At 38.6% G+C, this 240,876-nt stretch overlaps 12 protein-coding genes, 6 long non-coding RNA genes, 1 other non-coding gene and 2 pseudogenes across 24 annotated transcripts; 11 read left to right on the forward strand and 10 right to left on the reverse strand.

Annotated features, from left to right (window-relative positions):
• Positions 1 to 1,999: 1,999 nt before the first annotated feature.
• Positions 2,000 to 2,970, reverse strand: LOC126602926 (tubulin-folding cofactor C-like; annotated as a pseudogene).
• A 24,142-nt stretch (positions 2,971 to 27,112) lies between these two features.
• Positions 27,113 to 40,274, forward strand: LOC126601709 (ubiquitin carboxyl-terminal hydrolase 3). The gene is made up of 6 exons (XM_050268455.1): positions 27,113 to 27,464; positions 28,572 to 28,688; positions 29,155 to 29,253; positions 38,307 to 38,495; positions 38,905 to 39,086; positions 39,504 to 40,274. Exons 1-6 carry the CDS (start codon positions 27,348 to 27,350, stop codon positions 39,907 to 39,909), a joined length of 1,110 nt encoding a protein of 369 aa, XP_050124412.1. The 5' UTR covers positions 27,113 to 27,347; the 3' UTR covers positions 39,910 to 40,274.
• Positions 40,275 to 40,873: 599 nt separating this feature from the next.
• LOC126601705 (calmodulin-binding transcription activator 3-like) lies at positions 40,874 to 50,642 on the reverse strand. The gene is made up of 13 exons (XM_050268450.1): positions 50,384 to 50,642; positions 48,596 to 48,715; positions 47,668 to 47,783; positions 46,722 to 46,810; positions 46,444 to 46,486; positions 45,733 to 45,940; positions 45,457 to 45,570; positions 45,005 to 45,330; positions 43,529 to 44,080; positions 42,726 to 43,417; positions 41,798 to 42,377; positions 41,331 to 41,654; positions 40,874 to 41,232 (listed from the first exon to the last, which is right to left on the reverse strand). Exons 1-13 carry the CDS (start codon positions 50,631 to 50,633, stop codon positions 41,110 to 41,112), a joined length of 3,537 nt encoding a protein of 1,178 aa, XP_050124407.1. The 5' UTR covers positions 50,634 to 50,642; the 3' UTR covers positions 40,874 to 41,109.
• Positions 50,643 to 66,488: 15,846 nt separating this feature from the next.
• On the forward strand, positions 66,489 to 71,363 carry LOC126601706 (cyclin-dependent kinase C-1-like). 3 transcript variants are annotated; one of them, XM_050268452.1, is made up of 13 exons: positions 66,489 to 66,692; positions 67,215 to 67,296; positions 67,489 to 67,579; positions 67,667 to 67,726; positions 67,892 to 68,001; positions 68,088 to 68,160; positions 68,255 to 68,375; positions 68,489 to 68,606; positions 69,303 to 69,442; positions 69,544 to 69,601; positions 70,060 to 70,130; positions 70,266 to 70,355; positions 70,531 to 71,363. In XM_050268452.1, exons 1-13 carry the CDS (start codon positions 66,583 to 66,585, stop codon positions 71,051 to 71,053), a joined length of 1,647 nt encoding a protein of 548 aa, XP_050124409.1. In that variant the 5' UTR covers positions 66,489 to 66,582; the 3' UTR covers positions 71,054 to 71,363. The 3 variants fall into 3 exon arrangements, with proteins under 3 accessions (XP_050124409.1, XP_050124408.1, XP_050124410.1); XM_050268451.1 differs by having other exon boundaries at positions 66,490 to 66,692; positions 67,667 to 67,756; XM_050268453.1 differs by lacking the exon at positions 70,266 to 70,355 and having other exon boundaries at positions 66,491 to 66,692; positions 67,667 to 67,756.
• Positions 71,364 to 72,316: 953 nt separating this feature from the next.
• On the reverse strand, positions 72,317 to 75,309 carry LOC126601707 (probable mitochondrial adenine nucleotide transporter BTL3). Its single transcript, XM_050268454.1, has 4 exons — positions 74,569 to 75,309; positions 73,690 to 73,993; positions 72,823 to 73,290; positions 72,317 to 72,670 (listed from the first exon to the last, which is right to left on the reverse strand). The coding sequence occupies exons 1-4, from the start codon at positions 75,069 to 75,071 to the stop codon at positions 72,596 to 72,598; spliced, it is 1,350 nt and encodes a 449-aa protein (XP_050124411.1). The 5' UTR covers positions 75,072 to 75,309; the 3' UTR covers positions 72,317 to 72,595.
• Positions 75,310 to 99,728: 24,419 nt separating this feature from the next.
• LOC126605632 (uncharacterized) lies at positions 99,729 to 107,338 on the forward strand. The gene is made up of 7 exons (XM_050273043.1): positions 99,729 to 99,984; positions 102,093 to 102,207; positions 102,340 to 102,410; positions 103,636 to 103,920; positions 104,070 to 104,148; positions 104,759 to 104,867; positions 107,088 to 107,338. Exons 1-7 carry the CDS (start codon positions 99,952 to 99,954, stop codon positions 107,164 to 107,166), a joined length of 771 nt encoding a protein of 256 aa, XP_050129000.1. The 5' UTR covers positions 99,729 to 99,951; the 3' UTR covers positions 107,167 to 107,338.
• An 8,346-nt stretch (positions 107,339 to 115,684) lies between these two features.
• Positions 115,685 to 118,490, reverse strand: LOC126605863 (ras-related protein RABH1e). The gene is made up of 6 exons (XM_050273317.1): positions 118,246 to 118,490; positions 118,054 to 118,124; positions 117,252 to 117,340; positions 116,753 to 116,864; positions 116,277 to 116,367; positions 115,685 to 116,105 (listed from the first exon to the last, which is right to left on the reverse strand). The coding sequence occupies exons 1-6, from the start codon at positions 118,360 to 118,362 to the stop codon at positions 115,962 to 115,964; spliced, it is 624 nt and encodes a 207-aa protein (XP_050129274.1). The 5' UTR covers positions 118,363 to 118,490; the 3' UTR covers positions 115,685 to 115,961.
• Positions 118,491 to 133,639: 15,149 nt separating this feature from the next.
• Positions 133,640 to 137,254, forward strand: LOC126605852 (BTB/POZ domain-containing protein DOT3-like). 2 transcript variants are annotated; one of them, XM_050273309.1, is made up of 6 exons: positions 133,640 to 133,913; positions 134,002 to 134,071; positions 134,178 to 135,073; positions 135,181 to 135,439; positions 135,510 to 135,638; positions 136,693 to 137,254. In XM_050273309.1, the coding sequence occupies exons 1-6, from the start codon at positions 133,777 to 133,779 to the stop codon at positions 137,059 to 137,061; spliced, it is 1,860 nt and encodes a 619-aa protein (XP_050129266.1). In that variant the 5' UTR covers positions 133,640 to 133,776; the 3' UTR covers positions 137,062 to 137,254. The 2 variants fall into 2 exon arrangements, with proteins under 2 accessions (XP_050129266.1, XP_050129267.1); XM_050273310.1 differs by having other exon boundaries at positions 136,706 to 136,842.
• On the reverse strand, positions 133,928 to 135,289 carry LOC126605865 (uncharacterized). The gene is made up of 4 exons (XR_007617050.1): positions 135,143 to 135,289; positions 134,887 to 135,043; positions 134,438 to 134,626; positions 133,928 to 134,337 (listed from the first exon to the last, which is right to left on the reverse strand). It is a non-coding gene; the product is annotated as an uncharacterized LOC126605865 (long non-coding RNA).
• A 185-nt stretch (positions 137,255 to 137,439) lies between the features above and the next one.
• LOC126605864 (uncharacterized) lies at positions 137,440 to 138,475 on the reverse strand. Its single transcript, XM_050273318.1, has one exon. The coding sequence runs from the start codon at positions 138,275 to 138,277 to the stop codon at positions 137,759 to 137,761; it is 519 nt and encodes a 172-aa protein (XP_050129275.1). The 5' UTR covers positions 138,278 to 138,475; the 3' UTR covers positions 137,440 to 137,758.
• Positions 138,476 to 138,614: 139 nt separating this feature from the next.
• LOC126605858 (UDP-N-acetylglucosamine transporter ROCK1-like) lies at positions 138,615 to 141,929 on the reverse strand. The gene is made up of 6 exons (XM_050273315.1): positions 141,702 to 141,929; positions 141,328 to 141,603; positions 140,856 to 141,054; positions 140,628 to 140,771; positions 139,575 to 139,649; positions 138,615 to 139,073 (listed from the first exon to the last, which is right to left on the reverse strand). Exons 1-6 carry the CDS (start codon positions 141,830 to 141,832, stop codon positions 138,912 to 138,914), a joined length of 987 nt encoding a protein of 328 aa, XP_050129272.1. The 5' UTR covers positions 141,833 to 141,929; the 3' UTR covers positions 138,615 to 138,911.
• On the forward strand, positions 139,010 to 140,196 carry LOC126605871 (uncharacterized). Its single transcript, XR_007617056.1, has 3 exons — positions 139,010 to 139,102; positions 139,278 to 139,371; positions 140,051 to 140,196. It is a non-coding gene; the product is annotated as an uncharacterized LOC126605871 (long non-coding RNA).
• A 10,882-nt stretch (positions 141,930 to 152,811) lies between the features above and the next one.
• Positions 152,812 to 174,372, forward strand: LOC126605854 (asparagine synthetase [glutamine-hydrolyzing] 2-like; annotated as a pseudogene).
• Positions 156,832 to 157,616, forward strand: LOC126605866 (uncharacterized). Its single transcript, XR_007617051.1, has 3 exons — positions 156,832 to 157,100; positions 157,174 to 157,283; positions 157,356 to 157,616. It is a non-coding gene; the product is annotated as an uncharacterized LOC126605866 (long non-coding RNA).
• LOC126605868 (uncharacterized) lies at positions 157,740 to 158,815 on the forward strand. Its single transcript, XR_007617053.1, has 3 exons — positions 157,740 to 157,888; positions 157,968 to 158,078; positions 158,159 to 158,815. It is a non-coding gene; the product is annotated as an uncharacterized LOC126605868 (long non-coding RNA).
• A 2,612-nt stretch (positions 174,373 to 176,984) lies between the features above and the next one.
• Positions 176,985 to 180,679, reverse strand: LOC126605857 (oxidation resistance protein 1). 2 transcript variants are annotated; one of them, XM_050273314.1, is made up of 8 exons: positions 180,248 to 180,677; positions 179,202 to 179,731; positions 179,025 to 179,097; positions 178,631 to 178,708; positions 178,480 to 178,543; positions 177,637 to 177,724; positions 177,399 to 177,483; positions 176,985 to 177,281 (listed from the first exon to the last, which is right to left on the reverse strand). In XM_050273314.1, the coding sequence occupies exons 1-8, from the start codon at positions 180,380 to 180,382 to the stop codon at positions 177,198 to 177,200; spliced, it is 1,137 nt and encodes a 378-aa protein (XP_050129271.1). In that variant the 5' UTR covers positions 180,383 to 180,677; the 3' UTR covers positions 176,985 to 177,197. The 2 variants fall into 2 exon arrangements, 1 of the variants encoding a protein (XP_050129271.1); XR_007617049.1 differs by lacking the exon at positions 176,985 to 177,281 and having other exon boundaries at positions 177,637 to 177,749; positions 180,248 to 180,679.
• A 67-nt stretch (positions 180,680 to 180,746) lies between these two features.
• On the forward strand, positions 180,747 to 180,819 carry TRNAR-ACG (transfer RNA arginine (anticodon ACG)). The gene has a single exon. It is a non-coding gene; the product is annotated as a tRNA-Arg (tRNA).
• A 3,529-nt stretch (positions 180,820 to 184,348) lies between these two features.
• Positions 184,349 to 185,554, reverse strand: LOC126605869 (uncharacterized). Its single transcript, XR_007617054.1, has 3 exons — positions 185,330 to 185,554; positions 185,016 to 185,153; positions 184,349 to 184,402 (listed from the first exon to the last, which is right to left on the reverse strand). It is a non-coding gene; the product is annotated as an uncharacterized LOC126605869 (long non-coding RNA).
• Positions 185,555 to 197,767: 12,213 nt separating this feature from the next.
• On the reverse strand, positions 197,768 to 200,070 carry LOC126605859 (uncharacterized). Its single transcript, XM_050273316.1, has 4 exons — positions 199,783 to 200,070; positions 199,593 to 199,666; positions 198,675 to 199,116; positions 197,768 to 198,276 (listed from the first exon to the last, which is right to left on the reverse strand). The coding sequence occupies exons 1-4, from the start codon at positions 199,897 to 199,899 to the stop codon at positions 198,004 to 198,006; spliced, it is 906 nt and encodes a 301-aa protein (XP_050129273.1). The 5' UTR covers positions 199,900 to 200,070; the 3' UTR covers positions 197,768 to 198,003.
• Positions 200,071 to 200,960: 890 nt separating this feature from the next.
• LOC126605867 (uncharacterized) lies at positions 200,961 to 201,678 on the forward strand. The gene is made up of 2 exons (XR_007617052.1): positions 200,961 to 201,256; positions 201,487 to 201,678. It is a non-coding gene; the product is annotated as an uncharacterized LOC126605867 (long non-coding RNA).
• Positions 201,679 to 206,404: 4,726 nt separating this feature from the next.
• On the forward strand, positions 206,405 to 225,872 carry LOC126605853 (pentatricopeptide repeat-containing protein At5g38730). Of its 2 annotated transcripts, XM_050273312.1 has the most exons (3): positions 206,405 to 206,458; positions 221,965 to 224,518; positions 225,333 to 225,872. In XM_050273312.1, the coding sequence occupies exon 2, from the start codon at positions 222,075 to 222,077 to the stop codon at positions 223,830 to 223,832; it is 1,758 nt and encodes a 585-aa protein (XP_050129269.1). In that variant the 5' UTR covers positions 206,405 to 206,458; positions 221,965 to 222,074; the 3' UTR covers positions 223,833 to 224,518; positions 225,333 to 225,872. The 2 variants fall into 2 exon arrangements, with proteins under 2 accessions (XP_050129269.1, XP_050129268.1); XM_050273311.1 differs by lacking the exon at positions 206,405 to 206,458 and having other exon boundaries at positions 221,909 to 224,518.
• Positions 225,873 to 240,876: the final 15,004 nt, after the last annotated feature.

A 240,876-nucleotide genomic window follows, 5' to 3' on the forward strand; every position in this document is an offset into this window, starting at 1 on the left:
GAAATTGACACATATTTGATTCACTATGGTTTCAACAGAAGCTCAAGTGAAGCAACCTTTTATGTGAAAACCAAAGAAGGTGTTGGGACTCTAATTGTGTCAATCTATGTAGATGACATAGTGATACAGGTAGCTGTGATGAAATGATGCAAGAATTCAAGACTAAAATGATGAACAAGTATGGGATGTCAGATTTGGGTTTACTCCATCATTTTCTTGGGATGGGAGTAACTCAAACTGAAGGGAGTATATTCATACATCAGAAAAAATATGCGTTAACTCTCTTAGCTAAATTTGGGCTCAAAGATTGCAAACCAGTGAGCACTTCATTGGTTGCAACTGATAAACTAAGAAGAGAAGATGGAAGTGAACCTGCAGATAGTGTAAGTACATAAAAATTGTTGGGAGCCTTCTGTATTTAACAGCAACTAGGCCAGATATTATGTTCTCTGCTAATTTACTTGCACGATTTATGCACAAGCCTACCAAGAAACATTATGGAGCTACTAAAAGAGTCCTAAGGTACATTCAAGGAACAATTGACTTTGGAATTGAATATGTGATTGGAAAAACTGCTTTGTTGATTGGCTATTGTGATAGTGACTGAAGTGGATCTGAGGAGGATATGAAAAGTACCTCAGGGTATGCATTTTCATTTGGAAGCGGAGCATTCCCATTGGCTTCAGTTAAGCAACACAATGTAGCACTTTCAACTGTAGAGGCAGAGTATGTTAGTGCAGCTGAAGCAACCTCTCAGGCCATTTGGCTTAGATTTATGCTCGAGGACTTTGGAGAAGAGCAAGCTGCTGCAACTTCTCTATTCTGTGATAACACTTCAGCTATAGCCATGTCTAAGAATTCAGTGTTTCACCAAAGAACCAAGCATATTGGCAGGAAGTTTCATTTCATTCAAGATGCAAATCAAGAAGGTGTGGTCGATATGATTTACTGCAAGAGTGAAGAACAGATTGCAAACATCTTTACCGAGGCTCTTCCCAAAGACAGATTCAACTACTTAAGAAGCTTACTTGTTTTGAAATCAGTTAGCAATTAAGAAATGAGTGTTGAAAAGTAAATTGCTTACTAATTTCTTGTTAGTAAATGATTTACTTATTCAATTTACCTTTATCCTATTGTATGACTGTTTTCTGTTGTGATCTTGTGCTCATATGCCTAAGTGTAGAATCTTAGATTAGTTTTCACTTTGTCAATGGCTTACATGCCTTGTAAATGCCATGTGTCATAATCACAACGGCTCATGTATTTGAATGGCTGTGATGACTGATGTAAGAGAATGATATATATGAATGAAATGCATCATTCTGCAGATAAGAATGCTGCAGTGATTATTCCATTTCCTTACTCTAGTTTTTCACTTTCTCTCTACATTTCTCTTGCTCCCTTTGTAATCCAAGAAGATCCGAATGAGAGACTACTCAAATCTCAACAGCACTGACCCTAATTTCTGCATCAACAACTTCATCAAGAGTCTTTATGACCATATTTGCGTTCCCAGAGCAATCACCCCACCAGGTCCAATTAGGCCAGCGTCAAAAGCAGCCTCCCTAGCCTTTCTTGCCACTTTTTCTTCCTCCCACTGTCTTCGTATCCTTGCCTCAAGCGATTCAATGACTTCAGTAGGTCCATGGGGACTCCTTCGTGGTTTATTAGGAGAGACTGCAGTATCCATCAATTCATTTTTCAGCTTTGTCCCACTACCTTATCACACCAATCTTATCCATCGTGTGCTACTATCAAGTTCCCACAGTTTCACATTGCAACATAATAAAAAACATGGCACAAACTGGAAACAGACTAAGAACGTAAAATTAAATAAATAAAAATTTTCAAGAAACAAGATACTGATCTGTAATTAGAATGCTAGAGAAACCAATCGACCCAACACTTCCGTAATCCATATCCAAGTATCAAATACAATAACAGATTGTTACCCTTGTACTCCGAACACGCACTAGTAACACACAAAATGGGTAACACGCTAACTCCCCTCGGAATTTGAAATATCAACCAAGCCAAATCTCTCATTCTCCTGCAAAACTGACCAGTTTGGTAACTGAACCGCCCGCAACCACAAGAAATCATCCTCCATTTCTCTGTCTCCTCGTCAAGACTAGCCTCCCTAAGCTCTTATTCAATTCCTTTATACCTCAAACAGTACAGCGCAAACATCACACCGTAACTATCCTCAATTATAAGCCGACTCCTCACCCTCTGATAAAAATAACTCATTTTCGCATTGTTAATCCAAATTTAATGTGATCCCATCACGAAAACACACCCTTTAACCCCATCAATCAAAACCAAACTTGTTACAGGGCCCGTATAAACCTTGCAATTTCTTAATCTATGAACAAAAAGCGCTCTCACATAACCCATTAGCCTGACCTCACATGAATCAAAGTCTAAAATTGAAAACTCTCCTACTTCCAATCTTTTGAATTTATGCACAAAAATCTCTCATTCCTTGTTTCAGAAACCCGAGGAGTCCCGAACTCGAAACCTGATTTCTTCTCAGGTTCATGCTCCTTCTCTTCATTTTTAGGTTCGGCGACTAGATCTTTTCTGGTAGGTTTGTTTCTAAAAGCGAATTTCTTTTTGGGTAACAACTTGGCGCTCAAAACCTCAAGACTCTACTGCAAATCCAACGAGTCATTTTGAGGGATGACCGAACTTCATATTAGGGTAAGAAGTATCAGTTCTCGACGATGAGCTTTTCGAGGCAAAGATGGATGAAGAGATTTGGTCGAGGTGGAATTTGACTTGACTCAAATCGGAGATTCAGCATTAGGCGAGTTAGGACTCAATAGAGCTCTTGGAGTTAGAGAAACAGGAGAGGAAGGTTGATAGGTATTGGAAGGAAGGGGAAGAGGACAAGTCGGACTCAGTGGATCAATGGGTGAGTGAGTTGTCTAAACGAGTTTGGTGACGGTTGGAGAAGCGGTCAAGCATCAAAGGGATGGATCTACAGAGAATGGGCTAAGGTTGATGACATTGTTGTTGCTCCTTCTTCATTTTCCATCGATAGCAGTGATAGGTTTGATTGACAAGGCTAAAATCTGCAGAACAACAGAAAAACGAGGGAATTTGGTAATTTGGGTTTTTTTAAAACACTAGAAGTGCTTTTAGAAAGAAACGCACCCATAAAGCACTTGCATTTTCACTCGTTTGAAATTACCTTTAAAACTGAAAGCGCATTTTTGGACCAAGCACCAGTTAAGCACTTGAAATGTTATTCCATGATTCACTTGCATTTTACTAGGCTATGTAATTTCACTTCAAATAGTCATCTTGGCTATGTAATTTCACTTCAAATAGTCATCTTGCACTGACTCAGTTCATTCTCTATGATAGGATGACAAGTAGGATGACTGATTTCGAAGTGCCAATAATAATTCTCTATAAACTATATATGCAAATGTAATTTCCTAAGCTACAATTTATATTAATGGATGAAACTAGCACTTTCAGAAACAATGTCAGAATTTTCCATGGTGAACTCTCCCTTCCCGGAAACAGTTGTAGTAGTCAATATAACTTTGTATCAAGTTAACAATAACATTTAGCATTCCAGTCAGTAAGAACAAGTTGAGAAAAAAACATCAAATGGACTTTAAGAGGAAAAATTACAACCTAAACATACCTGCAACAAATCAATTTACACCTTTCCTTTATCTGGTTCCGACTTCAGTCAGCCGAATCGGCTTGCTGTCCAAGGAAGCCGCTCTTATATGACTAAAAAGAGCTTCATGGAAATAGTAGCAATAATCCTTACAACTGTCTATTAATCATGATGGGAAACTAGACACACGCCTAACAACGTTCGAAAAAAATAAGACATCAGGTGAATTGGAGATGAAAACCCTAACTACAACAAATCATTATAAACAAATTATCTGAAACAAAAATTGATGAACAATTTAAACCTACAAAATTCGACATTTCTAATTTTCAAGGGTAGACTAGTACATGGATTATGCAGATGAACCTTCTCAGCTGCTTCTTCCTCTTGCAACTTCTTCAACGACGGATGAGGTCTAACAACAATGTTTTTCTTCCATTGTAGATCAAACTTTCTTGACAGCCTCTTGCCATATCCCTTCTCAATCTCTCTCACGTTTAACAGTAAGCAAGCGAGCAATCTACAGTTTTAAACCAACTTCACATTAGTACAATACAACAATGCGTAGTCTCTGCAACAACCTCAAAAACTCACATTTGCACAAAGAGAGAGTTAGCAAACGTGTAACGGAATTATAATAAACAAGCAATCTCTACTCCGATGGCCGCACATCTATGACTTGATTGATCGATGCAGGCATGGAGACCAAAGACTCAAGCAAACATTGGTGGTCATATTGCAGTTTGTTCCTTGACGGAATCCTCATCCCAACTCATCTCCCCACCAAAAATTACAAATTTCAACCAAGAAAACTAAAATCTTGTCTAAATTTATCTTTTTTTGGAAATAAAATGGCATGTTTACTTTTCACTTTTTTTATAGAAAAATAAATTTGTATCGAACTCACAATTCATGATATTCGAATCAAGACTCTAACCAGGACTACATTACTAAGCCGATGATTTCTTCGGTGGTTTTTGTTAGACAATAGAATCCTAGTCAAAGTAATAGATATGATTGCAATCCTAATTGAGATTGTATTCCTAGTTTGTAGGGATTAAGCCTTGTAGAGCAAGGAATGTACTTGTATATATTTCTTATTCACGTATCAATGACATATACTTTTACCCTATACATCTTTTTCTACATGGTATAAAGAGCAGGCTTCATAACCCTAGCTTCTTTTTAATATTTTTTTCGGCAGCCTCATCCTCCTGCCGTTATTGTTCTTGTTCTTCCATCATGGGAGATTCCGATTCCAGTACTCATTTTTATATTCACCATTCTGATCACCCTAACCTTGTTCTTGTTTCCAAAAAATTAAATGGAGACAACTACACCACCTGGGCACGCGGCATGGAGATCTCTTTGAGCACCAAGAACAAACTTGGCTTTATTAATGGTGACATTGCAGAACCGTCCTCCTCCGAAGACCCTGATACGCACGCTGCCTGGCGTCGCTGCAACGATATGATTCTTTCATGGCTTCTTCATTCTTTGGAGCCTGACCTTGCCGAGTCCGTCCTCTTTTCCACTACTGCCAAAGCCGTTTGGGATGACCTCCGTGAACGGTTCTCCCAAAGCAATGCTCCTCGCATTTTTCAACTCAACCGTGACCTTGCCACTATCTCTCAAGGCACTTCATCTGTTTCCGCCTACTTCACTCGTCTCAAAGGCCTTTGGGATGAACTTGCCTCCTACAATGACCATTGCACCTGTTCTTCTGGCACCAAGAACGACAGACAGCAACTTATTCAGTTTCTCATGGTGTTGGAAATATGCCCTGAAAGTCAATCTTTGGAAGAAATCTTTCAGGACAAATATATGGATGTATGGATGAATCTTATACATCAAATGGCAAAGACACGAATTAGGACTATCTCAATAAACGATATATGTCCTAAATAGTGTATCCATGGACAATGGATCGATTGAAGAAGTAATCTAATGATGTTAGACTACAGAGACCTTCTTCATATAACCAGATGTCCAAAAAGGTTCCTGATCGTTGGATTGTAGGAGGGATACTGACAATGCGGAGACCGGTACATACTATGTCTGCTTCAATTGGAAGGATGGAAAGTCTCATCCCATTCGTGTTGTGACACTAAGACAAGTATGTAGGTGCTCATTAAGGGAATGAGTTCACTGAACACAATCAAACGGGAGTACTTGCATGGAGGTCTACTCACATGTCAAGCAAGTAACTCTAATGGTTGGAAAGATGTAAGTAATCCTTAGACCTGAGGCATCGTCGTTGTCTTGTGGTTAAGTACTTAATCTTTGATTATGTCAAAGTCTCCCCATTCGAGGGTGTCCACGGCATAATTGGGGTTAAGCCACTTAGTCATGAAGGCAAGTGTATGCGCAACAAGGAATCTCTAATCCTCGATAAGAGAGGAAGAATACTCTAAGATATGATTCGGGAATCTTCGGCCGAAGTATCGAGCGTAATAAAGGAAAGCGTTCCTATACGACTCAATTGGATCATATAAGAAGGAATAATCACATTAGGGGTTTGACATGATATATCCATACCCTAATGATGTGATTGAGAGTATTGTATTAGAGAAGGATTGAATTACATTGTAATTCCAACTGACTAGGTTCTCCGAATAAACTTCTACATTAGCTTGGGTAGCTATGACATATGGTTAGATGTCACTCATAGCTTGTGAGTTCTTCTAGATGATTAAATGTAGTCGTCAAAGAAGAAAGGTGAATTAAAATGAAGTTTTAATTCACTAAGTGATTGAATTAAATATGAGCAATTGGATTGATGCCAATCACCTCACTGCCTTGCTACTTAGAACCTAAAAGGTTGTTCACCAATACACTATTGTAGTGAGTAACTAATGGATGATGGAAACAATTAATTGGATTAATTATGTGTTGTGATTAATTTAGAAAAGTCTAAAGAAATCATAAAAGCGATAAAGATCGTTTTGGGCTTAAAGAAACGTTCGGGTTTAATTAGGCCCATTGGGCCTAAACCCATTGGGCTTTTATTCAAGCATTGGATGACTTGAAATAATAAAAGCCCAAAGCCCAAAAACAACACAAAGGGGCCGGCCACTTTAGGTGAAGAAAGGAGAGATATTTAGTCAAGTGTTGACTAGGTTTCTTTTGTCTATATAAGGAACTTTATAAGATATTGTTCATTAGAGTTTTTTTTTTGTGAGTTTTGAACAACAAAAGAGGCAAAAGAAAATAGCTCTCTTGAACCACAAAAGCCGGCCACCAAAGGGGAGTTTTTACTAACATCTCTTACACCCCTTTGGTTATTCCTTCATCCTTCTCACTACACTAGTGGGTGAGGATCTTTAGAGGTTTCCTACTTTGGGAACTTGAAGAGAACCTAGGAGCACTCATTGTAACAAAGTGGAGGAGGCAAGGAGGGAAGCTAGGCTCAAGGATTTCAAGGAGCAAAGGGCTTGGAGGTGGTCCATCCTTGGTCTCAAGTCTAGATCAAGAGGTATAAGACTAACCTTCACTTTGTTCTTGATTCTAAAAATTGTTTTGATGCCTTATATATAAACCTATGAACCTTGAAGGGGATTTGCATGACTATAGCTTTGATAATATGTTATAAATGCTTCCGCTGCTTTCGTATATTAAATTTGATTTGTATATGCATGATAGTCATTATGAAATCCCATTCTAGAATCTCATAATTTTCCCTTCACATGGGCCTTAACGAGTCTTTTTCGGCCATTCGCGATCAAATCCTCTTGATGAACCCACTACCCACCGTTCGCCAAGCATGCTCCTCCGTGTCTCAGGCAAAGAAACAACGTTCGATGGGTTCTCTCCGTTCAGCCGATCAACCTGCAGCAGCCATGACGGTCCGTGGATCGTCCCGTGCTTCCTCCAACCATCCTCCTCTTCACTACACTTATTGCAACTATGATTTTCACACCCGTGACACCTGCCACAAGCTTCATGGTTATCCTGTTGGTCATCCTCTCCATGGCCAACCGTGGAGGCCACCCCGTCGTTCTACATCTGTTGGTTCTTCTCGCAGCAACAACGGTGCTACTCTTCCTGCCCGTCACACCCATGTAGCTAATCCTCAACCCACTACCAGCTCCCAGGCCCACACGGCTTCAGTCCCTCCACCAGCCCACCACGTGCAAGGGCAGCCCACACTGCATGATGTTCAGTTTGCTATGCCATATCTCTCGGCCGACCAACACTCCCGAGTCCATGCTGCCCTAACTAATGCTGCCGACCCTCCTTCGTCTCCTCAGGCTCATGCTGTTTTTAATAAGGACTTTGCCAAAGGTTTGTTTCCCGTAGCTTCTCATCTTGGTCAATGGATCCTTGACAGTGGAGCTACAGATCATATTACTTCCTCTGCCTCATGTTTGGTTAATACTTCTCCTTCACAGTTGCCACCTGTTTCTTTGCCTAGTGGTTTTACCGCACCTATTTCTTTAACTGGCACTCTCCATTTAAATTCCTCTATACATGTGAAAGATGTCTTATGCGTCCCTAATTTTAATGTGGACCTTTTATCGGTTGGTAAGCTTACAGATGGATTATCGTGTTCCATAACATTTTTTCGCACTTGGTGTGTTTTGCAGGACTTGGTTTCGAAGGCGATGATTGGTGTGGGTAAGCGACGTGGCGACCTATATTACCTTATGGCCCTTGCCTCTTCCCTTCCCTCCCGTCACCCCCTCTGCCATGTCATCACCATCCCGTCTTCCCTGTGGCATAGGCGCCTTGGTCATCCTTCCTCTCCTCGTTTGCAAGTTTTAGCTCCTAAATTTTTAAATTGTTCTTTTGATTCTAGTCATGTTTGTGATGTTTGTCCTTTGGCGAAACAAACTCGTCAACCTTTTGGTTTCAGTTCAATTTCAACAACTTTTCCTTTTGCTTTAATTCATTGTGATATTTGGGGTCCGAATCGTCAATCTTCCCTTTCTGGAGCTCATTATTTTTTAACCATTATGGATGATTTTTCTCGCTTTACGTGGGTCTTTCTCATGAAACATAAATCTGATACTCAACAATTAATCAAGGATTTTTTTGCTTATGTCCATACTCAATTCCATACTCATATCCAATGCATTCGTACTGACTATGGCGGCGAATTTCTTTCTCTTCGTCCTTTTTTTTCCGCTAATGGGATTTTACTTCAAACTTCTTGTGTCCATACCCCTCAACAAAATGGCGTTGTTGAACGCAAACATAGGCACCTCCTAGAAACCGCCCGCGCACTCCGCTTTCAGTCCCATCTTCCTCTCAAATTTTGGGGTGAATGTATCCTTACCGCTGCTTATTTAATCAATCGTCTTCCCACTCGTCTTCTGCAAAATAAATCTCCCTTTGAGATCCTCCATAACAAAGTCCCCACCTATGATCACTTCCGCATCTTTGGTTGTTTAGCCTATGCCACCTCTGTCATTCCACCCACTAAATTTTCCCCTCGAGCCCATCGTTGCATCTTTCTTGGTTACCCTCCTGCCCAAAAGTCATACAAACTATATGACCTAGCCACTCACCGCATCTTCACCAGTCGGGACGTAATTTTCCATGAAGATTCCTTCCCTTATACTCTTCCACCCACCCATACTGCTTCACCCACTCCTACCCTACCTCTTCCTTCTTCTCTGGACCTTCCTTATCCCCCACTCCCTGTCACTACGTCACACCCACCTACTGCACCTCCTACCACTTCATCCCCGACTCCCTCTCCTGACGACACATCCCATGTCCATCCTTCCGCCACTATAGCCACGGCCCCACCTGCTCCCTCCACCACTTTCCCCCTCTAGTTCCACCCACCTACCCCCGGACCCCACCACATCCACGCTCACCTCTCCTTCTGACCTTCCCCCCACCCCTCGCCTCTCTTCCCGTACCCATTAAACCCCAACCTATTTAAAGGACTATGTTTGCTCGCAGGTGATTCTGCCACCACACCAATCTTCCACTTCACAACCCAGTTCTATAAAAGGTACGCGATATCCTATTTGTAATTTTATTTCTTATCACCGTTATTCTCCCCAGCATCTTTCCTATATATATTTTGTCAGTCGGAATGTGGAGCCCTCCTCATTTGCCGAGGCTGCCAGTGATCCTCATTGGCGTCGTGCCATGACTGATGAGCTTCAAGCATTACATGCTAATGGTACTTGGACCATGACTACCTTGCCACCTGGCAAAGTTCCTATTGGTTGTAGGTGGGTTTACAAATTGAAGTATAATTCTGATGGTTCTATTGACCGCTACAAAGCTCGCTTAGTTGCCAAAGGTTACACTTAGGCTGAAGGTATTGATTATCATGACACTTTCTCTCCTACTGCTAAGATGATTACGGTGCGTTGTCTTCTCGCACTAGCTGCTAGCCAGTCTTGGTCTCTTCATCAGCTTGATGTTAATAATGTTTTTTTTCACGGTGACTTACATGAGGAAATTTATATGTCTCCTCCTCCTGGTCTTCGGCGATAGAGGGAGAATCTTGTGTGTCGCCTCCATAAATCTCTATATGGTCTTAAGCAGGCTTCTCGCCAATGGTTTGCAAAATTCACTACTGCCATTCTTTCCACTGGTTTTCAACAATCAAAGGCTGACTATTCATTGTTCACCAGAAAGTCCGGTACTTCTTTTACAGCATTACTTATTTATGTGGATGATATTGTGATTACAGGCAACGATGTCAGAGCTATAGATTCTCTCAAGACTTTTCTCCGTGATCGTTTTCGGTTAAAAGACCTTGGTGAATTAAAATATTTCTTGGGTATTGAGGTCTCTCGATCTCAACGTGGCATTTATATTTCACAACGGAAGTATGCATTGGAGATTCTTAAGGATTATGGTTTTCTGGGGGCACGTCCCATTGCTTTCCCTATGGATGATACAAAATTATCTGATCAAGGAGAACTTCTCAAGGATCCTGAAAAATATCGACGCTTAGTAGAAAGGTTGATTTATCTTACCATAACTCGGCCAGATATCACTTATTCTGTGCATGTTTTGAGTCGGTTTATGCATGAGCCTCGTATCTCTCATATGGATGCTGCGCTTCGTGTTGTTCGTTATTTGAAATCTACTCCAAGTCAAGGCTTATTATTTCGTTCTGACAACCAGACCAAGCTAGCTGCATTTTGTGACTCTGACTGGGCGGGTTGTCCTATCACTCGCCGTTCGACTACTGGGTATTGTGTTTTCTTGGGAAACTCTTTAATTTCGTGACGAACAAAGCGACAGAAAACCGTGTCGCTTTCATCAGCTGAGGCAGAATATAGGGCTATGGCAGGTGCTTGTTGTGAGTTAGTTTGGCTTCGGTATTTATTGAAGGATTTGAACGTTTCTTTAGAAGGTCCTTCCGCGTTATTTTGTGATAATCAAGCAGCATTGCACATAGCCGCTAATCCCGTCTTTCATGAGCGGACTCGTCACATAGAGATGGATTGTCACTTCATACGGGATAAGATTGCAGATGGCACTATAGCAACCAAATATGTGGGTACGGCACACCAGTTAGCAGATTTATTCACTAAGCCTTTTGGGAAAGACAAGTTTACAACTTTGATGTGCAAGTTGGGTGTTCTTGACATTCACTCTCCAACTTGAGGGGGAGTGTTAGACAATAGAATCCTAGTCAAAGTAATAGATATGATTGCAATCCTAATTGAGATTGTATTCCTAGTTTGTAGGGATTAAGCCTTGTAGAGCAAGGAATGCACTTGTATATATTTCTTATTCACGTATCAATGACATATACTTTTACCCTATACATCTTTTTCTACAGTTTTGGTCCTGATTTCCTTCATTCTCCCTCTCTCTTGGCCATCATCAGATTCATCACCACTGAAGATGACGGCAAGCAAGGCCTCCGAGATGACACCAGTGGAAGACAAAAGCCGGTGTTTGGAAAAAGGCGTTAGACTCGTAGGCCATTGAATGAGGACCTAGGATTGGCGACAGTAGCTTTGACGGAAATGTGGCCGTTGAAGGTGGAGCTATGGAGATTGCGCTCAACATTTTTTGTCCATTTCTAATAGAATTTTACGGCTTAATTTTTATTGTATTGCATAATAGCCAATATATACAAGATACAATCCTTGTTCTATAAGGAAACAATAAAAGACACACAACTAACCTTCCTAATAAAGGATTCTAATATTTACAATATAATTGCATACCCTTTTTAATACCACTTACGTTAACACTCCTCCTCAAGTTGGAGCATAGATATCACACATGCCCAACTTGACAAGTGAGTCACCAAAAGATCTACTACACACGGCATGTGTGAGGATATCCGCAAGTTGCTCTTCCGAGTTCACAAACGGTATCGAAACAATTTTCTTCTCCAGCTTCTCCTTGATAAAATGACAATCAATCTCCACATGCTTTGTTCTATCATGTTGTACCGGATTCTCTGCAATCTCCCGTGCGGATTTATTATCACAATACAAACTTGTCGCCTCTTTTGCTTTGAAACCTAGACCATCAAGTAATTTACGTAACCAAAGGACTTCACATATTCCATGTGCCATACCTCTGAATTCGGCCTCAGCTGACGATCTTGACACCACGTTTTGCTTCTTGCTCCTCCAAGTAACTAGATTTCCTCCAACAAACGTAAAGTATCCAGAAGTAGAGCGTCTATCAGTTACATCACCTGCCCAATCAGCATCAGTAAATCCTTCAATCCTCAGATAACCAGAATTTTTATACAAAATTCATTTTCCTGGAGCCGACTTCAAATAAGCTAAAATCAGCATAACAACTGCCATATGATCCACACTTGGCGAGTGCATAAACTGACTCACCACACTTACCGCATAGGCTATATTTGGACGGCTATGAGCTAAATAAATTAGTCTTCCTACCAATCTCTGATATCTGCCTTTATCCACTGGTTCTTGATCCGGATAAATTCCCAAGTAATGTTTCTCCATAATGGGAGTATCCACGGGTTTACACCCAAGCATCCCTGTTTCCTTCAATAAATCCAGAACATATTTACGTTGAGACAAGAAAATACCTCTAGATGACCGAGCAACTTCCACGCCAAGAAAATATTTCATATCTCTCAAATTCTTCATCTCGAACTCGGTGGCAAGGTTTTGTTCTAGCTTCATCATCTCTTCCGAATCATCACATGTTATTATCATGTCATCCACATAAATAATTAAGGCTGTCACTTTACCACTTCCTCATTTCACATATAATGTATGATCTGAGTGACTTTGATAATACCCAATCTGCCTCATAACTTGGGTAAATCTACCAAACCACGCATGAGGCGATTTCTTAAGTCCATAGAGTGACTTTCGCAACCTACATACTTCGGTTTTCCCTCTGGCATCGTACCCCGGAGGAAAATCCATATATACTTCTTCTTCCAGGTGCCCATGAAGAAAAGCATTTTTCACATCAAACTGTTTTAGTGGCCAATTCAAATTTGCAGCTAAAGAAATCAGAACTCGTACTGTATTCATCTTCACTACTGGAGAAAATGTCTCTTGATAATCAACACCATAAGTTTGAGTATAACCTTTTGCTACTAACCTTGCTTTATACCTATCTACCGATCTGTCTGCCTTGTATTTGATCGTAAAGACCCATCTACACCCAAATGGTTTCTTTCCTTTAGGTAGCTTTGTTACCTCCCATGTATCATTTTTACGTAGTGCCATCATTTCCTCATCCATCGCAGTAGCCCATTTAGGATCCTTTAAGGCCTCCTCAACTCGGGTTGGTGCTTGGATTGCTTCCACATTGTTTACCCAGGCTTGACATTCTAGTGCAAGGTTTGAGCATGACACATAATTAGCTATTGGATACTTCACTTTTCCTTCAGGAGAAAACCTGTCAGAAGGAACACCACGATTTTGCCTTAGCGGCAACTTATATGTACTCATAACATCATCTGGATTAGTTACATGAGTATCAGTAGTACTTACCTCAGGAATATTCAGAGAAGACATATTGGGTGGCACTATTGAGCTTGAAAGATAGGGGGTTGCAGGTTCGGTAGCTAATGGTTGCTGGAGCGGTGAAACTGGTTCGGCAACTTCCTGCTGACACTCTGCATCACACTCGGCAACACATTGCCTAGAAGACTCAACTGGTTCAGTGCTACTTGGCTGAATGATACTCACATTCTCGGTAGTGTCTTGCCGAGATTCACTGTCTCCATTCTCGGCAGTGTCTTGCCGAGAGCTTTCACAACTTTTTTTGTCAATAAATACTCCCCCTGAGCTACATATTTCCAACCACCCAAGATCCCCACTCATATTCTCCCCCGGGTGATCGGAAAGTGATGGAGTCGAAGCATAAAAGAACTCGGATTCAGAAAAGGTAACATCCATAGTTACATACATATGACGAGTTTCAGGGTGGTAGCACTTATACCCTTTCTGTTGAGGGGAAAATCCTAGAAAAACACATCGGTGAGCACATGGATCGAGCTTACTATGATGAATCTTGTGAATATGAACATAGGCTACACACCCAAATACACGAGGAGAGAGAGTATTGGTTGACACTACTGGAACAAATTCTGTCAATACTTGGAGAGGTGTACGAAAATCCACAACCCGGGATGGCATATGGTTAATCACATACACGGCATAAGTGACAGCTTCAAGCCAGAACCGTTTAGGTACAGATGCACCAATGAGCAAAGCACAGGCAGTTTCTAGGATATGACGGTTCTTTCTTTCAGCAACCCCATTTTGTTGTAGGGTATGAAGGCAAGTAGTCTCATGTAGAATTCCTTGATCCCAAAGAAAGCTGGACAACTCGGAACCAATATACTCACCTCCATTATCAGAGCGAAGAACCTTAATAACAGAGGAATATTGTGTTGCAACCATTTGAGAGAATGATCGAAACACCATACCCACATTACTTTTATTCTTCATCACATAAATCCAAGTCATACGAGTGCAATCATCAACAAAGGTAACAAACCATTTAATTCCAGACAAAGTACTAACAGGAGAGGGACCCCAAACATCAGAGTGCACAAGTTCAAAAGGAAACAATCTTTTATGCATACTAGGAGGAAACGAAACGCGATGACTCTTCGTGAGAATACATACCTCACAATGTAAGTCTGATTCTTTTATTTCATGAAATAAACTAGGCAACATACGCCTCAAATAACCAAATGAAGCGTGTCCTAACCGACGATGCAATAACCAAACTTCATGTAAATTATTGGTACGGGATGCTCGAACTGCATTAGCTCTGCTAGGAACGACGTCATCCACATAATATAACCCTTCTCTCTTAGTGCCACGCCCAATTATCTTCTTGGTCTGAATATCCTGAAGCAAACAAAACAGTGGATACATAAGTACAACACAATCTAATTGCTCAGTAACTTGAGGAATAGATAACAAATTATGAGACAACGAGGGAACAAGCAGGCAGTGATGAAGGGGAAGGGCCGGTGTGAGGTTCACAGTGCCGGCCCCTAAAACCAATGTTGTTGTTCCGTTAGCAATTGCAATACACTTCCGTGAACTAGTTGTCAAACTAGTAAATAGATTCTTATCAAAAGTCATATGATCAGTTGCCACCGAGTCTAAAATCCAACCTGTATGATGTTCCATATCAGAGGCTAAAAGAACACGCCCCATACTACCTGGAATGGTCGAAGCTTCACTTTGAATAACCACCAGATCGACAACACACCCGTGGGTAGAGCCAGACGCCCCACCCTCCAATTTCAATCCAACCTCTCCTTCATCACTCGCCATTAACTACCACACAATACACACACGTACACAGCAGTCGGTTTTTTTTTTTTTTAAAAAACACACGGCTGCACAGTTTGACTTACTCACGGTAGCAGCAGAAAGCTTCCACGTCTGTAGCTCTTACACAGCATATTTCCCAGCAATTGCAGAACAAACACACACTGCACGACAACTGGTCTTGCTGCAGGTAGGCAGCGACAAAAAAAAAAAAAAAAAAAAAAAAAAAAAACTAAACCTGATGTGATTCTTGTTTCCCACGACAGCAACAATACACACACTGGCAGTCTTGACTCGCTGCAGAGTTGCAGCAAAGATCACAGATTTGCCGAGATTTTTTTTCTTCTGGTTTTACGGTAGCAGCGGCACGGTGGGAACTTTAGGGTTACGCTTGGCTCTGATGCCAAATAGAATCTTACGACTTAATTTTTATTGTATTGCATAATAGCCAATATATACAAGATACAATCCTTGTTCTATAAGGAAACAATAAAAGACACACAACTAACCTTCCTAATAAAGGATTCTAATATTTACAATATAATTACATACCCTTTTTTAATAAAACCCCACACCTGACGGATTGTGCAGGTGGTAATTACCAAGTTGGGGATAATATCGGTGTTGTTGGAAGTGGGCCGTATGACCCGTCTCTCTGATAATTCTACATGGTATCAGAGCCAAAGAACGGGCCCGTACCGTACTTCCATGTGATGGGTGGGTCCCCTTGGCCCCATGTGTAGGGTGAGTCCCCTTGGCTCCACATGGTTGTCGATGTGTGGATCTCCCATGTGTGACCTACTAATTGGGTCCCACATGAGGGGGCGTGTTGAAATGTCCCACATCGACCGTATCAATTACAAAAGAAGAGTTTAAATACCCTAATCCCACTCCAACTAATACCGAGGCCTTTTGTGATAAAACCCCACACCTGACGGATTGTGCAGGTGGTAATTACCAAGTTGGGGACAATATCGGTGTTGTTGGAAGTGGGCCGTATGACCCGTCTCTCTGATAATTCTACATTTCTCTCTCTCCACTTCCCTGTTTTTGGGTTTGTTACTCAGATAAGGCTATACTAATTCTATATACTAACATCTTATGCATTTGGTATTCAAATTTTGAAAGCTTGGAAATTTTACTAAATACATGTATAACCGCTTATTTGATTCTATTTTTGTTCAACAATTGGTGCAAATTAAGGGTGGGAAAACGGTTCCTCGACCTGCGGGGCGGGTCCTATCAGTTCTATCCAAGTTCGAGGCGGTTCCATATATTTTATACACAAAAATGGGGCGGGGCGGGTACACATTTCTGAGGACACGGGGCCCTTACCTGGACCGTACCCACCGTCTAATAGTGGAGATTAACTCTCCACCATTCAATTCTCACACACGCATACACAAACAATTCACACACACAGTTTTGTCAGTTCTCCTTCTCCGTTTCTCAATCTCTCCCTCCCAAATTGAATATCCACAACTCAGTTCTCCCTCTCGAATCTGATCGTCAATTCTCAGACTTAGTGACTCTCCTCTTTCTCGATCTCTCTCTCTTAAACTAATTGACTCCCCTCCCTCTTGATTCTCAGACTCCCTCTCGAATCTCAATAGTTTAGCTCCCTCCCGTCTGAAGTCTACTTTGACCACCACCACCATCTCCTCTCAACTCCGACCACCACCTAACAGTCTATCTCATAAAAGGCATTCAATTGTCAAGATTAGGATTGAAAAATAAATTAGGGTTTTCTAGATTTTGGGACTTTGGGTTCTTGATTTGCTGCTTGTGTATGAGTTTCGAATTTGGTTTGCTGCTAGTGTATGAGTTTCTAATTTGGTTTGCTGCTAGTGTATGAATTTCAAATATTTAGATTTTATGTTATTGGAGAAGATATGATAGAGTTATGGAGAAGAAAATGGGTGGAGATGTAAAGAGAAGTATGCAAATTATGTATGGGTTTTAGATCCAATAGACGGGACAAGAGCTTTATCACTAGAATTCTGTGTTTGGTGCTTTCATTGCTCTGTTGCACCAGTAAAAGACAATTGTTGCAGCATGCAAATTAAGAACAAGCTACTTCTCTATTAGTTTTACACTTTTACTTAAAGAATTAATCTTTAGTCGTGTGTGTTAATTTTTCCATCTGACTCATTTCGAGTTTAGAGGTCGCACTTGGTGTGATGGTAAGTGCCTTCGCCCATGAGCGGTAGGTCTCGGGTTCGAGACTTGGGAGCAGCCTCTCCATAAATGGGGGTAAGGCTAGCCGACATTTACCTCTCCCAGACCCTGCGTAAAGCGGGAGCCTTGTACACTGGGTATGACCTTTTACTCATTTCGAGTTTGTTGTTTTTCAGTGTTGGATGTTTGGATAAAAGATTCATGTTATCATTCTATTGCAGGTAACAACCATCAAGGTCAGCAATCTTTCCTTGGGTGCAAGTGAGAGAGACATAAAGGAGTTCTTTTCTTTTTCTGGTGATATTGTTTATGTCGAAATGATGAGGTTCGATGATTGATTTAGTTTAATGGATTTATTGTCTTTCATTATCTTTGTCTGAATCTGTCTTATTGAATGCTCATGTAGTGATACTGAGCGGTCCCAAATTGCATATGTTACCTTCAAGGATGTACAAGGAGCTGATACTGTAGTTCTCCTTTTGGTAATGTAATTTCTTTGACCATAATGTATCATCTCATCATTTTGGACGTTTGATATCATTGCAGATGTGAATACGGATGTTATTTCGGTTTTAATGTTTATGTTTTTTTTTTTTTGGATTTGGAATAGCTCCTGTAATCTGTCTGTGCAGAAGCTTGAAGGTTAAAGTAGCTCTTGTAATTTTTGAAAACGTCTGTGCTGCTGTGCACTGCAATGCAGTTTTATAAAAATGTATTTTTGAAAAAATAAATAGATTTGGACCCGTGGACCCGCCCCGGACAGGCCCGTTTGAAACGGGCCAGGTTAGGTCTGGTTCCAAAACTCAAAATCTATTTACCCGACTCGACCCGTCCCGTTACAGTTTATAACGGGTAGTGCCAAGTTCCTCCAAATTTGGGCCCGGCCCGGCCCGTGCCCACCCCTAGTGCAAATGACTATCCTACCTAAAAATTGTAAATATAGAAAAGTTGGAGACAAATACAGTCATAATGGTAACTAAAAGAGAATTGTTTTTAATAGTGCAGTGTTATTGTAAACAAAGATTATCCAAATTACATCAGTGCAGGATTTTATGGGCTTAAGTAATAAAAACTCCAGAGAAAGAAAGAGTGGCGCATGTGTTTCCTCAGAAAAGAAACCAATCGCAAACTATAAACCATCTATGTCTTGCAAGAGCCATTGATGGTGTCCCTTCATTTCCAATAATAATAATAAAATCTAGACAAATAAATATTGCATACCAAGACATTAAAATAAACAAGAATAGAAGCTCAAGAGATTTAGTGAAATGGTTATCATTTGTAATCCTGTCATACGGTCACAAACTATTGTTGGGACACAAAAATGTCACATGCAAGCCCAATCAAGTCTCAAAGCCCAATTGTCATACAAGCCTCAAGCCAAGCCTAAACACATGCAAAGGGGTGGAATCCAAAAAGGAAAATATCCACAATCATGCCAACACTACAGTAATTCAACCGAATGTTTGCATAAATCACGCCATGCCCATGCAAATCCATGCATACTCATCACACTCAGCCTTATCACGCTAACTACTATTTACACTAAAATATGCTCAAATCACACGCTCGGGGCTTGCCAAGTGAATTATGGTGTGGATGGTTACGGAAGTTTATTGAGTCCGAATCAAGATTATATGAAAGACTTTGGGCTGCCCAAAGATCCAAGTCCATAGTCTTTGAAGTCCACGTGGGTGAGTTTGAGAGAGAGAGCAAACCTAGTTTTCTTTTTTCCCTAGCAAGCCAACAAATCTATTTAGGAAGAAACCAAAACCCATATTAAGTTCACGTGAAAACCCAGTAAAGCATGCATTTAATAAAGAGAAAGGATGACTTTCCCTTCCTAGCTTGTGCAGAGGAACGACGCATGAAAATTAGGAGACGCATTATATGGAAGATGACCCGAGAAAGTAACATCTAGGGAAGAAGGCGTAGAACAGATTTCATGACAACAACGCGCACTCATTTGTCTTATACCAAGAAGGAAGGTCGCAATAGCGTCAAGAGAAAAAAATGAGGACTTGGCCATAACTAGAGATTCCTTAGGAAGTTTGGAAAGAAATTATTCACCTACAAAAGGGAGGTCAAAAGCCGTAGAAAATGAGGAGGAACATATCAAAGGGAGAGAGGGAAAATAACACAGAACATTAGGAGGGATTCAAGGTTATACTGCACCGGCTAAGAAAACCACTCTCTAAGTGCAAACAGTCTTAGACCTTTGAGATAACCATCTTCATGTAACCTTAGAGTTTTCCCTAACCTTCCCTTAACCCTTTAGTTAGTAGAAGCCCTCTTAGATTCCTAGAAATCCAAATTACCCAACCTATGCAACCATGCGAACTCTCTCTCTCACATGCTAACCTGATAAGTTTCTTGCTTCCACATCATGTCTTTCTTAAGCAAAAACCATTGTTTACTTAATCATGCTAGCCATTGATCTAACTGAAATATTTCCTAAGATGTGATAGTTCTTTGGAGATATTTCGGGACTTGGTACAAAAGTGAACCAAGTGAGGTAAAAGGATACTCGCAAAGCCCAAGTCAACCTCAACCTAAAAGTCCCCTAATATAAACTAACTACTTCACTAGGGACTAAGTTACAATCATGATTTAATTACTCCAAGATCCATAAGAAACACTACCAAGAATGGCAACGTCTCAAAGGTAGGTGAGGCTACTTCCCGACTGAATGAATCTCAACACGAGGAACAACACCAGAAGAACTAGGAAAACCTAAAGAAGTATGTCATGCCAAACATCATTGCAACTATCTATGCTATGGGTGAAAGCCCAAAAGAAATTGATGCATCTGTGAAGGAGTACAAAAACTCAAGCGAGAAGGTGAGTGAAATGGATAGTGTGCTCAGGGAAAAGACTTCCCAATAAGAGTCAGTTGTTGCTGTCAGCAAAGGTTCTGAAAAGGTAACGTCTTTTGTCACTCAGGAAGACGTCTTCGTCATTCTAGAGAAAAAGTTGCATAGAAGCTCGGAGGATTGGAAGTATGTTCCTGAGCAACCATATTCAATCAGCCTTATCCACACGTGCCATATCATAAAGGATACAAGACTCTCAACCTCGTCCTCTTTGACAAGAGGAAGGGAGCACTAAAAACACATAAGCGGTTTTATTGACGCTTTAGGTTCTCATGCCAGTGACTACAACCTCCATCTCAATGAGTTATAGAAAAGTTTAACCGACCATGCCTACACTTGGTACACTACCTTCACACCAGGTTCCATCCGAACCTGGGAAGAGCTAACAGGCAAGTTTTGTAAAAATTAATTCTAGCATGAGGATAGGGTTACCACAACGTAGCTTAACAATACAAGCCAAAAGCACAGAGAAGATGCTTTGACTTTTGTCAAGCGTTTCAAAGACCTTACTGCTACAACGAGAATGACGAAAAGCATTAGTGAAAATCTGTATCAACAACATCGTGGCTGATTGCAAAGTGTACTTGGAGAACATTGGTATCAGCTAGTTTTCGAGACTTCTGGGAAGCAATGAGGAAAACTAGTATGTCAATCAAACCCTCCATAAGGCGATTCTAGAAAAGCAATTAAAAAAAGTTCATCAAGGCCTAGTTGTGGATGACAGGTCTGACTACAACCCACGAAAAAGAAAGAAAAAAGATAGAGATAAGAAGAACTATCCCCCACTATCATGCAATGACGAGGAGTTTCAAGTCATCCTCGACACTATGTTCGCAGATAGAGCTATCAAGCCAGCCAAACCCTACAAAGTCATTTCTAAGGAAAATAGGAAGGATCCCAGGTACTGTCAACATCAGTATGTGAGACACCCCTCCATCGCTTGCCAAACTTACCATTAGTATGGAATCAGTTAGGTTTCTTATATTCTTAGTCCCTACAATCTAGGAATAGGCATGTGCCGCAAGTAATCCAACTTCGAAGAGGATGCAACATTTACTTTTAGATATCTTCTAGGATTCTTCGTATTTAATACAAATTTATATCCTAACATGACTTTATCTTGACTGCTATACATATACCTTCTAGGGTTCATCTCTAGTAATGCAATATCTCACACTTATTCTCTTGCCTATTGCTTGGGTCTCATAATATTGCTTACTAACTTGACTGCCGAAGAGTCTTTGGCCGGCACCCCCTAGTCCTTAGTTGTTTACGGTTGTTTATTGTTTTGCACACAAACGCGTCTGCACCCGTTTCATTGTTATGCGAATTTGGTTCCAACAATGAGTATGCAAATTGGGGCTACATCTACTCCTATTAAAAAAATCAGGTGAAGGAAGATGACAAAAATAAAAGATAAAAGGTTAGTGATGATAGAAAATAATGAAGTACAATTTTGCTTTGTTTATCTGAGTGACAAATTATTTCCACAGGATAATTGAGTAGATAATATATTACTTCAACCATTATAGTATAGTTTTGTCATTTTGTTTGCCTATACGCAGGGATGGCAATTCTAACTATTAAACCGATTGCCATGGGTGACTGCTCGAATGGAACGGATTTGCGTATGAAAATTCAGATATATTTTGGATATGGGAAAAACCATGAATATATTCGGTTATGGTTTTGGATATAGTTGTTGGGGTCTCTAATTCGTATCATTAACCGAATCTAACCCGAATAATATATAACATAACTTATATATAGTATAATAGTATTATATATAGGGGCAGATCCGTGGCACTATAAAAAAATTAAAAAAAAATTAAAAAAATTAAAAAAAAAACACAAGATTTGACACAAGTTTTAAACCATTAGTGTAACATCCCACATCGCCCAAGGGAGTGGATCATGTAAGCCTTATATTTATATTCTCATCTCTACCTAGCACGAGGCCTTTTGGGAGCTCACTGGTTTCGGGTTCCATCGGAACTCCGAAGTTAAGAGAGTTCGAGCAAGAGCATTCCCATGATGGGTGATCTACTAGGAAGTTCTCCTGTGAGTTCCCAAAAACAAAACCGTGAGAGCGTGGTCGGGGCCCAAAGTGGACAATATTGTGCTACAATGGAGTCGAGCTCAGGATGTGGTGGGGGCCCGGGCTGGGATGTGACAATTAGATTAGTCCACATTTAATGGTTGAGATGCAATCTATTTAGTCCAATTAATTTTCTTTATCTAAGTAATTTTGTATTGAAATAAAATTCTAAAACCCTTTTAATTGAGATTTGTTATTCTCTCTCCTATCTGATTAGTTATTTTACATTAATTTGCTCCATTTTCCCTTTGACTCTTTCTCTAATTTCTTCCCCATCTTGATCATGATGGTCAAATCTTGCTGTAGCAACCAAATAGGTATCTTTGGTCTCTAGAAACAAACCCAAAATCACCGGATAGTGGTCGTGGTGGTGGTTAATACCCAAATCATTGGATTCTTTTTCTGGGTTATTCAAAAATACATGATTTCTAAGGCTACAAAGTATCATGTAAGGGTGTGAATAAAATCTAGTTACAAAAGTCAAGAGCGCCATAGTAGAGTGATGTGTTCCATGGGGTACAAAGCTTTTGTGTGGGAAAAGAAAAAAAAAAGACTTGTGGTGCAACTGACTGGAAGATGAGAACATGAAGTTGGAGAAAAAAATTTAGAACTGGATCGAGAAAATTTAGAATGAAGCTATTATTAAGGAGACTGGATCAAATTCATAATTAAGAAAGTTCTGGAATTTTATTTTTATTTCTAATGTACATTTGTTTGAAGAATTACATGTCACATTAAATGTCATGGCAGATTGCATCTCAACCATTAAAAGTGGGCTAATCTAATGGTGTAAAACTTGTGTCAAATCTTGTGTTTTTTAGGGTGACTGCCAATTTAGTCCCTGAATTATCACCTGAACGAAAATTAGGTCTCTAAATTATTTTTTTCAAAAAAGTCAGTCCCTGAATTATAAATATTTGCCCGTTACATCCTTAATATTATATTCAATTTTCCATCAATTTAAGTCACGCTACTTGCATGTGATATACAATGGATGGTAGACTAGTAATTTACATAAAGAAATAGTGTATGGAGTTAACTTTGGAGGATAAATTAGACGTTAGATTCACAACCTATTTGAAATGTTAAAGCTTATAGGATAGAAAAGAACGGTATTACACTCTAAAGTGTGTCAAGTGACTTAAGTTGACAAAAAATTGAATAAAATAGCCTTGAATATAATAGTAGTTATGAAATTAGCAATTTTTAATGAATTTGGGGACTTATTTTATTGACAGAATAATTCAGGGACCTAATTTTCACTAAGGTGAGTCAGGGAGCACTTCACCCTTGTTAGGGGACTTTTAGGTCAAGGTGGACTTGGGCTTTGAGAACGTTCTCTTGTCTCCCTTGGTGCGGATTCATACAAAGTCCCGGAATATCTCGAAAGAGTTAGCTTGTCTTAGGAAATACCTAGTAACATCAATAGCTCGAAGATAGCATGATTGATCAAGATAATGACTTGCTTAAGTGAAGCGTAGTGTGGAAACTAGAAGATTACCAGTTTAACATGAGAGAGAAGGGATTTGCATGGTTGCATGGCATTCTTGGCTGGATGATTTGGGTTTTCCCAAGGTGATAGCAAGGCTTCTAACAGTTGAGATGATTAATGGTGGCTGTGGAAATTACTAAAGTTGCATGGATGATGGTGCGTGAGGTTTAGAGTATGTTGCTGGGCTAGATGGAATTCTCTGGGTTTCTTCCCAGGTGGTTCTATCTCCCTACGTTCTCTCTATGTTGACTCCTCCATGTGTTATCCCCTTTTGTGTTTCTTCTCTCTAAAGGAATCTCCCTTTGTGGCTTGGTCTTTTCTTCCTTTCTACGTAGCTCTCCTATTATTCCCTTTTTGGTGTAAGATAGCTGCACTATTGAGACCTGTAGTCTACTTCTTCCCGAGGTACAACTTTCCCTGGTCGGCTTTCCGCAGGTGTTACTTCTGGTAACGCATTTCATGGCTTTCGCGTGTTGGTTGTTTGTGCAAGTTAGGAAGGGAAAGTTAGCATTAAATGTTGGACTTGCTGGATTTAGCATACATTTAATGCAGGAATCTAGTTTAGTTCTAACTAAGGGGGTTAGCTTGCTAGGGAAATGGGTAAACTAGGCTAGTTCTCTTTTCAATGATGCCTGCGTGAAATGCAAATTGTATGGGCTTGGATCTTTGGGCCCCCAAACAGCCCAAAGTCTTCCATTACCTCGATTCCACGTTGGGCCCATAACCTTCCATAACCATCCATACCACAATCCACTTGACAAACCCCGAATATGTGACTTGGGCTTAGCATGAATATTGACTAGCATGAGGAAGCATGGCGTGATGAATAGACATGAGCATGGCATGTGTATCTAGTTTAATCACCGTGGCATGGCATATTTGTAAATATATTCCTCATCAATCCCACGCTTTGGCATGTGTTTGGATTTGAATGTAGGATTTGCATGAGAATTGGGTCTTGAGACTTAATTTGATTGGTGTGTGACATTTTTGGGCCCCAACAACCCTTTTTTTATAGTGCCACAGATGCGCCCCCATATATATAATATAATGGTGCTTATGGGAGATATCAAAGACACCAACATCGTCAATGTTTTAAATTCAATGGTTTAATTTTTATAATTCACAAGGTCTGTTCATTGAATCATTTTATACATCAAATGTTTAATGACAAAATTAATATCTGCTATATTATAATGTATAAATTGAACGAATATATTTTTTGTATTGACGAAGATGGATATAATCATTAACCGATGGGAATCCGTTACTCAGTGAGTAGGGTTATGAATAATTCCTACTGGTTAATTTGTGGTTATAGATATGGTTAATTTTTATGGTTATAGGGATGAGTGTAATATTTTCGTCCCCAACCAAACCGTTGTCATCCCTACCTATACAATTGCTCTTAGTAGTTAAGGCCATCTCCAACCTAAGAGCAGTTCCACCGTGTCTAAGGCCCCCTAGGGCCATCCACTATTTAATCCACCTAGTGAATAGTAACTACCATTAATAAACAGTAATTGCCTTTTGCATCTCCACCCCTACACTGAATAGCCCTGGCAATTGATAATAAAATATTATTATTTTTTCCTCACCCAATCCATCAAACATCCCCATATCCATTTCCCTTTTTCCTCTATTTTGACCTTCTTCCTCTCTCTCCTTCTCTCTCTCTCTCTCTCTCTCTCTCTTTTCTTTCTATCTCTCTTTCCCTTTTTCCCCTCATTCGACCTTTTTCCCGTCATTCCACCATCATCATCTCTCATCTTCTCTGCTTTAATTCCCTCCATCCTCGATTTCTCCTTCTTCCCCAATCTTCGTCTTCCTCTTCCAATTCTCTTCTCTCTACGTCTCTCCAATGAAGAAATCACGCATAGCAGCAACTGCTCGTCGGGACTAGAATTTCTCCCCAATTTCTCGCGACTCATTCTAAGTCCCAGCCATGAATCCCGAATAGTGAATTCAATCATAAGATTCTTTTTTTTTTTAAACCTCTTGTTTGATTTATTTGTTGCCAATTGAATTTGATCCTAAATGCGGTGGTTTTAGAACTGTAGTTTTATTGGAAATTTTAGTTTAATTTAATTTTCTGAAATTGATTCTGCATAGTTGATGTTTTTCGTTCTAATTGAGGGTTTGAGTGTGTAAATCCATGTCAAATGAAGGGAAGGAGGACAGGGAGATGTCAAGGTCAGCGCATGCATCGATGCCGCACATCAGCCACACGTCACACTACCCTCAGGCTCTCGGGATGTCAATTCCCGCCTGGCCTCTCGCTTGGGCATCCCCCGAGCCCCATCGCCCATAATGGCTGGAGCTGCTAGCTGGGGCAATTGGGTTGGAGCAACAGCCGGTCCACCGGGCTATTGAATACGGTGGAGCTGCTCTAAGGAAGGCCATAGGACTTGTTTTAGCCCTCTGCCCCTCCATGAAATTAATATTTTAATAAACAGTGCATGGCCATATTTCTCTCTCTGACCGAGGGCCAAAGGGTCATAGGGCAAAACATAGCCCTGTCACAAAAAACCATCTCCAACCGAGGGCCAAACATAATTTATTATTTAAATTTAAAAACTACAACAACTTAAATTTATAGGAAAAAATGAGAATTTTTTAATGTTATTTAATGTTGTTTTAATGGTTTAGGAAGTTATAGGAAAAAATAGAATTTAAAAAAAACTGTAAAAAAATAAAAAATAACGACTAGTTGACGTTAGCTAGTTACCGTTGCATTCAAATTGTGGCCCGGCCCAAGGCCGGTTGGCCGTTTGGCCCTTTTTTGTCTAGTGGAGCCCACAAGCCCTTTAACCTAGCCCTCGGTTGGAGACGGTTTTCGGACTATTTTCAGCCATCTCCAACCGAAGGGTCTAGAAAACAGGCCACCAGCTATTTTCGGCCTAATATTTCTTAAGGGCTCGTTAGGAAGTGCATTTAAAACGTTTGAAAGTGTTGTTTTGGAACTAATCATTTATCTTTTAGTCAAGGGGTAATCTAGTCCTTCTACATCACTTTCTCTTGAATAATAATCAATTCAATTTATAATTCATAAAAAATAAATTCAATTCAATTTACCTTCACCATTTATCTGTTGATTTATTAATTTCAGTAATTTTCTCATTTCCTTTGTTCCCCTTCCTCCCCTCTCTCATGAAACTCAACCTTCATTCTTGGCAAGCTCCACTTCCGAACAAAACCCTAACAATTCAAACACACACACACGCACGGAGCAACTCGGTTAGCGACTCAGTTGTCCATGGATGTGAATCGTTGACTTGAATCGGAGAGAGGATCTGAGTCGTCGGCTATATTCTAAATTGTGTATTGACTGGGTGTGATGGGTGCTGCGGGGTCCAAACTCGAGAAGGCTCTCGGCGACCAGTTTCCGGAAGGCGAGCGATACTTTGGACTCGAGAATTTCGGCAACACTTGCTATTGTAATAGCGTTTTGCAGGTTTCGATTCTGCATCTTCCAAATTCAATCGTTTTATTAGTGAAATTTTGAAATTAGGGTTCTGATTTTATAGAAATTCTGTAAATTTTGTGGTAGAACGAGAATTACGTGCAGCATATGTAAATTTTGAGCTGTGGATGTTTTGAAGTTGAGTAATGGCGAAAAGTTTAGTAAATTGGATTGCATATTGTAGTTCAGCGTGCCCAATTAGGTGGCGTTTTGTGGCTGTTTATGGTCGTTCAGCTTTGACTTGTTAGCTAGTTGAGCAGGTGCTTGGTTTGGGGTAGAGATTGTTGTAGCATTCTTTAGTAACATTAACCGTCTGCAGCATAAGGTTATCAGCAATTTCACTATGTTAGCATTTTCTGCTTTTCTGTTCAGTTTTCCGGTGGTGCTCAAAATTTTATTTCTGGGTTCCGGGTGAACTTGTTGAAATGTTAGTGCACCATGCAATGACCGGCGTCAATTTTGTTTGTCTGAATGGATAAGCACTGGGTAAATGCCTTTTAGACACTCATATATTTCCAATTTAGTGGAATTGAGATTCTTTAGATTAAGATTACTGGGTAATTATTAAATTTAATGTCGACATGAACATGTCATTAAATCTGTTTCTGAAGTTCTCTCTGGAAACTGAGAAACATTACCTTGTTTAATGGGCTCATGTATTCAACAAGAAAGTGTTCATCAAATATGGTTAAGAGTGTCTAGGCTAGGTACTTGGCTTGCATTTTTAGTCTTGACTCATTATTTTAGATGGTATTCGTAGTGTTCACTTTGAACTTGGATGCTTCAAGATGGGGTTATTGACATGGTCTTTCAACACATCTATCGTCCAATTGAGATTTTGTTGGACCATCAGTATCTTCCCCACATCTATCTTTATTCCATGTATTCTGGAAACATTAGTGCTGATATTCCAACTAAATATGTCTATTTCAAAAATGGATAAAAACATTATTTATTGCCTTTCTCATTTAGGGCTCTGGGTGACCTATGCAATATCGAACTCTGAGAGTAACATCTGCCCTTATCCCTTTTAGATTGTTGGAAACCATTCTCTCTAAAGTAATCATCACCCGATATCCTTTTTTATTTTTCATGCAGGCACTTTATTTTTGTGTTCCATTTCGCGAGCAGTTGCTAGAATACTATTCCAGCAACAAAAGTGCTGGGGATGCAGAAGAAAATCTCTTGACATGCTTAGCAGACTTGTTTACACAGGTGACAACTATACTAGATATAGATCGTATTTGTACCTAAATTTGTCAACTCAAGTGGGATTTGGCATGTCAGGGCTGCTCTTTATTTCTTTATGTACTATCTTTTGGTACCTCCTTTCTATTTCTGGGATGTCACTGTAACCGTAAGGCCCTCCCTACTCTGCTGTTCTACCATGCTTTTGTTACGGGAAAGATTTATTGATTGCCAAATACATGAAGGTGTATTCTTGGAATAACAGGTTTTTCTTTCCCGTGTTTATCTATCAAAACCATTTTTGTTTTATCTCATATACAAGAATGAAGATTGAAGCCAGCCTAGTATATATGGCTCTTGAATATTCTGCAACAAATTCTACAAACATGTGATGCTAGTTTCCTAAGTGGTGTTCATGCCATGGAACATATGTTCTTGTCCATTGTTTTAGTCACGGTGCTGGGACCAACAGTTGGTTATTCCTTTGTTGTAGATAAGTTCACAAAAGAAGAAAACAGGCGTCATTGCTCCAAAGCGTTTCGTACAAAGATTGAAGAAACAAAATGAGCTTTTCCGTAGCTATATGCACCAGGTCTGTCTTTCCTTCAAACAACCGAAATGTTTTTTCTTCTGTGTATGCAACTTTCTAGAAATTTATATATCTGAAACATTGATAATTTTTTATAATTGGAAATAGTATATACTAAACTCCGCCTATGTCTTACATGGCCGGTCCCAAGCCCGGATAAAGGAGGAGGGGGAGGGCGTCAGGAAGTCGACAGCCGGCACTCCATGATCACGTCGAATCCTTATGAAAATGAATCCAGAACAAAATCGCGCTAAAGCTAGGGCGTCACCCGTAAGTGGCGCGCTGTGTGGCCCGAGCACAGTGATAAGTGAGCAAGGGTCGCTGTATCTCCATCGGCACCCGGATGCAGTGTTAAATGAGCAAGGGGGCCATAGAAACTTCCTTTCGAACGACTCCACTCAAAGTTGTTTGGGAGCATATGCTCCTATCAACTTTACCCGGGACACACAAAAGAAGTACTTTGATCCTATTAGACGGGGGAGGGTGAAGAAGCTAGGACAGAAGGGTAGAGTTCAAGAGAGCAAAATGCGTTTAGGAACGTGGAATATAGGAACCTTAACGGGAAAATCTATGGAAGTAGTGGAAGTTATGGTGAGGAGAAGGATAAATATTATGTGCCTACAAGAAACTAAGTGGGTTGGTAGTAAGGCAAAGGATCTAGAAAACTCAGGGTTTAAACTTTGGTATTCGGGCACAAATAGAACGAGAAACGGTGTTGGCATCATCGTGGACAAGACCTTGGTACAAGATGTTGTAGATATCAAGAGGGTAGGAGATAGAATCATGGCAATCAAGATTGTAATAGGACAAGAACTTATCAATGTGATTAGTGCGTACGCACCTCAAGTAGGGTTGGATACGAGTTCGAAGGAGAAATTTTGGGAAGATCTTGGAGACTTGGTGCAAGGAATTGCTCAGACGGAGAAGTTATTTATAGGAGGAGATTTAAATGGACACGTGGGCAGGGAGACAGGCAACTATGGAGGTTTTCATGGTGGCCATGGTTTTGGGGAGAGAAACGAGGATGGGGAAGCTATCTTGGATTTTGCAATGGCATATGATCTCTTCTTAGCCAACACCTTCTTTAAGAAGAGAGAAGAACATGTGATCACCTACAAGAGTGGGTCGTCAAAAACACAAATAGATTTTCTTCTAATGAGGAAAGGGGATCGTATAACTTGTAAGGATTGCAAAGTTATACCAGGAGAGAGCGTGGCTAATCAACATCGCTTGTTGGTGATGGATGTACATATCAAAAGAGTAAGACAAAAGAACAAGACTTGGAAGTGCCCAAGAACTAGATGGTGGAATCTAAAAGAAGAAAAACAAGCCATTTTCAAAGAGAATGTAATCACCCAATGTGTGTGGGATAGAGAGGGGGAAGCTAGCCAAATGTGGGATTCCATGGCTAGTTGTATCCGAAAAGTAGCAAAAGAGGTATTAGGAGAGTCCAAGGGCTTTGCCCCACACCAAAAGGAGTCTTGGTGGTGGAATGAGGAGGTACAAACAAAGGTGAAGGCTAAGAAGGAATGTTGTAAAGCCTTATACAAGGAGAGGACCGATGAAAATGGTGAAAGGTATAGAAAAGCGAAGCAAGAGGCGAAGAAAGCTGTCAGAGAAGCTAAGTTAGCGGCTTACGACGATATGTATAAACGACTAGATACCAAAGAAGGAGAGTTGGATATCTATAAACTAGCTAGAGCAAGGGAAAAGAAGACAAGGGACCTAAACCAAGTGAGGTGCATCAAGGATGAGGATGGAAAGGTTCTTGCTACAGAGAACGCGGTTAAAGACAGATGGAGAGGTTATTTTCATAATCTTTTCAATGAAGGACATGAAAGGAGTGCTTCTTTAGGGGAGTTGAGTAACTCAGAAGAGTGTAGAAACTACTCCTTTTATCGTCGAATCCGGAAGGAAGAAGTGGTTGTAGCTTTGAAGAAGATGAAGCATAGAAAAGCAATAGGCCCAGACGATATACCAATCGAAGTGTGGAAAGTTTTGGGAGAGACAGGTATAACATGGCTCACTGACCTTTTCAATAGGATTTTGAAAACGAAGAAGATGCCAAATGAGTGGCGAACGAGCACTTTGGTGCCTATCTACAAGAATAAGGGCGACGTACAAAATTGCATGAACTATAGGGGTATTAAGCTAATGAGTCATACAATGAAGCTCTGGGAGAGAGTCATTGAGCATAGATTGAGGCAAGAGACGGGTTTCGGACAACCAATTCGGGTTCATGCCAGGGCGCTCAACCATGGAGGCAATCTATCTCTTACGAAGATTGATGGAAAGATATAGAGATGGGAAAAAGGATTTACACATGGTCTTTATAGATTTGGAAAAAGCGTATGATAGGGTCCCAAGAGACATTCTTTGGAGGATTTTAGAGAAGAAAGGAGTACGAGTAGCATATATCCAAGCTATAAAGGATATGTATGAAGGAGCAAAGACTGCCGTAAGAACTCATGAAGGACAAACCGAAAGCTTTCCCGTAACTGTAGGATTACATCAAGGCTCATCCTTAAGTCCTTACCTTTTTGCGTTGGTAATGGATGAGTTAACAGGACATATTCAAGATGATATTCCTTGGTGTATGCTTTTCGCAGACGATATAGTGTTGATAGATGAAACTCAGGAAGGGGTAAATGCAAAGCTTAACCTTTGGAGAGAAGTGTTGGAATCTAAAGGTCTTCGCCTAAGCCGATCAAAGACAGAATATATGGAGTGCAAGTTCAGTGCAAATGGAGGCCAAAACGAGTTAGGGGTGAGGATCGGAGATCAAGAAATACCAAAGAGCGACCGTTTTCGTTACCTAGGATCTATCTTGCAAAAGAACGGAGAATTAGATGGAGATCTCAACCATAGAATACAAGCTGGATGGATGAAGTGGAAGAGTGCATCCGGCGTGTTGTGTGACCGCCGTATGCCACTGAAGCTCAAGGGAAAATTTTATAGGACGGCAATAAGGCTGGCGATGCTGTATGGCACAGAATGTTGGGCGGTGAAACATCAACACGTACACAAAATGGGTGTAGCGGAGATGAGGATGCTTCGTTGGATGTGTGGGCACACGAGAAAGGATAAGATTAGGAATGAGGATATCCGAGGTAAAGTAGGAGTAGCCGAAATTGAAGGAAAGATGAGAGAAAATCGGTTACGGTGGTTTGGACATGTGCAAAGAAGGCCTACTGACGCTCCGATTAGAAGATGCGACTATGGGACAGAGGTTCAGGGCCGAAGGGGTAGAGGAAGACCTAGGAAAACTTTGGAAGAGACTCTAAGAAAAGACTTAGAGTACTTGGATCTAACGAAGGACATGACACAGGATCGAGCACAATGGCGTTCTAAGATTCATATAGCCGATCTCACTCAGTGACTTGGATTTTCCAAGTCTCCAACCAAGAAGTTTTCCTCACTCGGGAAATTAAGGGAACACTACCCCAACCTACATGCTCCACTCAAAAAGCTTCAACATACAAGCTTCAACAAAAGAAAATTCAAAGAACTTAGCGAAGAAGGCTTTGGTGTATTTAACACAATACGTTGAAATGAAGGAAAGCTTATTTATTGATATCCCCGATAAGCTACAAATATGTACATATACATGAGTCAAAATAAACACACAAGAGGGAGCCTTCACAAAGGTTGCTTAGGAGAAGTCTCAGCAGTCGGTAGAGCCCCAGAAAGAGAAGGCACCGGAGGGGGATCATTTGGAGCCTCAGTACTGGACAGAACCCTAGGAGAAGGAGGCATCAGAGGTTGATCATTTGGAGCTTCATTACGCGGTACAGCCCCAGAAGACGAAGGCAATAAATGCCTTTGGAACAAACCCACAAATATCTGATGATCAAGTAAAACCTGACCATCAGTTTCCTTCATCTGGTCAAGCTTCCTCTTCATGTTTGTAGCATAGTCATGTGCGAGCCGGTGCAACTGTTTATTCTCATGCTTGAGCCCTCTAATCTCCTGTTTGAGACTCATCACTTCAACCGCCAATGATTCAACTTGGCGGGTTCGAGCAAATAGGCGTTGGGCCATATTAGACACAGAACCTGCACACTGAACACTGAGAGCCAGCGAATCCTTAACAGCTAACTCATCAGACCGTTTGGAAAGTAGTCTGTTATCTTTGGGAGTGAGAAGGTTCCTGGCCACCACCGCAGCGGTCATATCATTCTTCATCACGGAATCCCCAACGGTAAGAGGACCAGTTGGGGAGACGAAGGATGGGCGCCATATGTTGTCTGGAGAAGGCGGGGCTGCCTCTTCAACAAGGTTCAAGTCAAAACGACGGTCGGAGGGGCCAGACATTTTCAAAGGTGTTGAAGAGAGAAGAGGTCGGACAAATCAAGATCTTAGAAGTGCAAGAATGAAGCTTCTACTGGTGGAGATTCAAGTGTGCTTTGGAACTTAATGCCAGCCTCTATAAAAATCTGCACTCGACGGAGCTTCAGAAATCAAAGAGGCGACTGCTCAGAAATCGAAGAGGCGTTTGCTTTCTCAAAAGTTGGGCTGCTTAGAGATCACGAGGGTTGATCTCAGAAATCGAAGAGCCGTTTGCTTTCTCAAAAGTTGGGCTGCTCAAAGACCACGAAGGCCGATCTCAGAAATCGAAGAGGCGCTCGCTTTCTCAAAAGCTGGGCTCCCTAGAGACCACGAGGGCCGATCTCAGAAATCGAAGAGGCACCTACTTTTCCAGCCTTGTCAGCACCTGTCACACGCACACTCAGCTTTGCGGAAATTATGGGCATTCTGTCAAAGACTTCTGGGGAAGTAGAAAACACATGAATCTTACTGTTCAATCACCCACTTCCCACACGCAACAATAGCTCATGGGTACCACAGATAACTTTGCCAAAGTTCTCTGCCAAAGTTGAGCACGTGAAGCTTGCAGCTCCCACTACATCGCTCTGACCAAGAAGGGTAAAAGAATAGCAAAGAAACAGCACTAACAAAGTTTAGACCCATAAATTTTGAAGGTCTAGCTATCATATTATTACCCACAAGGGTAAAGGAACAGTACCACTGCTGGATAATTGGAAAGTCCATGTATGTCAACCTCTGTGCTTCGTGGCAAGGTAGACTAGCAAACATGCCCAACCTTTACTCACATTCGAGAAAACACTCCCAATAAGATTGCTTGCTCCAAAATCGAAGAGGCACCGTCCTCCGAATCTAAAGAGCCAGACTCCCAACATGACTACTTTCTTAAAAATCGAAGAGAGGGTAAAGGAACAGTACCATTGCTGGATAATTGGAAAGTCCCTGTGTGTCAACCTCTGTGCTTCGTGGCAAGGTAGACTAGCAAACATGCCCAACCTTTACTCACATTCGAGAAAACACTCCCAACAAGATTGCTTGCTCCAAAATCGAAGAGGCACCGCCCTCCGAATCTCGAGAGCCACTCTCCCAACATGATTACTTTCTCAAAAATCGAAGAGACACTGCTCCCCGAATCTCGAGAGCCAGACCCCCAGCATGATTGCTTTCTCAAAAATCGGTGAGGCACCGTTCTCCGAATCAATCGAAGAGGCGCTCGCTTTCTCAAAAGCTGGGCTGCTCAGAGACCACGAGGGCCGATCTCAGAAATCGAAGAGGCACCTACTTTTCTAGCCTTGTCAGCACCTGTCACACGCACACTCAGCTTTGCAGAAATTATGGGCATTTTGTCGAAGACTTCTGGTGAAGTAGAAAGCACATGAATCTTACTGTTCAATCACCCACTTCCCACACGCAACAATAACTCATGGGTACCACAGATCACTTTGCCAAAGTTCTCTGCCAAAGTTGAGCACGTGAAGCTTGCAGCTCCCACTACATCGCTCTGACCAAGAAAGGTAAAAGAATAGCAAAGAAACAGCACTAACAAAGTTTAGACACATAAATTTTGAAGGTCTAGCTACCATATTATTACCCACAAGGGTAAAGGAACAGTACCACTGCTGGATAATTGGAAAGTCCCTGTGTGTCAACCTCTGTGCTTCGTGGCAAGGTAGACTAGCAAACATGCCCAACCTTTACTCACATTCGAGAAAACAGTCCCAACAAGATTGCTTGCTCCAAAATCGAAGAGGCACCGTCCTCCGAATCTCGAGAGCCAGACTCCCAACATGACTACTTTCTCAAAATCGAAGAGAGGGTAAAGGAACACTACCATTGCTGGATAATTGGAAAGTCCCTGTGTGTCAACCTTTGTGCTTCGTGGCAAGGTAGACTAGCAAACATGTCTAACCTTTACTCACATTCGAGACAACACTCCCAACAAGATTGCTTGCTCCAAAATCGAAGAGGCACCGCCTTCCGAATCTCGAGAGCCAGACTCCCAACATGATTACTTCCTCAAAAATCGAAGAGACACTGCTCTCCGAATCTCGAGAGTCAGACCCCCAGCATGATTGCTTTCTCAAAAATCAAAGAGGCATCGTTCTCCGAATCTCGAGAGCCAGATACCACAGACCACTTTTTCAAAGTGCTCTGACAGAGTTAAAACATGTGAAACTGGCAGCTCCCACTACCGTGCTATGACCAAGCAGGGTAAAGGAATAGCATTACTACTTGTTGTTAGGGAGACTCCTATATATGTCGACCTCCATCCCCAACGGACAGGCAGACCTGCAAAAATGCTCAACCCTTCATCATATCTGAGAGGGCACTCCCAACAAAGCCTTTCGAAATATTCAGCTTTCTTTCCCCCCGATAATACCTCTGCAAACAAGCTATACTAGAGCAAGAATATCTCATATCATCAGGGTTAAAAGCAAGAGTATCCCATATCATGCTTTTTCCCTGTTTTTTCTTTTGGCCTTGTTTTTACCTGCAAGACAAGGAGAAAGAGAGCAATCAGTCAGTACTTGGAATCAAGCTTCCAGCCAGGAACTGACTGCCTGGAACCCCTTACCTGATTACTTACCTGGCATTGCTCTCGAGTACTCATCTTCATCATCTTATGTTTCCAGGGAAGATTCCGCATCTGCTTGAGGAACAGATAGGGCAAGTGCGAAGGATACAAGGAAGCATGTGGAGACAAGCGTAACAGCACACGTGCCGATACATCCATTACTCTGTCAAAAGCAAAAGTATCCCATATCAGCAGGGTGGAACGTACTCTAGATTTGATGGACTTGTTTTGACCCTCAAATTCTTCAGTCGGCCTTATGCTCTGGAGGAAACCAGAAAACCCTCCAGCTCAGTTCAAGAATAAGCCTGTGGAAAGTTACTTCTTCAAAAGCAAAAGTATCTCATATCATCTCTTCTCATTTTTCTTCTCTTTATCCTTCATGCTGCTGCAAGATGGGGAGAAGGTGAACAATCAGTCGGAGCTCTGATTGCTTACCTTGTCTGTCACCTCTTTCAGCAGACCCCCTAGCTCGGCGACTTGGGGGACTCCTACTACATGGTTTGTATCGCGCTTGACCAAGCCTGAAACTACAAGTAAGCTTCAAGTGAAATTGATACATTACCTTGTGCATCTCCACCAGTTAAAGATACCACCCCTGGATGGAGGAAGAGTACTTCCAGAGAAGATGCCACATCTACCTATGAGACAGATAAGGCAAGTCAAGACGACACCACACTCCGATACTTAGAAGTTTCGTGATTACGAGATCATTATCCCACAATATTTCCTAATGTCATTTGTACTAAATCATTCACTCGTACTCACTAAAGGAGAGCTTGAACCTATGTACTTGTGTAAACCCTTCACAATTAATGAGAACTCTTCTATTCCCTGGGCGTAGCCAATCTGGGTGAACCACGTACATCTTGTGTTTGCTTTCCTATCTCTATCCATTTATATACTTATCCACACTAATGACCGGAGCAATCTAGCGAAGATCACAAAAAGCGACCGTTTTCGTTACCTAGGATCTATCTTGCAAGAGAACGGAGAATTAGATGGAGATCTCAACCATAGAATACGAGCTGGATGGAAAGAGTGCATCCGGCGTGTTGTGTGACCGTCGTAGGCCACTGAAGCTCAAGGGAAAATTTTATAGGACGGCAATAAGGCCAGCGATGTTGTATGGCACAGAATGTTGGGTGGTGAAGCATCAACACGTACACAAAATGGGTGTAGCGGAGATGAGGATGCTTCGTGGGATGTGTGGGCACACGAGAAAGGATAAGATTGGGAATGAGGATATCCGAGGTAAAGTAGGAGTAGCCGAAATTGTAGGAAAGATGAGAGAAAATCGGCTCTGGTGATTTGGACATGTGCAAAGAAGGCCGACTGACGCTCCGGTTCGAAGATGTGACTACGGGACAGAGGTTCAGGGCCGAAGGGGTAGAGGAAGACCTAGGAAAACTTTGGAAGAGACTCTAAGAAAAGACTTAGAGTACTTGGATCTAACGGAGGGCATGACACAAAACCGAGCGCAATGGCGTTCTAGGATTCATATAGCCGACCCCACTTAGTGGGAAAAGGCTTTGTTGTTGTTGTTGTTGTTGTGGAAATAGTATATACTAATTAGAAAAATGCATTATTATCCATTGAAAGCTTGAGCACAAGCCTTGTGGCGGCTGCCATTTGGAAGTTAAACGTATGTCATTTAGCCTTCTGATCCATTGTGTGTTTGAAGTCATATGTATAATTCAACTGTCTGTGATGAAAATTAAATAAAGCGATTTCAATTGGATGTGTATAGCTGGAACTCTCTGTAAACCATAAATTATTTTGACAAGTAGAGAAATAGTTGAAAACTCACGGTTTTGGTCTTATAGAGTTTGGTCGTGACATTTTTTAATGTTTGACATAGATGGCCAAATTTTTCTTGTGGGGTTTTTACAGAAGTTTCTTTATTTCGTGCAAGGTTTGTGAATGTAGTCGCAAATGCCTTTTCTGTTACATAATTTTTATATGTGATGTTCCTCCTGTTATATCGGTGCATTCCTTGTTACATTGTTCTCAAATCTTTCTTTGAAAGGTTGAAGAGAATGTTACTTACATATATCCTGACTTGTTGCTAAAATATTTTCGGTTCTCATTGATTTATTACACAAATATGATATTACATATGACTAATGTTTTCCATCTTTTTTATTCTGTTTTGTAGGATGCTCATGAATTCTTAAATTTTTTGTTAAATGAACTTGTCGACATACTGGAGAAAGAAGCCCAAGCTGCAAAAAGTGATCAAGAAACTACTTCACCTCCTGAAAAAATGGGAAATGGTCCAAAGAATGTTCAGGCCAATGGTACTCATAAAGATCCCTTAGTTACCTGGGTGCACAAAAATTTTCAGGTGATCTAGCTCTGCAAAGTCATATAACCATACCAGTTTCCTTGTGTTTAATTCTTAAGTTTATGTGATAAGCTCACCATGTTCCATTCTAATGCATGCATGTATTTATATTTTGTTGAATTGCTTGCTCATTTTTATATTAGACGTTTTGCTGAGATTTTCTGTCATCTATAGTCTTTGAATTAAACATGTTATCGGTTCCCATGCTTTACTTTTACCCCTCCTTTGTCTTATCAAAACAATCAACTTCTCTTAGAAAGAAAAGGCCAAATACTTAATGTTGTGGCTGATGTTTGACTGCTTATTAATTTGTTACCTTTGCATTTTACATTGTCATACAATAACAGAAATCTTTCTCTTTGCTTCTGTTACTAAGAATCTCATAATATTCAATGGCTATTCGAGTCAGGGTATACTCACCAATGAAACAAGGTGCTTACGGTGTGAGACAGTGACTGCAAGAGATGAAATATTTTTGGACTTGAGCCTGGATATTGAACAGAACAGTTCAATAACGAGCTGTTTGAAAAACTTCAGTTCCACAGAGACGTTAAATGCCGAGGACAAATTTTTTTGCGACAAGTGCTGCAGGTGGATCTCCTTCACTCAGATTTTATTCATATTCTTCCCTTTGTTAATATATGATTCGCACTATTCTGGTTTCACTGATAAAGTGTGGAGGGGTTATTACCATGGATACCATTGTGCTTATCCTGGTTACCGCAAAGTGCTAAGCATAAAATCTAGATATTGTTCTGAACTTTGGAGAGTATTTTGGAAATCACTATCGCTCACTAAAGAAAATTTGTGGTTTGTTGTCCATTCTCAAAAGAACAAAACTAAGCACCTTTTTTGGTATTTGATGATTCCTAAATAATAGGGGATGGTTTCTGTGCGTACACATGATAATATTGGGGGTAAAAACCAGAGCTTCCATTTTTTATATAGTAAGAATCCCCTTTGCCCGCCTGATAGCTGACAAGTTAAGCTTTTCATGATGATATGCAGTTTGCAAGAAGCGCAGAAGAGGATGAAGATAAAAAAGCCACCTCACATCCTGGTTATCCATCTTAAACGGTTTAAGTACATCGAGCAGCTTGGCCGTTACAAGAAGCTATCTTATCGGGTTGTATTCCCACTAGAGCTGAAGCTGAGTAACACAGTTGAGGATGCAGAATCTGAGTATTCTCTATTTGCTGTGGTTGTCCATGTTGGCAGCGGGCCAAACCATGGACACTATGTTAGCCTTGTGAAAAGCCATAACCACTGGTTATTTTTTGATGATGAAAATGTGGAAATGATTGATGAGTCTGCAGTGCAAACTTTCTTCGGATCAGCACAGGAGTATTCAAGTAACACAGATCATGGATACATCTTGTTCTACGAGAGCCTCGGCACCAGTAACAAGAGTTAAGAAGACGGCTCGGGATTTAAGATGGTTGGGTATTTCTAATCATTTGGACTTTTTCGCGTCTGTTTTTGTGTTTACCTTTTCTCTTTTTTTCGGTTTCCCCCCTTTTCGACCTGTGGAAGAGCTGTCAAATGTCAATGAGATGATATGGGTGGTGAAAAATGTATACCTAGGTGGTCCGGATGTACAGCAGATGGTGGAAGCAGACCATCCTCCTTTTCGTTTTTTCCTTTCTTTTATCTTTTTGACAATAAGGAAAAGGGTAGTGTATATGCTATATGGTCGGAAATTTCAGACAGTAATTGGTTGTCACGGTCGAGAACATTAAACACTATAAATGCCATGAAATCGGAATTTGCTCATCGCTATTTTCTCCTTGTGTACGTTAATTCTGTTTTGCGGCTTCAATTATGCAGGTGTTTTGTGATTATAGTTCATACTAAGCAAAAACTTGGTACTTGATTCTCTTGTTGTCAATGAATTTGTTTTTTACCTGAATTCGATGTAACAGGATATGGCTTTTGCAATTTTAATTCAACGTAACATGACATTGTTTGAGGAAGGTGGTCCAATATCCTAGTGGCTAGGATGTTGGACTTCTACACAAACCTTCAAAACTTCGTTCCTTCCACAAATTATTGTAGTAGTTTCGAACTCTTCTTCATAATAGTTAAAGTTTTGTTAAAAACAAAAATAAGTTGTCAATGTAAAAGATCGTCAATAAGGGTTTTCTAGCGCAATATAGATTCTTATCCAAGACACGTATCATTTGGTAATGCCATGTGAATCGCTAGAAACAAATAATAGCTAACCTGATACCAAAAGTTTTATAAGGGACCGACAAAGGCTATCATGAGCCAAAAGATCTTCCAAGGAGATTCTATTTGGAACTATTAAATGTCCAAGGTCCAATTTTGAAAATTTTCAAAGGTTTTTCTTGACTTTGTCGGTGTAAACAAACAATAAGTTAAGAAGCCAAGGCAATCAAACATTGAGAATTTAGTTGCTAATCCATCGGTAATCCTTACTAATCGGACCAGCAATCAAATTATTTCCTTTCTGTTCCGACTTTTCTGCTCAATTCGAACTTTCCGAAGCTTCAACCCAAGACAAAGATGCATTGAACTTCAACTTTCTTAGATAGAATATTTTCTTTTCCCTATAGATTTTACAAGAGGATACGTACGGTGAACCGGATATTGATCACTCTGGAGCTGCTGTAGGCATGCAAACATCGTCTTCATCCAACAATGCTGCAATATCTACGAGGTCGTCATCCATATCAGCTCTCCCATCTGAACTATTCATACTACTGTCGTATACCACCTGCATAACATCAATTGAAGTTCAACGAAAAACCAGTCAGACTTATAAAGTAGATTCAAAATCCAAACAAACCACCAACGCGGACATAAATGCTTTACCTTGGTTTCCTGTATCTCAGTGACAACATTAAGCAGCCGACTGTATTGATCTCTTGCCTCGGGATATTGAATCATGGACTTCACCCTAGCAAGCGCCTTTTGCAACCTTTGCTCTGTTTGCTTCCTTCCTTCTTTCAGTACATCGTAATCATCATCCTTCGAGGATGAAGCTTGCATGCTGGGGGGCTCAGCAAGTGCTTCTGGCTTGAACCCACGCAATCCACTTCCTTTTCGTCTCCAACGCAAAATTATCTTCTCCACAATTCCTACGGACCAGACTATCTTTCTGTAGTTTTTTCTCACCTGGTGGCCTCTTACATGAGCCTGTTATCAAGAAGGTCGAAGTTCGATTTCATGAATGGATTTGAGCACAGAACAATTTAAGGGGGAAACATGGAGAAGATTAAATGCCTCAAAAATCGAATCGACCACAAATCATATTAACAAAGAGAATCATGGCAACGTACCTGAATTTTGACAATACGTTGTCGGATTATCAAATAATCTTTTCTACCCTTCCAACTACGGAACTTATTTTGTATTCGAATTGCAGCAGCATCCACATGCTCATCACGTTTCCCTGGCTTATGCGACTTAACTGCAATGAGTGATAGAGCATCTTCATCTGAAATTCCAAAATTATCACTACCAAATTCTTTCAACTGCTTCCGCTGGAAAGATTTTACCCTGAGCACTTGATGAATACGAGCAGCAGCTTGGGTAGCATTACAGACAGCGGTTAAAGAATCCCTCAGGGAAAGCCCACCCGTTAAATCCCCATTCCCGATAGGAGTTGCGATTTGTTCTGAAACTGTTTCTACTGCTTTGGCTCCTGAAATCTCAGCATTATTGCCTTCCTTGATATCCAAATTAAGAAATGAAAGGTGATCACTCAAAGTAGATTCTGCAAGATAACCAGCAATTCCCTTGTGGCCCTGTGCAGAAGCTAGGTCTGCAGGTGTTCTTCCAGCAGGATATTTGGTTCTTGGATCTGTTAATAATCCAGGAGCTGCACCAAGAGAGATGAGGGAAGCAACCGTGCGCTCTCTGATATTAATTACATGAAAAGAAGAAAATGAAACAGCAAACAAGTTGAAATTAGATAAAACCAAATTAATAAGTCAAGAACAAAGATGCAAGATTCTGAGAGCAGTCTTATTTGAGAAAATCCTGGCACAACGATCTGATCCAGATGTATAGAAGTAAATGCACTCTCTTGCCATAAACCGTAGATGGTAAATTGTTTAATATGTTTTTTAAGCAAGTAAATTGTTGATGGTTATAGTCAAACAATTGACCGTAGCTGGTGGCCTGCATGCTGAAAGAAAGAATAGAAAGGAAAGCATACCAGCACGGAAGTTCAAAAAATGAAAGAAATTTTTCTACAGTGCTCACCTGCCATGAAAAGCTGCCCAGTGAAGAGCTGTCCATCCATCCACATCACGAAAATTGACACTGACTCCGGCAGTTATTGTGGGCAGTAAGACCCAATCATAGCCAAGAGCAGCTCCAAAATGTAATACACCTTGGCCACCCTCGTCTAGTACACTAGGGCCTTTTCCACCAGCAGCCAACTTTTGCAAGAGCCATGCACGCAACTTCTCTTTAAGTAACTGTTGAAGCAACTGGTCCTCTACTCTCTCCAAGGAAAAGTCCTCATCTGACGTAAGTTGTAGCATCCTGTCCCACTCACCATTGTCATTTTTCAACAACAAATCAATTTTACTGATCAACTCAGAATTCTCTGCTATGCTGGTGGGATCAAAAGTTGGAGAGCTAGAGCTTAAGGACAGTAATTTTCCAAAGCGCATATTTAATATTTCATTCGTGCAGCCAGTGTAATCATCTTTCGCATCATAATCTGGTATTTGGCCAACTCGGTATTCAAATTCCCTGATTTCACTACACGCCAGCCTATTGGAACATGTCACATAGAAAGGAATCCTCCCAGCCTTATGGATGGGAGTATAACAACGAAGAACACCATCTGCTATAACCTCAGCAGGAACTTCAACTTCCCCAAACATGCATGACCACTTACAACTTTCTGCTTCTTGACTCTTCAAGAACCTTCCTGTGATCAGAACCTGCATAAATTGAGGGCTCAATGAGAAAATTGTATGATATTTGAGAAACTTGAAGACAACTCTTACACAAAAGTATAACAAGGAATATGGAAGACCAAGTTAACTCTTTACCTTAATTTCAGAGTTTTCATATGCCCAGTTTGGTGAGAAATCAATAATGCTAAAGAGCTGGTCCTGGGAAAGAGAAGGCCCCAGCATATAGCTATCCAAGCGTACTTGAAGAGGAACACTGGATTCATCGACCCCATTCTCACTTTCAACTGTATCCCAGTAGGTCTCTGAATTGGACTGTGTTTGTGTCTCATCCACATCTCCTAGTTCTTTACTCATCCATCGGTTGAAACTGTCAAGCTTCTTCAAGCCTTCATCTAACAAAGGCTTTGTAGCAAAAGCATGCTTGTAGCTTCCCTCTATGGTTTCATTTCTCTTCGAAATAGACTTCAGATGATATTCTTGCTCAGGGTTTGAAGGCTGTATTTGAAGGTCATTTGGCATAGAATAATCATTTGTCTTATCAGAATCCACATGGCACACCAGAGAATTGAGTAAATTGGAAGCATGGACTCCTTCATATAACCTTGTGCTGACATCATATGCTGTATTTGAATGCAAGTTTTGATCCACAGGCCAGCTGGATGAACCAGAAGAGTTGGCTTCCAAAGTCTGTTGGAAAGTTAAACCAAAGTATGAAATTTGGAAAAGCAAAAACAATACATAAAGGACAGCCATACTCAGCCTCCCCATAAAATCTGTTGCAGGGGTGCCAGAGTAATGGAAGGAGAACCCAAATAGCTACCCTCCATAAACTGTGGTATTCTGAGTATGCTTAAATAACCAATTACTACATACATATATTTGTTTATTTATTTAACTTACCAGTAACAAACTACGATTTTATAAATAATTATGCAGGATTCGAGGACTTTGAAAGCATATGGCAATGATAACCATCACTAGAAAGTTTTTAAGTGAAGAAAACAGGATGTTGAAGACTTCGAACACACTAGACCATCACATTTTGCCAACAACATGATTAAATGACTCACAATTGAAAGGATGATGTCTGGATATCCCATATACGTGGATAACTAGCAGAAGTACCAGCTTTCAAGGCCCATACAATTCCTATACTCTAATTACATTGATAATTTTTATTAAAAAATTTAAAATCTCATCATAATAAGTTCTAGAAACTTGGAAATAACAGAAATAATTGAAAAACTGACATCTCAAAAATTTGCTTGAGTGGTTGGAAGCAATGAGACATAAATTCTTGTCAAACTCCATGCTTAATTAGGTTTGACCCTGTCTATAGTTTTCTAACACAAACAGAATCAGTATATGCTTCCATGATCTTTGATATTGTCATGGAAAAAAATTCTAAAAATTCAAACAAAAAACTGGTGAAAAAAACTTTTAATCCAAGTATATTAAACTGATGAAAAAAAAATCTTCATGCATGCTCCACCAGTTTTCACTAGTGAATGTCCATCCTTAATAGTTATTACACAAGCTTGTAATGGCAAAGCCCTATACTCAAAATTTTTGCTTCAACAGCATTAAATGTGTAAGTAAACTTCCCCTTACCTGCCAGCCTTGTTGGACCCTTGGTCTATCCTCATACATCTGCTTTTTACCAAAATTGTTTGTGAAAAGGTGCCCAAACGTCTCATTCTCTTGCTTAGAGATAATTCCCGTTGAATCAGAATGTGTTGCTGAAATTGATGGCTGAAAAGGCAAAGGTTGAAAGCCAGTAGTAAAATTCCCCAAGGCACCATCCCATAATGTTGAGTTAAGATTTTTCCTGGGATCGTAGGTAACGCCAGCATCTTTAACATCTTCCTTCCTATATGCTTGAGTGTGTGAACTAAAATTCACCCCAGGAATGGCTGACAATTTTTCTTGATATTCATCTGTTTTCAATGATTTTATCATGAACTTGGTATTCTACTTAATTCAAAAAATCGTCTAGATATTTAAAAGCACCAATGCATTTACAAAGACAACATAGATTTAGAAAATAGGAGGAAAAAGTTTACTTGAAAATGACATCGGATAGAATGCAGTAGATACTCCAGCATTGGTCTTCTCAGCCTTAGGCTGTAGTAATTCGAGAAAAGGTTGTAACTGGGAACTTGCTTGGTGATTATATACTGTATCATGCACCATGTTAAGTTAATTTAAAGATAACTGCATGAAAAAAAATATTATATATATATATATGGTAAAACTGGAAAATGAACTTATTCTTCCAAAATATTTATTAAACAAAGGAAATTATTGACAAACTGTAGTAACGGAAATGGACAGCGCACCTGATTCAGCATCTTCGAATTCTGATGCTTGAGCGCTACTTAAGCTTGTTGCGTCAGTAGCTTGGGAACGCATTTGGAAACTACTTGGATTGAAACTAGAAGAAACAGAATTGTCCATTTCAGAATTGAGGGCAACTTCTTCAGTTTCATGGGAATAAGGAACACCTTCTTCAGTGCCTTGAATATGGTTATAGTTTGTCCTATTTCCCTGAATAAGTAATACAGAAAATGAGACAACCCAGAACATGGAGATCCATAACAGAAATGAAAAGTTGGATCACATAAATGACAAATAGATGCACAAATATCCTATGGTAAAACACTAGATAGCATGAGCATAAGAACTAATCGATGAACGGTTATTTCATATTAATTGGGACCTAAGCAAGTGGACCAAATTTTACCTAAAGCCAAGCAAGAACTTCTCTTCTTTCTCTGGACACTAAGAGCCTAATTTATTAATACATTTCAACATTGATTCACACATGAATCACAGCTTGAATTTAAGTATTCAAAAATACACTAGGGAAAGTACATATAAAATGGTCAGTTGCTCTTAAATGACATGCACTTTACCTTGAAATGGAATAACAATAACTCTTATGATAGTTTGGGTCCAAAAGGATCTCAAAATGACAACCAAAGGCTGGCAGAATCACAGAAACTTATTGCACAAACAACAAGAATGAAATGAACAGAATAAAGCATTACCTTAACTTCCCGGTAGTGGACGAGAACTATGTGTTGCAGAGCCCTGCAGCAATGACCAAGTAGGTCAGATGTGAAAAGAAAATTTCACAATAAATTACTTGAATCATTAGCATGTGAGACTAAATGTTAACTGCATTTGGGTTTTCTTTAATTTTATTAGACAGGTATTAAAATGAAAAGGCAGCCGTGGGTGCCTGCTTGTACTTGCAAACACATCCACAAACACTGCTAAGGCTTGAGAACAAAAATCTTTGATAGATTTGTAGCATATAACTCACTCTTCAAGCATCCAATAACTGCGTCTTTGGAAATTTTCATTTTCTTCTCCATGTGCATAATAGCAGTGCAGCACATCAACGCTTCCAGCCTGAAAGGATGTTCAATTATTATTCAACCAATTTGATTGAAAACAAAGGCCTTGTCAACAAATTAACTCTTGACACAAGCCACAAAAACTTGAGAAATCTTTAGCATCTAATTGTTACCACCTACTTAATGAAATTCTAAACCAAATTTCTTTCCGCCTCTGCTTTCTTAAGCAGCAATTTTTATTCAATGAACTTTTCCCTTGACATTGGTGTGTCCTTGTACTTAATTTTGGAATTAAACAAGGGTGCAAACTAGCCACAAAAAGTTGAGGATTGGACTACACAGACTTGGCTAGCTATTTTTCGAGCTCAAGCGAAATACTAGTCTTGAAATTCCAACCAAGGTATACCAAACTGTCACAGCCCGGATTAGACCAAAAGTAAATCCATGCGTGTGAGCTATAAAATAGATTGAATACGAGGCTATATTGGAGTGGCCTAAATCTTAAGCTCACCAAGGGTGGGATCGATAAATTTGCATCCCTAAAATGAAAGTTTTTTGTTTTACAAAGAATCTGTAATAAAAATAATTGCATAACCCTTATATAATTTAAAACAACTGTGATTCCTTAAGCCTCAGCTGCCCACCACACAAAATTGTAGCTATTGACATTCGACATGTCAGAGCCTCCAACATCACTCTTATACCAGAGTTCTTCTCTCCTATTTAATTAAGTTTGGTATTTATGTTACTTATTTTTGGTCAAAATCCTTGTGTCATAAAATAATTTTCAGGAGAAAGTTATAACATAATATAGCTCTTAAAAATACTTAAATCAAATTTGTATGCAAAACATTGTCATAATATATTTATATGTGCTTTGTAAAACCTATTACACCATCCTTCGATGATTACCTTAAGTCTCTCATGGGCTTCCTTCACTGTCTTTCCATCTTTTTTCTTCCTCCAGTTATGGCCATCTTTCCTGAAGTATCTAAGCACCTTCCGATCAAATAGAAAAAGAGATCCACCTGAAACAAATGACGTGTATCAAGCCACAGCAGGTATTCAAGGGTAAATGCAACAATACAACAAAGCAAGCTGCAAATCAAATTTCTGCAGACATCTCATAAAACTTAAAATGTGTAAATGCTATTATATCTGACATTAAAACGGAAAATCGTGAGCCTTTATGTACAAAAGTGAATGCCATTAATGCCTACTAAAAACAAACCAAAGACAATACAAGACTCAACTCTCATGTCAGACGGAAATGAAAGGAAAAATGGTTATACTGATTTGACTGCTGCTTAACACAAGTACCAATTGACATAAACTCTTACTCTCGATCAGATAATTCCTAGTCACAACCTTATGAAAAGAAAGCTCGATACATATCCCAAAAGGAATATTTAAAGAATGATGCACCAAAAAAAAAAAAACATAAAATAGATGTCCTGATGTGCTTTAGAATGTTTCAGAGTTGGAATTTTAAAAAAGAAAACTACCAGGCTGGCCTACCCTCATATCAAATCATTGTGCAAGCAGAGGGACTACCATGAAATTTCCGAAAAGTAATTGGCCCATGTCTGTTGAAAATTTTACAGATTACTATACACATACCAGTTGAAAGACAAGCTTCATTACAATTACTTTTAGGAAGGGAGGGGGAGGCGTTTGGGGTGAGACCAAGAACGCACTCTCCATGAAACTTCCAAGAGAATTGAGAAATTAGAAAACCGAGTTAAGAAATCTTACAAATTAATATTTTATTATGTGATAAAAAGAACAGACTTCAATAACAATATTTATTGCTAAATCCAATGCAGCTGAAAAATCATACCCGGTGGCTTATTTGCAGGCACTGAAGCAATCTGAAATTTTTGATAATTTTGAAGAATTTCACATATTTCAGCCGGGCGTAGCCAACGATGTTTAGCTTCTAAGAGTATCTGCGCAATATCTGCATCCAAGTATATCATATTAGTAAATATCCATATACCATATATAAAATAGATAATAGTATTATAATGCTTGATTCACTGTCATGAGCAAACCACAAAACAACCAAGCGAGAGTGAGTCATGATTATAGACAGATTTAAAGCTAAAAGAGAAGATAATTTACAGGATGTTCTCCTCTTCACCTAGTGGTAGACTTGTTGAGAAAAACTTCAAAGATAATCATCTAACAGATTCAGTTCGGAAGAGTTTGACCAACTATCCATACCTGTGCAATTTGACCCACCCCCTTATGTCATTTTTGCATACTCAGACGCACCAATATTTTCATATGTTTCAAGATTTACAAAGAGGGGAATGAAACCACAGTTTGGAAGAGTTTGTAGAGGACATGTGCATTTGGTTTGTAGAAGTGGGCTTTGAGAATTTAGTAGGAGAATTCCAGAAGGTGCAATAAGACTACAATGTGACCGACTATCAAAAGATATTTTAAAAATGAATGGATTGATGATGGTTGGGCAAAGGGAGCATTATTTAATTTCTAGCTTCCTTAGTGACCTTAAGAGAGAAATAAGGAGCAAGGACGAGACGATTTACCATGTCATACTCTCTCAAGCAATTAGATTGGCCAAAATGAAAGAAACAGCATCAAGCCACAATCTAAATAACGGAGCCCATATATCATAACTAGACATCCCAGCCTCAACTTGCCAGCTAATTTGAGGTCTAACAATTCAAGGAACCAAAAAAAAACCCACTGAGAAGACCCTCCACCAGTTAAAAGAAAGTCTTATGCAAGAATCAACATCCACATCTTTTTGTAGCAGAACATGAGGAAGATGAACCACCTGAATACAGGAGGAATTAGACGACTTTTTGGAAATTTAGAAAGTGGCTTTAGAGATTTTCGTCCATCCATTATTTGGAAATGTAGCCCAGAAAAGATAAATAGAATCGTCAAGATTTGAAATATCTTGGAAATTCGGCCATTGATCATCATGGTGAACAATGGGAGCACCCACAGATCCCATTGTCATTTTCTAAAGAAGTAAGAGGGGTCAGTAATAGTTAGCTGCTATTGTTGATGCTGGTGCCATGCCAGAGCTAGCAGACAATTGAGCTGTGTAAGTTCCAAATTGGTGAGTGGCTACTTCTGCTGCTTCGCAAGACGAAAGCTGAAAAGGGATCTACAAACCTACGCTTTGACTAGGAAGCTGTTGTCTTATTTCTTTAATTGATGCTATTCTGCGTTCATGGATGTAAATTTGAAAGCATGATTCTAAGTTGTAAGATTCCAACTCAACACCCTATAATAAGATTAGAGTAGAGGTTTACACAAGGTGATTTCGGATAAATTAGTTTAGTACTCGATTGATTACTTTGCTGGCAGCTTATGATTTCCAATGAAGATTGAGAAATTCTTCTCCTTCCATAAGAAAATAATACCAAGCCAGCCCTAGTCTAGACGGGGCTAGACTCAATTGTGACGCTGATTCGATAATAAAACAGTCTAGGGTAGCTGGAATTGAACACTTTGTTTCACTTCTCAATACCATTTCCATCGTTTGTCAAAACATACAAATTTTTTTACAAAATAAACCACATGATTACAAGTAAATCTCATATTTTATCACCAAAACTAGGAAACAACAGAAAACCCAAAAACTTACCCAATTGATTACCAAGACCGTAACGCTTCGTCCCTTCCATGAACTCGATGTGGGTTGTAAGAGATTCACTCAGACTCAGACCCCGTACACAAGAAGTTTGAGCGTACAGAGAAATGGTAAAAGCGTGTGATGAAGACTGCAAATAAAGGGAGAAATGGGAGGGAAATAAAGGAAGGTTCTGAGAAAGGTGAGAAAATTGCAGCAGAAATGGAATGGAAATAAGGAGGGACTGGATTGTCTGCCCTCCCATTTCGATGCCCTCCCGTACCCTCTGTTTTGTGTGATCACGTTAAGACACGTCAATATTTTATATTATTTTTTTATAAAAATAATAAAACAAAAAAAAATAGTAATATAAAATGTTGAAGTGGCTTAACCATGACCACACAAACAAGAGGGCACGAGGAGGGCACCGAAATGGGAGGGCAGACAATCCAAGTCCAATAAGGAGGGCAGTAATTTTGTTTTTTTTTTTTTTGGATGAGTTGTGAGTTGTGACTCGTCGGTTTGTGTGTACGAATGATAAGGACTGTGCATACTTAACTACTAGAATTTACCTACACATTTTGTGTGTATGAACATATTTTTTTAGAAAATGAGAAGAAGAGAAGGAAAGAGAGGAGTGAAAGGTTTTCTTTTTTTAATATTGGAGGTATTTTAACATCACATGCAGGTGATGTTTTAATAAAAATAGTAAAATTTAGATCTATAAAATGACACTATTGCCCATCATTTATTTTTTGTGATAGAAGACTAAGTAATCTTTTCACCCTCTTTTGATCAACAAAAATTGTTTCTATTAATTAATAGAGATATAACTTTGGCCCACTTATTTTGACATAAAATTTGGGATCTTTCTGGGATTTTGCTTTCTTTTTGTTTCTCCAATAAAACTTCATTAAAAAGAAAAACATTCTTTATCATCAAATAACAAGACACAAGAAGTAATAAGAGGGATGGATGGACCTATTACTATTTTTTATTGAACAAACAATATCATTTATTTAAGGAGTGAGGGTGTGGGTTAAGCCTCACAATGGATCAGCCATAATAATATGGTTCAAATTTGCTTTTGACAAGAATCAAACATAAGACTACTTACTTACAAGTAAAAATGAATTTTGATCAAACGGCTACAAACAAGAGACTCATTTAAAAGTTATAATAAATGTAGTTGTTGGATCAAAATTCAACGGCTCGAATCCCGGAGTAGTTGGATTTGGTGGAAAGGGATTCGGAGAGGATCCCTTTCCTCCCAAATATGCATGTCAGGAATGAAAAAACCAATATTAGCACTAACATTCACAACGAAATTAGTCTTCCTGTAGATATGATTTATTATTTATCTATAAAGGAGATATCCTCGTTGGACAAGGCGATGTCACGATCTTCGGATAATCACTTGAGAAGGGTTTCTATTGGGATAAAGTGATCTGGTCAAGAAGGATAAACTCTCAATGAAGGCACAAATTGTTAGAACCGAATTCGGGCACCGTCAAGGATGGTGGAGGCACAAACTCGAACAACTTGTAAAACAAAAAACAACCGCCAACAAGCCTAAGACTAGGGGAGTGTTTTGACCAAAGGTTCTCTGATGGTCAAGTTAGTAAGCAGTTTTAGACTCAAGCAATGGCCCAAAGAATTAGAGTATTGAGATTGTGTTACTGGATGGGTGCATTTATGCCGTTGTGAAAGAGACGGTTTAGGATAAAGCCATTGTTCTAAGCCGGAAGAATCCTAGAAGATATGTAGAAATAAATATTGCACCTTCTTAGTAGTTGTGATTACTTGTAGGGCACACTAATTCTTAAATTGTAGGAGATCCAAGATTTATAAAGATTTGATTGAGTCCATAACCGGATTAGATCTCGTATCTTGTGGAATAAGCATGATCATTTGGCAGAGTTGTTTGGACTTCACATGTTGCCCCGAGACAAGGTGATGGGGACATTGCTGATTCGTCTGATCCAACCCCACTCAAAGCTAGTGAGTTTATGACCAGACTTCTGAGGTAACAATATTCTTATTCCACAATTGTAATAAAGCTTAAACTTTAAGCTTTAAAATCCTCTCCCCATCCCTAAGATATTTTCAATCATTGGGCTAAAATAAGCCTTGAAAAGAAAATTGATTTTTTGGGCTAGATTGCCCCCACCCCTACTCACCACAATTTAAGCCTAGAATGAGGCCCCATTAACACCCATTTTTTTGGCCCCCCATCAGCACACCAACGCATGTCACTTTCCACACACAACAAACTTGTCTAGGACCCACCACTAACAGCTTTGTCGACCACATTTTCCGAGCCCAACAACTAGACATGTAAACGAGTCGGGTTTATTGGGTTTGGATCGGGTTCAATCCGACCCGTTAAGTTAACGAGTCACCCTAACTCGACCCGTTTCACCCATTAACAGCTGTTAACAATTATTATTATTATTATTATTATTATTTTGCATAGAGTTTATTTTTTGTTGTTAAGACTTTACTGAAATTACTAAAACATCCTCAGCTAACTAAAACATCCTCAGCTAATGAGTTGACCAAAAATGACCTGTTATTTAATGGGTTGTTAACGGGTTCACCCGTTAGCAACCTGACCCGATAAGCATCCACCCAAATACTAATATTAACGGGTCGGGTAGGGTCAACTCCAAAATGCCAGGTCTACCAACAACTACTTCTTGGTCGGACGATTATCGTGAACCGTTGGATGATCCAACCCTCTAAATTCTTTTTTTTAGTTATATTAAATCAAATGAATGAGATTGAATATGAGAAATCTAACGGTAAAAACCAAATTTTGACAGCCTAAAGTTAAATCCAAGAGCTAATATTTAAATCAAATTTTACTCAAAAATTCTATAAATTAAAATATCTATGTATTTATTAAAAAAATCCACACAAAATTCACTTTCATCATATAATTCTTTCATTTTCCTTTCATGGGGTAGGTTTAGTGATTCTTCATTATTTATCAAAATTTATATATTTTTAGATTAAAATATTCATAAAATTAAATTAGCATAATCTGCATACATTTATTTATAAAAAATAAAAAAAAATTACCGAAACAAATTAGACTAAAATCATTCTTTAATAATCTTGAACTAAAATTTTAAGCCATAATTATTAGAAGAGAAAAGTTGTTTATGAGTTATGGCTAAACTTTTAGGAATTTTAACGAAAAACTTCCGATACTGTTCACTTTAACGAAAAACCACATTTTTACACTAAAAAGTCAATCCTGGTACTATTCACTTTACCCTTTATTTTATCCTTATCGTTAAAACTTAAAGTTTTCAAGCCATTTTCATTAGTTTTCCTTAAAAAAAAATTAATATTTTTAAGCTTTATTCGGACCATTAAACATGGTTTTAGAATTCCTACATAATCTTTATTCAAGATTTACAAAAGTACATGTGTTATAATTTGACTACTACATTATTTTATAATATATAAATTGTTGCAGTCCTATTAGATTAGGAATGTGATTGTGTAAATCCTAGTATATCTTGGAATATCTCTTATATTCCTATTAAGAGTAGATTACACATTAAATGTTGTAATCCTAAATGGAAATGTTTTTACCTATCCTACTACTATAAATAAAGGCACAATGAGATGAAATATAATACACCCACAATTACACATCTCTCTCTTCTTCTTCTTGTCCACTGCCGCACCTTTCTCTCTCTCTATGGCCTCCATAATTGTTCAGTAAATTATGCCTACAACACGTTATCAGCACGCTCTTGACGTTGCACTAACAAGAAAGTTTGATCTTCAATTAGGGGAGTATTACGTTTTAATCATTTTTTATGATTAATTTATTATTTTGAATTGATCTACATGCTATTGATTCAATTTAATTTTCTGTGTTGAACGTGATACAACGCATTGGAGATGCAATGCTGACTTTCTGAGAAGGATCTTCTACAAATTCAAAGGCTTTTGTTGTTTTCTGCCAATCAAGTACGCTTAAAATAAAGTAAGATATTTGAAACGATCTTGAAGCATGAAAACATTCCCCATGATGCATGAACCCCCCATGTTTATATTTCCTTTCCGATATATATATTGTATATGTTCATATATTTGTCAATATATATTTGTTTCATGCATTACGCAATTATATTTGCTATGTGGAATTTTTGAGTTGAATCAAAAGAAATTAGAAACAATTAGGATTTTTTTTTCAAACCTTAGAGTCGAAAAAAAAAGGGAATTAAAAATTGGGATTTTTGCGGTTAAGTCGCGTTGTGTAGTCTTGGACAATGTCATTTACCGAATGGACCACCACGACAGCAGCCTTTTGGGCTTGCTGCGTATGCATGACAACCAAGCTTCGGCTTGGGAAGGTTTATGCACGGGCCTAAAGCCCCTAGCTCATCTCTAGCAGGCCTGCAGCCATGTTGGACCTTGTCCATGGGTCCCTGACCCAAACGAGCAAAGCATGCTGCTTGATGCCCTTTCCCATTGCACGCTAGCCCATCTCGCAAGCCTGATGCTTGCTAGGCCTTACTTTAGGTCATGGCTCGCCAACAACAGAACCTAGGCTGCTGGGCTCGCCTCGCGCCAACCTAAAAACCTGAAGTCGCGCACCAGCACAAGCTGGGCTTGCTGACCCATGCGCCCTTTTTGGCCTAATTCCAGCAACTTTGAGCTGCTAGGTTTATCATAACCCACGACCCAAAGGCCTACAACCTTCATGTGGCCTGTTGCCATTTTTAACTGCTTTCTGTAGCCACCCAAGCCTAAACCCTTTTGGGCTAAACTTTTTCGATCCAATGCTAATTTTTTGGCATTTTAGATAATTTTTAACTTGAATGTTATAATTATTTTTACTTCTACGATCGACCCCAGATGGTCCTGATCTATAGAATTAATTAAAAGTGACATGCAGTCCATTAATCTGATAATGAATCCAAAATTATTGACCTGCAGATCACTTTTGGACATTAACGATTCAATAATTGATTTTTATACTTTGAACCGTTGACTTACTTTCTAGTCCCGAAGCACTCACACTTGATTTTTTGAATAACCTTAAATCCACTACGCTTAGTTGTATATTGCATTCTGTGTTCTTGCAGGAACCTCTCTTTTATGAACTAAACGTTATAAACTAAATTGAACCTATAGTTTCAAATCTAGTGCCTTTGAAACTCGAAGATTTCATAAAACAATACACCCATGAAAACCCGACGTTTTTCATGAAAACCATGTCTTAGAACTCGAATGTTCTAACTTTGATGCTTATGGATGATTCCTTCCCATAGCAACAATCACAATCTTGTTCCCTCCAATTCAGTGAATTGTCGAACCGTCACAAGTTTAATTTTCCTAATTTGGACGTTTTCTATTAGAAACCATTTTATGTGGGGTACAAGACGTAAATCTCCACTTGACTATCAAGTAGCTGAGAAACCATTGAAGCCAACAATGGCAAGGAATAGCTGAATAAGCTTCCGCCATGATCTTTATTCGAAGACTTATGCTCAAAGCATTACAAATGGAAATACCTCCCGATCGAGGATTCCATGGTTCCTTGGCTCGCTCCTACGGACTGTCTAATCATGAAAGACATTGCCTAAAGCATACCATGATTACGTCCATGAATGAGTACAATTCTGAAGTTTATAAATCCAATCGAATTTTGACTGCAGAATATTTTTCTCGTCCTTCTTTGTTTCTAACTCGCCCTTGAAGCAGCAGTGTAAATAGCGGAAGTTTACCAGATTCTCGGATCTGATTACTACCACAAACGTGAAAGTAAGGTATGGAACCAGTTCGGCTGGAGTTTACCGAATAGCTCGACCCAGTTCGGTCAAAGCTTACTGAATGGTGATGCACTACTTCGGTAGGGATACACCGAATGACATATTCTCTCACAATCCAATTTTGAGTTTGTTTTTACAATATATGGTAGAATCAGGGCTTGCTAAGGTGTGGCATCATGCCCGAAGCATGATCCTTGGTACCTAAGACCTAAAACTTCAAGAATAAAGGAAAATATTCTCGAACCTTAACCCTGCAGAATCTATTTCTGTCTCGATGGAATATACCATTGGTTATGCACCTATTCGTGCCCCTGCTAATGTTGTTAAGGAGTACCATTCTAGTAGTCAAGACGTGAGACTAATTTTGCTCCACCAAACACCATTGGAAGAACAAAATTTTGACATGGATGGCCTTGTTGGCCGAATCCCCTTAGTAAACCATTTACTTTGTGAACATTTTTTCATGTTCTTAAATTCACGTTTGGTGTATGTTTTACTTGATATTGTCCTCGAATATGAGTTAATTGAATCATGTTTCTTAATACATGTGACCGATTCAATTAAACACGTGATTAGGTAGGAATGTGGAAAAGTTAGTTGTTTGGATGAATGCGTACAACGCACACTAACTTTACACTAAATCACATATCTAACAACGACTTCAGGTCTATCCAACCTAATTAAGAGCATTGGCACGCTCCTCGTTGTATGAATGGTACTGAATCACCATTTAAGGGACCTTAAATTCTCCCTAACGTTGAGTTTTTAAGGATATTCGAGATGACAATGATCATAAATGAACCATTGAAGCAAATAGGGTGGAATATCTTTGCACCACCTCCAAAAATGAGCCTGAAGCTTTGATTTAAGGCCAATGGTTTGTCTCCTAACTGGAAACATGCCATATATGGCCAGCCTGGAGCTGGGTGATTGAGCAGTTTACTTGTTTTGGCACTACCTTTTGGGACACTTAGGTCGAACAATGATGCTATGACGCATCTCCTTACCCGAAGTAAGGATCTTGTGCCTACAAGCACACTTTGCCAAAATTCGCTCATTTTGGGAAATTTGATTTCTAAATCATCCCTAGCAAAGATACAAAATGACTTTCTTTTCACAATGGATTCAAGGGAATATATGTGGACTAATCCAACCAAAATGCGGACCATATAAATACGTATGGTTTTGGTTGATGAATCGACAAACTGGTCACATGTTTGTGAACAAACATTACTGCTTAACCTCATGGCCGATTAAAGGTTTACCACCCTACTTATCCCTTTAGGTCCGGGAGACTGGATAATGTCGGAGAGTTTATATCGACGGTTTTTTGATAAAGTATTGCAATATTTTGGGTTTATAATTGAACATTGAATTCCCATGTTCACCCCAAAGAGTCTCGCCTAATAATCATAAATCGCAATTTAAATGATCATCCAAATTTTGGTAAACGTACCAAGTTTTCAGTTTCTGCCTAGGGCTATGCAATCCTTGTACATAGTTATGTTGGTCCGCCTTGAGGCCCATTGCCACCTAACCTATATGACGTTACAGTTAGTTATTGGATATGAACCTGACGATTTTCGTATTTATGCATTTGGGTGTGCATTCCATGTGCCAAGTTGCGCCGCCACAATGTACCACCATAGGTCCTCAAAAAAGGATGTGTATCTTTTGTTGATCATGATTCTCTTTTACACTAACTCTCTTCGAGCCCTTGCATGCGATCTTTTTACCGCTCATTTGGGGTTGTCCCTTTAATGCGACAGTCTTCTAGCCATTAGAGGGAGATAAGAACGTCAACGTTCCTGGAGAACGACGCGAATTTGCGTGGACGTTGCCCACTATGTCTTATCTCGATCCCCATACCACACAAGTGTGATAAGCAAGTGCGATGAATTTTAGCTTTCAGAATGTTGCTCCAGACGCATTCTTCTAATCTAGCTAAAGTGACGAAATCATATACCAGCTGCAAACATGCCTGCAAGGATAGACGTACTTAACCGACATCGAGTCAACATCCTTGGAGGGTGTACCACCCTTGTTAGACGATTTGGACACCCCTGTTGGACGGTTCAGTACACCATCAGATAGCCAATCAATCTGTCTTGGTCTGAAGTACGACAGATCATTTGGTTCATAGGATTCACTTCCCTAGAAGAAGAAGACACGGCACAAAAAAGAATCTAAACTCGATCCCTGTCTTAAATCATTTTCATCTTATGAGATTAATCTGGATCTTTCCCGAGACTTAAAGTTCTTGGTCCAGTATACTAGTTTGGATAAACTAAATGGAATTGAAATGAGATTATCATCGATGATGTTTTCACTTATATGGTAGCTACCGACATAAATGAAAAGCAATGATATCAAATCGTGTTTCGTTGATTAAGTGACAATGTAGAACTGATTGGACAACTAAAGTTACAATCCAAGTCAAATTCCTTACCAAAGTGTGTTTTGGACCTGTCGTTCCTACACTGCCTAAGGTAACCCTATTGTGTTACAAATGGGAAATGAAGCGTTATGAGATGAATGAAATAGTGCGATATGATGTATGCCTTACGACACAAGGTTTCTCTCAAAATGTCATATGATTGATAACAGCATTATGAAATGTGGTTAGTGTTTTCTCCATAGGGATATAAATACAGAGATTTACATGTAAGTTCCTGAAGAATTACATGGACTGGTTCAAATAGTTTCAAAACCACGGAACACCCTCTTAACTTATTTTGAGGTGTTCACTTACAATCCGACGGATGTGGTATACCCGTCTAAGTGATTATTTGATCAGTCAGGGATATGAATTATGCCCTTGCGTGTTAAACTATGAAGTCTTATTCCAAATTGCTAGAGTTGCAGTTTATGTTGTTGACATACATCTCACTAAAACTCTGTAAGAGCTTGAGAAAACTGCCTCGCACTTGAAGATGGAATTTGAGATGAAGGATCTTGGGAAAACTCATTTATGCCTTAACCCAAAGTTGAAGCATTGTTCTGATGGTATTTTGGTCTACCAGTCGAACTGCACCTCAAATGTGTTACCCTTGAGTATACCTATGATCATCCATACGTTATATACAAATGAGACCCTTGAAGAGGTTATGGAATCTAAAATTCCATATCTAAAGTTCAACTTTGCTTTTCGTTGTACTTAGCGCATTGTATTTAGACAGGACATCTCATTGGTTGTTGATCTTGGTAAAGATGCAGCATCGCGCCTACACGCATCCACTAAATTGGTATTAAAGACTACCCTGAATGCACTACATGGGCAAATTCCAACGCATCTTAATGGATCCAACCCCCTAATCCTCGAAATGATGTTTGCCTTGTTGTTATGCTGACATAGGTTCCTTATCATACCCGCATAAGGCAAAATCCCCAAATGGTTATGTCTTTTTTGTTAGGGATATCGTAATATCTTGGAGGTTCACAATATGACCTTAGTTGCGAAATCTTCGAATCGTTCCAAGACTCACCTTACTTCACTATGCCATAAGTGAGACATGGTTAGGAGTTCTTGTTGAGCATATTCGAAGTACTTGCTGTGTTTTCATCCATCGTTAAGTCCCAACAACGATCCATAAAGATTATGCGGCATGTATCAACCCGATCAAGCCATGATACATCAACGAAGTCAACACCAAGACATATTGCGTTTACATCTACATCAGCAAAGCATTAGGAGATTGAAGTCATGCAAGCCAATCCCAGACAACTTTGCCGACCTCTACATGATGTCACTGCCGAAGTTAACCTTCCAGAAGCTTGTCCGAGGAATTGGTATGCCTAACTATCCTATGCAATGCTTGTAGTTCTCATTGGAAGTTATGTCAAACTCAAGGGGAATATCCAGAAGTATACTCACTTGATCTTAATGTACTTTTTTTCCCTACGATTAGAAGCATTTTTCCTATTGGGTTTTGCTACCTAACTAGGTTTTAACGAGGCACCCATCCTGGGCTGATCATACATTTGCGAGCTATTCTACTTGCGTCCAAAAGACGTATAGTTTTGACTTAATGCAACTTCTCACTTTTCTTCTTAGACTATGGGTTTTTCTCCCACCTTATGTTTTACCATAGCGAGGTTTTGTGAGTTTTACTTTTTATGCATTCTTCCGTTGATATGAGACTCGCATTCACTCATTGTGCCGACGACTTCATCAATTATACTTGCTTTATCACTGAAGACCTGATGCGTCATTTACTTGAGTATTTACACACTCAAGGGGGAGTGTTGCAATCCTATTAGATTAGGAATGTGATTGTGTAAATCCTAGTATATCTTGGAATATCTCTTATATTCCTATTAGGAGTAGATTACCCATTAAATGTTGTAATCCTAAATGGAAAGGTTTTTACCTATCATACTACTATAAATAAAGGCACAATGGGGTGAAATAGAACACACTCACAAGTGCACATCTCTCTCTTCTTCTTATTCTCCATTGCCGCACCTTTCTCTTTTTCTATGGCCTCCACAATTGTTCAGTAAATTATGCTCACAATATAAATCATATAATTAGTATAGCGAAAACAATTGACTATATATGTTAAAGGGTTAGGATCATAAAACACTTTTTTTTTTTACACACACTTTGTAAGGATCACTCTGTAACCCTTTTCAAGGATCCTAGCTGTCTATATTTCAATTCATTATTAAATTACCTTTGCAAAAATTTAGACAAATCCAAAACCACTAAGCAATATATATGGAAATTTTTTGAAATGTCATATGAACTTGTGAGCATTTTTCAATTTGTAATATAAACTAAAATTTTAAGCAATTTGTCTTACCAATTTTTTGAAATCATTGATTTGTCATCTTTTCCTAACTCCGTTAAGTTTTTTATCTAAATATAAGTCATGTGCCTCGGACATGACTAATGTTTAGGGTTATTTCAGTCATTTTAATGCCTTACTTCCCTTTTATTAAGTTGTATTCGATAAAAAATTGTAGGGTTCTCAGGCAATGGAACAATATTTTTGATATGATAGCAATGAAATGATCATGCAATGCACTCTCTTCTGGTTATTCCAAATATGTAATGATACACAAGTGGAAGTTTGCATTTAAGCACGTCACGAAGACATAATTACATACGGGCTCTATAAATGAGAAATAGGTTGACGCTTTGTGCTATAAATGGAGTTGTAGATGCATATGCACAAAAAAAAAATATAAGTGTTTGTACTAAAGAAAAGTAAAAAAATTGTGAAAAAGATGTTAAAATGACCTAAATAAACCTGAACACAAGTCATGTGCGAGGCATGTGACTTAAAAACTTAACGGAGTTAGAATAAGATGACAAATTAATGATTTTGTAAAGTTAGTATGTAAATTGCTTAATTATTAGTTTGTATGACAAATTGAAAAATATGAACAAGTTCATATGACATTTCAAAAGTTTTCCCATATATATACAAGTCTTTAATGCAAAGGGATCCCCATTTTTCCAAAAAATGGAGATTAGGTGTCGGGGTAAATCCACATCAAACTTCAACGATCTGAACAATCTATGTTGTAAGTATCGATTCATAGATCATCCTTACAAAAATTCAATTCAATCCCAAAGCATTTGCCTACGTAATTATCAAGATAAAATTTCATTGTTTCTTATATAACAAAGTATTTATTAATTTCTTTAAACGCAATTAGATGTCTTAAATATTTCTGATTTGACTAATATTTCACATACATTCATTTTTGACACACATTTTCACAAATGTTTTGTAGGACCTACTCTGTAACAAAATATTTTAAGGATTACGCGTGAATCTTTTAGATTTTTCCTCAAAGATCTCATCTATAAAAAATCACAAAAATTTGAAATTATATGACCATTGAATTAATTGATAGTCTTGCTTTCTATAAAATCGTATTCGTTAATATATATATTTTTTTACAAATTAATGTTTTAATAGTTTTAGATCTGTCTAATTTTTTTTTTGGCATAGATCATTTATAAATGATGAATTGAAAATATAAACTATTGAGATTCTTGAAAAAAATTTCAAAATGAACGTTACAAAATGTGTGTTACAAAATAGGTGTCTTTTGATCCTCCTTCCGATGAAGGATTCATCAAATAATTTTATTTGAGTAAAGAATAAATTGTAGTAATGGTCCCTTAATTTTAATCAAATTAGAGTAATGGTCCCTCAACTAAAAGTCTATTACAATTGGTTTCTCAACTCATCAAAATGTGTAGCTATGTTCATTTTCGTCAACTTCGTCTGAATTTTGTCAAAATAAGTTATGTTGGAAGGACCATTACGACAATTGGGATACCTCAACTCATCAAAACATGTAGCTATGGTCATTTTTGTCAACTTCGTCAGAATTTTGTCAAAATGAGTTATGTTAGAAGGTGTCACAGCCCATTCCGAAATACTTTTATCGAAGGTGTGAAAAGACTAGAATGCCATTGGGCGTTGAGATGAGTCATATATGACATGGTTTTAGAAGTGGACCAATATAATTATTTTCTTAAGTTTTTGGGGCCAATGAGAACTAAACCTTGGTTAGTTGTGATTAGTGTGTAGATTGGATCACACACATATCCACATTACTTTATCTCTCTCTTCCCTCCCGTGTTCTCTCTCTGTCTCTCGGAGTCTCTCTCTCCTTCGAAATGGTATGGACAAGCACCCAAGTCCCTTGAAACTTCACAGATCGTGGCCAAAATTAGTACCATTGTGCTCGTGAGGACCATACGAGTTCAAAGGTACCCATTTCAGGTAAGAACTCGTTCGATATCACGTTGAAAATTCAAGCTCCGAGTTGAGCACTATTCACGAACTTTTAACTGGTTATGTTTTAGGACAATCCAAGCTTGTAGGAAGCTTAGTGAGGTCCCAAGGAAGCTCAGAGTGCTTCGTTTGAAGGTTTTGGACGTCGGGATCGTGTGGACGAAGTTTGGCCGGTTTTCTTGGAATTCTCTGGTGAGATTTCGTGACTTTTAGAACTTTAAATTAGTGATCGTATTCTACAAGTTAAGAGCTTCATTTTGGTATAAAATACGTAAAAAATGGTGCAAAAACGAGTGAGAAATGGACAGTTGCAGGTCTGCCCAGAATCTGGCGCTGATGACACAGTTCCGGCGTCTGGAGGTTGAAGATGATGCGCGTGGGCCACCCTTGAGGCCGTGCCCTCCCCGACGCGTGGGGGCACGTAAGCCACCTAAAAATTTATCTAAAAATATCACAATGTTCGTGAGGTTGTGTAGGTCACGTTGGTATATTTAAATACCAAAATTGAGCAATGTATGAGAAGTTATTAGCTAGTTTTGTATATTTGCTTTAAAATAACGTTTTTATAGTTAATTCGCATATAGGTGAGACTTATCCCGAGGACGAGCGTATCCACGGGCGACTCGGGGACTACGACCCTTCAACATACCAGTGAGTGGGCTTTTGTTTTTAGTATATACTTATATACTTGATATATTTCCCAGAAATGCATTTTTAAGGAAAGTATGCTTAGAAATAATATGCCAAATGTTTCTATATTTTGAATATGCATTGCATGGTTGCATATATATATATATGGTGCTATGGAGGCACAAGTGAGTTCAAGTAAGTTATGTTTGGTTGTGTGAATCATCGATGATGTGATATGTAATTAAGTAATGTTGAGCTCATAAAGCTGCACCTAGGATGATTGTGAATTAGTCAGAGATATGACGTACATGCCTGTTTATTTACGTCACCTCCCGCACTATATGCTCATATTGGATCCAACTTAAGTGCACAGTCTTGTCGTACAGACCTTATTCATGGTTCCGACTCGTAGGTGACTAGAGATTTATTGCCTGGCTATTATGAAAGAATAGAGTTGAGCATAATTATATTACACCCAACCTTGTCATACAGACCCTATCTAGGGGTTCCGACTTATGTGCAGTATATTGCCGTATAAGTCATAGTAGTGATTCCGGCTAGATTGAGTTTGAACTATGAATTCAGCCGTACAGACTACCACAGAAATTCCGGCTAACATATCATATTTCTATGAAATTATTATTACCTAGATTGTTTACTTTGTTACATTTTGGCATGGCATACATATGAATATGATTCTATGAAGCATGAACTTAATTGATATGATTTCAGATACATATATGTATATGCTTATATCTTGATTCTAGGAAAATAATATGTTGATGCACAAAACCGGAGGGGTCTTGGAACAACGTAAATCTGGTCGTGAATCTGCAAGAAAATAAATAACACAAGATGTATCGTGGTTCACCCCAAGGTTTGGGCTACGTCCACACTGATATTGTATTTCTGAGGGAGAGAGAGCTCTGAATATGAGAGTGAGAGCTTTGAGAGGATGAGAGTGAGGCCTCTGGGGGTGAGGAGGCTTCTGAGCCTTAGGGTTTGTAAGGGTGAGGAGGCCCTTTTATAGAATAAGGGCTCCTTCCCTTTTTACATATTTGCCCCTTCCTTTATTACATAATTACATTTGAGTCTTCCGAGTATTTATACGGAGACCCTAAGTATGGTATAAACATAATACATGTTTTACAGCGAGGGGTTAGTATATTGATAAATGAAATGATTTTCTAAAACATTTGTTTTTGCCCATTCACGTTATCTGTTTTGAGCCTCTCCAGGTTTTAAGTAAGCTTACTGTTGGTGGCTCGGGATCGTCGGCAGTTCTGACCTATTTGATTAATAGTAGGACATTTTTGGTATTGTGTAACTAGTACTTGTCCTACTGGACTGCACCTAGACTTTTTATGCTTTGATCAGGAGTGTATACGGTTGTAACTAATTCCTATCACTCTCTGCTAGTAGTGCACTATATTAATCTGGTTTTTAATTATTCGTATAGTTGCTATCTTTATCGCTTCCGCATTGTGCACATGGCTACGTCACTCTCACGTGACGGCTAGCATGCCTTGACCTCGGTCAGGGTGTGTTAGAAGGAATATTACTACAATTAGATTAAAATTAAGGGACCATTACTCTAATTAGGTTAAAGTTGAGGGACTGTTTCTGTAGTTGGATTAAAGTTGAGGGACAAATGATAATGAATTTTTAGTTGAGAGACCACAGTTGCACGTTTTGATAAGTTGAGAAACTAATGGTAATAGATTTTTGGGCTGTTTCGATTCAGATGCCTAGTTTTTGAAATTTTGAGATTAAACATCCATGCCTTTTAGATTTTTTATTAAACATCTTCCTACAATTTAGGTTCCACGTATTACAAAACTACACGATTTGCCATTATTTGCACTTTACCAATTAGCTATAAAATCTCTAGTGGTTATGATTCAGTATTCAATTTTAACAGAAATTCTTTTACAATTTAAAAAAAAACGACTTGATATTTGCTTCTACTTCTTACGTACCTTTTTCTTCCAACTCCACACCGTATTAATTGATAGCACACACCAATGTCAAATTGCCATCGAAGATGGTGGGGTACGATATATTGTACACCTTCAAATTTGAATATTGACACTAAAGTGTAAGCCTTTTGTTTTACCGCACTTTGTACCGATATTTTCATAATTTTTCACGTACCATGGTACATTTGGAAAGTTAGCTTCGATTGACTCAATTTCCTTTTAGATATTATAGTGGGTACGTTTCACTTGAACACGAGTATGTTTCAAATTGCATGGTACATTTTAATTTGACATTGGTACGTTTTAATTTAACTTTGGTACGTTTTAATTTGATATTGGTACATTTTAATTTGATATCGGTACGTTTTTATTTTGAAAAATAAATTGTGGTGATCCATGTCAAGAGATACAAGATGCAATATGTGTGCATACTCAATAATGGTGGATATAAAGATCGCGGAACATTCATAAGCCAATAAAATAGATCGTTATCCCCTAACAAATTGCAGCTTATTTTTAGTAGTTATTCTATGTCTATGTCTATGTCTATGTCTTTCTCTCTCCCCTGCAAAAGTCTTCACGCATGTATCTCTCTTTTGATGAACTGGATGAGAGAAACGAAAAAGGCAGAAAACATGGCCTCTGATTTTTAGGGAGATAATTAAGAATTAATAAGTGATATTAAAGGATAAACTGGAAATGAGGAGATATATCCTTTTACTTTGAGAAAAATACATTGGTAACAGATAAATGAATTAAATTAGAAAATGCTGATGTGGACATAAATTAAAGCACCCTGATTAAATTTTTAAAAGTTTAATCAAAACTTAAAAACCTACAAATGTTTAGTTTAAATAATATGAAAAAGAAGTGGTAGAATCTAAAAATTAAAGAACCTTTGTTTTAGTTGAGTTAAAATTAAAAAATAATTACTACAATTTACTCTAAATCAAAATAATATTCTTTCTCAAGGGTCGAGAGGGAAATAGCTGTCTATCTCTCTCGACCGAAGAAGTTTCGGCAGCCATTGGAAACTGTGTCGAGCGATGGCTGCGGCAGCACCTGGGCAGATAAACACCGAACCGTTAATTTCGTTGGGTTCTCGAAGCGTCGACTGCTTTAAGAAACTCGAGCACATTGGCGAAGGCACTTATGGGTCTGTCTCTTTCTCTCCCTCCGGCTCTCTCTCCTCCCTTAAATTTAATCATGAACAATGATTGCCCCTTTACTAATTAGGAACTTAAGTATGTAAATAATTCATGATTATATGAAAATTTATCTGTAAATCGACAAATTCGAAATATGTTGGGTAAAATTGTGAAATCATGATTGCTATAATTAGGTTTTAATCCTGTGTTCTTGGTTGTTGTCGTCGTTAGTATTTTCTGGTAATAGTTTGTATGAGTATTAGCATGGGAAGAAAAACTAAGAAAAGTAGTTAATCTCGATCGTTAAATAATAAAGTTGATTAAAAGTAGAGATTATTAGGTTCTTTAATACAACAATGGTGATGTAAACACAAGTCCAAGAGTGTGGAAATTATGTCTGATGTTTTTTTCTTTGTTTCAAACAAATATGTCTAATCTGAAGCAAAAGCAAATATGCTTTTACATGATGAAGTGCAAATACTTGTGCGGGGTTTTCTTAATTCATCTCCTGCATGATTGTTCTTTTGCAGTCAAGTGTTCACGGCCAGAGAAACCAGAACTGGGGAAATTGTTGCGTTGAAAAAAATACGCATGGATAATGAAAAAGAAGGGGTATTTTTCTTTCCATGTACCATGTGTTAATAAGTCAGAAATTGGTTTGGATTTTGTGAAACTACGGGTGTATTTATGTATTTACGTACACCACACCCAAGCTTACTCCGTTACGTAAATACACACACATTGTGGTACGCACGTATTTCACATCCTATAATAAGTTGCGGAACTTTTGTTTTGTTTATATAGTTCCCTATTACAGCAATCCGGGAAATTAAAATTCTGAAGAAGCTTCATCATGAAAATGTTGTTAAGCTGAAGGAGATTGTAACTTCTGCAGGTACTTTTGTTTTTATCATTGATGTTTTATCTCACATCACAATTTTATGCATTTGTAACGTTTATATTGGTTATGTTTTGCTCATAGGTCCCGAAAGGGATGAGCTGAGGAATCAGGGTCGTGAAAGGGATGAGCAAGAGAATCAAGGTCCTGAAAGGGATAAGCAAGAGAATCAAGGTACACAAATCTGTTGCATGAAATCCTAGTCAGTTGTGTGTGTTACATCACTGTGTATGTGATTTCAGAGAGTGTCACTTCGTATCAATTTTTTGTCTGAGGGGGTTATTCTGACATTTGTTTTATCGATTACAGATACTAGTAAGTCCAAGGGTGGCATCTATATGGTTTTTGAGTACATGGATCATGATCTGACAGGCCTTACTGTTCGTTCTGGACAGACATTTACTGTTCCCCAAGTAAAGGTATTAGATATTTTTTTAGAATATTGGATGAGAGAAGATTCTGTAACATCAAGTTACTAACAGTTTTCTCACCTTGTATTCTTCAGTGTTATATGAAGCAGTTATTGACTGGGCTCCATTACTGTCATGTTAATAAAGTACTTCACCGTGACATCAAAGGTTAATTAACAAGTTATATCATCTCCTTTGTTGGAGAGAATTGTTAATATGTTGCACCAGGAGCTATATCGGAATAAAAAGCCTATTCTTGCAGGTTCTAATCTTTTGATAGATAATGAGGGGAAGTTGAAGCTAGCAGACTTTGGGCTTGCAAAGTATTATTGTAGTAACCACGAGGTAAATCTTACAAATCGTGTCATTACTTTGTGGTATAGGTAAACATTTCCTTCATAATTACCATTGGAAATTTGTGTTGCTAAAGCATTGATTCATTTAAGGAGTATGCCTGATGTTTGGTCAGTGCATAAAATTGATATGATTGGAGCAGGCCCCCGGAGTTGCTGCTTGGAGCCACAAAGTATGGTCCAGCTGTTGATATGTGGTCTGTTGGTTGCATCTTTGCTGAACTCCTGCATGGAAAGCCAATTTTACAAGGAAGAAATGAAGTTAGTTAGCCAGTCATTCTTCTCTACCCAGATAATTGGTTCTAGAATTCATGATTTTACCACATTTTGCATTACATTTTGGCTAATATTGTGAAACTGCGAGGTCTTAATTCGATTAGCTATAGATTGCTTCAGATTTAGTTACACTGTATGTTGTTGAAAGATATGCACTGTTTTTCCGCAATCAAAGATTAAGATCTCAATGCCTTTTTGGAAATATGCACAGTAAAATCAAATATCTGTTGAGGAGAATGTGTTCGAAGGATGTGTTTGGTGGAGTTTTCTTCCAACTTGTTTCATCCTAAGGTGTAAAAGTCCTTGCTGTGCCCTATTAGAGGCTGTACCAGGACTTTTATTTTTTATGTTTAATTGTTTTGAGGTGTCTAACTATGATGCAGCAATATGTGGTTGGTTCAAGAATCAAGATAATTTGTTTTTTATTTTATTTTTATTTTTTCTGAATTTGGTGGTTTTATAAAGTATAAAAGACATACATGACTAGGGATTGGAAACATTTGTGTGCCTTGCTGTGACAACCTTGTGTTCATAGTAAAGCATGTTTTTTTTGCTCATCATTTTGAAGTTATGTTTCTGCTGGTATGTATAAATTTGTGAATCACATAGATCTGGGGACATGGACAAACAATTTCACAAGGCTAAGTTTTGTGATATATGTTTTATTCATATTTATTGTAGCCTGACCAACTGAACAAGATATTCGAGCTTTGTGGATCACCTGATGAGATCAACTGGCCAGATGTTTCAAAACTTCCTTGGTATAATAATCTCAAGCCAACAAAAACCATGAAACGATGTGTTGGGGAAATTTTCGGACAGTAAGTAAACAATTGATGAGTTTTATAAGTACTATGATTGAATATTAATGTCATAAGCTATTTGATTCTGTATGCTCATTAGTTTTCTATGTCCATTTCAGTTTTGACTTTCATGCTTTGGATTTACTGGACCACTTATTAACTCTTGATCCAAATCAGGTACCGCTTAAATTGGACATGCTTGTCATAATTATTTTTCTAGTATACCCGAGTCTAAATGTGTTCTAGAATCGGAGGAGTTTCTGCTTTGCTATGTTTTTTTAGTAGATTAGCCATACTAGCATAATTCATTTGCTGCCATTTTTTGGTATGGAAACCTGAATTCAAATATATACTGGCTCAAACAAATAGTTGAGCTGAATATTTGTTTGAAGATTATGATTAATCATATAATGCACATTATCAGGAGGCTTCAAGGAAAGTAATATAATTGTATACCGACCAACATTATGGATCATCACTAACTGAAAATCAAGCCTTTTGGCCACATTTGCTGCTACTGTGGAGGAATGAATTTGATAATGTACATTGAGAAATTTTCCACACACTTCTGTAGTATAGGGTTTAAATTTTGGGTGCTTCAATAATCTTTTTCTTATCTATTGTCTCCTATGTAGAGATGGACCGCGAAGCAAGCACTGAATGCAGATTATTTCTGGGCTGACCCTTTACCCTGTGATCCAAAGAGGTGTGTTTTGCTATTTTAAATTGTCTGTATTCCATTTGAGTTTATTGGATCACTTGGTACATTCAATAGTTGTCCGTCCCACGAACAGTTCCCCACAGATGGTGATAAAAACCCAGTTGTGTTGTGCCTACCCAGGATGACAATTTGTATTTTGCTCCTCTTTTCATTGACTTCCAAAACTCCATTTAGGCGATTCTTGCTCATCACACGTGCATCGCTAACCAGGTTTGGTCACCTACTAGCCTAATACGTGTCCCTTTTTCTGAAAGTGGCGGCATAGCATTGGACCCATCATTGTGGGAATTTGAGTTGTCGTTTAGGTCTTTTGGAATGCCTATGATTCCAGGTTTCTCTTCGTATTTATATATTTGTTAACCTGTACTTGTCTTTCATTGTACAGCCTGCCTAAGTATGAATCGTCACATGAATTCCAAACAAAGAAAAGGAAGCAGCAGCAGCATCAAACTGAAGACGTATCAAAGAGATCAAAGTCACAGCATTCTCATAAGAATGATTGCCCGCCTCCCATTCAACATACCGTGCAAGCTCCTCCACAATTGCAGGGGTCCCATCATCCGATGACTGATAACCAGCCTCCATTATCTGCTGGACCTAGCCACCACCACTATGGAAAGCCGCACGGTCCTCCTGGAGGCCCAAGCAGGTATCCTCCCAGTGGAAACCAGAGTGGGCCTTACCATATGAATCGTGGAGATCAAGCAGGACGTTACAGTGGCAGACCATATCCACCCCAAGGACGTGCTCCACCATATGCTGGGAGTGGACCAAGTGCTCCTAGCACAGGAGGCGCCCCCGCTGGTTATGGAATTGGCCCTCCAAACTATTCCCAAAACAGTCAATATGGAGTTCCTGCTGCTGATAGAGGTGTGAGTACACGAAATCAACAGTATGGTCGGAAGTAGTGACAGTCGGAACCAATGCATGGAATTAGGAGATTATACCAATGCAACAAAGATAGTTATGGAATCACAGTCGTGTTAGGGTTAAAATGTCGCAGAAACAAAATCTGGCTGTACATTCTTTTGGGAGTCGTTTTTGTTCCTCCATATGGTCCTAACGTTTTCCATGAAACGTTAAACAGAACTGTAGACCCTAACCCTGCTGACATGGTTGCCGTTATAGGACCCAACCTGATGGTTCAAACTAGTTTGTGCATGCATTGCTTTTGTATAAGTTCCCCAAGTAATAAGATGCTCGATTTCCTTTGTTTTCTTTCTGGTTACGTTTCTTTCATCGTTATGACAATCTGGTTTTGCACTCTTGAAACTTGGATCAGCTTTTGGAGGAATTTTTTTGAGTCCTTGGTATCCAAGCGGTCATTCCATGTGTCATAATACAAGTTGAGGGACACGAAAAAGTTTATCATTTTCTCTATTTGTATTATAACATGTGAAGTGCCGCCTGAATTCCCGACACTAGGAACAGTCTCTCCAAGTTTTGATGTATAGCATAAAGAATGTTAGAAGAGTGACATTGTCCAATGAGCGGCTACTCGATCGGAGGTGAAAAATTCTTGAGCTTTTGGTTAAAATGATCTAAAATCAAATCGCAATTGTTGAAATGATAGAATCAAGTATCCTATTTATCATATATAGACTATGCATCGAGAATATATCATGTTATACTAAAAACTAATCATTTTAGCAATAACTAATTGAAATTAGATCATTTGATTCAAAAGCCCAGAACTATTTTGTAGAAGAGTGATACTTTGTACACCAAGTTTCATCTCTTGACACCTTTGTTTCTCTGGACATCCAATTTACTCACATTTCTTCAGACACCCAAATTTTTTTACTACACTTCCAATAATACCCTTCTTTTACTTTTTATTAATTTATTTTTCTCTGGACACACAGTTTTGATTTTCTTTGGACACCCATTCTGCCTTCTCTATCAGATCGCGTTTGTTTGTTTCAAAACCTTATAGGTGTCCAAAGGAAATAATTGTTTTTCCTTAAAAGTTCACTAAATCCTTTATGGTAATTTTATATATGGATATAAAAGTCTTTTTCTTTTAGTAAGTAATGGGTGTCCGGAGGTTAATTTGGTACCACCAGTAATTACTTGAAAAAACCTGCTCAGATCCGTTTATCTTGACAATTATTTCCCACAATATATGCCCATTTATTCATGATTTTAATGATTAATTAGATAAAAACAAATTCTAAGCATCTGTAAGTTTGCTAATTTATCTCAAAATACTAGTCAAATACAAAACAATCAAAATCTCAAAATAATAATACCCCCGGGTCAAGCACACGCAGCCTGCCCTTAATTCTTCTTTCACTGTATGAGTTGACTGTTGCATTCCTCTTGTAAGTTGTAAGTTGTAACTACTCAAATGACGATGGAAAATCTAAGAAAAATTACAAGCAAACTAATCATTCTCGACTAGTCATCCTCGACAAGAACCTTCCGATCATGATATGGATTCAAAAGTATTATGTAGACTCGACTTTGAGAAAAATCTTCATGAACTCGTATACAAGATAACTTATGGCAGCAGATGGTAAAACCTGAAGAGTAAGGACACAAGAGAAACGTTAAGGAACTTCACCGTAAACCTGATGAAATGAGAAAGAGCTCGACAAAAGATGTGGTGATTTTGAATATAATTACATTCAAATCAAAAATCATTCTCATCTAAAGAATCGTAAGGGCACCGTACCTGCAATAGGCTTGGTGTTAATCCTGCATAAAGAGCAGGCACACCTCCTTGCTCGACAATTTTAACACAAGTTGCAAGCGCGCTTAACTTAGTTGCTCGAACTTGCATTTGAAGGTGTCTCCTCACAACTTCAAATGGATATGTAGCAGCTTCAGAACAAGCACCGGCGATTGCCCCATATAGTAATGTTCTAACGGGACCCAACTCCAGTTGTTCCAAAGCATTCAATTTATCACCTTCTTGTTTCATATGTTGGATCCTTTTCCTCCCTTCAGGTGAATGAAGATAAGCCGATTTCAGTATATCATAAACACCGTAGAAAACTGCACCTGAAGGTGCCATGCTCACAATCGAGGGTAGTAAACCCTTGTAAAGAGAAAAGAACCCTTCAGTTTGGATCATGTGGCGGAAAGCACCGATTACACCACCCAAGGCTTCTCCTCCAGGTGCTACCAACTTTGTCCTGATCTGAAAGAATCCACATTTTAGAATGTGACTTGCGAAAATTCTTAATCTAATAGCACAAAGCCTGGAGTTGGGCAAATTCCAATATCAACATATTTGAGGCACAAACCAAGGTTCCAAGCAATGGCCAAAAAACACGAAACATTACTTCATCCAACGTAGGAAGCCGAAACAGCTTTTCCCGGAAGAAAACTTCTTCTCAGATGCCTTGTAAAAGACAATGGAATGATTTACTCCCATTATTTATTTCTTCTTTTTTTTTTCTTTCTCCCATTCGACTCAATTTCAACGAAGAAATTAATTTGAACACAAATTAAGAAAAGAGACGTCAGGAAAAAAATGTGCTTATGAGATGAAATCAGCTGAACCAATAAGTAATAACAGTAGAAAGTTGCAACATACAGTGTCCATAGGTAAGCACAGCAAGGTAGCTGTAATTCCAGCCGCTGCACCAGCAAGAAACCTCTCGTAATTTGTGGACTCCTCACTCCGAGACAGTTTCCTCAGATGATTTCTGTAAGTATCATAAGCACAGAAATTGATAGCCTTAAAGGGTGCCGTGCGAAGAATATTGACAAAATTTCCTTTCCAAAATCCCTTCAGCCCTTGAGAAGCTGCAATCGTCCTGATGAGTTCAATAAGGTTCTTCTGTTCGCCACGAACTACATATTCCAGCTTTAGCCTCTCAAGAGGAGCAACGAACGTCCTAAGAAAACACCAAGACTCTAGAATGGTAAGGCATGAGCCCTTATTCAACTAAAAAAAATCCAACAGCCAAAATAGTAATATTGATTAATCCAAAACTCTATATATACCAATCCAAATTATTGCTCAAATATCCACAGAAAATAAAAAACACATCACAAAAATTTATTTTATCGGAATTTGAGTTTTTTTACGTCAAAATGTTGATAAGAATGTTTATATTGTGTCCATCTGTGTTGGTGAATAGTGGAAAATGATTAGCCCTATGCATAGGCTCACATGCTTGATACATCTATTTGGGTCAGCTTAAAAAACAAAAATCACGATCTAACGGCTAAAATATTTGGATAAGAGCACTACAATATAATTCTATTGTCAATCCAAAAGAGTCCGGAAATTCATTTGGGTCAGCTTAAAAAACAAAAATCACGATCTAACGGCTAAAACACTTTGATAGGAGCACTACAATATGATTCTATTGTCAATCCAAAAGAGTCCGGAAATTCACAAATAATTATTCACAAAATCATAAGTAAATAAAGATGGAACTGGGTTTAGGGTTTGGAGTAACCGAACCTTGAAACCATAGCAGCAACAGCTCCAGACCAAAGATGCTTGGTGGTATTCATAGCACCCGATCCCTTCCGTGCAGTCTCAGCCTCACCCTTCTCGAACACCGCCACGACGGCGGCCTCCTCCGATGAAAAGCTTTTATCCCCATTTTGCCCCAGGACTTGTCCTGATTCCGGAACATACTCTTCCTCACCACCATCTCCTTCACTTCCCCTTATCGACAAACTCACAGACAAAAACAACGGCGTGCCGCCACCGCCGCTTCTTCCCTTCAAACCTTCAAAACGCAGCGTCCTGCGGCCGCGGCACCTTAAACAACATCCCGAACGGGAACGCAAACGGACATTGGGTGAAATCAAGGAAAGGAAGGAAGGAGGGACGGTGTTACTCGGGTGCAGGAACAGGCCTCCGAGGAAGATGGGATCAGAATCGGGACCGCGATCGGACGGGTGGATATTGATGAAATGGGTGAGGAGGTTGAAGCTGGAGTGGTCGGGTGGGAGCATTTCCGGGTACGTGCAAACGGCGTCGTAGAAGGGTGGAGGAGCGTGGGAAATAAGGACATTTAGAGAGAATGTTTATAAGAGAGTGGGGAAGTGGAGAGGAGGAAGAAGGAAGCTTGAAGAGGACGAGAGAGAGAGAATGGAATAATTTGAGAGAGAATGTATTCTCTCTGGAATTATTATTGTGCGACGGGAAGGAGATGAAAGTGACAAAAGGACAAAAGGTGGGAATTTTGAATTGGTGATGGTGGATTTGGTGCTTGGTTTCCATCGCCTTCATTTCAGTATCTCTTGTTTGGACGATTGCTTGATTGAACCCTTTCTGTTCGGATCCCAAAGTCCAAATATTGCTCACTTTTTTTCTTTCAAACAAAACCATATTATCTACACTACGAGGTAAGGGGAGATGTGAGTTTAGCTTCACAATAGGCTAGTTATAATGTGATTCAAATGCGAGAATCAAACTTAAAATCTCACACTTACAAATAAAAAAGAATATCATTAGACCACTATAGTACTAAATGACAAATACTACTCACTTTTGAACACGAGACCTATTATTTTTCTTGTTTTCCTTACAAATGCTAAAATAACTGCACTAATCTCTAAGGCCTTGTTTGGTGGGCTGGACGGGATGAGTTATGTCTAATTAAATTGGACTTGTAACCCAACCCATGTTTGATGAGAAAAGAAGTCGCACGGACTGGATTCCGAATTTCTGACCCAAGTCCATAATGGAGTGGATTTGGAATCGGTCACTACCCATCTCATCTGTTCGATCTTTCTCTCTACGCTTTGTCTTGTCTCCCTCCCCTCCTCCAACAGCTAAAATAATTGCACTATTCTCTAAGTCACAGAATCTTTTCGGTAAGTGCGTTCATTAGTATAATCTCTACTCTTACAAAGCAAGCTGACTTTTAGTTTTTTGTTATTCCCTACTTTAGGTTGCATAATGAAAGAGACTGTCTTTGCCTTTAGATGTTGCTAATATTTAGTCATGTCATCGTTGTGTAAATAGAAAAATAATTTTATTTTTTTTCCCTACTAAATAATATGATGAATTCTATGTAAAGGTTGTCTTAATTGTATCAATGTATGTTATTTTACACACCTGGATTGTCTTTTTTTCTTGGATACAATTGGGAGTGTTGAAAATCTAAATCGGTATTGTTTATGCTTACGTTTCTTCGCCCTTGATGCTGGACAGTTGAGTTTTGGGTACAAAATATTGTTGTTTTAAGTGATCAAATCACATTTAAGGAATAATTTTTTTTTCTTCAATATCTATTTATGTGGTAATTTCTTCTCTTTTTCTTAACATTTTAATAGAGGTTTGCTTAGATGTCTTCATCACAATAGGCCTAGATTCATCAGTACTTGGTGAATTTGACATCATTGACACATTCCAATCCATAATGTCCACTTGGAAATCCGAATCGAGTTGTGTTGGCCGACATCTAGAAGGTAACGAAGCCATAAAATGTAGTGTAGTGGAAAATGTGAATAAATTTAAATCTAAAAGTGCCTAAATATAAGAGTGCGATGTGAGCGGGAATAAGCCCATTTCATACGTGATGTCAGAGTATAAGTACAGTACAATAAAATAGGGTGAGAATTATACCATCGAAGGTAATCGTATTCACCAAGATTTGACAAAAATCCTCATCAATAAGAAAGCTCAGCTACTAAAACCTGGAGGGGCAAAAAAAAACAAGGGTGAGTGGGCTTGAAAATAAAGTTTTATAAAAACCTTTTTGAAAACATTGTAGCCCCTTGCCGTAAAACAAATATAGTTTCCAAAATATACATACTACGTATAGTAAGAAAATACCTACCATAGCCTGCAAAATCATAAGATTGCCATATGTCGCAATATTGCGTAAATGAACATATAACAACCAATAACACATAATCTCGCCTAAGTAAACATATCATATTGAGTGCTCATCGACACATGTTGACACATGAGTTCATGTAGAGGTATTTTGACATGAACATGATTGGGTGTAACAATAATATACACTCTAGCGCTACAATCACATGAAGACTGGCCCTATTTGCGGTCACATATGAGTTGGAGTTGCCTACTGCAACCTATACGACAGGACTGACACCTTCTTGGATCCAAGGCGAAAGTGCGGTGCGGATGTGAACATATGCGTGAAAGACTGGCCTTGGCCCTGGGTGAGCACTAACACCGGTGTAGCAAACGATGAGCAAATAACATAATTATAATAATGCCACAACCATTCAGCAATTCTAGTCAATAGCATACTATTCATGACCATAAATATAATTAGGGCATCCCCTTTTAGGAAGCTTACCTGTGCATCCCGTAGGATTATTTCATCATTTCCCAACAATAAGGCATTTCTTATAAACGTAAGTTTAAGCATGGCAATCACGTAGAGAATTTATTAATAATTGTGTATATGGAAACTAACCTATATATATATATATATATATATATATATATATATATATATATATATCAAAGAAAAGACCCACTCACAGATCATGTCGTCGAGTCGAACCCGTCTTGTAGCATTGAGAGTCCTTGCGATTCATTTCGCCTAGAAACGAAACCATTTAGGTAAATATAACATGTTAATGAAATTACGCGTTTTCGTACAAAGTACGGCTAATAAAGAAACTATCCTACAATGGTTGAATTTCGAAAAACGGATGACGGATTCGGAATCAGTGCGTCGAAATACACTAAGGAGGGTCCACAACCTTACACAAGTCAATATGGAACATCCGCCCATGGATTTTCGATCCGTAACTTCCCAAAGTCCACATTATGCTTCTAGAACAACATACTAAAACTTCTTTACGATCCAACGGTCAGATCTCTACCAATTGGTAGAATTAGGTTGCTATCAATGTTTATTTTACAAACTTAGAAATTCAATTTGGGAAGATCTGTAAGTCGGATTCCTAATCCGTCAATTCCTATGGCCCTCAATTATTACGTACTATAACATATTAAAGTTTGGTGACGATCCAATGGTCGGATCATCGAATCATATAATAACCAAGTGGCGGCCCTTAACGGAATTATAACCAAACAACAGAATTTCGTCAATCAGATGTCTAATATGGAATTGGGGCACCCATTTTAGCATAGGGATGTCAAGTGGTGTTTTTGCCCACGCATCGCCGCGCGTGGCAGCCGACTGCCCCGACTCGCCAGAAAAATTCAACTATTTCAAAAAATTATCAAATTTAACAGGAATGAAGGTCTCAACGAGGGGAGCAATTTTCATACTTGTGGCCAAGTCCAATTTGGCGAAGAAAGGCCCCAAATTAGCTCGCACCCTTCGGAAACCCTAGAATTGGTGAGCTTCGATTCGCCGTCGCCGGTGCTCCGCCGCCCCTACCATTGGTTGGGTCTTGTTCCTGGGTCTAAGGGGAGTTGATTAAGGGTGGTGGTGGGTGGTGAAACTCGCTGGAACGGTAGAATAGCCGTCGAGTACTTCCGGTGCTCCGGTGAAGTTCCTCGGGAGTTTGAACCTAAAACCGCACGATCTTGGGCAGAAATGGTAGAGGGGATGTTTTGGAAAAGGTTACAGGTGGTAGATGGGCAATTTGGCTTGAAAAAATGGCACAAGTGGTCGGAAACCACTCCGGGTCGAACGGTTTGGGTGTGGGTTGCAAGGGGTCTAGGTTGGGTGCTCTGCACCTTTCTCCTCTCTCCTTTCTCTTCCTTCCCATTGGTCCATCTCTTTCCCCTCTTCTCCTAACTGGTATGTCCCCCTCTTCTCTGATTGGGCAGCCAATGCTCTTTCTCTTCTTTCTCCCCTGCCCCTCTTCTTCTTCCCTCTCATTTGTCTCTTACTCTCATTTCCCTCATTTCTCTCATCTTCTTTCCATCTCAGCCATACACATGGCACAAGATGATGCTCCAACAAGAATCAACGCCTTTACCTCAAGGGCATTTTCGTAATTTTACTCATTTAAAATCAATAAAATCGTAAAGTTAGGGTCAAGTTGTCACATCATGGCACGTATGCTCTAAATAGTTTTCGATTTTTGTATGTACATTTTGGCTTTAAAGTTTTCTTAATTTTTTGATAATTTAAGGTTCAATTTTCATTTTTGTATCCCTTATAGCTTAATTTCTTTCTTTCATTGTACAACTTTATGAATTCCTTACGTGTTCTTTTTACATTTTTATTTCGTAGAATTTTGCATATTTGGTTGGATTCTTAAAGGAATTTTCTTACTTTACTCGTTGTCCATATATCATGGAACTACATGTACAGTTTATGCATGTTTTTTTTTCCGCCAATCATTAAAACCTTCTCCCTTACTTTTCCTATATCACCTTAGACGAAGTATGCCTACATTTGGTTTGATTTCAGTGCATTTTATCCACCAAAACAAGAAAAGAGAATAAGTAGCGTGGAGTTTCTTTTGTTTTTTTTTTTTTATGAACAAATTTGTGATTCTGTATATTATGCTGATGCAGGACAAAATTACGGTTTGATTTGATTGCATAAAGATAATATTGTTGCCTTACCTATTATTCTGTAGTGTCTTCCCAAGATTCATAAATCAAACCTTTAAAACCGAATCATACTACAATATGTTGGAGAACAATTCAAAAAATAAATAAAAAATAACAAAACTTGAAATATTGATTCTTTATTAATGAAAAATACTTGCAATACTGAATAAAATAATAGAAATAATTACAGGAAATAAAATGATATTAACCTGATTGAATCACATATAGAGGCTAGCGCAAAAACTATGTCCTTCAAACAGTATTGACATGTATATCACTTACATCGAAATGAAAAACTAAGAATTTATAAGCTGAACTATTAAATGCAAAACCAATAAAAACACAATCAATAGTTTTAGGCCCTAACTTTGTTCTAACGGGACTTGTACTTTTGCCAGGCAACCCGACACTTTAAGCAATTTATACGTTGGGGTTCTTCCTTTCCATAATTCATATGGTGACTCTTTTATCGTTTTAGGTGGAATTCAATTCAAAAATGTATTTGCAGTAAAGCTTCACCCCACAAATTGATTGGAGCTAATCAACATGGAATTTATCATGTCTTCAGAAGTCCTGTTTTTCCTTTCGACAACATTGTTTTGTTGCGGTGTATAAGGAGCTATTGTTTGATGAATTATGCCATGAGTGGCACAAAATTCAGCGAAGGCATGAGACTTGTATTCTCATCCCCTATCCGACCTTAAGACTTTGATCTTATTGTTAAGTTGATTTTCAACTTTTGCCTTATATGTCTTAAACATATCCAAGGTCTCTTCTTTACTATGAAGTAAATAAACATAACAATACTTACTAAAATCATCTATAAACGTTACATAATAGTTCTTTCCACCACGAGTTGGATATGATCGAAAATCACACAAGTCACTATGAATTAAATTTAGCAAGTCATTGGATTTTTCATGCACTGATTTCAAGCTTTGACTTGCAAACTTCGATCTTGTACAAATCTCACATTCAATATTATCTAAATAATCAAGTTTGGGCAGCAAACCTAAACTATGCATTCTAAAAAGAGAACGAAAATTTACATGACCTAGCCTAGAGTGCCATAAATTAGACGAATCAACAATACAAGAAGAAGCATTCTTTATTTCATTCATCGCATTAACAAGTACATTCAATTTTAATAAGCCATCAGCAAGGTAACCATTTCCCACAAACATTCCCCCCTTAGTTAGTACAAACTTATTAGACTCAAAAACTAGGTTGAATCCCTTATTACTAAGGATAGGACTAGAAACCAGATTCTTCCTTATATCGGGTGTATGCAACACATCAAGAAGAGCTAATTCCTTTCAATACGTGAATTTCAAAACGCATTTTCCTATTCCAGCCACAACAGATGCAAACGCATTTCCCATAAACAGTTGTTCGTCTCCCTCGACTTTCTGGTATGCAGAGAACATATTTATGGCACCACATACATGGTGAGTTGCACTAGTATCTATCCACTAGTCAGAGTGATCAAATATGAGATTGATTTCAGAAATCATTGTAGCCAAGATGTTCATATTATTTTCAATCAGGTTTGCTCGGTTGTTGTTGCCTTGATTTTGAAGACCTTAATCCCTTTGATGGCAACATTCTTGAGCCCTATGGCCTTGCTTTCCACAAACGCAACAACTTCCCTTAATTTTCTTGAAATCTTTGCATTTCACACTAGGGACAAAGTTCTTTTCCTTCTTATTTTTCTGGAATTTTGGCTTTTGCTTTGATGAACCTCCTTCAACAATATTCATCTTGGCTTACTCAGACTAGGCCCTTCTCATTCTTTCTATTATCATCCTCAATTCTCAACCTTACAATGAGATCTTCAAGGCTCATCTCCTTGCGTTTGTGATTGAGATAATTCTTGAATTCCTTCCAAGAGGGTGGCAATTTCTCAATGAAATAAGCCACCTGAAAAGACTTATTGATCACCATCCCTTCAATATGAATGTCATGGATGATTTTATTGAGATCTTCAGTTTGAGAGACAATGGACTTGGAATCAACCATTTTGTAGTCCAAAAATTTGCCCACGACAAAATATTTTTGAACCAGCATCCTCGAGTTTATATTTTTTCTCAAGTGATTAGCAAAGTTCCTTGGTTGTTTTGAATATCACATAGACATCATATAGCAAATTATCCAATGCATTGAGAATATAGTTTCTGCAAAGGAAATTATTATAATTCCAGGGATCTATAGCCTTGAAAGTGTTTGCTGAAATATTGTCTCCTTCTGCACTAGGCACAGTTTCACGCATGACATTGGCCAAATTCAGAGTTGTAAAATAAAGCAGCATTTTTTGCTGTCATCTTTTGAAGTCTCCACCCTCAAAATTCTCAGGCTTTTCAAAATAAGGTTTAGCTCCTGATTGTTCCATATTGTTCGAAGATTGTTGGATAACAATTCAGAGATAAATAAAAATAACAAAACTTGAAATACTAATTCTTTATTAACAAAAAATACTTGCAATACAGAATGAAATAACAGAGATAATTACATGAAATAAAATGATACTAACTTGATTGAATCACAAATTGAGGCTAGCGCAAATGCTATGTCATTTGAACAGTGTTTTTGTCCCACTCTTATGCTTGTGGTTCGATGACGTCTACTCGACCATGATATAACTATCTAATCATACAATTCGCACCAGATTATAGAATTATGGCAAATTGCTATGTGTGTTTACTCTCTATAGGGTTTTGTATGGGAGTGATAGAAAGGAAAAAAGATAATTTACGTTGAAACTGAGTCTTCAGTTATATAGGCTATTTCATATCCTTTCAAATACCTTTTAGAAGTATCTAAAACCACACAACTCTTTCCAACTAGTTGTGTATATTAATCAAAACATTTTTAATATTAATTAAAAACTTAATCCAAAATTAAAATAAATTAACACTAATTAATTTTTACTTCCTAGGCTCTAAGTGCTCCATGGCCCTTATCTTGATTAATTAATATTATGGTACAATCATCACAAGCCTAATCCACACAACCAGTGGCCGAAACCTCAATTCCCATTCCAAATTGTCTAATTCCTAATCACTAATAAAGGTGACTAAACTAATATAACGCCTTGTAGGGAACTTGAGTTCTCCGATGTGGGACAATGGAGGCTTAAAACTCCAACAATGCCCCACATTTTGACCCGACAATTAGGTCCTAGGGTAAGGTGAGATACAAGAGTAAACAATAGATGTGACACACATTAGGATATGTGTCTTTTGGACTTGAACCTACCTTAGTATATACTTTTCGAGATTTACTAGATGACGCAGTGATTATAAAATCTTGAACTATTCATCTTCGTAGTAAACCAAGACAATAAGCAAAACATATGTCACACTAACACATCGCAAATTTATACATTTCTGTTCATTTTGGTCTTGAACAAATCCTGGATTCATGAGAGCTTTAGAAAATGTAGCCATGTAATTCTCATAAATGCGACCCCACATGTACTCTCATATATGTGGTATTGATTAAGAATAAGTTGCTACTATTCCACTTGATTTACAAGTATCAATATCATCAAAACTAATGTATCCTAAAAGCATCAGCAGTCACCATCATAAGAATGGGTATGTAAGTGTGTTTCTTCTTTGAACCTAGCTAAACCAGTTTACCTATTGAACCTAGACCATGGGATCTTCATTCAACTAGGTTAGGTTTCCGTTTGGCTGTTTCATTTTACTATATTGGCTTTAAACCCATTACCCTTAATGTATGCTTAACTTTCTCTCTAGATAAACATTTAGTAAGCAGATCCGCAATATTATCTTTTGACTTAACATAGTCAATAAAAATTACACCACTAGAGAGCCATTGCTTTATTATATTATGCCTTCGTCTAATTTGTCTAGATTTCCCATTGTATACACTATTTTTAGCTTGATATTGTGTAGCTAAACTGTCACAGTGTATACATATTGCCATTACAAGTTTAAGCACATCTTCCAAAATATTTGTACCATACTTGACCAATCCTGAAACTACTGAGCACCGGTCAACGTTATACCGTCAAGGACCCAGAAGAGTTTCCCTCCAACCAGGAAGCCAATCACAGCGCGACACGTGTCGATATCAGAAGCCAATCATAACGCGACACGTGTCAACATCAGAAGCCAATCACAACACAGCACGTGTCAATGTCAGAATGAAACTAGAAACTCTTTTCTATAAATAGAGATCATTCTCTCACAATATTTCCTAATGTCATTTGTACTAAATCATTTACTAGTACTCACTAAAGGAGAGCTTGAACCTATGTACTTGTGTAAACCCTTCACAATTAATGAGAACTCCTCTACTCCGTGGACGTAGCTAATCTGGGTGAACCACGTACATCTTGTGTTTACTTCCCTGTCTCTATCCATTTACATACTTATCCACACTAGTGACTGGAGCAATCCAGCGAAGGTCACAAACTTAACACTTTCTGTTGTACCAAAGTCCTCACTGATTTTGTGCATCAACATTTGGCGCCGTCTGTGGGAACGACACTTATTCCCACTCTCTTTAGCTTTGCCAAGCTGGTTTCCACCATTCGTACACTCTTTTTTGACTAGGCATCCCTCTTCAACGTGGGGAGCGAAGGAAGCCATAGTACACAGAATGACACCCCTCTTGCACCTAGTGCGAAGCAATGAAAGAAGGAAGGAAAAAGGGTTGCTCTTCAAGCTAAAGTCGATGAGCTAGAAGCTCAGAACAATAAGATAGCAATGAAGAATGAGGTCCTTCAAGAACAGTATGAGAAGCTTTTTGAGATGCTCTATGAAACTAGACGTACTCAATCACGCGAGCTCGTTGCCCCTGTGGACATCAACCATCATCTGGGTACCCCCCAACATGGAGGGTCACTTCCTTTTGACATGGGTATCCCTGATGAGGAGCGAGCTAATCATCAAAACATTGATCAACATGAGACTTCTCTCAACCCAGATGCTTCGACCCGAAGCAGGAGAAGTGGAGGAAGACACCTCCTTGCAGAAGGGTTGGAAGGATCGAAAGCCGTTTATCTTGACTGCCGAGACTTCCTAAAGCAACCTTAAGAGAATCCCCTTCACATATGCTTTAAGATTAATAATCCAAGGGTTTCTGAAAGACTCAGTCCCCTCCTACGACCTAGGCCTGCTGCCAATCTAGGGAAGGAACAACAGGTCCCAGAGGAACATGAAGGTACAGGGGACTCTGAGGTATTCCGACAGACTCGCCCTAGAAGTCAGTACGGTGAGTCCAAGAACAAACCACACGCCATTGCTCAAACTTTCCTACTTCCAAGAGGGGATGAAGACTTACGAAAGAAAATTCCAGTGGTACATAACTCCACTCATGACCCCCTTGTCCTACAGCTCATTGAGGAAGTAAACAAGTTGAAGGTTGAATGTCAGGCCGAGATACCTAACTGGAACCAACCCAGGCCTGGCCCTCTCACAAGAAGGATCCTCGACGCCCCCTTCAAGCGAAGACAAAACAAAAGCTTGGTTTACAACTCTATACTGGAAGGGAGAACCCAATTGAACACCTTAACCTCTCTGAGTCCACCATGGCATATCAGAAGCACACCGACGAAGAGCGAAGTCTTCTCTTCCCCTCCACCTTCTCTAGCGGAGCTCTAAATTGGTATTGCCGTCTTCCACCTGAGACAGTAGACTCATTTGAGGAATTGAGGAAACTATTTGTCTTTCAACACATCTTTCAGACCGATCACTTGCATTATGCAGATGACTTGTACACTATTCGCCAGAAGCCGAACGAGTCATTACGAGAATATGTCGGTCGCTTCAGCCATGAGTATTCTCGCTGCGCTGAGGCAGATGACAAGACCGCCCTTAAGGCCTTCACGGCAGGCCTACATGATTGTTTCTTCAAGTATATGATCAATGCCAACACTTGAAAGACTTACTCTGAGGTAATGGCACATGCTTACAACCACGCTTCCGCTGAAGCAAGGACATACCAAGGGAACCTCCATATGGTTAACCCCTATCAACAAATGGGAAGTGGAAGTCAAGTTCTACCAAGTGAGGAGATATTGGCCATTCAGACACCCATTGCATCATCTCCTGCCTCATTTAACTACTCACTAAGTCACCAAACGTATAAGTCTCTTGGTAAGAGGAAGAATTTTTACTCTCAGCAAGCCCATTACAACAAAAGGGATAGAAGTTCGTATTAAGACAACCAGGGGTGAGCGTACCATTGACTATTATGACTATGGGGCCAAGCCTCACTCTTTCAAAGTGGAGGACTAGGTACTGAAGGAAATGCTATTATAAGAAAGCATACACATTACAAATGTTTTGACTCCTAACCGCTTGATATCTTTTGTCACACAAGCCATTCGGCAAATATTTAAAGAAGAGGGAATTCAGACAACTTCTTCTGAGTCTTTTGCGTTCCTGGCACTGGAACACTTGGTCTACGCTGACCTACTCTTATACTTCAACTCAGAGCTTTAACATGTGTACTTTGACATAAAGTATGTGATAAAGTGTTACAACCAACATGGTTCACATATCAAAAGCATGGATCCCTTCATGCATAGCAAAACATTCATAAGTATCACTCATATCAATCAACATAAACATTATACATTCCAACACATTCATACATAAACATCATACATTCCAACACATTCATACATAAACATCATACATTCCAACACATCCATACATAAGCCAACTGTGCTTTGAAAGGGTTCAACATACTTTATGTCTTCGACACTTGCTACAATGTGCCTCGACACCTTGCCCTTATTCTCACCAACCAGGTGATGAAATGTAAAGAAGGAACTCATCTTCATGCCACCAACCAGGTGATGAAATGTACAACCCGTACTCTCCTTCATGCCACCGACCAGGTGATGAAATGTACAACCCGTACTCTAATATCATTTGACAACTTGCCACTCATGCCACCAACCAAGTGAAGAAGGAACTCATCTTCATGCCACCAACCAGGTGATGAAATGTACAACCCGTACTCTCTTTCATGCCACCAACCAGGTGATGAAATGTACAACCCATACTCTAATATCATTTGGCAACTTGCCACTCATGCCACCAACCAAGTGAAGAAGGAACTCATCTTCATGCCACCAACCAAGTGATGAAATGTACAACCCGTACTCTAATATCATTTGGCAACTTGCCATTTATGCCACCAACCAGGTGAAGAAGGAACTCATCATCGTGCCACCAACTAGGTGATGAAATGTGATGAAAGGTGATGAAGGAACTCACATTTGTACCACCAACCAAGTGATGAAAGCAACTCACCATTCATTCCACCTACCAGAAGACGAGTGGTACAACTTGTACATGTGAACTCTTAGCATTCACAAATAATCAAAAACCTTCAAGCTTGACAACTCAACTAGGGGGCACTTATGCCCAACAAGAGTTATAGTCACCAACAAAGTCTTATTGTAAGCCAACAACAACTTCAGTGCATGGCGTACGAAGATCAAGCTATTCAGCCCTCTTGCATCTACTTCAGACATCTCCCCTCTGTAACAATGCAAACACTGCAACTCATAGAAAGCTTCACACACTCTTGATCAAGACAGTGTGAAGCAAAACCAATTTATGGTGCCAACAAGAGCTTCATCAATGGAGGGCAACCACAATTCTCAAAAGCTTCACACACTATTGATCAAGACAGTGTGAAGCAAAACCAATTTATGGTGCCAACAAGAGTTTCATCAAAGGAGTTCAACCACAATTCTCAAAAACTTCACACACTCTTGATCAAGACAGTGTGAAGCAAAACCAATTTATGGTGCCAATAAAAGCTTCATCAATGAAGGGCAACTACAATTCTCAGACCTTCGAAGCAAGTTCAAGACTGCTCGAAGAAAATTCAATTTATATGGTTCATCCAAACCTTCGACTACTACAAGGTGTGACTTGCATCACAATCTCTTGCTCAACAATATGGAAGCAAAATTTGTATATGTTGTCTCTCCCACATTTTCAAATTTCTAGTTTCCCCAAAAAAAAAGAAGGGAAATTCAACAAAGCTTCATCAATGGAGGATAACTACAAATTCTCAAAAGCTTCACACTATCTTGATCAAGATAGTGTGAAGCAAAATCAATTCATGGTACCCAACAAAAGCTTCAACTCCAAAGCTTCACCTACAAAGCTTCAACTCCAAAGCTTCACCTACAAAGCTTTAACTCCAAAGCTTCACCTACAAAGCTTCAACTCCAAAGCTTCACCAACAAAAGCTTCATCAATGGAGGACAACTACAAATTCTTAAAAGTTTCACACTATCTTGATCAAGATAGTGTGAAGCAAAATCAATTCATGGTACCCAACAAAAGCTTCAACTCCAAAGTTTCACCTACAAAGCTTCAACTCCAAAGCTTCACCTACAAAAGCTTCAACACAAAAGCTTCACCAACAAAAGCTTCAACACAAAAGCTTCACCAACAAAAGCTTCAACACAAAAGCTTCACCAACAAAAGCTTCACCAACAAAAGCTTCATCAATGGAGGACAACTACAAATTCTCAAAAGCTTCACACTATCTTGATCAAGATAGTGTGAAGCAAAATCAATTCATGGTACCTAACGAAAGCTTCAACTCCAAAGCTTCACCTACAAAGCTTCAACTCCAAAGCTTCACCAACAAAAGCTTGAACCACAAAAGCTTGACCCACAAAAGCTTGACCTACAAAAGCTTCACCCACAAAAGCTTCACCTACAAAAGGTTGACCCACAAAAGCTTGACCCACAAAAGCTTCACCTACAAAAGCTTCACCTACAAAAGCTTCACCCACAAAAACTTCACCCACAAAAGCTTGACCCACAAAAGCTTGACCCACAAAAGCTTCACCTACAAAAGCTTCACCCACAAAAGCTTAACCCACAAAAGCTTCACTTACAAAAGCTTGGCCCACAAAACTTCACTCACAAAAGCTTCACCTATAAAAGCTTCAACACAAAAGCTTCAACACAAAAGCTTCACCTACAAAAGCTTCACACTATCTTGATCAAGATAGTGTGAAGCAAAATCAATTCATGGTGCCCAACAAAGCTTGACTTACAAAAACTTCACCCACAAAAGCTTGACCCATAAAAGCTTGACCCATAAAAGCTTGACCCACAAAAGCTTGACTTACAAAAGCTTGACCCACAAAAGCTTGACCCACAAAAGCTTCACCTACAAAACTTCAACACAAAAGCTTCACCTACAAAAGCTTCACACTATCTTGATCAAGATAGTGTGAAGCAAAATCAAGTCATGGTGCCCAACAAAGCTTCAACCTCAAAGCTTCACCTACAAAGCTTCAACACCAAAGCTTCACCTACAAAGCTTTAATATATATATATATATATATATATATATTTATTTATTTTATTTTTTTTCGAAAATTCTAAAATTCATAAATTCAAAAATTCGGAAATTCAAAAATTCGAAAATTCGAAAAAAAAAAATTGCCTAGGCCTCCTCTTCTTTGGGCCTAACAACTTTCATAACAAATATATATGAAGAAGGAGTTTTGGGCTACCACTTAGAAAGGAAATGCCTCATTCGTCAACTCCCTCGATCGGAGACTTGGGGGACTCCTAGCATATGCTATTGCACCTTGATACTCGGAAGTCTCACGACCACTCAGTGACTTGGATTTTTCAAGTCTCCAAACGAGAAGTTTTCCTCACTCGGGAAATTATGGGAGCATTACCTCAACCTACATGCTTCACTCACAAAGCTTCAACATACAAGCTTCAACAAAAGGAAAAATTCAAAGAACTTAGTGAAGAAGGCCTTGGTGTATTTAACATAATATGTTGAAATGAAGCAAAACTTGTTTATTGATATCTCCGATAAGTTACAAATATGTACATATACATGAATCAAAATAAACAAACAAGAGGGAGCCTTCACAAAGGTTGCTTAAGAGAAGTCTCAGCAGTCGGCAGAGCCCTAGAAAGAGGAGGCACCAGAAGGTGATTATTCGGAGCCTCAGTACTAGGCAGAACCCCAAAAGAAGGAGGCACCGAAGGTTGACCATTTGGAGTTTCATTATGCGGTACAGCCCCAGAAGATGAAGGCAATAAATGCCTTTGGAACAAACCCACAAACCTCTAATGATCAAGTAAAATCTGACCATCAGATTCCTGCAGCTGGTCGAGCTTCATCTTCATGTTTGTAGCATAGTCATGTGCGAGCCTGTGCAACTGTTTATTCTCATGCTTGAGCCCTCTGATCTCCTGTTTGAGACTTATCACTTCAGCCGCCAATGATTCAACTTGGCAGGTTCGAGCAAATAGGCGTTAGGCCATATTAGACATAGAACCTGCACACTGAACACTGAGAGCCAGAGAATCCTTAACAGCCAACTCATCATACCGTTTGGAAAGTAGTCTGTTATCTTTGGGAGTGAGAATATTCCTGGCCACCACCGCAGCGGTCATATCATTCTTCATCACAGAGTCCCCAACGATAAGAGGACCAGTAGGAGATAAGAAAGATGGGCGCCATATGTTGTCTTGAGAAGGCATTGCTGCCTATTCACTAAAGTTCAAGTCAAAACGACGGTCGGATGGGCCAAACATTCTCAGAAATGATGAAGGAGAAATGAGGTGCAATAAATCTCTGAAGTAAGGGGAAAATTCCTACAAGCAATAACTTTCTGAATGTACTTCTTGCACATAATTGGTGCCCTTATAAAAGAAAGGGCAACAGGGCCGTTGGTTCAAAAATCGAAGAAGCACCACTCTCCGGATTTCAAAGAGGCACCACTTTCCACACGCAACATCAGCTCTTCAGGTACCACAGATAACTTTGCTAAAGATCTCTGACAAAGTTTAGACACATAAATTTTGAAGATCCAGCTACCCAACTATTACCCACAAGGGTAAAGGAACAGCACCACTGCTTGATAACTAGAAAGTCCCAATGTGTGTCAACCTCCGTGCTCCGTGCTCCGTGGCAAGGAAGACTGGCAAAAATACCTAACCTTTACTCACATTCGAGAAAACACTCCCAACATGATTGTTTTCTAAAAAATCAAAGAGGCACCGTTTTCTGAATCTCGAGAGCCAGATCCCCGACAAGATTGCTTGTTCGAAAACTGAAGAGGCACCGCTCTCCGAACTTCAAGAGCTAGATTTCCTTGGATAAAGTTTGTCTGCAATTTTCACACGCAACATCAGCTTTCTAGATACCACAGACCACTTTTTCAAAGCGCTCTAACAAAGTTAAAACATATGAAGCTTGCAGCTCCTACTACATTGCTATGACCAAGAAGGGTAAAGGAATAACATTATTACTTGCTCAAAAATCAAAGAGGCACCGCCCTCTAAATCTCGAAAGCCAGACTCCCAACAAGATTACTTTCTCAAAAATCGAAGAGGCACTGCTTTCCGAATCTCAAGAGCCAGACTCCCAACAGGATTGCTTTTTCAAAAATCGAAGAGGCACCGTTATCTGAATCTCGAGGGCCAGATCCCCGATAGGATTACTTGTTCGAAAACCGAAGAGGCATTGCTCTCTGAACTTCGAGAGCCAGATTTCCTTGGATAAAGCTTGTCTGCAATCTTCACACGCAACATCAGCTTTCCAGATACCACATACCACTTTTTCAAAGTGCTCTGACAAAGTTAAAACACGTGAAGCTTGCAGCTCCTACTACATTGCTACGACCAAGAAGGGTAAAGGAATAACATTACTACTTGTTGTTAGGGAGACTCTTATATATGTCGACATCCATCCTCCACGGACAGGCAGACCTGCAAAAATGCTCAACCCTTCCTCATATCTGAGAGGGCACTCCCAACAAAGCCTCTCGAAATACTCAGCTTTCTTCCCCCCCAATAATACCTATGCAAACCAACCACACCAGAGCAAGAGTGTATCATATCATCAGGGTCAAAAGCAAGAGTATCTCATATCATGCTTTTTCCCTGTCTTTTCCTTTGCCCTTGTTCTTACCTGTAAGACAAGGAGAAAGAGAGTAATCAGTCAGCACTTGGAATCAAGCTTCCAGTCAGGAACTGACTGCCTGGAACCCATTGCCTGATTACTTACCTGGCATTGCTATCAAGTACTCATCTTCAACATCTTATGCTTCCAGAAAAGATACCACATCTGCTTGAGGAACATATAGGGCAAGTGAGAAAGATACAAGGAAGCATGTGGAGACAAGCGCAACGGAACACGTGCTGATTCATCTATTACTTCGTCAACAGCAAAAGTATCTCATATCATCAAGGTCGAATGCACTATTGATTTGATGGACTTGTTTTGACCCTCAAATTCTTGAGTCGGCCTTATACTCTAAAGGAAACCAGAAAACCCTCCAGCCCAGTTCAAGAATAAGCCTGTGAAAAATTACTTCTTCAAAAGCAAAAGTATCTCATATCATCTCTTCTCCATTTGCTTCTCCTTATCCTTGTTGCTGTTTACGACACAAGGAGAAGGAGAATAATCAACCGGAAGCCGAAGTCGAACCTCTGATCCAGGTTGCTTGCTTGGAAGTCTGATTGCTTACCTTGTCTATTACCTTTTTCGGCAAATCTCCTAGCTTGGCGACTTGGGGGACTCCTACTATAGGGTTTTGTATCGCACTTGACCAAGCCCGAAACTACAAGTAAGCTTCAAGTGAAATTGATACATTACCTTGTGCATCTTCATCGGTTAAAGATACCACCCCTGGATGGAGGAAAAATACTTCCAGAGAAGATGCCACAGCTACGTATGAGACAGATAAGGCAAGTGAAAATGATACCATACTTCGGTACTTAAAAGTTTCGTGATTACTCAATGGCTTGGATCTTGCAAGTCCCCAACCGAGGAGCTTCCCTTACTCGAGAACTTAGGGGAGCACTGTTTGTACCATACTTGACCAATCCAGAAACTACTGAGCACCGATCAACATTATACCGTCAAGGACCCAAAAGAGTTTCCCTTCAACCAGGAGGCCAATCACAGCGCGACGCGTGTCGATATCAGAAGCCAATCATAGCGCGACACGTGTCAACATCAGAAGCCAATCACAACATGACACGTGTCAATGTCAGAATGAAACTAGAAACTCTCTTCTATAAATAGAGATCATTCTCTCACAATATTTCCTAATGTTATTTGTACTAAATCATTCACTAGTACTCACTAAAGGTGAGCTTGAACCTATGTACTTGTGTAAACCCTTCACAATTAATGAGAGCTCCTCTACTCCATGGACGTAGCTAATCTGGGTGAACCACGTACATCTTGTGTTTGCTTCCCTGTCTTTATCCATTTACATACTTATCCACACTAGTGACCGGAGCAATCTAACGAAGGTCACAAACTTAACACTTTCTGTTGTACCAAAGTCCTCACTGATTTTGTGCATCAACACAAAACATCATTAGCCACTTAGCTTTTTCTCCAACCTATCGAGAGCTATAAATTCTGATTCCATCGTTGATCGTGCTACCCATGTTTGTTTGGAAGATTTCCAAGATACTGCTACTCCTCCCAAAGTAAATACATATCCACTTGTGGATTTCGTATCGGTACTATTGGATATTCCATTCGCTTCAGTAAATCCTTCAAGCATGATAGGATTCAAAACACACCACGAAGTAGCACACAAATGTCCTATTGTAGCATATGAAAATAAGGGTCTTTCCCACATAAGATTGTTTTATCTAACTACTTAAAATGTCACAAAAACTGGGCTGCTGTCCCTACTGACTAGCCACTGAAAAATAATTATTAGACTGACTTACACTAATCTAAATTCAACGAAATTTTATATGCAAAAACTAGACACACAGAGATACGCTCGCACAAATGTTTGAGATTTTTGGAGTTGATTTTCTATTTAATTAAATAGAACATAAACAAGACAGAAACGAATTTTAAATAATAAAAACAGATTGTAGCTCACAAGTTAAAAAAGACGAGTTAGGGCAAGTGCTATCCACCACCAAATAATCATGCAAATCTCATTCAAGTTCCTTTTATTTCTTGATGAAGATGCTTAGGTCGGTTCAATGTTAGAACATAACCTATTACTCTTTCGTATGTAGTATGTTAAGAGAATGACATTTTTAACTTAACTTAGTCCCTAGTATGCAATCTAGAATGGCGTGTTCATAGATTTAACAAGTAAAAATAATTAAGAATGAAAATAGTTTGAGCCATCACAATATATCGTAAGTACTGTCGTTGTCTTACGTATCCTAGAAATTGGTTCACATGCTAATCACAATTAACAAGTACTACTTTGGAATATATGATGGTCCTCATTCAACAAGGGTATGCACACACATATTCATAGCATTAGAATCATAGATATGCTTACTAAGTATGCATCCATAAAAAGCATATAAAGAATTCATCACTGACATAAGTAGTGAATCAATTTTCATCTTTCATAAAAGAAATTGAAATGAAATGTCATAGCAAACTTGCAATCATATTCGGGGCTTCAAAACAGCCCTTAACTTCTGGAAATTAGTTATTCATAATACTCAAATTAGACCAAATTTAAGACATGAGTTTGAGAAGATAAAATCGAAAAAAGAGAATGCCAAGATTTCCTCCTTCCTCTTTCCTTTCTCTCCCAAAGTTGCTGCCTCTTTTTTCCTCTTTTTCTTCCTTGTTACTGCAACCTACATCGTTCTTGCTGATGCTTCTTTTTTTTTTTTTTTAAATTTCTGTAAGCTCTCCTTTATTTCCTCCCCAATGTTCCTTTAAACCACATCCTTGCTGCATCATTTTCTTCTCCATAACTCACCTAACTAAATAGCCATTTAGTGATGACAATAAGTGAGACGAAATGGTAAAACAATTGTAACTCCTTGGGTAGCCTTTATGCCAATAACTTCCACTTAATCCTCATCTTTAATTCCATTTCCTTTGATATTTGAATAGATGTCAGCTGACTTGTGGTTTTCTTGGCTGCATCAGTTTTGGCTGCTAGGATTTATTGCTTTCATAGCTTCTTGTCATTTACAAACTGCTCAGCCTCTTGGAAACCTCTTAGTGTTAAAACGGGCATAAATTCTTCTAGAAAAATGCTAATAAGCAACCATAAAATAAACATCTGTAGCTTTCCAAGCATATAAGGCTCATTCTCTAATTCATTCTAAGTTGTTCGCAACTTGCTTCCAAAGTCAGCTAATCTGCATAGGCAGTTTTGATGAATTTGTTATTTAAAACCTCACTTGTGCTATCTTTCTCTTCTTTGCTTGAAAAATCCAACAAAACACAAAAACAAAGTAAATAGCTCAAAAATATAAGGAACTAACTAAGAAAAGACAAGCGAAGGATACCTTGTATAAGGCAATCCATAATTCATTGTATGCTTTAAGTATCTCAATACTCAAATTAAAGCTTCCCAATGATCATGCCCTAGATTGCATGTATATTTACTCAATCTACTCACTAAGTATGCTATATTAGGCCTTGTACAATTCATAATGTACGTTGAAATATAGCATCACCACTATTTTTCTTTAGTTTGCTATTGGCATCAAAAGGAGTAGTTGCATCTTTACATTCCAAATGACCATATGGTTTATTTAATTTAAACAATACATAGTGTGGATATGTTGAGTATTATACCATAAGTTTCTCTTAATATACTAAAAAAGTATTAGAATCTAACTGTGAACAAGATTCATGTCTAGTTTAACTGAAAATCATATCCAGACAAGATCCACCAAAGCCACCAACACATTATTGATATTGATCATATACATAGAGGTTCTATTGTTATCCTTGGATTTAATATCAAATTATCAATGGTGGAAAATAAACAAATGCGTTTTTAATATTTTAATCTCAATTTTTATTTTTTTTATTTTTTATACATCAATATTTTATTCTTAAGGGGAAGAGATACTCTATAATAAAGGAAGGGAGATCATGCTATGTCACTAAATGAGTTAGTCACTTATTAGGTATTAAACTCAACCATGAATATAATACATTATCGTAATTCATGTTAATCAAACTTAAGACATTTTACTTATAAATGAAAAATAATATTAATAAATCATAATATTTTAATCTCAATTTTTAATATTTCATTTAATAATAGGTAACCATAGGTATTTTTATCACTACACAACCAAGATAACGAGATTACGATATTATATACTTATCTTTCAACCAAAAAATGTTTAGTGTCACAGCCCGTCTCGGGATTTTCTTATTAAGGACGTGAAATGACGAATTTACCCTTAGCGGGTATTAAGGTATGTGTGTGACATTATTTGGTTTAACCTTAGATATGTTTTGGAAGAAAATAAATAAGATGAGTTGGATTATTAAATTTGGTTTTTGTTAATTTTGGTTAGGGATTTAGATGATGGATGGTGTGGATTGAAAGGGACCATCTAAACCCTTACCCTCTCTCTATCCCGTAGCTCTCTCTCTCTCCTCCATCTCGACACACTCTCTCTCACACCCATATTGTACGGCCACACCCAAAACCCCCCAAAACTCAGTGGATCGAAGTAAACAAGGTAAGAATCTTCATCCTCATGATGTTTTGAGTTGATTGGTGCTAGTTTTAGGACATGGAACCTTCGATTTCACGTGAACCCGAACCCCCCATTTTTGGTCATTGTTCATGCACACGTGAAATGTTGTGTTTCAGGGAATTCTAAGCCTATAGTGAGCTTAGTGAGGTCCCAAGGAAGCTCGGAGTGCTTCGTTTGAAGGATTTGGACGTCGGGATCACGAGGGTTGAGTTTGGCCGGTTTTGCTTGGATTTTTCCGGTGAGATTTAGTTGTTTTTAGAGCTTAAAAATAGTGTATCGTGACTCTACATGTTTGGGGCTTCATTTTGGTATAAAATACGAAGAAAATGGTTGAGAAACGAAGGAGAACAAGGCGTTTAAAGTTTGGCCGGAAACCGGCTGCCGGAAAAACCAGTCTGGCAAACCAAGGTTGGGGATGATGCGCGTGGGGGCGCGTGTCCCCGTGCCTGTCCTGGCGCGTGGGGGCGCATGCAGCCTCCAAAAATTTATTTAAAAATTTCTCGACGTCCGTGACGTTGAGTAGGTCGATGTGGTATATTCATATACCCAAATTGAGCATCGTATGAGAAGTTATTTCGAATTGTTGGTTATGTGTTTAAATTAACGTTTTTATAGTTGTTTCGCATATAGGTGACACTTATCCCGAGGACGAGCGCATCCAGGGACGTCACGGGGGTTACGACCCATCGACTTATCAGTGAGTGGGCAGTTTTGTTTTCGTATTACCTATATACAACTGTTTTTCCCAGAAAATGCGTTTATATGAAAATTATGATTTAAATTGCCATGCATGCAAATGTTGAGATATTTAGTTTGATAATGGATGCATATATATGTTAATTGACGCGGTGGACGCACATGTGAGTTTTTATATTATTCAGATGAGTTATTTTATGAGAATTGCATTGAAAGCTCATAACCTGCACCCTAGGTGTTAGTGCTTATATTATTATTCACCACACCGCATGCTCGTCTTGGATCCAAGTAGGTGGATGTCGTACAAACCATGTGAGGGTTCCGACATGCTAGTCGTATAGATCACTAGATGTGATTCAGACTAGTGGGTGACCTTAGTTATGCGCGCTGATGATTGATGAGAGAAGCACTAGAGCGTATTTATACACCTTTCATCGTACAGACTACTATACGTAGTTCCGAGTGATGTGCAGTGTAGTGTCGTACAGGTCACAGTTGGTGACTCCGGCAGGGCCGTATAGGTCACTGTGGTGACTCCGGCTGAGTGGGATGTTGAGCTTTAGAATCAGCCGTACAGGACCATTGTAGGGTATCCGGTTGATTTATTATTTCACCTGATTGATATTGATGCATTTCTGATTATATTTGGCATGGCGTGGCATATTATTTCTGAGATGTTATGTTGATGGATATGAGCTGAGTTTTGATGGTATGTGTATATATATGTTTATATACTATTTTTCTGGGAAAGTATACAGGTTTTACGGTGAGGGGTTAGAAATGTTTTAAATGAAATGTTTTGGAAAATCTTTGATTTTACTGACCCACTCATCTTTGTTTTGCGCCCCTCCAGGTTCTAGTTAGCGGTTGGTGGCTCTCGAGGTATTTTTTCGGCATTCTGACAGACGTTCTGCATGTAGGACTCACCTACGGGTGATGTATTTTATTTTGGTCCTACTTGACTGCACTTAAACCTATGCTCTGAATTTATGTGTTTACCTTATAACTCATCCTTTTATTCTAGTAGGTGGTTCTACTAGAGATTGATTTGAATTCCTTCATATTCTGTTATATCTTGCTTCCGTGTCGCACTTTTGGTTACGTCACGCTCACGTGACGGCCAGCACGCCTTGATCCTCTGGGTCTGGGTGTGTCATTTAGCGATTAAAATATAAAATATAAAATACCGAGTAATGCTACACTTATCATTTATTTATACTATCATTTGTATTATCTCTAATAGAGATATGATCCACCAACACATATAAGTCTTTTCTATTTTTTCTGAACAAACGATATTATTTACATTAAGAGATCATTTGTATTATCTCTAATAGAGGTATGGTCCACAACACATATAGGTATTTTTTTTTTTTTTTGAACAAACGATATTATCTACATTAAGAAAGAGCATGTGGACTTAGTCGGGTTATCAATAATGTGGTTCAAATTTGTCTTTAGCAATAATCGAACCTAATACCTCTCACTTACAAGTAAAAATGAATGCCATTAATCCGTAATACTAAGTAGCAAGTCTCGTCTCTATTAAAGGTAATACAAATAGTAATAGATGATATGAATATTATTTTGATAAATACCACCGGATTAAACCGTGGGTATTGGGGTCAAATTATAGACATGGGTTTGTTTTTGAAGACGGTCTTTGAAATAGTTGAAACTTAGAAGAACCCGTGACCCTCTCCAGTCTGTCTCATGTTCCATCCACTTTTTGTCTCATTGTCCGTGCCAAAACCTTTTCCTTCTACTTTAATCTTCACGGGCACAAAAATGCTACATCAAGACAAATTTGACACTCACACAAAGTATTCCACCAAATTGCTCAAGCCTCAAGGTCTGTCTAAATATTATTATGCCCTTCATTCTTTTTCCATATTCTCTTTATAATTTACATGTATCTCTCCATGTTTTATGTGTTTATATTGTGTTTGCGTCAATATCATAAAAATTAAATGACATGGATTAGTCCAGTTGTTCAAGAAGTAGGGTGATTGATTTAAAACTAATGAAAAGAGATTGAAAAGTTTGAGTTTTAATCCAAATGATAAAAATGTGTTGTAAGTGAATAGTACCAGGAGTGACATTTTGTAGTAAAATTATCATTTTTCGTTAAAGTGAACAGTACCGGGAGTGTTTCGTTAAAACTCCATTAAATCAATGGTGAATTAGACTACTAATTTTAGATTTGGTTTCCTTCAATAAATTTTGGGTGTGATTTCAACACACAATTTTTAGATCTTCAAACACTCTTTTTTTTTTATCATCAAATTAAATAAATCAAACAAAAACAAAAAACATGATTACATTTAGGCCAATGGAGATGACCACAAATCAGTCGAAAGGAGATGGCCTAAAGGTCCAAAAGCCAAGAAGTAAAATGATTTTGTATAAAAACTCATCTCTAACCAATGACTGAGCTATAATTTTATGAAGCTCACCAGACCATTATTTGGCCAAAGAGACATTAAACTAGCCATGTGTAGCCTCCTCTTAATCCCCTTTTTGGGTCCTAGCTCCTCTGTTGCAATAATTAATCTAAATTCAACGGCTAAGTTTGAAAACATTGAATGGTATTAAATTAACCAATAAATTTAAAGTATAAACTGAAAACTAATAAATTATTAAGGGAACTATGTTTAGCCTATTCGGTTGGAGATGATATATAAGTATGATCTGATACTGTTCATTTAAAAATACTTTCCTGCAGACCTATAATTTTGGACGGAATATATTTAGATTTTTCGGTTGAAAATGACCTTAGAGCCATATATTGTTTTTATTAAAAGAATAAAGTAAATTCAATTTATGGTTGAAAGAAAAAACAGCAAAGGGGCAAAATGGTCACTAACGATGAAGGGATGGAACTTGTCGACTTAAGTGGGGGACGACGTCACAGTCAGTAGCCTTACCTGGCGAATCGCGCCATTTATAAAAAGAAAAAAGCAAAAAAGAAAAGCAAAGCGCTCCTTCTCCTCCTTCATCCATTTCGAGTACCCATGTAACTTGTGTAACGTTAACTTCTCTCTCCTTCTCTCCCTCCTCTCTCTATCTTCTTGAAATTGCTGAAACTTGAAAGGCAAGCAGTAGTGGGTGACTGGGATTGGGGACGAAGAACTATCTCTCCGCAATTCCAAATTTTGCTGCAATGGCGGCTGTTAATACGTCCGATTCCAATGAGGTATTTTTCCTATCACATTCTCTCTCTGTATAATTTTAGGTAGCATTTTGAATTTCTCTACTCTTTCACCTACTAAGAAATTTAAATTTCCATGTTGAAACAACAAATCATCTTTCACCTAACACTCCGGCTAGAGTTTCAGAGGCACCCAACTTTATATGCACGATTTCTGCACCTATTTTGTCATTTCTCACCTATTTGGATTTGAATTGAAATGGGTTTGGTTTTGTTGAAACTGCATTACAGTTACAAAGCTGGTTTTCTGATGGCTTCGATGGTGGATAATCTGGATTATCCCATATTTTTATGTTTAGTATTTTGTGGGTTAGTTTCTCATAGATAGCCTTGGAGCGTAGCTATTTCGTTTTTTTTTTTTTTTTTTGGGTCAAAACATTATACATACAGCTAGTTCCTGCTTAGCTGATATGTGTATGTGTCATTGAGATTGATTCAGTTCTAATTAATCAAGTTCAGTTGTGTTGAGAGTATTAATCCCACACTGGGGAAAGAGGGACCTTTCATGTGCTTATAAGTAATTGGGTTACTCCTTGTTTTGTCAATTAATTTTATTGTGGAACCAACTTTCTTCATGGTATCAGAATGAAGCCCAACAGCCACACGTGTTTCACGTCACCCTGATTGTGTTGTCCACGTGCTAGACTTGATTTGCGTTGTCTACGTGCTAAACTTGAAAATTTGCCACACGTGAGGGGGCATGTTGAGATTATTAATCTCACATCGGGAAAAGAAGGACATTCATGTGCTTATAAGTAATTGGGCTACTCCCCATATTTTCAATTGGTTTATGGTGGAATCTCAACTTTCTTCATTGAGCTTTCGCTGGTTCTCTCAAGCTCTATTCACTAAAACCCTTTCATGTTTTCTGATTTCACATTGATTACTATATAAATCTTTGATCTTGGTAAGATTATCTTAAACATATAGGTTTTCTCCATGTTCACCTTCTTGAGCTACCATAACCAACTTTTATATCGGCTTCCCAGTGGGTTTAGATGAGAATTGAGTGATAGAGTTGCATTGGAGAGATGTTGATGTTGTTTGGCTTTTGTTGAACTCGTCTATTGCACGAAGAAAAATTGAAGAGATATTTTCTGGCAGTTTCTTCAAATTGTTTAAAACTAAGCATATTTTTTTCTAAACCCAAAAACATCGAGAGGGGGCACGGGCCCCCATAGCCCTTCATCAGATTTGCCACTGAATGCAATCACTATCAACACCAAGACTTGTAAAGACAGCTCTAATTCTACTAACCTTCCCTTTGATTTTCCCTTCATTCCAAAGATCAAAACACAATGGCTTTACAACATGATTTTCCATTAGTCCACCCACCCACCAACAGTAAAATGAAAATCTCTATCAACCGGCTAATCATAAATAGACTAACTAATTGTTACAGCTGTCAACTAATCAAGGTTTAGACTTGAATGACTAAGCCTAACTAACTTGCAACTAACAGTCCACATCCACATAATCACACTGATATGATATAAGGCTAACTACTAGACAGCCCTTTCTCATCAAGGTTGCGTAGTGCTTTCCTGTATGTTATGTTGCTTGAGATTGTAATTTGCTTGTTCAACTTTCGAATGGCAAGTCAATGTCGTCTTTCTCTATTATTAAGTTTGCCTCAGATTATTCTTCGGTAACCATCCATATAATTCAGGAAAATGTTTCTGAGATATGTATTGTTATGGCGTTATATGTTATCGCTTTGACGTTGCCAAAATGACTTAAGCACAAATGTTGGATTCAGGTGCTTAATGTTGTATGTCTTGCTTGTTTAGTGTAAGAATGAATGTTTGAGTGCGATAGAGTGGATAAAATCAATTCTTAAAAAAACGTTGTCTAAATATATCTACCCTTATATTGGCCAAAAGAGGAAAAGGCAACCAGGAAAAAAAAATGAACAATTTTATCTCCTTGTTTTGAAGTTTTTGGGATTCCTTAGGCTTGGAAATCATCCGTATGACACAGGTGTTGTTCCAGACATGATATTTGTTCCAACCAATACCATACGTTGGGATTAAAATTTTATTTTGAGGTATATTTTTAAGCAGGCATACATCTAACCCCTATGTTATTGGCAGGGGAAACCATACATCCAAGGAACTGTGGATAGAGGTTGCAGCTTACCTGCTAGCTGTTCAAGTTTTAAGTTGCCAAAGCAAACTATTGATGGGGTCGACCGTCATTGCTCTCTAGGTCTCTCTCTCTCTCTCTCTCTCTCTCTCTCTCTTTACACCAAGGAAAAAAGACAGCTGTAGTCAATTAGTTTGATTTAATGGCTATGTACGCTCTCTTAAATTCTTCAACATTTATGGCATTTCGTTTCAGATATTCAGCCTATTCTGTTAGAGAAGGCTCACCTTCCAGCAAAGCTAAAATATCCCTTTCACGTCTCAGATGTAAGTTCCTCCTTCAAACAGTTAAAATTGTGCTGGAATAGTTTTATGCTATTTATAGGTTTGTATGGGTTTCATTGCTATTTTAATACTTAAAGCATAGTCCCCTTTTTAAGAGGGGTCCTTTTCTCCAAGAAGTATACAGGAGAGCATTGTTGGGTCCATCCTGCAATGTGATCCAATGATCCAGACCCTCTAAATTTTGGTAACGTTATTTAAGAATCATATCCTTGCAAAAAATCAAATGAAAGGGAAGTCGTTGGACCATTTGATTATCATTTTCAGTGTTTTTGGGAACACTGTGTGTCTATTTATTCGATTATATTTAGTGACTAAATGTCTTCGGATTTAGTTATATAATTATTTTTATTTTCGTAAGGGTGGTCCTTTGATAGTGTTAACAAATGGAAGGTTTGGATCAATAGATCACAGAAGGCCACTTGATAAACCAAACATATGAATGCACCAACTGATTTGTGATTTTGTCTTACATTAGGAACTAAAAATATGTGTAGACTTTGACATCTAAGTGTATATTACTTGCATTTATCCAACAGATGATATATAGACATGTATGAATAAATCGATGTTTTCATCAAATACCTAGACAAAACCATTTGACTTCACCCACTATGTGTTGTTTTCAAGGTTCTAAAAGATACTAGGCGCTAGTTGGGTGACGGGTTGGGGCCTAGCACCTAGGCAGATTTAAGTAAATTGATTATGTATTGTATAAATAAGTGCCTATTTATACTTAAAAACACACATAATTAAATGGGATACATAAATTGCAAAATAAAATGCCATACAAATTATAAAGTATTAGAACATATCGAAAACATGGAGAACAAGCATATAATGAGTGTTCATCCAAGTATTCAATAAGTCTCTTACATTTTATTGAAAAATTAAAATGCAAATGGAGTTATCGATTTTAAGTCTAAGTCAGAGTTGTGACCTAAGCAGGTCCAGGCAAACGCATAAGCGGGTCCAGGCACACTTTCTTAATTTATTGATTATGCTATAAAGTACATCAATAAATTAATTTTTGTTTTTGGATTCTCTCATTGACCCGTGTTGGTGACACAGGGTTTCTGAAGCCTCATCTACTTCAGCTTCCTCATTCTGTTGTCAGTATTGATTATGCTAACAAAATCTCATTGATGTTGTTTCAAGTAAGGCTTTCCTGTTTCAATTTACAACATTTTGAAGTTTTCTGTTTGTGAAGGCCACAGATGTGTATAGCATTTCAATGTTAGCCACAGAAAGCAACAGTCCACAATGCCCTTCAGTATTGGGATTTTTGAACTTTTCAGAAGTTTCTAATTCATCTAAAAGTCAGATGTGCATGGATGCTCAGCTGAGTTGCCAGAACTGCAATGATTTACAAGCAAATAGGGAAGATTCTCATCCCCCATGCATCATTGAGATAGATCTGGAGAAGGGATATATTCAAGCACCAGAATCCAAAGAGGAAGCAATTGAAAGTTTAAAACGCGAGGGCTTACTAGCTGTAAGTTACAATAGGTCATGTTTTTATGCTATATGATATTATCTAGAATAAACTTGAAACTCCAGATGGTCCAAAAATTTCATACCAACTATATTTTGACATTTTCTGTTTATGTCATAATTTTAATATCATTGGTATAACACTTTCAGAGAGTGTTTCGGAGACAGCCCAGCCTAAACGTTGGTGGGAAACTTTTGCAGCTTCTATTCAACCATGGCATTTCAAGAGGTGTGTAAGCATTTCTATACCTTCAAATTTGTACTGTTTATTTTCTAAATTATTAATCATTGAGCCTTGCTTTTTCGATACATCGTTGCAAGCTAAAAGAATAGAATATTATGCTGGTGAGCAAGCCCTTAAAAAGGCTTAACGATGTTTTCTACTTGGATGTAGTGGGTTGAATATTGCACTTATCTTTTTAAGCCTTAAGTTATGATAATCCAGGTGATAAGTCTTAATTTATACAGATTCTTTTGTACAGATTTTCCACATGCCTTGTGGATGATCCCTTTATCAGGATTCTGTGCTATCATTTATTTACTTTTTCTTCGTTAAGACCATAATATGTTGAATCTTCCAGGGTCTTCTGTATATCGATGCATATTGCATCGATATAATCAATTTCTCTAGCAGCACTAGATTGAGGCATCTGTCACTTTAATGGAAGAGATACATATGTTTGACTTGTCCATAAAACTTCTCTTTTATTGGGGAATTAAAGCCTTGCATAGTAGTTTAAACGATCTAGAGTCTCTCCATCCACTGCCGATTGATTTTGGGCTGGATGATCACGTTCTAATAAAATGGGAAGTTGATTTTTATTCTCATATTTCAACAGATAACCCAGTGACTGAGAAAATTCATGAAGCACCAAATAACCGGTGGAAAAGATGCAAACGCACTGCCTCATTTGATTCCAGAAAAGTCGTCTTCTTGTTCTCAATCTTGTAAGTAGTAAAACAAACAAGCTGCTTAAATATTTGCTTTAAAAATATTTTAAATGTATCTTCCAGAATAATTTAATTTTACTACATGTCATGAGTAGTTTAAACCAGTAGTTGACTTGATCAGACAAAGTGTAATTTATCATGACAACAATGAGATAAGGAATATTGACGTTTTAATGTTTTTCATGTTTTGCCGTCAATATCAAAGCTTAATGTTCTACTTTTTACGTTTTACTATCACTAGTTTTATATTAGTACTTGATTCGATTGGACAAAATATAATTCTCAGAACAATAGTAGGATGGAGGGGCATTTTATCTTAGGGTTTGATGAATCTGAATATTAAAGCTTTCAAATAGTTTGCATTAACATAGTTTATTGAGTTCTCAGATTCCATTTCATGCTTAATGTTATAAGAGGCCAAAGTAGACCTCAGGTCTTCCTTCTTACCTTTCTTCTTTAGAGGTGTAATATATATATATTTGAGTGTAATATTATTGATTGAGAAGTAAAATTCTGAAGTTATTATTTATTCAATGATTTTTATACTTCCTTTGGTATGATTCAACGTATGATTCAATCATTTTGTTAGGGCATGAACATTTTTGCAGCAAATTAGATTGTACTTGCTAGGGTACAGTTAAAATTTTGTGCTTGCTGTATTTGCTTGATGGCTGAGCTACAGTTGAATTTTGGGTTTTTTTGCATGACTAGATTGCCCCTTTCATATCTAGATGTCCATCCGATAGAAATGGATGCAACAGAATGATATCACAAGCTACATACACAATCAAAACCTCATCTCCTTCATTTGGGGATTTTGCATAACCCATAACGGGCATAAACTGCAGTGTCTCTGTAGTTCTTCTACCAAGGTTGGTCCCTAGAAAGCAGAAAGAGGCCGCATGACCACCTCCTACTATGGAAAACTTTGCGCCAAAAACAGGATGCCCACTACAAAAAATGTAATGCCGAACCTGTGCCATTTATAATTCAACAAGCAGGGGAAAATTGCTTCAAATAGAGGAAGATAAGGTTTTTTCCGAGTGAAAGCATGATGGGATAGTGAAGATTGTTGGCCAATCAGGGTGAAAGAGTCGATACACTGTTGTTTTGTTCACCCTTCTTGGTCCAATGTGTCTGCTTTTGATATTGAGCTTCAAAGTTCAAAAATTATGAAATAGATGGGATGTAATACGTTGCTGGATTTGTTGGGAAACACCATTCTAGTTTTTAAGATGAACATGAGAGATATGGGTAGTGAGTATCAGTGGCATGGTGTGTTAAGTGCTTGGAAAATACAGGGTTTCTAGTCGGCACAGACCAGTTCAATCAGGGAGACCATGTTTTGTAGTGGGATTCTAGTTGTTCAGCATGCAATTAGATTTGGAACCCCAGTACCAGGTACCGATTTACCGAAAATTATAGCTATAAAAAATCTGTGGTGTCTTGGTAATTGTTGCTTTCAAAGTAAGGCATCAGCAGAATCGGTGGCCCTTCTCTTGTCTACTGTTCTATAACCAGGAGTTATGGACCTTCATATTCTGAATTGGCCTGCTGTTTGCGCAAAGGGGTGCGTCTAAAAGCTAATAAAAAGTTATCCCTCATTGCATCTTTTGGTGCTTACGGTTTGGTTGGAACAGCAGAGCTTTTGATGACGTGGAGAATTCTTTAATGGACTTAAAGTTCAACTGGCAACCTGGTTGAATGTACTAGGAAGACACCATCAACTGAATTCTTTCATTGGTTAGGTTCTATGTTTCTTTCAGTTCCTAATTTTCGTATACAGGTTTGTTCTGGGCTGGAGCCCTTTATCAGAGAAGAAAAACGGAGGAAAAATCAGGACATTGGATCTGAAATAGAATGGGGAACTGCACATAGCAATAGGGTAGGCTTTAAAGGAATCTAAAGTATATTAATCTTTTCATACTACATTAGCACTTCCTCTCCATGTATTTTGAAGTTTGGTTTGAATCATGTCGGCGTGGTTTCTTGTTATTGTTTGATCTTTTTTTATCTTTGCGGTTATTCTGCTGCTCTACAGCAAGGTGCGCTTTGCGGGTTGGAACTTAGGTATCAAGCGTTTTTTTGTCTATTTTGTATCGCTTTGGTGAAATGAGTTATATTTTGATTGAAAATTTGGAAGTATCTGTACCTGTATTGATATGCGTAAGTATTTGGACTGAACACGAATGACGATCAACAATCTCGGTTTTGCAGGTCAAGTTTGGGGACAATGATTTTGATATACCTAACATTGAGAGTTAGGCAGAGTGCAGATGGTTTCATTCGTGTTTAATTCGATGCCATCTGATTCAGGATGCTTTCTCAGCTGCTGTTGCTGCGTCTCAAGGACCGGTCTTGAAGTAACCTTCTTCCTAATGTAAATATTGGATATTTCACGGTGTCGTAGTTGTACTTTGGATAATCTCCTTGACTCTGCATATTAATAGGCAGTGCTTCTTTTCTAATCAAGTTGTCTATTGGAACTTGGAAAAAACAAAAAAAAAAAGTTCTAACCCACTGGTTTCTGAAAAGAAACAGCCATTAGAATTCTTGACTGAAAAAAAATATATTTATTCTATTTCCAATAAACAACTTGGTAGGTTTTACAAGCAGCTGAACTCGCTCGATGCCACGGGTTCTAAAACTATGTTAAACTTGTGGGAAGTGTTATACAAGCAGGAATGGTTTCGGTACGGTTATCGTACCAAAACCCTCGTACCAATTACCATATCAAATTTTTGGTATGGCAAAATTGACTATCATTATCGTGCCAAACTTTCGATATATTGAATTTCTGTATACCAAATAGTTTGGTTGGTATGGTATGGTAATAGTAAATTACCACTTTGTTTTGGATCACAATTTAATTTTTTTTTTCCTTCAACCCAATTCAAGGCCCATACGTATTTTACTTCAACCCAATTCAGAAGGGTGGGATTTTGAAGGCGGGTTTGGGGTGCTGTGGGGGGTTTTCTTTTTTGGGTTCACATACTGCTCTGAGTGCTCCCCCAGTTTATATTCAGAAGGGTGGGATTGGGGTGTTGTAGGGGATTTGGCAGGTGGGTAGTGGTTGATTTAGGTGGTAGTGAGAGGCGTCTGAAGGTTTTTTTTTTTTTTTTCTTTCTCATACTGAAATATTATATACATTATTTATTTATATATTATATATATTTATATGTTTCAGTATGGTATGGTTATGTCGTTGTAATGATATTGAATACCAATACTTTACCAAAAAATTTCGGTTCGGTATAATACCGTGCCATTACCGATTGGCACAAAAAGTTTGCCACAAAATCAGTATGGTACAGTAGGCAATTCGGTTGATACGGTAATTTGGCAAAAAAATCTACCCCTAGATGGTAATATGCCATAGTCAGGGAGTTTTATTTACATTTGGCTAATAGCCAAAATGGTCCCTAAGATTTGTATAACTCATCACTTTGGTCCCTAACATTTCAAATCAATAAAAGTGGTCTTTGAGATTGTCCACCATCCATCATTTTGATCCTTCCATTAAAAACTCTGTTAAGTGTCCCGGAGCTCTTGGCCGGAAGTTTGGGCAATTTTCAAAGCTTTGTAACTCAATCGTTTCTTAACCAAATTCGACCCATAATATATCAAAATGAAGATAGGAAAGTATAGAATATGATTATACCTATTTGGAAGCCCAATGGTTGCCTGAGATGGCCAGAAAATAGCCTCAAAGTTGACTGGTCCAAGGGAAAATTTGAAAACTCGCAGGAAATTGGGTAAACTTTAAACATTCATAACTTCTTCAATACTCAACGAAATCAGGTGATTCAAAAACAAAAACCATACTTCTCGTTGAGACAAAGAGAATGGTACCTTTTTAGATGGCTAAATCATGTGGGTTGGCTGGAAAACAGCTCGAAAGTGGCTGTCTTGGTCTCGAGTTAGCCACTTTCGAGCCGTTTTCCGGCCAAAACAAGGCGATTTAGCCGTCTAAAAAGGTACCATTCTCTTCATCTCGTTGCGATTTAGTTTTTGAATCACTTGATTTCGTTGAGTATTAAAGAAGTTATGAACGTTTAAAGTTTAACCAGTTTTCAGCAAGTTTTCTAGTTTTCCCTCGGACCAGTCAACTTTGAGGCTATTTTCTGGCAATCACTGGCAGCCATTGGGCTTCCAAATAGGTGTAATCTTATTCTACACTTTCCTATCTTTATTTTGATATATTATGGGTCGAATTTGGTTAAGAAACGATTGAGTTACGAAGCTTTGAAAATTGCCCAAACTTCCGGCCAAGAGCTCTAGGGACACTTAATGGAGTTTTTAACGGAAGGACTAAAATGATGGATGGTGGACAATCTCAGGGACCACTTTTATTGATTTTGAAATGTTAGGGACCAAAGTGTTGAATTATGCAAATCTCAAGGACCATTTTGGATATTTAGCCTTTACATTTGTGTTATAGATGACAAAAATTGGGGATGTTAGTACGTCATTCTCAAGGATTGTTTTTGAAGCTATGGTATTTTCTTCTAAAACTGTACAAAGCTCAAAAATTAAGATTTGTTCCACTAAAGACACTCATATGTGTAACTCCATTAGTGGTGCCTCTTTCGTTTTGTACAACAATGTTGAACTGAAGATGCCCTTTGCTTCTAAGAGAGTCAGTCGTACCTTGAGTTGGAAGTGGTGTGGTGGAGCGCAGTCCTTTTCTTTGAGTTGTTGAAATTCCCACTGCCTCAACAAATTCTTTTTTTTTCTTGCACGGATAGAGATAGAGGTCGAGATACCCACAACACCATGACAATTCAATAAGGGAGCCAACTTCGTCCCTGAACTCAAGTCTTCCCCTTGACCTGTGTATCATATCAAGGGAAGGGGGATCGACGGGACCAGACTTTACACCTTGTTGATGCACAAAATCAGCGAGGACTTTGGTACAACAGAAAGTGTTAAGTTTGTGACCATCGCTAGATTACTCTGGTCACTATTATGGATAAATATGTAAATGGATAGAGATAGGGAAGCAAACACAAGATGTACGTGGTTCACCCAGATTGGCTACGTCCACGGAGTAGAGGAGTTCTCATTAATTGTGAAGGGTTTACACAAGTACATAGGTTCAAGCTCTCCTTTAGTGAGTACAAGTGAATGATTTAGTACAAATGACATTCAGAAATATTGTGAGAGAATGATCTCTATTTATAGAAGAGAGTTTCTAGTTTCATTCTCACATTAACACGTCATGTTCACTGTTCTAAAAATCCCCGCCTAGCGCCGCCTAGGCGCTAGGCCTCAGCCCACTGCCTAGACCACCTAGGCACCCGCCTAACCCGCCTAGGTTGCAACTCACTTAGACAGAAAATACATAACTTTCATTTTGCATTTTGTTTTTTTCCAATAAATTGTAAGAGACTTGTTGCATACTTGAATGAACAAACATTATATCCTTATTTCACATGTTTTTATTATGTTCCAATACTTCATGATATATATGCATTCTATTTTGTAGTTTATGATGAAAATATATATATTTCAAGTAGAAGCAGACACTTATTTACATGAAATATGATAGATTTACTTAAATTCGCCTAGTCCGCCTAGGCGCCCGCCTAGCCGCTAGGCCCCAGCTCGCCGCCCGACTAACGCCTAGCGACTTTTAGAACCTTTGTCATGTTATGATTGGCTTCTGATGTTGACACGTGTCGTGCTATGATTGGCTTCTAATGTCGACACGTGTCGCGTTGTGATTGGCCTCCTGGTTGGAGGGAAACTCTTATGGGTCATTGACGATATAACGTTGACTGGTGCTCAGTAGTTTCGGGATTGATCAAGTATGGTACAAACACACCTCTTCCTTGCCAATTGGCATTTTCTTCGTATGATTGTGTACCCAAAAATCATTGATAACTAAAAGCAGTAGAAAAGTGGAGAAAAAGAAAATCAAATCCTTAAAACTCAAAAGTGTAATTGTATCAGTATCAATGTGACTCATTGTTGTCCTCAATGCGTTGCGGTCATTTGAAATGCTATCATGGTTATATATGCACATTGTCTTGCGTTTTTTTTCCTTCATATTTTCAAATTCGAATGATCAACAAAGAATTATAGTTTGAAAGTTTCCACTGATGCTGTCAAGATTAAAGATGCATAGCATATTGTGTTCTTAAGATTTCCGTGTGTAGTATATCTGGGTGTATATGGACAGCCAAAAGAGCAACACATAAGGATTCAACATTAGAATAGCTTTTTGTTTTCTCACAATCATTTTTCATTCTTTTCTTTTCTTTTACAAATTAAATATATAGTAGTTCATAGTTGTATGTTTATTATTTAGCATGTAAGTAATACATATTAAATTTAATACATTGTTCACGTATCTTTTCTAGATATTTCATAATTGGGAAGTAATAAGGAATGCGACATCCCTACATAACGTGGTCAAAAAGTCTGTCGAAGATACTAAATCAGGAAGTTCAATTTCGACAGAGCCTAATGCTTTTTCGCAACGAACAATTTCGTCTTGTACTTGTGTGAGTATTTGGGATACCGATTTGTCATTATCTTTGATCCCTCGCATTGAGAAAGCGAAACCGTTTACCGCAAAATCATATGAATATGCACATTGTTTTATTGCTTCAAATCCTTTAACAATACCTTTGCCGGTGGTGTTGAGCGCATTGACAAAGAAAGCTTTGCTTTGTTGTGCATTTGTTAGTGCTAATTTAACAATGGTTGTATCAAGATCTTTGAGATTAGATGCTGATCAAGGTATTATCTTTCCAAAGAGATTTTACTCATTGATTGTAGTTGTAACCGAATCAGTCTTGGGTTTGCTTGCAAACACTACTAATTAATGAAGACGTTGTTGCATTTGCAATTGATGTTGGAGACGATGAGAGACATAAGAGCAAAGATGCAATGAAAGTTACATATCCGATTGAGGAGTCCATTGCTCAAGGTGTATGTTTCTGAAATTGATGCTAAAGTGATTGCAAATTATTTGTTTGATTTAAGCAATGGATGAATGGAGATCATATTTATAGGTAAAGAAACCCATTTCTTTTGACGTGTTTAGTTTTATGTTCCTTTAGTTTTTGCTTTCTCCCTTACGTACTAACCAATAACGCATTGGATGCAAACCACCTAACCTATTCTAGTTTAGTTAACCAACTCATTTCTAGAAACTACAACATAACCAAAAGTGATGCATGCTTATCAAAAGGATTTTTTTCATTACATCGCAAGGATTAATTTAAGCCATTTCATTTTTTTTTTACAAATTCATCTACATCCATATTTACTTATCAATATATATGATACGCTAGGAGATTTAAGAAAGGGATGTGATATCCACACACCCCATTTTACTTCTCACACACCTTTTTAATTTTCGGCCATCGGATCGGATGAATTGAAGAAGATCAACGGACATGAATTATCAAGAGGTGTGTGAGAAGTAAAATGGGGTGTGTGGATAGCACACCCCTTTAAGAAATTCAAATTGATAGTGTTAGAGGAGTCTCTTTTAGCCTATTTCATCTTGTTCGGTTAGCAGGTTGGAAGACTCGAGCCCTATTAAGCGCGATTATGCTAGGCGGCCTACGGGTGTGGGACATGGACTCCTTACTCAGAAGTCAAATGCAATCTAGCTTTTGGAAAATTTATGCAACTTAAGAGTTGCGGGTTATAACATTCAACCATGGGCTTTATGCCATCTGAAGGAAAAGAACCTAAAGGGGGATGCGGAAATCAATCGAGGGAGCATAATCAAGACATTTTGTGTTTGATTTCCAAACATATTCCGTTCACACCTATGTTTTAAACATCGCTATGCTGTTATCGAGCGTTGGGTAGGGTCCTAATTGGTGGCCTAGGGATTTTTATTTTATTTTATTTCTTTATTTTTTTTTATCTTAGTTAAATTTATTATATGACATATAAATAAGTGCATATTTATATTTAAAACAAACAAACAAATAAATAAAAACTATACTAGTAATGGGGAAACATAACTGGCAGAATATAATTAAATTATAAAGTACTACCATTTGTTGACAACATCAATAAATCAATAAATAAAAACTATACTAGTAATGGGGAAACATAACTGGCAGAATATAATTAAATTATAAAGTACTTTGACAAAAAAAAAATTATAAAGTACTACAATTTGTTGACAACATCAAATAACCATAACAAAGAGCGACGAACACATCACATTCTTGGTTTATTTATTTATTTTTTGTCTAAGAGAGAGTGAGTCAAGACTCAAAGTCAATTAAAAAAAAACAAGACAATCACCTTTTCTACCTAGGCCCACATAGACGTCATACCTGATTTTTTAACTGATTAGTATTTAATTGTGGTGTTGGCCAACTGTATAGACCGTTTTTTAGAACATCGATTCACACTGCTTTCACCATCTATCCTTCGCCTTTTCTTCATTAGTCATTAGACCACGTATTTTTCATCAATCTATAGAATTAAAAAAAAATTAAAAACTTAAAACGAATTGGTTAACAAACTACTCTTAAGCTTTAATTTTTGCATACGAATAAATTGGATGACATATGATACCTATCTAAAAATGAAGGCGGCTTTGTGATTATTTAATTATGCCAAATTTCATTTGTAGCCATAAAAAGAAATTGACAAATTGAACTTGGGTTCTTTACATTTTGTATTAGGTATCGAAAGTCATGTGAGAAGCCTCAAAATAACCAACCCAACATCCAATTTAATACACGCTTAAGAAAAGCAAAAGCAAAAACCAATTTCCCAGTCCTCAATCATTTATCAAGCATACTAATACAATCAAACAAAAGCACTTCATCATTTATCAAAATTGAATCACTTTTGACCAACTGAGCATGTGGCTCAATTCTGGCAAATCTCCTTTGGCTTGTATAAGCCAAACCACACCAGTAATAACTTTAGTCAAACGAACAGTTTACCATGCAACGTTTATAGGACATGGTTGCCTGTTGAGAGACTATTCATTCAAGAAGATGAAGATGGAAAAAAAAATTGTTAAGAAAATTGATTTATGAGTGTTGGACCATACTCTATTTGCTTCGATCTGGGTTTGCTACAATCTCTTCATCGGTATCTTCAAATGCAAAGGTCTCTTCACTGTATCCACTTGTGGTATCACTTGGATCATGCAAAATAGAAAGAGATTAAAGCATTAGTTCTATCTAGTAATGAAAAAAAAGTTTATCCCAGTGATTTTTTTAAGAGAGCAGCCTCTTAGGTTTTTTGTTGGTTTAGAGGTGAAAAGAGCTTTTCTGATTGGTTCCCTTTGTCATTTCTTTGAACTTGAACTACTATCAGTTGGAGAGGTTGGTAGAGATTTCTTGATGAGAGTGGTGGTGTGGAGGGTGGCATTTCATGAACAATATGCTTCTACGCAGGGTTACTTATTGCTTCATCACCGTTGTTGTGTGAAGGGCGAGTTTGTGCTTGATCCTTGAAAACAGCTTGGATGAGTAAGTCATTTCAGCTAGTGTCATTTTTAAGTTTGAGTTGAACAAATTTGACTTGATCTTTTGCTCGGAGCATTTCTTGTGGTAATTCTTTTTGTTTTTGGTCATAAAAACCTTTGTCGATAAGTAATTCTTCACATGTATTCCAAATATTTCTTCGGCTGATTTTCCAACAATGATGGCATTGGTTTCGTCTATGCCATGGAGAAAGGTCATCGGTGATGCTAATTTTCCCAAGTGTCGAATTAATCATGTGGTTGACGATTGGATCCACAGTTAAAGTTCATCGGTGATGCTAATTCCTCCCAACCGCCCTTTTACAACTACATTGCCCTTCTGTGGCACATATCTTACTGACAATAGTTCCTATTTGTGCGGCTTAAACAATTTCGACGTATCTATTAACGGATGGGAACTTTAACGAAAAGCACCCAGTACTGTTCACTTTAACGAAAAACCACATTTTTTACACTAAAAAGTCAATCCTGGTACTATTCACTTTACCCTTTATTTTGTCCTTATCATTAAAACTCAAAGTTTTCAAGCCCTTTTCATTAGTTTTCCTTTAACGGATTCTAACGGTAGAGGGTAATATGAGACACAAATTTAGATTTCAAGAGAATGAAGTGACAATTTGAATTTCAGATAGTTATGTGAGGCTCGAATTGAATTTCAAGAATGTAGATGTGATTAAGCCAATTCATTAACTATTCTTGACCGCAACCATTCTTCTTCTTCTTCTTTTTTTATTTTTATTTTTTTTTCTTCTGATAATTTTCCTTTTCTAAGTCATGTTCTCCTAGATTCTAAGGTTCAAAGAAATCGTGGTTACCCACCATTCGATCTTAATTCAATGGTAGATGAAAAAGTACAACAAAAAAGTTAAATGACGATCTACCGTTAAATTAAGTTCGAACAGTAAGTGACAACTATTTCTTTGAACCCTGAGGTCCAAAGAGACTTTCCATTTCTACAATTTTTATGTTTAATTTGTACTTAGTTAAACCCGCTGCACCATATATCCCTATCAAATATATTGCCAAGTCAACTGTCTGATCATTCTTTAGAGTTTATCTTTAGTAGTCCGGACTACTGAGTAGTCTAGCTTTTTATCCATAAAATTGGCAAGACAAAATAGTATTTCCTCAATTCATTCATTCATGATCGTTCATTTCTACTATCGAGTAGTTCGTACCATTGAAAAAAAATGGCGTAATTTATTAGAACAATAGTTTCATTTTCAATATATCTTTTCAAAAACCGCAATTTGACACGGGGTTCTGGCATGCTAACTATCGACGATTTCCTTTTCTTAATCTCTCGATATTTCTGCTCCAAAACAGACAGGGAGCAATTCGCAATTCGCATATACTGCAAGAAAAAATATATGTTGTAGGAAATATAACAAACACTCCAAGCTCTCATATACTAAGTAGGTTAGAACAGAAGAATTGCTACCTCTAGTTTCCCATGAACACTTAGAAAACCGCCTGATACATGACGGAACAGAAAGCATCGACGCCACTTCACACTGCTGTAAATACATCAGTTACTTGATCACTATGTTGGCTGGATTTTGATTATGCTACTTGCTTTCTCTTTTTCCTTCAAATAAATGAATGGCCGCCTAGCACGCACAGCCTCCCCCTTGCTGCTCTGCTTGGGATGAGTTAACAGTCGCCCTTAGGTTTACATCGACCATGTCTTCCTGTTTTGTGGAAGAAAGGGTCTCCATCCCTGGCAATGCGGCCGCAATTTTACGGAACAGAGGCTGCAATTTTGCAATTGTAGTAGTCAAACAAAAATGTGGGAAACCAAGAATACTTGTATCAGAAGAAATCACGCTAAATAAGTTAAGATGATTATCATGTCAATGTAGTAGAAAAATCCTCCTGGGAAACATACCTCAAATAAAATTGATCAGTAATTTATTTATCTTTACCTTGATGTTAAATCCTGCTTTTGCACTAGTTTCAATGAACATGACTCCGAACTCACGAGATTTTGAATCTCCTTCCTCTATCGAGACTTGCCTGTTTGATCAACAAAACCATATAGTCGGAACAATTTTAAAAATTTTAAAAATTAAAACAAACGAACTACTTAGTATTGTTTAAGTGACTGGATAAACTCAACAAATCACTCCATACGTCTATTCCATATGCATTGTAAAAAAGCAAGAATTGTATTGTATTCAAAATACAACATCGAATGGTGGCCTGGATATCTTATCGTCTTAGAAAGATTGAATGGTAATGGTTCACTTGCAGAAGAAACACCTATATGGACCGTGTAGGTTTTGGTTCTGTACATATGTCCAAGTGCTTAAGATGGACTGAAGCTAAAATTGTTTAATCAGCACAAGTACAACATTACTGTTTGCAAAATGAAGGGGAAGGGAATAATTTTAGCCCTCACCTTTTATCAACAAGATCAGTCTTGTTCCCCACAAGCACGATGATGACATCAGTCCCCCGTTCTGTCCGTACTTCCTCAATCCACTTATTGGTGTTCAGAAATGACTGTCTATCTGCATGTGACGGTTCAGCCAGGAGTTTAGAAAACAAAATGTCTGTATGAGGAGTAGAAAGTAAGGGTAAATGATGAATTGATCAACAAGTTTAATGCTCCATGTTGTAAGGGCTGTGCAATGAGAAAAGAGCGCCCACATACATGGATGTGCAACCGCACAGAGGCAGAAGGAAAGAAAGTTGGTTTTTCTGTGTATCTGATTTCCAACCATCCAATTTTTTTTAACACCGAAACAAAATTGTTTAGTGTTTACCAACTAAGAGGCTTGGTCATGACAAACGAGCTTTATAGCTTTCCGGGTGAAACTGAATTCAGATTGAATGAGGAAACTTTTGAATTGACTATATGATTCTAAAAAACCCAACTTCTCTTGATCAATACTCACTGGCTACATCATAGACGATTACAGCAACAGAAGAATCCCTGATATAGCTTGGAATCAGACTCCTAAACCTTTCTTGCCCTGCAGTATCCCTGTAAAGTAACAATACCATGGTTCAGGAAAATAAAGACCCTAAACAAACATATTATGTACATCATGTAAACAAACACAAACTAACAAAGCAACGAGTGAGTTACATTAACAAGCCCTAACATTTTCTTCACCAAATACTCATAGAAAGAAACACGAAATAGGACAATATATTTGCTTGTCAACTTAGACGTACCTACGCATTTAGAGTCAAGCAACAAAAACCACTATGATCAGGTCTTATCAGGTGTGCAGGAAACAAAACATTACAACTGGACGGCGGTATAAAGGAAAAAACAAACATCTAATTTTGAAGAAAGCACTAATTCGTTACAAATGGGGACTTGTGTCATTCTTAACACGGTTTCCATTCACTTATTTGGCTCCAAAGGATGCAGCACAATCAAGATCTTAACCATTGTCATCCCTATCTCTCCCTCACGCAGAGCAACATCCAATACATCAAAATTACTCTTATAAACAAATTAAAACACTACAAAGACACACTTATTCGTATCGTAATGTGTACGTATGGATGGCACGCAATCACATCGCAATCGACAAACAATCGGATCAGCCTCAAACAAATTGACATGTACATTATTTTGATTACAATCAACGTCCCCCTAATTAACTAAATAGTCATTTATTTAATCAACCCATAAATCACAATCTTAATTCCAAAATCAACCGTAAATTACAAAGGAATCTGTACCAGAGCTGCAAACGAACTGTCCGATCTTCAAGGTACATCGTTTTTGACAGAAAATCGATTCCAATCGTAGCCTGCAAGCAAATAAAAACAACATTACACTAAAATATATATATATATAAAAAAACTGATCGATCGATCGATTGTTTGAGACGAAGACGAACAAAATGGAAAACTGAAAAATTGGGAATTGACCTGATAAGTGGTGTCGAATTTGTCGTACATGAAGCGGGTGATGATGCTGGTTTTGCCGACGGACTGATCGCCGAGGAAGACGAGCTTGTATTTGGCCAGAGGGGATACCGTCGCCATTTTCAAGATTGATTTGATTAATTTTGTTTCAGCGCCCTCGATTCGTTTTCGTTTTCTTCCGACTGCTTTTTTGGATCTGAATCCAAAAAATTGACTCTGCGTTATGTTTTTTTTCGATTTTTTGAGTTGAACGTGTTTATATACGGAGGCGAGTGGAAACCGCCAACCACGACGAAACCGGCAAAAGTCAGTAATCTTTTATATTTTGTTTACTGCCCGAATTTGCCCTCATCTCTTTTAGATTTACGTACCTACCCATCACCACTCAATGACTGTTAACCACTCTAAAAACTCTTGCGAACACGCGACATGAGGTGCAAGGTAAACGTTCTTGCAACCATGCGACTAATAATTAATCATTTGAGTGTGTCATGCCTCTTGTTTTAGTTATGTAAGAAATTTTTTATCTTAAAGGATGCATTTCAAATTCTACTTCGTTTAGAATTGTGTATATTCGACATTTTCGAGTGTTGCATTGTTTATCTCTACTCGAGAAGAGATTCTTCTGTTCAATGGTGAAACTACGGTCATGAGAAATTGTGGGACCAGAAAAAGGGTTTGGTGAGCTTGAAAATAAAGAAGATAGAGCATGTGTGATTAAGCGTCTGTTGTTGTATTGTTGAAGTGAGATTGTGTGATGACGTCCCACTTCCCCTTTCACCTGCATTGAAAAAGCAATGAAGATTCACCAACTCAAATGGGGTGGCACCGGACTATTCACATATCGGCACTAAAGTCTAAAGAAATGCCAACAAAATGTTGGCCTTTTCGTGCATATACCTTCAATTTCTTTAGCTCAAAGAGAAAAGGTGATGTATATTTTACACCAAACTGCATGTGTGCATGTGCATGAACGAGTCGCAAAGACTCGCAACGTGCAAACACGACGTTGTCCATGGAAGTAGGATCTCAAATTAAGATCCAACATTGAAAAGGAGCAATAAGCTTGAATGCTGCTTTGTAAATTAAGCTAAGCTTTTGAAAAACCAATGAGACCCAGCATCTAACAATCTAACAATATAATGTGCCAAACCTAGCATTTTTTAAAACTAAACAAAATTAATAAAGGAGAAATTAGCAGAACCCTTTAAGGTTAATCAGCATCTCTGCCTCTTACCGATAAGGTCTATAGTAAGGGTGGTCACGGTTAGGTTGGACATAAAAAATATAACCAAATCAATTAGCAGTTAACGGTTCAATTTGATTTGGTTTGACTAATACCACTATTGAAACCAAACCAAATCAACTATTGTTAATCAATTTGGTTCAGTTGGTTTAAGCCCATTCCAACACGACAATAAAAGACGTCCAAAATTTGAAGAGTGCTAATGTAATTTTTCTAAACATCCATACATCACACACATCCTATCCGATGATGGTACCAATAATAGGGTGTGGTAGTGCCAATATTAGGGTATGGTGGTTAAGGTAGAGGTAGCAGTGCTAGTGGTGGTTGGGGTGTAGAGGTAGTAGTGATGGTGGTGGCAGTGGAGACATTGTTGGGTTGGTGGTTGCAAAGATGGTGGTGGTGATGGTGGTGATGGTAGCAATGGTGGTGCTGGTGGTTGCAGTCGTAGGTGGTGGCGACTATGGCAGTGGTGGGGGTAGTAATGGTGAGGGTAGCTACATCGATGGTGATAGTGGGGTGTGGTGGTTAGGATGCATATCTAAGGTAACAATGATATTAGGGGAGACGCCAACCACGACGGTGGTGGTGACAATTATGGCAGCGGCGGCAGCAACGATGGTGGTGGTAATGCAAGTGGTTGCGGTGCAGTGGTTGTGGTAATGATTGTGGTGGTGGCGGTGGTGATGATAATAGTGTGGTGGTGTCAGATTAGTGGTTATAGTAGTAGGCATTGCCAATCACTTTGTTCTCCAAAGGAAATTTTTTTCGTAGAATGATGTATAATGTCATTTTAAACACTAATAAGGCTATATGAGGAATTTAAAGTATTCATAAAATGCTCACTCTATTGTTTATGAAAGAAGCTTTTAAAAGCAATCTACAAACTGCTTTTAAAAATTGTTGTTTGGAGGCCATTGTTTTTAATATATGCCGACAATTTATTTTTTTACAAAACACTTTTTTTCTTATTAAATAACTTTAAAGTAAAACACTTTTTGGTGAAAAGGTAAAACAATTATAATAATAGTTTGTGTAACTTTAAATTAATTAAAATTATAGAAAAGTAGTTTGATCAAATCTCTAAGACTATCTCAAACTCTTGGGGTAAAACCTAAAATTTAGGTTTTCAATTGACCCAATCCTTCCCTAATGGTTGGTCCTAAACTAACTCAATCATTCTCCAACATTTAGGTTTAAAGTAACCAAATCTTTCTTCAATGGTTAAAACCTAAAAGCCTTAGATATTTGGTCTAAGAAATTCAAAAACCAAGCATCTAGATCAAAAAATAAATGCACACTTTTTTTAACTCCTTACACATTTTAGTTTAATTTTGGTTGTTCTTTTCGTTTGATTTGTTCTATCTAAAGGCAAAAAATAAAGAGAGGTTGTGTTAAAATTTAAAATAAGTGTGTGAAAATCACCTTTCAAATACTCAATGTGAAGGGTCTATTTTATCTTACTATACAATCAGGGAAGTGTTATTGGCATTCTAAAAATCTCATTCTACACTCCTCACAAGTGTATTTTTCTTTCCTAATATAGAAAGTTTGGAGTGTAGAATGAGATTTTTGGAGTGCTAATAACAATTCCCTACAATTATGGTTAAAGACTAATGAATTTAGTATATAAAAAAAAATTCAATTAATTCAACATCTGAAATAACATAAACCCTCACCCTATCTTTGCAACCCTTGTTACATTCGTGTTAAAGCCCTTAACCACTCTTCTTCTTACCATAATAACCCTAACTATATTAAAGACACTTTTGGAGTGAATAACAAGGTAACAAACTATTCTTTACGAACAGAGGGTCGGTTTGAAGTTTTGGAACCTCCCGCATGAGTCGACTTTTTGAGTTTCGTTTTTTTTTTTTCACTCATTTGGTTGTGTGGTAATTGCGAATAGAGGTGACATTTTCTACCCAATCCGTTAACCCGACCCGATCCAATCTAACCCGTTAAAATTAATATTTGGATGAATGCTTAGCAGGTTGGGTCGTTAACGGATGGACTCGTTAATCATCCGTTATTTTATGGATTATTCCGATCTACTCGCGAACCTATTAACACCCGTTAGTTGATGATATATGTAATTTCATTAAAAGAAAAACTAATCTCAATTTCCTTCTGAGATCCATACTCCTCCCGCGGTCACTCCTCCCTCTTCCGAGCAAACTCAACCTCCGCGTGGTGGTGCAAGCAGGGATGAAATCAGATATCTGTATGGATGGGGGCATCCATTTCTGTTTTCCTCCAAATAGAATCATTGTTGGCGAAGTCAGACATATTAATACTATAGGATTCATATGTAATTTAGAGAATTCTTAGAATAAAAATTTATAAATTAGTAGTAAAATTCAAAATTATAATGCCCAAAACGAATTAATGAAGTATACTCATATATATATATATATAATACTTTGTGGAGTGAAGTTTTTATGTCGAATTCCGATACTTGATTAGTTGAACTCCAACTGTTATGAAACTCCCAATTTTAATTGAGTTTGGTTGAAAGGGAGGAGGAGAAGAACATGGAGAAGACGAGAACAAAAAATTGCTTTGTGGTGGTGGGGATCAGTTTTGGGGGGATTAGGGACCTAGGTTAGGAAACGGGGGATCCATAACTATTAATTATTATTTTAGTTGTCATCACGTGGTCCATCTCTGACTATTTAAAAAAAAGATAATAATAAAAATGACTTGAAAATTTTAAGTTTTAACGATGAAGACAAGATAAAAGGTAAAGTGAATAGTACCAGAATTGACTTTTTAGTGTAAAAATGTGGTTTTTTGTTAAAATGAACAGTACCGTGAGTTTTTTGTTAAAGTTCCATTTTTTTAAATTGTAGTTTAATTAGAGCTGATAACTTGGATGTAAAATTGTACACTTTTTTTTTCTAAAAAAACTACCCCCCTAGGCCTATAGTATCTTTATTCATGTGTGCAAGAACCTAACTCATGACCCAACCACCATTCTCATCGTTTGTGGCTCTTTACCACACAATTCCGCCATCTTTTCTTATAGCAGCTGAAGCACCACCACTCGAACATGATATGAAATGTAATAAGTGATTGGCTTAATCACTTAGTAGAGGTTAAGATGGGAGTTTAGTTGTTAATTAGATAATTAGTAGAAGTGTCATATGGCATTAGTGGAATTGTGGAGTTGTATTAAAGGCTCACTTGGAGCTTGTGGGACTAACAGTTATTTGAATTAAAAAAATATTTTTACATAAAAATATTGGGAGCTCAGCTTCCTCTTCCTCCTTCTTTCGCCATTGTTCCATTCCAATTCTCTAAGCTACTTGCAGGTTTGAGATAAGGTATCTAAGGTTGATCCATATCATTGGTATCAGCCTTCTGTGACACACCCCAACCCGGAATGTCCACTAGGACTCCGAATCAAGCTGTGCTGGCCGACACATGGAAGGTGACAAAGCCATAAAGTGTGATGTTGTGGAAAATTGTGAATAAATTTAAACCTAAAAGTGCCTAATTACCAGAGTGCACTGGTGAGCTGGAATGAACCCAATTCACACGTGATGTTAGAGCATAAGCAAGTATAGAAAAGTGATGTAAGAATCGTACCCTCGAAATAGTCTCCAATACTAAGAATCGTTGCGAGTCTTTGGTGATGATAAAACTCAGCTAATAATACCTGGATGGTGAAGACAAGATAAGGGTGGTGTCCCTGTAAGTAAAATACTAATAGAGAACATATAAAACATGTAATCACTAGCTACAACACCTGTATAATTTCCAGACCTAGAATATAAAATATACATCTTTATATACGTATATTGATTCAAGTCTTGCTTCACATATTTATAATCGTATGTTAACTTATCGTATATTCATCACGTCTACTAGCTCATCACGTATTCACCACATATATTAGCTCATCACATATATTCATTATATATAATAGCGTGTAAGTCGAAGTCACCTCTAGTGACCTATACGACATATTCATATCTCATCACATATCTCATCAATCATGGCTAGCATATAATAGTCGGAGTCACCTCTAGTGACCTATACTACATATTCATATCTCATCACATATCTCATCAATCATGGCTAGCATATAATAGTCGGAGTCACCTCTAGTGACCTATACGACATATTAATATCTCATCATATATCTCATCAGTTATGGCTAGCATATAATAGTCGGAGTCACCTCTAGTGACCTATACGACATATTAATATCTTATCACATATCTCATCAGTCAAACTAATACCCTATACTTGCTTGAGTTTACCTAAACTTACCTGAACTTACCTGAACTTACCCGAGTGTCCTGCATTCACCTTTACACTTCAAAGCGTTCACAGCACCACAATTATATATATATACACACACACATATGCAAACAATTCAACTCATCGATTAAGCATTATTCAATAGGCATAGCATTTTTAAAGTATAAATCCTTTAATTGCATTTTCTGGGAAACATCAAGCGTATATATACATACCTAAAACCAAAAGCCCACACACATTGTTCAGTTCCTTAAACAAGGCTAGGGTCTCGATTATTTAATTTCATTTCTTATATGGCTGCATCTAACGTCTCGTTAGACTGCCTACGTACCCTAAACAGGGATCAAGCCATTCGTAGTTCACAATCATTTATATTAATACGCACATGGATAGATCACGATGAAATCTAACTCAACCATCTCATAGTATTTTATAACTTATATATATATATATATATATATATATATATATATATATATATATATATATATATATATAGTCATGGCATAAGTTTCTCAGTTTTATTTAAAAGCATTTATAGAATTATCAATCATGAAACATATGATGAGCAAGGAAAGATCCACTCACCTGGAGTCCGCGCTACAACTTCCTAGCACGAACATCGAGGTGTCATAAACGATCGGCGCATGTGACCAATTATCAAACCATATCTAAGAATTCTCGTTGATATAATACATAACTTACATCGCACTCAAATCTACGCAATTCGGTCCAGAAGATCCACAAATCAGATCTCTGATCTGTAACTTCCAAGGATCCACATTATGCTTCTAAAATAACATACTAAAGTTTCAGAACGATCCAACAGTCGGATCTCCACCAATTGCCAAAATCAAGTGGCGTTCAGCATTTTATTTTACGAACTTACAAATCTAATTCGAGGAGATCCATATGTCGGATTCTCAATCCGTAAGTTCCTATATTCCTTAAATATTATGAATAATAATCTACCAAAGTTTGATGACGATCCAACGGTCGGATCGTCGATTCATATAATGGCCTATTAATGTATCTTAGAGAATTTTGGTTCTAATGATCAATCTACATCATTCACTTCTCAAAACTGAATTCAAGACATCACATATCATCTAAAAATAGCATTGGTGGCCCTCAGGCCACACGCCACCGCACCAGCCGCCGCGGGTGGCAGTCGGCCGGCTCGGCTCGCCGGAAAATTCAACTATTTCTAAAAATTACCAAAATTTGCATTTTTGAAGATCTCAATGAGTAGAACAACTTTTATACCTGTGACCAAGGTCAATTTGGCTTGGAAACACTTCAATTTCACCAAAATTCGTGCGGATCCTAGAATTTGGTGTGCTTCGATTCGACCTCCAAACTTGTTCCAACGCCTCCACCACTGCTTGGGCTTTGTTTCTGGGTTCTAGGGAAGTCTAATGGTAGTGGTAATTAAAGGAAAACGTTTCACAAGTGGTGGATTTTGAGCAATGTTCCTCACAGCACCCACATTCGGTTTTTGAATAAATTACCACCAAATTCCTTCAAATTTTGAATGGAAATGGAAGAGGGAAGGCTAGGAAGTTGTTTCTAGGTGGTGGTTTGAGACAATTCATCGGAAAGTGGCCGGGAAATAGGTGAATTCGGCCTTGGAGCTTGGCCGGGTCGCGCGGGTCAAGAAGAAGACCCGGCGTTTCCCCTCCTTTTCCTTCTCCATCCTTTCCCTTCTTCCCCTTTTCTGGTTGGCCATCATCTCCTTCTCTCTTCTCTTGATTCGCCATTTCTTCCTTCTTCCAGATTGGGCAGTTTTGCCCAATCCTGTTCCCTCTATTCGTCCTCCCCGACATATCTTCTCTTCCTTTCTCATATTCTCCCAATAATTAATAAATTAATAATACTAATAATTATATACATATAAAAATATAAATCGTAACCAAAATAAAAGTACTTCTCGGGTTAGAGTTCCGTAGAACTTTAATCGTAACTCCAAATCTTCTTCTGCTTGCGTCTACGAGCCCATATTGTCGAGTGCTTAAGGAATACGCTAAAAGAATTCCATACATCTCACTATACGTAGGTAAATGAAAGTCAAAAAAACCATTCATCTCTAGGGCATTATCGTAAAATCACGCTTTTAAAATTTATAAAATAATAAAATTTGGGACGGGTTGTCACATTCTGGTCATGGTTTCCCTCTTGTCTGCCCCACCACACCACCAATTCCAAGTTTTCCACCATGGATTCTCCTATAAGTGCAATGGAAGCTACCATCACTGACTTGCCTCAGATTATTCAGATTGCTATTTCCGCCAACAATGCTTCCTTATCGGCGTCGTGGGAGCTCAAATTGCAAGCATTCTTTGAGCAATTGTGCCGGAAGCAAGTTTTTGTTGGGGGGAAGGGAGCCAACCTTTAGATCTGTTATCGCAATCCGATGTTCCAGTTGCTCCTTCTTAGATCCTTACTAATGATGTTGATTTTCGTAGTATTAAGACACCTCGCCATCATAGACGAGACACTTGCGATGGGGGAGGCCTTAATCCTCGTCCTTAATGACAACAACGACTGGATTTCCCTCGTTTCAGTGACAACGATGATCCATTGGCCTAGATCTACGAAGTTGAACAATATTTTTCCTACTATGCCATTCCGGAGCACCAGAAGGTAGTTACAATCTCAGTCTATTTGGATGGTGAACCACTATAGTGGTTTCGATGGAGGAATTGTCTGCATTCAACGCCTACTTGATCGGAGTTCACCAAGGCCTTTTGCCAAGAGTTTGGTCCCACTGAATTCAAAGATAGCATTGAGTTTATTTTCAAACTTCGACAATCAGGTACTCTGAAAGATTACATTGTTGAATTCTGTAAACTTGCAACTAGATATGGTGATGTTGGTCTTGTGATGCTTAAAAGTTGTTTCTTAAGAGGTTTAAAATGAGAATTGCAGAATGATGTTAAGTTGTAAAGGCATTCTACTGTGCATGATGCTATTTCTATTGCTCTTCAAGTTGATGCTAAATTCAGTGCACTCAAACCAATGTTCCTTAGACCTGCAACTATTTTGAAACCACATGCTTTGGTGTTACCCCAACTCCCTGCCCCTTAACCTAGAACTTCTACCTTGCCTTATAAGAAACTCATCCCTGAAGAGGTTTAGCGCAAGAGGGAAAAATGAGAGTGGTGGTTCTGTGAAGAAAAATGGGTTAGAGGTCATAAATTTCTCCATAAACAACTGTTGATGTTGGATGTAGTTGATGAATAGTTAAGGACTAACAATGGAGAAGATGTTGTAGCCCCTGAGTTGTTGCACATGGAGTTGAGTGAATGTGCATTCTATGGCACACCTGCCAAGCAATCAGTGCAAACAATGAAAGTTGAGGGTCTTGTGCGGAACCAAACAGTAAGAATTTTGCTTGATTTAAGAAGTACTCATAATTTCTTGGACTCTAGATTAGCTAAGAAATGGAATTGAGTAGCTGAAAGTACTCAAGCATTTGAAGTAATGATTGCCAATGAGGGAAAGATTAAAGGTAGTGGTTGTTATAAGGATGTCCATCTGTTATTAGGTGGTTATGAATGCTCATCTGAGTTATTTTCCTTGCCACTAGGAGGTTGTGACATGGTTTTGGGGGTCAAATGGTTGTCCATTATAAGTCATGTGCTCTGGGATTTTCAGTTATTGACCTTGGAATTCAAAAAGGGGGCATATACATACAAGTTGCATCACAGTGTTCCTCCTACATCTTTGGTACAAGAAATTTCAGTGCAACAACTTGATAAGGAATCTTATAACTCCAATTTGGGAATGTTATTGTACTCTATGTCCAAGGAAAAAATAGAAGCCTCTGACCTCACTCCTCTTCAGTTGCAGTAGTTACAGGAGATTTTGGGGCAATTTAAGGAAGTTTTAGCAGTGCTTACTACTCTACCACCTCCTAGAGACCATGACTATAAAATCCCCTTGATTCCTAGTGCAAAACCACCCAACATAAGACCATATCACTATGACCTGATTCAAAAGTTTGAGATTGAGAAGGCACTTAAAGAACTCCTAGATGCATGATTCATAAGGCCAAGTCATAACCCCTTTTCATTTCCGATTCTCTTAGTGAGAAAGAAATAGGGTACACGGAGAACGTGTATAGATTATAGGGAGTTGAATGCCATCACTGTGAATGACATATATCCAATCCCATTGAGAAAACTACATTTAGAACTCATGCAGGTCACTGTGAATTTTTGGTTATGCCATTTGGACTCACCAATGCTCCTACTACCTTCCAAAACCTCATGAATAATCTTTTCAGGCCCTTTCTCAGAAAGTTTATCTTGGTCTTCCTTAATGATATTTTGATCTATAGTAAAATATTGGAGGATTACTTGCTTCACTTGCAAGAAACCTTTGCAATTTTGCAGCAGAATCAACTATATGTGAAAAAGAAAAAATGTGCTTTTGGTCAAAGCATTGTGGAGTACTTAGGCCATATTGTGTCTAGAGAATGAGTATCAGCTGACCCTACAAAGCTTAAGGCTATACTTGATTGGCCAGTTCCTACCACTGTGAAACTATTAAGAGGGTTCTTGGGATTAACTGGATATTACATAAAATTTGTGCCAGGATATAGGAAAATTGTTAGCCTCTATATTATCTCACTAAGAAGGATAGCTTCGTATGGTCTCTCTCAGCTAATGAGGCTTTTGAGCACTTGAAGAGGGTAATGGCTTCACCACAGGTCTTGACTCTTCCTGATGTTTCAAAGTCATTTGAGTTGGAGTGTTATACTTCTGGTAATAGGATAGAAGCTGTCTTGCAATAAAGGGGTGTACCAGTGGCTTTCACTAGCCAAGCATTGGGGCCAAGGAACCAAGCTCTTTCTACTTATGAGAGAAAACTCATTATTATAGTGCATGCTATAAAGAAGTGGCATAACTACTTGCAAGAAAGACAATTTATCATTAAGACTGATCACAATAGACTTAAATATTTCTTGCAACATAGAGTTAACACTGCTTTCCAGCAAAAATGGGTTTCAAAATTGCTTGGTTATGATTATGAGATTCAGTACAAACATGGCAAAGATAATGTGGTTGTTGATGCCTTATCTAGGGGTCCAACACCCAATGAATTCTCTGATGTGCCTGTGGAAGTATCACTTAATATGCTGGAGTGTAGGGCTATCACATATCCATATTTTGGATGGCTGTTAAAAGTAAGTCACAAGAGGTGGCACACTCCATTGCAAATCCTTCATGAGGCACTAATTCCTAGTTAAGCAAATTTCACATTGACAATGGGTTTTTGAAGTACAAGGGCAGAATTGTTCTAAGCCCTACCTCTAGTTGGAAGTCCAAAATCTTGGAGGAACACCATTGTTGTCACATCCCGGCCCGGGCCCTCACCACATCCTAGGCTTGACTCCATCGTAGCACGATATTGTTTGCTTTGGGCCCCGACCACGCCCTCACAGTTTTGTTTATGGGAACTCACACGAGAACTTCCCAGTAGGTCACCCATCCTGGGATTGCTCTCTCGTGAACTCGCTTAACTTCGGAGTTCTGATGGAACCCAAAGCTAGTGAGCTCTCAAAAAGCCTCGTTGCTATAGGGAGGGGATATGTACATATAAGGCTTACAGGATTCTCACCCCTATGTGATATGGGATCTTACAGTCCACCCCCTTAGGGGCCCAACGTCCTCGTCGGCACACATCTGACCGGGGATTAGCTATGATACCAAATTGTCACATCCCAGCCCGGGCCCCCACCACATCCCGGGCTCGATTCCGCCGTAGCACGATATTGTCCACTTTGGGCCCCGACCACGCCCTCATGGTTTTTTTTTTATGAGAACTCACATGAGAACTTCTCAGTGGGTCACCCATCATGGGATTGCTCTCCCGCGAACTCGTTGAATTTTGGAGTTTCGATGGAACCAGAAACCAGTGAGCTCTCAAAAAGGACTCGTTGCTAAAGGGATGGGATATGTACATATAAGGCTTACAGGATCATCACCCCTGGGCGATATGGGATCTTACAACTACAATCCTACTGTTGGTCACCAATGGGTGCTCAAAACCTATCAAAGGCTCAAGAGGTTCTTTTATTGGTAAGGAATGAAGAAAGATATTAAGAAATATGTACCTAAGCGTGCTATCTGTCAACAAAATAAATATGAAACCATAGGTCCACCAGGTTTACTTCCACCTCTTCCCATTCTAGAGAAAATATGGACTAGCATTAGCATAGATTTCATTGTGAGGTTACCTAACTGCAAGGGCAAGACAGTGATCATGGTTGTGGTAGGTAGATTATCTAAGTTTGCCCACTTTGTTGCTATATCCCTTCCGTACACAGCTATTTGTGGACCATGTGTTTAAACTCCATAGTATCAGTCAGTGATAGAGACTATGTGTTCCTCAGTCAGTTCTCGCAAGAGTTCTTCAAATTGCAAGGCTCCAAACTGAGCATGAGTTATGGATACCATCCCCAAAGTGATGGATAAACTGAAGTTATGAACCGGTGCTTAGAAACCTCTTTAGGCTGAGTGGAGTTATAACATCTCATACCACACATTTGCCAAACTCACTCCCTTTGAAGTTGTTTATAGTATTCATTTTCCACTCATTACTACCTATGAAAGGGGCACAGCTAAATTAGAAGTGGTGGAACAAGCTTTACTGGAAAGGGATAAGATGCTGGCATTGCTGAAATCTAATTTGGAGTGGGCTCAAACTCGGATGAAGCATCAAGCAGATAAACATCGAACTAAGAGAGAATTTGTTGTGGGAGATTGGTATATTTGAGATTGATACCTTATCAGTTGCAGTCATTAAACTCCCATGCCTTTCACAAGTTGCACCTTAAGTTCTATGGTCCATTTGAAGTGTTGGAGAGAATTGGCAAGGTAGCATATAAACTCAGGCTTCTAGAGGGCACAAAAATTCATCTTGTTTTCCATGTGAGCTGCTTGAACAAGAAGTTGGGTTCTCAAACCATTCCTATTGTTGCTTTACCTGACCTAGTCACAGATAACTTGGAAGCTAAGAAACCAAAAGAAGTGTTGCAGAGGCGCATGTACAAGAAGGAAATGTTGCAAGAGTTCAAGTCTTGGTGCTTTGGGAGGGTTTGACAACCAATGAAGCCACTTGGGAAGACTTTGATGAATTCACTACCAAATTTCCAGATTTTGTTTTTTAAACCTTGGGGATAAGGTTGTTCTTCAAGGGAGGGGTAATGATATGAAATGTAATAAGTAATTAGCTTAATCACTTAGTAGAGGTTAAGATGGGAGTTTAGTTGTTAATTAGATAATTAGTATTAGTGCCAGATGGCATTAGTGGAATTGTGAAGTTGTATTAAAGGCTCACATGGAGCTTGTGGGACTAACGGTCATTTGAATTAAAAAAATATTATTACAAAAAAATATTGGGAGCTCAGCTTCTTCTTCCTCCTTCTGCCATTGTTCCATTCCAATTGCCTAAGCTACTTGCAAGTTTGAGATAGGGTATCTAAGGTTGATTCATATCAGACCGGTGGCCAGGAAGCACTTGTTGACCATCGAGAGAAAGTAGCCAGGAAGCACTCCCATTTTTCATTTTCTTCATCCATTTATATCAAATATTTATTTTTCAATTATATAAAAATTGAAAATTTTGAGTTATTTGATGGTTGGAGTTTTTTTATTGTGCAGATTAGGACCAAGAGAGTGGGAAGATTTTGAATTTTGGTGTTTGTTTGGGAAGCTTTACAATGTTTGACTGGAACTCATCACATGTATCGATCCTTGAAAAATAAAAATAAAACCATTATTCTCCACCAGCAAATTGTGCAAGTAAACATGGAAGAACTTCTGCCTCATCGAACATCCGCTCTACGTTTCTTTTAACTTTTTCACTTTTAATCCATTTCTGCAAAATTTAAATTAAAAAAATTGTTAATGGGTGACCCATTAGCTTAAGAAATTAGGTTTGGACGACTCGTTAAGTTAATGGGTTTGATTGAAATCGAGCAAACCTAATAAAACCGACCCGTTTACAAGTCTAATCAAGAATGCATTTGGTCAACCAACATAAAAAATGTCAACCTAATTCCATAGGTAGTTATTGAAATACCATGAAAAAGTGTCAGATTTTGACATAGTACGAAGCTAGTAAGGATTACAGGCGTAAATCCTTGAAGGATAAAGTTCTGGAGTGCACCAGTTTGATAGAAATCCCAAAGAATAATTTGATTAATTGATTAAAAGCTTGAAAGATCATTACAAATGAGAAACCAAATGATTAAATAAACAAATTACCACCCGCCATTTCAAAAGATTTAGGTAATTAAAATGAAAGCAAATGACATTAATCAGACGAAAAACCAAAAGTCCGATTTTAATTACAAACATTAAAACGTTGTTTCGGAAGCTGAATACATTGTTTTTTACCTTAAACTTGACAGGCTCATGGTTACCATTAGTCTTATTCTTCTCGCCATTCTCTTCGAATCCATATATTACGGCCCCATAACAAACACAACAAACCAAAGTGGCGTCAATCCGGACGATACAAAAAATCCAAACCATCCACTTTCGGGATATGGCAAGAGCAAATAATGTATTAAAACGTAAATTACCAATTCTCCAATTACTTTTCTCGATTTCTTGCCGCTTCTTCTTTAATTATATTGCATGTGAAATAATTGAGCGCAATGACGTTGTATAATTCATACAGCCAACCCTACTTAGTTGGATAAAGCTTTGTTGTTGTTTTATCAAATTTTTTGGCAAACCATCACCGGACTAAACATTCGACACCCAGATTCCAACTCTACCAAGCACCTTAACTCTCAGATATGACCTTAAGTAGAAGATTAAGAGTTAAATTTGTTGATAGGAAAGTTTATTTTTGGGAATATATTGTGATGGTGGCGATTTCAGCGGTGTGCCGATTTCTTGCTTGACATGGGGTCGGTTGACTTATCTGTTTTTTATGTGGCTGTATTGTTGAAAAGGAAATTAGTACAACTTGTTGGCATAGATCTGGACAAGTTAAATACAATCCACAAGGCATCCACATGGAACCTTTAAGTAGATCAGATGTTACATCAACACTTACAACCATTCTCTTTAAACATGAGATTCACAAAAGTTATACAAGGTATTGACATAACTCTTTATTTTGATCCCTGACATTTAAAATCGATAGAACTAATCCCTGAGTTTGTCCACTATCAATCATTTTGGTTATTCTATGGGAAGTCTCTGTTAAATAAGGAGAAAATGACAAAAAATATTCTAAATTTTTGTCACATGATTTTGTCTCATTGTTTATTCAATTGAGGATAACTTTGTCATTTTGGTCCTCATTTAACAGAGATTTTTTTACGAAATGACCAAAATGATTGACGATGGACAAACTCAAGGACTAGCTCTATCAATTTCAAATCTCAATGACCGAAGTGAGGAGTTATGCCAATTTTAAGGACCATTTTGACTAAACAACCTATATATGTGTGTGGAATGGGGTAGTAGGAAAGTTTGTCAAAAAAATGTGTCCCCCGATTCTTACTAATATATTGGAGTTAGATTCTCTCCCTTCCTATTCTCATCCTCTTCTCTCCTCTCCTCTCACATTTTGTTTTTTGTCTTTTTATCTCTATAAAAATCAATATAAAATGTTGACGTGGCTTAACCGTAGCCGTTCAAATAGGAGGCATAGAAGGGAAGAGAGATTAAGAGGAGAGAGACTCCTCCTCCTATATTGATAGCCACACAACCATCTGTTGGTCGCTTCCAATAGAGCTGTCAGAGCTGATAAACTCACATTCTCCATCAAACAACATAACATTTAGAAATTTATTAGTCCCAAGCAAGCAACAGTTAGAGAACGGCACTCCACCAACCCTCATATGGAGTAGATCTACGTTCTTCACGACCACATACTTACTTCTCATTCATTTATTCACATCACGTCCCCACTCTCTTATATCATGTTATTCCATCCAAACCTCTCTACCGTCTCTCATAACATATCCGGCCAAAAGCGTCGCCGTGAACATGTCCCTAAATCCACCGCAAATTCCAGAGGCCGAGGCCGATTACGAGGGCTCCGACGAACTTCAAGACCAGCGCATCGTTGTTCCTACCAAACACATCACTATAGCCGGTAGCTTCGAAAAGAAACAACACTCATGGTACAAGGAGAGAATGTCTTGTCTAAATTCTAACTTTGGATGTATTCAATAACGAGTAACGACATACTTATTTGGTGGATTCGTGCAGGTTTATCAATTCTCATGTCCCGACAGACCTAACCATTCAAGTTCAAGGCATCACCTTCGACGTCCATAAGGTAAACTTACAGCGCAATACAAGCATGCACGGCTCGAGACATAACTTCGACACACATGTACACACTAGTCAATAAGTTCATGGTCCATTTCTCTTTGTTTTTGCAGTATCCTTTGGTATCGAAATGTGGCTACATAGGTCGAATGGAATTTCATCCTTCACCTTCAAATTTCGGTTATGACCTCAAGCTTGAAAACTTCCCCGGCGGATCAGAAACCTTTGAAATCATTTTAAAATTCTGTTATGGTCTTCCAGTGGACTTGAACCCTAACAATATAGCTCCGTTAAGATGCGCCTCGGAATTTCTAGAAATGACTGAAGAAGTTCAGGATGGAAATCTCATTTCTAAGACTGAAGCTTTTCTCACCTTGGTTGTCCTTTCTTCACGGAAAGACACCATTGCTGTGCTTAAATCTTGTGAAACTCTCTCTCCGTGGGCTGAAAATCTTCAAATTGTCAGACGCTGCTGTGACTCAATCGCTTGGAAGGCTTCCAGAGAAAACGCCATTGGGGATGCAGACGGTCAAGAAGGTTGGTGGCTTGACGAAGTGTCTACCTTTCGAATAGATCATTTCATGAGGACTATAGCAGCAATAAAGGCAAAGAGTAACAGACCAGAGTTTGTTGGTAAATGTATCGTGCACTATGCAGAAAGATGGTTGACCGGCGTGGATATGGAGTTTGAAGGACTAAGAGGATATGGGCTTGGAAAAAATGACATGCAGTTCAGTGTATTGAATAGGAGGAAGGAGGACGGGGGTTATGAATACAGAAAGGAGCAAAAAGCAATTATTGAAAGCATAGTAAGCATACTACCTCCTCAAAACAAAGCTCTTCCGTGTAAGTTCTTATTGCGGATGTTAAAGTTGGCCATGCTGTACTCTGCATCGCCAGCGTTGATTTCAGAGCTTGAAAAGAGAGCCGGGATGATGTTAGAAGATGCCAATGTGAACGATTTGCTGATTCCTAGGTACTACAATGCAGATCAAGGGAAACTGGTTGAGTGAGTATTCTGCATTCTTTATTTACTATGAATGGGAAACATACAATAGATATCACTGGCATAACCAACCTTCATGTTCTTGTTAATTATCATAATGTGTAGTACAGTTCACCTGAAGAATGCACAATGCACGACATTGAAGTTGTGCAACGGATTGTGGAATATTTCTTGATGCATGAGCAGCAAGATCAGCAACAGAAGACTGGTAAAATTGCTGTTAGTAAGCTCTTAGACAACTACCTATCAGAGATTGCAGGAGACCCGAAACTCTCCATAACCAAGTTTCATGTAATGGCGGAATTACTGCCAGAAAATGCTCGAACATGTGATGATGGTCTTTACAGAGCCATCGATACCTATCTAAAGGTTACCTTCTCACCTGTTTCTCTAGTTTTACCTTATTTATGACCTAAAATCTTAACCCTTTTTCTTTCAGACTCATCCTACGCTGCCTGAGCATGACAGGAGAAGGCTATGCAGAATAATGAACTGCGATAAACTATCACTTGATGCATGCATGCATGCTGCACAAAATGATCGACTGCCTATGAGAACCATTGTCCAGGTAACATTTTTCAAGTTTCGAATTGGTCCATGCTGAAACCTAGTCTAAAATGTTATGATATCACTTATATCCTTAAGGAATCTAGACCTTCTACCATGACAGATCTAAACACTTGCATTCCAATTAAATTCAAAATATGTATATTTAAAGTTTATCATGTAGTAACAGGAAAACGAAATGTAACCCAAGAACCTCTACCAACCAGAGACTAAGGGACTTGTAGTTTATAAGCAGCATGATCAATGAAGCTAATTAGAGACCTTTGAGAAGATGAAAATACATGGCAAGAGAAAACGAAAAAACAAACATTAACTACTACCACAAATTGAAATAAGTGCCTCATTTTTTGTTGCTTAGCACACTTTTTATGCACACTGAATTCAAAGTGTAAACATATAGGCGTCCGGCTAAGTGATGAAAACATGATATGGAGCTCTGGCAGGTCTGGGGTTGAATAATCTAGCAATTGGAAGGAAAGACTTCAATCTCACACAAAACATGCTAGAAACAAAGTATTGTATAACAAAGTAACCGAACAAATTTCAAACTAAGAGTTCTCTAGTGAAATTTGAATTACACTGTAACCGGAAAAACAAAAAAATTGAATTACACCAGCGTGATTAAATATATAGCAGCAAAGACCATCCAAAGATAAATTCAAACCCGAATCTCTAATACGAACCCTAATTAGACATTTAAATCTTGTATGGGCTAAATTGACCGATGCATGTCAAAAATCACTCAACTGTTGTCCCTTTGAAATGAAAGAAAAATTACGTCATTTGAATAGAATACCTAAAATCATCAAATAAACAGAAAATTTTCAAAAACCTTAATTCTAATAGCATTCCTACAAACAGGGAAAATACTGTACTATATATACCCTTATCATAATGGAGATGTAAAATCCTCAAAAAGGCGTAGACACTTAACTGAGATTTTGGCGACCATTGCATTTATCACACATGGAGCCCATAATCTCAGAGCCAACTAGAACGAGGTCCATCAAAATTGACATCTCTTACTGTAGAAAGCGGTTATGTAACATGTGCAGGTTCTGTTCTCAGAGCAAGTAAAGATGAGGACAGTGATGCAAGGTAAGGAATCACCAAGCGGCGATAACTCTGAACAGGAGGGGAACCACTCATCAACAGATGCAGAGATTAAAAATCTTAAAGCAGAACTTGAGAAGGTAAAAATAAAGATGGCAGAGCTGCAGAGGGACTACTCTGAACTGCAACACGAGTATGAAAGGATAATAAGCAACAAGCAAAAGAATGTATCAGGTTGGAGTTTGGGATGGAGAAAAATCAAGAACTCTTTCCATACAAAAGTTGAGGAAAATGAACCTAGAAACAACCAACAAAGAACCAACCCATCTAGACGCAGAACCACCTCCATACAAAGGTCGTCAATGTCCTAAAACTGCATTAGCCTAGGAGGCACAGACATTCCACACGATGTGGGATTTACACCTTCACGACCATCATTTGTATCAGCTAGTTTGTTTACGAACACTTGGGGATAGTTGATAATTCGTAATTGCATACCTATACGTAATGTATCAATTATACATCAAAAGAAATAAAGAGAACATGTCGGAAGTTTTCCTATCATTACACCTTACTTTTCCCTACAATAATCCTGACTCCCATAGAACACCTAGCTCACTATATCCTTTGCTACAACTCCAAGCCTGCAAATTTTCAGAACTGGATCACACAAGGCGACGAAACACTTTTATGGACAAATATAATAAACTTGCTGAGGAGAAGCGTCATTTTTTTACACCTTACACCGATTGCCAACCAAACAAAACACATTTCTTTCATATCATATGTCATTATAATCCCACTAAAATTCCGTCCTCGACAATTTCAAACCTTATGAACAACTACCAGGTTAAGTAAAACACATAACTGCACAATGCATCATAAGACAAGATTAACAATAAACATAACACCGAAATGCTCCTTTAATCGAATGCCAAATGCTGCAGTCCTAGCAAAGAGAGGTTCACTAGCAAAATAGCCACTAAATGGCCATATAATTCATCAAACCCTAAAATATCACAAATTTGAAATCTTCAAATAAAAACCCTAAAATCTCTTCAAACCTGCCTAGCGAAACCTCATGTTGCTCCAGGGAAACTTGGCGGCGCCCTCGCCGAAAACAGCCGAACCCTTATCGCTGCTCTTACCCCTGCGAGCGCTCTGCGGCTGCTGCTGCCGTTCCTTGTTCCCGTAAAGCCAATGCTTCTCGGTCTCGCCCTCTTCGACGACGGCAGACTTGGACTGGTTGGCCGCCTGCTGCTTGCGGTCCTGCTGGACGATTCCGATGGGATAGAGGCCCTGGGAGAGGGAGAGGGGGCCCTTGAGGGTGACGTAGGCCTTCTTATAGTCGGGTTTTGCGATGAGAAGACCGCTGCGCTTCTTCTTCTTGCCCTCCATGTTTAGGGTGCGGACCTTGTCGACCTGGAAGCCGTAGAGGGACTCCATGACGCGCTTGATTTCGATCTTGGAGGCCGATGGGATGGTTTTGAGAGCGATTTCTGTGATGTTGGCGAAATTGTTGGGCATCAAAAGCTTGATGGGTAGGTTCGCGAAGTGGACTACCCTCCTTCCCAATCTGCTTCCCATGTCGATTTTCTCTCCTCTCTGAATTTGGTACGATGGAGCAGCTGCGGGTGAAGAGCCTTGTGTGTGTGAGTGGAGCTTTGCGCTTCACTTTTCATTTCTCAGTGGAAGTGGGCCTCAGTTGGCGTCGGAGCCTAAAATAAGGTTGCAACGGCCCAATAATACACGCATGAATCACCTACCAACGGTCATCATTGGATGTCTTTTCTTGAAGTTTCTGTTTATATCGTCCAATGTCTTCCTCTACCTTTTTTACCATGAGCCTCTGTCTTATAATCGTATTTTTTAATTGAAGTATCTGTAAGTCTTCGTTTCACATGTCCAAAACGACCTTAACCAATTTCTTGCAATGATAAATCATCATCTCAAAAATCTTCATTTATCTGTTGGACTATTACAACAAGAAAACATTACAATTACCTTCGTATCAGTTGCGACACCGGTCAAAGAGGTATCTAACCAAATGAGAACCCGGGTCAAATATTTAACCCGAAAACAATGCGTGATTGTATTTGGAATCAATAAATTCCAATACCTCTCCACCGTTCTGGAATCAACTAACTCCAATATGTCCAAACCATTTAAAGCCGTTTCGATCAGGGGGGCTAAAACAACTCCCCCGATGTTGCAACAGGACTTACGCGTCTTTCTTTTTAACACGGTATGGATACTTCTGGTATATCGAAATGCTGCTGGCCACGAGAGGAAGCGCCAGGACACAATACAGTGAAGGTGGTTTCCCTTCAAAAATGAACTGCAGCATAGCGGTAACAACAAGGGCAGAAACAATAACAAACCCCTGCAACCACGTTAGATAGAGCTTCTGCGGTAAGTACATTTAAAACTGCATTGGCCTTTGCAAGAATGAAACTGTATAAGAAATTTGTTTATGGCTGGAGCGAGTTATCTTCCAGCCATTCTCACCATAATGATCACTCAGAAACTCTAAGTGCATGGCAAAGGGTAGATTTAACTTACCAAACCATTTGGCATATTTTGTCAGATTTTGAAAGAATTTTCAATGAAGAACAGTATGAAACTTAAGAACTACGGAGAACTTATTCAGCTGAGATGTTCCGTGAATAAAGAAGATCAAGGTAACCTAGCTATTGTTTTCTTAAAGTAGGTAGCATGTTGATTCTAGTGATCAAGCATAGCAGTGAATTAATATACTATGTTAGTTTTAACCCTTTCTCTTCGCTTTCAGCCTCAGTTTGCAACAAAATATCAAAAAAAAGCTAATAGTAAGCTTGAGAGCATCGAGCAACTGCTCTTGTAATCCTTATTTTGTTAAACTTACCTTTTTAACGCCGCCAGCATAACTTGTGACTAGGCCAACAAGAATTCCACCAAGGGCATTGGACATAACTGGGATCTGAGAAAAATAAATAATGATTATTATTATTTGAAAAGGCACACCATAACTCATGCAACGCATAGTTAATAGAGAATAACATTACATTTGTTTTCTTTGCCAAGTACTATTAATTAAAAAGTTATATCTTCTCAATAATAATTTGGATGGATGGTACAGAGAACTTTTATTCCTTTAGTTATTTTATTTTGAAGCAGGATGTTTCAAATACAACATAGAAAGTAAACCCCAGTATGCACCACTTTCCTTAACGTAAGATAATTACTGTCACAGATTTAATCCTATAAAAAGGTCGTACCCAGTGCACAAGGCTCCCGCTTTACGCAGGGTCTGGGAGAGGTGAATGTCGAATTGGAACAACTGGGATAAAACAGGCCGACTAATAATTGTGTTTTGAACAGGGACTATATAGTTTCTATGGTTACAACTTACAAATCAGACTCAAGTAAACAGCAAAGGAGAGCCAGCAAAAAAAACACAACACCAAGAAAGAAAGAAAGAGGAAAACAGATGTTATGCAGACGGATATCTAAACAATAACAACTGACCAGAGAGGAGCAGCATGACCATCCAAAAAAATTTTTTATCTGCCTTCGAAACTAAACCAATGGTTTGGTGGTTTTGGGTATTGCATGTGTGTGTTCCTAAGCAATTAAAGAAACTCCAGGTATGTTTGGATGAGGGATTTAAGTTAAATTAGTTAGAAACGCACTACAAAAGTTTTGGTGGAGGCATTTGAATGGACAGATACAATGCATTTAAACTCCTTTGTAAATGACTACTTGAAATTGTTTATGCATTGTAATGATCATCTACTGCATTTAAAATCCCTCCATCCAATGCTTTGGGCTTCATTTGTAACCAATTTATCCTAAATTCCCTTGGTAGTTGCAAATTCCTCATCCGTCTATAGCCCCAAAGGAGTCAAACAAATATTCAAAACTCAAGGAAAATGTCAAATATCATAATGGTCATTACCCAAGTCGTCAAAGTCCATCCATAAAAATAGCCATGTTTTCTGATAGCTTCTCCATCTGGAGACTTAGAGGTACTAGCCAACAAGCATAAACTTCCCACAATAGACATCTCTATGGTCATCAAATACGATGAGTGTTTCTTAACCTGGAATATAAGAGCAGCAAAGTTAAATTGACCGGACTAGGGAATAGCATCTTCAAACTACAAAAACCGAAACGTTTTGCTTACCTGGGAAGCCCATTGACACAAAGAGGACGCCAAACCTGAGAGCACAGAGGCCACCAAAACGGGAATAATCCCACTAAACAATATCTGGTCAGAACTGCCGCTACTAGTCCCTTTTTTGGAGCCTTCCCCAAAACTTAAAAGGACAGCTGCCATAATCAACAAGACGAGCGCCCCAATCTGTTGAATCGATTGCTTCTGCCTACACACAACACATTTGCACTCAAAGATCAATCTAATGGGTAATCTCGGACACCTCAGAACTCTCCGAATCATCTCACATTACGTTAATCCATCAAGTAGAAACCAAAAACCAATACATTGCAGGCTCATTGCAGGCTCAAACCACACCAAAACCAGTCTAATGGGTACCATACCATCAATATTCAAATGCCTTAGAGCTCTTTAAAAACTACCATAGCTACTTAACCCGACATGAACATTTCGGAGTTTACAATGTGTTCATCCCACATACCTCAAAATCAAATACGTAAAGAGGGCAGTGAAAATGATTTTAGTCTGGTTGAGCATTGAGAAGGTGAGGGAATCAAGGTTCTTGTAAGAAATCTGCAGCAAACTATTCTGCAATGCGTATATGGCGGCAGGGAGCCCCGAGGCGGTCAACGCACCAACCAAAGTCCACTCTCTGTACACCTTCTTCAAGCTACCGTCTCTGGCCATGAAAATTAGGGCACAGATAACCTTGGCTATCTCGCACGTCAGAACCGACGACGTTACGATCACTTCCCTACTGCGAGAAGAAATTGCAGACGAAACGTACAAGTTTCAGAGAATCAATGGATGATTTGGGGTGAAAATGTTAGGGATCGAGGAAGGGGGTGGGAGTACCTGGTGAAGCGTTTCGAGATGAGGGGCTGAACTCCGTATTGGAGTGTGAGTAGGAGGGAAAAGAGCCAGACCCTTGAGTTCATTTGCTCAGAGTTCGGCGGCGCCGGAGTTTTTTTCTTGGCGGCCGCCATTTTTGGCGGCGACCTTGAGAGAGAGAGACCGTTGGAGATTTTTCCTGTAATTTGCTTGACGTTATTTTTTCCGTATATTTCTGTTCAGAATCGTCCTTTGCTTCTACTTTGGAAAGACTCGGGGGCTGGGGCGGTCCCGACTTATAGTAAAATGGCGTCGTTTGGATACAGGGTTTTTTTTTATCTTTTTTTTTTTTTGAGTAGATTAATATTTTTACACTAAACGAAGCGGGAGTTCAGAAAAGTCACACAATGGTTAGTTTAATTTGCTATCGAATTCGTCATCTACGAGATTCGAATATAAAATCTTTCACTTCCAAGTGAATACCATAATACTGAGTGGCTATAGGATTCTATCTCGCTTAACATTTTTACAAGGATACTAACCTTTAGGGAACGGTGACTAAAAATAAGTATTTTTTAAGGAAAAAAAAATCAAACCAAGTGGTCATTTACTACAGTAATGAAAAGGTGTTGAGCTTTTATATGACGGCGTGGGTTCAAAATCCGCTAGTGGCTCATCTAACATCTAATATAACAAAATCTATTATTTGACAGAAAAAAAATTATGGATATAATAAAGAGGTAAAAAGTTTTTATATACTACAGTTTTGTGATATTCATCTTCACTTGGAAGTGAGAGGTCCTAAATTCGAATCTCGTGAATGACAAATTCGATACCAAATTAGGTTATCCATTGTATGACTTAGCCGAACTCCCCCTCCTTATTATAAAAATACCGTTGTACTAAAAAAAAAACAATCTGATTCAAGAGTATTTGGTAAACAACTTTTATGGAATCAATATCATTCCTACTCTGATTCTAGAAATCATAGTCATAACCATAAACAATGTTTATAACCCTTCTTTGGCTAACAAACATTTCTTTGTGAACAGAAATATCACTAAATCGTAGCCCTAAGTGACACATATGCATTTTAATATTAGTTTTTAGTCTTTAAGATAGGTGAAACAATATATAGAGTGTCAATATTACAAGTTTACAATTGTTTTGCTATTACAAAGGATATTTTACAATAATTTATACTAAGGGAAGAGAGTTGACAAAGAATGGCCCAACCATCAGAACACTAAACCACATTGTTCTTAAATTTGTTCCAATATTTTATAGGAGGACCAAGTTTGTAACCACGTGAACAGAAAAAAGATTCATGTACACCAAACCAAAATTCTAGAATCTATGAGTTAAAACCAGTCACAAAGCCACTCAGTACTATGGTTTGATGATATTTCTCTTCGCTTAGAAGTGAGAGATCTTATGTTCGAATCTCGTGGATCACAAATTCGATACCAAATTAGGGTGCCCATTATATGACTTAGCCGAACTCCCCCTCTCCCTAATATAAAAATTTCGATGTACTCAAAAAAAAAAAAAAGACACAATCTCAAAAGTGAGACTCTATGAAGTGGCAGGGAGCCCATGTAGAGTTTCACTTTCAGAAAAATCTCCATAGCATCTCTTGTTAGAGGAATGTGAAATTGGTACCAGGTGGAATAACCTGCAATTTAAAATCTACATACGTGTTTGTCTGACTAGTCAGCAACACTCATCGACTAAGATCAAATATGTTAGTTTACTCACAGCGGAAACAGTCAATTCAAGGCTTAGTTTACTGAAGTGTTCCTAGTTAACTAAGATCCAGTTCAGTGTACATTTTAACTCTGACAATCTTAGTTGCATGGACTTATTTGTTTGCCAATAATGATAAACATATATCACAAGCAAAGCGTAAGATAAGTAAACTTGAAAAGCAATATATTGCACATGATGATTTTGGCGAAAAAACCCACATCTGGGTTAAAAAAAATGGGGACTCTCCACTGAGTCAAATCCACTAGTGTAAACAAGGTTCATACAAAGACCACACAAGCTCAATTCCTAGATTCTTATCTACGAAGTAGCTTTACCTTTGTGTAACCTTACTTTACACGAGATGAACTCATTCGGTCTTCACTAAGTGGTAGCTCCTTCTGAGCTTTTCACCTTGTGGCATTGAGATCAACACGATCAATAATATAATATGATTTTATGATATGCACATGAAATATGGATTCAAATGACCAGTCAGATTCTCCAATCAAACAGTTGAAGAAAGAACCTAACTTGAATCCAAAACCTTGGTCTAAAAAAGAATTTAAAGCTTAAAACCAGACCAAGACATAAATGCAAAACCTTAAAACAATGCAACCCTAATATACAATAATTGAGTGTTTAATGCATGAGGAAGGTTTGGCAACTAGGGTTTCATATATGGATAAGATGCAAGCTCAAAACCTTAAAGCAACCCTCTTCAAAAATAAACTTTAAACTCCCCTCCTAAAGAACAATCTACAACCCTAGAAGCAAATATACCAAAGGAAATCAGATTTTCCATCAGCCAACTTATCCTAAGGATAATTGTCAGCTGCAAAATAAATCTAAACAGATCAATGACCAGAAACTGACTACCAGCATAAAGGTGTCAGTCAGCCCATGTGGGCTGTCTTAATTTGTGTGCCTAGACAGTTAGAAGTCAGCACACTAAACTAACTAGACAATTAAACTAGACATAATGCAACACAAATAAAGATATGAAATGCACACGCATAAACAAACCTTTTGAAGTGAGGTGAGCCACGACTTTGAACGTTTAATCCCAGTAGCAGCATCCCATAATCAAATAATGTAGTCTAAAACTAAATTGAGAATGTGGTACACAAATACAATATTTGTCAAGGAAAGCTAAACCCTTAAGACTAGACTTTACAATCTCTCCATTTGGCTTTCCTTGACAAAATACCCCAAGCCTAGAACTTATTTCACTCACCCACACTCAAGAGAAGAGCCAATGAATGAATCTTGCATATGAACTTGCATATGAACAACTCTTGACGAGAACAAGTGAAATTTATCATGGGTAAAAAAAGGCTTGCAAGGTATGAAGCACCACAAAAAAATTTCTCCCCCATTTTGTCATGGTAAGACAAACACAAGGTGAAAAATCGCATTGAATAGTCAACTTTGCTGCAAATTCATAGAACAAGAACAACAGGAGCACAACGGATAAAGAATATGCACTAGATCATATGGATATGCCCAAGCAAAGTGTAGCAACAATTAGACTTGCAACAAGTAAACACGAAAAGATACATGCATTGTGATTGAACTCCCCTATAAAGGAAACTCCCCCAGAATTGATGCGCTTCATGAAAACACACTCCCCCATAATTCTAAATTATAACTTCATTTATCTGATGAGGGATAATGACTCAACAGAAAGAAGATATGACCATCGAAACATTATTTGAGCATAGGCATAGACAAATCTACCCAAACAATCGAAAACGGCTTATTAAGATGATAGAGATCAAGATAACATTTGAATCTTTGCACCAATAAACTACAGCTAAAGCATAAGCCATGAAAGGGATAAAATAGTTTGAATATCGATGCTTTCAAGAGATATTGATAAGACAAGTGTTTGACAAGATAATATGCAATGCAATTCTCAAGGGACAACTCTTCAAGGGCATACAAAGACAGTAATACAGAGATGAAAACTTGCTCAAGGTGCAACTGTGATGTGTCAAGGTAAGGGGATAGGATTGGTGATATCCATCTTGAATTCATATAACCAAGCACATAATCTCAAAAGCATTTCCAAAGTTAACCAAGCTTTTAATAATCCATTGACTTTAAGAAACAACACTTCCTACATAATATGGACAATGGACAAAACTCGCAAAAAGCAAGGCATAAGCCTTGGAAGAAAAGCTAACTTTGGTGCAAAACTTTGAGTGAGGCACCAATTTGAGAAATGCCAAGGTCATTTGAATAAAGGTGAAATTTTGATGAATCACCATTGATATTTAAGAGAATGTATACATGACCTACGGAGGGGGATCTTGAAGCATTACACATGACATTACATGGAAGGCCAAATGAAGGGATTTTTCAATTTGATAGTATATACTTTCTTTTGAAAATACCCTCTTCATAAAACACTCTCCCAATTGACTTTTTGTTTTGATTTTGGGGAGAGGACAAAAATAAGAGAATTGACACATGGTCCAAATTATAGAGTAAGTAAAGCTACTATCAATCAATTAGGACCAAAACAACATTAAATTCAAAAATGATTTTTCAGAGGCCATCAGAGAGAGATGGGAAAACCTTTGACATCACAATGAAAGATTATCCAAGGCTAGTCCATATATTACTAACAGTGTATGACAGATAAGAGATGAATACAGAGAGAAAAATGAGGTTATCTGATGAGATAACTGTCTATACAAAACATGCATATAGACTAGACAAAAACATTCAACTCTTGGAAGCAAGGCTATACAACCTATTCAAATCATATCACAAAGACCAATAGACCGTCGAAGATCCTCGTACCTTCGATTATTTAGTGCTTTAGTGAATATGCCAGCTAGTTGTTTTTCAGTTGGCACAAAGGTTAAGGTAAGAATTTTACCTTCCACAAGATCTCTAATGAAATGATGCTTTATATCAATATGTTTGGTTTTTGAATGTTGGACAGGGTTCTTGGAAATATTAATAGCACTCATAGTGTCACAATAAACAAGGAAGGTGGATTGAGAGATACCATAGTCACTGAGCATTTGCTTCATCCACAGTAATTGAGTGCAACAACCCCTGGTAGGCATATACTCACACCTTGACAGTAGACAAAGAGACACAATTTTGTATTTCGTTGTGCCAAGCAACTAAATTGTTCCCAACGAAGAAAGTTCCTCCTGAAATACTCGTTCGATTATCAATACATCCAGCCTAATTGGCATTTTCAATATTCTTGGGCACAATCTGGGAGACAAAGCAAACATTTGCAACTTTATCAGCTAGTTGTCTTCGAGTTCTAATGCCTTGGTCATTGGGACCTACAATTTCCTCAACTCGATGACCTCGGGCCCATTTTGGCATATCCCTAAACACTATACAAGAATCTTGATTTGAGCTAGATTGACTTTATGATTGCTCTCTTGACTGACAAGAAGCACCACCATTATCGTTCGAGGAAGGAGAGAATAAATCAACATTTTCAACATCAGGAGTAGGAGGAATAACAGAATCATCAACTTTAACATTTATGGACTCCATGATGATTTTTGTTCGTAGGTTGTAGACCCTTTATGCCCTGCTGGTGTTGGAGTACCCTAAGAAGATTCCTTCATCACTGTTAGTATCAAACTTGGCTAGGTGTTCTCGATCTTTTAGAATATAGCAAACACTTCCATACACTCTGAAGTACTTGAGCATTGGCTTTTTACCTCTCCATAGTTCGTAAGGAGTCACATCAGTGCCAGGCTTGAGAAACACGCGATTAGAGATGTAACATGCAGTATTCATAGCTTCAGCCCAAAAGTGTTAAGCCAAGTTCTTGTTATTCAACATTACTCTAGTTATCTCAATTAGGACATGATTTTTTCCTTTCAACAACCCCATTTTGTTGAGGAGTGATAGGAGCAAAATATTCATGTTTGATGACATTGGTTGAACATAATTCATCAAAAAGAGCATTCTCAAATTCAGTTCCATGATCAGTTTTGATTCTGACAAGAGAGGAACGACCAGTCAGAGATTCATTTAGCATTACTTTGTACACGGTGATGAACTGTTAAAAAGTATCTGATTTTCCCTTAAGAAACACACTCAGGTATATATGGAGTAGTCATCCACAATTACCAGGTATATATGAATCAGAAACATAGGAGTCAGAAACTAAAGATGAGGTAAGCCTCTAACAGCCTCACAATTAAACTAGTTGCAATATCATTTAGTCTCTTGTCAGCCACTTTGGTTTGTTTTCCCAGTTGACAAGATCCACAAACATAGGAGTTAGAAACTGAAAGATGAGGTAAGCCTTTTAACAACCTCATGATTAAACAATTTTTGAAGATCTTTGAAGTTAACATGACCAAGTCTTCTGTGCCACAACACACTAACATCATCAAAAGCTTTGTTACACTTCGGGGTATCACCAACATTTTGGAGCATCAACAATGTAACAATTGTCTCCAAATCTAGAAAGAACCAAAATATTCTTTCCATGTTGGTCCACAATTCGGCAACCTTTCTTGGAGAAGCAAACTTCATCCGCCACTTTATCACATAACTGGCTAATGCAATGAGACTTGACTTCAACCCTTCTACATAACTAACATTCTTGAGCTGAGGAAGACCAAAAATATTAACAATACTTTTTTCCCATGATTTGGGACTTGTCTCCACTACCAAAAATAATGCCACCACCATTGAAAGGTGAAAAAGATAGGAAATTATCTTATCCCTATACATGTGACAAGAGCACTCACTGTCAAGATACCATACAATTGGTTTGGTGGCAGAGAGAACATTGCAAACAACAAGGCACATGTTGGAAACTTTATGAACCCGTTTGGAGCGAGGCTTCACACTTTCCATACTGGATGATTGCACAAGTTGAGCAATTATGTTGACTTCATTGACTAGTTAATCCACCTGATTCTTCAAACTATCATTCTTCCCAGAGTGAAGTTTCCTACACTTAGGACGAATGTGGCCTAATTCACCACAGTGATGACATGTGGGAATAAATCTATACTTGAGCTTGGATTGACTTTAGTTGTCATAGGAAATGATTCTCTCACAAATCTTGATTTGATAACCGCTGAGCTTGAGCTGTTTTTCACGTAGCCAATGCCACTTTTGTCACCATGAAGTTTCCTAAGACTTAGCATCTTGTCATTTTTTTCAGCCCCAATAGTAAGACGAATAACATTGTCATTTGCCTCATTTAGCCTAAGTAGCTGTTTCTGATTAGCCTTATGATAAAAAAAAATATTATTTGCTTTCAACACATCAATTTGATTCATCAAGTTTTCTTGAGATTCCAGCAATTTTTGAACTTGAGCTTCAAGAGCAGCAATAACATCATCTTTCTCCTCTTTGTCATTGTAATGAAAATCCTTCTCATTTAGCTCCTCAATATGTGCCTCAAGATAACTAATCTTTTCATCCAGTTCAATTCTGACTAGACGAAGAGACTTGTTTTCTTTCTGCAACTCAGCATTTCTTGGTCATCATAAGTCATCTCCTCATTGTCATTCAACACAAGATCATCATCACATGGAGACATTTCCTTCATTGGAGCAACAAAAGCAACAATTTTTTCTTTATCATTTGACAACTTATCAGAATGCATAGACTCTTCACCTTCACTTTCACTCCAAGTAGCCATGATTGCTTTGTCCTTTTTTTGACTTGATTCCCTGTTGTTTGCACTCAGGAAACCTATGTCCACTACCACCATAAGAAAAACAAAGACTAGATTCTCTTGAGGGAGATTTATCATTTTCTACTTGTAAATTTTCCTTGTTGTCTACCAAAAGTGAGTTTTCTACGTGATTAGTGATTTGGGTTTCTAGAGGATTCCTTAATCCTTTTGAAATCTCTTCCCTTATAGTTGATAATCTTTCTAAATTGTTTAACAAGTAGGGCAAGATCTTCTTCTGAGGTTTGTCCACACAAGTCACTTACACTCTCAATGTTCACAACACTTTGAAGGGCCACATTTTTTCTCTTCTTAGAGTCATTTTCATCCATATCAAGCTCTATCTTATAGGTAATGAGTTTTCCAACCAATTTTTCATGCTTGATCTCATTTAGGTCCTAAAACTCTTGAATGACAATCTTCTTTGCTTGAAATCTCTTGGGTAAGGATCTCAAAATCTTTTGAACAATGGTTGTTTCGTTAATAGGTTTCCTTAACCCCAAGATTTCATTTGTCAACATTTCAACTTTCTCATAGAAGACGGAGTAAGTTTCAGACTCGAGCATTTTCAAATCCTCAAATTTTGAAAGAGTCATGTGGAGCTTTAGTTCTCTCACTTATATATCACCCTCATGAAGAATTCGGAGTTTGTCTCAAGCTTGCTTGGTAGTTGTGCTATATCGAACATGAGCAAACTGATTAGACAAAATGGAAAAAACAATAACATTCTTTGCTTTCCTATTAGCCATGGCTGAAGAAATTTCTCCTTGAGTCTGTTTTCCTTTTGGCTTAATCACAGACTCTCCATTGACTAGCCTCAATGGAGCCTTCCACTCAAAGGTGAGACAATCAACTTCTATAAGATCTTGATCCTCGAGAAAGATTTGAAACTTCTTGTTCTAAGCATCATAATTTGTACCATTAAAGAATAGAAGATAGTTGCAAGATCCCGCAACACGATCATGATCCATGGTGAGATTCCACCCACTACCAGTAGCTCCCAGAGATCACTCTATGTATATTTAGAGTAAAGCTCTGATACCAATTGAAATTGGTATCAAGTGGAATAACATACAATCTAAAATCTATATACGTGCTTGTTTGACAAGTTATCAACACTCATCAACTAAGATCAGATATTTAAGTTTACTCACAGCGGAAGTAGTCAATTCAAGGCTCAGTTTACTGAAGTATTCCTAGTTAACTAAGATCCAGTTCAGTGCACATTTTAACTCTGACAATCTTAGTTGCATGGACTTATCTATTTGTCAATAATGATGACCATATATCACAAGCAAAAAGTAAGATAAGTAAACTTGAAAAACGATAAATTGCACTTGATGTTTTTGGTCGGAAAAACCCACCTCTAGGGTAAAAAAACTGGGACTCTACTCTAGTCAAATCCACTAGCGTAAACAAGGTTTATATAAAGACCACACAAGCTCAATTCCTAGATCCCTATCTACAGAGCAGCTTTACCTTTGTGCAACCTCACTTTACACAAGATGAGCTTCTTCGGTTTTCACTAAATGGCAGCTCTTCTTAAGCTTTTCACCTTGTGGCACAGAGATCAACATGATCAATAATATGATATGATTGTATGATATGCACAAGAAATCTGGATTTAAATGACCATTAAGATTGTCCAGTCAAACAGTTGAAGGAATAATCTAACCTGAATCCAAAAGCTTGGTCTAAAAATGAATTTAAAGCTTAAACCAGACTAAGACATAAATGCAAAACCTTAAAACAATGCAATCCTAATATACATTGATTGAATATTTAATGCATGAGGAATGTTTGATAGCTAGGGTTTCATAAATGGAGAAGATGCAAGCTCAAAGCCTTAAAGCAACTATCTCTCTAAAAATAAACTCTAAACCGCCAAAGAACAATCTGCAACCCTAGAAGCAAATATACGCAAGGAAATCAAATTTTCTGTCAACCAACTTGTCCCAAGAACTCTTGTCAGCTGCAAAATAAATCTAGGCAGATTAATGACCAAAAACTAACTATTAGCAAAAAGGTGTCAGTCAGCCCATGTGGGCTGTCTTAATTTCTGTGCCTAGACAACTGAAAGTCAATGCTCTAAACTAACTAAACAAAATGCAACACAAATAAAGATATGAAATGCACATGCATGAATAAACCTTTTGAAGTGAGATGAGCCATGACTTTGAACATTTAATCACAGTAGCAGTATCTCATAATAAAAGAATGTAGTATAAAACTAAATTGAGCATATGGTACACAAATACAATATTTGATAAGGAAAGCCAAACACTTAAGACTAGACTTTACTTAATGCTAAGGGGATTCTCTCAAAATCCTCTATCACCTCACAATTTAACGTCAATTCACGTGCTAACATTATAAAACATCCTACCAAAAGCATAAGGTTACAAATAGAATCTATAAAGAGTTCAACTTTGAGAGTCTCCTTAGCATCTCTCTCCCAATTAAATACACCACCTAACAAAAGAAAAAATGGTGTGATATCCACATACCTCTTTTTACTTCTCACACAAATTTATAATTTTGACCATTGAATCGAATGAATTAAAAAAAATCAAATGATAAAAATTAATAAGGGGTGTGTCACTGCAAGAAAAATGATTCCCTTGCACTAGGGATGGACAACGGATATGGTGGGCGAGTAACCGTGATTATTTACCCATAACCATTTATACTCATATCCGCATAACCGTTTACCCGTTGGGTAATTGCCTAAACGGTTATACCCATAACCATTTATAAACGGTTAACCATACCCATAACCGCATACCCATTTAACCGTAACCGTTTAATACTCGTTTACCCATATACCCTTTTTAACCCGTTTATTTTTTTTTTACCATTACCCATTTTTCACCCGTCTACATGTTTTTTAACAACTTGAAAATAAAAAAAAAATTGTCATAATTTTTTTTTTTTACAATTAAACATCATTATAGGTACATTCATCGTACATTTCCGTATTTTAATTTTTTAAGTCTTTATACCATTCCAATAATTGAAATAATAGTTTACGGATGATATTTTTAACTGTTACCAATGAAGGTAAATATAATATTTGCTAAGTATTATTGGGTTACAAAAATTGTTTAGAAGACATTTCTGTCAAAGCATTTATGTCAATTTCACAGTTACCCGCAAGGAATTTAAATTAATTTGGCGAATTCCTTGATGATGAGAATCATCATTCCTGCAACAGTGTTATTGAGAGAAGGACCGATGAATTCCTTGCTAATTTATTGGGTGCTAAGTATTATTGGATTGAGAACATGGTTTGTGCTAATTTTACATATACAAAATACATGGGTAAACGGTTACCCATTTATAACCGCAGTTAATACCCATAACCATCCTTTTAAATTTCACGGGTAAACGGTTATACTCATAACCGTTTATTTATCTAAACGGTTATCCATAACCGTAATGGTTTAATTTAAATAAACAGACAACTGTGGTTACTCATAACCAATGGGTATTTGTCCATCCATACCCTGCACCAATCCAAACCTAGAATAATAGTTCAATTAAAACCCAAATTTTACAAATTAAAAAAAAAAGAAAAGAAAAATGTGGAATCTCTTCGCACAGTAGTAAGCTTGTCATAATCAACGGCCCTAATTACGGCGCCAAAAGACTATAAAATCACCCGATTCCTCTGATTCCGCGGCCACAACTTTCACTCTTTGTTGTTCCCTCCTCCGCTCCTCCACGCTTCGCCGTCGCCACCATGTGTGGGATTCTGGCAGTGCTCGGCTACATCGACAACTCCCAGGCCAAGCGCTCCCGCATCATCGAGCTCTCTCACAGGTACCGCATTTCCATTTCTTGTTTTTCTTTCCTGAATTTTTTTTATTTTAGGTTGAGAGATGGAGAAATGTTTGAGTGCGGATGAATGGATTGTAGGTTGAGGAGTGGATTGCACTGCCATTGAAATTGTTATCTTGCTCATCAATGTTTGGCAATTGTGACCCTACTTCTGGTGATCAGCCGCTTTACAATGAAGACAAGACCGTTATTTTCATTGTACTCTCTCTCTCTCTCTAGCATTGCGTTGTTGGTATTAGTATTTCTGTTCGCGTCAGGAATTTCCATCGAGGATGTTTCTTGGCCGACGAGCACACAGCTCCCCTGGAGGTTGGCGCCGGTTGAGGGCTGTTGTCGGGCTTCTGCTTCGCTGTCGGGCTTTGTCGGGCAAGTCTCGTCGGGCAAGACTCTTTGGGCAAGGCTGAAAGAGAAGGACAGAGTTAACTTTGAGAGGTGCCTTTGTGGGGCCTTAGGTGTAGGCCTTGAGGCTCACAATCAAGGTTAACTTCTTAGGTGCTCAGGCGTGCCACTGCCATCTTCAGCATGGCAGATGTAAAATGGATGTCGAGTTTTAGTTGTATATATGTATATATCCGAGAAACCGTGTTAGTTATAACAGGTGCCTTCGTGGGGCCTTAGGTGTAGGCCTTGAGGCTTCCCATAAATAACTAAACCAGTGCTCGAACACATCATATTTGTTCTCGTGATTGCTGGAGTTTGCTAACTATTATACTTTTGATTACCCGAGTCCAAGAAGTAGAATGAACCCAAATAGGTGCCTTTGTGGGGCCTTAGGTGTAGGCCTTGAGGCTTCCCATCAAAGTTCATTCTTATACTTAGACTCTCTAGATCGCAGAACGGAATGAATCCAAATGGATGCCTTTGTGGGGCCTTAGGTGTAGGCCTTAAGGCTTTCCATCAGAATCCATTCCATGCTCAAGCGTTCTATGGTAATCATAACATAATAGAAATAAAACTAGAGGGTAGGTCGATTACTTGCGCCCTAAGTAACTTCGGACTTCTCGTTTATCAAGGACTGTCGTGGATGGGTTAAGTCCACATAAAGTTCTTTTTTATGCCTTGAGGCCAAGGACTTTTAACTGATCAGATTTACATGCCCGAGGGCTTAGGACTTGGATCTGGTTTGAACACTGAAGATATATTCAAATCGGATTCAAGTATTGGGAAAGCCTTTTAATAGTCATATTGCTATAAATAACTTGCATATAACTGGATGTATACAACATATTGAAAAGACAAAAAAAAAACAAAGAAGGTCGGGCAAGGTTAAACCTTATCGGGTAAGGCTGCTCGTCTTGTAGGTTCCTATCTTTGTAGTTTTGTCAAGGGTCTGAAAGCTTAGAGGGATAGAGAGAGAGATTACAAAAGATGAATCGATACTACAGCAAGGTTGAACAAGGTAGCAGAGCTATTACAAAGGTTTGGAGGAAGGGTTATCCCGCGAGGGATGAAGGCTTGTCCCGAGAGGGATGAAGGCTGACTACAGCTTTGTTTTGAAGGCAAATCTGGCTTTGAACAGAGTTTGTGCTTGCATTTGTTTGTTTGATTGAGTGTCCCTATTCCTGGTTTTTCTTTCTTCTTATATAGACAACTCGGCTTGGCCCTCTGTAGCAGCAGGCTTGCCCGAATGCGGTTTGAAGGTGATGACTCATCAGCTATTTTACATGTAATGCCACCATAAAGTGCTTTATGGGCTGTGTAGCTGATCAGTCTACACCACTTGGCCTTTGGGTAGGTAAGCAAGTGGTCTTCATGAGCTGCACCAAGTCAGAAAAGGCATTTTTCTGCCTTTTGGGCTTTAACTGGGCTCTGGCTATCTTTCCCTTTGGGCCTCCTTTCGGGCCAGCTCCTTCCTTGAGCCCAAAGTTCAAGTTTTGATCCAAACAGTGCCCCCTTCAATTAATATTTAGCCTGGAATTCTAGGCACCAATATTGATTGAAAAAGGCTCTTTATAAAACCTACGAACCCCTTGTGGTTGAACTCCTCAATCCCCTGTATTCACAGCAAGAAATCCTTCTCTAAGGTTTCGCCCTCGTCATCTTCCTTAGTATTCCCTTCTCGAACTTTTTCCAATGACTGCGGAATCTAGCCAAACCCAACCCTCTTACGAATCTGGCGAAGGAATCGCCACTCTGCGTCGTCTACTCAATGGGCTGCATTACCCTTGGGCAGGTCTGCATTCCGAGCTTTTCTTTGAGGTGCATGGGGTACAATCATTGGGTCCCGCCTGGATTTCTCAGGTCCCTTCAGTGGTGGAAAGCAACATGCCTAGAGATAACTGGTTTTCCCCAAATCCCTACTCGGCTAGGTCGGGCATCTCTTCCTCCAAATGGTCATCATATCGCCGAGGCTTTCCTCTGATGAACGATCCTGCCTGGGCTCAATGGATTGATGATTTAGAGCCTACTTTTAAGAGGAAATGGATGAGTAATGGTATTTATGAGTTAATCATGCTTTCGAAGACCTCTATTATTCCCAAGCCCGAACTGCTTGTTTCTGCCCTCCTTTTCTGGAATTCAGGCACGAATACTTTTGACTTCCGTATGGGCCCCATGTCTCCCACCATTCTTGACATGGCTCAGGTTTTCGGCTTAAGGCCCTCGGGCAGGATAGTGGACGTCACTCAAGACTGGGTTCCGTCCTCTACCACTGGAAGCTCAAGTTCATCTGCTGCCTTCCTCTCTTTGAACTATAACTCTGCAACTTTCAAGAGTTATGGGACCTCCTTCAAAGGATTCATCCCCTTCGTAAAGGAGAATTTTGGGGTGGGCTCACCTCGGGTTGATAAAGATCAGGAGCACATGTATTTCCTCTTATACTGGCTCAACAAGCACATCTTCCCCAACAAATCTAAAGGGGTGAGGGTTGAATGGATCCCCTTAGTAGAAGCTCTTCACAACTTTGATGACGTAGCTACAGGTCCATTCCTCATTTCCCATCTTTATCATCTTCTTTTCGAAATGACTCAAGGCGAGCCATATGAGACTAACTTGAATGGACCTATATGGATGATACAAACTTGGCTTCAATGGTACTTTCCGGAATTTCGGGCTGCTAATCTGGAGTTCCCAGAGGGTGTGGCCTCTGCTCGAATCCTGGCTGAAGCTGTCCCTATAGATCATTCCACCTTTGCCTGCTTCTATTTCTTCAGAGTTTGTAGGACTCGATCAGATTTAGAATGGGGTACGTCGGTCTTGAGAAGATATCCTTGGTTTTCTGACCAAGTCTTTCAAGATGCCCCTGGCGAGGATGCTACCCCCTTTTGCAAGGAGAAATTTATTAGTTGCATTCAACCGAAAGACCTGGCCTGGGGAGTTCGGGGCAATAGATATGACCGAGGCTTGGAAGTATACCATCCAAACTTTTGCAGCAGGCAGTTAGGATTTAGACAGGCCATTCCTGTCCCGTTCTTCGACTCTGTCCATTGTGGCACTTCATTCCGGTTACTAACTCCATCTGAAGTGACATTCCGAGCTGCCCGACGCAGTCTTGACGTAATGAGTCAAGCTGCCCGAAAGTCCATCATTCTCAATTTTGAGTACACCTCGCTCTTCTCTTCTTGGTGGGAAGACAAATGGACTAAGAAGTATGGAGGAGATTTGAAAGAGACTCACGATTGCCTTTTCAACCAACTTTCATTTAAGTCATACCCTGGCTCGGGCGAACTTGAAAATTGGAAGGAGATGATCCAAGAGAAGAATCAGTCACTTCTGATAGGTACTTCTCTTTCAATCTAATTTTGCTTCCCTTCTGAAGTCCTTCTATCCTTACTTTTGCTGAATTCTGCAGCTCCAGTGGATGTTGAATCGGAAGTCATTGAATCCGAGGATGACTCTGCTGATGCTGCAATTCTTCATGGAGCTGCCGCAAAGGCTGGCTGGGAGACGAGAAGCTGGGGAGGGTGCAGATGTCTCAGAATCCTTTGGGGATTCAGGAGCTGAAGAAACACCCGAGGCACTTATTAAAGCACCTAAGCGAAAGAAAGCGGCTGTGATTAAGACTTCAGATCCTGATCCAGTACCTCTACCCAAAACCACACGACCAACTCTTACTAGAAAAAGTAAGAGAGCAAGAACTACCGCTCCTCCTAAGTCATCAGCCCCATCTGCTCCAGTTCCTGAGGCAGGTAGAAAGAAGTAACAATCCTCAAGTGAGTTTCTGTTTTTCTTCATCAAACTGTTACCTTTCTCCTTTATCTAATTGTCTCCTTTATCGGCGAACAGGACCCCAAGCATCTAAAAGACCAATCCTTGCTTCTAAGGAGGAACCACTGAGAATTGCAATGCTCAAAAAGGCCGAAGAACTGTAAAATACTGCCCTCAGAGAACTTGAGGTATGATTTATATATTTTTCTTTAGGCCTCTTCTTGCTCTCATATAACTCTAAATCTGATTATTTGACTCAGGCCGCAAGAAAGGAAAAGCTCTCTCCGCCCGAAGCCTCTTCACAATTTGCCCGAGAGACAAGCCTATCTCCCTCCCAGGTCGACCCTTCAGAGGTGCTTTTTCTTCTCTTCTAATTCTTGGATAACTTTCCAACTTCTGGACCTAATGTCTGAATATTTTTAGGCTGGAGCATCTGCTTCCTTGCCTTGTCATGGCCCTCCTCTGAGGTCTATGACTTCTTCTACTGCTCTGGACGCAACCCTTTCTTCTCAATTCGATCCATCTACAGGAGTTCTGTTGCACTTCGTGGATGAGGATAGTAACTTGGTGAGTCACATATTCCATATTGAACTTCTGTACATTGTTTTCCAACTAACTTTTACTCACGTTCTCTACAGCTTCTCCAGTATATGAGCCACCCCCTTCAATAGTGGTTTCAGATAATGAACCCACAATCCCTGAGATCCCTGTAGCTTCAGAGGTAGCAATTTCGCGGGTATTTGCTTGCCCGACAGTTGATAAACCTCTTTCTCCTCCTCAAGACCAAACTCAGGTATGGGAGTATTTTCTTCTTGTTCTTTCTCTTATGCTCTATTTACTGACAATTACTGCTATCTCTGGGGTACCTCTAGGGCACTAGTACAGGTTCAGGTGCAGCTCATCACTCTCCTGCTGGTGGTGAGGAATCTTCCCGCCAACCAGGAATTAGTCATCTTCCTGGTGAAACCCCAGGGCTGAGTCAGGTACATTTCATCTCTTCAAATCCTCTTTTGCCTCAAACTGTATTCAAATTGTCTTGACCTGGTCTTTTGGCTTTCTGCAGCAAGCTCCAAGAGAAACTTCCCCCCCATCTGGTCCGCAAATCAAAGCGCTCCCATCCTCACTCATCTTCTGGAGGTACTGCGATTCCCCCTTCTGGAATTGAGCAGATCGGGCAGGCAGAAATTGCCCCCTCAATGGGCATTCCTTCATTAGAGGAAGTTGCAGTGCAGGATCCTCCTCTTTTCGCATCTCCAAACCTGCTAAGTTGCCCAGACTTTTCGAAGCACTTGGACGACTTGAGACACGATTGAAATCTTCAAAACAATCTTCAGCTACCCCCATTTCTTCAGAGCAACAGCGAGTCCTTCAGGAATGGGCAAGGAAGGATTTCACCGCTTCATTCAGCCTCAAGGCTCTTTGTGATTTTGAGAAGATCATAACTGAGTCTTTCAAAACCGGTCGACTATCAAAACCTCAACATGATTCTTTTCTATCTTTCTTTGAGAACTTGAGAGCCCTTAGGGAATAATACCAGAGAGCGGACAGACAGGCTAATCGGGCAAAATGCTTCATGGAGAAAGAATCAAGCACCTCTGCTCAAGTTGATCGGTTGATGGAAGAAAGCTTGCAGACAAAAGAAAGGGTCAGAGTTGTTACTTCTAAAATCCAAAAGCTGGAGGAACAATTGGTTGCTCTTAAAGCAGAACAAGCAACTCTTCTAGATACCCTTGAAAATCAAATTGAGGGAGTGGAGAAGTCAAATTCGGAGTTAGAGCGTGCCCGGTCTCAACTTGTAAATAACCATACTGTTTTGGCTTAACCCAGTAGGATATTTTCCATTATGCAAACATATCATTCTCGAATAATCACCCTATGTGAAGATGTAAATTTTTTAGAATAGGATGATTTGTAACTCTTTTCTTATGAACATGTAATTTGCTTCCTGCTCTGTTTGTATTGACTTTAGGCAACTCTTTGCCCCCTTTTAATCTTCTTTCTTCTACTGCCCTCGATAACACCAATCTTAGGACCTGATCTTGGTCCCTTGATCCCCTTCATGACACTTTATTCATGCAAAGGTGTTGGGACAACCTGGGCCCTTTTCTTTCCCTGCAGTACCAAATGGTGACCCTGGCTCTTGTAAAATGAGGTTGATCATATTAATAGGAGCCTCAGGGAAAGGGTTAATATCTACCATCATACTGGCTTGGGGCGAGTCAAGTAACAGCTTTCTCTTCACTATAAGATCTTGTATCCAATCTCTAAACTGGACACAATTAACTATGGAATGGTTGAAGGTATAGTGCACCTTACAATACTTTTTCCCCCTGAGTTCTTCCGGCTTGGGCATTTTTTTTGTATTGTCGGGCAAGATTACCCTTGCCCGTACCAGTTCTTCATAGATCTCAGGTGCCTTGGATAGGTCGAACGAATAACTCTGGTACTTGGGTGGTTTTATGGGGACAAAACCACCATCGTTCATTACGACCTTCTGATCCTTGACAGGTTGGACTAGCCCCTTTACCGTCAATGGTTTGAAAGGTGTGGTCATTTCAGCGGCACATACGTCCATGTCATCTTCATCACGGCCACCCTCATGCTCTGGCCTGGTTTCTCCCACTTCCACACGATGAATTGCAGCCTTATTTTTGTAGAAAATGGGAACTTTGGAAGTGTGCTTCACTTGTTGCTCTTCTTGCAACAGCCTCTCATACTTCGTGGCAGCAATTACCAATTCTTGCAGCTCATTAAACTGTGCATCATAAAACCTTTTCCTCAAAGGTAATTTCAAAGCCCTTTGAGCAATCGATATGAGCTGCGCTTGGTTGACGGGGAATTGGCATCTCATCCTTGTTCTTCTGAACCTCATCATGAAGTCCTCAGTAGATTCATGATCGTATTGTTTGACTTCAACAAGGTCATTGATGGTCAATTCTGGCTCTATTATGTAAAACTGTTCGTGGAAAGCCATCTCCATTTGCCCCCAGTTGGCGATAGAGTTAGGGAGAGTACCACTAAGATGCTAACCCTGCCAATGAATTCCCAAACAACCTCAATTTGTAATTTGGATTGTCCTCATATGCCACGCAATGATTGGAGAATTTGAAAATGTGGTCTCTGGAGGACACGCTGCTATCTTCACCTGTGAATGTTGGGAATGCGGGCATCTTGAAGTTGAGAGGGAATGGATTTAGCTCGTCAATATATTCAGGATAAGGCTTTTGGTAAGTGATCCTGAATACTGGGCGAGCTCGCGGTTGAGCATTTTGAGCAACCGTCCTTCTCAACTCAGCTAATTCCTCCCTCAGCTGCTGAGTGGCTAGAATATCATTATGACCGAGGAGAGCAGATTCGATTTTTGGGCTCCGGTCGTTGCCTGCACTTGCTTCCCTCCTTGGTTCGGGCTTCCTCCAACTAGTTCATCCACCTTTATTCACCAACGGAGGTGGCCTATAAGGTGGGGGTTTATCTGAAGTAGTGGAGCCCTCATTTCAGCTAGTCTCTCCCATCATAGCTGTAATCCCGTACCTCGTTCTCTCTTGCTCGCTTGGCTTCCTATTATTGAATGATAATAATGGGAAGCTGAGAAGCTCATTTTCCAGAACTGGCTCCATCACCGGTTGACTCCCTTCAGGAACTACCTTTTTCTTCCCCCTATCTTTTTCTTCTTCTAATAGTGGGAATAAGGGAATGATTGGTTCATTTCTCATAACAACTTGGCTCATCCCACTTCCTTGAGCCCCTTTTGGAGTAGAGAACTCTAAATCAAGTCTTCTCTGTAGATTCCCTGTTAGCGTACAGAGCCTACTCACTTCTCCTTTGGTTTCCAAGGAGATTCTTTCCATGCTTTTTAGCACTTAGATCATAGTGGCCTGTAGTTCTTCACTAGTTCCCTTTCCTTCCGATCTCTCAGATGCAGTTAGGCTTTCTAGGACCACTTGTCCTGATGGGGAGGAAGGTTTTTCTGATTGATCTGCCATTTGTGAAGACCTTCCTTCGGATTGTTTTTGCCAAGTTTTATGGCTTTTCTTTTTGGACATGCAAGATCAAGAAGTTTATGGTCCCACTGGGTGTGCCAAAACTATGTTCGCGTCAGGAATTTCCGTCGGGGATGTTTCCTGGCCGACGAGCACACAGCTCCCCTGGAGGTTGGCGCCGGTTGAGGGCTGCTGTCGGGCTTCTGCTTCGCTGTCGGGCTTTGTCGGGCAAGTCTCGTCGGGCAAGACTCTTCGGGCAAGGCTTGTCGGGCAAGGCTGAAAGAGAAGGACAGAGTTAATTTTGAGAGGTGCCTTTGTGGGGCCTTAGGTGTAGGCCTTGAGGCTCACAATCAAGGTTAACTTCTTAGGTGCTCAGGCGTGCCACTGCCATCTTCAGCATGGCAGATGTAAAATGGATGTCGAGTTTTAGTTGTATATATGTATATATCCGAGAAACCGTGTTAGTTATAACAGGTGCCTTCGTGGGGCCTTAGGTGTAGGCCTTGAGGCTTCCCATAAATAACTAAACCAGTGCTCGAACACATCATATTTGTTCTCGTGATTGCCGGAGTTTGCTAACTATTATACTTCTGATTACCCGAGTCCAAGAAGTAGAATGAACCCAAATAGGTGCCTTTGTGGGGCCTTAGGTGTAGGCCTTGAGGCTTCCCATCAGAGTTCATTCTTATACTTAGACTCTCTAGATCGCAGAACGGAATGAATCCAAATGGATGCCTTTGTGGGGCCTTAGGTGTAGGCCTTGAGGCTTTCCATCAGAATCCACTCCATGCTCAAGCGTTCTATGGTAATCATAACATAATAGAAATAAAACTAGAGGGTAGGTCGATTACTTGCTCCCCAAGTAACTTCGGACTTCTCGTTTATCAAGGACTGTCGTGGATGGGTTAAGTCCACTTAAAGTTCTTTTTTATGCCTTGAGGCCAAGGACTTTTAACTGATCAGATTTACATGCCCAAGGGCTTAGGACTTGGATCTGGTTTAAACACTGAAGATATATTCAAATCGGATTCAAGTATTGGGAAAGCCTTTTAATAGTCATATTGCTAGAAATAACTTGCATATAACTGGATGTATACAACATATTGAAAAGACAAAAACAAAACAAAGAAGGTCGGGCAAGGTTAAACCTTATCGGGTAAGGCTGCTCGTCTTGTAGGTTCCTATCTTTGTAGTTTTGTCAAGGGTCTGAAAGCTTAGAGGGATAGAGAGAGAGATTACAAAAGATGAATCGATACTACAGCAAGGTTGAACAAGGTAGCAGAGCTATTACAAAGGTTTGGAGGGAGGGTTATCCCGCGAGGGATGAAGGCTTGTCCCGAGAGGGATGAAGGCTGACTACAGCTTTGTTTTGAAGGCAAATCTGGCTTTGAGCAGAGTTTGTGCTTGCATTTGTTTGTTTGATTGAGTGTCCCTATTCCTGGTTTTTCTTTCTTCTTATATAGACAACTTGGCTTGGCCCTCTGTAGCAGCAGCCTTGCCCGAATGCGGTTTGAGGGTGATGACTCATCAGCTATTTTACATGTAATGCCACCATAAAGTGCTTTATGGGCTGTGTAGCTGATCAGTCTACACCACTTGGCCTTTGGGTAGGTAAGCAAGTGGTCTTCATGAGCTGCACCAAGTCAGAAAAGGCCTTTTTCTGCCTTCTGGGCTTTGACTGGGCTCTGGCTAGTTTTCCCTTTGGGCCTCCTTTCGGGCCAGCTCCTTCCTTGAGCCCAAAGTTCAAGTTTTGATCCAAACAATTTCGTTGCATTACGTTGAGCTTATTGGTGGTTGATGGGGAGTTTTCGATTGAATGAAGATTAGTTTGTAAACTTTTTATTGGGCAAAAGTTGAAATTTTTAATTTGGTTCGTTGGAGTGAAACTAGAAGCTGGAATTTTTATTGTTGGGTTATCACATATCGATTGGAAGTTATTGAAATGTAACTCATTAAATGCATACTCGTAGACGTCTCACATACTATGAAAGAATGTATTATTTTAGAAACACCATAGGACTTGAAAGGTGGTGAACTATGCATGAGCAGGGTGGAGCCAGAGGAAACGTTGGTGGAGGCCCTGTAGGGATACTGACGTCCAAATCATTTGTCTGGAGAATTTTTCCTTTTCCTACAAATTCTCATTCTATTCCATGGCCAAAGATAAAGTTACTAGGATTGTCATCAGTTGCACAAAAGTGTTCCCTACTTTTCTCTCCCCACACCCCCTTTCATGATACTCCTGGTAATTTGTGTAGTGAAATAAAGGATTGCATGTTCTCGTCACAACCCTGTAATTTTGAACTTCGATTGATCTTGAATTGGCTGCAACCATATCCAGTTCAGATTTTTTGTAGTTTTTTATGTTGGATTATTTTGTTTTCCTCTTTTTTACCTTTTATCCAACTACATTGACTTAAACTTCTGCTTGATTGTTGGAGCTGTGTGTTTAGGTCAATGGTGAGATATATAACCATAAGCAATTGAGAGAAATTCTGAAGTCACATCAGTTCCGAACTGGCAGTGACTGTGAAGTGATTGCACATCTTGTAAGTAAATGAGCATTGCTTTGAGATCTGGTAATCTGTGATTAAATTACTTTCTTTAAATTGGAATAACAAAAATGGTTCTCTCTTGCATTAATTTATGTAAATTATTTTAGTATTTTATCATGAATGTTTATCTTTGGCAGTATGAAGAACATGGAGAGGAGTTTGTAGACGGACGGCATGTTTTCCTTTGTCCTCCTTGACACAAGAGACCAAAGTTTTATCGCAGCTCGAGATGCAATTGGTATCACCCCCACTTTATATGGGCTGGGGTCTTGATGGTATGTACCGTGTCATTTACTTAAAAGAAAAGAAGAAACTATTTTGTTCTAGACCCTTCTAACCAAAACAAGAAAATATATATTATTTGCTAGACTGCTACTTTATTTTATTATTTTACTGTTAAGAGGTATTTGTAATCACCGTCCAGATTTGAGCCTTATTTATACACATATAACCTACAATCGTTATCATTTTTAAGCTTTGATTATCTCTCAGACACACTCACATTTAAGGAGTTCATATTTATTTGCAGGATCAATTTGGTTTGCTTCAGAAATGAAAGCTCTAAGTGATGATTGCGAAAGATTCATATATTTTCCTCCTGGGCATATTTACTCTAGCAAGCAAGGTCTGTATATGTTGAGCTCTTATTAGTAGCAATGACTTGTGTTGGTGAATCATAGGAGATCTGCGCATACAACTTCACAAAGGTTGCTTAGGAGAAGTCTCAGCAGTCGGTAGAGCCCCAGAAAGAGAAGGCATCGGAGGGGGATCATTTGGAGCCTCAGTACTGGACAGAACCCTAGAAGGAGGAGGCATCAGAGGTTGATCATTTGGAGCTTCATTACGCGGTACAGCCCCAGAAGACGAAGGCAATAAATGCCTTTGGAACAAACCCACAAATCTCTGATGATCAAGTAAAACCTGACCATCAGTTTCCTTCATCTGGTCAAGCTTCCTCTTCATGTTTGTAGCATAGTCATGTGCGAGCCGGTGCAACTGTTTATTCTCATGCTTGAGCCCTCTAATCTCCTGTTTGAGACTCATCACTTCAGCCGCCAATGATTCAACTTGGCGGGTTCGAGCAAATAGGCGTTGGGCCATATTAGACACAGAACCTGCACACTGAACACTGAGAGCCAGCGAATCCTTAACAGCTAACTCATCAGACCGTTTGGAAAGTAGTCTGTTATCTTTGGGAGTGAGAAGGTTCCTGGCCACCACCGCAGCAGTCATATCATTCTTCATCACGGAATCCCCAACGGTAAGAGGACCAGTTGGGGAGACGAAGGATGGGCGCCATATGTTGTCTGGAGAAGGCGGGGCTGCCTCTTCAACAAGGTTCAAGTCAAAACGACGGTCGGAGGGGCCAGACATTTTCAAAGGTGTTGAAGAGAGAAGAGGTCGGACAAATCAAGATCTTAGAAGTGCAAGAATGAAGCTTCTACTGGTGGAGATTCAAGTGTGCTTTGGAACTTAATGCCAGCCTCTATAAAAATCTGCACTCGACGGAGCTTCAGAAATCAAAGAGGCGCCTGCTCAGAAATCGAAGAGGCGTTTGCTTTCTCAAAAGTTGGGCTGCTTAGAGATCACGAGGGTTGATCTCAGAAATCGAAGAGGCGTTTGCTTTCTCAAAAGTTGGGCTGCTCAAAGACCACGAAGGCCGATCTCAGAAATCGAAGATGCGCTCGCTTTCTCAAAAGCTGGGCTCCCTAGAGACCACGAGGGCCGATCTCAGAAATCGAAGAGGCACCTACTTTTCCAGCCTTGTCAGCACCTGTCACACGCACACTCAGCTTTGCGGAAATTATGGGCATTCTGTCAAAGACTTCTGGGGAAGTAGAAAACACAGGAATCTTACTGTTCAATCACCCACTTCCCACACGCAACAATAGCTCATGGGTACCACAGATAACTTTGCCAAAGTTCTCTGCCAAAGTTGAGCACGTGAAGCTTGCAGCTCCTACTACATCGCTCTGACCAAGAAGGGTAAAAGAATAGCAAAGAAACAGCACTAACAAAGTTTAGACCCATAAATTTTGAAGGTCTAGCTACCATATTATTACCCACAAGGGTAAAGGAACAGTACCACTGCTGGATAATTGGAAAGTCCATGTATGTCAACCTCTGTGCTTCGTGGCAAGGTAGACTAGCAAACATGCCCAACCTTTACTCACATTCGAGAAAACACTCCCAATAAGATTGCTTGCTCCAAAATCGAAGAGGCACCGTCCTCCGAATCTAAAGAGCCAGACTCCCAACATGACTACTTTCTTAAAAATCGAAGAGAGGGTAAAGGAACAGTACCATTGCTGGATAATTGGAAAGTCCCTGTGTGTCAACCTCTGTGCTTCGTGGCAAGGTAGACTAGCAAACATGCCCAACCTTTACTCACATTCGAGAAAACACTCCCAACAAGATTGCTTGCTCCAAAATCGAAGAGGCACCGCCCTCCGAATCTCGAGAGCCACTCTCCCAACATGATTACTTTCTCAAAAATCGAAGAGACACTGCTCCCCGAATCTCGAGAGCCAGACCCCCAGCATGATTGCTTTCTAAAAAATCGGTGAGGCACCGTTCTCCGAATCAATCGAAGAGGCGCTCGCTTTCTCAAAAGCTGGGCTGCTCAGAGACCACGAGGGCTGATCTCAGAAATCGAAGAGGCATCTACTTTTCTAGCCTTGTTAGCACCTGTCACACGCACACTCAGCTTTGCAGAAATTATGGGCATTCTGTCGAAGACTTCTGGTGAAGTAGAAAGCACATGAATCTTACTGTTCAATCACCCACTTCCCACACGCAACAATAACTCATGGGTACCACAGATCACTTTGCCAAAGTTCTCTGCCAAAGTTGAGCACGTGAAGCTTGCAGCTCCCACTACATCGCTCTGACCAAGAAAGGTAAAAGAATAGCAAAGAAACAGCACTAACAAAGTTTAGACACATAAATTTTGAAGGTCTAGCTACCATATTATTACCCACAAGGGTAAAGGAACAGTACCACTGCTGGATAATTGGAAAGTCCCTGTGTGTCAACCTCTGTGCTTCGTGGCAAGGTAGACTAGCAAACATGCCCAACCTTTACTCACATTCGAGAAAACAGTCCCAACAAGATTGCTTGCTCCAAAATCGAAGAGGCACCGTCCTCCGAATCTCGAGAGCCAGACTCCCAACATGACTACTTTCTCAAAATCGAAGAGAGGGTAAAGGAACAGTACCATTGCTGGATAATTGGAAAGTCCCTGTGTGTCAACCTTTGTGCTTCGTGGCAAGGTAGACTAGCAAACATGTCCAACCTTTACTCACATTCGAGACAACACTCCCAACAAGATTGCTTGCTCCAAAATCGAAGAGGCACCGCCTTCCGAATCTCGAGAGCCAGACTCCCAACATGATTACTTCCTCAAAAATCGAAGAGACACTGCTCTCCGAATCTCGAGAGTCAGACCCCTAGCATGATTGCTTTCTCAAAAATCGAAGAGGCATCGTTCTCCGAATCTCGAGAGCCAGATACCACAGACCACTTTTTCAAAGTGCTCTGACAGAGTTAAAACATGTGAAACTGGCAGCTCCCACTACCGTGCTATGACCAAGCAGGGTAAAGGAATAGCATTACTACTTGTTAGGGAGACTCCTATATATGTCGACCTCCATCCCCAACGGACAGGCAGACCTGCAAAAATGCTCAACCCTTCATCATATCTGAGAGGGCACTCCCAACAAAGCCTTTCGAAATATTCAGCTTTCTTTCCCCCCGATAATACCTCTGCAAACAAGCTATACTAGAGCAAGAATATCTCATATCATCAGGGTTAAAAGCAAGAGTATCCCATATCATGCTTTTTCCCTGTTTTTTCTTTTGGCCTTGTTTTTACCTGCAAGACAAGGAGAAAGAGAGCAATCAGTCAGCACTTGGAATCAAGCTTCCAGCCAGGAACTGACTGTCTGGAACCCCTTACCTGATTACTTACCTGGCATTGCTCTCGAGTACTCATCTTCATCATCTTATGTTTCCAGGGAAGATTCCGCATCTGCTTGAGGAACAGATAGGGCAAGTGCGAAGGATACAAGGAAGCATGTGGAGACAAGCGTAACAGCACACGTGCCGATACATCCATTACTCTGTCAAAAGCAAAAGTATCCCATATCAGCAGGGTGGAACGTACTCTAGATTTGATGGACTTGTTTTGACCCTCAAATTCTTCAGTCGGCCTTATACTCTGGAGGAAACCAGAAAACCCTCCAGCTCAGTTTAAGAATAAGCCTGTGGAAAGTTACTTCTTCAAAAGCAAAAGTATCTCATATCATCTCTTCTCATTTTTCTTCTCTTTATCCTTCATGCTGCTGCAAGATGGGGAGAAGGTGAACAATCAGTCGGAGCTCTGATTGCTTACCTTGTCTGTCACCTCTTTCAGCAGACCCCCTAGCTCGGCGACTTGGGGGACTCCTACTACATGGTTTGTATCGCGCTTGACCAAGCCTGAAACTACAAGTAAGCTTCAAGTGAAATTGATACATTACCTTGTGCATCTCCACCAGTTAAAGATACCACCCCTGGATGGAGGAAGAGTACTTCCAGAGAAGATGCCACATCTACCTATGAGACAGATAAGGCAAGTCAAGACGACACCACACTCCGATACTTAGAAGTTTCGTGATTACGAGATCATTCTCCCACAATATTTCCTAATGTCATTTGTACTAAATCATTCACTCGTACTCACTAAAGGAGAGCTTGAACCTATGTACTTGTGTAAACCCTTCACAATTAATGAGAACTCTTCTATTCCGTGGACGTAGCCAATCTGGGTGAACCACGTACATCTTGTGTTTGCTTTCCTATCTCTATCCATTTATATACTTATCCACACTAATGACCGGAGCAATCTAGCGAAGATCACAAAAAGCGACCGTTTTCGTTACCTAGGATCTATCTTGCAAGAGAACGGAGAATTAGATGGAGATCTCAACCATAGAATACGAGCTGGATGGAAAGAGTGCATCCGGCGTGTTGTGTGACCGTCGTAGGCCATTGAAGCTCAAGGAAAAATTTTATAGGACGGCAATAAGGCCAGCGATGTTGTATGGCAGAGAATGTTGGGTGGTGAAGCATCAACACGTACACAAAATGGGTGTAGCGGAGATGAGGATGCTTCGTGGGATGTGTGGGCACACGAGAAAGGATAAGATTGGGAATGAGGATATCCGAGGTAAAGTAGGAGTAGCCGAAATTGTAGGAAAGATGAGAGAAAATCGGCTCTGGTGATTTGGACATGTGCAAAGAAGGCCGACTGACGCTCCGGTTCGAAGATGTGACTACGGGACAGAGGTTCAGGGCCGAAGGGGTAGAGGAAGACCTAGGAAAACTTTGGAAGAGACTCTAAGAAAAGACTTAGAGTACTTGGATCTAACGGAGGGCATGACACAAAACCGAGCGCAATGGCGTTCTAGGATTCATATAGCCGACCCCACTTAGTGGGAAAAGGCTTTGTTGTTGTTGTTGTTGTTGTTGTATACTTAAGGATGCAAAGACATTTTACACATACTTGCAGGGGTAGGACATGTTTTTTTATCTCATTACCTTAAAAAGTTAAGAACTTGTGAACTGAGTGTTGTCTTTTTAGATTCGTAGAACATGCATGTAAATTGTTGACCAAAACAAAATATGCATGTAAAATTCTCAAGTTGTGTGCCTTTTAGATTTTGCATGCACTATATTATTTATTTATCCACTATGTGTTTGCAGGAGAACTTAGAAGGTGGTACAATCCACCCTGGTTTCTGGAACAGACACCATCGGCTTCTTATGATCCCCTAGTTTTACGTAAGGCTTTTGAGAAGGTATGCAATGAACTACTTTACATTGTGTTTTCTTTACTATAATTGATGAGTTAGTGGCAATATTTGCAAAGAATCAAACTCCATTTTTGCATTATTTTTTGTTTTTGCTTTTGTTTTTGTTTTTGTTTTGAGAATTATGTTACTTGGACAAATAACCTACCATATAAGTTATTCCTTTTATATACCCATAACCTTGTCCATGCATTTGGTTATGCTAATGTTGGGTGGGTTGAGATGAATTGGAAAAAAAAAAAAAAATAGAGTATCATATTTGTGCTATGTATTCCCTTCTCCCTAGTGGAGCCTCATGTCAAGGCTAGGAATGGTTTCCGAATATATGGTTTGTTCAAATGAATTTACAGGCTTGTTTGGATGTACTTTTAAAATGAAATCACTTTTATAGAAAATATTTTTGGGTTCCAAAAGCTCTTGAAGTGTTTTCTACAAGAAGCACCAGTTATGTGCTTATTCTAGGAAGCATTTAAGTGTTTTTCCAGGATTTACTAGCATTTTTACTAAAGATTGTTTCCAAAAATATTTTTCACCAAAAGCGTTTTCTGTCATTTTAAAAGCACATCCAAACGAGCTCTAAATCTATTTAAAACCAGTTAGTAGGTCAAATTGACTTCTGCATCTCACTCTTATACCACGTTTAGTGTACAATTTCTAATTTTATCTTGGTACTGAAATCTAGTAGGCTGTGGTTAAGAGACTTATGACAGATGTACCATTCGGTGTTCTTTTGTCTGGAGGACTGGACTCATCACTTGTTGCTGCTGTGGCTAGTCGCTATTTGGCTGATTCAGAAGCTGCATGTCAGTGGGGATCACAGTTGCACACGTTTTGCATTGGCCTGGAGGTAATCATTTTAGATAGCCAAAATTGGTGCTAACTTAGTGTAGTGCTATCTTGTTTAGATAGCCAAATGTGATGCTCTCTCCAGGTCCCTAACCCTTCCCCTTTTTTTCCAGTTCTCTTGACAGTGCAGCCTGGTCAATTCAAGTACCACATTTGTTCACTTTGTGTACAAAAGACATTCATTTAGATATAATGTTATAACTTCACACTGCCAATCTGTTTATTATCCTTTCAAAAACTTATAAAGAACCTGATTTCCGGTTTGAAATAAGTATGCATTACACTTCGTAGTAAAATTTTCAGACAAGGGTGGGCTTCATTCATTTCTTATGCCTATTGATGTCAAACTCTCACTGATAAAAAGTTGTCCATTTCTTATGCCTAATGACGTCTCACTGATAAAAAGTTGTACTCCGACACATTTATGTCTATAATGAAGCAATTGAACTGTTAATACCTTTAAGATATCTACATACTTATATGGTTCATTCAAGTGGCAAGTTCAAAGAAATAAAAGGACCTTGTTGTAGATGTGCAATCGTCATTCCCATGTAAATTCTGGCACCTGAGAGATTTAGGTGTATTTTATTGCAATCAATGTTTTATGAGACATTATCTAGTGATGGGTTTTCTCTACATTTAGGGGGGTGTATTCAATTGGGATTTTAAGGGATTTTAATTCTTTTAATGAATCTAGGAGTATTCAATCAGGATTTCAAGTGATTCTCTGAAATTTTAGGTGTATTCAATTAGAATTTTAAAGAATTTTATAACATTCCAGGTGTATTCAATTAGAAATTGATTTTAAAGAATTTGAGAAAGTTGAGGAATTAGAGAGAATTAGAGAGATTTCATAGTGTATTTTAAGCATCTACAAATCTCACCTCTTCCCATGAGATTTCAAGGGAATTGAATCAAAATTTTATATGGAATCTCTACAAATCAATTAAACTCCATAAAAATCCATGGATTTATAAATCCATTAAAATCTCTCACATTCTCAATTGAATACACCCCCTTAAATGCTACATTTTCAATCTGAGAGATTTAGGTGTTTTTTATTGCAATCAATGTTTTATGAGACATTATCTACTGATGGTTTTTCTCTACATTTAAATGCTACATTTTCAATCTTCAGAGCTCACCAGATTTGAAAGCAGCGAGAGAAGTTGCAGATTATCTTGGGACTCGTCATCATGCGTTTCACTTTACTGTCCAGGTAATTGATGAAGGATGCAAGAATAATTCTACTCAGGCTTAAGTTATGTCTGAAATTTAGGAATCAGGTGATCTGTTTAGTATTTCTTTTAAAATTTAGGGATTGAATTTAAAGATTAATTTGCTATTCCAAAAATTTATTATCTTTGGCATTTAATGATTTTGCATTGCTTGTGATAGCCTTCACACGGTTGGTATATTGATTAAAAAAACAATATTGTGTTTATACCCATTTTGTTTCTCTGTAAAATCTTCTGTCTTTGTCTTGCTTTTCTTGTACTCATTTCTATACGTTCTTCTATTTTCTACGTTAATTGATTCTTGAGGAAACTTTGTTCTACATCGGTAATTTGAGGAAAAATCACGGATCTACATTCCCAAGATTCATACAAATAATTCATTTCTTTACTTTGATGTTTCAGGAAGGCATAGATGCACTTGAGGAAGTTATTTACCATATTGAAACATATGATGTAACGACTATCAGAGCTAGCACTCCCATGTTTCTTATGTCTCGAAAAATTAAATCTTTGGGAGTAAAGATGGTTATTTCTGGGGTAAGGTTCAGATGAAATTTTTGGAGGTTACTTGTATTTCCATAAGGCACCAAACAAGGAGGGGTTTCACCAAGAAACATGTCAGAAGGTACCCCACGAACTATCTGTTCCCCTAGTTGTTTCTTTTTTGTTTTATTCGCACAAATGGTTATGTACTTTCAATATTTCAGGGTTCTTTTTCTTCCTTTCTTCTACTTATTGATGGCCATTTTAACATTTGCTTTAGTTTTTTTCCCCTGACTGAACTGTTGTAACTACTCGACAGATTAAAGCTCTTCATCTGTGGCCAATAAATCAACTTCAGCTTGGGGTGTTGAGGCTCGTGTGCCCTTTTTGGATAAAGAATTCATCAATATTGTCATGAACATTGATCCAGAATGGAAAATGGTATAGCACATATACCGTTGGTATTTCCCTCTATTTCTCAGTTTTGTATGAAGCAGCTCATATAAAATATAATTCCAAGTTTACTACTGTCATTTGGCATACAGTGGCTCCCATCCATAACACAAATTAAGAAATGGCTCAGTCTCATTGTCCTCTAAATACTTGCACTTATAACTGCAGATCAGGCCTGGGAGAATTGAGAAGTGGGTCTTACGCAATGCATTTGACAATGATCAGAAGCCATATTTGCCAAAGGTCTGTTACTTTGCATTTTTGTGCCAGTAATCATGTTATACATGATTATTATTGTACTTGTTTTATTGTTGTCAGTAAGGTGTCTTGTATTCAAATTTCATACGTTGTTGAGAACCCAGCCTCTCACAGTCCGCACTTGAATATTTTTTTTGTTGTATATATACATACTTTGTTTCAAAACCAGCTGGGCTCTCAACAAATATGGTCAATCGACCAGCCACTCACTCCGCTGTGTGGAGGTGCCCTATTTGTGCAATATATAGCTAACTTGTTTGTACCTTGTGTTTGTTGGGTTATAGCACATATTGTACAGGCAGAAGGAACAGTTCAGTGATGGTGTTGGCTACAGTTGGATTGATGGCTTGAAAGATCATGCAAACAGTCAAGTAAGCATCACCTTAACTTAAAGTGAGATTTTTTATGGAAATATTCGTTGTCTGTGTTGTCTGCCACTTTCCAGGTTATTAATTTGGACTGTTGATTAGGCATGTCCTTTTTGAATTTGTGGTCCAAATTGAGAGTTTGGCGGTAGAATATGTCATTGCAATTCAATTTAGAGTTCTATCTGTACTTTGTTCCAAAACCACCGTCAGAATACATTAGAGATGCTTCTTCTTTATCTTTTTCATAAGGATTCGACATGATCATGGAGTGCCGGCTGTCGACTACCTGACGCCCTCCCCCTCCTCCTTTATCCGGGCTTGGGACCGGCAATGTAAGATAAACTTACACGGCGGAGTTATGCTTCTTCTTTATCTGTATATAATTAATTGGTTATCTTTGCTTTCTTGTAACTGGACAGGTAACAGATTCAATGCTGATCAATGCTAGCTTCATTTACCCTGAAAACACTCCTACCACAAAAGAAGCATACTATTACCGGACAATGTTTGAGAAGTTCTTTCCAAAGGTGAGATACAAATTCTATGAATAGCTAAGGAAGGCTGGCCACATGAAAGAGATTTTATTCACTTGCCTTGTCATTATATCTTGCTTCATTTTTTTGTTCATCACGATGGAGTTGGTGAAAGATTTCTGTGCACGCTGTATTCTTGTACTAAGCAGGCAAATAGTATCTAATGAAATTACGACAGGCAAGCTATTTCTTTGCTCTCATGTTTAATAGTGCACGATGAAAAATGGATAAGGGTTGGTTTAATTGAGTGTGTTCAATCTGCTATTTCTTAACAGAATGCTGCCAGATCAACAGTTCCGGGTGGTCCAAGTGTGGCATGCAGTACAGCAAAAGCTGTGGAATGGGATGCAGAATGGTTGAAAAATCCTGATCCATCTGGTCGGGCTGCACTTGGTAATCATGCAGCTGCGTACGAGGAAGCAGCAGGGAATGCAAGTAATGGAAATGTTCTCAGTGGCTCTCAAAAAGTACAAGAAGGGATTGTAGCGAAAGCTGCCGCCGTTGTTTGAATTCAACTCAATTTCAAAATGATGGGTTCAGGTCTTAGTTGCAGTGGGGTTATACTTTTTATAGGTTGCTAATTAACTAGTTAGCATTGGTTTCTTTTCCTACATGTGGATCAGTTCAAAATTTCTAGGATGAGACTGGACTTGTAATTATGTGTATGGTTCTACATGTCTATTCAAAGTCGGATAACAGAAAAATTTCACATGGAGAAGTGCTTGATGATTGTTTTGGAGTGCCAATAACAGCTCTCTAATTAAAGGGGAAAGCTTGGCACCTTAAGATTGAGGAGTTACAATCATGTCCAACAGTCGGTTTCGGTCATAAGCTGATGAGTATCACTGGACTTTTGAGCCTGGTTTTGAGACGGTCTGTATGGGGAGTGAGGCTCTGCCACTGCAGGATCAACAAACCCTACCAACAAAATGTAGCACAAAGTTTAAGCAAATACCAAATAGATGTGTAAGAGATTACATTCGTTCAACATGGTCTACTTACACCTACTACTTCGTCGGAACGCATCCTTTACTCTCATAAGCTCAAGTATTTACGATATACTATGCCATAATTTCCAAACAATACATAGGTGTGAAATATACACTCTCAACACATTTAACCAGATTACGGTTTTTAATTTCTCCCTCGCAGATTTCCTCTATACATGTATACGTATACCAAATATGGCCTAGAGACGTCAGGGTAGTTAAAAACGTCTAATTTTACTTTACTTTATAATTTAATTTATATACAGGCAAAGAATATGCATAAAGATAACACTATGATTAAAAATTGGAATGAACAAAGATGAAGTAAATGATAATTAATAACTGCAATTAGAAAAGATAAGATATGGTAAAGCTGAATTTTGATGGATTGGTGTCCAAGGACAAGGCTGCTGTGACTTTTGTTCTCAGAAATTGTGACGGTCATGGTGTGAGAGCGGGTGTTTTAACCTTGATGGGGCCACTATTACTTTCGCTGAAGTTATGGGCTTAAAAGAAGGCCTCAAGTTTGCTTGGTACAAGGGTTTCCAATGGGTGGTTGTGGAGGGGGACTCCAAAATTTTTATCGAAGCAATGAAAGGAAGTTGGGAGGTCCCCTGAAAAGATCAAAACGTTAATCGAGGATGCACGTGGTAGTGCTTGCTCCTTTAGGCAGGTCGATTGGAATCATATTTACCGTGAGGCTAACTTTGTCGCTGATGCCTTAGCCCACATTGGTCTTTCTCTAGAATCTCCACATGTTTGGGGTCACTACTTACCTACTAGTGCCCTTCTTGCTTTTAACTTTGATTTATTGAAAACGGTTGTACTCGTGGTTTTTTGCTTTAATGCCTATTATTTTATGGATCCCCAAAAAAAAAAGGATAAATATATCTTTAAAGCAAACTCACATTTATTTTTTGATGTTCAAATTTAGAGGGAAGCACTTCAGAGTTTTGATACAAAGATAGCACTCAAAAGGAAAGCACATTGACAAAAACTACAGGAACCAAGGACAATTATTCAAGGAAAGAATAATTGTCGGCATTTAGATATCAGACAACACATTTTCTTATCTTTATCACTTTATCTTTTATCAAAGAAAAGCATTTCATGTTTATTTCTTTGAACGAATAGGAGGACATATCCCATGATAGTCATTTTTGTTATCATCTCCGAAGTCTTCATCCCTGTGACGCTGGGACGACGCAACTTCTGACTCTATATCCTCATCATCTAAGCCGTCCAGTTCAAGAATTTTCAAAACTTTTTCTTTCAAATTCTTTTTTTTTTCAACAGAAAGGGCTGGACTCGATTAAAGACAGGTTTTTCAGTCTTTTTGAATGGATCAAGGGCAGAGCAAGGTAACTCAGCAACAAGCTGCCTATCAGATAGGATTCTTCAGGCTTTGAAAGCTGATGACTTTAAATGATCAAGATGAAATTTACACGCAAGAGCCATAGATCCTTCATTGCTTCTTATGCCAATGATAATGATATTATACACTAATTTTGGGATCATATAAATCTTTCTGTGGGGATGTGCGTCCTTCCATGAGTGTGACAAGTCGAGGTGTAGGCTGAACATAAGTATGTGGAGTGAGGGTCTTCAAAATCATATGTGATTTGCCGGTGGACAGATGATTTGGTAATTGTATGGGAGTCCTGAACTCGAATCTTGACTCCTACCTGCAGTTGAGGTGGTTTGACACCTTCAGGAGCATGCCAGTGGGGATCAAATTTTCACACTTTTTGCATTGGCTTGGAAGAAACAAAAACTCTGCCTCTCTTTAGATGGCCCAAATTGGTGCTTACTGAGTGTAGCGCTATCTTGTGTAGATATCCGAATGTGAAGCTCTCTCAAGGTCCCCACCGCTTCCCCTTTTCCCAGTTCTCCTGGACGTGCTGTGTGGTCAATGCAAGTCCCGCATAGGTGAAGCTCTCTCAAAAATTTTACTGAGTGTAGTGCTTTAACGTCACGCTGCCGATCTGTTTATTATCCATTCAAAACTGGTACAGAACCTGAATTCCAGTATGAAATAAGTACGTATTACACTTTGTAGTTAAAAATTCAGACAAATGCCACTGATAAAAAGTTGGAGTCCGAGTCCGAATCCGGCACGTTTATGTCTACTGGGGCAATTGAGCTGCTAGTACGTTTATGATAAGTGTATATTTGTATAGTTCCATTAGTATGGCAAATTAAAAGAAATAGGAGGTCCTAGCTGTAGATGTTCATTCGTCTTTCCCATGTAGAGAACCGAAGAGCAATATACGGTACGATCATGGTCCAGCCTAGGTTTCGAAGACTGTTTTTGTTATGTGTATAAGAAAGGCATTGGCAACCAGCATACTATTCACAATCATTACTACCTAATCAAAACCGTCGTACGTACAATGCTAAGGTGGTGTTTATGTACATGGAGGGGCTTTTATGTACAATTGTAATAGGAAACATCATCCATATACTAGCTCCAGCAACAGTAATAAACCTCTTGTTATGGTGATGATACAACAACCATCAGAGAAAAATGCGGTCTAAATTAAGCATTCACCAACGGCATATCCCAGGTGACTCCATACGGCTTAGAGCAAGTACTTCCTCATACTTGGTAGCATATACGAAGCCCCATAACTGCATTTCACAAAAGTATATGACTTCATAATATTTTCATCTATTTTCCTCGGAAACAATCGGAATTCATTACGAATACACACACGCACACATCCTTCAGAGAGAATTTGTGCATACCTCAACTTCTTTCACCTCAAAGTCTTCTGAGTTTGCAAGACAAGGATTCCCATAGGTTTCAGAGCATGAGCTTGATCCACTCAATCTGAGACCGAAAAAGCAAAAATTGACCAAAAGAGCAACAAAAGCAACAACCGATCAAAATTATAAATCACTTTATAAACAGGGATTGCTAAATAAGAAAAGAGTTTTACAAGGAAAAGAAAAAATATTAAAGAAACGAAGGCAAAATTCTCACAGCTCACTGTCCAAATATAGCGCAAAATGACCACCCCCGCCAATTGCTAAAAAGTCATTGGAGCACAATGTGAAATAGCGATTTGCACCTGCTTGTACATTTTGCAGTTAATTCTAGCATAATTAGTTTAATATTTTCCACTCAGGTATTTATAAAAGAAGAAGAAGAAGAAGAAGAAGAAGAAGAAAGAGAAGAGAACATAATATTTTAATACTTGCACAGTGGTTTTCCTCTCTTAAGATGGTTTCATGAATGATAAACTATACACATATTCCAAATGCAATACTCAAGCCTTCCCCAACAGAAAGAAAACAACCATCGTATAATATTTCAAATGGTATATTTAGCATTGAACATGGACCATACAATTGGTTCTGTGCAGTTGCTTATAGAATCAAAAGCGCCAGGACTGCCATTGGGCATTAGGACCCGAACCACATATAGTCCATAAAACTAAGAATATGAGAGTTAAAGAAAGCAATCACATAATACAAAAGCTACATCAGAAGAATGAAGGCTACGAAAAAAGTTTAACCTAATAGAAATTATAAGATTACATTGGTTCAAAACGCTCCACTACTACTACTACAACTACTATTGCTACTACTACTATATGTTGGACAGTGTGCTTTATACATTTTCAACATATTTAATGACAAGACGTATTTTAGTTACTCCCTCACAGAATATTTATTGCAAGCAAAAGTATTCAAGTTTCTATCTCTATCTAATATGAATAAGAAAAAAATTTTAAGGCATGAAAAGGAACAAGCCTGCCACCTAAATAAGTTGATGAAAAGTTAGAAACTTTATACCCTGGAAGTAAATAGGATAAATTGGTACCTGTAGGGCGAAATATAACAGGATGGCCAGGTGTATTTGTGAAAACAAATGTATCATTTGTTCCCTGTTTAAAATGTCCGCATTATTACAACATACATAGAATGAAATCTTTGTAGATGAACTCAATAGACAAAATGCTTTTTAGCAGGACCTGATACTTCTTGTTTGTTGGTCTAAGAGGTGCCTCCACCAAGCCGCCAAAAACTGCATCTTTACGGTCTCCAACAACCTGTGAAAAAATAAAGTAGAAAATTTTTATTTGGAGAATATGCATATAGATGAACTATGAACTTAAAAACCAGCAAGTTTGATAACGAGTTACAGAAGCAATCCAAACAAATAATTAAGGCAATTGTTCATTATACTTTCCCAAACTGCATGAGCTCAAGGAATCTTGTTGATAATTGTTCAGTTTGTGTCACGTCCTGTTGCTTAATAGATGATTTGAACTTAACACGGTACTATAAACAAATTTAGTTGGTCTAAACATGGTGATATGGAAATTTGTTGAAATGAATGATGCTAATAGTTTGGTTAATAATTACCAGCAAACTGAGGCCCGGCCAAAGCATGCTTCTTCTGTATAGGGTTGACAATGATATGCCATGCCTCCATGTACTGCAGGACACGAGGAATACATTTGTACGATGTTGCATAGGAATGATAAAAAAAAACTTTCAAAAGATCTAACTGTAATGCTGCAAATGAATATTCATGTGTACCTATACAGCAACAACCATTTCCGTCCTTGAACAAGCACTGGCATTGAAGCGTAAAGAGCAGTTCTAGTTATTTCTGTAAGAAGTAAAGACGGTTCAGAAATGTCTGGGTGATCAACCAAAGGCACAGGCGTTGGGGCTTTCTGCATAGGCCTCATCTCAACTCTAGTGAAGTTCGAATCATTTGCATCATCAACTTTCATGTCAGGGTTACCCTTGCGTTCTTGACTCCGATGCACACCAAATCTTGCAGCCTGGGACATAACTTTACTAAGCGACTGTTTCCCCTTAGAAAGCAAACTTTTCTTTCCAGCATTTCCTTTCATTGCGGAATCAGATGATGGGTTGCTCCTATCCATCTGATCATCATTCTGCTCATCTGAATTTTTGTTAGTATCTCCAGACTCTGAAGACGACAATAGTGAGTAGAGGAATGCACTAAAGGAAGATGTGTCGGGCCCATCAACAACATTAGCGGGATTCTCTTCGCTGATTGATCCATTTTGACTTCTTTTGGAGTCATCCACATCTTCCTGCGGAAACAAGAAGTATCCAATCAAAGCTCAAACAACTACTTTTAAAGGCTAATTGACCACACAGAGTCTGATGTTTTCCAATAAATAACAAAATGCCTCCATACTCCTCCTAACCCAACTATAAATTGATCTTAGCTTTCCATGGACATGATTTTATCCAGAATTCAAGATTTTATCCAAAATTCCTAAGCTCCTAACCATTAGTATTGAATTTTGGTTGTAACATGCAATTCGGTTGCAAAAACTAATCAAAGCAAAATTGAAATCCCTAATAACAGAAGTCACTAAACAATCATATGTAGCTCCAGAAGAAAAGATCCAAGAAAACCCATAATCCAAGTTAAAGACAGAGATTCAGCATGAACTGGGTTTGCAGACAAATGATCAGAAGACTAAATACCACAAAACACCAAACCATTTATATCATAAAACCCAAAAAAAAAAAACCCAGAAAGCATTGAGAGAGAGAGAGAGAGAGAGAGAGAGAGAGAGAGAGAGAGAGAGAGGACTTACAGAGAGAGGAGGAGGAGGAGAGGGTTTGGAGGGTTTGTCAGAAATGGGGTTGAGGAAGACAGTGGTGAGATCAGATACAAAGTGAGCAGCCTTGCTCCGAAACGACCGTGGCCTACCCATCTCTTCCTTTGACATCTATAATCTATCCAACCAATCAACCATCATCTCTATCAATCATCTGACTGACTCCATTGATTCTGAGTCAGACCAAATACTCCCGATTTCTTGATTTTCCTTTTTTCCGACCAGTTCGTCAAAGGGTCGATCCAAAAAGAAGGAAACTTTGAGCTTTTATCTGAATCAAGGAAAAGGGTTTTCTAGATTGACGAATAAAAGACGGGTAGAGGAAAGAGTGAGCTCGAAGCTAATCAGCTATGGCCTTTCTTTTTCGTACTTTGTTGGGGTCGCTGGTCTGGTGGCGACTCACCTACGAAAAGGCTAAGAAGTACGCTAGCAGTACAATTTTGATAAAAATTACAATAGTTAGAATAACAACAAGGACTTCATGGCCCAATGGATAAGGCGCTGGTCTACGAAACCAGAGATTCTGGGTTCGATCCCCAGTGAAGTCGGTTTCTATGTTTTTATTCAAATTTTTATGGTTTGCTTACATATGCGGTGTTTCGTTGACTTGAAGCATCGTCGGCTTTTATGGACAGACGTGGTAGACAGCTTCACATACTACGCGACACGGCAGAAAACAAAAGAAAACTACGAGAAATCCCTCGAAGAAGATGTGGCATATCATACATTGAATGTATTTGTGGAAAAAAATATTTAAATATCTTACTTTCATTTTAACTAAAATTCAAGCTTTTTGTAATGAAACCTCATATTTGACGGATTGTGCAGTGGTAGTTAACAAATTTAATACAATATTGGTGTTGAAGTGGGCCTTCGGCCCGTCTCTATGATAATTTTCACATGGTATCAGAGACAGGGAGTGCGCCCGTACTGCCACGTGATGGGTAAGTCTCGTTAACCCCGCATGAGGATGGTGGGTCCATTGCCCCGCTCGTAGGGTGAATTCCCTTGACTCCGCGTGGTTGATGATGTGTGGATCTTCCATGTGTGACCCACTAATTGGGTCCCCATGTAAGGAGACGTGTTGAAATATCCACATCGACATAATCTATGAAAAAAAGAGACTTTAAATATCTTGATCCTATTTCAACTAATACTGAGGTTTTTTGTGATAAAGTCCACACGTAGATATGGTAATTACCAAGATAAGTGGTAATTGTGCATATGGTAATTACCAATACACCTAACGTATTGTGCATGTGATAATTACTAAGTTGGAAACAGTATCGGTGTTGTTGGTAGTGAGCCTTCGGCCCCTCTTGCTGATAATTCTACAACATCTAGAAACATGGGGAGACATCCGTAAGGTAAAACATTAAACTTCCATGGTCATTAGTACCCTGATGTTCTCTAAAATGTCAAGTTGGTTTGTTGAACCTTATCTTCTCTTCTTTCAGAAATTTGAATTGAAAAATTCAAGATTTACAAGAGGAAGCTTGATGTTTTGATCATTTCTCTTACTATCAAACAAGTGTGTGACCATTACATGTCTGATACGTAGGATTTGAAGGCTGACAAAGATGATGAGTTCCTCAAACTACTGAGACAAACAACCAAAAGCTTGACCTTCCCTTAGAAATACTTTGAGAAGGTTCTTCGACTGGCCATCAACAAGCTTGGTACAGACGGAGGAGCGTTTACTAGAGTTCTTACCACTCGGGCTGAGGTGACTTGCAGCGCATCAAAGAAGAATACTACGAGAGGAACACCGTTCATTTGGACCATGCAATTGTCAAGGACACTTCCGGGGACTATGAGAAGTTTCTTGTGGAACTAATCGAATATGCAGATGCTTGAGTAGCGCTACTGATCCCATAAGGGTTACTATTGAGAAATAATCTTTTCATTGATTTGGAAATAATTTTACAATCTGTATATATACAAGTATTTCCACCAATAAGACAAAACCATCACATTCTAACAAACTAAACAACTATAACAAACTATACAATATCTAAGAGATATATTTTACATCTGCATTTACATTTGTACTCTCAATATCCCCCCTCAAACTGATTTGAGGTTGTCAAAGAGCCAGTTTGTCCCTGAGAAATAGAAACCTGGACTTAGGCTGTGAAATCCCGTTCCTGAATTTCATTATTATAATCTACGTATTGGTATTATAGAGATTTTATATTATTTTTCGGGAAATTAATTATTTAAAATCCGTAGATCATTCGAGATCACAATTCATATTGTTGAATAGATATCAAGATCAAGAACGCAGAGGCAAAACCGTTTGCGAGTCCGGATTATAACGGTATAGTTATAGACGTCTGAAGTTGTTGCTAAAAAAACAATGAAAAGAGAAGAAAAAGCCACTGGAGTGGCTGAAAGAAAAAAAAGGAAAGAAGGCCACGGGAGTGGCGAGACAAAGGAAAAAAAAAAGAAGGGAACATACCCCCTCTCCTCCCTAAAAACCATGGACCCATGCACACACATACCATCCCGTCGACCCAGTTAATTCCAGTGGATTTCTAGCCATTTTCAGGCGATTTTCACCCAATCATCACCTGAAATCACCACCACACTCATTCTCCTTCAATATTCATTCAAGATTGGACGAAAATTGGGTTGAATTTGGTGAAACTCGCACCAATGGGTGCGAGGGTTCCTTGTCTTCAATCTGCCATTTTGGAAACGATTTCCTTCGATCTCCACCGCCATTGGACTCCCCTTGAGCCCTGGAAAAAAGCCCAATCAGTTGTAGGGGTGACGAAACACCAAGGAGGCCAAATTGAAGCACATCCAATTTCTAGGGTTTCGGCGAGTTCGTCATGAATTGAGGTGTTTCTTGGCCAAATTGGCCTTATTCACAGGTATGAAACTTACTCTACTCATTGAGATCTTCAATTCTGTAAATTTTGGTAATTTTTAAAAATAGTGGAATTTTTCGGCGAGTTGGGACGGCCGACCGCCACCCGCTTGAGGTGACACACCCCGTCCCAAAGAAGGGCGTGCTGGCCATCACGTGAGTGTGACGTAACCATTTACACAGTTCGGAAGCTTAAAAAATACAATTACTATGATGAAACACCCGAGGGGGGGCCCTACTTTCGTAGCCACCAAAGCTCTGCTAACTAGAACCTGGAGGGGCGCAAAACAAAATTGAGTGGGTCAGTACAACAAAGTTTTTCGAAAACATTTCCTTTAAAACATTTCTAGTCCCTCGCTGTAAAACCCGTATACTTTCCCAGAAAATAACATAATAATATATAAACATATATATATATATATATATATATATATATATATCATCAAAAGCTCAAATTATAATCCTTCAACGCTTTTCAGAAAGAATATGCCATGCCAAGCCATATGCCAAAATATAATGTGAATGCATCAATATAATTCAGGTGAAATAATAAATCAACCGGAGACCCTACAGTGGTCATGTACGGCTGATTCTATAGCTCAATATCCCATCCAGCCGGAGTCACCAACTGTGACCCGTACGGCCCTGCCGAAGTCACCAACTGTGACCTGTACGGCACTACACTGCACATAAGTCGGAACTACCTATAGTAGTCTGTACGACTAAGATGGTGAAATAATACGCTCTAGTGCTTCTCTCATTAATCATCTGTGCACATAATCTAAGGTCACCTACCAGTCGGAACCCCTCTAATGGTTTGTACGACTGGCATGTCGGAACCACCTCTAGTGGTCTGTACGACTAGCATGTCGGAACCACCTCTAGTGGTCTGTACGACTAGCATCTACTTGGATCCAAGGTGAGCGTGTGATGCAGGGTGAATAACATAAGCACTAACACCAGGGGTGCATGTTACGAGCTCTCAACATAATTCACATCATCATTCATTCATATAAACCATATAAACTCACCTGTGCGTCCACAGCACCAATTCACATATATATATATGCATCAATATCAATTCATATAATTTATAATATGCATCATGGCAATTGAAAACATACTTTCATATAAATTCAATTTCTGGGATAATTAATAGTATATAGGTAATACGAAAAACAAAAACTGCCCACTCACCTGAAGTTCGCCCAACAACTCCCTAGCACCACACATCAAGGCGTCGTGACGATCAGCGCCTAGAACGATAATCAAATCCAACCTCAGAATTCATATCGATAGAATATATAACTTATATAAGACACGTCACTACGTAGTTCAATCCGGAAGATCTGCAACTCAGATTTCAAATCCATAACTTTCAGAGGTCCACAATATACCTCTAAGACATCATCCTAAAATTTCATTACCATCCAAAGATCTCCGTCAATTGTCAAAACCAAGTGACGGTTAACATTCTATTTTATGAACTTACAACTCTAATTCCGAAGGATCCGTGAATCGGATTCCCGATCCGTAAGTTCCTATAATCCTCAAATATTACGTATTACAACGTATCAAAGTTTGGTGACGATCCGATGGTTGGATCGTAAATTCACATTTTCACCTAACCACGAATCGAAACGAACTTAGGTTCAATTACTCAATTTACGTCCATCAATTATCAAAACTGAACCTAGAACCTTAAACACATGCTAAGAATGACATTGGCTGCCCATTGGCCACGCGTCGCCGCACGGACTACCGCGGGTGGCGGTCGGCCGCCCCGGCTCGCCGGAAAATCCAACTATTTCAAAAAATTCTCAAAAAATACAGAATCGAAGATCTCAATGAGTAGAGAAACTTTCATACCTGTGGCCAATGCCAATTTGGCCTGGAAACACTTCAAATTCATCAAATTCCGTGCAGACCCTAGAATTGGGTGAATTCCAATTCGACCTTCAAATCAACTCCACCGTCCAAATCAAAGCTTGGGCTTTGTTCCAGGTCCTAAGGGAATACTAATGGTGTTAGTAATTGAAAGAAAACATTTCAAGATTTGAAGAATTTGGACAAGAAGGTCGCGGCACCCGTGTGGGTGTTCTTCGCGAAATCACCACGAAATTTCATGATTTTTGGGGTGAAACATGAAGAGGGAAGGCCTAGGTGTTGATTGGAAGTGGTACCTTGATCCAATTTGTGAGAAATCCGGTGAAAATCGCCGAAATTTAGGTGTGGGTGTCGCGGTAAACGGGTTGGGGGAAAACCGGTTTTCTGATCTTCTCTCCTCCGCTTCTCGCCCTCTCTCCTTTCCTCCTTTCCTCTGTTCCGATTGGTCGGCTTCTCCCTCTCTCAATCCCTCTTGATGTCTTCTTCTCTCTTGTCCCGATTGGGCATTTCTGCCCAATCTCCTTCTTCTGTTTCTTCCTCTCACGCACACACACACACAAAAACCTTCTTTCACTTATATTTATTTATTTTTGTTTTCCTTACATCCAAGCCATCCATTTAATTCTTCATTAAATCTGGGCCATCCAAATTTTAATAATAAAATTTATAAAATGCCCAAACTTCAAACTTTAAAATCTTTTTCGTTATAACTCCAAATAACGAACCGTCTAGGCCCACGCGTCCGTAGCGACGAGTATTGCAAGGATATGTCAAGAAAACAAATCTTAGATGGCACGACATAATGATTAACCTCGAATAATGCGCGTGCCTCAAAGGGCATTTTTGTAAAATCCTTTATTAAAACTTTAAAAATTCTTAAAATCAGGGACGAACTGTCACATGAGGCGGTGGCCTGGCCAGTGGGCCGACTATGTCCTTTTAAGTTCAATTAGATGCTCTAATTTCATAATTGATATTCGTATGATGGGGTTTGATTGTTTGAACTTAGTTTCATTACGATACATCACTTGACCTTTATATGAATCAATGATTCGTCCGTTGGATTATCACCAAACTTTAATACATTATAGTATGTAATATTTGAGGATAACTGGAACCGACGAATCGGAAATCCGACGTACGAATCTTCCCAAATTATATTTCTAAGTTAGTAAAATTAATTGTTAACCGCCACCCAATTTTAGTAATTGGCAGAGATCCGACCGTTGGATCGTGTTGAAATTTTATTATGTTGTTTTTTGAGCATAATGTGGACCTTAGGAAGTTATGGATCCGGAATCCGATGTGCAGATCTATTGGATCAAATGATGTAGCGTTTGTGGATCCTACTGTTGATTGAGAATTGACTTTTGGTCAACATGTCTCGAAACTTTCTAAATAATAAATTAGTACTATGGAAGGCTAAGTAAAATCTAGTGGGACCACATTGGTTTGAGAGTGACTTGAATATATGTGATATAGCTATTACCTTGATTTCTTATAGTAAAATCATCTGTGAATATGATATGGGTTATAAATGAAATTCTATTGAAATGTGAGTTATATATATACACACACACACACATACCATAGACCTATGTTTATTGAATGTGAATTCTATTGAAGTGTTATTTTTATTTCTGGCCATCGATCTATTTTCATTAAGTATGATTTGACTTGTGCTTTGGAAATATGGTTTGTATTGTATGATTGGATTGATGTGATGAAATGTGAGGGCTAGTAGTGGACCGTTAATCTATTGTCATGGGGTTTGTTACTTAGACACTTGTTTCACATCTTGTTTCTTTATTTCACTTTTTGTGTCATTCAGCCCTTCTAAATTAAGTACTTGGTTCTTGTATTGTTTCTTCAAGCCGTTGTTGTATCCCTTGGTCTTCCACTCGATTATGTTGAGTGATGGTCCGAAATCGTATCCTGGTTCGGATTTCGTTGAGTGATGGTCTGGAATCCCTTCGATTCTACGATTCTGTTGAATGATGGTTCGAAATCGTACCCTGGCTCAGATTCCGTTGAGTGATGGTCTGAAATCCTTTATATTCTGCGATTCCGTTGAGTGATGGTCCGAAATCGTATCCAGTTTGTATTCCATTGGGTGGTTCTATATGCATGGTACTCCGCGATTCCGTTGAGTGATGGTCCGGAATCCCTTTTACTCAGTGATTCCGTTGAGTGATGGTCTGGAATCGTATCCTAAGTTGATTCCGTTGAGTGGTTCGGAATCCCTTTGGTGACTTGGCTCATTGGATTTGATTTTAGCTTCAGAGATGTAGGTTTTGGCCAAACTATGTTGCTCTAGCCCTGCATATCAGTGTGTTGTATGGGTTATTATTTGGTGTGATTATTAGATGTTGTTAGATGTAATTGTTATGATTATGATATATCATTGACCAATATGGCTATAGATTATTATTGCGCCTTGTCGATTGTTCCTTAAGATGTTGCACGCTTTGAATTGTGCATTATGTTGAAATATGGCAGTTTATGTGATGAATATTTGAATGTAGTGAAAAGTTGAACTACGAATGGCTTGATCCCTATTGAGGGTACGTAGGCAGTCTAACGAAGAGGTTAGATGCAGCCATAAAGTATACGCAAAACTATTATGCATCTGGATCTTGAATTATATTTTGTTCATATCTAAAAGGCGGGGTATGTTGAGTTACGGGCATTTAGGGATGTCACGTGTCGATCTTGGACGTATGTCGAGATCGGGGTGTGACATAGGCAGAGATTTAGTATAAATGTCAGCCACTTGATCCTGAGAACAAGCAAAATGCAGAGAAATATCTAGTGCTAAAACTTTTTCACGAATGTAGTGGTAGTCTATTTCAACATGCTTAGTCCAAGCATGAAAAATGGGATTTTTGGCTGGAGAAATAACTAAGATATTATTACACCATAGCTTTGGATTACAAGGCAATTGAAAACCAATGTTAACAAGAATTTTGTAGATCCATGTTAGTTATGCAGTAGTGTTAGCCAATGACCTATACGCAGCCTTTGTGGAGGATTTTTCCACTGTAGATTGCTTCTTGGCACTTTAACTGATAATGGAGTTGCCCAAAAACATACAGAAACCACTAGTGGACTTTCTATCAAGAGCACAACCTGCCCAATCAACATCTGAATAGGCATTTATACTTGGTGATGAAGGACTTTTAGAAAACCAAAGACCACAATCAATGGAACCTTTAAGATACCTTAGGATTCGCTTGACTGCTTGAAGATGAGAGATTCTAAGACAATGTATATATTGGCAAACAAGATTCACTGCAAATGAGATATCTGGCCTAGTCCATGTAAGATATTGTAAAACCCCAACAAGAGATTGATATTCAGTAGGATTATCCAAGAGTGGAGAAATGTGATCAAGTTTGGATGTGCTAAGTGGAGTAACACATGGTTTTGCACCATCCATTTTAGCCTTATGCAATAGATCCATAATATAGTTTGTTTGAGAGATGAAGATGCCTTTGGAAGACCGTTTAACTTCAATGCCAAGAAAGTAGTGTAAGGAACCAAGATCTTTGATTGGAAAGAGGGAACTCAACTGATCAATAACTTGCTTGTAAGCTTGAGGAGAAGGACCAGTGACAAGAATGTAATCAACATAGACAAGAATGAATACCAAGTGAGGATCTTTCTTAACAAATAATGAATGATCTGATTAGGAACCCACAAAGCCAAAAGAGAGTAATGCACCATTCAGCTTTTCATACCAAGCTCTAGGAGCTTGTTTGAGTCCATACAAGGACTTATGCAATCTGCACACATAATTAGGTTGTGTAGAGTCCTCAAATCTAGAAAGTTGTTGCATGAAGGCAGATTCTAAAAGGTTACCATGTAGAAAAACATTGCTCACATCAAGTTGGTTGAGTAACCAATCATATTGAGCAACCAAGGTGAGAAGAAGTCGAATTGTTATAGGTTTAGCAACTGGACTGAAGGTTTCAGTGTAGTTTAACCCTTCTTGTTAATGGAGCCCCTTGGCAATAAGCCTAGCCTTGTACCTGTCTATGGAACCATCAGGCTTGCTTTTTGAGATGGAGAAGAAGGAACCACAGACTAAATACCAGTATTGAGAAGAGCATTGAACTCTTCTTGCATTGTTTTCTCTAGTGTTGATATTTGGATGTTTGCTGATAGGTAGATGGAACATAATCAACACTGAGATGAGAAATGAGTGGATGTTTGGTGGTATTGAAGGCTTTAGGCTTGAAGATACCAGAGTTTGCATTGGATGAATGTTGGTATTTGGAGGTGTAGTGTGATGGGTTGACATAGTATTGGGTGAATTGGAGATAGGAGATGAGACCTGAGAATGAGATGTTGGATTTAAAGTTGGTAGGTGAGGATGAACTGAGGTGAATGTTAGAGTAGAGGGGGTAGTATGGGATGGTGAGGAAGAGATAATTTTGGAAGTGTTTGAAGGTAATGGAGATGGTTTATGAAAAGGAAAATTTTTCTCATAAAAAAAATGCCTGGATATGTAGATTCTATGAGAGATAAGATCCAGACACTTATACCCTTTATGGTTTAAAATGTACCCTATGAAAACACAGTGTCTGCTCTTTGGTTCTAACTTGGATGTATGTAGGGTTTTAACCAGGGGAAGCAACTACAACCAAACACTTTGAGAAAAGTATACTCTAGAGCTTTTTGGAACAATGATTCCCAAGGAGATAGTTTGGTGACAATGGGCATTATGTTGATCAGATAAATGGCTGTAAAGAAAGCATGAACCCAATATTGATGTGGAACCTTTGAAACTGTCAATAAAGTTCTGGTAGTCTTAACAAAGTATTTGTGCTTGCACTCAGCACATCCATTTTGTTCTAGAGTGTAAAGACAGCTAAGTTGATGTGGAATATCATGAGCTAGTAAAAACTGAGAAAACTTTGAACTCAAGAATTCACCACCAGAATCTGAGCATATAGAAATAATTTTGGTACCCAACTAATTTTCAATTAGAGCTTTGAATTGAACAAATGTAGGAAATACATCATATTTAAACTGTAATGGATAAAACCAAGAGTACTTGGTATAGTCATCGACAAAGATCACATAGTATTTAAAACCATGAACAGAAGGAACAGAAGCTGGTCCCCAGACATCTATGTGAAGAAGCTCTAATGGCTTGCTTGTAGTACAATATACAGAGACAAAAGGAAGCTTAGAAATTTTTCTTACAGCATAATCTGAGCAGAAAGCTTTATTGCTAGTACTAGACACAGAAATACAGGAATTTGAGACCAACTTATTTAAGATTTTGACAGAGGGATGGCCAAGTCTTTGATGCCAAAGATCCCTAGAAGCCTTTGTATCAGCAACAAAAGATTTGTGATTACCAGCAACAAAAGATGATGCATGAAGTGGGTAGAATCCTTCATAGTGAAGTGAAAATGATAAAGATGCATGGAACACCAGTTGTCAAGAAGAAATTGATTTGCAGAAAGCAAATTTTTCTTTAAATTAGGTACATGCAAAACATTGTTCAACTTAAAACGATGAGTACTTGTATTTAAGATAGAAGAACCAAAGTGAAAAATGGGCAAACCTTTGCCATCACCAATGTAAACCTGTTCAGGACCATGATAAGCCTCAGGATTTTGAAGATTGGTGCAGTTGTTGGTCATGTGTGAGCTAGCTCCAGAATCGACAAGCCAAGTAGGTGCAGAAGATGTAGATCTAGTATTTGCAACCATAGCAGAATGAGATGAAGAACCAGTGTAGCTCGAATTCATGCGTTGTGGACATTCAATTGCTTTATGATCATAGTGGCGGCAGATTTGACAAGGAGTTCGTTTTCCAGAGAAATTGGAGAAAGACCGACCACCACGATGAAAACGTTGATTGTTTTGTCGATAGCTATTGTGCTGTGAGTTGCCTCTGAAATTACTCCTGCCTTGATAATTTCTAGGGTTTGAAGAATTGCCACGGTCGTGAGAATAATTCTGAGAACGGCCTTGAGAGAAATTAGGTGAAGAGGTATTATGAGCATTATATGCCTGAGGAGGCACATATGGCGCGGGAAAAAGACCGGCAGATGAATTATACACCTGAGACGGAGCAGTAGGAGGCAATTTCTTGCAATTGTTCAATTGAATTTCTTTGCACAAAAGAAAGCCATGTAATTCATTAGTTGTAGTCGATTCGATGCGAAATTGAATAGCATTAACAAAAGAATCATACTCAGATGGCAATCCATGAAGTGTGACAAAGATGAGCTCATAATCTTCAACCAGAGCTCCGGCACTCGCAAAAGCATCATCGATTTCCTCAATTTGTTGGAGAAATTGAGCTGTTGTGGATTCTCCTTTAGTGATATTACGCAGACGAGATCGAAGATCATGAATGTGAGATTGAGATGCAGCAACCAATCTTGATTCCAGTTTCGCCCAAAGTTCTCGAGATAAATTAACTCCAACAGTATAAGGAATTAGGGTTTCAAAAAGGGTGGAATTTATCCAGATGAGGATGGTTTGATCATTCTCATACCACGAAACATACTATGGATTAATGAAAGAGGTGCGATGGTCGGAATCTTCCAGTAGCATTTGAGGCGGTGGAGGTGTCTATCCATCAACTATGCCGATGAGATTGTATCGATGAAAGATTGGGGCGAACAGAGCACTCCAGGTGAATAATTGGTGGTTGTGAGCTTAATTGTCACCATTGATCCAATATTCTAAATCGTGACAGAGGAAGTCATCGGAGATGTGATTGAGACAGAGGAACTCATCGGAGGAGGTTGATGAACTCGAGCTGTAGAATCAGAGGAAGGAGAAGCAGATGCCGCCATTGATATGCAAAGTTAGGGTTTGGAGATGAAGAAGGTGCAGAGATCGCGATTGCGATCAAAGAGAAGAAAGAAGAAGGGTTTGCAGGCGGTGAAGCGTGTTTGGATTAGGTCATGAGATAGAAGGCAGTTAATACCATATTAAGAAATAATCTTTTCATTGATTTGGAAATAATTTTACAATCTATATATATACAAGTATTTCCACCAATAAGACAAAACCACCACATTCTAACAAACTAAACAACTATAACAAACTATACAATATCTAAGAGATATCTTTTACATCTGCATTTACATTTGTACCCTTAATAGTTACAACCCAGTTGATGTTATTTTCCATGAGTTATTATTAATGTTTTGTTTCTCTTTTTCTTTCTTTCTTTCTTAGATTGGTAGCGAGTTTAGGGTTCAATTATCTCTAGTTTAACAAGATAACCTCACTAATTTAGTAAATTAAGATTTTGTTGTTCATGGCAAATCTATGAAGATGTCAAACTACTACTCTTGAGACCAAACTCGCAACTCCTTTTAGGAGAAACTTTCATGTCATGTCCCCACACCATGGGGTGTATACACACCAATGTCCGAAATGCCGATAATGTCGGCGATATTTCGCCGATATTATCGGTTTTTCACGTTACCGATATTTTAATAGGTATCCAACGGGTTTTCGTCAAAATATCGCGATATTATTGATAATATCGCGATGTTATCGATATTAGCGATAATATCGTCGAGGCTTCGTTGTCGCAATGGCAGCCGGGGCTCCGTCGTCGCAGCTGCCAAGATCTGTGCTCCTCTCTGCAATCCACGCTCAGACCCATCAAAATGAGCAATCCATTTTCTCCGGAGGTGGCCGGAATATGGGTTGGGTGTCCTTGGGGTCATCGGGGTTCTTCTGCACGTCGCCGTGCTTCCCAGAGACTAAGGAGAGGGAGGGAGAGTTCAGGAGGGTGGTGGAGATGCTGCGCTGGCATCGGGGTGGACGAATTTGGGTGTGCCTGGGTGTGGGTGCGATCGAGGAAATGGAGTCCTCTGCGCGTCGCCGTGCTTCCCAGAGACGGAGGAGAGGGAGGGAGAGTTCAGGAGAGTGGTGGAGATGCTGCGCTGGCATTGGGGTGGATGAATTTGGGTGTGCCTAGGTGTGGGTGCGATCGGGGAAATGGAGTGAGAGAACGAGAGTTCGAGAGAGAGATAGAGTTGAGAACTGAGAGAGAGTGAGGGTTCCGAGAGAGACTCGGGAAAAGAGAGAGAGAAATAGGGTGAGGGTTAGTGGGCTGCCACGTGGTAGCGTGACGGAGAGTGAGAATCAAGATGGAGGGTCTAGATTAGATTAGATTAGGATAAAGGACTCAATTGCACAATTTATATAATTTCAGGGAAAGAGTGAAAATATAAATTAATCTGGGGGTCCAGATTAGATTAGGATAAAGGACTCAATTTCAAGGAAAGAGTGAAAATATATAATTTCAGGGAAAGCATGAAAATATTTGAACCTCAAAGAGTGAAAAATTTGCCAGCTCGCTATATAATCAACTTAAATCAGTTAAATCCATCATGCAATGCATTTCCTTCCAATTTTTTTGTGATAAACTAATAGATAATTGACTAAATAAACATTCTGCAAAGTTTTAATAAAAATTTCCAAGTTTTTCTTACAATTTCCATGGTTTCCATATTATTTTTATCGATATCGATAATATCCTGATATTTCCATCGATATTTCCTTGTTTTCGGACTACCGATATTTCCGATATCATCGATATTTAATACCTTGATACACACCACACCAATGAGTGCTTCATTGGCTTCGTTTTTTTTTTTGTGCTTCAAGAGCCACATTAAGGTGCAAATTAAACACAACTTATTTTTTCACAAACTAGGCCCTTTAGGTCCATTTTCTTTCAGAAGGATCTAATAAGCTAGCGTTGAATTGTAAACCTTCTTCATGTAATTAAAATTGGAAAATCATTTTTGCACGCTTGTTTTCTCCATACTCCTTAATTTATTTCTAAACTTTCTATCACTTGATGTCCTTTGATTTATCCAATCCAATGATTAGGACCAAAAAAATGAGAGAGTAGCGCATGGGGAGAAAAATAAAGTGCATAAATAATTTCCCTTAAAAGTAACCTAAATTACGAACTTACCCACCTTTTTCAATCCAAAAAACAGGATCTCAACCAAATTTTCTTAACACCAATGGCTAGACCAAGCAAGTAGAAGAAGAGTGTAAAAATTCTTAAATTATCATCTATTTTGTAAATGAAATATGCCCAGAAACAAGTGAACACAAACTTGAAATTGAGATAAACATGCTTGGAATAACGAATTAGTCAAAACCTCCTGCATATTTTTCTGACTACATTTCATGCACTATCTGTTGGAAAAATAAGGTCTAATTGCTATATTAAATCACATAAAAATTTAAGAAATAATTCATGCAATTATATATCAAAATTAATGTATGCACATGAGTAACCAATGCTAAATGAGCATGACATAATGGATTAGAAAAACCTAAAAAATACGGTCAAGGCAAGAGTTGGACACCATGTCCTTAAGACAAGTTTACGCCCCACTACGGTGCTCATAGTTGATCGGCGCATGTCTTCCAAGATACAACGACCACGTCTTTGTAATAGTAGCACTCCAAATCACAAGGCTTCATGAACCACAATTGTGTTGAAAACTCTCTCATATGGACTCAATGAGATTCTCTAATATTTAGTACACTCTATGTATGATTATGTAAAACAATGAAAAATTATTTTGTGATTATAGGGGGCTTCCCTATTTATAGAATGTAAGATACATCTTTGGAAAACATGTGACTATTCATGAAGAGTCAAGAGTTTCAACTCTTCATTTGAGTAGACACATCTTTCTACCAAAAGGCTCCACTTCTAATTTCCATTCAATTAAATATTATTATTAAATTTTCCAACAATCCCCCACATGAATGGAAATTGACTCAATATCATGCAAATGACAATGCAGACACTAAAGAGAGAATTCAGTAGAAAAAGTATTGCATCGGGATAGGTGGCTTTTGGCTTTGAACATTCCGTAGTGAATTACTATCGGATTTACTTGGCTAATCAGTGAACGCGATGTCTTGAACTGCTCAGTCGTTTGTGTAAACGAAGACAATAGTAATCACACAATACCCTTCCAGACACCCTATGGTTGCTCGGTTGTGTTCATTTTGGCCCTGAACAATTCTTGGTTTCTCATGAGTGCTTTTAGAGAATTAAGCCCTTCAAAAAATTCTCATAGGAACGGCCTCATTCCTCACTCAAGATAGGTGACTTCCAATTAAGAGTATCCTGCAATACCCCACTTGTTATTTCCAAGTATAAGAATCATTAAAAGCAAAGCATATCCTAAATACGTTGCAGATAACATTGTTTCATCATAGGACATGTGTAGAAGATTATCTCCGCAGTGCTCCCATTGAATCATCCACGATTCGGTTGTCGCTTTGAACCTAGATCTTGGGATCTCCAGTCAGCTAGGTTGGGTTGCCATTATGGCGATTCTTAAGATGTAGGCTTTTAACCCATTCCCCTCGATGATACAACTTACTCTCTAGTCAAACCTTTAATTAATTAGATCCACTAGGTTGATGACTATCAGTTAAAGTGCGCACTTCCATTTATGAAATTATATTTCATTCGAGAGTAGTTGTTTTCCAATGCTAAGTCCTTCAAAACATATGTTAGGACTTAAAAAGTAATTTGCTAACACTCGGTACATTCCCTCACATTTAAGGTATTTTTTTTTATTCTGAAAGGTCTCTAACCGTTAAATACCTTAAATTAAAGAATATCACTTTTCTTGAAGCAAATTACTTTTCCATTATACTTAAGTTGATGTATAATCCAAAGATAACTATGTCACTCCCCCACAATTCACTCTTATTGTGGTTACTTTTTAATGCTATCAATTACTCATTCATCATACTTAAGAAGTAGGAACCAATGAAGATATTTTCTCTTTATTTATTCTTCACTTCTAGGCTTTCAATCCTCACAAGTCCTTTATATGAGAAGCACTCCTTTCACATTCAACTACGTATTCAAACCTTTTGTTTATTGAAATTAAACAAGAACCATAGTCAGAAATTTATCACAACGACAACATGATACTCGATTTGGATACTTCACTTCTTAAAATGAGAACCAAAGGTCGCTGAATCAACCATATATATTAATTACAGAACTTGGCAGGAGTGCTTTCTTTTGGAAGAGACAATCTTGTTCAATTTGAACAGATTCAACCATATCTTTATCGCATCAGTTCAGCAACCCATATATATATATACGTCTGTTCAAATCCGCAGACCTTTCTCTTCACACCAGATGCCCCTTTAGTTAGAGAAGCTACTACAATTGAAATAATCATTTCAACAAAACACACATGTAACACAATTTCAAAGAAATAAGTATCAGATCAAAATAGGTCAACGCAATCAAAAGCCATTCTCATGCATGCAACCCTACCAAGAAGCATTAAGCTTCATTTGCACAAGAAAACCCACATATAAATTGATATAGTAGAAAATCATGTTCAGTTAGATAAACTCATAGCAACGTAAGACAACATACATGCATACAGTAAGCAAAACTCAGAAAACCAAACATACACAAATGAAACATATTAGAATCCAAACTGCCACTCAAAATCCCAGGCGGCATCATCGCGGTGATGGAATGGTTACCCTTTGGAAAAGGGTCAAATGATCCATTTCCTTATAGTTTGGAAGGGTCATGTTTGTCGGTGGAGGCTCTCCAGAGAACCCTTTCATGAAGTTAGATATAGTGAATTTCTTTTCCAGACAAAAAATCAACCCATCAATTATAGGGATTCATTCCAACACATTCTTATATAATTCACAATATACAAAGTATATTGTTTGGAAGGGTCATGTATATAATTCACAATCCATTTCCTTATAGTTTGGAAGGGTCATGTATGTAATCGTTTCCCAATTGGCATGTCAACCACTTGGAAATCTGTCAATTAATTTGTCAAACACTCGATCGACAATCATTTGAAAGCCGTGAATTCATGAAGTCGTAACTATATTATATATAAGGTTAGTCGTAAACAAAACACTCCCAAAGCATTACTTACTTTACAAACTGAACTTAATGCATGGCAAAGAAGTAACCAACTAGACAAGAATACAAACAAACAGTTTTGCAAGAAACCAAGACTACATACCAGACAATTCTACCACAAAAATAATCTGTAGGACAAAAACATTATAGAATAAATCTGAAGGAAAGATCATGCCATTAGGATCAACTTTTACTTTGTCACGGAAGCATATTACTCTCAAAACAAAAATAGCAATCAAACCAATATGTCTTAAGATTGTTGGAAAAATAAGGTCTAATTGCTATATTAAATCACATAAAAATTTAAGAAATAATTCATGCAATTATATATCAAAATTAATGCATGCACATAAGTAACTAATGCTAAATGAACATGACATAATGGATTAGAAAAACCTAGAAAATATGGTCGAGGCGAGTGTTGGACACTTTGTCCTTAAGACAAGTTTACGCCCCACACGGTGCTCATGGTTGATCGGCGCATGTCTCCCAAGATACAAAAACCACGTCCTTGTAATAGTAGCACTCCAAATCACAAGGTTTCATGAACCACAATTGTGTTGAAAATTCTCTCATATGGACTCAATGAGACTCTCTAATATTTAGTACACTCTATGTATGATTATGTAAAACAATGAAAAATTATTTTGTGATTATACAGGACTTCCCTATTTATAGAATGTGAGATACCTCTTTGGAAAACATGTGACTATTCATGAAGAGTCAAAAGTTGCAACTCTTCATTTGAGTAGACACATCTTTCTACCAAAAGGCTCCACTTCTAATTTCCATTCAATTAAATATTATTATTAAATTTTCCAACACTACCCACATATAAATGTATGGCTACAACTCAGTCTCACATCCAACGCCCCAAAACCCTAGAGATCGAAGATGCTCATCTCAACAGGGCGGGCAAGAAGGGTTTTACAAGTCAAAACACAGAGTTCGCTATGGGAAATCATATGATGGGACCAACTTTATTAATGATAAAGGAAAGTAACAAGTCAGGGATTATGAGTTAAACCAAGGCAATGCTGCTCTCTCCACCGGGGGGCTTGCGAACACCACCCAGATAGTCTCTGGATGATGCCTTTCCATCAGCAAAGATGTTGCTGCCATTCATCTCTCTCAGCTTAGCCGTGCTGAGGGGCTTTTCAGTAGACCCTGGAGCAACATCACCTTTAAATATATCATTCCCTGTCAGCTCTGCAAACTTCTGGTTATGTATTTTCCTAGAAGTCTTGGAAACAGGTTCCTCACTGAACATAATATTACTCTGACCTCCAGCAGGCTGTGTGACAAAAAGTAAATTTCAATACAACAATTCAAGAAATGTTACTTCGCAAGATAGTCTAGGATTATTCGGCAGAGTAATACATACCTGGATTACAGGAAAGTGTTCACCCCCGGGCTATCTTTCTAGGCTATCAATTTTGAACCTTTGATCCAATTAATTCTTGTTGGAAAGAATGGTCCAAACTAACAGTCTCACAACCTAACATACCAGACGACTATTTGACAACAAACCCTAAACAGGAGAACCCTCAATTGCACACTTAAAACCAAAATTATGGAAGTCCAAGTTATCTAGCGTTATATTTCCTAATTGATTAATTATCATAACTAAAGCTGAGAAAGATATGAATGAAAACATTCATTCACAAAAACAAAATGAATCAGTGAACTCACATTTGAAACTTTGACAGAGGTGCGTACATTTCGGGGTGCAGGGTCCCCAATGTCTCTGGTTTCTCTAGTTTGCAGGGTGTGAGCAGCAGCCAATGATCGAGGCACGACTTCAGGAGGAGGGCCAAAGATGTCATTTCCAGTGAGCTCCTTTGACTTGGCATTTGATCCGCTCTTCTTGGATTTTAAATCGGAGTTGGACTGCAATGTCCCACTCAATTCACGCTGCTTGGCAACCTCAGGAACAGTGACAGGCTTCTTAGGCGTGACATGTTCATCAACACTGAATGAGATTTGGCTGACTCCATTGAGTGCTTGCTGATAAATACGAAGCCCCGTTTTGTTACTAGCATTATTAGATTCTGGTGCAGCATCCTTGCCTGACCCCGCTGCAAATATGCCATTTCCAGTAATCTCCTTCAGTTTATAGCCTGAACAAGGCTTCCTGTACCACATTTCATCTGGGTTTTTGATTTTCAATATTGACCATTAACCATATACTTTAAAGTAGTGATTTTGTTTACCCAAAAAAAAAAGTACTGATTTCTTGCTGGATCTAAGATGGGCAAATTTCAAAAAAAGAGAAGGAAAAAAATTGAGTTTCATTGCATGCATTTGTAGACATATGTGGGTTAGGCTAGTCGGGCAAGGCAGTGTTACCGCCCCGGATATTAGAGTAGTTTAGAATATTGTCTTATCAGAAAACATAAATAGTCTTCTGATCAGATGAATACAAAACATAAATAGGATCACATGAATATAAAACAATCAAAGTTAATAGTCTTCTGATCAGAAAACAGAAAATTTTGTAGCTTTCATTCAGCAGTTTGAGCAGGTTAATGGGTAATTAGCAGAAAATTAGATTAATGAAGCATGCACTACTAAATTAATAGCTAGATCTGAGTTGAGAGGAGATCTCACTGTTTGTTGAGGCTCTGAGCTTCTTCATCAGTGATCTGACCGCCATGGAGCACCTTGCTGATTCCATCCGACGGCTGAAAATGCACCTCTTGAGCTTGATTAGCTTTCTTAATTCACCATCACCAAGAAAGAAAGCAAGAAGAAATTTACATTGACTACTGAGTAATGTTGAAGTGGAAAGTTAAGGAACCTGATGAGAGCGGTGGGCGGAGGAGGCGGTGGGCGGAGAGTCGGAGTGTGGGACCTCTTTCCACATCAGCATATCGGCAGTGTCTCTGCGAGGCTTTCTCAGTGGTGTTCTCTCCATTGTTTTCGGTCTCACTCTCTCCCGCTGGTCTGAGTCTCTCTTCGTCCTTTGGCTATGGGGTTTTGAGATAATTTTGAATTTTGAATGAATAGAAAATAGTATTCATAAATAAATAAAGCAAAAGTAATAAAATCCCAAAACATTTTGTCATCTTCGAAACAGGAGAAGAGAAAGGTCTTGGAGCATCATCATATTAAAGTTCATATGGAGTTCGACTTTGAGACGGTAGATGATTAAATGTTTTTCTTTAGATAAAAGGACAAGTGTCTTTAATTGGTACAGGGAATTACGTGGGTGAGTCTGTCTCTCAAGATGATAAAATTCAACACAAAGATTTCGTGTGGGGTTTAGGGATGGGTATTTAGAACCGAAACACGAATCGAATCGAACTGCATCGAACGGTTTGGTTTCGCGGTTTTGAAACGGTTTCGGTTTCAAAACCGAACCGCGGCAAAGAAAATGGTTTGGTTTCGGTTTTGGGTTTTCAAAACCGCACTGAAATCGAAACCGCACCACATAATAAATAAATGTTATATTTTAAACTTTTAATTAGTTTCAAGCATGGTCTAAAATATCCATAATATCCTGATATTTCCATCGAAATTTCTGTATTTTTGGACTACCGATATTTCCGATATCATCGATATTTTAGACCTTGCTAAGTCACTCATGTATCTTACCATGCAATGTATAAAGTGTAAAATATTGTACTAATTCATTATATATAAATGATTATGGTGCGTTTAAACTTCTTTCATTAATTACTACATATTTTCTACACTCACAATGTTTGCCAGCTCGCTATATAATCAACTTAAATCAGTTAAATTCATCATGCAATGCATTTCCTTCCAATTTTTTGTGATAAACTAATAGATAATTGACTAAATAAACATCCTGCAAAGTTTTAAAAAAAAATTCCAAGTTTTTCTTACAATTTCCATGGTTTTTATTCAATTTTTATCGATATCGATAATATTCCAATATTTCCATCGAAATTTCAGTGTTCTTAGACTACCGATATTTTCGATATCATCGATATTTAATACCTTGTTTCAAGTTCAACTAGGTTATAGATTTGGTTTTGCGGTTTTGGGTTTGCACTTCTCTTCGACTCCCGACTGCTTCTGCGCCTTGCATCTCTGCCTTTGCCTCTGCAATCTGCATCTCTGCCTTTGCCTTTGCGACTGCGACTGCCTGCTTGCATCTCTGCCTCTGTGACTGTGACCTCACTGAGTCACTGCTTGCCTTGCATCCCCAGATCCCCTTCATCTGCAAGCCCTAATCTCTGCAAATCAAAAGCTCTGCAAAACAGACTTGGCAAATCATTCACATGCTCTTCGTTCCAGCTAATATGGTAAAAACTTAGAACTTGTATTACTTAGAACTAGTATCATTCATCAATTTAATCTGTTTTTATGTTGATCTATATATATAGCTAGTTTTGAGATATTAGATTAAGCAACTGTTTAGCTGAGGGCGTTGTATTTAGTATTACATTTGCATAATCTCCTTATGGTTTACATATTATTTTTCATTTTGTTTCAATCTATTTTATCAGTTTTGGACCTTTCAATTTGTTTTCAGGTGATTCCTCTCTCATGGATTATTTTTTGTGGATTTTCATATGCAAATTATGCTAAAATTATGATGTAATGTTCTTTAGATCTCTGTTAATGTTTTCGTTTGCAAACACGGTCGGTTCTCGGTTGCGAAAGACAATATTTCTTTTTGTGTTTTAGAATGAAATAGAATACGCTTTGTGTCAATTTTATGATCTGAGTTACTTGTCGAACTAGGTTATTTCGGGTTTGATGTGTTTGAATTTGTTCTGGGAGCATTCGAGTAGTTAGAAACTGAAACCCCTAAGTTAATGAGAAACCATGTAGTCCTTTTATTTGGTTTGTCATGGATGTGTTCTTTGTCTTCTGCAAACATCTTATTGTTTCTGGTTATGTTTTTATTTGCTCAAGCTTGCTTGATTTGGCTGCTTATAGAACATCTAAGGGAGCACTTAGTTTTTTATCGAGCAGAGGAATGGTTTTCTTCATAGTCTCATTAACCAAATTTACCTATATAGTTAAATGTGGTGTTTGACTAAGAACGAAAAACAAATTTTGGAATTGAAATGGTGTTGGACCTTTTGCTTGAAGACAGCCTGATGCCTCAGCAGAAGAGTATGGTGTTAATTAAAAGTTTTAAACTTGGATTGAAGTTGGTCGGATTTGATTAATGAACCATGCAGTTCTGGAGCTTATAGCAGCTCAGCTAGCTGTTTTCTGTTTTGTTTTTGCTGAAATAGTTGATTTTGTTTGGAATTTTTGTTTTGAGCAATTCTATGTTGGGTTCTACCTCTGGGGTTATGTGATATTGTGATTGTTACAAGGAAAATAAGACCGTCTTATGCATAAATATGTGTATATTTTAAATTGTACATTTTTTTCTCAAAAACCAAACCGAAACCATTTGAAACCACACTGAACCGAACCAAACGGTTTGGTTTCATTTCGGTTTTGGCTTCAAAACCGCACCGCAAAAAGTTTCGGTTTCGGTTTCGGTTATGGTTTCACTCGAAACCGCACCGAACCACACTACGCCCACCCCTAGTGGGGTTGGTTTGGAATTGTAGTGCTTCTAAACAATATCGAATTTGTTTAGTAAAAAAAAATATTTTCTTAGAAAAACTATTGTTAATAACAGTAGAAAAACATAGAAAAGTATACCCCATATATATTACAAAATGAAAATCATTGTCCTACATTATTCTCTTTGACAATTAGTATATCACATAAAATATCATATACTTTTTTAGTCATTTAACATGTTTACAACAATTTATTTAAAAGCTTACCAAAGACTCAGATATTTTTTTTTTGTTAAAAACACTTTTACAAAAAAAATTAAAAAATTTACAAAATATTCAACAACTTTATTTTAGTTTCTTTTTCTCACAGCACAGTTTCCAAAGCAAAACAATACCAAACTAACCCTTAGTTTGTCAAACTGTTCTAACTATTTTTGTCGAATATACTAACTTGTGCATTAGATACTACTCTCTAAGACCATCTCCAATCCGTTACTTAGTATTACGGTCTAGTGATATTCCTCTTGTAAGTGAGAGGTCTTCAGTTCGGTTCTCACCAAAAACAAAGTTGAACCACATTATTATGACAAGCCTATTGTAAAACTTGACCTACTCCCCATCCCATTAGTGTACATACTATCTTTCGCTAAGAAAAAAGAAGACTCCTTCCAACCCTTGGTTAAAACCTAATATTTTTAATCCAAATATATTAGGTTTTAACCTAAAATTGTTTTTTTTTTCTTTTTTTTTTTGGCTCCAATAGTTCTAGGTTAAAATATTAACATGAATTATTAAAAAATGAATTTAGGCTAAATTTTTTTTCAGTAACTTTTTTTTCAAAATAAAATTTATGTAGATTATTAGAATTTATTTGTTATTTTCACATAAAATATTTAGATTCCGAGAAAAGTTGAAAATTCACTAAACCGACCCATGAAACATATATTTATAGAGTTTTTGGATGAATTTTGATTTAAATATTTTTTTTATAATTGTTTTAGCCGTTGGATCCAATTCGGTCGTTTCAGATTTTTTTTTACCATTAGATTGCTCATATTTGATCGCAGTCGTTGGATTTAATGTATTTAAAATTTTAAAATGGCCTAAATTTTAGGTTTTAACCCAAAACTTATTTTAAACCCAACCATTGGAAAATGATTTGAATAGTTTAAAACCTAAATTTGGCGGGCCAACCTTTTAACCTGGCCTAAATTCTTGATTAAATTTGCCCAAATTTTAGGTTTTAACCAAAAACTCATGTTAGGTCTAACCATTGGAGAAATATTGGATTAGTTTAAAACCTACATTTTAGGTTTTAACCCAACGGTTAGAGATGGTCTAAATACTCATGTTTGGTGTAGTATTGAATTAAAGACCATATTATCTACCCACCTTAAAAAAAATTTCGTCCCTGAAATTTTAAATAAGTAGCTAGCCAAAGATGGGATTCAATGGCTAGTTGTATTCGAAAAGTAGCATATGAGGTATTAGGAAAGTCCAAGGGCTTTGCTCCACATCAAAAGGAATCTTGTTGGTGGAACGAGGAGGTACAAACAAAGGTGAAGGCTAAGAAGGAATATTGTAAAGCCTTATACAAGGATATGACCGATGAAAATGGTGAAAGTTATAGAATAGCGAAGCAGGAGGCGAAAAAAGCTGTGAGAGAAGCTAAGCTAGCGGCTTATGACGATATGTATAAGCGACTAGATACCAAAGAAGGAGAATTGGATATCTATAAACTAGCTAGAGCAAGGGAAAAGAAGACAAGGGACCTAAACCAAGTGAGGTGCATTAAGGATGAGGATGGAAAAGCTCTTGCTACAAAGAACACGGTCAAAGACAGATGGAGAAGTTATTTTCATAATCTTTTCAATAAAGGACATGAAAGGAGTACTTTTTTTGGGGAGTTGAGTAACTCAAAAGAGTGTAGAAACTACTCATTTTACCGCTGAATCAGGAAGGAAGAAGTGGTTGTAGCTTTGAAAAAGATGAAACATAGAAAAGCAGTGGACCCAGATGATATACTAATCAAAATGTGGAAAGTCTTGGGAGAGACGGGTATAACATGGCCCACATACTTTTTCAATAGGATTTTGAAAATGAAGAAGATGCCAATTGAGTGGCGAAAGAGCACTTTGGTGCCCATCTACAAGAATAAGGGCGACGTACAAAATTGCATGAACTATATGGGTATTAAGCTAATGAGTCATACAATGAAGCTCTGGGAGAGAGTCATTATGCATAAATTGAGGCAAGAGACACGGGTTTTGGACAACCAATTCGACCTCATGCCAGGGCGCTCAACCATGGAGGCAATCTATCTCTTACGAAGATTGATGGAAAGATATAGAGATAGGAAAAAGGATTTACATATGGTTTTTATAGATTTGAAAAAAGCATACGATAGGGTCTCAAGAGACATTCTTTAGAGGATTTTAGAAAAGAAATGAGTACGAGCAACATATATCCAAGCTATAAAGGATATGTATGATAGAGCAAAGACTGCTGTAAGAACTCATGAAGGACAAACCAAAAGCTCCACATAACTGTTGGGTTACATCAAGGCTCATCCTTAAGTCCTTACCTTTTTGCATTGGTAATGGATGAGTTAACGAGACATATGCAAGATGATATTCCTTGGTGTATGCTTTTCACAAACGATATAGTGTTGATAGATGAAACTCAGGAAGAGGTAAATACAAAGCTTAACCTTTGGAGAGAATTGTTGGAATCTAAAGGTCTTTGCCTAAGCCGATCAAAGACAAAATATATGGAGTGCAAGTTTAGTGCAAATGGAGGCTAAAATGAGTTAGGGGTGAGGATCGGAGATCAGGAAGTACCAAAGAGCGACCGCTTTCGTTACTTAGGATCTATCCTGTAAAAGAACGGAGAATTAGATGGAGACCTCAATCATATAATACAAACTGGATGGATGAAATGGAAGAGTACATCTGACGTGTTGTGTGACCGCCGTATGCCACTGAAACTCAAGGAAAATTTTTATAAGACGTTAATAAGGCTAGCGATGATGTATGGCACGAAATATTGGGCAGTGAAGCATCAACACATACATAAAATGGGTGTAGCAGAGATGAGCATGCTTCGTTGGATGTGTGGGCACACAAGAAAGGATAAGATTAGGAATGAGAATATCCGAGGTAAAGTAGGAGTAGCCGAAATTGAAGGAAAGATGAGAGAAAATCGGTTACGGTGGTTTGGACATGTGTAAAGAAGGCCTACTGACGCTCCGGTTAGAAGATGTGACTACGGGACAAAGGTTCAGAGCTGAAGAGGTAGAGGAAGACCTAGGAAAACTTTGAAAAAGACTCTAAGAAAAGACTTAGAGTACTTGGATCTAATGGAGGACATGACACAGAACTGAGCTCAATGGCGTTCTAGGATTCATATAGCCGACCCCACTTAGTGGGAAAAGCCTTTATTGTTGTTGTTGTTGCTAAACATAAAACACTCAAGGATAGAAAGAAAATATATAAAGAAGAAATAAAGCTAGAGTGGTTGCATAAAAGAGAATGTCATTCCATTGCGATCAGATTGCAATGATTCTTCTTTCATGCCTCCAAACTCAAACTTTCTCTCTTCTTCAGTACAATATTATACCATACTACCTTCATAAGAACATAAAGTAAAAAATAGATATATATAATAACGATGAGGACAATTATACCAAGTGAGTGGTAATTGAGTTATCATTAGATATTATTATCATTAGTTCCGCTTCATTTGGTATCAGAGCCAAGTGAGTGGTAATTGAGTTATCATTTTTTTAATCACTACATTTGGTCATTATTCAGTTTCATTTATAGCTTATCTTATTTGTTAACCTTCTAAGTAGGACTGTTTACTCTCCACCCAAACAGTAAGGCGTCTTCCAAACAATAAGTCCATAGGATTGGCATGAGCGAATCGCATAAGCAGAGAGGGAGTTTAGCAAATACACGAGGAAGATAATAGACAGTAAGATTTTCTGCATATTGAAAACCTACATTTTGAACAATATGAGTAGATTATTTAGATCTAATTCAACTGCCAGCTAGCTCCAGAACAAGTTTAAGTAGAATTCCAAACATAGTAAATGAAGAACAAAAATTAGAATTTCAAACGGATGACAGTGTCAACCTTGGAGATTGGAATATCCCCAAAGTTTCTATTAAAAACATTTACAAAAAGAAATGATCAGTAGCCTCTTTTAGAAGTGAACACCACGTCAAAATAGTTGAAAAAGCTTATTCTCTTAGTAAAGAACATGAAACTTGTCAATTATTCACACCAGAACAAATCAGAACTCATAGAAAAGATGGTTACAATTACATTCACATAGGTCTAGTCCAAATAGCAGTCAAGCCCTTAACAAGAAGAGGCCTCAATACCTCTATTTTGTTATGTCTCCAAGATGCAAGATTCACTGACTTCAGTGATAGTATTCTTGGAATGATTGAGTCAAGTCTTTACAATGGACCAATTCATTTTGATTACTTCCCAGATCTCACAATAAGTCTTTTAGACCCCCACATGCTAAAAACACTCACATTAAACATAAAAACTTCAGGGTACCAAGTCCTTGAAGGAGTCGAACCATTAGCTTTAATTTTCAGAGTTTACTACAAAGTCACATGAACAAACATGAACTTCCAAGCCTTAGTTAAAAGTCCTCGAGACCACACACTCTTGATACAAACCAATCAAGAAAATGCCAACATTAAAATACCCAGAACCATTAGATGGTCAGATATCAGTCTACCTTCATATTGGTGCTTGATCAATGAAAGCAAACTAGTTAGTATCCAAAATAGTTTAGTCAACCTAGACAACATAGAACAATATTTTAATGGAACAGTTAAAATCAACTTTAACTGTCCAGCCAGAAAATCTAGTGTCCACTTACACGAGTTAGCCCAGTCACACAAATCTTTAGAACCAAGTAGGAATTCTTTTTTTGGATCCACATCAGCCGATATGGTGGGTCGAGGTCAAGATTTAATCAATTCCTTAGTCAATAGAAAATTAAAAGCAGTATAAACTAGCTTAGCAGTCACCGAGCAATAATTAATTAATGATTTGATCAACCTAAAATTAAAATCTTTATAAACAACCTCTCAGGTAACTCACCCACGATACCAGCCTAACACTCAAAACCAATGAGAACAAACCTCTCCAACATAATCCGACTTCGAAGCAAGTCAAATTAACCACCAATTACTTGTATTGAATAAACCATTCAAATTTCGATGGAAGAAACTCAATGCTGACATCGAAGCAACATCAAATATTCCCAAAAGACATATTTTTCGAAATAAATATACAAAAGAACAAAAACTGGACATTTACGATAAATGGACTAATTTCATGAAAAAGCATAGACTTGAAGTATTTTTCTTCGATTTCGTTGAAAAATATTACGAGTTTGAAAAGAAGATAGAAGTCATCACCAAAGAAAATTGGGTTAAAGAAGACAAAACCATAGTCTCTTCTAGTCACCATCTACAAGAAACAATTTTAATTACAACTGCAAACACACAAGTACCAGCCACTTCTTTCAAACTTCCAAAAGAAGATGCAGGAGTCAAGCCAGTCATCGAACAAAACAATTTTACAAACCAAAGTCTACACACCATAAGAAAACAATTAGACAAAATAGAAACCAAAGTAGATAGACTTTCTCAACCAAAACCAACAATTAGGAAAAAACCCTTAGTCAACTTCCCAGAATCTTCCTCTAGCACAATAGCTTTAAAAACAATTTCCACAAGTCAAAAAATAGATCAAATGTTACAAGAATTAAAACAAGAAAAAACAGTCAATGTTTTACAACATCCAGATAAATCTCAACCAGAAACAACTTATGCAATATGAGATTCAGAAGACGAGAGTGAAATAAATTCCATCAGAAAAGTAGAAGAAGCTTTTCAAAATCTTGAACTAAAACGAATCACGAACAAACTAGTCAATCCAACAACTCTTACCAAAAATTGGTATCCAAGGCCAACATCTCCGGATATTCAATTTGAAGAAAAAAACATCCAAAATCAATTCTCAATCTCAGCTGAAAAACTCTATGAATGGAACATAGATGGATTATCAGAATAAGAACTTTTGAATAAATTACAATACAACTCCATGATTGCTAATAGTTATATTACCAATCATAACCTTAGTCAAACACAAGTTGTCGACCTTTTGGTCACTAGATTTACATGAATGCTCCATTCCTGGTGGGAAAAACATCTCACTGAACAATCCAGAAATGAAATTAAAAATGCAGTCAAAATAGACAAAGATGGAATACCCATCTTTGATGAGCATATAGGACGAGGAGTCCCAGATGCAGTCAACATATTACTTTTCACCATTATAGAACATTTCATAGGGACACCCAGTAATGTTACCTCCAGAATTCATGACCAACTTAGTAACTTTAGATGTTCGACCCTAAGCTATTTTAGATGGTACAAAGATATTTTCATGTCTAGAGTCATGCTTAGAGAGGATAGTAATAAACCATTTTGGAAAGAAAAATTCATTAACGGATTACCAAATCTATTTGCCCATAAAATCAGAAATGTTTTAGTTAATGAAGAAAGTATCATACCATATCATACCCTTACTTAGGAAAATATTATTAATATTATCCAGAAAGAAGGATTGAAAATGTGTATTGATATGAAAATTACAAAACAAGTCAACAAAGACAAGTCAATAGCCAAATATGAATTAGGAACATTTTGTGAGCAATATGGATTACCTTCTATTGCTCCATCCAACAACAACAACAACAAAATCTTTTCCCACTAAGTGGGGTCGGCTATATGAATCCTAGAACGCTATTGCGCTCGGTTTTGTGTCATGTCCTCCGTTAGATCCAAGTACTCTAAGTCTTTTCTTAGGGTCTCTTCCAAAGTTTTCCTAGGTCTTCCTCTACCCCTTCGGCCCTAAACCTCTGTCCCGTGGTCACATCTTCGAACCAGAGCGTCAGTAGGCCTTCTTTGCACATGTCCACACCACCGTAACCGATTTTCTCTCCTCTTTCCTTCAATTTCGGCTACTCCTACTTTACCTCGGATATCCTCATTCCTAATCTTATCCTTTCTCGTGTGCCCACACATCCAACGAAGCATCCTCATCTCCACTACACCTACGTGTTGATGCTTCACCGCCCAACATTCTATGCCATACAGCATTGCCGGCCTTATTGTCGTCTTATAAAATTTTCCCTTGAGCTTCAGTGGCCTACGACGGTCACACAACACGCCGGATGCACTCTTCCACTTCATCCATCCAGCTTGTATTCTATGGGTGAGATCTCCATCAAATTCTCCGTTCATTTGCAAGATAGATCCTAGGTAGCGAAAACGGTCGCTCTTTGGTATTTCCTGATCTCCGATCCTCACCCCTAACTCATTTTGGCCTCTGTTTGCACTGAACTTGCACTCCATATATTCTGTCTTTGATTGGCTTAGGTGAGGACCTTTAGATTCCAACACTTCTCTCCAAAGGTTAAGCTTCGCGTTTACCCCTTCCTGCATTTCATCTATCAACACTATATCGTTTGCGAAAAGCATACACCAAAGAATATCATCTTAAATATTAAGTTTGTGATCTTCGCTAGATTGCTCCGGTCATTAGTGTGGATAAGTATGTAAATGGATAGAGACAGGAAGCAAACACAAGATGTACGTGGTTCACCCAGATTGGCTACGTCCACGGAGTAAAGGAGTTCTCATTAATTGTGAAGGGTTTACACAGTATATAGGTTCAAGCTCTCCTTTAGTGAGTACAAGTGAATGATTTAGTACAAATGACATTAGGAAATATTGTGGAAGAATGATCTCGTAATCACGAAACTTTTGAGTACCGAAGTGTGGTATCGTCTTCACTTGCCTTATCTGTCTCATAGGTAGATGTGGCATCTTCTTTGGAAGTACTCTTCATCCCTCCAGGGGTGGTATCTTTAACTGGTGGAGATGCACAAGGTAATGTATCAATTTCACTTGACGCTTACTTGTAGTTTCAGGCTTGGTCAAGCGCGATACAAACCATGTAGTAGGAGTCCCCCAAGTCGCCGAGCTAGGGGATCTGCTGAAAGAGGTGACAGACAAGGTAAGCAATCAGAGCTCCAAGCAATCAGTCCCAGATCAGAAGTTTGATTTCGAGTTCCGGCTGATTGTTATCCTTCTCCTTATCTTGCAGGTAGCATGAAAGATAAAGAGAAGAAAAGGAGAAAATGTGATATGAGATACTTTTGCTTTTGAAGAAGTAACTTTCCACAGGCTTATTCTTGAACTGGGTTGGAGGGTTTTCTTGTTTCCGCCAGAGTATAAGGCCGACTGAAGAATTTGAGGGTCAAAACAAGTCCATCAAATCTAGAGTATGTTTGACCCTGCTGATATGGGATACTTTTGTTGTTGACAAAGTAGTGGATGTATCGGCACGTGTTCTGTTGCGCTTGTCTCCACATGCTTCCTTGTATCCTTCTCACTTGCCCTATTTGTTCCTCAGGCAGATGTGGTATCTCGGGAAGCATAAGATGTTGAAGATGAGTACTCGAGAGCAATGGGGTTCCAGGCAGTCAGTTCCGGACTGGAAGCTTGATTCCAAGTGCTGATTGATTGCTCTCTTTCTCCTTGTCTTGCAGGTAAGAACAAGGCCAAAGGAAAAGACAGGGAAAAAGCATGATATGGGATACTCTTGCTTTTAACCCTGATGATATGAGATATTCTTGCTTTAGTGTAGCTTGTTTGCAGAGGTATTCTCGGGGGGAAAGAAAGCTGAGTATTTCGAGAGGCTTCGTTGGGAGTGCCCTCTCAGATATGAGGAAGGGTTGAGCATATTTGCAGGTCTGCCTGTCCGTTGAGGATGGAGGTCGACATATATAGGAGTCTCCCTAACAAGGAGTAATACTATTCTTTTACCCTGCTTGGTCATAGCACGGTAGTGGGAGCTGCCAGCTTCACGTGTTTTAACTCTGTCAGAGCACTTTGAAAAAGTGGTCTGTGGTATCTGGAAAGCTGATGTTACGTGTGAAGATTACAGACAAGCTTTTTCTAAGGGGCTCTCGAAGTTGAGAAAGCGGTGCCTCTTCGGTTTTCGAACAAGCAATCCTGTCGGGGATCTGTCTCTCGAGATTCGGAGAACGGTGCCTCTTCGATTTTTGAGAAAGCAATCCTGCTAGGAGTCTAGCTCTCGAGATTCGGAGAGCGGTGTCTCGTCGCTTTTTGAGAAAGTAATCATGTTGGGAGTCTGGCTCTCGAGATTCGGAGGACAGTGCCTCTTCGATCTTGAAGCAAGCAATCTTGTTGGGAGTGTTTTCTCGAATGTGAGTAAAGGTTAGGACTGTTTGCTAGTCTACCTTGCCACGGAGCACAGAGGTTGACCCATCCAACAAAAAGAAAAAAATCAGAAGCCTACAATAGGTACCCAAATAAGTACTCAAGTAAGAGACATCCCAAATATAAAAATAAGAATTTTGAAACAAATACATTTTACGAGAAACCCAAGCCCAACAAGTGGAAGAGGAAACCCTAAAAAAAATTCCACTTCAAAAACCAAGAACGAAAAGGAAATTGCTACAGGTGTGGTAAATTCGGTCATTATGCAAATAAATGTAGAGTCAAGAAAACAATGAGAAAATCCAGTTAATTCAGGTCTTAGAATTAAGAGACACAGACCATAGTCAATCCGAAGATGATTTATGTTCTAATTCATCTTCTTCCAATAATTCCTCCAGTAGTCTTTCATCCCCCGATATTAAAATAGGGTGCACTGATACTTGTTGTAAAAAGATTTCAGTCCTCAATAAACAAGAAGAACAAGAAGATCTTCTTATCGAATTAATCAGCAAAGTAGATGACCATGAATTAAAGTAATTTTATTTAAAGAAACTTAAGAAGTTAATCTCCCCTGAAGAAGACAGTACTAGTCAATCCCAAGAGGCCCTAAAAATATGTCTTAGCACAACCCTAGAAAGGTTTAATAGGGCTAAGAAAGAAATTACAGTCAAAGATTTACAAAGAAAAGTCAATAAAATTAAGGAAGAAATTAAGTCCTTAAAATTAGAAAATATAGAAATTCACTCACATCTCAGTAGCATTCAAACATAAGCACTCATTGGCAATAATGATGAAGAATATAATAGTTCTTCCTCCAACCAAGTGTCAGAATCCAAATCCATAGAAAACCCAACAGAACATCTAATTTTAGGATTACTACAAAAAATTAGGATCCGAAAATGGTATTCTAAAATAAAAATAATAATTGAAGGCTTCTAGTTAGAAACAATTGCCTTAATTGACTCAGGTGCAAACTTGAATTGTATCAAAAAAGGTTTAATTCCCACTTAGTATTTTCATAAATCAACATAAATTATTAGTGCTACAAATCAGTCACCGATGCAATTAAAATATGAAATCTCAAAAGCCCATGTTTGTCAAAACAATGTTTGCTTTAAAACTCCATTTGTTTTGATAAAAAATATTTCAAACCCATTCATTCTAGGTCTCCCCTTCATAGCTCTCCTATATCCTTTTAAGGTACACCATAATCGTATAACCATGATAGGGGCATATTTATGCACCTTAGTTAGCTTGTTCTTGTGCATTTACATTGTTTTTCCTTAGTTAAAGTAGTCTTATGTGTTTTCAGGTTTTAAGGGCATATCATACAAAAAGATGCATTTTGGAACCTTTTAGAGCACAATTGAGCTTGGATTGGACATCACATACTTGGAGCCAAGAGGATGGACGAAATTGAAGATTTGAAGATGATGTTTCCTACTTGAACAAGGTTTCCTTGTTGAAGTAGGAAAGTCCCTAATTGAAGATGGAATCCTAGTTGAATTAGGATTCCTAGTTGAAATAGGTTTCCTAGTGGAATTGGGATTCCTAGAAGATGAAGATTCCTACTCAAACAAGGTTTCCTACTTGAAGTAGGAAAGTTAAATCCAAATGGCATCAAGTTTCAGCAACAAAGAAGTTTTCCAAGTCCAAATGAAGGAAAAGGAATCCAAGATGATGAAGGATTGACAAAGACAAACTTTCCTAATCCTAATGTACAAAGATTTCAGCTCCAAAGAGGAGTCCTAAACACTTTAGGACACCTTATCCCTTCACAATCAGCCTTATCCCTTAGTGCCGCACCTATTCCCTTCTAGAAATCTGATTTCCTTGCCTTGCAAGGCTTTCTAGAAGCCTTATCCACCCTATCCCTTACCTACCGCACCTAGGATGCCTTTTCCCATTCAAAATCTGATTGTTTTAAGCCATTTCCTGATGGGTTTTAATTATACAAGTCCATATCTGATTCCCCTAGGGTTTTAAGTGCCTATATATACTCATATTAACCCTTTGGCTGAATTACCACCTCTCATACACATCAATTCACGCCAGAAATCATCCCTTGCTCTCTGCCGCACCCTTCCACCACCATATTCCATAATTTCTGCCCAAAATCATCCCTAGCTGCACCACCCATCAACCCTAGACACCACCACACATCCCCCATCCATTCTACACCATTCTACACCATTCATAACCCCAAAACCTGTCCACAACCTTTGTGCCGCAGCAAGGAGAAAGGAAGGAACTTCGTGGATGCACTTGCTGTCCAAGTTGGAGTATCTAGGTGTTTTCTTTCTTTGGATTTCAATGTTTAAACTTATTTATCTTTGCTTTGTGCATATGAGGAACTAAACCCCCCCTTGGCTAGGGGGGATTCAAAACCATGTTTATGCTTGCTATATGATTTGATTACTTCTAATTGCGTTTCATAAGTTGTGAATTCAATTTACTTATCTATATGAATTAAAACTGGTTTGTGTATGTTGGTTAAGAGGGCCCGCTTAGTTTGCATGCATGAATTTGATGCTAGGATATAAGGGAATTTCAATTAATTGTTATAAACTTATATTCACAAGTAGTAAAGGTTGTTGATCACAATCGTGTTAAGTAAATTCTTGGCATAAGTTTCATGCAATTCATAGTAACAAGTGCCCCGTCAATGCTTATGGTTTTCATAGAACTTAATGATTCTTGCATGTGTCTCTATTATGCGCTTTCATGTAGGGAACTTGTGGGGAATGCTTTGGGTTGTCGTATGCAATTCATCCAATTCAATAACTTAAGGAAAATCTGAGGGTTAATTTAAGCGGACCTAATTAACTTGGGGCGTTGAGAATTCATGGTTTATTGAGAAGCAATTGGAAATCGTTTTGTATGCAAGTGTGACATGTGTGGAGAAGAACCCCTTAGTTAGCCTTCCATCCATTCACTTTAACCAATTTCGTTTTAAAATCTGTTTAGTTTAGTTTACTTGTTTTGTTTTTAAATTCGTCCAAAATCAATCCCCTTTTACTTTGTTGAGTCATATTAGTTAGAAATCAATTTAGTTTGTGTTTTTAAGTGTCTTGAGTCAAGTTATAACCAATTTTCGTCCAAATTCTTCCTTGGTGTCAGAAACTGCCCAGAAAGTGTTTTTAAGGCAGTTTTGAGTGTTTGTTTGCTGTTTTGAGTCTTTTGGTTTGTTTTGGTGTTTTAAAGTTTAGTTTTGCATTCTTTGAGTCTAGTTTAGTGTTTTAAACTTGTTTTTACGTATTTGAGTCGGTTTTCAAGTGATTTAGCAATCCCTCCTAATCCCCGGCCTAGAACGATCCCTACTTACATACTTTGCTACAATTGATAAAAAGAGGGTTAATTTGAGTGCTAGTTAATATCATATCAAACCACCAGAATGTTAGGACAAAAAAATCACATTTGAGTTCTGCACGGAAACATATCTCAAAAAATGAAGACAATTACAAAAAGAAAGCATCTAAAAAACCATCAATTTAGTTACCAAAAAATCACAACAAATTAATTTCTTAAAAGAAGAAATTAATTACAAAAGAATTGAAGAACAATTAACAAATAAATCTTTGTTACAAAGCATTGACAATTTTCAAAAGAAACTTGTTAATGAAATTTGTTCGGATATTCCTAACGCTTTTTGGTACAAAAAACAACACATTATTAAACTTCCTTACAATAAAGAATTTATTGAAAAGAAAATACCAACAAAAGCCAGACCAATCCCAATGAGTTAAGAAGTTATGGAATTTTGCAAAAAAGAAATCCAAGAATTTCTCAATAAAGCAATCATTAAAAAAAGCAAATCACCCTGGTATTGTCCTGCTTTTTATGTCCAGAAAAATGCTGAATTAGAAAGATGAACTCTCAAGTTAGTCATTAATTACAAACCTCTTAATGAAGTCTTGGAATGGATACGGTATCCAATTCCCAACAAAAGATATTTAATTAAGAGACTTAGTCAAACTGTAATTTTCTCAAAATTTGACATGAAGTCTGGATTTTGGCAAATTCAAATTCATGAGGATGATAAATACAAAACAACATTTGTCACTCCTTTTGGTCATTATGAATGGAATGAAATGTCATTCGGTCTTAAGAATGCACCTAGTGAGTTTCAGAATATCATAAACGAAATATTTAATCAATGCAATCATTTTTCAATTGTTTATATTAGTGATGTTCTCATTTATTCCAAATCAATAGATAAGCATTGGAAACACTTAAACATGTTTTCTAGGATAATTAAGTCAAACGGATTAGTTGTCTCAGCAACCAAAATTAGGTTATTCCAAACCAAAATTAGGTTTTTAGGATACAATATCCACTAGTCAACCATTCAACTAATAGATAGAGTAATTCAATTTGCAGATAAGTTTCCAGATGAAATCACTGAGAAAACCCAATTACAGAGATTTCTAGGATCTTTAAATTATGTTGCAAAATTTTATCCACATCTTAGACAACAATGCAAACCCTTGTTTGATCGTCTGAAAGAAAATCCCTCATCATGGTCCAATACTCATACTTCTATAGTCAAATAAATCAAATCACATATTAAGACTTTGCCCTGTCATGGCATTCCAACTCCTAATTCATTCAAAATTGTTAAAACTGATGATGAAATTGGTTACTGAGGTATTCTCAAACAGTCAATTTCTTCTAGATCTCCTGTACAAATTGTTTGTTTCCATTCAGGAGTATGAAATCCAGCACAAAGTAATTATAGTACTATTAAGAAAAAAATATTATCTATAGTATTATGCATTAGCAAATTTCAAGATGATTTATTAATTCAAAAGTTTTTAAGGAAAACTAATGAAAAGGGCTTGAAAACTTTGAGTTTTAATGATAAGGACAAAATAAAGGGTAAAGTGAATAGTACCAGGATTGACTTTTTAGTGTAAAAATGTGGTTTTTCGTTAAAGTGAATAGTACCGGGTGCTTTTCGTTAAAGTTCCCAAGTTTTTAGTCAGAGTCGATTGCAAATATGCAAAACATGTTTTACAAAAAGATGTTCAAAACATTGCATCAAAACATATTTTTGCATGATGACAAGCTATATTAAGTATTTTTTATTTTGAAATCGAATACATCAAAGGTAGTCAAAATTGCATCCCTGATTTCCTAACCAGAGAAGTTCTGCAGGAGAAGAATGACAGCAAGAAGACCTGATCAGATGAGGCTTCCAGCCATTACCACCACCATCAGTCAAACAAGAATCAAGCCCAGATTCTTCATCGGCCTTAGCCATTACTAACCGATTCAATCCCTTAGGTTCCACAATAGAAAACCTTAGGCAAAACTACCAATCACCATGTCTCAATTATCAAACGGCATTAGTCAGTCAATATGATCCTTATTCAACCCCAACATACCAATCATCATCATCCCAACTAGTCAGTTATACCAAAACATCACCATATGTCAAGAAAAACCCCAGTGAATATTTTTTCAGTATCCCTTTCAATCTCAATCAAGAACAAGCACCAAAAAAATTAGCCAAAATAGTCTTTCCACCCAATTTCCATTATCATCCTACAGAACCACATAAAACACTGAAATACTATCAAGCCATCCTCAGTGAAACTGAGTCCATTTCAATCAAACCTCTCTATAGAAAAACCCATGAAAACAAGATCCTCTAGCTTTACATTGGAAGGTTTTTAACCGAAGCAAATTGGGAAATCCCCCTTTACAAAACCAAACCTCTTCATACCCAATATATCCATATTCCCAACAACCATTACAATTATTTTGATTACATTGATGCATGGACTAACATCTTTATCCATCAAACAGAAGATTTTAGTCATTCATGGTTCATTAATTTTGACAAGAATTTCAGATTGAATTTTCCTGTATGGTTCCCAAAATGGTGGTCAACTCACGGCCCAACAGCCAGTCTCCTACCAGAAGAACTTATGCAGGTTCTCTCAGCCAGTTTCCAACAAAAATTTGACAGAAGTTGATTCAACTACAGAATTACACTTCTCCTAATATTCATGGCCAAGTAGAAAGTCTCATAGATCTTGAAGTGGAATTATGAAGTTGAAACAGGTGAAGTTTACAGAGCCAAATCAGTCAAGTGGTGGGATAAATTCAACCATTAGAAGACCATCAGTCAGGTCCTTACCGAATTTCCCATTACTCCACTCCCAATCATTCTGCACAACCATCACTGCTAGTTATCCCAGAACAATCATTATCAGACATTAGTCTATCTTCGTCCCTCAAAGGAACAGTCAAGTCTACCAAATCGTTAGGCTCAAAGAAAAATAAAGCCACTCGGCTTGAAGATTTAGCACAACAATTACTTGTAGAAGCAGCGATGCTCATACTGTAGACAAAGAAGCTGTAGACTCCGAATCTTCAGACACATCCTCACAGCAACCATTCAACTCAGCAAGCCAAAAAACACAACCAACTAAGTGGGCTAACTACCAGGATTCCCATGACCCATTTGCTTAAAGTCATGTGAAAACTTCAGTCATCATGTCAAGTCACCATGTGAACATAGTCATTTGCCATGTGAAGCATTCATAAATTATTCTCACCTATGATTCTGACAATGTTTGGAGTCATTCATTCATTCATCCATCCCGTGCTTCCACAGTAATGGCATCAAATATTCTTCCACGGAAAAACAACAATTATTCCAATAAATTTCACAGTTCATCAATAGTGAAAGCAAGTCTTACAAGACCTTTTTGCAAGTCTTTAAGAAGTGAACTATGAATGAGAAGGTTTCAAGTTTGGAATTTCCACAATTTCTCAATCAAAAGTTTCTTTGAGTTCATACTGTAACCAAAGAAATAAAAAATTGTAAACATTTTTCATTTTAGAATGTCAAGGATGCCTGCATGCACCAATATCCTTTTCATCAGTCATTTTCTTATTTGCTGACTCAATCGTCAGTAAATCAATTGTAAGTTCCGGTGTAAGTTTTGCAATAAAATTTATTTTTAAATTATATTTGCATCATTACTTTGAATTCATTATTTTCATTATGAAGAATATTTTCATAACAATTGATTTTGAATGGCATAAAATTCTTACTCACAGTCAATTCATCGAATACCTCAAGTTCAAGGTAAACACCGATCAATCTTTTGTTTAATTCTTTCTATTTGTTTATAACAATTGGTTTCATGGCATTTTTAATCATGGTTATCTTCCACATCAAATTCCACATAATTCATTTAACAGTTCATTCAACCCTAATCATGATTGCCCTTGGTATAATTGTCCTCATCGTTATTACTATCATTAGTTCCGCCTCATTTGATATATATATAATATTTGTTTGAAAAAAAATGAGGATTAGATGTGGGGCCCACTCCACATCGAATTTCAACGATCCGAACCGTCTATTTTGTTAGTCTCGATTCAAAGATCATCCTTGCAAAAATTCAATTCAATCCGAAACCATATGCCTATTTAATTATCAAGATCAAATTTTATTATTTCTTATATAATAAAGTATTTGTTCATTTCTTTGAACCCAATTAGATGTCTTAAATATTTCCAATTAGGCTAATATTTTACAAGGGTGATCTATGAGATACAACTTGAAAAATGGATGGTTCGGATCGTTAAAATTCGATGTGGTGTGGACCCCACAACAAATCCCCATTTAAAAAAAAATTGGGTCCCTTCCCTTAAAAACTTCCTGTATAATAATAATAATAATAATAAGAAGAACAACAGCAACAACAACAACAGCAACAACAACAACATAATGTCAAAATACGTATATAATAACGTAAAATTAAAATAGTTATACTTAAATCAAAACTGAACATAGAAATGATTTTTCACATATGCACTTGTAGCATCACATACTCTGAAGATATGTGTGTAGTAACTTGGGTCAAGTCCAAACAATAAATAAATAGAAATACTAACGTAGACGGGCCTACTCATCCACTTGATTAACGAATCCAACGAATAAGCTATCGATATTATAGTCTGCAGCCCGCAATACTAACAACTCGTTGTCGTCACGATAAGCAAGCAAATAATTTCCAAGGGTGCAATATTACCATCTTGCCCCCATTGGGAAATACACATAAATCAACGAATAACGCATTGATCGTGCTCACGTACTACCTTCTGGGATGACATCGTCAAAAGTACGTAATCTCCTATGCTATAAACTCGATCCTTCGAATACCTGTTCGCAATACTCTTCTGCCAATTGTGTATTATGCATAGACCCTCTATACCACGTCTCAAATGGAGCTATACCAAAAATCAAAATAGTAACGTTAGTTATACATAACTCTAACAGGGATAAGTGTCTATTATAATACTAAAACTGTAGAACGGACAAAAGCAACATGTCCACTAAGGTCTGGATAGTTCGTTCAGACTGGCCGTTAGTTTGAAGGTGAAATGTGGTACTAGACAAAAACTTAGTACTCATAACCTTCAAGTAGGCTTCCAAAGACTTTGAAGTAAATCACACATCATGACGAAATACAATAGCAACATGCACACCATGTAGCTGAACAATGTAGTTCATAACGCCTTAAAAAGCAGATTCATAGTGAATTTCTCTCGAATTTGGCGAAAAATTATGTTGAGAATGTTAAAAGAACAATCAAGGATTTGAGGGTCAAAACAAGTCCATCAAATCTAGAATACAAGGTAACTGGAATTAATGCATGACATCTCGCTACAACGGTAGCTTCTGAGAGATTCAATCACCAACGATAAGGATTCATTTAGCAAAGTATTTGTTGGGTGATTGAGGAATTAATGGTCACAAATAAAACTTCAACGTCCGAGCGATTCTCCCAGAGATAATACGAAGTGCAGTAAGGTAGATGCGTACTCAAGGTTGACTGGAATGCTTTCAGGCATAAGGAGGTGACTATGGAATCACGGTCAAAGTAGATGTCGATCAAAATGCCAGAAAATCCGAGCTAGAGCACTCCTAGCTAGTTTTACTCTACCAATACCGAGTTAGAGCATGCCATACATACACAAATATATATCAACATGAAATAGAAATTCCACTAATGAGTCCTAACAATACTACTTCTTACAACACTCTTAAATAAAATAAATCCTAATAAACCATTATAAAACATCAAGCAGAGTTTATAAAAAAGAAAACTTATGTTTTGGGTAAAATAAGATGGGGGCTACGTGTTGGGATAATGGATGAGGAGAAGAACGGAAGAAAAAAATGAAGAAGAGAAATGAAGAAAATGAGAAAGTGGTGCAGCACAAAAGAAGAGGAGAGTAGGAGATGATAAAGAAACAATAATGCCAACTTTAAACATTAGGGTTTAGTATTGGTTTGATACTGATGTACTTTTATAAAAAGTGGGTATAAAAAAAAAACTGAGCTAACAAATGTGTTTGGTAAACATTTAAAAACAACTTATTTTCACTGTTTTGGGTGAAAAAAAAAAAAACTAAAAACGTGAAGCAGCAAAAATGAGCTTATTCTCACAGTACAGCAGAAGCAGTTTTTTTTCAAAGCACAACAATACCAAATCATCCCTTAGTTATGGCTTCTAGGCTTGGACTTAATATTTGGGTCTATATATAAAATGGGCTAAGTGAATCAGATATTAAAAAAAATAAAAATAAACGATTTGGTCCGGTTCTGGTGGTTCTTGCAAGATGAAAATTAGAACCCACACTGGTATGAACGATTTAGTTCAGTTCTTGAACCCAAGTTGACTTTATTTATTTATTATTTTTTTATCAACATGTTTTTTTTTTTACAGTTTATTTTATTGAATTTGCAACCCTAACCGGTGGTGTAGTCAGGATTTTCAAGTAATGAGATCATAATATCAATAAAAAAATATTATTTGGCCATTTTGTCTAACACCTAATAGGCACCTACCAATTCCTATCAATATATGCCGAAAGTTTATGCCAACATATGTTGACGACTACTATTATTTATAGAGCTTGTCTAAGGTAGATGCGGGACATTGTGGAGTAATATTGAAGATTGTCAAGGTTTATATATATATATATAATATAAGAAACTAGAAGTAGAAGAGGGTGTAATTAGTTTTGTCGTATTGCCTCTGCCACTGCCCTTAACCCTAACAACTAACAACCAACTATTTTCACCCTTTTTGTTCTTTTTATCTTCAGTTGGAGATGAATGAACGCAGATGGAGATGTCACTGTAAAAATTAAAAAGAAGAAATTTAGATCCAAAACCCACGGAGGCCACAGCTTTCACCGAAACCTCTCAGTTTTTTATGGCTGCTTTAATTTCATTGACTGGTGAGACTCAGTTCATTCACAGTGTGTGCGCAATTGTGGTAAAGGGTCAGTGGAGCAACCTCTTGAAACCCAACAATGATTTTCTTCTCAGCTCGGCAACCATTCACCAGGTACTACTGCAACTCTCATTCCATGGCTATGGCCTTTCTCCTTCCTGGGCTTTCTTCAAATGGGTCGAATCACTTCCCACTTGCAAGCACTCCTTGCAATGTTCTTGGACTATGACTCACATCCTCACCAAGCACACCCACTTCAAACCTGCACACCAACTGCTTGAAAAAATTGCCCTTAAGGATTTCTTGTCTTCTCCGTCGGTTTTGAATGCTTTGGTTCGGACCAATGACGACCGTGATGTGAATTCACATGTTTTGAGCTGGCTTGTGATCTTTTATGCTAATTCTAAGATGACCCAAGATGCAATTCAGGTTTTGGAGCTTATGAGGATTCATGGGTTTAAGCCCCATTTGCATGCTTGTACTGCCTTATTGAGTTCTTTGGTTAAAGATAGGATGACTAATATGGTATGGAAAGTTTACAAGAATATGATCAAGGCCGGGGTTGTGCCAAATGTTCATTTGTACAATGTGTTGATTCATGCTTGTTGCAAGTCTGGGGATGTAGAGAAGGCAGAGAGTTTGCTAAGTGAGATGGAATTCAAGTGTGTCTTTCCTGATCTTTTCACATATAATACGTTGATATCGCTGTATTCCAAAAGGGGTATGCACTACGAAGCTTTGTCTGTTCAGGATAGAATGGAAAGAGCAGGAGTTAGCCCTGATATGGTGACATACAATTCTCTTATGTATGCGTTTTGTAGAGAAGGTAGGATGAGGGAGGCTGTAAGACTTTTCCGTGAAATCAAAGGTGCTACTCCGAACCATATAAGTTACACCACATTAATTGATGGGTATTGTAGAGTGAATGACCTGGAAGAAGCTTTAAGGTTGTGCGAGGTAATGAAGGCCAAAGGACTGTATCCAGGAGTTGTTACTTATAATTCAATTCTTCGCAAGTTGTGTGAACAAGGCAGGATGAGGGATGCAAATAAACTTTTGAATGAGATGAGTGATAGGAACGTTGAACCTGACAATGTCACGTGCAACACATTGATTAATGCTTATTGTAAGATAGGAGATATGAGGTCTGCTGTCAATGTGAAGGACAGGATGTTGGCAGCTGGACTGAAGCTGGACGAGTTTACACATAAAGCACTCATTCATGGATTTTGCCAGGTTCTGGAAATGGACAGTGCTAAAGATATTTTATTTAGCATGCTTGGTGCAGGAATTTCTCCTAGTTATTGCACCTATACATGGATTATAGATGGTTACTGTAACCAGGGGAATGAAGCAGCAGTTATAAGACTACCGGAGAAAGGTCTTTGTGCTGATGTCTCTATGTACAGGGCATTAATAAGAAGGTTATGTAAACGTGAAAGGGTTGATGAAGCGGAAAAGGTTTTCAATCTTATGCGAGAGAAAGGTATATCAGGAGACAGTGTAATATATACTAGTCTTGCATATGCTTACTTGAAAGCAGGAAAGTCCTGTGTAGTTTCAGCGATGCTAGATGAAATGTACAAGAGGAGGTTGATGGTGACACGCAAGATCTATAGATCTTTCAGTGCTTCTTATGCCAGAGACAATGATAGCATACGCCTGTTTTGGGATCATATGGTAAAGAGAGGCCTAATGTCAAAAAATGTTATTACTAAGGAAATGCAGCAAACATAAATGAACGATGCAATGTTACTAGGGGCCTGCTTTTAGGCTCAATATTTCATGCTATAGCACAAACCTCTCTGCCTGTGAAAGGTGTTGGAGACTGGTATTGACTGGGGCACCCAAAGGTGTATGGGACTGCTGAAGAATCCAAGAGACTAGTAAGTGCTTGTTGAGTAATTTTGCTGGTCAAGTGAGGTTTTTTTGTCCCTCATGTTGTTGATGACCAAGTACGTTTATGATATATGATCAGTCTTTAGTGGGATTTGATCAGGAAACAAATCTCGTCATGCCTCTTTTATCTATTGGAATTGCTCTCTACTACCATTTGGAGTAACTTAACAGATATGCTGATTTTGCTGAGGCTTTCTGAGGCATCAACACAACTAATCAGAGTGTGATGGTTAACTAAGGATGGGCGGTATAAATTACACGAAACCGTTTTGGGCTGTTGTGAGACCCATGGAGATGTGATTAAATCAAGGAGTAGGCTAAACGTGAAAGTACGTGGATTGGGGTTCTTCAAAATTATATCTGGAGAGATGGTTTGGTAACTGTATGAAGAGCTGCATTGTTGACCATGCGGTTGAACAATCCTTCATGCTGCAGTTTTAAGGTGACAAGTTCATCTGCACTTCTGGTTTGGCATATGTGAAGCTCAAGCAACGGAAGCTACATACGGCCGTCAGTGTTTATAGGTTAGTGATATTTATATATATTTCATTTTCTTCTATTCATTAGGAATTTAGAAAGAAAACTTAGAATTGGAATCTGATGAACTGGTAAATGACTGTGCCATTGTTGAAATTGATTTGCCAAACAAATAAATAGAGAATCTTTCAAAAAAAAAAAAAAAAAAAAAAAAACTGGTTAGAGTCATTGTTTTTTTTCTTAGTTTGCGGTCTTAGTCATGCCTGTTACTGATATGCTAAACAAAACTGTGCCAAGATGGAAGCTTTTTCAGAAAAAGAAAATTTCTTTAGAGAAAACTCCATGGGAAAAGATGTGTTTTGGCACAACGCTTTTGAAGGCACAAGTTCACAACTAAGGTTTGAGTCAATATTGTCCACAATTGCCTAGACTACAGTAATATTTTGTGATTGATGGAACAATTTCGTTACATTATTTTGTCAAATGTCTTTTTGGATTTTTCCTCTCATGGTTTGATTCACATATACAATTAGAAGATAAATTTCGACAATCATTTCAGTCCTACAAGAAAATGGGTGAGTACGATACTAGTAGGAAAACAAAATAAAAAAAACAGCAAAGAATGTTTACACCAACTAAAATCCCTCTTTGTGCACACACGCCAATTTTTTGTGTGCCTAAAAAGCCTCTAGTGCAGCTGCTAGTGCAAAAATTTCATAATCTGGACAAGTGCAACCGTGACAATGACCGCTTTCACAACCACACTCATCCCATCTACTTACTCAGCCTTCTGTCTTTCTGCCTCTTTTTCTCCATTTCCACATTATCTGCTTGAACTCGAATCTTGATTCCTACTTGCAGTTGAGGCGATTTGATACCTTCAAGGCCATGCCTAGTTGTTGGAAGCACCGTGACCCACTAGTCTAACTCCATGTTTGGTCCAAAAACCGGCACAGTGCTCCCCCAGCGGAGCTCGAAAACCACACTTTCTTGCTGTAGGATGTTGTCCATGGAGCACATCTCGGTTCCAGAGCACTCCAAAGAGACGGACTCATTTCAAATGTGGTTAGACTTGGCGGAGATTTCTCTGGTGTTGAGCATAATTCTTCTGTTGTTTCGTGCCGAAAGAGAGCATCGAACAAACAGGTTTCCCGTGGTCTTGAATTCGGTGTTTCTTGCTTGTATGATCCTCAGTTCACAGCCAAGGGAAGAAAATTTTGAAGGAGTCATTGTGTGTGTGTGAGAGTTGTAGATAGAAAGAGAAAGTGCTGATGGATTCTTTGGTGAAGGGAAGGTGGTTTATATATGGTGGATGGGATATTTATTGGAGGGAAGGTGGCATTGCTTTTTGAGGAAGCTGCTTTTATGCATAAATTAATAGTAGACCTGGCATTCGTGTCGTGTTTTCCGTGTTCGTGTCGTTTTTGTATCATACTCGATATCTTAACGGGTCGTGTCGTGTAACACCCGTTAAAATAAACAGGTAAAATGACCCGATCCGAAATCGACCCGATAATATTAATAGGTAATATGACCTGACCTGTTACCTGTTAAGGAAAATATATTTTAAACCAATAAATAATCAAATGAAAAACATAATACTAAATAAGTATATACATATCATATTGTCACATTCAAAATATAAAACACATTTTTCTTTTACGCATATTTTCATTTACCTAAAGTCTTTAATAGTTTTTTAATTAATGTAGAAGTGTAAAAAAATATAGAAAAAATATGTAAACGCTCGTAATGACAAGCTTTACAACTTTCATGAAGAGCTTAACTTCGAAATTCGCCACTATAATCATATAAATTGTAGATCAAAATTTAACCGTTGATTGTTGTTTACATTTACGCTTCATTGTTCTCATCAAATTTTGTTTTTTCAGATTTTCTTTTTTGAAAACTTAATCTATTAGAGGATGCATGAATATGAACGATTTGGATCGTTGATATTATATTCAGAGTTTTACGGTTAGTGAAAATATTGCTTGATGTTTATAAAGTTTCGACAAACTATATAACATCGACTCATATTTCAGTTAACCGTAAATATCGAAACGTGATATCAAAAATCTGAACGGTTCATCTTTTTACATCCGCCATATGATCATGTTTTCAAAAAAGAAAATTTTAAAAATGAAATTCAATAAGAAGAATAAAACGTAAATGGCAATCGACGGTTAAATATAAATTTAAGGTTTATGAATTATAGTTTTGGATTTCTAAGTTGACCCCTTCATGAAAGTTGTAAAGTTTGTCACTATGAGTGATTGTATATTTTTTTTTACATTTTTTACACGTCTACAATAATTATTATTAATTTTATTAATTTTTCACTCAAATAAAAAACATTATTCATGAAGGTTTGGAGGATTTTAAAAATCTAAACGATAATGTAAGTGTAAATCACGAGTATCTATATATTCTTTCACATTTTTGATACTTGTATGTATGTTTTCTTAGTTCTTGCCTATACAAATACTATATTAGTTTATTTTAATTTTGGACAAAAACATGTTAAGTAAAATTTATCCTAGTAATGATAATAAGGAACTCTCATAATAAAAATAAATAATGACTAAAAGTTTTTTTTTTTTTTTTTTTTAAACTTATTGTTAACCCTAAAAACTACCAAGCCTATGTGGCGCGCAGGCCGAGTAATCTATGAGCTAACTACGTCATTCGGTTGAATGTGGGGCGTGCCAACTCATTGGCCGAGTTCGGCCAAGGAGTAAAGATATGTTGATGTTGTGTTGAGTGTGCGGCCGACTCCTGCGTCTTGTGATTGCGACCGAGGAAGGAACACGTCTCGGTTTCTTGGGTTCTCGAACTTGAAGACAAGGCTACTATTCTTACGAAGCTTACAAATCGTCGTCGTCGGATTCGGTCACAGTGATGGTAGAGTAAACTCACGTCGAATTGACACCAAAGTGTAAGGGCACAAATACTCAAAGCGGATATATGTCTTAACAATAAACGTGGTTCGGCCGTCGGAATGCTGAACTCTAAATTCCACTTGAGAGTATCCAATCATAAACTAACTAGGCATGCAATGTGCCGAGTCCAATAAACTGTAACACCTCACTTCGTCGAGAAGGCTAATGAGATGACCTCGACCAATAAGGATTCGGGAATCCTTTTCGACCGAGACTTGGATATATAACCAGTCACCCTCGACGTAGTGCTATCTATGCCGATTGAAGATGCTGCGAGATCGGCTGGTTCTACAGTGACAGTGCTATCTATGCTGACTGAAGATATCACCGGTTGCCATCACAGTGCTGTTTATCCAAACTAAAAGTGTGTCAGCGAAAAAAGAAAAGGAAAAAGTCTCAAGGTTGTTGAGAAAATTTGCGCAAGGCAGTTGTGTGTTGAATTGAAGGGGGCTTAAATGATGCACAACTTCCTTTATTTATAGCATCAGGTACTTTCTAGATCGAGTTAAAACCCTACTTGGATTAGGATTTCTTCTTCTAATCAAACACCATCTTGACTAGTCCTATTTTCACTATGACTTTGAACCTAGTCCTTTATCAAGCCGGATTCACTTCCGGGTTATCAATATCAATATCTTGCCGAGACTCCTTTTGCGCTAGGATTTAGTTGCTCGTCTCGCAGCATGACTTGACCAACCTAAGTTAGGAAGCCCATGAATTAAACGATCCACGATAACCTTTTCGTAAGGCCTTCTGGGTCGAGAATAAATCTCGGCCCAAACCAATATTTTGGGCCTAAACATTGCCCCCTCGCTTCTGAGGACTTTTTCGACCTGAAGTCTCTAGCCGAGCCCTGACCTTGAAGAAGCGACACCAGGCTCCGTCTCCCGAGGTGCATTTATGAAGCACGATTGCACGATCTTGCTCTCGTCAGATATCTCGCCAAGTATCCTCTTCTCGGCATGACCTGAAGTGTCATTTCATCATTACCCCATTGATCCGCGAGATTTTTTGAATTCCTCAAGACCAAACGTCCTCAAATCATTATACCTGTCGCTGTATGTCATCATGCAATCTCGATTTGCGAATCTTTCGGTACCTTTGAGATCGTGCAGACACCAAAACGTCATTTCTTCATAAAAGGACGCCGCCACGATATCATTATGACCCCTTAATCGGCGAGTTTTTTGGTTCTTTCTCCTAGGTCTGTTAATATTCTCCATCACTCCATAATTATTAACGATCTTCCTGATCACTCTCCCTGTTTGGTCTTCCATTCCACGAGTCTATAAATACTCGGCCTTCTATTATTCATTCTTTACGTTTTCAAATTTTCCAAACTTTCTCTTGTTCAAAAGATTAAAAGAAAATCCCCTGACTTTCTCCCAGAAAGCCTTCAAAACCATTCCAATGGCCTCCTTCATCTCCAAGCTTTCTAAGGAATGCGACAAATGCAGAGCAATCATCGACCATCGCTCAATCAAGACTCTGCGCTTTGAGAGCGACATGAGCACCCCTACCAGATCCTTGGTCCACTTTTTCGGGATGCAGTTCCACCAGCTATCACTGAACTCTTCAAGGAGCAGTGTCTAACACCCCTACTGCAAGGGTTTGAATGGTCGAGGTGGGGTTCAGCAAAACCCCAAGGCTCTTGGCCCTCGACCACTGCGACCTGGGCAGCCTGGGTTGCACGGATAGAAAAGATCTTCGGCGAGCAATGGAAAGCTCTTGGCATTTATGATGCCATTCGTCTTTCGTTTATGGAGATCGTCGTGGACAAGGAGCTTCTTATGGCAGCCTCAAGCTTCTGGTGCTTAGCCACCAACACTATGGTCTTTCCCCTCGGCCCCATGTGTCATACTATCCTCAACATTACCGCAATCCTAGGGACCTCCCCTTTTGGCATCCCAGTTGACGCTACCCTCTCCGGGTACCCATCGACTATTGACCTGAAGGCACTTTTCAACGATCAGGCCATCGAAACGCTAAGCGGAGAGGGTTAAGAACCCTCAAAGGAGGAAGTTCAGAAACTTTATAAGAACTTCCTCAACTACAACACTCTTTACCTCCACTTTGCCGGTTAAGGTGAGGAGAACCTACGACGGGGAGAACACGAAGCCTTTCTCTTCTACTGGTATAACAAATTTATTTGTTGTACCAAGTCCAACAAATGCTTGGTTGAGAACATGCCGGTGGCCGAAACTCTGGCTAACGGTCACACCCTGACGCTCAGTCCAACCATTCTTGCTCATCTTCTGTGCTGTTTGGCCGAGATGACCCTTCACAAGATCGACCCACACCAGAGTGGCTCCCTCTGGGTATTCCAACTCTGGCTGCAGGTTTATTTCGTCATCATTCGGCCAGAGCTTGCCAGCTTCTCGACTACTGAAGCACTCGACCTTCAAGTGGCTTCTCGACCAGTACCTCCTCACTAAGTTGAAGACGTGTTCAGATACTTCTTCGGCCTTGATGCCCTTTCCGACGACGAATTCTTGATCTGCCGTAGTCGAGAATATCCTTTGTCGATCAAACTTCCCACATCAGCATGGAGTGCAGATGATGATGCTGATCTCCGTTTGTGCTTACTCGCGACCTTCCTTTTGGGTGTGACACGCACCGAGCAAGTTGGGAAGTATATCACCCCCAATTTACTGCTCGGCAACTCGGCTATCTTCTTACCTCTCGCTCCTTGCTAATCCGATGACGCCTATCTGGCTCTTCAGAGAAAGAGTGTAAGGGTGCCAAAAAGAAGTTTCAAGAACGGTGCTAAAAATTCCACTTTCGACCAACCGTTCCAGAATCCCTTAACACTGACACTTTCGGTGATTGGTGGAAAGAGTATACCCAAAACTTTTTTGGTGCTTTGGTCAAAGATGTCTTGAACAAGATCTTTGGCGGTCGACCCAATAAGGCTTCTGCCCCCCAATCTCAAGGTAACAGTTTATTTCTACCTTATTCTTTCGACTTTGAACTTTACTAATTTGCTTTTGCTTTCTCAGGTAGTCGATCACTGAAAAAGGTAGAAGTGGTCGCTGCGACTGGGAAAAAATCAACTATCTCTACAAAGGCTAAGACTACCGCGCATGCCTTACTGAGCAAACGGCCTCGTCAAGAGGCCGAGACGGCCGTCGAACCCCCTCAACCCGCAAAACGAGTCAAGAAGTTGGCGAGGAAATGAGAACGGGAGATTTATGTTATCTCCAGTCAAATTACGGGAGCGACAACTCCTAATGTTTCCCCTTCTACCCCTGTCGTTTAAGCTTCGATAGAGAAACGGCCAATTTCAACCAAAGAAACCGCCCATGTACGACCTGTTTCTCAAGTCGTTGGACCAGTTGTTGCTCTACTGGTCAAGGCGTCTGCAGCTTCGGAGCCAACTGTTGCGTCTGTCTTGGAAGGGGCGGCCCCCTTGGCCTAGAAAAATCTTCCCAAAAATCCAAAACACATGGCAGTCGTTCTAGAAGACAGCGACGGGAGCGATGAGATTCCCCTGACGAGTCGCCTTCAACCACGTAATCCACCTCCCCCTGTGTCCGAGGCGGTTGTCCAAGTCGGCCCTTTTACAGTCGATCGTGGCAAAATACCTGCTGTAGAGCCAGAAGCGACGGCGGAAACACCTGTTCATCCGCAAGACCAGGACCTCAACATTCCTCCTCAAGAAGCCACTTCGACCTTCGTAAGTACCCCTACCACTTTTCTGCCTTAGAACTCTAAACCAGGAAGATACCAAATGTCAGGTGCCTACCCATTCTTTTCATCGAAATTTCTACACGCCGAAAGGTGTTATCTATATTTCTTGGCTGCCGCAGGGGCCATCGAATGTAGATAACCTTCATCGGCCGCATGAACTGAGAAGCAGTCTAAGACACTGGGCTCGGCCATTAAGTTCTTTAGGTTCGAGCAACGAACCCGGAAACAAGGCTGAAGTCTTCTATCGGCAGGTTTAAAACAAAAACCTTCTTGCTGTATTCTTTCGTGATTTCCTTGTGCTTAAATTGATTTTTTGTGTGCAGCCTTCATGGGAAGTCGAGTTTAAAGCTCTCTTGTCAAGCACTTCTGGAGAGGCTGGCCCTTTGCCTACTACAACTGAACCTGCCGATTTAGCTGCTCTGGTTCGGCTGCAAGAAGTTTTGTCTCTCTCGGCGTCACAAGTCCTTGAGCGCAAAGGTTTTGATTTGTTGGGTGCATGCCTAAACGACCTCGAAGCAGATGGTCAAATGAACGCCGAGGCTGTCGTTCAGGTGTCGTCCGCCTTGGAGCGAGTTTGGGAATCATTTAGTGTCCTCGAGAACGCTCTTCGGGCTGATAATGATTTAAAAGCTGCCATGGCCGTCCAAGACACTCTTCGTCCGAAGATCGATGCTTTAAAGGTGAAAGGGGAAGCCTTGGCTGACCTCGACCGTCAAATGGTCGAATTGGCAAAACGAAGGTCAGCTATTGCTTCTAAGCTTGCGAAGGACTTCGAGTCGGGCGGCAAAGATTGTTTAACCGAGTATGCAACGAACGCGAAGCGAGTCAAGCAGTTGAAGATGGATAAGAAGAACCGGCAGGCCGAGGTCATAATGGGCGAGGTGCGGTGGCTGGAGCTAAAGACCCTTATTGGAACTCTTCTTCCTTCATCACCCTAGAATGATTTGACTGTAAACCAGCTTATTAATGAAATGAAACGAGTTTTTATTCTTGCATCTCCCATGTGACTGGGTAATATTTCTTTAAGAACTTTCCATTAATTGGCAACCTGTGAATAACACCGGTTCGATCTCTAAGATGGTATGCCCCCTTGCCGAGGACTTTATGGACGACGAACAGTCCTTCCCAATTTGGCGACCATTTGCCGAACTTGGGGTCTTTAATTCCCATGGGTAGGACAGTTTGCCAAATTAATTCCCCCTCGCCGAACATTTTTTGTTTGACCCTTTGATTATACGCTCGTTCGGTAATTTTCTTTTGTGCCATTAGAAGGTTGTAAGCGTCAAGCTGATCTTCTTCCAAATCTTTTAACTCTTGTAACATGGCCTTGTTGTATTCGGCGTTGGACAAACTACTATGCTCAATCATGCGTAAAGAATTTACACTTAGCTCGACTGGTAACATCGCGTCATGTCCATAGGTTAACGCATATGGGGTGGTTCCCGTTGCCAACCGGGGTGAAGTCTGGTATGCCTATAAGGCTTCATTCAATTTTAAATGCCACGTGCCAGGTATTTCTTTTATCATTTTTTCGAGAATACCGATCAAAACCTTATTACTTGCTTCGGCTTGTCCTTTCGCTTATGGATAGTATGGTGTGGACTGCTCAAGCCGAATTTTTAAGCTCACCGTATACTCTTTGAACGTTTCAGCTGTGAAGACTGTCCCATTATCAGTTATGATCGTTTCTAATACCCCGAACCTGGTCACAATATGTTCCTCCACAAAATCACAAACCTTATTGGATGTTAATTCGGCGTATGATTTTGCTTTGACCCACTTAGTGAAATAATCCGTTGCCACGAGTATGCATGCATGTTTCATTGCTCCAGAGGATGGTGTGATTTTGCCGATCACGTCCATTGCCCATCATTTGAACGGCTAAGGTTTGGTGACCGAATGAAGTAATTCGGCCGGGGCCCTTTGGATGGGTCAATGAATTTGACACTGGACGTATCTTCGTGCATACTCGATACAATCTTTCAATATGCTTGGCCAAAAGTAACCGTGCTGGTGAAGTAGCCAACGCATCTTGCGTCCTGATTGATGGGCTTCACAAATTCCTTTATGTACCTCTGTGATTGCTTGGGCAGTTTCTTGCGGGCCAAGGCATAACAGTAATAAACCATTCTCGCCTTTTCGATACAACTCATTCTGGTATAAGACATAGTTTGTGGCATGGACCTTTGTCTTTCTATCGTGTTGGCCTCTGGGATTATCAAGGTATTGCATAATTGGCCTTCTCCAGTCGTTTGGTAGCGTCTCGACCGCGCAAACATCTACAGGATCCTCCTGTTCCAATAACGAAGGTAAGGACATTACCTGTGTACGGATGACTTGGTCTCGCTGAAGGACTTGTTAATTAACCAAAGCCGGATACGATTGCCGTAAAACGGATATCATTGGTTCACTCTTGCTCCCTAGGAGTTGTGCTCCGGAGGTTATTTGAGCGAGTTCGTCTGCGACGGTGTTTCGTCCACAGGAAATATGATTGAACGTGATACTGTTGAATGACTCGGCTAAGTAACTGGCCACCATGTGATAGGACACCAGAGTGCAACTCATGCACCGAAAAGTTCCATTAAGTTGGTTAATCACAAGCTCCGAATCACCGAAGACGAGGACGCGAGCAGCGTGCAAATTATGAAGTATGCTAAGGCCAATAACAAGGGCTTCGTACTCAGCCTGATTGTTGGTACAATCGAAATCCAACTTGAGGGAAAAGAACCAACAGTGTTGGTGTGGAGACTGGAGTACGATCCCCACACCGACCGATGTTGACGTGTTGGAACCATCAAAATACATTGTCCAATAATTGTCACATGCTTCCACCATTCTGATTTCAACATCGTTGCCCCCGAACCCATATGGAGAAGGGTGGTAGGCTAAGAAATCAGCAAGCGCTTGTTCTTTGACGGCTTTTTATGGGGCGTACTGCAAACTAAACTCCGATAGTGCAAGTGTCCATTTCCCGATTCGGCTTTTGACTATTGGCCAAGTAAGCATATATCAAATAACATCTGTCTGGGTGATGACTTGCGTAACGGATGGGAGCATATAATGTCGGAGTTTTGATGTGGCGAAGAACAAAGCCAATCAAAGCTTCTCAACTGGTGAATAATTGATCTCTGGAGGATTGAGGTGTCGGTTGAGATAGAAAATAGCTTGTTCTCACCCAGCGTCAATATCTTGTGCGAGGAGGCAACTGATGGATTCTTCAGCCACTGAAATGTAAAGCTTAAGGGGTTTATCGTGTCGAGGCGGTACGAGGACAGGCGGAGTCGCAAGAGCAACCTTGATTTGCGTAAAAACTGCTCGATGGTCTTCATGCCATTCAAACTTGTCTAAGTCCTTAAGTTTCTAAAGCATAGAGAATGTCGTCATTTTGCCAGCGGAGTTAGCTATGAATTGGCGAAGAAAATTTATTTTCTCGAGCAAAAATTGGAGTTGTTTTTTGGTCGTCGGTGGTGGGGCGTCAATAATTGCACGAGCTTTGTTTGCGTCGACCTCGATGCCGCGATGGTGGACAAGAAACCTAAGAAATTACCGGCCGACACGCCAAAGGCGCATTTGGCCGGGTTCATCTTAAGATTATGTCGTCGCATGCGAAGGAAAGCTTGCCGAAGATCATCAATATGCGTTCGGTGACTTTTTGATTTGACCATGATGTCATCAATATACACTTTTATAGTAATGCCGATCAGGTCATGAAAAATGGTATTCGTCACGCGTTGATATGTAACACCAACGTTTTTTAGACCGAATGGCATGACTACCCACTCGTAAGTTCCAAGTGCCCCCGGGCAGCGGAAAACAGTTTTATGAACATCAGCCTCGGTAATAAATATCTGGTTATAACCGACATGCCCATCCATGAATGACAGCATGTCATGATTAGCCGCGGCGTCGATTAGCAAATCTGAAATTGGCATGGGATATGCATCCTTAGGTGTGGCCAGATTCAAATTTCGAAAATATATGCAAATGCGTAGGGCCCCATTTTTCTTGAGCACTGATACTTTTTTCTCCAACCACTCGACGTATCGAGTGGTTCGGATATACCCGACATTTAACAGTCGAACAATTTCATCTTTTATGTTGAGCTGTACTTCGGTCAAGAATCGACGATGAGGTTGTCGAACAGGCTTACAACCAGGTTTGATATGTAATTCATGTTCGACAAGGGTCCGGTCGAGACCCGGCATCTTATGATAACTCTAAGCAAAATGGTCTTTAAACTCGTGAAGCAATTGATGGAGTTCAACTTTCATGGCATGGGGTAATAACGAACTAATAAATAGCGGCCGAGGATCATCGACCGTTCCAACATTTATTTCCTCTAAAGGATCCTTAACTTGGGGTCAACTTTCGTCGAGCTCGGCCGGTGTGGCCTAAACTTTATCCAACGATAGTACCGGGTCGTTATCCTCTTCGGCCAAAAATTCGATTAAGTTGATGCTCGAATGCGGGTGCTTAGAAATAGCATACCAATGGGCCAGCATGCGTTCCATCGTTGATGAAACCGCGGCTTGACGCCTCTCGCTTTTGATGTCAATCATCAGTGGTGGGCAGTAAATTGGCTAAACCGAGTCTCGCCAAATCCTGGTGGACAGTCTCGGCGCCTACCTTGATGGCTTTCTGGACTGAGATCCGAGTCGGCCGTCTATCTTCATTAAAACCTTGTAGGGTAATATAGCCGACGTGATCATCATAATAGCGGGCCTGAATCATGTTGGTTTCAAACGGCTGTGTATCAGCTGGGTGGACCACGACTGATTTACCATCCCAAAAAATAAAGACTTGGTATAAAGAAGAAGGAATACAATTCGTTTGATGAATCCAATCCCTACCGTGCAAAGCATTATATTCGGTATTGGAGTTGACGATAAAAAACACGGTCATGTAATTGCGACCTGCGATGTTTACCTCTAGAGGGAGTACTCCTTCGGTCTGAGACTTGTCACCGACAAAGCTACTCATGGTTATTTCTGAAGGAATGAGTTCGTCGGTGGATCGTCATAATGCTTTCATGACGGATACAGGCATGATATTGACTGTTGCTCCACAATCGACGAAAATCTTGGAGATTGGGTAGCCTTCAATATGGGCCGTGACATACAACGGTTTTAAATGTTAAAGATTAGTCGAGGAAGAACGGGGAAACAAAATGTCCAAGGTCGTTTTAAGTTTATCGTCGTCGTTAGTTGACTCGTCTTCAGTAGTAGTGACGAAATCAACTTGTGTTGCCTCCTCGGCGACCACATCACCGTCCAAGGAACTTGGTTGGTGCGTAATCAGCTGAAATTCAGCAGGAAGAACATGGACCATGCTGATTTCCATATTTTTAAGGACTGAAGGGCCCATTGGATCCTGGTCGTCATCTTCCGGAGTGGTGAGGACTATATCATCGTGTGTTGGAGCATTCGTGGCTGGCTTGGTATGTGTCTCAACATCTTCAGGCGCTTGTGCCACACAATCCGACGCTGTATCCTGTTAACTGTCGTCCTCGGGCTTGCATGCATCTGGTGTCGGACTCTGCTCTTACCGTATTTTACGAGCACGTTCCTCATAGGCGATCAGGGCATTCCTGGTGTCTAGGTAAGCGTCCAGACGTGCCACCCGCTTTATCTCATCGGCCGTTAAACCGAACAAGAAGACGGTCGAAAAAACTTTGAAATGATATCGAAGGTGTTGAAGGTCTTCAAGAGAAAAAGGGAGTTTGGCTGTGTCAATATCTGTGTATGGGTTAACCTCTAAGCCGAGAACCCTAGCCTCTCGTATGTGCTGGAATCTGGCTTTTATTGCTGGATCAGTGGTTTTTTGGATGATTTGCTCAGCATTGGGGCAAATTAATGCCATGTCAAGAGCTTCTTGGCAGGCCTTGGGCAACCCATACAAGTCATTGGCGGAATATTTCTTGTGAAATTCTTTCATATATTCTATTGATTCGTCGAGGAATGGGGGGTGCAGATTCTTCTGAACTCTAATTAGTGGTTCTTTCAAAGGTAATAGGGGCAGTTGGCTTTCGGCCTCTTTCTTAAATTGCTCGAAACGAGCTTTCATTTCCTCGGGGCGAAGAAGAAGCTTGATGCGCTTCTCGGCTGCTTTAATGGTAGTTTCGAAGTCCCGATTGGTTTCTTTCTGCCATTGTAATTCAATCATGAATGTTAGGGTTGGCCGATCATCTCCGCTTCTTGCCGTTTCTTTCGGCTGCCATTTAGTGGCCGAAACAGGCTGGGCTGCTTGCCCTCGAGCCAAGCAATCTATACGCTGACGTCGACGTTTCTGAGATTTGGAGAGCGCTGTATACATGCCGGTGGGAGAATTGTAGCTGTACTAACGTTGGTCACGTGGTTCATGAAGGAAATTTTGTGAAAAAAACATGTTCATTTGAGCAACATCTATGGCATGCAATTAACAATTAAAGGCAGAATCATGCTTGTATGCACTCAAAACAAAACATTACCCATGAAATTCAAAGCCTAGTAGAAGGGTGAACCAAGACTCAACTCAAGAACAAAGTGATTTGAGAAATCTTATACCTTTATTGATTCCTCTTTGCATAAGCAAAGGCTAATCACCCAAGGAGAGGGCCTTCATTCCTTGCTTTTTAGCTCCATGGATTTCTTGGATGAGGATGGTTGAAAGGATTCTCCAAGTTTCCAAAGTTGAGAACCTCTAATTTTTCCACACCAAGGAGAGACTCGAAGAAGAGATGAGTGACCTTGGAGGAGGGAAGATTGCTAGCTAATCTCCTCTAAAGGGGCTGGCCACCTAGAAAGAAAGGGAGAGACATTGTGTTCTCATCTTTTCTCCAAAAGAAACCCTAATGAAGAAAAGGCTATAAAGTCACATTTATACCTACCTTCATTGGAGTGGCAAACTTGTAATAAGTCCAAAACCCACTCCTTTATCAATATGGCCGGCCATAGGGTTTTATTGGGCTGTTTAGGCCTTTGTGAATTATTAGTCATTAAGTTGTTATACAACTTAAGTCAATGGGCTTGACGTTCGAAGCCCATTGGGCCTTGAGGCCCAAAACTAACCCGAGGTCTTTAACGAACTTTATTCGTTTGATTAATTAACATATTAATTAATCCTTGCCATAAATAATTAAACCATTTAATTATCCTTACTCATCTCCGTTGTTTCTTCAATCTCTACCTTACACGGTGTACGATCCATTAGGTTCATTTTAGCGAGGCAGTGGGCAATTAGAACTCTTTCAAATCGATTGTGAATAGAAACTTACTTTCAATTCTCCCTTTAGTGATTATACATGTTTAGGGCTTCCACAAACCATGAGTGACACCTAGCAGTATGTCATGGTTACCCAAGCTAATCAGAAGAGGTGGAAAACCTATTCAGTTTAGGATTACAATGCAATACGGTCTTTCTCTAATACAATACTCTTCACTACATTGTTTGGTTTGACAGTTTATTCATGTCTACTATCCAATGTGATTCTCTTACTTATATGATTACCTTGAATGTGATTTGGAACGATTTCCTAAATCTCATTCATACTCTGGCCAGAGATTCTTAATCATATCATAGAGTATTCTCCCTCAAAGGGTTTAAAGGTTAGAGATCCCTTATTGCGCATTCACTTGCCTCCATGGTTAAGTGGCTTAACCTCAACTGTGCCGCGGACACCCTCTGACGGAGTGACTTTGACATAGTCAAAGATCAATGACCTAACCACAAGACAACTATGATGCCTCAGGTCAAATGACTACTTTGCATTATCCCAACCATGAGTTCTTATGTGACATGAGTATGAGAACTCCTTGTTGATCGTGTTCAGTGGACTCATTCTTTATTGAGCACCTACATGCTTGTCTTGGTGTCAATCACACCAATGACTCGAGACTAGTCACTCTCCCTAAGAAAAGACATAGCACATATTGATCTTAACGGACTGTCAATGCCCAATTGGTAATCCTATGATCATGAACGTTTAGGATATGTATACGAAAGAGAATGGTCTCATGAATTTAACTTCTTTAGATCGCATTCTCCCAATTACATATTCCTTGGACTTATCGTTTAAGCGTATAACATTTATATGAGACGGCTTCAAACAATAATCTTTGCCTTTTATATTAAACTATATTAGTTTGACATGTGAAATGTCCGTAAAGTATCATCATATGATTGGTTTTAGGGCACATTTCCAACAATCTCCCATTTGTACTAGAGCCAATCAGCTTGGTCATCTGTGATGATACCTCTTCTGTAGTCATTTCAAAAATGGCTGAGTAGTAGGCCTAGACAATGGATATCTATATGTTAACCATAGAAGCAACCTTGAGAATAACGACGTCACCATTATACATGATTCTTAATCATGTGGTTTAGTCTCTCATTCGGTACATTGGAGACACTTTCTGATTGGAACCGAATAGAGAGTTCATAAATGAACTTTCCCATCCAAACAACATTGTTGTAAGCTTCTATATGGCAATATATTTTGCATTCACAATGGAACACACTAAAGTCATTACTTTTAATGTTTCCATCCAAATATCTCTTTAGTCATAATAAAAAGATATCTGATGATCTCTTCATTCATAATGAAGAAACATCCAATGATGGATTAGATTCATAATCTAATACATTTACGCTTCCATTACGTTACTCTAATTCTTCCTCATTCTTTGAGGAATATATCCTTTAGTATTTCTTAAATACTTAAGGACTCACTTGACAGTTGCCATGGTTTTGATCCTGGGCTTGCCACTGATATCGTCTTGTACCGTTCTAGGTACAACTCATATCAATGTTTTTCATACAATATGAAATACGTAAATCACCTTTCTGTGTATGTAGTATGCATAAAGGATTCTATTTATGCATTATGTTTCTTTAGGAGTCAAAAGGGTACGTTCCCTTTGAGAAGAGCAACTTCCTAGTCTCACTAGAGTTGTCCTTCTGATTGAAGTTTATCATCATATGAGAAACTTCCTAGCATCTTTTGTCTATCATTAGGGCTTGATATAATCCAATTATATCCTGAAATCTATCATTATAAATTTCCATCCCATGTTTATAGACTATGTCTCGCATATACATTCTACGTTATAGAATGTTTAAAGTCATAACTTTAACGAAGAAGTATTCTTTTCATTTCCAAAATTAATATATCATATATGTGTGTGTGTGTGTGTGTGTATATATATATATTCAAATTTAGGAACATGATTAACTCCCACTAATCTTTTGTAAACTTAGTAAACAAAAGATTCATTTACATCTTTATGAGAAATCAAACGATTTGATCTTTCTCTCATAAGACGCTTATAGCTCCCACTAGCTTGCTAAGATTCATGATGGATGGATCTCTACAACTTACATGTCTTGTGATTCATAGTTTCAGACATATATTATCAAGACTATCTTAATAATGGTTTAGGAAACCCATATTATGTCCAAACATTGAATCACCATTTAGTTGTAGGTTGCAATCTTTGAATTAATTGAAACCAAGACTATGTCAAAGATGGTTTCTTCCAAGTCAACCATTCTCTTTGATTGTAGTCACCTTAAGCTACCAATTAGCTATGAAGGTTTCATTATTTCAGGTCAAATGGTACTTTACCATTTCCTTGAGTATATGTCGTATATACACTCAATGTAGTCATAAGGATTTTCATTCTTATTTCTTTCGAATTAAGAGGTGTAACTCTATGACATAGTCATAAAGTTCAAACCATTCAACTGAGACAATTTATAAATCCTTCTCGACTACCTTGGAGCTTATGGTGTAGGAA

Source organism: Malus sylvestris, chromosome 15, assembly GCF_916048215.2.
Source record: "Malus sylvestris chromosome 15, drMalSylv7.2, whole genome shotgun sequence".
Lineage (NCBI taxonomy): Eukaryota > Viridiplantae > Streptophyta > Magnoliopsida > Rosales > Rosaceae > Malus > Malus sylvestris.

Bases quoted from the DNA above. Each gene is read 5' to 3' on its own strand.
- LOC126601709 (XM_050268455.1), top strand. From the start codon at position 27,348: ATGGGTGCTGCGGGGTCCAAACTCGAGAAGGCTCTCGGCGACCAGTTT. The intron at 27,465-28,571 runs GTTTCGATTCTG...TTTTTCATGCAG, and splicing joins ATTGTAATAGCGTTTTGCAG to GCACTTTATTTTTGTGTTCC. The intron at 39,087-39,503 runs GTGGATCTCCTT...GATGATATGCAG, and splicing joins TTTTGCGACAAGTGCTGCAG to TTTGCAAGAAGCGCAGAAGA.
- LOC126601705 (XM_050268450.1), bottom strand. From the start codon at position 50,633: ATGGGAGGGCAGACAATCCAGTCCCTCCTTATTTCCATTCCATTTCTG. The intron at 48,716-50,383 runs GTAAGTTTTTGG...ACTTGGATGCAG, and splicing joins CGGTCTTGGTAATCAATTGG to ATATTGCGCAGATACTCTTA. The intron at 43,418-43,528 runs GTAAAGAGTTAA...CAATTTATGCAG, and splicing joins ATGAAAACTCTGAAATTAAG to GTTCTGATCACAGGAAGGTT.
- LOC126601706 (XM_050268451.1), top strand. From the start codon at position 66,583: ATGGCTGCGGCAGCACCTGGGCAGATAAACACCGAACCGTTAATTTCG. The intron at 66,693-67,214 runs GTCTGTCTCTTT...GTTCTTTTGCAG, and splicing joins ATTGGCGAAGGCACTTATGG to TCAAGTGTTCACGGCCAGAG. The intron at 68,607-69,302 runs GTTAGTTAGCCA...TATTTATTGTAG, and splicing joins TTTTACAAGGAAGAAATGAA to CCTGACCAACTGAACAAGAT.
- LOC126601707 (XM_050268454.1), bottom strand. From the start codon at position 75,071: ATGCTCCCACCCGACCACTCCAGCTTCAACCTCCTCACCCATTTCATC. The intron at 73,994-74,568 runs GTTCGGTTACTC...GTGTTTTCTTAG, and splicing joins GTTGCTGCTATGGTTTCAAG to GACGTTCGTTGCTCCTCTTG. The intron at 73,291-73,689 runs GTATGTTGCAAC...GGATTCTTTCAG, and splicing joins TGTGCTTACCTATGGACACT to ATCAGGACAAAGTTGGTAGC.
- LOC126605632 (XM_050273043.1), top strand. From the start codon at position 99,952: ATGGCGGCTGTTAATACGTCCGATTCCAATGAG. The intron at 103,921-104,069 runs GTAAGTTACAAT...TAACACTTTCAG, and splicing joins AACGCGAGGGCTTACTAGCT to AGAGTGTTTCGGAGACAGCC. The intron at 104,868-107,087 runs GTAAGTAGTAAA...TCGGTTTTGCAG, and splicing joins GTCTTCTTGTTCTCAATCTT to GTCAAGTTTGGGGACAATGA.
- LOC126605863 (XM_050273317.1), bottom strand. From the start codon at position 118,362: ATGGCGACGGTATCCCCTCTGGCCAAATACAAGCTCGTCTTCCTCGGC. The intron at 117,341-118,053 runs GTACAGATTCCT...GTTACTTTACAG, and splicing joins ACAGTTCGTTTGCAGCTCTG to GGATACTGCAGGGCAAGAAA. The intron at 116,865-117,251 runs GTGAGTATTGAT...CGTCACATGCAG, and splicing joins AATCGTCTATGATGTAGCCA to ATAGACAGTCATTTCTGAAC.
- LOC126605852 (XM_050273309.1), top strand. From the start codon at position 133,777: ATGTCCCTAAATCCACCGCAAATTCCAGAGGCCGAGGCCGATTACGAG. The intron at 135,440-135,509 runs GTTACCTTCTCA...TTTTTCTTTCAG, and splicing joins CCATCGATACCTATCTAAAG to ACTCATCCTACGCTGCCTGA. The intron at 135,639-136,692 runs GTAACATTTTTC...TAACATGTGCAG, and splicing joins CTATGAGAACCATTGTCCAG to GTTCTGTTCTCAGAGCAAGT.
- LOC126605864 (XM_050273318.1), bottom strand. From the start codon at position 138,277: ATGGGAAGCAGATTGGGAAGGAGGGTAGTCCACTTCGCGAACCTACCC.
- LOC126605858 (XM_050273315.1), bottom strand. From the start codon at position 141,832: ATGGCGGCCGCCAAGAAAAAAACTCCGGCGCCGCCGAACTCTGAGCAA. The intron at 140,772-140,855 runs GTAAGCAAAACG...CTTATATTCCAG, and splicing joins TGTGTCAATGGGCTTCCCAG to GTTAAGAAACACTCATCGTA. The intron at 139,650-140,627 runs GTAATGACCATT...TATTTTTCTCAG, and splicing joins GATGGACTTTGACGACTTGG to ATCCCAGTTATGTCCAATGC.
- LOC126605857 (XM_050273314.1), bottom strand. From the start codon at position 180,382: ATGTCAAAGGAAGAGATGGGTAGGCCACGGTCGTTTCGGAGCAAGGCT. The intron at 179,732-180,247 runs GTAAGTCCTCTC...TTGTTTCCGCAG, and splicing joins CTCCTCCTCCTCCTCTCTCT to GAAGATGTGGATGACTCCAA. The intron at 177,725-178,479 runs GTACCAATTTAT...ATGTACAAGCAG, and splicing joins TGTTATATTTCGCCCTACAG to GTGCAAATCGCTATTTCACA.
- LOC126605859 (XM_050273316.1), bottom strand. From the start codon at position 199,899: ATGGAGAGAACACCACTGAGAAAGCCTCGCAGAGACACTGCCGATATG. The intron at 199,667-199,782 runs GTTCCTTAACTT...GTGCATTTTCAG, and splicing joins CCGCCCACCGCTCTCATCAG to CCGTCGGATGGAATCAGCAA. The intron at 199,117-199,592 runs GTGAGATCTCCT...AATGTGGTACAG, and splicing joins GCTCAGAGCCTCAACAAACA to GAAGCCTTGTTCAGGCTATA.
- LOC126605853 (XM_050273312.1), top strand. From the start codon at position 222,075: ATGGCTGCTTTAATTTCATTGACTGGTGAGACTCAGTTCATTCACAGT.